General features: G+C 42.1%; 2 protein-coding genes across 15 annotated transcripts; one reads left to right on the top strand and one right to left on the bottom strand.

Moving 5' to 3' along the window:
* Nucleotides 1–56486: 56486 nt before the first annotated feature.
* BCAR3 (BCAR3 adaptor protein, NSP family member) lies at nt 56487–167839 on the top strand. Of its 12 annotated transcripts, XM_069480187.1 has the most exons (13): nt 58062–58084; nt 59428–59429; nt 63332–63659; nt 95393–95432; nt 140437–140565; nt 143343–143785; nt 146897–147000; nt 147988–148634; nt 154273–154388; nt 158030–158201; nt 160740–160851; nt 161124–161336; nt 167160–167839. In XM_069480187.1, exons 1-13 carry the CDS (start codon nt 58062–58064, stop codon nt 167336–167338), a joined length of 2508 nt encoding a protein of 835 aa, XP_069336288.1. In that variant the 3' UTR covers nt 167339–167839. The 12 variants fall into 12 exon arrangements, 10 of the variants coding, with proteins under 10 accessions (XP_069336285.1, XP_069336287.1, XP_069336286.1 ...); XM_069480184.1 differs by lacking the exons at nt 58062–58084; nt 59428–59429 and adding an exon at nt 56487–56765; XM_069480186.1 differs by lacking the exons at nt 58062–58084; nt 59428–59429 and adding an exon at nt 56914–57173.
* A 6286-nt stretch (nt 167840–174125) lies between these two features.
* Nucleotides 174126–276376, bottom strand: FNBP1L (formin binding protein 1 like). 3 transcript variants are annotated; one of them, XM_069478227.1, is made up of 17 exons: nt 276162–276376; nt 223608–223723; nt 206899–206952; nt 205505–205652; nt 204621–204683; nt 199560–199664; nt 198531–198659; nt 196266–196412; nt 194528–194731; nt 192932–193090; nt 188290–188304; nt 185622–185731; nt 182285–182417; nt 181813–181907; nt 179404–179552; nt 177687–177845; nt 174126–176402 (listed from the first exon to the last, which is right to left on the bottom strand). In XM_069478227.1, the coding sequence occupies exons 1-17, from the start codon at nt 276183–276185 to the stop codon at nt 176395–176397; spliced, it is 1818 nt and encodes a 605-aa protein (XP_069334328.1). In that variant the 5' UTR covers nt 276186–276376; the 3' UTR covers nt 174126–176394. The 3 variants fall into 3 exon arrangements, with proteins under 3 accessions (XP_069334328.1, XP_069334330.1, XP_069334329.1); XM_069478229.1 differs by lacking the exons at nt 188290–188304; nt 192932–193090; XM_069478228.1 differs by lacking the exons at nt 174126–176402; nt 188290–188304; nt 192932–193090 and having other exon boundaries at nt 177412–177845.
* Nucleotides 276377–288358: the final 11982 nt, after the last annotated feature.

The following is a 288358-nucleotide window of genomic DNA, read 5'->3' as shown; positions in this document are numbered from 1 at the left end:
ATTTTCTCCCATCCTTGAGTAGCGTTGTTTCCTGTCTCAAAGGCTGCTCTGTGGCTCTGAAATGCCTCCTCCTAACTGGAGCAGGGGTCACTTAAGGATGCATCAACTGTCTTGCACTTAACCATGTCACTTGTAGAGGACCATTTCCCAGGGGAAGGGAAATTCATCTCCCAGTTGTACAGCTAGAAACCCAGGGACCAGAATCTAGAAGATCACCACATCCTGCACAGAGGAAGAAAAACGTTAAATATTTGTCAGGCAAGTCAAGGCTGGAATTACAGGAGGTTAGAGGCAGTGCCAGGTCCAGACCCACCAGTTGCCTGGGTGGGGTCAGGGAAACATCGCCCCGCCCGCCCCCGGAAATTCAGGCAAATTTTCTACCCCCTGCTCCTCCCGTGGTTCCAGTTCTCTGGCTCTGGCTCCCAGGTTAACCTTTGTTGGCCTGAAGGGTCCTGACTAAGGTTGTCAGATTTAGCAAATAAAAATACAGGACACCCAGTTAAATTTGAATTTCAGATAAACAAGGAATGATGGCACCCGTAGTCCTGACCTTGGCACCCTTCACCCCACCCCACCTCGCCTGACCCAGGACTGGCTTCTCCACAGCCGGTGCTCCCAGACCAACGCCTTCCCCACCACATCTTCCAGCAGACTTTCCCAGACTTGGCTGCTGACCCGCCCTGCCCTGCCCAGCCGTCTGGTGAGGAACTTCACAGACGTGCTTTTGGAGAAGCTGTTAACCGCCGTGGAAGATGCCGGTGCCAGGCGGAGACTCATCTCTGACCTGCGGCCAGCTCTGCAGGGCCCCAGCGCATTCCTTCCCAGCTCAGCTCATCCTTGGCGCTGAGATCGCGGTGGGGGAGGCTGAGCCCAGGCTTAGCTACAACACGGGCCGCAGGGTGGGCTCGGGGTGGGTTGAGGTTGTGATTACGGCTTGGGATGCTTGTTAGACAGGTTCTTCTCTATTTAATTTCAGTTTTAATATCTCTTTTTGGAAATGAGCATGAAAAGTATTGAGTGTCAGAAATGTGCACATTTCTTTATGTTATGTCATTTAGTCCTCATAACAATACTAGAGGTAATATTGCCCCTGTTTTGCAGAAGGGAAAACTAAGGTGCCACTGTCTTACTATTGGTAGGTTTCAGAGCTAAAATTAAACTCTAGTCTTCTAAATCCAAGCCCATGTTATATGATTGCTCAAATTCATCACTGGTCACCTGAGCAGAAACTTTTGAATAATTTGCTCATGCTTCGCTCTCCAATCTAATCCCTAAGTCCTTATAATTTTGCCACTGAAACTTCTCTGTATAAGTTTCCTAGGGTTGTCATAACAAATTACCCAAACTGGGTGGCTTAAAACAACAGGAATTTGTTCTTATGGTTCAGGAGGCCAAAAGTCCAAAATCAAGATGTCAGCAGGGTTGGTTCCTTCTGGAGGCTCTAAGGGAAAAAGCGTGCCAATCCTCTCTCCCAGCTTCTGGTGGCTTCCTTGGCATCCCTTGGCTTGTAGCTGCATCACTCCAATCTCTGCCTCCATCATCACACGGCTTCTCCCCTGTGTCTCTGTACATCTGAATCTTTCTCTCCTACCTCTCACAGGACATCAGTTATTGGATTTAGGGCCCACCCCAATTCAGTATTTCCTCATCTTAACTAATTGCATCAGCAAAGACCCTATTTCCAAATAAGATCACATTCTGAGGGGCTGGGAGACATGAATTCTTGGGGGCACGCTGTTCAACACAATACAACTGCTGTTTTTCCAGGGCAGACTCTCAGCATCGCTGGATAGAACAGAAGGCACTTGATTGCTCTTAGCGTTGAGGCTTTCCCCTCTCCAGCTCATCCAATGCTCAAAAATTTGCCTTTTGAGCACAGTACTCCCCAACTAAAAAAATGGTCACATATTTATATGGCCTACAGAGATGGTTCTCAAACTTGAGTATGCAAAATGATCACCTGGAGAGCTTTTTAAAATTCAGGTAAAGGGCCCTGTCCCAGAGCTTCTGATTTAGCAGGTCTAAGGCAAAGCCTGAAATCTGCATTTTAATAAGCTTGAGGTGATTCTGATGCAAATGGGCCATACACCATACCTTGAAAAAGGTCTATAGGATAAAATTTTAAATTCCAACATGGCATTTAAGAATCTTCACAATCTTGTCCAATTTCTATTTTCAGTCTCATCATCCAATTCCAGCCAAGAGCTACCTGGACTCTTCCCTGTCCACCCTCCACCCCACCCCCGATCTGCCTGGGTCATGGTGAAGTAGTTAAGGATCTGGGCTCTGGATCCTGGCTGTGCAGTTACTTAACTTTCCAAGTTTCACGTTCCTCAGCTGTAAAGTAGAATAACATTCTTACATAAGACTGTCATGAGGAAATTACTAACTGAAGCGCTTGGAACAGAACCTGGCACATAGGAAGCACTCAATGAAAGATAACCGTCATTATTTTTTATTTTTATAACTTTACTCATTTTGCCTATTCTTCCTGGGATTTTTTTCCCTCTTTTATCATCTGGAAAAATTCCTTTCATCCTTCAAAATCCAGTGAAAAAGCCATCATCTCTGTAAAATCTTCCTGGACTCCCTCAGGTCCCGTATTAATGACTGTCTTTTTGTCCATTCCCCTGTAATTATTGCTTTGTGTTCTTCATTCCCATTGTCATATTGTGCAAGGTAATGACACATATTCTATCTACATACATGAGCTGCTTGAAGGCATCTACCTTTCTATAGGGCTTAGTAGAATGTCTGGCATATTTTGTAATTAAACTCCTGATCACTCTTCATTCCATACAATTGGATGTCCAATTTATTATTTTAATATTGAACTTTGCAAGTTTTTTCTCAATTTAATTCCATAATTTTACTATTAAATTAGCTCTTCTTTCTTCCCACCTCTTCCTACCACTCTCCCTGTTTTCTCTCTCCCAGAAGCTTCGAGTTTTGTCACTGTGGCCAGTGTGCAGTGACTGCCTGGCTGGATTGTTTTGCATTCCAAATGCCTTACTTAGGAACTAGGGCTCACCACCCACTCATAGACACACAGCTCTTAATTCTGGTGGCAGGAATGTTCTTCCTCTGTTCTGCCTACAGAATCCATAGGAAGGCTGCCAAATGCTGTGCTTTGAATAGTTGTGTCCAAGTCTCATAAGGAAATTTGGCTCCCACCAGCAGATGCTGGGAGCTTGTTTAGTGGTTCAAGCCGTGGAACCTAGCTAATCTGGCCCAAAGAATAACCTTCCTTCTCTAGGAACATTATCCCAGGTCCACTTCATCCAATAAATGGTCAAATGAGCTTTTCATGAGCCTATAAAAATTTCTGAGACTTGAAAAACTATATATATTTTTCAAAATAAGAAAAGGAAACTGCAAAATCAAAATTGATAAATTAACAGTCTGCAAAACATAATATGATTCTAGCTAGTCAAGTGCATCTGAATGTAACTCTTGCATGTGGATGAGAGAACTTATGTTAATTTTTTATGTGGGATGTGGTCTCCAAAAGCAAAAGTGTCTGATGCTTATGAAGGTCTCAGAATGGTCCCACATTGTCTGCCATGCTGAAGCTTTGAGTGGAGTATACAGGAGGAGTGGGAGAATAGGATCCTTACCTGGAAGTCATATCCGGAGAATTGCATGGGGTGATAGCAAAATTATCCTACGATGCAGACTTCTGGCATGAGGTCCAACACATGAAAGAGCATTTCTGTAGAGGATTGCTTCAGGCCAATTCTGACCAAGCCAGAGGCCCAGATCCACCAAACCCGAAGGGCCTAAAATTTACATTGTCTTCATTTCATCAAAAATATTTACGGAGCTCTATATGTGCCTACCACTGTGCTAGCGCTGGGGGACACGGCAGTGAACAAGACAGGCACTGCACTGTCCCTGTCCCCAGGGAGCTTAGAGTGCAGTTACGAAAACACACCTTGAGCAGCTAATCACCAGTGGAAGAGGGAGTGCAGGACGGTATGGGTGTTTGGCAAAGAGGTTAATCTAGTCTGGGTCAGGGAGGACTTTTCAGAGGGACTGACATTGAATATGGTAATGGAAGGGTGAGTGGAGTTAGCCACAGCAAGCCCCTGTGCTGCCTTAACTTGGCATCGGCTGCCAGGAATGACATCCCCTGTGTGCCCACTGTCCCTCCTGATTGGCCCAGTGATAACTCTGAGTCCTGCCTTGGTTTCCTGGCTTGCCCTGAGTTCTGCTGGGACTACAGCTAGCTTTGCCAACTCTGCGGGGGCCCCGCACTGGACGGCCTGCCCTGGAGGGCCGTGTGAAGCTATAATGCTGCCACCACCTGTTCATGAGCACCGCCACTGCCCCAGAACACTACACCCCCGTCCGCACCATCCTCAGAGTCAGCCTAGGGCAGATCACAGCCAGTGAGCTTGGGGACTGCAGGAGCCACCCTCATGCAGTCCTGTCATTTCCTTCTGCCTCATGCTTAAGGTTCCACCACACCATGTGGCAGACCCTACCAGAATGCCGGAGTCACACGGTAATGTCTCTCAACCTAGGAAAGACAACAAATCCTAAAAATATATCCGTGCACCTAAGTTTGAGAAACACTACCCTGAAAGATAAATGCAGTCACTTCTTTTTGACATTATAAACATGAAAACAAATGTGTGCTTTGAAACTTCATGTCAGTACTTAGTTGTAGGGTGGTCAGCCGCATGCTATAAAATGTTTATTCTTTTAGATCAACATCGAAATGGATAAAAATTAATCATTCTTTCAGAGAGTGCTCATGGTTACACTGGAATACTTTCTTGGACCTCTGAGGCGTGTGTGTGGATGCCACTTTAAATGTATAGCCTTTGAGTATAAAGATGACCTTTCTGAGCCTCAAGCTTTCCCATCTCAGAAATGGGTACACGTTGCCCACCTCTTCCATACTTGCCAAATGTGAATATCACTTAGGTGAGGTATGTAAAACACGGTGAACTTCACTTGAAGATGTCTCGTAATTACAGCAATGACAATTATTATTGTCATTTGTCTTCCTCTTGTCTGCCAGCTGAGAGAGAGAGACAGTCACCCCATTCACCTTAGCAGCCTGGAACTCTCTCCTCCAATAAAGACCAGTTCCAACTCTCCCTGTAGAAATGAGATCAGGCCAAATTTTCAGGAGAAGCGCCACTAGTTTCTACTCCTCTGAGACTGGATTTTGGTTTCAGGTTCTGCTTTTCAAATTAACTTGTCTACTATGCCTATGTGGCTTAATGCTTAAAAGAAAAAAGATGTTAGAATAATATTTAAATTATACCAGTACCCAACAGGCCAAGGGCTGCGAGCACATGAGAGGATCTGGAAAGGGGTAAATACACATGCACACAAACACACACGTGTATGCATGTGCACGTACATGTGTGTTCTAAGAGTGCACACAGGCACACATACATACACATGAGTACACCTATATGTGCACACATGTACACACACCACTCAGCTGTGCCGAAGTCTTTGGGTAGACAAAAGGGTCCTGGCCTGTGTTTACTACATGCCTTCATGTGGGGTGCAAGGCAAGAAGGCTTTGTTAATCCTCACCACCCCACTGTGAGGCTGCTGCCCGGTCAAGTCCTAGGGGAGGTCCCCATAGAGCCCTGTTTGTCTCCCTCTAAGCTCTGCTCTCCCCCAGATCAACCTCCTCCTGAACACTGACCTCCTGTTCCTGGGCGTTTTGTCCTTAACCCCCCTCCACTGTCTTGCCCACTGTCTGTGAGGTTGGGGGTGGACGAGCAAAAAACCCTTCAAACTCCAAAATGCTAAGTAGGCCAGGTGATATTTCCTGTACCTCTTCTGCTTTGGAGTCCTGTCTCTCTCCTGATTTGGTGTGTGGGCACTTCCAGGGTACTTGGTCTCAGGGCAGGGCCTGAGTAGGAGACAAACCTTCAAACCAGAGTTACAGCCTGGGGAAGGGCCACAGCTGCTGGGGGTGGGGAGGGGATAGAAAATGAATATTTGGAGTTTTCAGTGTGCTTACTCCTTGGGGACTTTTTAAAGGCAGCCTAGAACCAGAGTCCAGCCAGGATCCACAGTTCCAGATTCCTTTCAATAGAAGACCCTGGTGAAGTGTCTCAATTTTGTATTTTGTGTTGTTGCTTGGCAGGGGGCCTCGGATGCTAGCTCCATTAAAAGGGGGTTTTAGATGCATTGCAAACACTTCTCCCTCTGCAGTTATTCTTTGTATTTACCTAATATTTATCTAGAAATGACCATTGCTGTAGTGAGGGAGGGAGGGAAAGGGCACTACTTTGCAGGGCTTAGTCTGCATCTGGGTTTCTGAAGTTGCTGCCCCAAGAATTAAGAGAACGGGAGGAGAAGAGCTCTTTTTATTTTCCTGAGGCCATTTTCTGGAGTTCGGGTTTTAGAGCAGGTATCATGGCTGAAGGACAGTGGCAGCTCCCCCCGGGGACCCCACAGCAACTGCTGATGTAGTTTTTTAAAGCTCAGGCCTTTCAAATCGATTTTCTTTTTCAAACCTCTTTCATTTTCTGCCTCCTCCCACCTTCTAGTGCTGATTTTTCTGTCCCTGTGGCTTTGTTGGCCTTACGAAACATCCTCTGGCACTGAGTGCGTTGTCTAGGAACAGGTTTTGCCCCCAGGGCCCTGTCCTGTGCCTTCTTTCTCTTTTCTCTTTCTTACTTTCCCTCGAGAGGAGAGTCTCTCCTGGACCTGCTCACAGAGAAAGAAGTCAGCTACCCAGGAGGTTTGCTCTTTTTGGTCTTTGCCTGTCAGGTCACTTCTGAACCTCGCCCAGGGCCTCGCTAGGGGGTTGTGGCATCAGAGCCCTTGCAGCCTTCCTTCTCCTTTCCCAGAGGAGGTGGGTGAGGGTGAGGAGAAGGCCTCTGGAAGCCTCGGAGGACAGTCTCCTCACCCTCCTGCTCCTGTGGGGCCCGGGGCATTACATAGGACTGTTTGGAAGATGCCGGATGGCAATGCTGTACACACGGAACTCAGGCTGGGGAAGGTGTGGAGTGTGGGTTTTTGAACCTCCTTTTGGAATCTCTGTGTCAAGGGAGAAAAAGTTGCTTGGATTCAGGTGGCACCTGAAATTATTTTATTTTACATCTACTATTTATTTATATAAGACACAGGCTTCCCACTGATGTTTTCATCCCATTTAGAACATGTTTTTATAGCTGAGCCCCTGGCCTTACACCTTCTTCCTTTCCAACCTCTGAGATAAAATAGGTTGATCAGAGGGTGGAGCAGGCCCAGCGCCTTTCCCCCGGCATAGGATTGTTGTTGTGCTTCTCCCAGATTTTTAAAAATTAGACTAGCTTTAGATTATTGGAAAAGTCGCATGGATAGTACAGAATTCCCATACACTCATCACCGGCTTCCCTATTGTTAACATCTTATTCTTCCATGGAATGTTTATCACAAGTAAAAGACCAGCACTGGCTCATTACTGGTCACTGAACTCCACCCTGTGTTCAGATTCCACTAGTTTTTTCCCAGTGCCCTTTTCTATTCCAGGACCCCATCCAGGACGCCCCCTTGACTCGGTTGTTCTGAGACTCCTCTGGCCTGCTTCCGACACTTTCTGACTTTCCTTGTTCGGGTGACCTTGGCAGCTTTGAGGAGTACTGGTCAGGCATTTTGTAGGCTGTCCCTCAATTTGCATGTGCTGATGCTTCTCGCATGGTTAGACTAAGGTTATGCGTTTTGGGGAGGAAGCCCACAGAGGTGCAGTCCCATGCTCCTCACAGTATGCCAAGGGCACACGCTGTCAACGTGACTTGTCCCTGATGTTAATTCCCCTGGATTTCCTGGCCCAGGAGTGTTTGCGAGAGTTTTCCACCTTCAAGTCACCTCCCCCTTGCCATCCTGTACTCTTGGAAGCAAGCCACACCCAAGGGAGGCGGGGGAAGGAGTTACTCCTCCTGGAGGAGGGAGTATCTACATATGTTATTTGAAATCTTCCGAGGGGAGATCCCAGGCATGTTTTTAAAGTACTCAGAAATTCCCTTCAGCACTTACTAGAAGGTCAGTAGTGTTGGATGCATGGATTTTATGGGGCTGGTGCCACAGACCCCAAGTAGATCATCTCAGGGGACCATACCCTGGGTTTTTTCAGTTCCGTGGTATTAGGAGGAGCAGTTTGGACATGCAGAGTGCAGGACACATGTATATAAAAATGTAATCACTGTGTAAAATCATTGAGTCATTAAAAAATATTTAGCAAGTATCTGCAAATGCACAGTGCTTTGCTGGGTGCTGAAGGCCCAGAGTAGCAAATAACGTAGACCCCAGGCATGGCAGGGTGGGATTGCCTGTAATTCAACAAGTACTCAGCACACCCACTGGCAGCCCAGGGCTCGGAGCCAGCGAAGCAGCAGTTGCAAGTGTGGTGCGCAACCAGATGGAAAGTCCCAGGTGCTGTCGGGGGAGCGAGTTTAGGATGGGTCAGTGAAGGCCTGTCTGGATGTGAAGGATGAGCAGGAGCGAGCCAGCTGTCTGGCGGGCGGGGGTGGGGGTTCTAGGGAGAAAAGCTCACCAGACAGAGAGAACAAACAGCATGTGCAAAAACAAACTGGTGTCAAGAGGGACATGTAGAGGAACTGAGAGACATTTGTGTAGAAAGAAAACTATTTCCTGGAAAAAGCACATGATAATTTAGTCATATGGAATAGTTCTACTTTCTTAAAATAAGCTTGTTCTATATAATTTAATACATAAAACTCCATGTACTGGGCACAGTGCCTCATGCCTATAATCCTAGCACTTTGGGAGGATGAGGCAGGAGGATTGCTTGAGGCTAAGAGTTCAAGACCAGCCTGATCAAGAGCCAGATTCTGTCTCTTCAAAAAATAGAAAAATTGGCCAGGTATCATGGTGAGCACCTGTAGTCCCTCCTACTCGGGAGCCTGAGGCAGGAGGATTGCTTGAGCCCGGGAGTTTGAGGTTGCTGTGAGCTATGATGACACCACTGCACTCTAGCCCAGGCAACAGAGTGAGACCCAGTCTCAAAACAACAACAAAAAATTCCGTGATGTATTGACAATAGATTTATATCTTAAATATTATGCTAAATATTCTGCTAAATTTATGTATAAACATACGTAAAGTTCAAGTGTTTCAGGAATTAAGTGCTAAAATGGAATGTGTATGTTAGACAGAAGCGTAGAAATTACTGGAAGGGTGTCTCAGTGCTGCATCTCAGGACGGAGGCTCCCACTGCCCGGGTGCTGCAGTGCTGCCTGCTGAGAGCTCCAGCCAAATGTCCCCAGCCTTGCCCTCTTCTGAGGGGAGCTGCCCCACCCCAAGACACCCCTCCCAGTGACTCATTGATGCAGAGGTGCCCAGGCCTTGCCCCCTGGCCTCAGTTTCAGATGACTCTGAAGAGCCATGCCAGCTTCAGGGCTCACGGTAGGGTGGGCTGACACCTCTATTACACTAACCAAGTCTCAGTCCACTCGCCCCCTGCCCAGGACCACCTCCCCCACAGCCTTTCAGCACAGACACTCCCCGACTTACCATGGTTCAACTTACAATTTTTAGACTTCATGGTGTTGCAAAAGGGATCCACTTTCAGTAGAAACTGTACTTCGAGTACCTATACGACCATTCTGTTTTTCACTTTCAGTACTGTAATTAATAAATTACATGAGATAGTCAACACTTTATTATAAAATAGGCCCTGTGTTAGATGTTAGTTTTGTGTTCGTTTTGCCCAGCTGTAGGCTAATGGAAGTGTTCTGAGCACGTTTAAGGTAGGCTAGGCTAAGCTATGATATTTGGTAGGTTAGCTGTATTAAATATATTTTCCAGAAACTTACAATATGTTCAACTTACAATGGGTATATTGGGCCTTAACCATAACCCCATCACAAGTCAAAGAGCATTTGTATGGTTCCGGGAGCACTCCCTAATAAACCGCCTGCATGAGCATCTCGGAGTCTGTCTCCTGGGGAATTCGACCTACAGCAGGTATACACAGTGTTCGTTTCTAGGGCTGCTGTAACAGATTATCACAGACTGGGTGACTTAAACAATAGAAATATATTTGTTCCCAATTCTGGAGGCCAGAAGTCCCCAATCAAAGTGTCAGCAGGAACATGCTCCCTCTGAAGGCTCAAGGGGAGAATCCCTCCTTGCCTCTGCCAGCGTCTGGTGGCCGCAGCGTCCCTTAGTCTGTGGCAGCATCATTCCAACCTCTGCTTGGTCTTCACGTGGCTTTCTGCTCTGTGTCTGTCTGTTGCCTCTTCTCTTATGAGGACTTGTCATTGGATTTAGGGCCCACCTCAATCCAGGGTGGTCTCATCTTGAGATCTTTAACTTAATTACATCTGCAAAGACCCTTTTCCCAAATAAATTCATATTTAGAGGTTCCAGGTGCATATATCTTTTTGGGGGACCACTATTCAACCCACTACATACACCAAAATATTAAAGTAATTATATCCTGGGTGAGGATGGAATTTATAGATGATTTAAATTTTCTTCTTTGTACTTTTTTGTTTATTCTAAATTTTGTACAGAAAACGTACCACTTATGCAATAGTAATTTTTTTTAAGTTGGTGATTTGACCTAGAATGCAATCTGGAGTAAAATTCACCGTCCCTGTGAATAGAAGGCAAGAGGTGATGGCCACAGACATGCTGAAGGGCTCTATTTACAAAATCCCAGATTCTTGAATAAAATGCAATTTTTAATACATCACTGGGCTTACAAGATAGATGATGAATCTCTAAGTTCTCTGCAAGCCTTTTCTCCCCGAATCTGGGAGTTAGTTGAAACCAGAACTGAGTAAAGCAATAAATAACCGAGAGCAAAAGTTGACCTCAGAGTAAGTGCCAATACAGGAGCCCGTCTGGGAGAATCAGCTGTGGGCTAGTAGCAAAGTAAGGCCGCCCCATAAACCCAGGGGCTTCGTGAGGGTGCGTAAGTGGTCCCAGATGAATAGCACCATCCTGGATGTAGACAGAAGCAAATGAAAACTATCTCTGAAGGAAAACATCCCCACTTTGGGGTCATAGGATTCCCATAGATTAGTATCAAGCTAATATAAATGAGTTTACAACTAAAGATCTCCCAATGTGCAAGAAAACAAAGCCATCATGGACAAGAGTCAGTAGAAGGAACAAACAACAGATTTTAAATTATTAAAAAAAGGAGTGTTGAAAGTTTGCTGAATATAAAATCAATATACAAAAATGAATTGTATTTCTAGTGACCACCTATAGACAGAAATTTAGTAAAAAAAAAAAGATACGATTGCAAAGCAACAAAAGGAGTGTGTTTCACTGAATCTAGGACACCACTGATGGTAAGATGCACCATTACTTTATGCACCCTAAGAAAGAAAAGTGACTGCCAATTATCACTACAAGATGCCATCAGTCATAAGACATGATCCAGATGATGGGCAAAAGTAAGAGAACTATGTGGAGAAAAGTACAACTTTATTGAAAGGTACGAAAGAAGGCCTAAAAGTCAAGAGATAATCTGTGTTCATGGACAAGAAAACTCAATATAATAAAGATATCAATTCTCCCTAAACTGATTGATCAACACAATTAAGTCAATGCAATTCCCATCACAATCTCAACAGAATTTTTTAAGGTACTTCACAAGGTAATTATAAAATTTAGATGGAACACAAAATATTAAGAATAGCCAAAAAAAAAAAAAAAAAGAAACAAAGAAAGAAAAGAAAGAATAGCCAAGAGTACCTGAAGAAGAATAAAAAAAAGGAAATTTCTCCACCAGATATTATAAAATGATTATGAAATTATGATAAAAACAAGATGTATCTATGCTATGATGGAAAAATTGGTCAATGGAACAGAATAAAGAGCCCAGAAACAGTCCTGCCATTATATGGGATTTTGATATACGACAGAGGCAAAGTTGCAGATCTCTGGGAAAAGGAGGGGCTCATAAATGAGTGATGATAAGATAATTGGTGGTTAATAAGGAAAAAAATTGGATCCCTACTTACCCCATACCCAATATTAACTCTTAATGGATTCAAGACTTAAATATGAAAGGCAAAACTTTTAAACTTTTAGAAAAAATACTGAAGAATATCTTCAACGACTTTGGAATACAAAAGGATTCCTTAAATAAGACACAGCTCTAATCCTAAAAGATTATTAAACTATATTAAAATTATCACATCATAAAGGAAATTAAAAGACAAGCCCCAAACCCCAAACTGAGAGATACACATATAATCAATAAAGGGTTTGTTTACAGAATATATAAAGGGTTCCTACAAATCAAAAAGAAAAAGACAAACAACCCAAGAGAAAAAAACGAGCAAGAGGCATGTGACAAAAGACGTAACACAAATGTCCAATAAACATATGGAAAGACACTCAGCCTCATTAGCAAAGGAGGTACAAGGCAGGCTGGGCCAATTTAAGACCATCACAGGCCCCACTTAGGCTTGTTTCTGGAGGCCTAATCTTACAAGATTTCACATCCCACAGTGCATCCACATCCCACAGTGCATCCACATCCCACATTCAGTTCACTCATTCAATACATATTTTTGAGTGCCTGCTGGTGCCAGGACACGGTCTGTGTACGTGGGATGCATTGCTGAGCCAGAGACAAGGGTCCCTGCCCCTGCAGAGCTCCCGTTCAAGTGGGACACAGACAACGAACGTAGGAGGTGGACTACGCAGTGGTGTGAGGGAAGGCAGCGAGTGCCTGGGGATAAGAAAGAAAAAGCAGGGGAGGGCAAGGAGAAGGGAGTGGCAGGCTCTGACAGGTGGCATTTGAACAACTTTAGTCAGTTACTTCCTGGGATACCAGCTAATAACAGTTTGGAGGGCTAACTCCCCTCAGTGATCTTTGTGGGTGGGTGAATGTGGACAGAAGCCCTTGAGGACAGCCCTCGCAGCCCTGTCCTATTCAGGTACAGGTGACAGGTCAGAAGTAGGTGAGGACATTTCATCACCCTCCAGCCATCCTCTCCAGCACCTCCCATGCCAGAGAAGGCACCCACCTCTCCGACACCCACTAGAAAGGACCCTTCAGAAGCCGGGTGGCAGGAGGGGAGCTGGAGTTGCTCAGACTGGCTAACCGGGCGCCCTTGTAGACGCAGGCTCCCTGTGCTGGCAGGAGGCAGGCATTTTCTGAAATGTGATCCTTGTCATGCACCCCCTTGCACTAGAAAGAATTTAGGGCAGCTTTCTGAACTCTGCAGGCGCTGCTTACGTGTGCAAGTCGTGTGGGGTCTATCTCTTGGGAGTTATGAAACAATACAATGAACGAGGGCGCCAAGTGCAGATTGGCCCACAGATAGTGCTGTTCATGCAGGAGAAGGCCTGGGAGGCAGTGTAAGCCAGTGATGGATGCAGCCCTTCAGAATTCCACTTACAACAGGACTGATATGATGGTGGCCCTTTCTTTATAACTGTTCCCAGCCGCCAGCAACTGGCATCCTCACTCCAGGGACCTCTGCTCCCCTCTGTGGGCTTCCTCTGCTTTCACTTTACCTGAGCTGCCCAAGCGCCTGCTGGAGCCCAATGGGATTAGCTCCCAGCCCTTGTTAATCACTCTGTTGCCACACAGCCTGCTCATCCAGAGCTCCTTCTGTCCTGGACAGAGGGTCAGTCCATTTCTTCCAGGTCTGCAGGGACAAAGGCGCTATTGTGAAGTCCCCAGAGGGAGGCGGCCGAGTGGCTTCTCTTTCACAGTGGAATGTGACATCTCCTTGCAATTAGAGACCACCCAGGACAGGAAAATAAGATCAGGGCAGCCCTTCTAGCCTGGAAATCCTTCAGCCTTTACCAGGCAGGCTGGCTGCAGGGCCCTGCCTTGCAGTCCCACCTGCTTAAAACTCCTGGCGTCCTTCTGTGGTTATCACAGCCTCTTTATCCCTTATCTGCCTTCCAGATCAAACTCAAGGTCCTGTCTCTGAGACAAGATTCATGTCTCTGAGGACATCCAGTCTCCAAGAACAAACCTCCCAAGGCTTGTTGTTCTTGAGGCTTCTGCAGCAGAGAAAGACATTTTTTAAAAGTTTTTGAAGGGGGAAAGATAATCAAACAAACTAAAACCTAGCGGGAAGTTGGAACCCATCCTTGAAGATAGGCACTCTTCCCAGGAGACCCTCCCCAGAGAGCTTGTGGGAAGGACGGGCCTCAGGACCCTGGAGGGAGGGTAAACGAGGGCTGCTGAGGGCATGAAAGGCGCAGTCCTCTGCAGCAGTCAGCAGAGACAGCTGTCTGCGCTGCCGTGGGCAGGGGCGCAGTGGGGCCATTCTGGCACATGGCCCCCTAGAGTGCAGGGTGCCCACACCCAGACGGCCCTTCCCTAAAGGACTGCAGAAGGCCTGTCGCTGCCCAAGGTGTCTGTTTGCCTCCATGCCAACAGGGCAGCTTGCTCGGTGGCACTGGGATGTGTTTTTCTATTTCACATCTTCCTGCAAGGTCACGATCCTGGCTAAGATCTGTACTCCTGCTCGGAGCATCTTGTTTCCAGAAGAACCTTGTTCCCAGGGCCGAGTCAGTGTTTGGGGAGAAATTGTGTTTCTCCAGCCACACCTCTGGGGCTGCCCCTGGAGCTAGGGTCTATTGGTTCCTTTCTTTCTTGCAGGCGTTTTGAGGCCTTGCCTGGGAGCTTAGAGAGCTGCCCAGGCCTCTAATCCCGGTTGCTGCTTTGTTCTTCAGGCAGTGACCTTTACTGACATCAGCTCAACCGGCCATCTATTTGAATCTCCCATTCTTTTTGCCCCTTTCTGGGCTGGAGTGAAGGGTTTTACTCTCAGGGGCCTAATCCTGTCGCTCTTATGTGTGACTAATTCCCTCCCCTCCTCCTCAGCTCTGGCAAAGGGGAAGGGGGCTGTTTGCCCCGACTAGAGGGTCTGCGCCCCTTGTCGGCAATCAAAGCACAAACATATTCCTCGGAGTAATTTCCTGCCCTGCAAGTCCAGCCCTGGAACACAGCTTCCTCTGTTCCTTCACAGCCCACCAGTCCCTGGGACTGGGACAAGAGGATTTATGATATAGAAAGTAGTAAGTCACCCTTCCAACCCGGCAGCATCTGGTGTGAGAGCAAGTTGTATTGTTGTTCAGACAAAATGACTACCCGGAGAAGAAACAGTGTCCCTAAGAGCCCGATGGCTCTCCAGCGGCTGCCTGTGGCGAGGGGTGTGCGAAGGTGACACAGCGCGGACGGAGGCCTTATTATCCTCAAAACACCCTGCGGACCCCAGCGGGTCAGTTTCGGCTGCCTGATTTCTGAAGTTAAAAAGCACATAATTATGGTATTGTTTGACTGCCAAGAATTCTGGGTTAATCTCAGTTTTATTTTGACTGCTACCTAAAATAGCCTGTCCCTGAGGACAGCAGCAAAGGCCAGGAAGCCAAAAACAGAAAGGCAGCCCCGAGATCCAGGCGGGCTCGCACTTGGGAGTGTTGGAGACGCTTATGAGTGCCTGGGACCTGGCACTTGGAGCCAGGGCCACCCCACCCACTCCCTTTACGGGCCTTTCCTTAGCCACTGGCCCATGGCTGCCCCTCCCCTGTGGGACCTGGCCTGAGCCTGCAGGATGGCCAATGTCCCCACACCCATTGTCCCCAGATGCATTCAGGGTAGTCCCTGAGATCGTGTGAAGTTCTATTTCGGTGATTTGGGGAAGACGGGGCAAATAATAATAGTTGTCATTGCTGAGTTCCTTTTACATGCCAGGCCCTGATCTAAGTCTCTTGCATATGGTAACTCCTTTGGTCCTCACAGCAAGTCTTTCTGTGATCTGCCAACCTGCCCACAGCCACACGGCTAGTAGGTGGGGGAGACAGAATTCAAACCCAGGGAATCCTTGCTGCAGAGGCTGCCTCCTCCCCACTCTGCCATACGCCTCTCAGGAGGGGCGTGACAGCAGCACTCAAAGGCTTGGAAGGAACAGCTCCCGTTGGAACCCGTGAGCGATGCTGAGAGATGTGTTCGGTTCCTAAGTGGAGCCCACAAAGGGAACAGGCCTGGGGAGCGGTGTCCTTCTTGGAGCACAAAGAGAAGATGCCTCAAGCATTCTTCACCATCCTCAGATTAGCAAACGTTTACCACGGATCTCACTCTATTGCTGAGGTCTCTGGGCCACTGGGCCCTGGATTGCAAGAAAAGTTCCATGACATTAATTGAGGAGTAACAATCCAAGGCCATGTGTACTCTTAGAGAGGGGACATTCAAGTTAGACTTAAAGGATGCCAGGATTCTTCCAGGAGACAACGCGGAGATGGACTTCCTGGATGGAGGGAACAGCATGGGCAAAGCACTGCTGTATTCCCCCAGGCTCGAATGTTGCTCTGGAGGATTCTGCTCCCCGAGCCCTGGGCCCCAGCCTACAGGGCATGGCAGGAACTGAGTAACCATCCCTCCACCTCACTGCTGACCCCCACTTTGCTGACTTCAGAGGAACCTTCCCTACCCTTCCTTCCTGCCCCACCTAAATGCCAAAGAAGTTTTTCCAGCTTGAGGCATCCCTGAACTGCTGAGGTGCCCAGAGCTGCCAGGCCAGCCACGATCATAGCAGTGCTGCCAGGGGTCAGCCTCGCCTTGGCCAGCAGCACCCAGGAGCTGGTGCAGGCTCATTCCAGCCGCCCAGCACCCCGTCCAGCCACAGCCAGCAGGAGAATGGCAGGACAGGCGGGCACCGTGAGAACTAAGAGTTTCCAGTATACTTCGTCATTCTTTTCTTCTCCTCCTAAGCAAGAAAAAGATCAAAGGAAAGCTAAAGGGAGCCTGCTCCTAGAGCCAGTGTGTGTGATACCCAGCGGGGCTGTGCTCCTCCTGCTCCTCAGAATGTCCTCTTCTACCTTTTGTTTGTTGTTATTCATTTATTTTAACAGAAATGATTGTGAGTTCTTTTAATTGGAAAAAACAAACAAAGGCAGGTAGAAGTTTTACGGTCTTGGCCTATGCAGGTGGCAGGAGCAGCTCCCTCCGTGTCTGCCGGACTTTGGTTCTCCTTCCTGTGCTGTGGTCTAGGGAGGTGACGGCTGTGCGAGCCTGCTCCATGCAGGGAAGGCAGAGGCCGCCTCCGCTGAGTACCACTACGGGCTGCTGATCAACAGCCCTTTAAGAGGAGCACAAATCTTCTTGCACCGATGGAGACACACACTCCGAAGTTAGGACTTGTGCCCAAGGGCACACAGCTAGAGAAAGGTGACATTGGGCCTCCAAAGTCCAGAATCTTTCTACTGCATCTCATAAGTTCAACTCACCTTCATTACATCTGACATTTTTTCCCTAAAGTCTCTGAAAGAAGCCTTTATTCAGAGACATGATGTGGAAAAGAAGTTGCGCAGCCACCGAGCTGTGGTCCCAGGCGGCCCAGAGCATCCTAGAACCCTGTGAAGGGCCAGGTGGGAGGAGAGGCCTTCCTGAGGAATTGGGGCTTGGGCAGCTGTGCAGCCACCATCTCACTGGTTTGAGAGCTTCACAAATCACAGTCCCTTTCTTGACTGGGGATTTTTATAAGAAAGACCCAAGAGTTTACCCCACAACATAAAGAGTTCCCAGGAAAATTATATGAGCCCAGGAGTTTGAGGCTGTACTGTGCTGTGATCGCACCTGTGAAAAGTCACTGCACTCCAGCTTGGGCAACATAGCAAGACCCCATCTCAAAAAAAAAAAAAGAAAAATTAAAAAATTCAATTTTGAGCAAATCATCAGTGAACATTTCCAATCTTTGTGTCAAAGGACCCAATTCCTCCTCCCAGATGGATCAGAGCGTCTCTCTCCCTCAGCATTAGCCGTAACGTGCGCACCACGAGACACTTGCCGGCCGTCCGTGCAAAGGCCCAAAGGGCTTCCCCACTGCAATGCAGCGTCTGTCACCAGTGCTTAGCTCATTCAGCTAGTTCTACACCTGCGTTTCCAAACTGAAAGTTTAAATATAGATTGACTTATTTTTAATGTCTTTGGCAAAGCGAGAAGTGATGGGATGCAGGACCTTCAAACAACATGGAGCATCGGCCACTTGCTAATTCGGGGATCCCAGCTGGGCCTTGCAGAGTCGTAAGAATCCTGGGTACTGCAGGAACCTGGAGCTGAGGAGACTGGGGTTTATTTGGAGGCTTCCCTTTTTGCTCTTAAATGATTCTACAAGAAGAAAACAGAGAGAAAGAGCAACCAACAAACCCATAACTATTGGCATCTCTATGAATGTACTTCAGATCATTACCCAAATAAGAGGGCATTTTAATATAACAATCAGAAGTACCAACTTTTGAGCATTTACTTTATGGTCAAGCATAGGGACTTTACATACATCAGTTCACTTAATCTTCATGACAACCCTTTGATATAGCTCCCATCATCTCCATTTTATAGTTGAGGAAACTGAGGCTCAGAGTTGTAACTTGACTAAGGCCACAGCAAGGGGAGGGCCAGGACTCCAGCCTTAGCCCGGAGTCCGTGTCCTTTCTCCGGTGTACTGTGGTGGCCCCGCCCAGCATGGCCCTCACACCGTGGCTTCCCTCCACCCTGCGTGCCCGCCTCTCTCAGCATCGTGCATCTGCACATGCTCTACCCTCTTCTTTGGTACCTGGTGGCTTCAGTCTTTCTAGGCAGTGTCTGGTCATAGGTAACAAAGGCTAGAAGATTGTTTCTATTTTCCTCCCTGTTCTACCTACCCAAATCCAATTTATTTTACCAGACTCAGCAAATGACATGTCCTTTGACAGGAAACTTCTCATTATCCTCCAGTTGAAATTCAGCATCTGCTATGACTATATAGAAATACGTTTAAATTTATTATTTTGTTTTATTTTAAGAGCTGTGAAGGTGAGCAGTTTTCAGTTAAAGTCTTTAGATACTTGGAACTATTAAAGAAAATAAAGAAAGCAAGTTACCAATAAACAACAAGTAAGACCATGCACTAAAATACATGGGCTAAGCCAATATAGTTTTGGTTGGAGCTCCTTGTCCATCTTCCCCATACCTGCCCTAAAAGTTCTCCCAAATGGACCTCCCCTCCCACCACACCCTCAGCAGGTCTCTTCAAGAAATGAGAGAGGAGAAAGGCCCTTCTGCAAGGACTGTGGAAGTTCCACTGGTCCCTGGCATTCTACTGGGGCCTACATGTATTAAAGCTGGCATTTGGAAGACATTTCCCATTAAGAAAAAAAAGTTAGAGAGGGTAACAAGGTCTAAAGGATTTTATAACATTGTTTCCATTGGAAAATGCACTCAGATTTCCAAAAGTTAATTAGAACTTTTGGGGTGAGGCTCTTGGGATATGACCACATTTCTACCCAGGGTTTTGGCTTGAGGAGAGTGCATGCTCCTAAAAGTCTGAGTACAAATATTAACAAAACTCCTACAAGTGCAGGAGTCCCCCCTAATCTGCAGGAAATACATTTCAAGACCCCTAGTGGATGCCTGAAACCACAGATATACTGAACCCTATGTATACTATATTTTTTTCCTATGCATACATACCTATGATAAAGTTTAATTTATAAATTAGGCACAGTAAGAGATTAACAACAATAACTAATAATAAAAATAGGACAATTATAAAATATACTGTAATAAAGGTTATGTGAATGTTGTCTCTCTCTCTTTCTCTCAAAATACCATATTTTACTGTACTTCAGGTAACTGAAACCGAGGAAATTGTGGATAAGGGAGACTACTGTATGTGTTTCATATTCAAGGCAAACTAAGAAAGATGTTATTTAAAAAATAAGATGAAACATTATGAATTTTTGTTTTGGAAAGTAAGTAAATGAACCTAGCTAGGTATACATATAAGTCTGTACATAAACTTATTTTGAAATGTAAACTTATAACTTTTTTATAAGCCTAAATTTTATATAAAGGATTTCCTCAAAGCAAGGATACCCTCTTTTTAAATATACTTTTTTTTTTTTTTATTTTTGAGATAGGGTCTTGCTGTCACCCAGGCTTGAGTGCAGTGGCACAGTCATAGTTCACTTCAGCCTCAAATTCCTGGGCTCAAGTGATCCTCCTGCCTTTAGTCTCCCAAGTAGTTAGAACTACAAGTGTGGGACACCACACCCAGATAATTTTCTTTTTTTGGTAGAAATGGGGTCTCGCTATGTTGCTCAGGCTGGTCTCCAACTCCTGGCCTCAAGCAATCCTCCTGCCTTAACCTCCCAAAGTGCTGGGATTATAGTTGTGAGTGACCATGCCTAGCCACAGATACCCTTTATAATTTTGTGTCTGATGTGAGTTAAACTCTACAATATTAAACAAAACCAGATATCACCTCATACAGTAGAGTGACCAATCATACTTTGTTTGCCTGGGGTGGAGGGATTTTCTGAGACATGGAACTTCCAATGCCAAAACCACCCAAGTCCCCGGCAAACCAGGAAGAGATGGTCACGCTGCACTATCAAACATGTGTCTGATGTCTTTAAAAGTAATGCCATTCTGTCTGCTTCTGGTGGGATTCCTTGGGAAATGCTAGTGAAGGAACATGACAAGCAGAGCTGAGTGAGAAGCAAGTAAAGTGGACTTCAGGCTTCTCTGTCTTTTTTAAGTGACCTGCAAACAGACAAAAAGTTTAAGTCACTGCCACCATGAATAAAAGAGATTTGCAGAGTGCTTTGATTTTGTTTTTAATTTTAAGCTTGGACCCCTCCAAAGTCACTGGCCACGCTCTAAGTCTTACCTATCTTTTCCACAATGAGCAGTTCCTATAACAACACTGCAAAGGTAATCAGTCCATCACCCAAAGACAGGAAACTGGTTGTATATAGTTCTGTTTATTTCCATTTCTTACCCCCTGTAGCCTTTCCCTGTATGCTAAATCAATTAACTTTTGGGGCATAACAAATACCCCAAAAGTTAGAGGTTCAAGGCAACACGAATTTACTTATTTCATGACTACAAGCTCAGCAGTTTTGCCTGGGCTCTTCTGGGTCGTCCTTCTGGGCTGGGCTCACTCATGTGTCCGTGGTCAGCTGGCAGGTTGGCTAGCGGCTGGTTGACCTAGGGATGCTCAGCTGGGATGACCCATCTCTGCTCCATGGGGTCTCTCATCCTTCAGCAGCCCAGCCTGGGCTTATTCGCATGGTGGCAGCACAGTTCCAATAGTACAAGAGCAGATACTGTAAGGTTTCTTGAGTTCTAGCCAAGAACTTCTACAACTTGTGACTTCTACATTCCATTCATCAAAAGACCAGCCCAAATTCAAGGAGCAGAGAAATAGATTCCACCTCTTGACAGAAAAAGCATCCAAGTATTCTGGCTGTTTTCTGTGATCTACCCAGCTCATCCACAGCTTCCCAACTCAAGCACGGCATCTCCCTGCCTGAGTGCGACCTTTGCTCAGGAGAGCATGTCTAGTTTCTGCCCGAGGCAGACTAGAGGGGCAGAGGAGTTGATGCTCTCAGGTCAGCCCTCAACCAGTGAGGAGGGGAGCTGATAGACAAGCCCCCAGATGCCTTGCTTGTAGTCAGATAATTTCAAGTGTGTTCTACACAATCTCTCCGAGGGACTGTGGGAGGTTGAAGCCAAGTTTCCCGTGGTGGTCACCAGCTCATGTGGCACCCTTTCTTGGCATTCCTCTCCTCCGTCTCTCACATCCCCACTACCTTATGATGGAGATCACCTCCCTCAAGTGATCTTGCACTGCTTGCAACCAAATCCTTCTCTTAGGGTCTGTTTTTGGGGAAACCTATCCTAAGACAGGTAGGCAGGAGTTAGATCACCCCTGATCTCATAGAACAAGAAAATGAGTTTGAATTTATTTTTAGGTGATTCAGCTTTTGAGGATTTTAAGCAGGAGAAATTGGTGTTTTAGAAATAAAGTTAGCAGCAACGCAGAAATTAATACCCAGTTCCACTGACTTCAGGCCAGTGCTGTTACATTAACTCTATGCTACTCCAGGCTTTGGATGTGAGAATATGCAGCTCTTTTTTTAAAATACATTTATTTTTGAATAGATAACAAATACACATGGTGCAAAATTAGAAAAGCGCAAAAGGTTTATTTTTAGAATCATTTTTTTTGTCACCATGGAAGGAGCATTTATATAGCTGTTGTGTTTAGAATGCATTAAAACACAGGAGAGCTAGCTCTTGGCTCCCTGTGGGGCCGCTCCTGCTCTGCTTCTTGTCCCCTCACTCCTGCAAGCCTGTCCTGGGCCCTCCCAGCACCCCACAGCCTTTACGCCTCTCTGTTGGAGGGGCAGGAGAAAGACACTGACATTCTTGTCCAAAGGAAACTTGGTGGGTTTGCTGGATGCCATCCTTGATCCCTGCTACCACAAATAAATGCAAGTTGGCTGAGCATTACCCAAGTGCATTAAGGTTTGTGGCTTGCTCTGACAGAAATCTAAACAGTGCAAAGTCAAGGCCAAGCTTGCAGCTTTTATCTCGGCTAGCTGGGGAAAGGAAGAGATAATGATTCATAACACCCCAGGTCTTCACATTTCTCCTGAAGAGCCGCCATCTGTCCATGACAAGAGGAAAGAAGTGCTGTCAGGTTAATTGCCCTGGATCAGCCAAACCATCTGCATTTATTTAAATCAAATTAAGTCCATAAATAGTTTTGAGTGTCTGCTGTGGGCCAGCTCTGAGCTGAGCTCTCTGGGGTATTCGAATAAGCGGCTCTGGCATTCAAGGAGGCAGGCTGGTGAGGTGGCAGTTCTGGTGGCTTTAGAACCAGGCATGTCTAGGGAGAATCCTAGCCCCACCATGGACTGGCTGAGAGATCTTGGGCAATTTAGTTAATCTCTCCAGAACCTCTATGTCCTCACCTTTAACATGGTCCTGGCAATGTCAGTGAAAACCCCAGGGTTTCGCTTCCCTCATCTTTTCTAGGAACTTGCAACCTACCCAGGGAAGAAAGACACTTTTACTTTGTGAAAAGTAAACATCTCTAAGAGAAAATCAACAGTTCTAAACAAGAAAAGAAAGGAGGTAAACACAGGAGTGATGAACTGCCAAACATCAATGTTTGCTCTAGAAGTTGAGCCAGGGGAATAGCATGGAGGAAAGGAAAAAAGGAATTACTGGGCTGTGATTTTATTCAGTCTTAGCCCAGGACAAAATTGCTGTGCCTGCACATGGTAGGCATACAATAAATATTTGTTGAATAAATGTTTAAGTAAACTGATAAATGAATGAATATTCTGAACTGGTTTTGTCGCTGAACCTTATGAAAGACACCCAGAAAGGAGTATGTAGAGATGACAAACAGATGGAATGAGAAGGCTTTCATATTCAAGAAAGACTTTTCTCAAGAACACTCTGGTCTATAAAGCCATGAGTCAAAAATGGATGTGACAGAAGCTTATAAAACTGAAAGTCCTGGATAAGACTATTATAATTTTTTTTAGATTTTCAATTAATTTATAAGCCTTCATCAAGTATTATATTGTTATTATAGAAGTAGATAGAGGACAATGTTTGAACTTGAAGTTTTAGGACATCTGAAAGAAAAAGAAAGAAAGTCCCATTTGTGATTAGTACACATGGAGAATTTTTATCCCTTCAGATACTGGAGGCTGAAAATATAACTAAAACAGGGGAGGATTTGATGCATTCGTGAAGGCTAATCTCAGAGCAAGTTGCTTTAGATTCCTTATGGATTTTGAAGCTTATGTCCTGAAGGACTCCCATGTGTGAGACCAACTGCTGAGCTGTGGGGATCATGGGTCTAGCCTCCTATCAGTTTTGTGGTTCTGTGTTCCTTCACAGAATGTTTAATAAGCTCCCACTATGTGCCAGGCAGTGCTCTAGGGACCAAGAACACAGCAGTCACTAAGTGTCCTAGCCCCCAAGGATCCCCAATCTAGAGACAGAAGCAGATATGTGAAGAAATAAATTGCAGCTTATTGAGCTTAGTTCCATAATAAAAGTATTATTGAAGCGCTTTATGACCTCAAAGTTCTAGTGACAATAACTAAATGTCTGTGCATGAAAGACACTTGACAATATTTGATAAATAAATAAATGAATGAAAGATACCTTATAGCAGGTACTAAGAACAGGGGCTCAATGCTCTGTGTCCTTTCGGTTACCAGCATGAAACCGAAATTTTAAAAACTATTTGTTTTTAAAATTAAAAAGAAGTTGAATCTATAAAAACTGTCTTTCTATCTTTTCTAATTTTTTTATGCTCTCTTTTCCACCTGCATTTTAGCATTTCCTATGCACTCAGAAAATGTTTGTGGATGGATAAATGGATGGGTAGTTGGATAAATAAGTAAAAGAATGGATTTTTTGCTTCCAAAACTAGGCAGATTTTTCTGATAAAAATTTGTTAATATTTGAAAGCTCACTAGACTCTAATTCATCAAGTAACCATTTTGGAGATCGCTGTGTGAAAGTCCTGGAGGCTTTCTGGATTCAATAGCATAAAAGGGCATTTCAGTGTCTGGAACCATTGCTGAGAGCTTTATAATTTGCATTTCCAGAACACTTGAGTGGGAAGCTCTATAGAATTGCAAACTGCAGGCCAAAGTTTATATTGACTAACTGTTGATTTTAGCAGCACACGCTGAAGAAGAAAACCTTACTTCAGTGATTTCTCACTCTCACCCTACACTGAAATGAGCACATTTTAATTCACATGTTGCTTAGGATGGCTGTTTTTCTGAAGAGCCTCAATGTAACTCCTAGAGCCTGGCACTCTTGATGACCTCGCCAGGAACGTGGTGATTGGAAGCCAGAGATCAAGGAAAGAATCTGGGACCAGGAATCTGGACATCGTTAAATCATTTGTCCTTATGAGAAGCTTAGTCTTAGGTCAATAGTCATGAGCAGATAGTTCTGTGGCTTCCTCAAGTTGCCTCTGTCCCCATCTACCTTTCCCCACATTCATCCTTCCTCAATAACAAGCTACACTAAGATGAGACCTTAGAGTTGTGCTGTCCAATACAGTAGCAAATAGCCATGTCTTATTTAAATTTAAATTAATTAAAATTAAATAAAAATTTAAAAAGTAATTTCTCAGTCATACTAGCCACACATCAAATGCACAAATGCCACATGTATCTAGTGGCAACCACGGTAGACAGTGCAGAGAACATTTCCATCATTACAGAAAGTTCTGCTGAACTGCATCGGCCTGGTGAAAAAGGAAAATGAGAGTTGAGGAGGAAGGTGGTAATTTTGAAGAAAATGCCGACAACATCTAGACTAGCCATATATAGAGAAGGAACATTCTAACAGGAAGTTGCCACAGGATGCACAACTAAGCAACAAATGGTGGGGAGGGTGCAGGGGGAGGAGAGGGTACAGCTTTGGGACCAGAACCTGGGGTTAATCCTGGTTCTACCATCTACCATGTGCAGCCTTGAGCAGGTTATGTGAACTTTCTGAGCCTCAAACTTTTCACCAGGGAAATGGTGGCAATAATAGTTCCTATGCCACAGGCTTGATATAGGAATTAATAAGCCAATTAGCGTAAAGTGCTTAGCCACTGCCTGACATATGGGAGGTCAAAAATAGTAAGACGAGGAGGGGTACAAAAAAGGAAGGGAAAACCTAGAGAGAAGACAGCTGACATACAAAGAAGAAATGTTCAGAGGATTTAAAAATGGACCTGAGCAGTGAGCACTTTTATGATGGAAGACATAAAAGTGGAAGACCAAAGGTCAGGAGGAGCAACAGAGGCAGCTGGACCTGCAGAGACCTGAAGAGTACAAGGAGAAGCTCCTCTGGTCTCAGGATTAGGGAAGCTGCGCCAGGCGGGGCAAAAATCCCATGTGATCCACAGTGTTCCCGTTCATCTGTGGCAACAGGAATTACACCGCTAATGGGAGTTCAGCTGTACTCACGTTTATGGCAACGATTGCATTCAAGAGACCAAGGGATGTGTGGAACAGAGGTGGCTTACCTGGGACAGGCTGCATAAGCCAGGGCTGGTGCTAGAAGGGCCAAGTCAAGGTCCAGGTGACACAAGGCATTAGGGTAAAGGAAAGGGGATGACGTTTACTCAGTGCCTGCCACTGTATTTAGCACTTCACATATCTAATCGCACTTCAACCCTACTTATGAGTAGCCACCCTTAGTTTGTGGAACAAGAAACTGGGCTCAACAGGGTGAAGGAACTTGCTCAAGATCCCACAGCTGGTAAACGAGATTCAGGATCTAAGCCCTGGTCCACCGGATTGCAAAACCTATGCAAATTGGCTGTGGAAGGCTTTAAGCTTTGTGAAGGCATAGCAAAAGACATTTGCAAGAGGGCGTGAAAAGAGTCGGTGTTATATTTATTTATCACATAGTGGAGTCCTTTGCAATGTCCATGTTGTGGGGTCACAGACATGAATGGGAGCTTGCTTAGCAGGGAAGGAGACAAGCTAAGAACAAAATAAGAACTACTAAAGGTAAAATGTTCCAACTCATCCATGCAGTAAATGCTCTATTTATGGAGTCCCTAACATGTGTCAGGTTCTGTGCTAGGCTCTGGGGACACTATGGTGTGCTGTGTTTACAAAAATGGCTGCATTTCCCCCTTTCCTTATATCCACACGCCTTTGCAGTGCAACTTTCCTCCCATTACAAAGTTGAGTCTATTTCCCCGCCATTTGAATCTGGGCCAGCCTGTGACTTGTCTTGGCCAATAGAATGTGGCAGAAGTGACATTGTACCTCTTCCAAGAATTGGCCTCAAGGGGCCTCGTACTTTTCTATTCTCACTCTTGAAGCTCTCTAGCTGCCATGTGACCTCACCCAGGCTAGCTGGCTGGATGGTGAGAGACACATGGCTCTTTCCCTTTCATCATCCCAGCTGATGGCCAGCCACCTGCCAGACAGAGGAGTGAGGCCACTTGAGACCTGCCAGCCCCAGCTAACCCAATAGCTGATGCCCCATGCCTGAGTGAGCCCCGCCAAATCAGCGGAGCCTGGTCCAGGTCAGGAGAACTCCAGCTGACCCACAGATACATGAGAAATAACAAATGGATGCTTTCCTTTTCAGGAGTTTGCAGTTGGTTTGTTTCATAGCAAAAGCTAACTGATTCATGAGCCAAACAGACATCAGTTCTCAAGAATCTTACAGTCTAATGGAGGAGACAAATTTCAATCACAGAATCCCACTAATATATATTAAGGGAAAGGAAGTGATAATTAGACCACCCTCCACGATGGCCCTGTGACCTCTGTGGGGGGGGGGAGTCATCCCCCGCACACTGTTATTCACACTATGTGTCATCTCCTCCCACCCTGTACCAAGACAATAGTACAGGGCAGAAGGAATGATGTGTCGCTTCTGAGGTTAGTTTACGAAAGGCTACAGCTTCTGTTTGGGACTTCTTCTCCCTCTCTCTTTCTGACCATCCTTTCTGGGAGAAGGCAGCTTCCACATCCTGAGGACGCTCAGGCAGCCCACGGAGAAGCCACGTGGTGAGGAACCTAGGTCTCCACCAGCAGCGTGGAAGGGGACCCTGCAGCTCTGGAGAGACCCTGAACAAGAACCATCCGGCTAAGCTGCTCCCAGATTCCTGACACAAAGAAAACGTGCGATAACAAATTTTTGTTTTAAGCTGCTAAGTTTTAGGGTAATTTGTTACACAGGAGCAGATAATTAACAAAAGGAGTTAACTAGATAAAGTAGGGGTGGGGAGGGAGGAGGCAGAGTATTCCAGACTTCTAGAAGGAATGGCTTGATCAAAGGTCCCCAGGTAGGAGGAAACGCAGCACATTTGAGAAACTGAAAGAAGGCCGGTGCGGCAGGAGTTCAGAGTGCACACATGGGACCATCTAAGGCCAAAAGGTTGGCAGGCTCGAGGCGCATAAGGTGTGGCCTAAGAAGTTTGCCTTTAGGATCAATAGAAACCAGATTATTAAGGAACCAGTCATGGGCTCCAAGGAAGCCCAGATTCTTAGACTGATGAGAAGAGGGCAGCAACACAGTTCTGAGCCACACTATCCTTCTTGGCCTTGGTCATGAATTGTAACAGAGCTCAGGAAGACCCGATAGAAGCCAACTGGGCTGTTCTCACAGGGGCTGCCCCTCATCTCCCCGGGCCACCCACCCAAGTTCCCTGGGGGGCAGTGACGTGGTGGGAGTGATGGATGGGTGGCAGAAGAATGAGAGTAAAAAGCGTGTGGAGAAGAGAGAAAAGGGCTGAGGACAGGGCTGGGGCAGTGAGTGGCAGGAAGGAGAAGGGAAGCTGGCTGAGCAGTGTCAGGGGAGGTGAGGGAGAGACATAGATGGAGGAGGAAAGAGGCCGGATGCCACAGGGCAGCTAGGAAGACTGACACGGTCACGGGAAGAGAGTAAGGATGCTCTCGGAGACACAGTGTTCAGAAAGCCTGAGAAACTGAACCACGAAACAGCACGTGTTCAGAGTGAAAGGAATGGAACCATCACTTCGGTGGAAAATAGAAAGTTTGAGAGCAGAAGGGGAGAAGTGGGGTGAGGGGAGCAGCTAGCACAGAGCTGGAAAGCAGAAGGCAGTCATGGCCCACAGGGTCTGAACGGGCCTCACCGAGGGCTGTGCGTGGCTTGTGGAAGGGCTGACGAATTCTCAACTCTAACAGCCATCCCGAGGAAGAGTGGTGAGATTTGCAGTGTGAATGCTGGAGGTGTATTTGTCCTGTAGGCAGAGCTCAGCAGGCTCGCCAAGTTCTCAGATTAGCCCAGTAGGATAAAGTCTCTCCTTGCCAGTGCTCCAAATTAGTAACTTTGGGGTTTTCGTTCTCCCTGTTCAAAAATACCCTTTGAGGTCTCTAAGAGAAGAGACAAGAAGAGGTAACACCTAGCCTGGCAGGGGTAAAACTTCTCCAGCTCCTGCCGTGCCAGGCACAGTGCAGCGATGCTTGCCCTGCTTGCCAGGACTTGTCCCTCCAGCAGGTGTGAAGACAGAAACAAGGGGCACAGGTCCAGAGAAGGAGCCCACCTTGCGGTCAGCCTTTCTTGGTTCCCATCTTCCCACCTTCCCACCCACTAGCCCAGCAGGAATGGCTTTATACTGTTTTACAAATACTGGGACACTTGGACTCTTATTTCATTCCTTCGTGGATTTGGTCAAACCAGCCTAAAATTTTTCTCTAGTGGAAAATAATCTAAAAATAGGAATCTTCCCCAGAACAACTTTGTAGAAAAGCAAAGAAAACACAGCATTGAACAGGTCCATTCATTTTGTGAATTGATTATAGAAAGATAATTTATACTTTTTTCTTTTTTAAAAAAATATATTAGCCAGGCCTGGTGGCTCATGCCTGTAATCCTAGCAACTCAGGAGGTTGAGGCAGGAGGATCACCTGAGCCCAAGAATTCAGGGTTATAGTGAGCTATGATCATGCCACTGCACTCCAGCCTGGGAAATAGAGTGAGACCCTGTCTCTAAAAATAAAATTAAATTAAAAAAAAATAAAAATTTAAAAAATTTAAGTTACACATATGAAAGAATTACATGATGTTCCATTAAGAAAATAGATTCCACCATAATAATGTTAGAGGAACAAAGCCCCCATCCTAACATAAAGGTGTTGAATTGATCAGATAAGGAACTTTTTCCCCGGTCTACAATCCCATAAATTATAAGTAGAATTAAAAAAAAACACAATAGTTTTCCATTAAACAACTTTCCTTTTCCTCTTTCTGTCTCTAGTCCAGGAGACATTCCCCTCCTTCCTCACTGTTCCAAGGAAGAACTGAAGGAGGGCTGCCTGTTGAGCATTCGCCACTGTCAATCCTAATCTAATGCCAATAGTTCAAGACGTCCCCATGCAGGGTCACCCACGCTGAGAGAGAAGGCTCCATGTTCTGGGAGCCCCTGGCCAACACCTGTACACACCACAGTGCCGCTCCACTGAAGCACAAGAGACCAATTTGAAGACAAGAGTGTGTGTCATAACATCAGCGCTTGCTCAAAACCACTTCCCAGTTTGGCAGCTTCAATGGCCTCTCTTTCCTTTGAGTGTGCTTTGAACAGACCGCAGACGGAGGGCCGGAAAGACGGGACGGAAAAGAAATGCAGCTGTAAATCAGTGTCGCCTCTCCGACTCTTGGGGTCAGAGGAGGGAAACATGCTCGCCCCCAGGAAAGCTAGTGTTATCATCTGTGCCTGAGCAGTGGAGTGCTCTGCCCCCTCAGCCCATGGACTCCGCCTTGTTCCTTTCTTCTGTGGCATCGAAACAGATGCCCTTGGGAAGGAAGAAGCTCTGACTTCATCAGGGCTCCCAGGCCCTCCCTTCTCTAAACAGAACAAAGATGATTCAGGTTATTACAACACTTCTAGTGATTTTTTTTATTGCCTTCTTTAAATGTGCAATCAATTCTCCTGATACAAAATTTGTATCCCCTGTTTTTGCAAGCCTTAAACTTAGAAGCTGATCCCCACAGTATCAATAGAAATCATTTGGATGCTCTAATTACCGCCAGTACTTGCTGAAAAATAAAACAGCCTGCTAACCCCCTCCTGCTTGTGTCCTGGGCACAGTCCTGGTGGGGCAAAGGCAGTCCCAGGACCCCATTGTTCATTGGAAAGAAAGAAGCAATTCCAGCCAATCCAGGTGTTTGGGAAATTATTGAGATGGTCTTTTTCTTATAGATATCAATGCAGTTAGTAAATAGGGTAAAGTATATAGGGGACTTTATGATGCTGACATTTGAAAAGATTGAAGGGAGAACTGAAACCGGTTTCTGTCAGCCAAAAATTTAGCACAATTTCAGAATTTGCTACTAGTATTTTGATTTTCTTCCAAAGCTCTTCCTATCTTCTGAGGGTAATAAGATGCTGGGGCAAGAACTTACAAACTGAAAATAGGGAGATGAGAAAGATGATGTCAACTTACAAAGGATCCACTGTTGGTTGGATTAGGGGAAAGGAATATGTGAAATTATTAGTATTAAGGAGAGCAAAACAGGCAAAGCCAAGCAAGACACTTTGGAAGCAGAGTTAAAATGTTTTGGAGGTGCTTGGGGGTTGAATTGTTCTGTAAGGCCCAGGAGCAGGGTGAGAAGTGGGCTGGTGGCAGAGCAGAGCAGCAGTTGGCCCATTACTAAAGGTCATGGTGCAGGAGTAGTTCCTGACTTAGTCTTTTCTCCACTCAGTCTACACAAATGAGTAGTAAAAGGAGATGCCTATCTCCTTCCTTTATTGTAGCAGCCCCTGAAGTTCTATTTCCTTCTTGAAACCTCTGACTCAAGGGCTGGAGGAATGCTCCCGCACCCCACCCCATCCTGTCTATGCTCGCAGCTTTCGTGACTCCCACTTCACTCACCACCTTGCAAAACATGCCCAATCCATTCCTTTTACACACTGCTGTTTGCTGCTTTGTTTATTTTGCATATGTGGGTCATCTGTTGTTTAGGTAAGATTTCAATCTGGCTGTGTTGGTGCAGTTAGCTTTTGAGTATTCCCAGAAGGAAGATAATACAACATATCCATATAAGCATTTAATATTATGGGTTTTTTTTCCTTTTTAATGATACTGTTCAGCTTCAGCCTAGGAGGTACCCTGAATGAGTTAGCTTGGGGACTGTCGGGGCTATTATTATGTTAAAGCAAGATCATTTAATCTGGATTATGTACATCTACTATATTTGATCCCTTTCTGTATAATTCTGACTATTTTTTTTTTATTACTAAAGTAACATGCAGAATACAGAAATTTTGGAAAACAGAAAAACACCCTTTTGGTGTATATGTTTTTAGTATTTTTTTCAATGTACACAGATTTGTTTTATGTTTTCAATAATAATGGTATACTATAAAGTTTGTTTTAAAGTTTATTGTTTAGTAATAGATCATGAAGATATTCCCATGCTACTAAAGAAACTGTAATGACTGTGTAGTATTGCATTATATAGATTTTATATAGACAATTCCCCATTATTGGACATTTATTTATTAAACACTTACATAAGCACTTACTATGTGCCAGGCACAATTCTAAGCTCTGTATAGATATTAACTCATTTAACTCTCATAATAACCCTACAAGGCAAGTACTATTATTATCCCCATTTTGCAGATGAGGAAACTGAGTCACTGGAGGTTGAATAACTTGTCCCAGGTCAAACGACTTTGTAAGTGGTGAAGCTAGATTCAAAGTCAAATGCTCTGGCTCCAAAGTGTCTGCTCTAATCACAGTAACTTGCTTGCCTCCCTCCAACTCTAAAAGTAAAGACCTTCCTTTACCTGGGAGAATAGCTTAATCTCCATAAGACTTCCCTGGCACATAAGGGAACTGCTATCCTGCGAGTCACTGTTATTTAGAATTATAAGCTTGCTGAGATAACAGGCATCTGGGAGGGATGGGTGGTTGGCTCTGTAGTCCAGAGAAGGCAACTCCAGGAGAGGCCATAGACTTGGGTCCAACCAGCCTGCGGCCCCGGTTACTCACTCATGGGCAGAACCCAAGGGGCTATTGTAACGTCCTCACACCCGACTGAGAAGGCCTTTCCTTTGCATTCTGCCAGTAGGAGCTGCTGCAGCTGACCCAGCCTAGCCTCAAGGAGTGAGTAAGAGCCAAGGTATTCGGAAGTGGGCTGGCCTGAGCCTGCTCTGCCCCAGATGGAGCAGAAACTGCAGCCAGGGCTGTGGGGTGGTGGTGATCCCACCTGCAGAGGGACTTCTGGGCAGCGCCTGGAGCTCCTGAGAATCCTCTGACTAACATGCAGAGGCTCCAGGGTAATAGTTAACTGCATGACTCTAGGACCCTTATTCACTGTGGTCTTGAGACTGGGCTCTGGATCTGGCCACCTACTTTCCTATCCTCCTCCTTCCACTAAGATAATATGATACAGCTAACTCTGATAGCTGCGCTGGCTGACTTCTTTACTTCTAACTCATTTCATTCTCACAAGAGCTCTAGGAGGTAGAATAGATAGCCATAATTATCCTGAAGAAAGGCAGCCACAGGGAAGTTAAATAACCTGCCATAAAGGGGGAAGGGTGTCAAGTGCCTGGGACACCACAGAGTTATGACCTTGACTTGACCCTGTACCCCACACAGGCCATGCAGATGGTAGCTATGGCTGGAGGGGAAACAATATTTGAACCACCTTGTTCCCCTTCTCCCTATGGAACAGAGAAACAACAATTGGTATTTGATGGGAGAGAAGGCCAGTTAGGGCTGGAGGTGGTTAGAAGTTGTATTTGGTTTAAGCACTGTTGGCAGTTGTTTGCAGGGCTAGAAGTAGATTTATAGGCTCTCTCCCTGGGAGGTCCGTCAGTTTGCCTTCATTCCTTCTTCTTCAGGGGAACCTGAAACACACAGACCTCACATCCAAAGTCAATGTTACAGGGTAAATTGGCCCTGGGAGCCATGATTATCACTACAGTCCTGATATCTCCCCCTCTAAATGCTCAAGACTGAGATGCTTAAGTACTACACAGCCCACGGAGGTCTCTTCCACACAGAAGCCCCACACCATGGTTTCCCACCCGAGTTGAGACTCAACCCCTTTCTGCCAGATGTGGACACAACCCTGGGTGGAGATGAAACCAGCTGAAGTCAGACTTCCCATTTAGGAAGATCATTGGCTTAATTTGATAACAATTTAAAGAATATAGAAAAGATGCTTTAAATTGAACCAGATAAGACTTGGCAAAAAGTGGCTTTCCTACAACTAATTAAACAGTGGGTGCACTTGTTGAGTTTTGGAGCAACTAAGACTTAGGTATGTGCGTGTGTGTGTGTGTGTGTGTGTGTATATATTTAGAAAATAAAAGATACATTGTTTTATCTGCCATAGTCCTTGAAGATAAGTAAACCATGAAAAATAAAAGTGCAATGTCTGATAGGGCTTTAAAAAATAAAAACAAAGAATTGCTTCTATCCTCGTTGGAGCCATAGAAATGTTATTGCCTTGAATAATGAGGTAGTCCCTCAACTTAAACTTCTGCAGTCCATTCTCCCTACCATAAACAGGTGGATCACTTAAAAATGCAGTAGATCATGTCACTCTCCTGCCTAAAACCTTGCAAGGTGGCCGGGCAAGGTGGCTCACTCCTATAATCCTAGCACTCTGGGAGGCCAAGGTGGAAGGATGGCTTGAGATCAGGAGTTTGAGACCAGCCTGAGCAAGAGTGAGATGCCGTCTCTACTAAAAATAGAAAAATTAGCTTCTCATGGTGGTGTGCATCTGTAGTCCTAGCTACTCAAGAGGCTAAGGCAGGAGGATTATTTGAGGTTGGGAGTTTGAGGTTGCAGTGAGCCACGATGATGCCACTGCACTCTACCCAGGGCAACAGAGTGAGACTCTGTCTCAAACAAAAAAAAAAAGCTTGCAAGGACTCCCTATCACACCCAGATGGGGTATCCCCTCCTCACAGGGAGTTTGCAATGATGCAGCCCCTGACTCTTTGGAGACACAGTGCAACATAGCAATGAAGTGCTCCATGGCCACACCACCGGGCTGAAATCCTAGCTCTGTCCGCTCACTCGCTGTGTGAGTCTGGCTAAGTGTCTCTTCTTCTCTGTGTCTGTATTCTCATCTATAAAATGAGGATAATAGCACCTACCTCATAGATGCCTGGCACATAATGAGCACTCAACAGCCATCAGCTGTTTTTATTATTACTTTAGACCTGATCTCCTCTGCTCTCCCCACCCGCAGCTCCTTACTCTTCAGGCACACCAAGCTTCTTTCTGTTCCTCAAATTTGCTAAACTCATGTCTACATTTGGACTTTTGCCCCCAAGTGCCTGAAACTGTCTGCCCACACTCCCCACCCCCACCCAGGCCTGTGAGCTGTTGATTTCTTCTCATTTTCGGGTCTTCAGCTCAAGGCACCTCCACAGAGAGTTCCTCCCTGACCACCTGCTCTAAACTAGCCCCAAGCCTCTAGCCCTTTGCCGTCCTGTAGAAATTGCTGTGATGATGGAAATGTTCTATATACCACGAGCCACTAGCCACGTGCAGCCATTCAGCACTTGAAATGTGGCTAGTGTGAAGAACTGAAATGTTTAATTTCATTTCATTTTACTCAGTTTAGACTTAAATAACTATGTGTGACTACCATATTGGACAGTGCAGTTCTAGCCATTACCTGGCTTTACAGTCTTCATAGCACTTACCATTCCCGGCACTTGTCTTAGTGGTTCATTTGTCGTTTGTGGTCTGTGTCGCCCCACTAGGCGAGAGCTCAGTGGAAGGGGGGGTCTTGCCTGCCTTGCTCACAGCGTGTGCCCCATGCCTAGGAAATCGCCTGGGTCTTTGTAGGGGCTCATTAAGAATCGTTGGATATATAAGGAATGAGTGGGCATATAAAAGCACTTTGAAAACCAAAACATATAATACAAATGTAATATACATTATCATTATATGTATATATAATTTGAAAGCCTGCCAAGGTGTTTTGCTTTTTAAAAATCCCTGACACACACGCACACACACACACACCCCCCACACACAGGTTGTTAAAAGTCAATAATTTTTAAAGAGTTGTTTTTCTGTTTATGAATATATTTTTTATTTCTCCAAACGAGACCCCTCACCACACAGACTGTACATATAAGCTGCCTCCCCTCTGGAAAATTAAGGAGGGGTGGCCTGACCACAATTCCAGTTCCAAGTAACTTCCGAGCAGCCCATCTTCACGCTGAGTAAAGCAGGGCACACCTGAGAGCCCTGTGCCCAGTGCAGGCCATGACAGCCAGCCCTGGGCTGCAGGGAGCAGGCTCCCTTCAGGTCTGTCCATCTGTCACCCGGAGACCACCACCCCAGGCTCACCTGGGTTCAGGTCTGAAGCCTCTGAGGTGTAAGGGTAGCCGCCACTGTGTCATGAAAACGTGAGTATTCCCAAGGGGTCTGCAGTGTTCTGGAAATTAAAAACAAGGTGGGAGCAAGCTGTCTCCTTCCTGTGGGAGTAGCTGAAGCGGAGTTGTGCTGAAATACAATGCCTGGCGCTCCTGGGAGGGCTGAGATCTGGCCTGTTCCGTGCCACTGGGCAGTGTGCGCTTTCCAAAGACGGCTGGGGCTGTTATCTGACCTCCCGTCTTAATGAAGTGCTTTGGCTTCGTGTCTGCTTCCGAGAAAGCTCTGTGACTGGAGCAGCACAGTCAAATCAGGGCCAGGGGATGTCCCCACCATGCAGGATCTCAGGATCTGGGCCTGAGCCCAGGGACACCACAAGCACGGACTTACTGCCGCCTCCATTGCTCAAAGCCAGGTGCCAGGTCTGGGAACCAGGCTCAGCTTGCTGTGCCAAGCTGGCCATGGACCTCCCCTGACCTGGACCTCAGCTGATAAGTTGGGACAGACAGCTGGACTCAGGTATTTTTAAGGCTCTTTCATGGCCCGTGTGCTTGGATTTCTTGTAAACATTCTCCTTCCCCACATGCCTACCTTGCCCCACCTCCACCCAGACATGCATTTTCTCCCCATAACATCACACTGGATTCTCGGACTGTGTACAGGGTGCATTTGCAGGGGCCACGCATCAGGAAGGGGTCTGTTGCAGGGTGTGCATACGCCGGGGCGGGGCAGGAAGGGGACAGGGATAGGTGTGTTGGCCCTGAGACTTTCCACCCTGAGAATTTTGCTTTAGGAGAGCTGGGTTTCTTCTGAGCTAGAGCCCCAAGAGCAGGGTGTCCACTCCTGACACCGCCCCCAACTGCAGGTCTGTGCGTGGCCTGAGTCCTTCAGCAGCAGTCACCCAGCCCTTCTCTATAGCCCCGGCCCAGGTCCCGCCCTCCCCTGAGGGGGACTCTACCAGGTATGACTGGTGACCCAGGGACACAGGGAGTGACTCTGCTGCCTCAGGCACCCACTGCCTGACTAGTGAGTCACCAGGGGAATGTTGGGCCCGAGGACAGTCCTGCGGGTCCTGCAAGGCCCGTGGACAGGGAAAATGGAGACAAAATCATCTTCGGAAAGAGGCTCTGGGGGTGGGGCCAGAAAGAGGGCAGGGGTGGGGACCAAGAGGGCCACTTCGTGAAGCAGGCCTCATGGCCCTGTCCGCCCACTCCACCACATGCTGTTGAGTCTCTGCAGTGTCTTTTTTGTCCCAGTGGCTTTATATTTTCTCTGCTTTTTATAAATGCTTGCTAATTTGGCTCTATCTTTTTCTAGATAATAATAGGCCTTTGTGAAGAGATGTCCCGTGCGAGGAATCTCTGGGGCTTTTCTCATTGCCCAGCAGGCCGACGTGTGTGAGGGGACCGTCATGCTCGGGGCTGTCACCTGGCAGGGTGGGCCCCGACTTCTATTCCAATGGAGCGGAATGTGCCGTGGGGTGGCCAGTCACACAGGCACCACCACCCCAACTGCCTCTCCCGAAGGCACTTTGTGTTGGAGAAGGGCCTCAGGCCCCCTAAGGCTGCAGACCTCAATCCCCGGGCCTCAGCCTGGTACTGGTCTGTGGCCCGTTAGGGAACAGGCCACGAATCACCACTGGGGCTCCGCTCAAGGAAGGTGGAGGGTCTCACGGTGACCCTGCGTTTGTTCATGGCTATTCTGCACCTGCAGGTGCCAGGCCCTGCGCTCAGTGCTGCCTTGACATGGCTGTGTCTCATTCTCAAGGGCCTGTCCAAGACGTGAGCACTCTCGTCATCCTGTCTTACAGTGGGGAAACTGAGCAGCAGAGCTGGGTAAAGGGATTTGCCCAAGGTCGCACTGCCTCAAGCAGCAGAGCTCGTCCTCAAAGCCCAGGGTGGCCGACACCGAAGGCCGTGCTTTTGACCACCACACTGGCGGCCTCCCCCTCGACGAGGTCCACTGAGCGCGTCCACATCTTGGCCTGCGCCGGGTGCTGAGGGGCCCTGCAGACACCGCGGGCAGCCCCCGCCTCCCACCGTCTATAATCAGCAACCTGCTTCCCTCCCCAAGAGGCCTGAGACTCAAAATCCCCTCCACTGATGTCATGTTTCTTCCTGTGGAATTTTTCTGGAAGATGGCTCCCAACTGGGTCCATTTGTTCTCCACAGGAGAACCCTGCAGGGGAAAGATTATCAAAATATTTGCTGGCCTTGCAGGGAGGATTGAGTCGTTGCCGGAGCACTACTGGACGTGTGGGGCCGTTGTTCTCCCGGCTTCTGTTTGTGTCTGTGTGCCAAGGCGGGGAGAGGGGAAGGATGTCTGTCTGTTTGACCTAGAGCTAGAAGCTGCGTTTAGCCTCTGTGTGCCCGTTAGGCATGCTCGAGCACCGTGCAGGTGTCTGTCAGTGGCACGTCCAGATAAATATGCAGTAAAGGATGTTCTAGTCTGTAGTGTTAGGTGGGATCTAAACTCTGAGGTGAGTGAAGTGTAGTTAGCAAACTCTTGAGTCTTGGATGTGCTGAGCCCCCGGGGTGGAGGAAAGAGCCCCTGGTCCAGGTCAGAAGACCTGACACCTTGACTGGCCCTGCCCTTGACTACCTGGGCAGGTCCCTTGGCTCTCTGGGCTTGTTTCCTCATCTATAAAACAGGGTGGGGGACCTTTGAGAGGCAGTGTGGCATCTGGGAGCCAGGCTGTCCGAGTCCCCTCCATAAGGGCTGGGAGACTTTGGACAACCTTTCTGGGTCCCGGTGTTCTCATTTGTACTCTGTGTGTGTGTGTGTGTGGTGTGTGTGTGTGAGAGAGAGAGAGAGAGAGAGAGAGAAATGGGTCTATGTGTACTGTCTCTGGAACTGTGCCTGGCTGTTACATAATAAGCACTCTGGAAACATCAGCTATTATTACTATGGCCCCTCCCTTCTCCCACATTTTATGAACTAAACTGTGTGTCCTGTCAATCATTCTCTGAGGGATGATGCGTTGGTTGAGCCGTGGGTTGAGAAGTTGGCTGGAGGGAGAGAAGATCCTTCCTTGCTGGGGTTTAAAAACAAGACAGGGTGGTGGGGGGAGGGAGCGAGTCACTGAGGCTTATGTATAATCAGCTCGTGAGTTCTTCTGCCCACCCTCCTCCCCCTCACAAGGTGCAGCTTTAATGCAATGACCTCACCTGTATAAAAATCCTTGGGGATAGGGTGGGGGAGGCAAGGAGTGCCTGTTTCCCCAGAGCCTGGGCTCCCTGAGAGCGTCCTGGAAGTAGGAACAGGAAGGAGAAGATTGTAGCGAGATTGGCTTCAATTGCTAAAGCAGAACTGCTCAAGCTTTTTCTGTTCCTTTTTACTATTTTGAGTTTCTCCCCACGGGAAATACTTTTCAGGTGACAGTGTGGGTTGAAAAAAACCCCATGTGTCAGAGCCAGACAGATGGGGGATTTCAAATCAGATCCCTACGGCTTACTGGTTGGTCAGGGTCACTTTTTCCCTCTGTGGCTCAGTTTCCTCATCTGTAAAATGGAGATGGTACTTGTTTCACAGGGTTGTTGGGGAATTAAATATGATCACGTATGTATAGCAGAAAGCAGGGACTCAGAAAAGCTAGTCCTGCCCCTGCCGCCTTCCCCTGTCTGTGCCTAAGAGGGTCATCCACTTGCCTGTCACTTTCTGTTCCAAGCCACAAAGACAGGAGGCAAAATTCCCTTATGTTGTGTGCTGTTAGCTTTCAGAACAAGGCTATAATCTTCCTTGATGTTCCCAGGCAGGTTAGAACCTGTGGGCTGTCGTCAGTAGTGGATGCTGTTAAGGTGAAGCTATAAATAGGAATGAAACAAAAGGGGAAAACTCAGCCCCTTCTCTCTGGGCATTGGCCACAGGCTTAGCTCTGCAGCCGAAGTCTCGGCTGAATGCTGAGCACAGTGGTGGTCACAGGTCAGGCTGGGGATCTTCCTCTCTTTACCAGGTTCCTCCACCCCATTCAGCAATGGGTCAGTAGGGTGTAGGTGGCTGGGGCCACCGTCATGAGTATACTGCCTTCTTTCCTCTGGCCACGGAGAGGCCTCGTGGAGTGGGGTGGGGGCGAAGGGAGGAGTAGGGCACAATCATGGTCCTGGGCAGAATCCCAGTGGGCTGAAACCCTGACACACCCCATATAGGGTCCCTGGGGCTTCCAAAACTCTTGTCATCTTCTGCCAGATCCTGCGTTCCTCTTACATTCTCCTAAGCTTTCTCATTGCTGCTAGCTATGTTTTCTCCATCTAGGTCTGGACAATCCCAAGTGGTGCCTTTTTGCAGATGAGAAACAGGCACCCTCTTTTCCCAGCAGATGCAGTCCTGCAGCTGTGCATACAGCTTGCCATATGGGCGCAGGGGCTGAGTTCCAGCCCCTGGTTGCTCCCCAGCTGAGCAGCCTGTGCTGTGAACAGCCTGCACAACTGTATGGCAGCCCCGTTTTTCCATTCTCTGCATTAACGGTCTGGATTGGCCTTGGTGCTCCTGCCTCCACTGTAGCCCCTCCCATTGGCAGGCTACAAAAAATAGGCTTCTACTATCAGTTTTTCCAGCCCCCTCTTTGAAGGGGTTTGTGATTCCAAGGCTAGATCAGAGGACACTTGAACGGCTCCACAGAGTCCAATTCAACAGTATTCCCTCTGCCGTCATCTAGCACTCCACGCCCAGGTGAAGGTCGGCCTGTCTCCTATGGAGAGTGGGCCTTCCCTGCTGAGCCAGTGGCTGAGGGCAGCGTCCCCTCCACTGTCTTCAAGAGAGGGTGCCCCAGCGTCCTGGGCCCCCTGCCATGCTCAGTGTCAGCCTCCTCACCTTTCCTCCCAGAAGGGCTGGCAGGCTGGCATAATTGTGAACAGCCCGCCCGATGGCCTGCACTGAGATCTCAGGGTCCCTCAGGTGGGCAGGCAGGGGGGTTAGCGCCCTCCCTCCTGCTGGACAATTCCTTCACCAGTGACCTGGCCCTTAGAGTTCAGGGTGGTCTGAAAACATGGCATTTTATGAATTCATCTCTCCCTCTTCTAAACCTATGGTCCCTGCCAGAATATTTGGACCACCTGTTTAGACGTGAGTGGTTGGAAGCCAAGTTGCTGGTAGCTTTGCCAATAGCCAGGAGAGGCCACTCCCTTTCAGGAGCAGAGCTCGAGGTGGGCTGAACCCTGGGTGGTCCTGGAGCTCCACTGTGAGAGGCCGGGGGAGGGGAGGGCTGGCTTCACACACATTCATAGGTGCAAGGAGAAGCCACTCGCAGTGACTGTGGTCACAACCAGGGCTGGGGGAGGCTGTGACACTGGAAAACAATCCTTAGACTTTCCTTCCACAGTGAATAGCTGAATTTACCAGTGTGATCTGGTAAGCGGAGGGTGATATAGGAATGCTTTTGAGGAGCACTAACCCAGCTAGATAGAGCCAGGAAAGAAGTTGTGGGAGACATGACGCCTGGGCTGAGGGAGGAGACTGTGGGAGTGATGGCTCGCGGGCACGGAATCCAGGGCTGAGCCCAGGGGAGCCGTCCCAAGGCGCTTGGACTTTAACTGTGGGTGGCAAGAAGCCCTTGAAGGGCTTTATGTGGTGGAGAGATGGGACCAGGCTTGCATTTTAGAAACATCACTCGGGGGCCTGAGTGGAAGAAAGATTGGAGAACGGCATGGTGGGAGGGAGGGAGAGCAGCTGAGAGGCTGTGCAGAGCCCCGGCGAGAGGAGGAGGCCCTGGGCTGGGGTGGTAGTGGGGAGAAGGAGAAGAGGGCGTGCATTTGAGGACTACTCAGGGATAAGTCCCCAGGCCTTGGTGGAAGGTTGGCTGTGTGTATATTGGGGTGGGGGGAGTAGGGTGGAGATGGAAAGAGATTGGGACCAGGACGGCTCCCAGGATTCCAACTTGGGCAGCCAGCTGGATGGAGGTGCCATCCTGGTGCATGGGAATGCATGAGGAGGAGCTGGCTTGGGGTATATGAATTTTGAACTGTCTGTGCCATAATCAACATTTAGCAGACCATTTGGAACGAAAAGCTAAGGCTGGAGAAGCAGGTTGCATTAACACCATGGAAGTGTGTATGATGACCAGGGAGAGCAGGCCACGTTCAGGATCTGGATACACCCATTTTCAAGGTGGTCGGGGAAAGAGAACCCACAAGGAAGACCGACTAGAAACTGTCAGAGAAGAGGAGTCAGGAGAAAATGGTGCCTCAGAGATCACGAGAATAGAAAGAGTCACAAAGGAGGAAGCGGTCAACAGTGTAAATGCAGCAGAAGGGCCGAGTCACACAAGGTCTGATCCTGTCCGCAGGATCGTGCACTGTGCCAGCAGTCATTGTCAACCTCAGGTAGAGCAGTTTCACAGAAGGGGCTGAGGCAGAGGCGACTGCAGAGAATTACAGAGCCTTTGGTGAAAGGAAGACGAGAGATCGGATAAAGATGGTAGATGGGGGCACAAAATCAAGCAAGATGTTAAGGGTGACAGAAACTTAGGCAGCTTAATTGGCTGAGCTGGAAAGCCAGCTGAGAGGGAGAGGTTAGGGACACAGAAGACAAAGGGGATGGATAGAGTGGGTAGGAATGGGCGGACGGTACCATGAACATCCTGGATGGGTTCCTACTGAGCCGCAGGAGTGCCACCTGACCTCGGAGGTAGGGGGGCGGCAAAGAGGTTGACCATGATGTTGATGCTATTGTGGGGGAAAGAGGGTAGGAAGGTGAAATCTCATAGGCTCATGGCCTCCAATTCTAGATCAAGTAGGGCTCAGCCAAGGTTGCAGACCATGGACTTGTTGTGGGGTGAGCCTACAGGCTCATGGGGTTTCTCTGAAGATCCCAGATTTTAGCTCCTTAGGTGTAAGAAAGGACAAGATGGAAGGAATTAATCTAAGGTTTGCTGAGCAAGTACAGCAGTAGGATACGGTTCAGACTGGCAACAACCTAGTTCATGTGATCAACCAGGAGTTCCAAATGGGCAGGGAAGGAAGAAGGAAGCTCAGGAGGGGCCTAATAGACCAAGAAGATGTCCAGGTGTGAAAGGATTGTGCTCAGGGGCCAGGGGCCAGGGAGCAGGAGGATGGGAGGGTGAGGGGAATGCAGGCAAAAGAATGTGCCATGTCAGGGGAGGGCAGCTCCAGATGACAACAAGGCCTGGGTGGGCCAGGCAGTAGGCGGGTGAGTGGAGCACAGGTGCAGCTCACTGGAGTTGGGAGGGCAGTTTACTTTGAGGCCGGGGCATTGGAGGTATTGTCACAGGACAGGCATAGGTGGCTTTGAGCACTGTGGATGACAACAGGAGGGGTGCAGTCCAGGGTTTCTGAATGTGTTTGATCATAAGGACACCTGGGGTCTTGTGAAATGCAGGTCCCCAGGCCTCCACTTACATCTGTCCAATTCAGACCACTAGGACAGGAGCCTGGGAGTCTGCGTGTTCAAGTGCCCAGGTGACTCTTCTGATCAGGCAAGTTTGAGAAGATTGCTATGAGGAAGGTGTGGGCCTCCTGGCGTGGAGAGGGGAACTACAGAGAATGGATGGAGAGGTTTGGAAGAGAAGGGAGAAGGGAGAAGGGAGAGGAAGGGGTCAGAACCATGGCAGGGAGTGGAGGAGAGAATCCATGCCCGAGGGCTCACATGTTGGATGGTGAGCGAGGATGATGAGAAGCAAAGCACTCTGGGGTCCTGATTGGGCTCAGTCACGTAGCCTGGGCCCCATGGTGGCATCAGTCCCTGGAGAGTCCTCCTTTTGCCCCTTGGAGATTCACACAGGGCATCTCAGCATCCTGGAGCTGGCACCAGACTGACACGTACGTGGCACTGACAGCCACCAGTGTGATATGACTTGGCTGCAGCAGGGGCACTCGCTGCTCCTCTCTCTCTGTACATCCCTCACCTGAAATTCCTCTAGGAGCCAGGTGGGGTGGAAGCAACCAGGTGTGGAGGGGGAAGACACAGGCTTTAGAGTCCCTGTCAGATCTGCGTGCTAGTGCTCTGGTGCTTTCTGGACATGTGACTTTGGGCACTTTAGCCTCTCTGAGCCTCAGTTTCCTCACCTATAAAATAGGGATAATAATACCTACCTTGAAAAGAGCTGTTGTGAGGATTAAATGGGCAAAGCACATGGAGTCCAAGAGTCGGTGCTCAGGTGCTTGAGCAACAGGCAGAGCCGTGGTGGTCGCTGTCAGCTGCACTCAGCACCAGAGCCCCGAGCAAATGGGGGACGGAGGGGGGACAGGAGGGGAGAGGTGAGGGCCCCCGGGCTACTGTTGAGTTTCTGCTCCCTGATAGTTACCAGAATCACAGCAGTCCATGTTTATAGAGGCAGCTTACCTGTCCTCTATTTTAACTTTGTTAGCAAGGTGATAACAGTATAATATTTTTGTACAGAGTGTTTCAAGGGACAACCTGATCTGTTGTCCCCAGCACCTGGCACTTTGGGGGACACTTTTTAAGTGATAATTATCAGTATACTCTGAAATAAGAAACAGAAACCAGAAATTTAATCATCCAGACACAGTCCACAAGAAAGGCCAACATGACTCACTTCAGAATATGTGAAGATCATTCACTAATTTCCTCCCATGTGGCGCATTTGTCACTGGCTGGTCATGCTGTGAGGAAGAGCTGCTCTCACTCCCTCCGTGTTCATGAACCTGAGACAGACAAGGTCACATGGGGATCACACAAGGGGCTCACCCTTCCTGGAAATGCTGACATGCGAGGAGCCTGCCTCCCGCAGCCACACTGATGGGTTTTGCAAGGGGGAGGAGGTTGGGGCAGCTGGCGGTTTGAGCCCCCTAAGCGCCATCCCCCAAGCTGAGTGCAGGGAGAAGGAATTCCCCCTGTGCTGCCCAGGGGATGACGACTGCACAGTCCCTCACTGGAGGGTGCTGAGCCAGGGCAGCGCCTCCCGCACAAGTCACCTGGGAGGCTTGTTAAAATGTGGGTTCTGAGTCAGGCTCTGCTCTCGGGTGGGGCCGAGATTCGACAAGCCCTCAGGTTATGGCGAGGCAGCCGCTGCACAGCTTGAGGAGGGGGCTGGGATTTCGAGGCTAGGACCCGTGAACTATCTGTGTGGTTTCTTGCCTTGGGGAAATTCAAGTGTATGTGGAGGCTCGACTGTGGTTCCTGACCCACTAGAGACCCCTGCACACCTGCCCTGTGCCTGAAACTCTGTTCACGGTTCAGTTCACAAATATCACTGTGCTGAGGCTACCCAACCAGCCCAGTTTGCTGGCTTCCGCTGAGACTCACTTTTCCATTCCACACCATATTCAAGCAATTCACCCCAAACCCTCCTACTCCCTCTGAGGAACAAGGGCTCACACTGGGAGGTGACGTAGGCAGTGGAGTCAGGGAATCCAGTCTAGGGTCCTCACATCCCAGCTATATGATCTTGGTTGATAACTCTGCCTCTTTCTGCCTCTACTTTCTCATCTGTAAAATGGGTTTAATAACGTCCGCCTCTCTGGGTCATTGAAAAGAGTTGATGCATGTAAGGCTCTTAGCTCAGGGCTGATAAACATAGCTGTTATTATGTAATTTTAGGCTGTGTTTACTCTCTTAGAACATTCGGTGCTCTGCCCCTCACTGCAGACACCTAGACCACTTACAAGGATTTGACTCCTTGTGCTTGACTGTGTTACTATTTGGAAATTATTCTTACTACTTGCACATGTTGATACTGTCAACAGCGCCATTAAAAGCAGTGCAAATGGTCACTACCCAAAAGGAGTGCCCCACACCCCCTGTATGTGTGTGTTGGCAGGGGCGTGGGCAGGGGTTCCTGTGAGGAAGGAACCAGAGAGGAAGGGCACGCTGACAGCCTCACCAGCCCTCACACTTGCTGTGCCGGCTGCTCTCACACCGGGGCACTGAGGTGCGTGGCAAGCAGTTCATTACTAATAGTGCAGTGCCACAGATTGTAAATCGTTTACTTAAAAAATAAACTGGCAGACGCAAGATTGTCTCTATCATAACACCACTTTCACTCACTTGCATTTCAAAAGATTTTTTAAAAATTTATTTTAACTTTTTATGGTGGCATTTTTCAAGCATACCCCAAAGTAGATAGAATAGAGTAACAACCTCCAGCTTTAATAACTATCACATTTTAGCAATCAAAGGGTTTCCTGAGTGAAAGAGAATGGTGTGGGCTCACATACCTCTGGCACTCACCTGGGAGTGAGTTGTACAATATTCATGTCTTGGGAAAAAGACTGAGAACTCCGGATCTTTCCTATCCATTTCCAGCCGCCATTTCTTCTCCCTGGAGAATGGGGTACCGACCTCTCCCTCGCAGGGATTGACTGAGCCTGAAGAGTGGGCCGCTGGTCAGAGCCTCACAAACATTCCTTCCTTAGTTCCTGCCTGACCCCTGGACCAGGCACAGGCAGGAGGCTGTGTTGCCGGGGAGATACGACAGAGGCCCACTTTGTCCACTCCCCCCACCTGCCACCAGCCACCTGCCTGCCGAGGCCACCTGTCTCCCAGAGGGCGGATTGTGTCCTGTGTGTGGCATGATGACTGCTGTAAAAATAAGCTCCAAACACAGCCGAGAGAAAGGGACAGTAATCTGACCCCCGGCTGTGTGGACCTGACGGGGGAGGGGGGTGGCTGGGGTTTGTCATACTTGCCCGTGAGTCGGTTTAGCTACGAAGTGGGCGGGGAGGGCATTTTCCCCACTCAGCAACAGCAGCACGTGAAGTGATGGAATGCTCCCCCCAAGGGGACTATCACTACTATCATTTCTGTAATGCTGTTTCCTTCTGAGAAGCTGAAGTCACCACTTCACCACCATGATACCCCCACAAGGGCTCAGGCAGTGCGGGTTGAGGAAAGAGGCTGAGTTGTGGAACTAGAACATCTCAGTATCAGTTCTGGCTGTTATGGAATTGGCTTGGTGCCCTGGGCAATCCCTGAACCTCCAGATCCTCATTCTAAGAATGGGGATGATGACATTTTACCCCAGAATGATTTTAAAACTCATATAAATGTGATTAATTTTATTGGCTTAACTAGACTGTGTAAGAGGTGAAGTGTTAATCTAGCATTTCCCACTTTCTCAGTCAGATTCCCCCCTTTTCCCCAAGTTCCCCTTTTCCACTCAGCCTTGCAGCACCTGATGATGTCAGGCAGCCAGTCAAGAAGACAGCCCATAAAATTAATATACATTGAAGGGATGGTAACTTAATCTCAATAGAGGAAATAGTCTGTCTTTACCAAGTGCCCCCAAATGCCTAGCACTAAACGTATCTTGCGTAGTTCTCACAACAGTGTCATGAGGAATGTGACCATTATCCCCATTTAACAGATGGGGAAACTGACCTAGAAGTAAGATACTTGTGAAGAATCACACAGCTAATTAGCAAAAACGGATTCAAATGCAGATGTGTCTGATTCGAAAAGCAGTGCTATTTGTTTGTCTATTTAATCTTTTTGAGGCACTATAACCTAGTGATTAAGAGCACAAAGTCTAAGCCAGATGGCCTGGGTTCAAAGCTCAGCTCCTTTACATATTGCTGTGGTACCTGGGCAAGGACTGTGCCCTCATTTGTACAAGGGGATAAGATAGTGCCACCTCGTAGGATTACTGTCAGAATCAAATGAGCTGGCCAGGCGCGGTGGCTCACGCCTGTAATCCTAGCACTCTGGGAGGCCGAGGCGGGTGGATCGCTCGAGGTCAGGAGTTCGAGACCAGCTTGGGCAAGAGTGAGACCCCGTCTCTACTAAAAATAGAAAGAAATTATATGGACAACTAAAATATATATATATATATACAAAAAATTAGCCGGGCATGGTGGTGCATGCCTGTAGTCCCAGCTACTAGGGAGGCTGAGGCAGGAGGATCGCTTAAGTCCAGGAGTTTGAGGTTGCTGTGAGCTAGACTGACGCCACGGCACTCGCTCTAGCCCGGGCAACAAAGCAAGACTCTGTCTCAAAAAAAAAAAAAAAAAAAGAATCAAATGAGCTAATACACTTAAGGCCCTCAGAAGGGTACCTGGCACACAGTAAACACTATGCAAATTGTTATTCATTATAGAAGCAATTGTTATTCAAACAGTTTAGAATCACATGAAGGAAAAAGGAATGTCCTCTCTTACCTGTCAATTTCACTTCTCAGTTTGATGGGAAGAAATTCTCCCAGACGTTGTGTACATAATCTCACACAAGCACACAGAATTACAGAAGTTTGTGATTTTCACATCAAAAGGGCAACTTGTATTTTTCACTTACAATTTCACAGCCACATTTCTGTGTCAGTGCCTATGGAATTACCTCATTCTTACCAGCTGCATAGTGTGCCATGGTATAGATGTGCTATGATTTAATCATCCCTTTACAGATAAGCTGCAACCAATACTGCCATGAATGTCATGTACAAGTGAATGAGCACCTGGAAGGCCAACTTCGCTCTCAGAGGTTGAATTAGTACTTCCAAGCAAGTCAGGCTTTTCTGTCCATCTGGCTCCTTCACAGGGGAACTGGTGAAGCATTAATGCTTTATGTTTCCTACATTTCCCTCAAACATCCATGTTCCTCCTTCTGCACTGGAGCAAGGTAGCAAGGCTCACTGCCCCACCTCCTCCTCCGCCACAGCTGGAGCAGCCTGCAGCATCTACACTGAGCCCTTTCTGGTCATCACTCAAGATGGCAGCCAGGAGGCCATTGCCACTGGGTTTTACATACATTTGTTTCCTCTTTCTTCATTTCCATAGTAAAGCATTTTTTTTTAAAAACACCTCTCTCTCCTTTACTTTCATCAGCCTCACCGGCATCAGCTGGTGTCCCCCAGTACTTTCAGTCTCTCCCTTCTCTGAGAGCTCCCTCCCCACTGCACACCTCTGCTGAAGCTGGTCCTCTCACTCCCTGTCTGTGCCACGTTCCCCACCAGGAAGTGACGTCCTGGTATTGCGTTCACCTTTGTCTCTAGTGCTAGTGATGCTTTCCATACGGTAGATGCTCAAGGAATTTGGTGGGGTTTTTCGTTTATTTTTTATTTTGTGTTTTGTTTTGAATTTGTTTTCTAAGTAACATTCTAATAATGTTATTATAATTATAAATATATGTTTACTGCAAGAAAAAACTGAACAGGAAAGCTGTGTAAACGAGGAAATTAAATCATCTGGAATTCTTATCCGGAGACATTTTGGTGTATTTTCTTCCAATTGTTGAATACATTAAGAAGCTAATTAATAAAAATCTAGTAATTAAATTAGGGAAGTAAATGGGAAACAGGGTCCAAAGTTTGGAGATGAGAGCAAGTCCTGAAACAGGTGGTTTAGGTCTAGACAATCATGCCATCTCCAAGATGTACACACACACACACACACACACACACACACACAGAGTCAGGTGGAGGTGTACCTTGCCTAGAAAATGAGCCTGTGTTGTCAAGCTTTTCATGTCTTTTTCACTGCCTCACTATTCATTCAGTAAGTATCTATTGAGAGTCATTAAGCCACAGTCATCAGACAATGAATTCTCTGGCCAACATGACAGTGAGTGTGCAGCTCGTGCAGGCCTTTTGGAAGCTGGATTGACTTCCCTGCCTGGCAGACCGGGGTTCCCATGACTCCAAGTCCATGGCTTGCTCTTCATGGGGCAGGGAACCTAGAGAGAAAAGCTCTTGAAAATGATGCAAAATTTGCCTTTCTGGTCCATATCAGAGCTGCCCACTCTTTGCATCGGTTGTTTATTATATATTAACTTCGGGGAATTCTCAGTCTGTCTTTCTATAATTGCTCAAGTTCAGATTTTCTGTTTGGTCTTCATCAGTGATAGCTGAAACATTTGTTGTTCCTTTCCTTTTACTGTTAGGACTCAGCAAAGCCCTAACAGTGTATATTATTATAAATATAGTATAATAAAATTATATTATATTATAAATATAGTATAATAAATAGCATATTTATAATATAACATATTTTGCATATTTATAATATAGAAATAGAAATATTCTTATATTATATTAGCATATATGATATACTATATTATATTAGTATATATTATAATACCATATTATATTAGTATATAATATAATACTATATTATATTATATATTACATTTAGCCTATAGGGACCTTTGTGATGTAGTATAAAAATGAAAGGCCAAAGGGTTGAGAGGCCTGGAGTTCATTCATTCAGTAAATAAGTACTGAGTGCCGGGCCCCAAATTAAGAATAAAACAAAGGCAAGACCAGATATAGATCGTAGAGTCTATAGAGTGACAGGTATTAAACAGTAATAACAGAAATAAATGTGTAATTATTAACTGTGCCAAATTCCAGGAAGGAAAGGGTGCCATAAGTTGCATATAACCAGGAAAACTGACCTATAAGAGAAGGTTTTCTACAGAATAGGACATTTGAGCTGGGATTGGTTATTTAATTTATGGTACCTCGGTCTTCTCACCAGTAAAGAGAGAATGATACAACTCCTTTTGACCCAGAGACATTGTAGGAAGAGTGATCATGTATAAGAGCAACCTTAAAAAATGCTCAGTGTACCTAAAACTGAGCACATCACTCCAGCAAGAGGCAGCTGTCCTCTGCCTTCTGCATCTGTCACCAAGCCAGACAATTGCTCGGGCTTTCAGACCGAAAACCTCTGATCATTCTCCTTCACCCTGCAAGGCAGCTGGGGTCAGAAAGACCTGGAGTTAGCCTTGGTTCTGCCACCTACATCTTCTGTGAATTCAAGTAATCACGTAACTGGTAAACTCACCTTTCTTATTTGTGAAATGGGGCAATAATAGTACCAGCTCATGGCTTAAAGCTTGTAAAGCACTTAGCATAGTACTGGGCATGGAGTCACTCCTAAACCAAGTGCAGCAATCGTTACTATAATTGTTATTACTGCTAATTAATAACTCTTGCCAGTTATTTCTTGGTAATAACTTTGGTACTTACTTTTTATTTATTTTTTTAGAGACAGAGTCTCACTCTGTCACCCAGACTGGAGTGCAGTCTACAATCATAGCTTACTGTAACCTTGAATTCCTGGGCTCAAGTGATCCTCCTGCCTCAGACTCTAGAGTAGCAGGGACTACAGTCATGTGCCACCATGCCTGCCTGATCTTTCTTTATTATTTTTTTTGTAGAGACAGAGTCATGCTATGTTGCTCTGGTTGATCGCGAACTCCTGGCCTCAAACAATCCTCCCGCCTTGGCCTCCCTAAATGCTGGGATTACAGGTGTGAGCCACACACCTGGCCTCCATAGCCTTTTGATCAGTGTCTCTGCTTTGGCTCTCACTTCCATAATTCATTTTACTTGCTTCCAGAGTGAGCTTCCCAAAATAATAGTGCTTTGCATACATCACCTCTTTTCTTTAATATTATCACTAGAAAAACATTTGTAACTCATACCACAAAGAGCTAAACTTCTTAATATGGAAAGAAGCCCTAGAAAATTGATAAGAAAGAGACCTACAAGTGGATAGAAAAATGGACATATAAATACCAAAAAAGGAAAAACAAATGGCCACTAAATATGAAGAGATAAGCAGCCTCACTTATTATAAAAGAAATACAAATTCATATTATACTAAAATTCATATTTTACTTATCAAGTTGATAAAAATTGAAGGTGTTATTCATATTAATAACACCTTCTGGCCAGGCTGTGGGGAAATAGGCATTTTCTTACATTACTGGGGATTATAAATTGGTACAACCCTTATAGGAGGTAATTTGGTCCATCTCAGGAAAGAGGTGGAAAAAAAAGAAGAAGATAATTTGGCATTATTTATCAAAATTAGAAAAGCATATACCCTTTGACTCAGCAATTTTACCTTATATTTGCATATTTTATTAATTACATTATTGTTTGTAATAGGAAAGGATTGGAAACAAGCCAAATGTCCAGTAAATTATGGTACATCTCTTCCAAGAAATACCACGCAAAAGAAGAATGAAGAGGATCCCTGTGTACTAATATGGGAAAATATTCAAGATATATTGTTCAGTGATAAAAGAAAAAGCAAAGCGTAGAATATGGGTATAGTATGTTACTTTTTGAGTAGGGGTAGGGGTTGAGTAGACACACATACACAGAGAAACTCCTGAAGGCACATATGATATTAATAGTGCTCATCTGTAGTCGGGGCGGGGGGACTGGGCAGATGAGAGACAGAGGTGAGAGGGGAACTTTTCACTATATACCATTATATAGTTTTGTGTACCATGTGAATATTACCCAATAAAAATTATATTAAATTACTCTCATTACTCATCCATTAACATATTGAGCACCTACTATGTGCTAGGCTTGGGAGATACAAATGTGAATATGGTTGTGGTTTGATGGAAAGACCCACTGAACTTAGAAGTTAAAATACCTGCTTCAGTATTGGCACAGTGGCTCACGCCTGTAATACTAGCACTCTGGGAGGCTAAGGAGGTGGGAGGATCTCTTGAGGTCAGGAGTTTGAGACCAGCCTGAGCAAGAGCAAGACCCCATCCCTACCAAAAATAAAAAAAAAATTAGCCCTACCAAAAATAGCAAAAATTAGCCAGGTGTGGTGGCACACACCTGTAGTCCCAGTTACTTAAGAGACTGAGGCTTGAGCCCAGGAGTTTGAGGTTGCAGTGAGTGAGCTGTAATGTTGCTACTATACTCTACCCAAGGCAACAGAGTGAGACTCTGCCTCAAAATAAATAAATAAAATTCAAAAATAAAATAAAATACCTGATTCAAATTCTGCTTTTGCTGCTCACTAGCTATGCATCTTGGCACATGGTAGGCATGCAACAAGTATTTATGGAATGAATTTGTGGTTGAAGTTACTTAACCTTTTTGAGTCTGTTTCCTCTTATATAAAATGGGGATAGGGATGTTTCCTATCTCATAGGATGAAGACGAATGACAGATTGTCATCAATTCTAGTGATAGCTAATGAAACCTGCTATGTGCTAGGCACTTTCACTTCCGTTATTTCCTTGACTTCTCATAGGAGCCCTAGGAGGGAGGTATACATTCACTCGCTCACTCATGAGGAAATGGAGGGACTAAGAGGAAGAATGACTTGTCCAAGGTCACATTGGGTGTGAGTTGTCCTCTGGTCTTTCCTTATTGCTGTGTCCCCGTGCTGCTCTGCAGTAGAAACATGTGCTTAGGGAACTTTGAAAATCAAGAAAAACCAATGTAAATTTTGCCACAGTTTTCAGTGACACTTCAGAGCAGCAGAAAAATCAGTAAATGCATTTCTGAGACTTTGGTTTAGAAATATACCAGCTGTTCTGTTTGACATTCAGTGCACTAAACACTTTGGGAAACTTCAACAAAAAGCAAACATTTATGCTTCTAATAATGTAGAAAGCATAAAGGCAAACCCATAAAAACACTCATAAGGAAAATGTAGAAAGTCATTCTTAAGGGTGCTACCCTTAGGATCTTATAGATTTGCCAACAGTTCTTTCTTAGAGGGATGAAAATTATATACCCAATATGGCACAATCTAAAAAATATTTTTATTGGAGTAAAACGTACAAGCAGAGTCATGCACAAATCAATTAATTTTTATAAACTGAGGGACAGTTAACTTTTATTAAATGAGGCACACCCATGTAACCAGTACCTGGACTAAGAAATAAAATATTACCAGTGCCTTGAAGCCCCTTCCGGGTTCCCCTTCCATCACTGTCTACCCCTCAAGATAACCACCATCTTCACTTCTAACATCACAGATATGTTCTGACCATTTTTGAAGTTTGTGTAAATGGAATTATATAGTATGTATCCATTTGTGGATACATACTTCTTCTTTCACTCAATATCATTTGTGACATTCATTCTTCTTGAGTGTAGAAGTAGTTGATTCATTCTTATTATTGTGTAGTATTCCACACAGTTTATCTCTCTTCTGTTGATGACATTTGGGTTGTTGAACATCTTTTGGTGAATATGTGCATGTATCTCTTTTGGGCATATACCTATATATTAGGTCATTAAATAAGAAATGTCTGATTTTGAATCAAAAGTGTAGTTTATTATATCTCAAACAAGAAGCAGTAAAATTAATCAAAGTATGCACCAAAACTATTGACACCGTTTTGCCATCTTAATGGTAGCTTGTTTACGCCAGCAGTGAAGAAACCTGGAGAGTGAGTGGCAATGAAATTGAGAAAGGCGTTTTCCACAGCTTGTTGAGAATTGAATATTTTTCCTCGCAAGAAGTGGTCCAAAGCCTGGAAGAAGTGGTGCAAGGTCTGGTGAATACAGTGGATGACAGAGAGTTTCCAAGTCCAGGTGCTGTAGTTTGAGCAGCATTGTTTGCGTGACGTGTTTGAGCATTGTCTTGCAAGAGGATTGGCCTATCTCTGTTGATCAATCTCAGCTGCTAAATTGCAAGCATCCTCATTATTTCATCCAATTGGTTGCAGCAGACATCCTCTGTAATAGATTGGCCAGGTTTCATGAAGCTCTAGTGGATAATATCCGCGCTGGATCATCAAACAGACACCATTAGCTTCTTTTGATGAATATTCGGTTTTAGATGGTGTTTTGGCACTTCATCTTTATCCAACCATTGTGCTGAACACTTGTGATTGCCAAAAAGAATCCATCTTTCATCACACTTAACAATATGGCATAGAAATGGTTCACCTTTATGTCAGGACAGCAAAGAAAGGCAAGCTTCGATACAATTTCTCTTCTGACACTCCTTTAATTCATGCGGTACCCATCTGTCCAGCTTCTTTACCTTGCCCATTTGTTTCAAATGGTCGAATATTGCTGGAATAGTAACATCAAACCTTACTGCTAATTCATGCTTAGGTTGAGATGAATTCACTTCCACTACAGCTTTCAGCTTATCATTATCCACCTTGGTCTCAGGTCACCTATGTGGCTCATTTTTAAGATTAAAATCACCAGAATGGAACTTCTCAAACCACTGACGTACTGTGCGTTCATTAACCACATCCTTCCCAAACACCTCACTGATATTTCGAGCTGAGCTGCATTGGTTCCACAATGGAACTCATATTCAAAAATAACATGAATTTTTGACTTATCCATGGTTTCACAAAAATTGCTCTAAAAAAATTTGAAAGATAATCACGAGCCAAACCTTCACAAAAATAAAACAAGTGTCAAAGTGAAATGTCAGATATCAACTGTTAAACTTAGTACTTAAGGAAATTGGACATTTCATGCTTAATAACCTTAACTACCTGGGGGTAGAATTGCTGAGTCACAGGATACATGTTAATTTAGCTTTCATAGATAATGCCAAACAGATTTCTAAAGTGGTTATAAAAAGTTCTCTTTTTATTTATTTATTTTAATAAAGACAGGGTCTTGCTCTGTTGCCCAGGCTAGAGTGTCATGGCCTCAGCCCCTAGCTCACAGCAACCTCAAACTCCTGGGCCCAAGTGATCCTCCTGCCTCAGCCTCCCGTGTAGCTGGGACTATAGACACACACTACCATGCCCACCTAATTTTTAAATTTTTTGTAGAGACAGAGTCTCACTATGCTGCTCAGGCTGTTCTCAAACTCCTGGACTCAAGGGATCCTCCCGCCTTAGCCTCCCAAAGTACTGGGATTACAGGCATGAGCCACCATTGCAAACCTAAAAACTTCCCTTTCACCAGCAGTATTGTTGGACCCTTTAATTTTAGCCATTCTGATGGGTGTGAAGTGAGATCACGTTATAATTTCAAATTACATTTCTGGGATGATTAATAAATTGAGAACCTTTTTATATGTTCATTGGCTTTTTTGAGACATAGCTGTTTATCCTCTCTTGAGAAATGTCTGCTGAGATCTGCTGCCTATTTTTAATTGGATTTTCTGCCTTTTTCTTGCTGATCTGTCAGTGTTCTTTATACAGTCTGTATACAAGCCCTTTTTTGGATGTGTGTGTTGCAATTAATATATTTTCTTTTTTTAAAAAAAAAACAACTTATTTCTTGCTCAAGTGCAACTATATTTTCACACTCTGTGGTTTGCCTTTTCACTAATGGTGTCTTTTCACGAACAGAAGCATGTAACTTTAATGTTGTCCAGTGATCCGTTTTTTCCTTTAAAATTAGTACTATATGTGTTTAAGACATCTTTGTCTACCCAAAGGTCACGAAGATACTTTTGGATATTTTCTTTAGATGGTGTTATTGTTTTACCTTTAAAATCCACCCGGAATGGATTTTTCTTTTTCTTTTTGGTATGGTGTGAGGTAGGGGTCAAAAATATTCCCCCCCCCCCCCACCATGTGAATATTCAGTTGATCCAACATCATTTACTGGAAAGATAGTACCATTTGTCCCCAAATGCACCACAGTAGCACCTTTGACATAAGTCAAGTGACCATATATTGTAGATCTAGTTTTGGACTCACTATTCCATTGGTCAGTTTGTCTATCCCTGTACTATTTCTATGGTTTTATAATAGGTCGTATCTGGTAGTGTAAGTCCTCCAATGGGCTCCAATTTTTCACCCACCACAACATCTAGTCCGAAGGGCCACTTCCACCCCCCACTTTGCTTTCAGTATGTCCATGCAAGTGTGGTTGATTTGCCTGTCTCTGTGGCTTGTTCACTTGTGGCTACCTGGGTCTTTGTCCCATCAAAGCCCTTTAAACTGAAATCCAGCCAGGTGTCTGCAGTCGAGCAAAGCAGATCTGCTGGGTAATTAAATAACGCTGGGAAGGGGGAGGAGTGGATTAGGCGAGGTTGTCTCTCGAGAGGGGTTCAGAAAGGAAGTGCTCGATCTACACGTGAGGACTGGCTTCTTGAGGAGATAGGAGGAGAGCCAAACTCTAAAATCCGGGCAGAGGAGGGCCAGGCGAGGTCACCGAATGTAAATGTCTCGGGGTTCCGCAAGGCAGCGCGAATCGGCTCGCCGGGGTGGGGCCGCAAAGCCGCAAATCACCAGTTGAGGGCCGGAGTGCGCGCCGCCCGCTCAGAGCCGCGCCTGCTGCTGCCCGGGCGGGGGCCGGGGCCGGGGCCGGGGCCGGGGCCGGAGCCCGAGAGGGATTCGCGGGGCGCACTGGCGATCGGCGCGGACCATGAGCGGCCCCAGCTCCGGGAGCAGCCGCGGCGCGGGCGGTGCGAGGCCGGCGGCGCAGCGCCTCTGAGCCGCAGCGGGAGAGCCCGAGCGCGCCGGGAGGTGAGTCTCCGCCGTGCGCCCCGCGTCCGCGGGGGTGCCGTTCCTCCGGGGGCGCCTGGGCCTCCCCCGCCACAGCGAGGATGGGCTGGGAAGTTTGCTGGAGAAAGTTGGGCTCTGGGGAAAGTAGAGCCGGCGCATGTTGGTCTTTTCCCTCCCGGCAGATTTGGCGCTGGGGGCGGGAGCGGCTGAAGTGGGGACGGGGCTGGTGCTCCACCGCCCTCTGAACGCGCTGGGACTCCCGGGACGTGGCCCGCAGGGAGAGACGCTCAGCGATTTGCCGGGAGCATCTCTGCTCATTTGCTCTCGAGCGGTGTCTTCCCGGGCGCTGGCCTTGCTGGACCCCCTGCCCTGGACCCCCTGCCCGTCCAGGCTGCTCGGCGGGTCACAGCTCCCCTGTCCCGTCCCTCTCCGCTGAGGCTGGCCGGGGTGGGGGAGATGCGACGGCCCAGAGGGCTCTGCTGGAAGCCCTGGGCTCGGAGGAGGCGAGTTTCTCCACTAATCTCTTGGGAAGTTTGCAAAGAAAGCGAAGGAGCCTGCCCTGTAACTGTTGACAACATCTCCCTCCCTCTCTCCCTTTGTTGAGAAAGAATGAATAGTTGGTTGTGTCGGGGAGGGGAGAAGGGGGAGGGGAGGGGAAGGCAAAGGAAGGGAGGGACGGTGGGCGCGACGGGAAAGAGGTTCGGATCGCAGCCCATCTTTCCTTATCCACTTAAGCCGCTGAGGCTCCCACCGCTTTAAAACAGTTTGGTCAGGTGTAGACGCTCATCGGGGAGGAGGTCGAGCGGGCTCCGAAGCAGCTGGCAAGGTGGCGTGTTCTGTGGGGCGGTGGGTCGTGGAGGGGGTTTCGGGGGTGAGAACTCTGGTTTTGGTGTTAACGCGCTGGAAGCAAGGTGCAAAAGGGAAAAACCGTTTGCCTAATCTCGTGTCTGCATTCGCTTAAGGCCACTGGCTGAGATGGAAAGTAGAGCCGTGCAGAGATTCTTTTAAACCTTGACTCTTATCTCCCAAGGCTACACAGACCTCTCCACGGAAAGTACATGGGCGAGGGAAGGTCAGTTTGGGAGCCGCTGGCCCCCTTGGTATTTGTAGGGACCCAGGCCTCGACGCTGGGGGCGGGGCTCAGCAGGGCGCAGGACTGGGAAGGGGCTGCCCAGTGAGTAACGGGGAAGCCCACAGGCAAAATGCTTGTGCACGGGTGTGCCAGAGGACGTGTTGAGTGTGCTGTAAACACCTTAACATGCCAAGGGCTCCCTCACCACCGCCCCAATTCCAACTTTCTCCAAACTGCTGCTGAGAAGCCTGACATTTCCAGGATGACTAACCAAGATCTCAATCTCCTAGTCATGTAGAAAGAACTGTTTGTCAAATAGATGCTAATCTTAAGAACCTTATCGTTTAAAATCCTGTAGTGTTGTTGCACGAAATACAATCCATGGAAGAATTATTCATACTTTAATCATTTGGCTAGACTTCATAAGTTTACTTCAAAAATAATGAGATACCCTTAATTCCTAAACCCAAGCAAAACTTCATTTTAAGCGGATAAGTGATTGTTCCATCTCCTCTCCCTGTCTGATTCTCTAGAGAAGATACAAAACCAGAGATCCAAATTGTAAATTCTCAGTCATGGTCACAATGGGGCAGCTGAGGAGGTTACATTTCCAAAGTTTAAAATATGATAAAAAGTTCTTAAAGCCCACATCAGACAATCATATACAAATTTAACTTGAAAATATCCCATTTCGGAAATAAAAGAAAAATCCAAACAAGTGGACTGCTTATTTCTGCCTCAAGTTGCAAGATCATCAGTTTCTTTGAGACATCTTTGTAAAGGAAATGCGTTGGGCTGCTGTTCACAAGCATTTTACGGTGCAGCCACTGACTAGGGTCAGGGCTATGGTAGATTTTGTCCTCTTATCCCTTATGTTCATGTGGGTCTCATGTTTTCATATCAAGACGTAGAGTCTTTGACCTTTGTATGCATTTCAAGATGTGGCATTATGTCGGGTCAGGGCACTGTGTCTGTTTTCCTGCACCATAGAGAGAAGTGAAGTCAGATGGCCAAAGTCTCATCCGGGCTTTTCTTTAATGACTGCATATGGCTCATTTGGTGTGCCTGTGTACATGTCCATGTCCGTGTCCTACTTGGCTTGATGTGTTTACATCTATTGTTCTAGGTTTAAACATCTCCCTCCTCATCCTTCCAGCTGCAGTCTTCCCCAGGAGCAGTGACTTCATTTGTGAACTCTCGCCATAACAGAGATACAGTGACAAACAAGGCAATGTGGTCCCTGCCCTGCTTAGAGGAGATCTGCTATTTACTGAGTGCTTGCTGTATGTTAAGGGCTCTGTAGACATGATCACATTTGATTTTTTGCAACAATCCCATGAAATAGATATTGTTAATTCATTTTTACAAATGAGAAACTGTCAGGTTGAATAATTTGTCTCAGGCCATATAGCTAGTAAGTCAGAGGCAAAATAGAAATCTGAACTTGTAAATATCAGACTCCAAAGCCTAGGTTCGGAATCATGCCATTTTGATTTTTAAAAGTCATATAGTATATAAGAAGTATATAATGACCATGGAAATCAAGACAGAAACATTTACAAATGGAGAAAACATGGGAGCCAGAGCCTGGAGTTAGCTTTCACCTTGGTGCTGTTCCAACCACTTGTTCCTGCCTCAAGGCCTTTGCATCTGCCAGATCCCCTGGCTGGAAGTCTTTTCTTGAGTGGTTCTTTTTCTTTTATTCAGGTTTTGTGTCATTGTAACCTCTTCAGAGAGGCCTTCCCAGTCCACCCTAATGTAAAGTAGTCCCCCTACCCCTAACCAGTATCTTCTATCATTTCATCCTGTTTTGTATTCTTCAGAGTGCTTACAACTTGGACGTCACCTAGTTTATATTCTTTGTGTTTCTTTGTGTTAGTTGGACTCCCCATCACAAAGTAGGCTTCAAGGGAGCAGGACCTTGTCTAATTTATCATATCCTCAGCTCTCGTATACTGAAAGCCCTCAGAGGATGTATATTTAATGAAAGAATATCTATTTCCCTTATCTGGAAAAATGAACTAGGAACTACCAACATGTATGGTCATTACTTATTGTCTGCATCCTCATGAGAACAGGGACCACTTCTGTCTTGTCTGACACTGTCCCTAACACCTAGCACAGTGCCAGCCACATAGGAGGCCTTCCATAAATATGTGTGTTGAAGAAAGAGTGAATGCTTCTATGATTAAATGATACCTATTCATTGTCATTTAATTCTATTACCCAGGTAAACAATTCTGAGTATAAATTGCTCTGTTCCAAAGAGACCTGCTAATCTAGTGGTTCTCAGTCCTACCTCCGCATTGGAGCTCTACAGATGATGCCAGTGTTCTACACAGAGATACTCTGATTTCACTGCTCTGAGTTGAGGCTTGAGTGTCAGGATTTTAAAAGTTTCCCAGAGGATTCTTATGTGCAGCCAGGTTGAGAACCACCACTTTGTTTTTAGAACTCATTCCTGCTTTGGTCCTTGTAGGCTTGAAGCAGCCACAGTGAGAGAGAGCAGGGATATAATTCATGGATATTGTATGGTTCCTGACAGTTTAAGAGGTACTTTCGCATCTGTTATCACATCTGATAATAACAAGCTAAGGGATCTACTCTCTGGTTTAAATATTCTCTTTATGTTGATGACTCCTAAAAATCTGCCTTCACTCCTAACTGCATAGCAGTATCTAAGGTCCTTCTTGACTGAACTGTCCACTGGTTCCTCACATGCAGCAGCTCCAGTGGTGAGCTTGGGTCCTGCAGGGGTTCCCGGCTGAAACTACATGGCATGTTACAGCACTGTGCCATCCTCCCGTGGCTGTAGCCCCCTTCCTCCCAGCCAGAGGCCTCAAGCTCTGACGTCTCTTCACTCTGTCCCCTTCCCTCGGCCACTGCCCCAGGTCAGAGTTCCTTATTGTTCCTCCATAGGTTGTCCAGTGACCTCCCTGCCTACTCTTTCTATTCCTCCAGAATTACCGGTTACCTACCTAGGTACAGACTGGATTCTGTCTCTCCCTTGCAGATCTTCCCTAGCACTTAAAGTAGTCAAGTTCAGATACCTTGGTAGGGCCTTCAAGACTCCATGGTATGGTCCTAGCTATGCTTTTTTCAGGAAATGCTTCTTGACCTCTCCACTCAGCTACACCACACAACTTGCAGTGTCCTGAGCCTGTAGGGACAATTCCATGTCTTTATGCATCTGCCATTACAGGATCCTCTTGGAACACTTTTCCCTACGAATTTCAAGCTTTCAAAATGCTTTGTCTCCATTGTCACCCTCTCTGAGATCCTCCTGAAGTCCTTTCGTCAAAATAAATTGTTCCTTCCAGCATAAGGGTCTCTATTTAAGAATGATATTATTCTCTTAGAGTTCATAGGAATTGGGGCTTAGGCATCTTTGTTCCTCCGGGTGTCTTATATGAAGTAGGCACTTAAATGTTTGTTGAATTAAAGGTAGGAAGGGGAGGTGTAAACATCCCTTGTTATCAGAATAAATTGAGGTATGAGTAACTAGATGATGGGTACTTTAGAGCACTTTTAACTCGATCTTGAAATCTAGGTAGATCTTGGATAAGCAGAGAGGAAACAGGCTGCCAAAGACACCGGAACTAGGGTAACGTTTGCCCATCATACTGTCTTGGAAAGAGGCTTGATCAACAACATGGCCCTGTGCACATGAAGAGGTTCTGTAGGGTGCTACAGGCCTCCCCCAAGGGAGTTCTTTGAAATTATTCAGGCCTGTCTATGAAGAAGGAAGGTGCAGATAGTTTGAACCAGCAAGAGTTCATAGCATGGGGTGTGTGTGTGTGTGTGTGTGTGTGTGTATCTGTCTATGTAGGGTGGAGGAATCCTAGTCAGTTTACGTCACTGGTGGTCAGGCTGGAGTAGGGGGTTAGGGAGTTTTTTGTTTTTTAATAACAATGATTAAGATTGAGCAAGTGCTGACAGTGTGCCAGGTACTGGCCAGAACCAGGAGGGGCCTACACAGGACTCACAGTCCTATTGTTCTGTACCCGCTGTGAGCCAGACCTTCTGTGTGGTCCCAGTTAGATACGGAACAGACAAGCCCCAGGTTTGGCAAAGAACTGGGAACAGGGTTAGGATTATATGCTTTGAGTAAAGGGTCTCCTTCTACCCCACCCCCAGCACCTGTGTGCTTCTCTCTACTATAGGTGGAAGCAGTGGATCATGTGTGTTTTGTTGCACACTCAGTGTGTTTCCTTTGCACACTCTACTGTCTTTATCCCGATTCTATCTCCATCAGCTTATGGAGGGTTGCATCGTTTTTGGTTGTCTTCCAGCCACATCCTAAGTCCCCAGTTCCTTTATGGAACTGACTCTTGAGTAGTGCTATTAAGTGAAGATTTTCACTGAAAGCTCTTCCTGGACTGCAGTGGGAAGGATGGTCTGTGAGGAGTGGGGATGCAGGGCTCCAGAACCCGCTCCAGAGCAAACAGCTGCCCCCTCCCAGCCTTGGGAAGGGCAGTATATTAGGCTTAGCTGTCCTGCGGTGTTGTCCAGACCAGAGGCTGATGTCATTACTAGCGTAGGACAGATTCTGGAGCCTTCTGTCTCCAGGGCTTGGCCCTAATTCTTATTTGGGCTTTGGTTTCTTTTCCTCTGTAGGTTGGCCTTAAAAATGTGTTATATAATTTGGCTTAGGTCAAAGCCATAGCTTGCTTTTTTAGGGTTCGGAGCACTGATTCTGCTCAAGGTGAACACTTCTACTACTAGTCATAGCTGGGAGCAATTGTTGGGGCTACTTCTGCACACAACCTCACATACCATTTTCCTTTCTTTTTCCATGCTCCCTCGCTGCCTCCCCCCACTTTTTTCCTTCTTCTCCTTTCCTTTTTATTCCTACCTGACTGTATAGGTACCCATGAGCATTGCCTAACCCTGCTGGTGACAGGCAGGCTCCTGACCCCTCTGGGGAGAATGTCCATGGAGCCCCCGCCCCCAGTGGCTTTCCTCTGCAGCTGAGCCCACTGATGTATGGAAGAATGGCCCACCTCCTGACTCCCGACCCCGGCCTGTCTTTGTTAATTAGATTACATTGATTTATTTATAAGCACTGAGTCTTTGCCAGAAAAATCCTGTCCCATCGCTCTGGGTAGCACAACTGAGGGCTGGTCTGGCACTGAAGACAGTCTGGCAGCTGAAGAATTCCAATAATCTCCGCCTGTTCTTATCATTTACAGGATGGTAGAAATACGTGAGCTAATTATCCAACAATTTATAACATTTTGAGTCCTCCCTTAATAATCTTTTTTTTTATTAGTTGTGCGTTTCTGTCAGCCTCAGTCGTCTGAAATAATGAAATGTCATGTGTGCTTCTGACAACTCTGAGATGTGTTTGCCCTTTAGGTTTTGCTGCCAAGCCAGGAGAATCCCTCTGTGGGATCATAAAAGGAGGAAGAGGAGTAAACTTCCCATTCCTCTTAGACTCTACTAGTGATGCCATTAAATGTTGTCTTTCAACGCTCTGTAAATATTTTTGTTTGTTGTATGGCATATTTCCATTTCCTTTTGTAAGTAAGAGGTCAGTTCTTGTGATTACCTTAGATTTATACCTTCACTCTTTTCTCTCCCCCTTAGAGTTGAGAATCATGGCTGCGGGAAAATTTGCAAGCCTTCCGAGAAACATGCCTGTGAATCACCAGTTCCCCCTGGCCTCATCCATGGACCTTCTGAGCAGCAAGTCCCCTCTCGCTGAGCATCGCACAGATGCCTATCAGGATGTATCTATACACGGCACCCTTCCACGGAAGAAAAAAGGTCCTCCTCCCATAAGGTCCTCTGATAACTTCAGTCACGTGGGCACCCTCCCCCACTCCAAATCCCCACGACAGAACTCGCCCCTGACCCAGGACGTCATCCAAGAGAACCCACTGCAAGACTGGAAAGGGGAAACCTTCTCCTTCAGGTAACTTCTGTAATTTCACGGGTGAAAATGATTTGTCTTAGAGGGCGTTTTAAAAAGTCTCTTTATTAGGAAAAATGTCAAACATATACAAAGTCAAGCAAATGGTTTAATTAACTCCCATGGACGCATCACCCAGCATTAGCAGTTATCAACTCATGGCCAGTCCTGTTTTGTGTGTACTCACACCTGCTTCCTCTCCTTTGGTTATTTTGAAGCAAATCTCAGATCTCCTTTCACTTTATCTTTCACTTTAACACATATCAAAATATAAATATTTTGGTATGTGTCTCCCAAAGATAAGGACTCATTTTAAAATGTGTATATATATAACCAAAATATAAAAATTCATAACACCTAAAAAATTAACCGTTTCTTAATATCATCAGTATTTGAGGGTGCTTTAAAATCCATTTTCCTGTATCATTAAGTCACATAAAAGCAAGCCCAAGTTGTTGTGTTTTTTTTATCATAGCATCAGATTCTGAACTACATCTTTCCAATTCTATAGAGATGTTAGGATGTCTATAAATTAGGACCTGTATCTCCTTATATTTAGTTGTCAACATGCTGAAATAAAATTTTGTGTGGGTGTACCATCAGGTCAGCTTCAGAATACTTTTAACAAGAATTGATTTTTCCCTGTGTGTGCCAGGGATCTAGGCAAGTGAGCCTTAAGGTTGTAAATGCTTTTTCTCTGGGATTGTAAGGAGCCTGGCTATGATTGGTTTCTGCTTGTTAGAGCTAGTTTGGAAACTCTGCACTCCTTTTCCTGTTAGGGAAGATCAGCAACCTTTGATACTATCAGGTAAAGAATGGGGCAGTTTCTTCTGTTGCCTCTCTTTTTGTCCAACCTTGTAGCAAAGAAAGCCACTTTGATCCTAGGTCATTAGTTTGTTTAATATCTATATATTGAACACGTATGTTCATTAGAGTACATTGATTTTTATAACCCCCTGGGCTTCACCAGGAAAATTTTGGCCAGTCCTTCTAATTATCTTAACTGAAGGGCTGGTGCGGCACTAAAGACATTCTAGCAGCCAAATTATCGCAGTAACTTGCTGTTGCCCTTTTACAGAGTGTTGGAAATATGTGAACTAACAGGCTAGCAATGGAGCATCTGAAGCAATGTCTTCCCAGAGTTTATATTCTAGTGAGGGACATAGGTAATAAATACAAGTAAATAAGATAATTGCAGATTATAGTCAACACTACAGAGGAAATAGAACAATGTGCTGGAGATTTATTGGTGGTGAAATCTTTTTTGCCAGGGTAGACAGGCATCTGAGGTCTGAGGAGATATTTAAGCTAAGACTTGCATCATGGGAGAAGGCAGCCATGGGCCTTCCAGAGTATTCCAGGCATAGGGAAATTGAGTGCAAAAAACTGGAGTTGGGAACAAGTTTGGCATGTTTGAAAAACCCAACAGGAAGCTGTTATGGCCTGTGGCTGGAGTGTAGCAAATTGAGAGGAAAATAGTATAGATGTTGGTAGAGCGCTAGGCAAACAAGAGTTCAGAATGCTTTAGTTTCGTAATTGCAGTAGTACAAGAAGAAAATAAGTAGAGGCCCAGATATTCTCTTTAGGAGGCACTGGAGAGCCCTGAACTGTTTATGACACCAGATTAGAAGGTTCCCCAGGATATTTTGGAGTTTAGAAGGCCCCGGACCTGCTCTGCAGAATCCAGGTGGGTGACCTCCCAGCTCAGAGAGCTAGCAGGCAGCCTGCTAATGAGACAGGTAACTATGGAGGTGCATACCTGTGCACAGGATTGTTAATATCTCATCATTGGCACTTACTGGGCAAGGATGCAGAAGGTGACCAGCAAAGACATAACTTCTGGCCTGACAAAAATGAGCATAAATGCCAGGCTATACCATGTGATGTCAGAACCAACTGTCATCTGGCTTACTGTGGACCACTTTTTATGTATTAACTTAAATTCTGCATTGAGCTAGGTATCTGCCATATACCAGACACAGGCAATTCACAGACTCAGTCCTTGAAGTTCTGAGGCCCTGGCTGGGTACCAACTCTTGCAAGGGGAAACTCCGCAGAGAGGGGTGGGGAAGGTGGTGGTAATGGAGTCACCCTTCCTATCTTGAGGAAGTTCATGATAAACACCCAAGATCCAAGCTGTCAACCTGCCAGGAGTTCAAAGCTTTTTGATATGAAAACAGACTTGGACAGAGGTCAGATCTCTGTAAAAGATCTTATCCGAGGGTGGGCACAAGTCCTGAGTTTGAAGTCCAAGCTGTGGAAGACTTAACAAGCACTGCTGGCTTAGGGTTTGTTTATGATTCAGAGCTACATTAATCCAAATTCACATCTTTTCTTTTTAACTTAAAATATCCTATTGTTAAAGACGAATACAGGAAGTAACAAATGCATATTCTTCAAAAATTGTGCTGAGTGAGAAGGCACACAGTTTTGGGTGAAAGGGTCATAAAGCCCTCACATCCTACCCCCAGTATTATTAATATATTTATTTTCCTAACATATTTTTAAAAATCTCTTGAGGCGTTCCCAATTTTGAGGAGTTCAAAGTACCTTGTATTCTTTTTTTTTTTTTTTTTCTTTTAAGTGTTCCTAATAAGATTATGAGCTGCCTCAATTCTTTTATGGAACCAGCCGTGATATAAACAGAGTTTTTACAAGTGGAAAGCCAGGGACAAGTGGGTGAGGGAGAACCCAGGGCTCTAGAGAGGGAGGTTTTGCCCCACGTGCCACAACAGAAATACAGTGACAAAAATGGTAGGTGGTCTCCTCACTCGGCTCCTGCAGTTTAAAGGAGCTGTGCAACACCGACTGCCCCCTCCAGCTCACTCACCTCTTTTTTCTTTTCATAGTGAATTCAAAGGTTAATTTTGGTGAACGGTGATTTGCCCAGAAGTCAGGCCTGAAAACCTGGTGTCTCAACATGTTGGGTGTTGGCATCATGGTAGTGGTGCCGCCCTAGAGAGCCCAGAGCCCTCTCTTCATGGGTACCCGACCTACCTCGGAGAGAAGCCCTCCGGGCAAGCACTCCCTTGTCTTGTGAAGTACTCTGATTTGTTGCAAGTTTATGTTTAGCTTATTAATATTAAAAAGCTACTTTTTTTTTGGAGACAGAGTCTTGCTCTGTCACTCAGGCTAGAGTGCCGTGGTGTCAGCCTAGCTCACAGCAACCTCAAACTCCTGGGCTCTAGCTGGGACTACAGGTGCACACTACCATGCCAGGCTAATTTTTTCTATTTTTAGTAGAGATGGGGTCTCACTCTTACTCAGGCTGGTTTCAAACTCCTGACCTCAAGCAATCCTCCTGCCTCAGCCTCCCAGAGTGCTAGAATTACAGGCATGAACCACCGCGCCTGGCCAAAAAGTCACCTTTGTTAAATTGAATAGTACTTGAACATCTACCCTGTGGAATGCCCCAGGCAGCGGCGAGAGAGAAGGTCTTCTCTTTGACCTAAAAATTTGCACTATTAAGCTGACATATCCACATGTGTCATATCTTCCTCATTATTAATATCTCTTTTATAGTTTTAAAATATCTTAAAGGATATGTTTATAAATTATCCTGTCTGTGTATCGTAATCCTGTGTGACAGACTAGCAGATTTCATCATGACCAGCAGTATCATCATCTACAATTGAGAAAGTGGGATATTGAGGCACCTAAGATCATACCCTAGTAGCTGACTGAGCTAGGCTTAGAACCCAGAGGGTACTATAGGCCCTCCAGATTCTGTGCTCCACAGCCCCCCAAGAATGTTGGCACTAGCTGTGAGTGTCCTCTGATCTGTCTTCTTGCACGGGGGTCAGTCCCCTGTCTGAATCCAGTGCCTTGGACATCCTCCTTGGGGAGGATGGAGCCTTGGCTGCCAGGAGCCAGGAAGAAGGTAGGCCTGGAAGGAGGAGTTGGTCTTCTCCTTTGGAGACCGTATCTCTTGGCTTTGTTGTTGTCTTGGCTGCCCTTGGATGTACTTGTGGTTTTGAAATGTGGCCAGAGCCAGAAGCCAGGCAGTTCTTAAACCTGCTGCATGATGTCACAGAAGGAGCCTTTGTTCTGCAAGCAACCCCAGGCTTCTCTAAGAGGCCTGCAGACAGGATTTCCTTCTGACATTAGCATGCAGCTGATGTCCCTTTGATTCATTTATCTTCAAGGATGAGTTTGTATTTGAATCGGGGACCTTCCTTGGGCTGAGAGGGGACTGGTTCCTGTTGTTGTGATGTCTGTATTGCCACAATAGCTTCAGGATCAGCGTTTGGAGACCATTCAGGTCTTTCGCTTGCCTGTGGGTATGTGGAGGCAGGCATTCCCGGGAACAGCTGCAAGCGCCTAATTCCTTCTACCGCTTGTGCTGTGGGAGCATGTGGTGGGACAATGTGGTGTTTCATTAGTTTGCATGAGTGGAGCTGACTCGTCACAAGTGTTTTAACTGACAGTGGCCAGAAAGTCTGCAGAATTATCCCTAGTTAAAATCTGGTACACTTTCCCAGGCAGTAAGTAACCTACCATTTCACAGTGCCTGAGCTTCAAAGTTGAAGCAAAGGTGTAAGGCCCAGGATCTATGCAGACTTTTCTCTAAAACACTGACTTAAACTCTGGGCTGTGTCAATTCACTCATCTGAAAAATTGTGTCTGTTGTTCCTCTTCAGAACTGCCAAGTGCTAGAACTACTGCTTTCTCTTTAACAAAGCAAGATGTTCCCCCAGACATGCAGATAAACCAGCCCCGAGCTCAAAGTTAATCAGAGGGATCTACAATGTGAAGGTCCACACGTAAACATCTGCAGTTTATTTATATATGGGCATGTCTGCTGTCTACAAATTGGAAACGTTTCGTGCACAGAGGAATAATTGGATCTAGAGTTGAAAAAAATCTAATTAATAGGTTAATAGAGTCTATTTAATAAAAGATATATTGAGTTTAGCAGTGACAATGGCTTTTTAACAGCCCACGTTCAAGAATGTCTTTAGAAAGTAATGGTCCATGGGTTGAATTTTTTATTTTTAAAATTTAAAATTGAGTTTTGCTAACATTTTGAAATGCCCCTTGGTGTTTAAATGCAGCTGTTGTGGATGGGTTAGTGAATTCCAAGGCACGGTGCCTGCCGGGCCCAGTGGCCCCTGGTGTACTGAGGCCTGGAGCAGCTGGGTCAGAGGTGAGCTCAGCCTCTGCATCCCCTGCTGTTCCTGGGTCGAAGGAGCCCAGAGAATGGGAAGTGCCTGCAGGTCTACCAGCTGTCTGATGGTAGTCCGAAATCCTCCACTGACAAGGATGATTTGAAACTAACGGCTGGGATCTGTGCATTCTCAGCTGTTCTGGGGGAAATTTTTTTTTTTTTAACCAATTGCAAACTGCAACCAAGAGAATGATCAGAGGATTACACAATGCAATCCTTGTTGAGTGGAACTGCTCAATATCTCCTCTTGCCTCCTTCCCTCACCCTCCAAAACCCCAGGACAGACCTGCTTTAAATCATGTTTTTTCAGGCCTCCCACATGCTATTTGGGAAAGGTTGGTTTTTTAGTCTTCTGAGTTTTTCACGTCCCTCAATATATGTTAGAGTACATTGTAAACAGAAGGTACTATGCAGTTACAAATCACTACTCATGTTCTTATCACATGAGTGGATTTGGGAGCCATCCCAGCCTGGCCAGAATATGCAAGCTAGAGAAGTCTTTGTTGCAAGCAGAAGAAGTCATTGCTATTGTTGATTGGAAGGAGACAGTCTTCAGGGGGCCTGGACTGGGTGGCCAGACCAGCCTGAGGCTCAGGACACAGCCACCCTGCTGCTCACGGCTTTGTAATGGTATTGCTACCCAATCTGTCCTCAGGAGAGACTGGCTGCAGGAGTGGATGTGAATTTCAAGCTCTCTCTTCTTAGAGGCCCCAAAGACAAGCATACATGGTCTTGTTTGAAGGATTGTGCTGTTCTTTACAAGTTATGGAGGTCTGAGAAACTGTCCATATTTGCCCCAGCCTTTACACAGCCTGGACTGTCTGTAGTTCCAGATTAACCTGCAAATACGGTTACTAAAAGTAAAATTACTCCTGCTGTGAGGAAGAGAAGAGACATAAGCCAGGTAATCCGGAGGTCTCAGTTCAGATCCCTATTTTTGCCACTTACTGGGCGTGTGAACTAGAGCAAGTTCTAAACTATAAAATGGGGGATGAAAATAACCCTTCTGAGGAGTGCTGTGAAGGTTCACTGGTCTCTAAATGTGAAGGCTCCGCTGACTGGCAGCGCTCTGACTTTCACACTGGAGCCTGGTGCACCCTTCTGGGAGTCTGCATTGAGCAGCTCACGTGCCTGCTCTTAGCTCCCACCTGGTCACCAGCAGTTTTTTCTTTTCTTGCTCAACTCTGCTGGGACACCTGACACCAAAGGCCACTAAGGCCTTTGCTGGGATGTTGATGTGGCCTTGGCTATCAACGAAAGCTGCTAGTGACCGTGACATTGATTCCAGCAGCAACATCTGGTAGCTTTGTGACCTTGGATAAGTTATTTAACCTTTCTGAATCTCCAGGTCCTCCAGAGTGACTCTAAAGAGCGAATGCAATCACATGTGAGGGCACTTGGCACAGGAACTGGCATGGAGGAGGAGCTCAGACTGGTTTCCTTTCTTCCTTCTTTCCTTCCTCCTGGAAGGCTGGAGCTGGGAGGCTCCTAATCCTGTGTAACCGGAGATCACATTCAGTGCGTGCAGTGAGAATTTCCCACATGGTGAGGGAGTCTGGCTGGAGTCCCTCTCTCTGGGTCTGCCCTACAGCAGTGTGTCTTGGCCAGCACTCACAGTTTACAGGTATAATGGCCGCACAGTGCACTAAAATATCAGCACACTGTTGTACCAAAATACACAGAACAGAGCCTGTCTTCAGTGAAATGGCCCCGAGCCCTTGCTTGGTTATTCTTGTACTTAATGTCAGTGTCTTTGCTGTTTACTCTTCAATGCATATTTAGCAGCTTGTTTTATGCCAGGCATTGTGCTAGGTACCAGTGGACAATGAAGTAGATGTGAGCCCCCTATCCTTAGAGAGCTCCCAGTTTAGGGGGCATTCAGACAAATGCGTCAATCAGTACATAACTGCAAAGTGAGGAAGTTTGAGGAAGGTAACTTCAGAGGAGCCTGAGTTACTTAGATTGGTGGAGGGAAGACCTTTCTGGAGGAGGAAACATAAAAAGATTCTCCATGAAAAGAACATAAAATATTTCATTAATTTTATGTCATATGTTAAAATGATAATGTCTTTGAAACAGCTGCTTTAATAAAATATATTATTAAAATTAACTCCACCTGTTTTTTAATTGGCTACTAGAAAATTTAAAATCACCTACTCAGCTCACATTGTGTTTCTGTTGGACAGCATTGGTCTAGACCTTGGTAAGGAGTTTAGATTATTTCTGTAGGGCAAAGGGAAACCTTTAAAGTGTTTTAAGCAAGGGAATGGCATGGTCAGATTCAGTTTTAAGAAGGTGGCACCATCTCTCTGTGGAGGACTGATTGAAGGGGAGGAGGGTGGAGAGGGCGGGCAGGAGGTGGTTGCGTAAGCACACAGGGAGCTGCCCTAGGGTGGAGACAGATCTGTTAATTTACTGAGGGTTGGATATGTGGTGGGGTGAGGGAGAGGTCCCATCAAGCATGGCTCAGACAGCTGGATGTGTGGGGTAGGGCCATTTACTGAGATGGGGAAGCTTGAAAGGGGAGCAAGACTTCATTTGTTTGGTCACTTTTTCTTAGAGGGGTGGGGTGAAGGTTGACTGCCGAATCAAGACTTCTGTTTCGGGTTTGCTAACTGTGTGATGCATGCGTGTCTGAGTGGAGGTGTTAACCAGCCCGGCAGTGGGTATTATGAGCCTGGAGCTCTGGAGAGAGGTCTGGTCTAAAGGTATCAAGTTAGGAGTCTGCACAGAAATGAAATTAAAGCCATGGAAATGGATGCTGTCGCCAAGGGAGAGATCAAGAGATCTGTGTACAGAATAAAGGGAAGGGACCCTGAGACCCAGCCCTGAGGCATCCCAGCATAGTCCATTCCAGGGAGTCAGCTGAGGAGGCTGAGAGTTTGGCAGCAGAGAGGTGAGGTGGGGTCTGGATAGGGTTGGTGTTCAAACGTCCCAGACATTCCCTGATGACTCGGCAGACAGGGGCACATGGTCACTGCGGGCGGCAGTCAGGCCTTTGCCTGAAGGGTGATGGCTGCTTTTTCACGGTTTGGGTAGGCGGCCACCCTGAGCATGGGCACCTGCCCTGAAAGGCAGGTCAAGGGCGTATGTTCCTGTATCTGGTTGGCTGAAGCCCTTCCTCTTAGAGGCTTGAGGGCGTCACCTCAGAACCGTAGCATTTTTAGTCTGCCTTTGAATTAGTTGAGAAGAGACCTTTATAAACACACTCTTTTAGGAGGGGGCAGGGGATGGTTGGGGGCTGGTGGATGGGATTGGTGGGAGTAGAGGAAGGGAAGATAGATACCAGCCAAACAAAGCATCTGCTTTTATCAAAAGTGCTGTGTTTGGGCTTAGACAGCCTGAAGCCTGATGATTCACTGGTGCCAGACCCTCTGTGCCTGCCAAGAGACATACTGGCCTTGATACGGTTTTTCTTGTTCTTACTCTATTCAATTTGAGTGACTGCTGCCAAGTTAAGATTTCAACAGTGGCTTTTAGCTTCATGTTGTCACTAGAATTCTGCTGAGCACAAGTTAACCCGTGACTGGGTTGAGTTTTTATCAACGAGCACCACTTGTGTTAGTCTTGGATTCCTATATAGACTCGCCATAGTGTAATATGCAGGATATTTAAATGATGCCATTTTAACATGATCAGAGAAACTGCCTGAAAATGCAGTTTAATTATCATTCTTTTAATATAATTCACGAACACAGTAATCAGGCATTGCTGTATTTTCAGATGAGACAGACACTGACTCACAGAAGCAGGAATTGGCTGTTGAAGTGAAAGAAGCAGGCGTTTTAGAAGTAACCAGGCCTTAGAATCTGGGACAGCCAGAGAGGGAAGTGTGTTCCCATCTGCAGCCTACTTTGGACTGTAAGAAGAAAGATTCCCAGAGTTGAGGGCAATGATAAACATGATTCCGTGGCCTCGGGCTCCAAAAGAGAAACACAGTTCAGGACAATTAAAAACGACACTCTGAGCACAGTTCCAAAGGAGGACAGGGTATGTGACCATCCAGGTAGCTCTTCTGTTTAAGGAGAGGAGGCATATGACAGACAGCCTCCAGTCTGAGCCTACTCATTTAAAGGATTCCTCCAATGTGGTATGATGAGCCAGGGCCACTGTGACGTATAATTCACAAGTCTGTTGAACATCTACCATGTGCCAGGCTTTGTGCTAGGTGCTGGAGATTCAAAGACAGGCCAGAGTTCATAGCCATGGGAGAAAGGGATGCCCGTTTTGAACCACCTGACCTTACCAGCACCTGTTCTCTTGCCTTCTTTGCTACTGACCTAACTTCCCATCCACAGTATAGCCCTTTGTATCACTCCACTAGTTTGACAAGCAGTTCTGCTTTTCTTAATCTATGACCTTAACATCTTTCCAGGTATCACATTAGTTTTTCTCTTTGACTTGGTGATTGCAGATGGTACTTTCTAGATAACTCTTCCCTCATAGCCTGCCTCCTCTATGCTGTCCTGACCTTGGACCTAGACCCAAGAAAGGTTGGGTAATGCAACCAAAGAGGGTGACTCTGGGCTGTAAAAGAAAGAGTGCAGAGTGAGCGGAGGATTGTGAAAAATGCTCAGGGCAACAAAAAGGGCTTTCAGAAGTTATGTTTGGAACAATGAGACCAAAGAGGAGGGGATGTGAGAGAAACCAAACTGCTGAGCTTCTGTTCTCTGGCTGGAAAGGGTAGCACAAACGTGAAGGAAGAATTGCTGGCCCTGAGTGGATGAGGCCGTGACAAGAGGCTCTACTGTTGCTAAATATAGTGAAGCCTGAAAGTCCAAGAAGACTGAGGGAGTGTGAGAGGTCATCAAATCAGCACTGTGACACAGGAGGAATATTGGGATAACGGAGAGCTATACGAAAAATACAGGTAGATTAAATATTTTAATTTTTAAAAAAGATAGATAAAGTTATTCTACAAAATGATAAGTTTGACATTGACCTCAGGAAATATTCTAAAACAGATTATTAGGACAATGACTTTTGAACACTTGGTAAAGGAAGCAGTCACAATTAGAAGCTAGAAGGGCTTCACTAAAATCAAGTCATACCAGATTAACTTTCCGTCCCTGGGTTACTGGGTTGAAGCATAGAGGAATGTTGAGAAGGCATGTGTACAAATGTCAGTCATTGCCGCTATGCGCGGCTGAGAGAGACCCAGGCTAGATGAGGGTGTGGGAAACATGCTGGAGACTATGTCCTCAGTCCCATTTTGGTCAATTAAAAAAATTATTTAGACAATAATATTGGCATACAGATCACATATGTGGATTACATAAATCTTGGAGGAATAACTAACATGTCAGGGCCAGGCGCGGTGGCTCACGCCTGTAATCCTAGCACTCTGAGAGGCTGAGGTGGTTGGATAGTTTGAGCTCAGGAGTTCGAGAACAGCCGAGACCCCGTCTCTACTAAAAAATAGAAAGAAATTAACTGGACAACTAAAAATATATAGAAAAAATTAGCCGAGCATGGTGGTGCATGCATGTAGTCCCAGCTACTTGGGAGGCTGAGGCAGGAGGATTGCTTGAACCCAGGAGTTTGAGGTTGCTGTGAGCTAGGCTTACGCCACGGCACTGTAGCCTGGGCAACAGAGTGAGACTCTGTCTCAAAACAAAAACAAAATCAAACAAACAAAAAAACTAACATGTCAGAATGATAGAGATGAGATCCCAAAGAAGATTTTGATATTTTTGAAAAACAAACCAAGTCTAATTGGATAAAACTTTATAGGGAGAGACAAAGACTTGTACTACAGAGTCCAAAAACTTAAATTACAAAGTGAAAGGATAAGGTTTAGCTTAGCCACACATGAAAAATATTCCAGGATTTGGGTAACTACAACCTCAGAATAAGTCAGCACCATACTATGGCTGTCAAAGAAGCTAATGTGACTTTAAGAGCATTGATTGAAGTTTAATATTCAGACCAAGGGAGGTGGTCCCAACGTGGCTGCGCTGTTGTACCTGGTGGATTGTTTTTAGCTCTAGACGTCAGAAATGGAAGATGAATTCCTCCACTGCAGAGCAGTGAGCTGCTATTTAGACCTCTCCTGCTCTGAAGCAGATCTGTTAGTTTAATCATTAAGGAATTTCCCTAACGTTCTTCTGTATTAGTGAAAATAACACATGACTTCTCATGTCATGTGTTAACCCTGGGAGGAGAATATTCAATAAGCACTAGCTTTATCTGCCAGCTGCTAATGAAGTGTACTTTAACAACTAAGATCAATAAATATGCTCTGAGATGTGAAAGAGTGAATCTCTTCTCATTTATTTCGCAAAGTGATAAACCAGAAATTTCTTAAGTGTACATCTGGAAGTGCTATAGTTCTCTGTCTGAAGCACGTCTCTTTTTAAATCAGCAAAGACTATGCACACAATAGTCCCTTTTCTACAACAAGGAAATAATTCTTCATTGGGACCTTAATGTGATTCCCAGTATCAGTAAATAACCTGTTATTCTAAGCACACTCTAGCTGGTACTTTTCCAAAGATGTCATTTCTACAATCACCAGGCCAGGCCTGTGTGTTAAGCATCTATTTCTTCTCATTTTCCCAGTAAATAAATGGAAATGGCCCTGTGGTAAACTCACGCTGTCCTCTTGGTTATCTCCCTGATTAACTTTCTCCCTGGCATTTCAAACATGTCCAAAGAGATTCATTTTCAGCAGGAGCAGCCAGCTACTCAGTGTCACTTTGAAAACATCTGGTTTCAGTGAGGCTGGGGAGCCAGGCACTGGCCTGGCAGCAGTGACATGCCGTTGCTGAGGGAGTTCTGTCTGAGGCCATCACAGTTCAGTCGCAGGCCTGTGGCTAAATATCTTCTTGATGAGGAGGCCAGTCAGTCCAAGAACAACATTGCTCTCTTGTTCCCTCTCTCCTTCCAATGTTGTTCTTCCTTTGGGAACCCATGGAGTGTGGTGGGAAGGCGGGGTTGGGGTCTAGGTCTTCTGCACATTGGAGGACAGACAGACACACACACATTCATTCATTCTAACCAACATTTATTGAACAACTGTGTGTCCTGGAGATGGAAAGGCGAGTAAAACACGGTCCCTGTTCTCAGTGAGCTCGTAGTCCAATAAGGGACATAGAAAAGAACACACATAGTATTCAATTATTACTGTTATCACACACACAGTATTCAATTATTACTGTTATCATAAAGTTTTGTAATTCACAGGAAAGGAGTACTGAGGAGATGTTATTAATTTTGTGAGTTGTGGGGGTGATGGTGAGAAAGAGTGGTCAGAGAAGGTGGGAGTGAGTGGGAAGAGGGTGGGGACTCCAGGCCTGTTGATTCAGGGAATTCCAAATAGCTTGGATTTACTGAAGTGCAAGGTGAGGAGATGAAGCTGGTGAGTTGGGCAAGACCTTAGAAGCATGATTATCGTCTAATAAAATATAAAACGAAGGAGCTCCTATCCAAGGTTACTTGGGTCTGAGTCTTCTAGGCAGTAATTAAGAAAAAATGAGAATTCTAGACTGTCCCATGCATTAATCTTATCTAATAGAACATTATTATAACTATATATTCTAGATAATTATATAATATATATTTAATAATTCTATTATAGTAGAAGGAATATGTCCAGTAGATGCAAAATCTTAGTAGATTTATAGCCTGTTGCTATCTCTTCCTTTCTCCTATCCCTTCATTCCCACTTTTCCCCCAACTAAGATTTTGAGATGTTGGAGCTTCATGCTGGAGAACAAGAGGTGAAGCCACTAGATTCTGAGGCCATGTCCGTGTGCACATGGGCTGAAGGCACCAGGTTGCCTATGGAGGGCAGACTTTCTCCAGTTGGGTTCACCTTTCCTGATTGTGTGACATACCCCAATGCATGGGTTGGTTAAAAATGGTGGACGAATAGACCCCAAGGCTGGAGTGTTCCTGCTGGGCCCCACTACTTCAGGTAAACAGAGAGACTCAGCCTACTGGGCACCCTTGTCTTAAATCTTGTTGTATGACATTTCAGGTTAAGTGTTCTAGGAATAAGTTCATTTATGATGAATAAACACCCACAAAGCAAGAACTCCCTCTCAGATATAAGCCTTCTTTCTAGTCCCTGCCCTAAGTTTTAAATCTAAGATTTTTGTATAGTGCTTTCAGATCCAGGAACCTTGCTTCCTTATAAGCTCTATGCAGATGCTTTATGTGTTCTATGTAGATCATCATCATTTGTGAATCCTTACAGTTCTATTCTGCCTTTTCCAGTCCTTATACCTTTTGTTGCTTATTTAACCATATGGGCTAAGACTTCCAGGACAGTGGTGAACAGAAGCACTAACAGTGGGCAACCTGGTCTTTCTGATTGATTGATTGATTGTGGTGATGCTTCCAACATTTCACCATTAAAAATGATGTCTGCTCAGGTTTCTGATAGATACCCTTTGTCAGGTTGAGGAAGTTCTCTTCATGTCTAGTTTAAGCTTTTTACCCCAGAGATCATGAAAAAATGATTTTTTTCCCCAAATGTTTTTCATTAATTAGATGCCCAAAATTATTTTTCTCCTTTAATTTGTGAATGTGGTGAATTGTATTAATAGATTTTCTCATGTTAAACTGACTCTAAATTCCCAGAATAAACCTAATTTGATTATGATGTATTTTTTAATACATTCTTGATTTGGTTTGTCAGTATTTTGTTTAGGATTTCTTCATATCTATTGATGTGTGAGATTAGCCTATACTTTTCTTTTACTGACTTTGGGTTTGGTATCAAAATTATAATGTGTTATTTTTCAAGTCTCTGAAGGAGTTTATATAATTTTCAAGTAACAGTTCCAAAGTTTGGCAGAACTTGCTGAATAGTAAAACCATCTAGGCCTAATGTTTGCTTTGTGGGAAGATACTGAACTACTAACTCACAGTCTTTTAAGGGTTATAGGACTTTTTCAATTTTGTTTGAGTCTGTTTTGGAGTTATTTTTCTAGGAATTTGTTCATTTTTCATAAACTTGCAAATTTATTGACATAAAGATGTTTACAGTATTCTCTTATTATGCTCTCATATCTGTGATTATGCCCCCTCTTCATTTCTGTACTGTTTGAGCCTTTTCTCTCCCTGTCCCCCAACCCCCACCGGATTGTATCTGTCAGAGGTTTATTTTATTAGGCCTCCTATAGAACCAAGCTTTGTTTCTCCCCTGTTGTATTATTGTTTTTATTTAATTTCTACTCCATTGTTCTGTTTTTCTTCATTTGTTCTGTTTTAACTTAAACTGAACTCTTAATTTTCAGTCTTTTCTAAAAATAAGCATTTAAAGCTATATATTTCCTTTAAAATACCACTCTAACCGTATCCTATATTCTGAAAATCTGTCTTGTAATTACTATTTACAGTTGTATTTAGTGATATATTTGAGTTTATAGCTGCTGCTTCTGTAATTCTGTACATCATATTTTTTAAAAATTTATGCATTTTTGTTATCACTTTTTTTTTTTTTTTTTTTTTTTTTTTGAGACAGAGTCTCACTTTGTTGCCCAGGCTAGAGTGAGTGCCGTGGCGTCAGCCTAGCTCACAGCAACCTCAAACTCCTGGGCTCAAGCGATCCTCCTGCCTCAGCCTCCCGAGTAGCTGGGACTACAGGCATGCGCCACCATGCCCGGCTAATTTTTTGTATATATATTTTTAGTTGTCCATATAATTTCTTTCTGTTTTTAGTAGAGACGGGGCCTTGCTCTTGCTCAGGCTGGTCTCGAACTCCTGACCTTGAGCGATCCACCCGCCTCGGCCTCCCAGAGTGCTAGGATTACAGGCGTGAGCCACCGCGCCCGGCCACTTTATTTTGAATTGTCTTTTTAAAAATACTCTTATTCATTTAATGGTTACTTTTTTTTTCTTTTTTTGAAACAGAGTCTTTCTTGCTCTGTCTTCCAGACGGAGTGCAGTGGTGTGATCACAACTCACTGCAAGCCCCAACTCCCCGGCTCAACCAACCCTCCCGGCTCATCCTCCCAAGTATTCATAGTGAGGGCTATAGGCAGCTTGGTGGATACTTTTAAAATACCTTTGTATTACTTTATAAAACATAAAGTAAAACAATACCTTTATTTCTTTTTGAGCAATATAAGGACCTTAGAACACTAACTCTGGTCACCCTCCTCTTGGTTTTTATACCATTGTTGCCCTGTATTTTAGTTTGTCTTTATTTTTTTATTTTAAAATAATTTTTAATTGTGGTAAAATATACCTCACATCAAATTTATCATCTTAACCATTTTTAAGTATACAGTTCAGTAGTATTTATAACTATATTGACATTGTTATACAAACAATATCTAGAACTCTCTTCATCTTGCAAAACTGATCTCTGTGCCATTAAACAGCAGCTCCTCATCTCCCCTCCCCCTGGTCACAGGTAGCGCCAGTCTGCTTTCTGTCTCTGTGAATTTGACTCCTCTAGGTACCGCGTATAAGCGGAACCATATTCTATTTGTTCTTTTATGACTGGCTTATTTCACTTAGTGTAATGTCAAGGTTGATCCATATTGTAGCATGTGTCAGAATTTCCTTCCTTTCTAAGACTGAATAATATTCCATTGCATGTATGTATGTAACTCATTTTGCTGGTCCATTCATCCATCAGTGGATACTTGGGTTGTGTCCACCTTTTGGCTTTTGTGAATAATGCTGCTTTGAACATGAGTATAAAATATGTCTTTTAGACCCTACTTTCAGTTCTTTTGGGTATATACCCAGTAGTGGAATTGCTGGATCATATGGTAATTCTGTTTGCAATTTTTGGAGGAACCACCATACTGTTTTCTGCAGCAACTGTACCATTTTATGTTCCCACCAACAACACACAAGGATACTAATTTTTCTACATCTCCACCAGCGCTTGGTATTCTCTGTTTTTTGTTAGTAGCCATCCTAGTAAGGTGAGGTAGTAGTTTGTCTTATTCTAAACTCCACAAATTAGACATCCGTCTTGTTTTATACCATCAGTGCTGGTTTGGAGTTACCTGCACGTTTATCAGTTCCTTTGTCCATCATTCGTTCATAAGTCTTGGGCTTTCCTTCTGGCTTCCTTTTCCTTCTTCCTGAAGGGTATTCTCTGTTTTTGTCTGTCTAAAATTGTCTTTATTCACCGTCCTTCTTGATGGTTTTGCTGGGCACAAAATTTTGAGCGCCTCACTTTCCCTTTTGGCTGATAAAAATCTGTCAGTCTGATTGTCATGCTCTGGGGGCAGCCTTTCTTTGTTTTTTGCCTGCTTTTAGGACTTTATCTGTGACGGTCTGTAGTTTCATTACAATGTGTCCGGGTGAATTTGTTTTTGGTTTCTACTGCTTGAGATTCATTGGTGTGCCTGAGTGTGGGGACTGGTATCTTTCATTAATTTTCAAGATTTCCCATCCTTTTTTCTTTAACCACTGCTTTTCCTCTTTCTCTCAATTTTCTCCTTCTAGAGCTCTGGTTAAATGTATAATACTTAGGCCTTCTCATTCTACTTTCAGTGTCTTTGTCATATTTTCCATTGCCTTTTCTCTCCGTACTATGTTCTGTGTAATTTCCTTACATCTTTGTTTTAATTCATAAATATTTTCTTCAGTCATGTCTCATTTGTCATTTAACTTAGCCACTGAGTTTTATATTTTAATTGATTATATTAATAGTTTTTTATTTTGAGAAATTATAGTTATTTTTATATCTGCCTGTTTATTCTTAGATCACATTTGAGTTCATCTTTTTAAAAAAATGTACCATGCATCATTATTTTATAGCCTATATCTGATATTCTAATACCTGAAGTCCTTGGGTATTCAATCTGTTGTTATTTTTGCTGACTTTACTCATTATGGAGCTTGTTTCCCATTATATATTGTTATGTCTGAAAGGGAATTTATAATCAAATTTGTGGATATCCTGAACATCATTGTTTTGAGCAAATTTGCCTCCAAAAAAGATGTACATTCTTCTCTTGCTAGTGGGCGCCACCAACCCAGATACTTTAATTTCTCGGTTTTGGATTTCTCTATCGAAACAGGTCATATAAATTTGAATTCCCAACCAACATGAAGACCTATGGTTACAAATTCTTAGGGGAAACTTTATTAATGCCATTATTTTTCCCATCAGAATTTGTGGTGGAGACAATAGGTTTCCTTCTTGGTTCCCTTTGCTAGGGCTTGTTTTGTTTTGTTTTTAGCACATTCTTTCTTTTTTGGTTGCTTGATGGTTCAGGCCTTCTGCAGGCCTTCAGGGCAAGCTGCTCATTTTTATGGACCCAGAGCGTGTCTTCCCTGCTTTCTTTTGTTGTTGTTGTTTATGTTTTATACTCTTGATTTGTTCTCTATTTCTGTATCTGTTTTGTATATGTGTGTGCATTTCTTGAGAATTTAACTTTCTTGTGAATTCAACAATGTATTTGAAAATATATGTGTAATTTAATTGTCATTTAGTTTTCAGAATATCTGGTTTATCATATTGAGCAAATGAAAGTCCCATAGTAGAAATTTCTAATTTTCTGAGGTTGGTTATTTGTGGTGTGTATACATGTACCTTTTTGTCTTTAAATAGAGACAAGGTCTTGCTCTGTTTGCCAGACCAGAACTCCTGGGGCTCAAGTAGTCCTCCTGCCTCAGCTTCTCAGGCAGCTGGAATTACAGGCAGTAGCTGCTGTGCCCAGCTAATTTTTAAATTTTTTTGTAAAAAAATTGGGTCTTGCTATATTGTCCAGGCTGATCTCAAACTCCTGGGCTCAAGTGATACTTCTCCTTCAGCCTCCCAAAGGGCTGGGATTACAGGCATGAGCCACTGTGCCCAGTCTATGGTTTATATTTTTATTTGTCCATACTTGCCCTTGTTTATTAAATGGCTGCTATGTGACAAGTACTGTTCTAAGGGCTCAGTATACATAGTGAGCAAAATAGAAGTAGTCCCTGCCCTCCTGGAGCTTATGGTCCAGGGAAAAGACAAGTAAGCAGTGGCCACTCCCCAGGCAGGGGTGGTGGAGAAGAACAAAGGGTTCTGTAAAATCGGGCATTCTTAACTAGTTTCTGCATAGCTACTTCATTTTGTTGTTCTTTGCTTTTCCTTCATGAGTTAACTATTTTTGTTGGTGTGAAGGGATCCCTTAAATTTTTGTTATATTTCATTGTACTTTTGGGGAAAGATTTTTGTGTCCATGATTTGAGGGATGTGAAAGACCCTCCTGAGAGTAGCTTATTTCTTAGCTGAGAGGGAAGGAGACCTTATTGGAGACATTCAGTAGTTGAGTGACAGCAGATATCCGTACCGCTAACCATGGAAAATGGGTGATAATGAGAGGGAGTGTAATTAATTCAGATCCCAGTAATCTTAGAAGTTAGTCTAGTGTAGTGCTTAGGGGCAAAGGGGCTTGCTAATTCATTCTTGACAAATGTATCGAGTGCCTGCCATGTACCAGGCACCATCTTCTTAGTCCCCTTGGAAAGAATCCGGTGAGTGTCCTTCCCTCTTCCCTTTCACCCACCAAAGCCAGTCATTTACCAGTCCTGTTCTCCCTTGGGAGAATTTCTTAAGTCTGTACACTGTCCCCTCCACCTCCCACACTGCAGCCCAGGTCTCATCTCTCACCCAGATGACACCAACAACTCCTTTGGTCTTTCCAGCTCCATCTTGCCCCTCAACTAATCTTCTTTCCATGTTGCTGCAGGGGGACTTTTTAAAAAACACAAATCTCTGATTATTTTCCAGCTTAAGATCCTTCAACAAATCCCCTTGCTTTCATGATAACATGTATGTGTGTTCTTGTGGCTCACAAGCCATGTATGGTCTGGCTGGGCCTCCTCCCCATGTCCTGTCCCAGCCCCTCACTGTCCCAGGCCTCCCCTAACCCTGCGCTTCTGTTAGTCCTCTTCTTTGTTAATCCGGCAGATTGCCACTGGGCAGCTCGCCAGGAGCAGAGCACTGGGGACACCGAGGTGAATAAAGCAGGCAGAGCCCCACCCTTGGAGGATTGTATTCCAGGGGAAAGACAGACCTGAGCAAATAAACATCTGCTACGATATCAGAGACGACGGGAAAATATTAAGGCAGATAAGGGGACAGAGGGTGGTAGTGGTGCTAATTTAGAGGGAACGGTTAAGGAAGGTCTCTGAGGAGATGTTTGAGCAGAGACCTGAATGGTGTGAGGGGCTGAGCCCCTGGGTATCTGGGGGAAGAACAGTGCATGCCAAGGCACTGAGGCAGGGGCAGGCTTGGCACGTATGAGTGACAGAAGAAAAAGTCATTGTGACTGGGATGGAAGAGTGGAATAGACAGTGGGTGTATTAGTTTTCTATTGCTGTGTAACAAAACCTTGGCAACTTCACACCCATTCACCACCCCACAGTTTCGTAGGTCAGAAGTCTGGCAGAGCTCAGCTGAGTCTCAGTTCAGGGTGTCTCACACGCAAGATGTCAGCTCTGGGGAAGAATCTGCCTCCATGCTCATTCAGGTAATTGGCAGAATTTAGTTCCTTGTGGTTGTAGGACTGAGGTCTCCGTTTCCTGGCTATCAGTGAGGTCGGCTCCCATCTCCTGGAGACCATCTGCAGTTCTGTGCTGTGGGCCTTCTCATAGGCCCTCTTACAGCATCGCACCGGCCGCGGGATCCCTTGTGTCAGAAACCCCTCATGCTTCACCTCAGGCCCACCCGGATAACCACCGTCTTTTGAAGTCAACTGATTTAGGATCTTAATCCCATCTGCAAAATTCCTTCGCAGCAGGACTAATCTAAACACTAGATTAGTGTTTGATTGAATAGCTAGGGGACAGGAATCTTGGGGTGCTGTCTTTAGAATTCTGCCTACCACCATGAGGTTGGAGAGCTGGCTGGGGTCACGCCAACCAGGCTTGCAGGCCCTAGTGAGGACTTGAGGGTTTGGTTCCGATGAGGTGGGCACAGTCTGAGGAAGGATCACTCTGGCTGCTGGGGGGAGAACAGATTTTGGAGCTCGGATGAAGCAGGGTCCAGCGAGAGATGATGGTGGCCTGGACTGAGGTGGCATTGATTCCAGAACAGCTTGCAGTCCCCCCACATGTGCCATGTTGTCTTGTGCCCCTGTATCTTTGCACGTGCTTCTCCCACTGCCCGGGTGTTTCTCATCACCACCTACCCCGTGGCTTCTTCACCAAAACGGGTCCCCACTCTGCCCTCACAATTTAGCTCAGAAGTTGCCCGCAGGCCCCTCTGCAGTCTTTCCCACCTGCCGCCACCCTCTCCCCAGCCTGAACTGTGTTGGGTTTGTTGATCTGTCTTCCCCACTCGCCTACAACCTCTCTGGCAGCAGGGACTCTGTCTTTGGCTCCTGAGTTTCCATTGTCTAGGCTAGTATGTGGCATGTGTAGATGCTTGATGACATTTGTGGGATGGATACAGGAACCATGGGAGATGCTGGGTGTGAAGCAGACTGTCATTACTCTTGGAGAGTTCACCTTGTAAAGGGAGAGACCATGCACAGAGAAACACACAGTACAATGAGCTGAAATGAAGACACCGGGCCATGTGCACAGAGGAGGTGCCAATTCTGCAAGTGACCAGTGTGCAGGGAGTTTACGGGAAGCCTTCATCCAATTCAGTCTGTCACAGTTGCATCTAGTTTCTCGCATTCCTCCTCCGCATGAAATAATGATCTTATTACAAACCATTCCATTTTATGTTATATCTAAAAGGATATTTGTTTGACAACACTGTTAGCTGTTAATTCTATAATATTTAAAGAAATAAACATTCATTTAAAACATTCTATAATTTAAGACAGACATAGTGACCTTCCTTCCCCATCTGTATTCCAACTACTCAAAAAGGAAGGTCTGTATTAGTGAAATTTTGCTTTAAAGGAGAACCTCTTAACTCAAAATAGCAAACACTTACGGATCAAGTGTCTTGTTAAGAGGGAGGAAATTATCAATCTGGTTACTGATGAGAAACAAACTACAACAGTAAATATATTATTTCTGTGACTCAACGTTCCTAAAGTTTGAACTTTAAAAAGTGGGACACTGGAAAGAATGTTTTCGCCAGAACAGACACAGCGATGTTATTTAAACTTAATCAACTTAAAAGCAAAATAGCAAGAGTCCAGCTTCACCCTGCTGCCGTCTCTGTGGACGGTCCGCAGTGGGGCAGCGTGCCTGCCAGGCCCTCGCTGTAAGCAGAGATGCACACAGCATGGACTCACAAGGGTGAGGATTCATAATTGGCACAAGCCAAAAAAATTATTTTTTTAAAGAACCTTTTCATTTATATTGCCGAGTTCCTCTGTTTGTTTTCTGGTGATCTCTCTTGGAGAATATAAATCTGTGGTTCAAGGACTGTTTGCTGTATAAATAATTGGATATTCTATTTCAAACCAGAGGCTGGGGCCATAGGACCAACCGCTATGTTTTCTAGCTCACCAGGAAGGGAGTTCGTACGTGGAGAATGTCTTCTTTCTGGTTAGCTGGGCTGGGGTGGCTGGCTGAGAAAGGAGGTGACATGGCACTTCTGCATTTAAATAGAATTTTAATTTGGATCAAGGCATTGATTTTGAAAGCTTTTGGATTTGTAATACATTAACTTGGTTTTATGATACTGTTCTTCTGTTCCTTTCCTTGCCTCTCTAAAAAAGAAGAAGAGAAGAATACGATGATACACTAGGGACGCCTTGGAGCGCTGAAGCTAGAATCTGAAACGCTTGGATTCCCCTTTGCTCTCATGACAGAGTGAACAAGGCTCCCTCAGCAGGCCTTGCAGAGTTCATTTGGGGGCAGGGCCAGGAGGGGACTTCAGTTTTATTCTTTTCTTTGCTCTCGGGCCTTTTAGATGAAAAGCAGAATGAGTCTGTGGAAAGTACCAAATATCTCTGTAGGAAATTCTCCGAGTGGTTTGCCTGAATATTTTTTTTTAGTCTTACTTCCACAGAGTGCCTCTGGTTTGTCCCTGCCAACATGTTACCATGTTATCAGCACTGGGGACCCAGTGCTAATTTCTTCTGCAGGCCTAGTGACATCAGTGTTGACATGGGCTTGGGAGATTTACTCTGGCTTCTCTTGGTTTCACTTTTTATGAAAGGGGTGGGGAGGGGAGTGGGGTTAAGGCCAGAGTGGGAGGCTGTCACTTGGCAACTTATCTGTGCCTTTTCATAGCTCATTGTTGAATGAGCAACTGTACATCTGAGTCCATCAACCAATGTTCCTGAGAGCCTGACGAGTTGCTGTCACTGTGCTGGACATACGGAGTAATGCAGTTAGTCAGGGCCCCTGGCTAAAACCCCAGCTCCTCACCTTCTTAGCCGGGTGTCCTCTGCTTTGTCATCTGTGAATTGGGCATAGTCCCACCTCCTTCACAGTATCATGAGGATGAAATCTTCCAATTTAAGTCAATTGCTTTGGCACAAAGCAAGTGCTCGATAAATGTTTTGTTGTTGTTTTTAAAAGACAGATATAGTCTCTGCCCTCACACCCTAGCTTTTTACAGCAGCCTGGACAGAGGGCCATCCTGCTCTCCCATCAACAGATGACCATTGAGCTTCATGTGTGTCTTGCGAAGGCAGTTCATCCCTTTTAAGAGGAGTTAGTTGTTGGAAAGCACTTCCCTAAGGGGGGCTAAAATCTTCCTCTCTGTAGATCCCCTCCTGGCCCGCCTAAACAGAACATTTCCCCTTTCTTCCATGCAGAAACCCTAAGCTGATAGATGACCATCAGACGACAAGCCACTCTTCCCCAGGCTAAATGTTCCTTTTCCTTTCAGTTCTTCCCCATGTCATGTGGTTTCAATACCCTCTCTCTATACTGGTTGCTGGTTTTCTGGACCTGTCCTGGAGATCCAAAGTTTCAGAGTGTAAGTGAAGATTCCATATGTGCTCCGACAAATGGCTCCTACCTCCTTTCATTCTGGTGATTTTGTTTTTGTTTTTGTTTTTGTCTTGAGATAGGGTCTAGCTCTGTTGCCCAGGCTGGAGTGCAGTGGTATCACCATAGTTCACTGCAGCCTCAAACTCCTGGACTCAAGCAATCCTTCTGCCTCAGCCTCCCAAGTAGCTGGAACTACAGGCATGCACCACCACACCTGGCTAATTTTTCTATGTTTTGCAGAGATGGTGGGGGTCTCACTATGTTGTCCAGGTTGGTCTCAAACTCCTGGCCTCAAGTGATTTTTCTGCTTTGGCCTCGCAAAGTACTGGGATTACAGGTGTGAGCAGTCGGGCCCAGCCTCATTCTGGTTTTTAATCTTCTGTCAATGTAGCTTAGGGTTCCATTAGCATCTTTGATAACCATGCTACTTCACAATTAAACTTGGTCAACTAAATTTCACATCTTTCCCACCTTCTACTTGCAAAAATGGAATTTTTAAATTAGAAATTCAAAATTTATCCCTGTTCTATTTCATCTGGTTAGATTTTGCCCATTACCTAAATTATTTGGTGGGGGGGGGGCATTGGGGAGATCTCATTAATGTTATTTAATACACAGCTCACATTTAGAATACTTAATATATGTCCATATATTACTTACTATATGCCAGACGCTGTTTTAAATATTTTGGTAAGTTAATTTCACCTTCATTCTGTTTCTACAACCATCATATGATACAAATACTATTATTCCTATTATTATTCCCATTTTGCAGATGACAAAACTGAGCTGTAGAGAGGTTGTGTTCACATGGTGGACTATGTCCAGGTTCACACAGTAATAAATAGTAGAGGCAGTCAGTGTTTGAACCCCGGTTGTCTGGCCTCATAGCTTGTGCTCACAGTCCCTTGCTAGAGTGCATGTCACATGAATTTGATCACCATACATCAGAGTTCTCTTCTAAGGTATCATAATAGTCTGAACAGAATGGGAGCTTGGAGCACTTCTGGCTAATAAGGACCTTTCTAGGCAATGAGTGGTTTGTTTATTATTGTTGTTTATTTTTTGGTGGGGGTTTGGGAGGGATGTTGGTTGTTCAGTTTAAAACTAATCTACCTTATTGAATACTAAATAACTGGGGGTCCTGTAAGTTGTTCGGTCATAACAATGTCATGACTTTGCTGAAATCCAGATACAATTTAATTATAGCATTCCTTAGACCTACTAATCTATTCATCATATCACAAAAGGAAATATAGTCAGATTTGTGATTGTAACTCTTTTTTTTTTTTTTTTATGTGCTCAACATGTCATTCTGATGAAAATTTTGCCTAGGATCTGCTGTTTTCACCAGATTTACTTGTCAAATCCTTTCCCTTTCACCACTGTTTTTTTCAGTCACGTACTATTTATTTATTTCCTTTCACCTTTTGAAAGCTGGAACGTTCCCTCTCCCTTTCTCTGGAGATGCCCATGGAAACCCACTGCACTCCCCGAGCTGGTTCTCTCAGGCTAAACCTCCTGCTCTCTTGGGGAGCAGGTGGGATAACAGTGCTGGCCAGGCCGGGCGCTGTGCAGTTAGCAGTGTCCCCACGCAGCGATGGGGTCATCAAGGCAGGTGGCCTGTGCTCTCCCCACAACCCTGCTCCTCCACCCAGAGACGCGGGCACCCAGGATGTCCCCCGTGCACCCTGGGTGAACTCCTCTGTGCTCCTGTTTGACCCTCTACCATAACACACTTCTCTTGGCAGAAGAGAGGGAACCCAGGAGGTGCCGAGCAGTCCGTGTCCTCCCTTAGCCCAGGGCCCTGGGCCTCCAGCAGTTGGCTGTTCCTGTTCTCAGTTTTCTCACCCTAGTTATTATATTTTTCTCCTGCTCCTTAATTTTTTCTGCCTGGTTCGTTGGGGCCAGGGATGGTGTTCCTTGCCCTCTGAGGGTTCCTCAGGGAGGGCTTCCTGGAGGAGGTTGGACCTAAACCCCCTGCTGGGAGAGGCAGTCTTAGCTGGGCTGGGGCACCAGCTGACCTTCTCAGGGAGGAAAGGAAAACGAGACTTCTTGTGTAATTTGGGGTTTCCAAAGAGCTGGTCCTCAGCTCTGCTATCAGGACACTGGAAGTACTGTTATGAATTAGGAAGTCGTAATCACAAGTAGGACAGAAATCTAAGCAAGCACTCACTGATGGTTTATAGGAGAGATAGCTGGGAAAACCAACCCCAAACTCCTTTGGCCAATTAACAGAAAATTGTTTATTTTCTTCCTTCTTTTTCTGATGATATTCATCTCTTCCATTTAAGACCTTAGTTTTTAAGTCTCCTTTTGAGTTCTCTACTTCAGTCAAGCCTCATTAAAAAGACCATCCCTTTTCATTTTTTAATGTGCAACCTCCACTTACCAGGAGTAGCTTTTGGAGAGAGATCAAGTTCAAACCATTTAATTGTACACATAACACCTCTCTCCTTCATCCCACTATGCCTCCTACTAAAGCAAAACTACAACCCTGACCTCAGAAGCATTACTGTTATTGTAGACACTTCAAGGGAATGGCTTTGGGTGGATTTTTGTATGATTTTGCCGGATTTGAATCATTCATTGAATGCAGTGTTTGAATGACTCATGTTACTTTTCACATATAGAAATAGTCTACTGTGCCAGGCGCAGTGGCTCACACCTGTAATCCTAGCACTCTGGGAGGGCGAGGAGGCGGGAGGATCGCTTGAGGTCAGGAGTTCGAGACCAGCCTGAGCAAGAGCGAGACCCCGTCTCTACTGAAAAATAGATAGAAATTAACCGGACAACTAAAAATATATAGAAGAAATTAGCCAGTCATGGTGGCACATGCCTGTAGTCCCAGCTACTCGGGAGGCTGAGGCAGGAGGATCGCTTGAGCCCAGGAGTTTGAGGTTGCTGTGAGCTAGGCTGACGCCACGGCACTGTAGCCCAGGCAACAGAGTGAGACTCTGTCTTAAAACAAAAAAAAAAAAAAAAAAAAAAAAGAAAAGAAATAGTCCACGGGCATCAAAATATTTCAGAGTTTCAAGTGAAAAAGAAAAGATACATTTCAAGAAAATAATATATAGGAACTTTGTCATACTGCTGGCCTCTGATGCCATTGTTTAGGGCAACCCTGTATGTGAGAGCACCTCAAATCTCCTTTGGTACTTTGTTCACTAAGCATGACCAAGAGTAGCAAAGTGAGAGTCCTTGTGGAAGCAGAATGATCTTCTATTTAGAACAGTTTTCTCTAAACATCACTGTTCAATAGAACGTTTTGCAATGTTGGAAATGTTCTGTCATTGAATTGTACAATATGAAAGCTGCTAGCCACATGTGGCTATTGAACACTTGCAATGTGACTGGTGCAACTGAGGAACTGAATTTTTAATTTCATTTAGCTTTAATTTAAATAGTCACTGTGACTAATGATTATCATATTGGACAGTGCAACTTTAGAAAGAAGTAATTTATATTAAATAGATGAATTCTTGGCTTCTGGAAAACAAGCATTGTTCTGCCATGGTACTTGTAGATTATACTTTTAAGTCATTCATCTGGGGTTCTTTTCTGTGCTTAATTAAAATGCCAGTTCATTAAATTTAGAATGAGAAACATCAAAGCCCTTTCACTTAGGAAGTTTCAACTTAGAGATGTTGCAAGTTACCAGGACAAAGCTGTCCCTGGCTCCATCAGAGAGTTTGGTAATTGTTTTGGTCTCGGCCATTACCATGCTGCCTTCCATGGTAGTTGGCTGAATTTGTACTTGATTTTAAGAACTCCTAGGAACATTAACAGATGCCTTTGGGTGCAGAAGGTATTGTGTGATACATATCACAAGTGTTGAAAGTACTATTAAGATAAATGAAAGTAGTGGGAGAACAAGTTCAAGGTGGTAAGGAAATGATAAATGCTACAGATGTGTTGAATCAGGCAAGAATGGGGAAGATTTTGAAGGACAAAGAGCAAACGTGTGTGTCGATTACTGTACCCCTGTTGTCAGCAGACTAATAATCAGTGAGAGGCGAAGAAAAATGACAGACATTTTGAGAAAGGGGGTCTCCACAGTCTTGACTGCACCACAGTTCTGTATCCACTCGTGAGACTGCAGATACCTTTACGAGGTGATGATTTCATCTCCTTTGGGTCATAAGGTAGTTCCATTCATCTGGGGTCTTTAGAAACATCCTTGCTGTTTTCCCTAATGGCTGTACCAATCTACGTTCCCACTAACAGTGTCCAAGGGTTCCCTTTTCTCCATGCCCTCACAAACATTTATTGTCTTTTGATTTTTGATTATAGCCATCCTAACAGGTGTGAGTTAACATCTCATAGTGGTTTTCATTTGCATTTTTCTCATGATTAAGGATGTTGAGCTCCTTTTCACACACCTGTTGCCTATTTTTATGTCTTGTTTGAAGAAATGTCTGTTTGGATTTTTTGCCCATATTTAATTGGATTATTTGTTTTTCTGCTGTTAAGTTATATAAGTTCTTTATACATTTTAGATATTATAACCCCTTATATAATGTGGGGTCCGTAGGCTACCATTCCATTTTGTTGATTGCTTCTTTTGCTGTGCAGAAGCTTTTTAGGTTGATGTAGTCCCATTTATTTATTATAATATTTTTGCCTCTGTAGCCTGAGCTTTTGGTATGGCATCCATTGATTGTACGTGTTTTGGTAAAAATATTTGAGCCTACAGCTAACGTATGTATACTTATTTATTTAGAACAGTGGCTTTCAAAATACGATCTGTAGACCCTTAGGAGTCCCTGAGACCCTCTTAGGGGATTTGTAAGATCTAACTAAATTATTTTTATGATGACACTAAGATGTTATTTGCCTTTTTCACTGTGTCAACATTTGCACTGATGGTGCAAAAGCAATAGTGGATGAAATTGCTGTGCCTCGGTGCAAAGCAAAGCAGTGCCACCAAACTGTGCTACTAGTTATTGCATTTCCTCACCTCTGTGCTCTCACAGTTCTTTTAAAACAAATTAGTTTCTCTTAAGAATGTCTTTGATGAAAAGGTAAAAAAAAAAATTCATATTAAATCTCAACTCTTGAATATACATCTTTTTAATATTTTGTGTAACAAAATAGTAAGTAGATATCAAATACTTCTGCTGCATACCAAAGTAAGATGGTCACGTGGGAGGAAAAGCTCTTATTACATGCTTGGATTGTAACCTAAACTAGCCACTTTTTTCATGATATGTTATGTGCTTGAAAAGCATTCTTAAACACCTTGTCTTTCAAAGTTGTCTTCCCAACCCCCTAACGCAAAGAACCAGAAAGGAAAAATTAAAGAGTATAAGAAAAATACAATTAAGAGGTTGCTCTAAGTGAGACAGCAAAGCTGAGGGGAGAACACAGGCCACCTGCCTCAAGGTGACCCCATCTGTATGTGGGGACAGTGCCAACTGCAGCCAGTGCTGCCGCAGGATCAGCCAGGCGCAGCGCGATGTCATCCCACCTGCTCCCTGAGAGAGCTGGAGGTTTCTCCTGAGAGAACCAGCTCATGGACTGTGGCGCGTTTTCTTAGGCATTTCTAGAGAAAGGGAGAGAAGAAGGTTTCAACTTTCAAAAGGTAAAAGGAAAAGGATTTTACAACCAAATCTGGTGGTTAAGGCAAAAATTCCTAGGCACAGTTGTAAACAAAATTACTAAAATAATGACATGTGACATGCCTAAAAAAACAGAGTTAAAATCACAAATCATGACTGTATGGTATTGGTATTTGATATTTTCCCAAAAATGAATGAAATGAAGCTCTAGGAAAATAATTGACAGTGTTAATTGCCAGTGAAAAAAATCCAAGCTTCCAAGTGAAAATTAGAATTTTGAAAAACTTGTATTTTTCACCGTGAACTTGATAGTTCCTCATACAATCAGCCTTCTGTTACTGGGCTCCTCATTCGTGGATTCAACCAACTATAGATTGAAAATATCTAGGGGGAAAAAAAGGATGGTTTTGTCTGTACTAAACATGTACAGACTTTTTTCTTACATTATTTCCTAAACAATACAGCATAACAACTGTTTACATAGCATTTACATTGCATGAGGTATTATAAGTAATCTAAAGATGACTTAAAGTATAATATATGGGAGGATGTGGGCACATTATATGCAAATATGACACCATTTTATATAAGGGACTTGAGCATCCATGGATTTTTGCTATCCTTGGAGTGGGGGCAGAGGAGGGGGTCCTAGAACCAAGCCCACATGGATACTGAAGGACGCTGTACCTAATAACTGCTCTGATGAGATCAGTGGTGATATTAACATGTGAGGTTTTTTTAATATTATATTGAAATGGGTCAAAATTTGGAAGATCTGCATAAGTCAGTAAACCCGTATTTTCCAGAATATTGGTTACAGAATCAAACATGGATAAATGTTCATTCGAAGTGCAAGATATACACAAAAGAGTGAAAAATAAGTTTTAGATTCTATATTACAACTAACCTTTCAGAAACTATCACTTGTCGACTTTTGGTATGGCATCAAAGAAGAATATCAATAATTATCTGAAAGTCTATTCAAATACCCTTTTCTTTTCCAACTGCATATCTGTGTGAGGATGGATTTTTTCATTTATTTCAGCCAAGACATATCACACAACATCTTGAATGCAGAAGTAGATATGAAAATTCAGCGGTCTTCTTCTAAGATAGATAGTAAAAAGATTTTTAAAAATGTAAAACAACGTCACTCTTCTCACTAAATTTTTGTCATGAAAAACATCTATTTTTCATTTAGATGTTGTATAAACATGTAAATGGTTTTTTAAAATAGAATTAATATCTTAAAAATTTTCTCAGTTTTAATTTCTAAGGTCAATATTCAGTAGATATAACCCACATAAACAAAAGTTCTTTGGGGTCCTTAATGATTTAGAGTGTTAAAGGGATCCTAAGACCAAAAGGTTTGAGAACCTTCAATTTGGACATTATGTACCTATATATTTATCCATGTGTTAAGACATATGTATGCATATAAAGTACATTTTAAAACGTACATAAAAATAGAAACATGAAGATGAAAAACAGCATTTCAGTGGTTCTAACATTTTTCTGTACTCCCAGGGCCAGACCACTAGGCCAAACAATGTCTATAAGCCTAAAAGGTTAATTCAGTAGAAAACCAGGGATTTAGGAACTTAAAGGGGGAAGCACAGCCAAAATGCTGCTGACAGTTTTGAGTCACTAGGAGGGCGGTGCCATGGTCCCAAAGCCTGATGACAGGAGTGTATGCACACGAGGGAGTGAGCATGGCACTGATACTACAAAGGCCTGGAAAAGAGGGTGACCTGTTGCAGCAGACTCCTTTCTGCTTTGGGAAAAGATGCCTGATGAAACGAACACCAGCTTGAAGGCAAAAAGTAGGCCTGGTTTGAAGGCTTAGAAAGACTGATTTATAACCCTCTTTGATGGGAGTGCACTCAGGGACTGCAAGCTTAAGCTGTTCTCCAATCCTTTGGCTCTACAAAGGGATTCTTTTCACAACTGAATCCGTCTGCAGAGGAGAATCTTGGACGCCAGCCCGCCTCTGCGCATGCGTCCCGTGCCCAGGCCCGAATGGACCAACCAGTCCGAGGATGGCATGGGATTTGGATCCATTTCCATCATGAGATGGATTGTGTCCCTGACCTGTGGGGTCAGGACTGCTTGTGCCCTGAGCTGTGGCCTTCCTGTTCTTGTGCAAGAGTGCTGTAGTCTCCCATCTCTGGCAGCTGTCCCTAAAGCCAGAGAAGCAGTCCACGCCCTCCGCCCTCCGGAGGTGACTGCTCTGCAGCGGCGATCCCCTGCCTTCTGATGGGCGTGGTCTGTCCGTAGGTCTGCGAGGAACCCCCTTCAGAGGAGACACTAGCCTTGCTGTCTTCGGGGCCATTCTGTCCTTTTTAAATGATTGCATCTCTCTGTGGGAGTGTGTTGAGTTTTTGAAGTTTAAGTCTCTCAAGGAGCTGTCTTGTCACAGCCAGGGTGGGGGGTACCTCACTATAACCCTGCAAGCCTTGAAAACATTAGCTTTCCTGTCTCCCTTCTGCTCCTTTTGCCTCAGTCAGATCTTTTCCTTTCCTAATAAGTCGCCCTCCTCAGTGCCACTCGCCGGTGTTTACTTTTAATTGTCTAGTTAATCCCGATGCATTATTATGATAGACATAAGAGCAGCGGTTAGATGGTGGAATAAGGACACTGGGGGACAAATGAAATTAGGACGAATTGCTCGGGTTTACTCCAGGAGCAGCCGGGTGGGTGACAGAGCCAGCAGTGAGAAAGGCTCCACTCCCTCCATCACCCAGGCGCTGCTGCCAACCTTGGGCAGCCTCTGTTTTCTTCCTGTCAGGGTGGGCTGGACACCACCGCCTGGTGGGAACCTTTGGGAACGAACCTAGGCACCGTCAGTGTTTGAAAGTGCCACAGGTTCCCACATGCAGTCCTGCTTGCCTCCCACCTCTGCCCTCCAAGCTCTTTGCTTCAGACTTTCAGTTTTTATGCTCCAGTAAATCCAGAATTCCTACACATAAATAGTCTAACATTCTGGGGCCTGAATTTGACAGGGAAGCGTGTGGAGCTTCTAGATTGATATCACGGTGGTATCTCCCACCCGCCACCCACCATGAAACAAATCCATGTCTGCCTGGAGCCCAGCCTGGTAACTTAAATGAAATAATGTTGGTAAAGTAAAAATAACATTTTTCTTAATGTAAGAATGTGTTATTCCCAATTGTTCTCATATTTACATTTTCTCTTTTCAGGGATCCACATTCTATGGACCCAACTCTGGAATACGTGAAGGTAGGAAACCAGGATTTAACATGTAGTCCCGACCTAGTGTAACAGATTGCCCCTTTCTAATGCAGTGTTGCCAAAAAAGCTGTAGTTGGGTTTGTGTGGAAAGCTGGCTAGATTGCCTGAAACAACCAGTAGGAAATTTGACTCTCTTAAGCCACTGGTAAATTTGGTATGGGTCTCACGTCATCCTATTGCAGGACTACAGTCTTTTTCCCTTTGTCTGGCCCTTGGAGCCAGATGTGTTTTAAAATTCAGAGTCTTTTTTAAGAAAGACAATATGATGCATATATGTAATATCCTCAAAGAGGTCTAGGGTCAGCACCCCATAATCTAACATTATTTCCACAGTAACATGAATATTCACAGTAAGAGGGATAAATAGATGACAAATGATTTTCTGTAGTTCACGTTACATTTTGCCACCAAATGAGATTGGATTAGTTTTGCTGCCCAATGAGCTACTTTTTTAAATGTTAGTTTTCAGAGTTTTCTGGATTTTGGAACAGTAGATGAGGAATTACAGACCCATGTTTACCTTCGGTGGAGGACTGAAGGCCCCCTGAGATTTTATGAGCTGTCCTCTCCTTTCCAACAGCCACCCTCTTGCTTGGCGGCTAATCTGGGACCAAGTAGTAATATGTTACTTTCCAGAGGGGCTGGCAGTCAATGCTCTAAATATTCAATCCTTCTAAACTATATTTTCCTTCTGAGCCTAAAGAGAAGATATCTTTCACTTCTTCCCTCTTTCCCCCTGCCCTGCCTTCTATTTTTTTGGGTGTGTATATTTATTTTATTTTATTTTTGAGAAATGTAATTAAATCCTCCTACGGAAGAGAGAAGTCTGATTATCACACTTAGTTTCTTGGATTTATGATAACATATGTTGTTACCTTTCAGGAGGAGTTGTGGCATGCGTTAGGTTTTAAAGAGCTTGCCTCCTTGGGAGCCACATTCCATCTTCGCTATTACAAGAGCAGCACCCCAGTTTCAGAGTGTTTAGCCTGGGCACAGCTTTGTGTACCTGTACCTTCCCCCAGAGCTTTGGCCTTTCCTCTCTCTTTAGACCAGAGAGCATGGATGGGAGAGGGGAAAGCACTGTTGAACCAGTAGAGAAGAGTTCTAGATAAAATGGGGTGCAGTTTGGCCCCCTTGACTTTGAGATATTTCTTCCCTACAGTCCTCTGGTTCCCTTAATGCCTCTTGGCATGGGAAAAAGTAGAAATTTTATGCGAAGAATGTTGCATCATGAAGGGCCCTTCTGGCAGGGTCAGATTCGTTGGCCGAAAAAACGAGTCAAAATGTCAAATTTTTAGGGATTCATTGTGACCCCAGAATGGAGAGCGATCTGATCCCTGCCTGAGTCTCCTCGTCTGGGCAGTGGAAGCCCCCAGCTGTGGACACAGCTCCAGTCCAGGCCTCCCTCTGTGTCTTTAAGTACCGCTCTCCTGCCCCCTGGGAGACTTTCCAGCCATTCCACACACACCCCGTTTCCCTGCACCCAGATGGAAAAGTCAGGTCTGGGACTGCCTCCCGCATCCTGGGGTCAGGGGGAGTCAGGGTGCTGAGGCTGACCCACAAGGATGGGACTTCAGTGTCATAGCAGGAGAGAGCTAGGTGGAGAAAGACTCCAAAATAGCATTCTGCCCTGTTTGTATTCTGTGTCCTCCTAGCTCACCGTCCTGTACCATTTGTGCTGCAGCACATTAATACAGCCTGAAAGGGGACTGGTCTCTGGTTGCTTAGCTACGAGTAATTCTCTGGAGTGGGGAACGGAGGGAAATGTGCCTGGCTGGGAAGCCCCAGGGCTTCTGGCGGAGCTTCTACCTGGTCCAGCAGGCTGGCCTCCTGCTGGGCCCCACAACAGCACCAAGACCCTAAAGGCTCAGTTCAATGTTTGGATGTGATAGGAAAATAAATAGCAGTCCCAAAGTAGCCCAGGGATTTGGGGATCTCACTCCTCACTGTTCCTGTCTCTTTAATCGTGGCCCTTCGAAAGGAGAGGGTTTTTTTTTTTTTTTTTTTTTTTTTTCTCTACTGTTTATTTGTTTTCCTAGACCTCTCCTCTCCTCACAATTTTTTTTTTTTTTTTTTGTCCACAGTAGCTCAAAATGTGATCATCCTGAGGTTCTGTTTTTAACTCTTTTGTATGATCATAAGGTCCTTTCCTGTAATCAGATGTAATTGATTCTCTGTCACTGTATCTGAAGGACTATTTCTTCCAGATTGGGAAGCTGGAAACCTCCACCTTCTTCCTGCTGCTTACCACGGAGTTAGTGACTTTGGTTAGTGGTGTACAGCTTTGGAATTTTCCTCTGCGTACCTAGCATACCTTACCCTAGATAAAACCAACATTTTTTTTTAATAGGAGGAAATAGTTTTTAGAGCCAATAACCTTAGGCAAAATTGTGAAGTAGAGTTTTGTCTTCTCTACTGCTCTACCTACTCACTGCCCCTGTTGCATTTGGCCATATTTTTACCCCCATTAAAATGTATTTACTCTGTGTCCAGTTTCTTAGACCTGTATCAAGTAATTGCTCAGAAAATTTGCTAAAATAAGTTGTACTAAAATGTTAATAAATGGTAGTAGCTCCGCGTGTTACCCTTCCCAGATAGCATTCCAACAGACACTTCAAGTTACATACCCCTAGGAATCCCCCAGGGAGGGGAGCTGGGTCCACACGCTGGTTCTAATTAGCATTGTGACCTTGGACTTAACACCTCTCTGTAGGTTCCATCTTTCCCACAGCTAGAAAACCTTAGGGTAAACTAATGCTCCTTCTAGCTGAACGTTTTCAGGAGTTTCTATGCCCGTAGTAGGCTGGAGGGGAAGATTTTTTAGGAAGTAGTAAGGAGTTCTTAATTATACTATCACTTTTGATCATAAAATTGCCACAGTGATTGGAACAAGGGTAGCATTTCATGTTGCATCTCAGGCATCAAGGCCAAGGACATGACAGAAAATAATTTGCCACCCGTCATGTTACTTCATAAGATTGCAGATTTACCTCCAACAATCCTGCACTGCAGCTGCTTTGTGATCCATTATGTTTCACTTTTATAATCCCTTTTGAAACTATGAAATCTGCTTTTATTTTCACTCATTTATCATTCTTTTCATTTCCCCCCCCCCCCCCCCCCCCCCCGAGCTACTTCTGTAAGCTTCAGGAGTTGCCCCCAGCCATTGCACTAAATTTTATAAATTTATATTGTTGCCAGTCTCCTTCCCCTTTCTACCATCTTCCTTTTAGGCTGAAGACTAGTTACTTTAAGCCCTACAGTTATTTTAGTAAAGAGTCTCTTTTTGGAGGGTGGTTTAAAGTGTCTTTTTTTAGGGGAGGAAGTGATTGGCTGGGAAGAGCTGGGTGGTTTTCCTTTTAGAAGAAATGTTTATTATAGATTTTTAATTTTAAAATAAATTGTCCTTAAAGAAGATAAATTGGAAAATGTAGCAAAGTAGAAAAGAAAACTCAAGATGCCTGTTTTTTCAAATTGGTCGTGAGCAGGCAAGTGCTTTTTGTGGCGGGGCTGGCTGTAAGCAGCACGCTGCCGCTGCCGGCCTGTGGACAAAGGCTGCTCTCCAGGCGGCCGCAGTGAGGAAGTGTCAGGATGGAATGCAGCCTTTTGTTCCTGCCCAGGTTCCTAGTGAACAAATATCCTCTTGCTTTTGTAGTCAGCCTTGGTGGATTCTTGTTAGACCCACTGTGAGCTTTAATGAAATGACTTGCAGTCTCTGAGCTCGCTGTGCAGGTAGGAGCAGGAAAGGATGGGACTGGCACTGACACCCTGCACAGGGACCGCAGCCCTCCCGCTTCTCCCTTCTGAGAGACTTAGAGAGCAGTCCTCTGGGGGGTTAATGCTCCAAAAATGTCTTCTAATGCTCCACAGAGTCTTCTAGGTCTGCTGACTTTACAGACTGGGCAGCCTCTGGGGACTCATTAGGTCACGCAGCAGATTAAACGAGGAGGAATTATGTGAATTCCAGCACTAGAAAGTTCCCTGGCTGTTGAGACCGTGGTGGGAGAAGGGGCGGCATGGCTTCAGCTCCCCTTTGTGCTCAAGATGGCTGCAGCCATGGTCACGGTTAAATAGCTGTCTTTGGGGAAAGCCTTTTCTTCCAGCAGGAAAACAGGCCAGTCTGCACTGAATTAGCCAGCTCACAAAGTCATGAAAGGGACTTACAAAAACAATGGCACGCTGTACATTCCGTGAGATTTTAACAAGTTATATGAACCCAATAATGGGCCGATTGGCTGGCTCGGCAGGTTTTTGCCTGAGTGCGCACATCAGCAGAGCCAGCGCCGTCCCCTGTGGGACCAGAGATCAAACACAGGCAGCAATGAATGTGGAGATGTGGAGCAGCCCTGGCTCGCTCTGGGGGGCCCCCATACAGGGGAACGACAGGGAGCTCCCGTCCAACTTTTTCCTCTGTGCCCCAAAACACTCTCTGCAATATTCTTGGAAGGCTTAGTGTCACTGCGAATTTTAGAAAATGCTGAGGCAGGGTGGGGAGACAGAAGAATGGGGTGGAGGCCAGTTCCTCATTCAGTGGAATCTTATCCTTCAGGTCTATGAAAGTGTGGCCACTGCTATAAAATAAAATCTTATCATGAAACACATGCCCATATAAAAGTCTGTATGTACGTGTTCATAGTGACGTTATTCATAACTGAGAAAAACTGGAAACAACCCAAATGTCCTTCACCTGGTGAACAAACTGTAGTACACCCATACAATGGCATACCATTCAGCTGTAAAAAGGAATAGACTATCGATATTCACAAAACATGCATGAATCTCACTGAGTGAAAGTAGACAGTCTCAGCTGGGGACAGTGGCTCACGCCTGTAATCCTAGCACTCTGGGAGGCCGAGGCAGGATGATCACTTGAGGCCAGGAGTTTGAGACCAGCCTGAGCAAGAGGGATACTCCATCTCTACTAAAAACAGAAAAATTAGCCAGGCGTCATGGCACGCACTTGTAGTCCCAGCTACTCGGGAGGCTAGGGCAAGAGGACCACTGGAGCCCAGGAGTTTGAGGTTGCAGTGAGTTATGATGATGCCACTGCACTCTAGCCAGGGTGACAGAGCAAGACTCTGTCTCAACAACAACAACAAAAAACTTAGAAAATAGTCTCAAAAGGCTACATATACATACTCTATAATTACATTTGTATAACATTCTGGAAAACGCAAAACTTACAATGACAGAAAACAAATCAATGATTGAAAAAGGGTAGAGGGCAGAGGTCAGCTGCACAAAGAAACTTTTTGGGTGGAAATACTTTGATTGTGGTGGTCGTTACCTGACTGTGGACATTTGTCAAAGCTCATAAAATTGTACTAAAAATGTTGACTCTCAACTGAATGCAAATTATACTCAAAAGCTTGATTTTATTATAAAAAGCAAGCTAAAACCTTATATTTTAGCCCTTAAGTACTGTTCCCTAAGTAAGGGAAGTTTTCCATTTTGAGACAGCCAGATCCCTGATCAGATGGAGCAAGTGCTGAGCCTATAGATTTTTTACTACAGCGGCTCATTTAGCAGATATTTTTGAGCATATACCGTGTGTTCATAATTGTTTGGTAAAGTCAGACTAGGAAGACAGCATTATCGAGAGCCTAAGCTAAGATAGCGGCAGTGGGAATAGAAAGTCAGGCCAAGTGGTTGAGACCTTTTAGAGATAGAATTAGACCCATTTCATTGGGGAAGTGACAGATCCTGGTGAGACTTAAATGGTGCAGGTGAGGGAGAGGAAGCCAGGGGCAATTCCAGGGGCCACACTGGTGCCTGGCATCTTGCCAGAAGTCAGTAACTATTTTAGTAAAGGAGATTTCCATTTGGAAATCTTGCTACCACGATGACATTATATTGATTCATGAACATTTGAGGATATCTTTAGACCAGGGGGTCAGCAAACTGTAGATCAAGACCAAATCTGGCCCACTACCTGTTTTTATATGGCCACAAGCTAAAAATGGATTGTATACTTTAAAATGGTTTTTAAAAAGTTAAAAGAAGAGTGGCAAACTATATAAAATTCAGATTTCATTGTGCATCAAGTTTCATTGGAACACAGCCATGCCCATTTGTTTATGTATTGCCTATGGGTGTTTGCACACTAAATGATGGGGTTGAGTACAGATGCTCCTCCACTTACCATGGCATTACACCCGATAAACACATCGTAAGTTGAAAATATCTTAAGCTGAAAATGTATTTAATACATCTAACCTACTGACCTTCATAGCTTAGCCCAGCCCACCTTGTGACATCCTCGGAACAGTTCCATTAGCTGACAGGTGGCAGAATCATCTGCCCACACAGCACACTGTGAGGTACCGGTTGTTTACCTTTGTGATTGGGGGCTGACTGGGGGCTGTGGTTCAGGTTTTTCTGAGCAGAACAGTTGTATAGTTTGGAGTGGGTGCTGGGATGCTACTGCGGGTTGAATTGTGTTCCCCAAAGAGATATGCTGAAGTCCTAACCCCCACTAGCTGCCCAGTATCACAAGAGAGTATCATACCGCATATGGCTAGCCCAGGAAAAGATCAAAATTCAAAGTATGGTTTCTACTGAATGAGTATCATTTTTGCACCATCATAAAGTCAAAAAATCATAAATTGAACCACTGTTAAATTGGGACTGTCTGTAGTTGTGACAGTACAGCCCGCAAAGCCTAACAGAACACTTTACAGAAAAGATTTGCTGACCTCTGCTCTAGACTGTTTGCACCTACACTATTCCTGTTTTGCCTCCCCCAAAATATCACATATAGCAGGCTTTCAACAAAAAATTCTGTCTTTTCATGCTGACACTTCTATGATGCAACCTTGCATCTCTGACATCACTTTTATCTTGCCTAATGACAAAGCAGTGAGTCCTTGTACAAGTTTTGTGACCTGAGACAGAGACACTGCTGCTTCAACATTATACAGAATTTGAGTGTATCTTAGCATCTTCTGGGGGTGCTTTTAGGCCCTGAGCAGCATCTTTCTGCTGCCTAGTTCTGGCATCTTCCGCTCTGTTAGATGAACAGGTACGTGGGACAGAACCCCAGCTGCTCCTGCCTGGGACTTGTCTGGATGACTCCTCAGACCAGACATTGCCATGCCAGTGCAACTTGAAATGACTTTGTGTCTCAAGTCATAGAGAAGTGAATTCTCCCTGGGCCTTCTGAACTTGATGGTTTGAGACAAGGCCAAACAAACCCTGGAGCTGCCCTCTGGAAGTGCTTGAAGGCTCCTGGTCTGGCATGGTGAGTGGAAATAAGGCCAGATTCACATTCTGTGTGAATTGTATTCTGTGCTGCAGGCATTAGCCTTGAAGTTGAGGCACTATCCTTCCTGGCTCGAGGAAGAAGATTCTTCTGAGACCCCAAACTATTTAAGAGGTGGCAAAGAGAATGGAAGATTAATAGGCAAGCAAGAATTGACTGTAGGGTGCTAGGATGCTGTTGTGGAATTTTTGGAGAATTGTGTTCTCCAAAAAGATATGTTGAAGTCCTAACCCCTGGTACCTGTGAATGTAACCTTACTGGAAAGAGTCTTTGCAGATATAATCATACTAGGATGAGGTCATACTGGATTAGGATGGGCCCTAATCCAATGACTGGTGTCTTTAGAAGAAGAAGGGAATTTGGACACAGAGACACAGACACGCAGGAAGAACACCATGTGACAACAGAGGCAGAGATTAGAGGGATGAGTCTACAAGCCAGGGAATGCCAGGGAATGCCAGGGATTGCCAGGGAATGCCAGGGATTGCCAGCAGTCGCCAGAAGGAAGCGGCAAGGAAGGACCCTCCCCTGCAGCCTTCAGAGCTAGCACATCCCTGCTGATGGTCGGATTTCAACTTCTAACCTCCAGGACTGTGAGAGAATAAACTTCTGTTTTGAATCACCAAGTTTGTGGTGGTTGGTCACAGCAGTCCTAGGAAACTAACACAGATCCAAAGCCCTATCTTAGCCATTTCTTGGTTGTTTGACCTTTACAAGTTACTAAAATTCTTTGGAGTTCAATTTCCTTAAGAGTAAATGGGAGAATTTGGGAATTAAATGAGTTAGTGTATGTAAAGTTCTTAGCACGGCCCCTGGCATATAGTTAGCACTCTGTAAATACTAGTTTAATGACCATTACTCCAGCTGGCTGTTGGCTGGTTCATTGTGACTCAGATTTTACAGCCTCTGAGAGACCTTCCCTGGCTTCCCCCTGGAAGCAGCCCCCAGTCACTATCTCATTACTCTGCATGTTAGCTTCATAGCACTTGTCCCAAATTTTGTTTATTTAAAAAAAAAAAAAAAAAAAAAACAAACAACTTCTCACTAGAAAGTGAGTTCTGAGGACAAAGACCTTTTGTTTTCCTCTTAATAAATATTTAGCAACTGTCTGACCACATACAACCAGAAGCAAAGTACATTTAAATTGAGGGAAGGGGGAATGAGGTTGTTCCATCTCCCAAAGCAAGTAACACCGACATCTCTAAAAATTTTCCAGAAATTCTTCAGTGTTTTTATTTCAAGACAGCAAGGAGGTTCCCAAACCTAACCTCAGTCAACCTTCTCTTGCCAGCCTGGTACAGGATAAAAACTGGGATCACTGTTGTCACCTTACATACTCACATATCTGGGCAGAAATATACACAGCTTTTAAAAGTGTAGTTTTGGCAACCTCTATGGCTCAGACCGATCTACTCCTTAGGAGATCTTGTTACTCACTGTAGGGATCCAGTAACACCAAAAGGGGAGGCCGTGATTTTGAGCTTTGGAATCGTTTGCTGTTAAACTCTGTCCTCTAGTGGTAATCAGATGTCACAGCAGTGCAGCATTGGGTACAGTTCCATTTCTAAATACTCTGGGAGCTTTTAAATGTGATAGTGTGTCATGACATTATATCTCAACTTCAGAAAGAAGGGCTGTGTTTACAATACATAAATAGGCAGGGCTTTTTGATTGGCTTCATATAAGGCAGATTAAAATTGTCAAGGCATTTTACTATTAGAATTAATTGTCTAATGTTCTTAAACAAAGAACTAAAATGCTGTGATGCTGTATGTAGATTTTGAGGTACAGGCTTGGCATTTGGCTTGAAGATTTACCTGTGGCAACCAAGAAGTTTCCTTAGAAGAACTTATATTTGAGTTGTGATTTGATAACTGAAAAAACTGGCAGCTTGGCAGGAAGGAAGCTGGTGTTAGGTGAGGCAGAAGACAAATATCAACACGTTTGCGACGGATGGGGAAGACCCCACATCTGTGGGACAGTGGGTGCCAGGCAGACGCAGCAAGAAGGGCAGCAGGAAGAGCTGGGGAGAAGCAGTAGGGACTCCGTATTTCTCAAGTGGGAAAAGAGTGAGGAAGCTTCAGACGTTCTTGAGGGTGATCAAATTAAGAGAAGAATTTTATTTATTTATTGCCAAAATAGGATCTAACTATCTATTGCTTTGCAACTTGCTTTTTTCAGTGGACATCATTCGCTGTTAAATATACGGCTTCACCTCCTTCTTTTGAATGGCTGTCCAATATTCCATTGTACGAAATACAGTTCTATTTAACCATTTCTCTGCTGACATTTGGGTTTTTCTAATGTTCTGCTGTTAAAAATGATTTTGTAGTAAGTATGTAGTCATTTAACAAATATTTATTGAGTATCTACCACGTGCTAGTCATTGTTGTAGGGGCTGAGTATGCAGCAGTGAACAAAACAATGCCCCTGCCCCCGTGGAGCTTATATTGTGGGGGTGGAGGAGTGGGAAGACACTAAGAAAGACAGCCAAGTCAATCATGATAGCTAATGATGAGTGCCAAGCAGAGCTGATTCATCAAGGAAAAACACCATGAAATGTTGGGGTAAGGGGACATTAAATTTCAGACAGGGTGGCCAGGATAGGCCTCACCAAGAAGGTGACTTTTGAGTGGAAGAGCAAGTGAGCTGTGCTGTCTAAGGGGAAGAGCAAGTAGCAATGGCAAGGCTATGAAGCCAGAGCCCAACTCCAACTCTTCCACTGAGGAATGAGGAGGCCAGAGGACTGGAGGGAATGAATTTGAGCTGATGTTGGAATGGTAGGAGCTGTGTGAGGGTAACGGCGGCAGATAATGCAGATTGTATAGGGCCTGTATGTCAGGGTAAGGACTTTGCTTTTCATGGAGTGAGATGCGGAGCTGTCTCTGGTTCACTCTGGCTCCTGTGTTGCTATGAGACTGCAGGGGATGGGGATGGAAGCAGGGAGACCACGGGGAGGCCACTGCCATTGTCCAGGTGAGAGGTGTTGGTAGTTTGGACCTGTGCTAGCAGTGGGGGTGGTGAAGAAGGGGGATTCCAGGTGTGTGCTGCGCAGGTAGAGCTGTCAGGGTTTCCCAGTGGATTGGACGTGAGGGGGGAGAAAAGAGGAGTCCGGCGTGTACAGGAAGGGTGGTGTTGCCATCAGCTGAGAGGGCTCGGTGTGCATTTGTGCAAGAGGTTTCCTAAGATAAAAACCCAGGAGTGGAATGATTAAGAGTCACACACTAGGTCAAAATAAAACTTCCTGGCAACTAAGAGGGGATTTTTTTGTTCGTTGCTTTCTCTTAGTTTCCAAATTTTCTCTAACAGAATTTTTATGATTGCGTTACTTGCAAATGCTAACATTTCACTGTATAACAGCAAAACCCACATTCATTAATGTGCCCACTGATCTCATCAAAAAGTCATTAAAGTATTGGAAAGCTGTCAACACATGGTGGTAAACACGAGTTTTCCCAAATTCTAATTTTCACTTGAAAGGTTACATTTTGTCATTGGCAACAAATACTGTCAGTTGTTTTCCTTGAAGTAACAGGCTCACTTTGTTCATTTTTCAGAAAATGGCTGCCAAATAAATACCCGAGTCTGAATAACCGAGTTTGTCAGACACTCTTTGAAGTTAGAATGGTACTCCAGGAAAAAGCAGCTAGTTCAGCTCCCAAGTCAATCGCACAATTGCTTTTCCTTCAGACGGCCACAGTGCTTGGGTATGAGGCAGAAGGGCTTTCCCGGCGCATCACGCAGAATATTAAAGAGACGTGTACTCCCTGGCTGAGATTTAATAAAGTGAATAATTCTCACTGCTTCATTGAGGACTTCTAGGTGGAACTGGCTATTTTTTCTTACATACTGTGGGGGTCAAGAGTGCAGTGACCACTGGAATGGTTTGGTGGCTCTGTCTTGCTTTGTGCTAAGGCACCAGGAGTTAACCCATCATTGCTTTAGTGCCATCACTGTAAATGTCAACCCAGTGAAACAGGCAAAATAAATGCCTCCATATTGTGAAAATAGGTTTTGACCCTTGGACTCTTTGAAAGACTGCCGTGGGCCTGCAGAGGACCCTTCACGCCCCACCATACCAGAGGGTCCCCCGATACTTAAGAGCCTAAAAGCTGCAGAAACACCTAAGACACACACTGTCCTCTCCTGCTATCTAAATCCATTTTTTTTCCTTGACCTAGGTTTATTTTGAAATCCTGCTTGCCGAACAATTCCATTTACAGTTAAAGAGACTGATTATTCATATAGAAAAGACATTAAATTTTCATTTAAAAGTAAGAAAAAATTGAGAATCAATCCTAGAAGTAAGGGTTCTCAGTTGTGGGCCTGTTCCTTACAACTGAATGGAAGGCGGAACTCCAGGAACGACTAAGTCTGTCTGACATAACGGAGCCACTGCTCGCTGTGTGCTGCAGAGAGCCGGGTCGGAGGCAGTTGCTGATCTGCTCTAATTGCTTTATACTAAAACTGTGAAAACCCAAAGCTTGGTGAGGCCAAGTCCGGGTTTATGGCAAAGATGCTCTGCTTGGATGTGAAAGTGTAGTCAAGGGATAAATTTGTTTGAGGGATAAGTTTACTTGGTGCAGGCTGAAAACAGGCATTCTCTTGATCCTTAAGCTTTTATTAATTGCCACAGCATTTGCTCACTCTGTGCTCCCAGTGTGGATTAGCTGGCCGAACTCCATCCCGGCCTTTATGTGAATGAAGATAAGGATGTGTCAGACCCTGGGAATGAGAACATGCTGTTTGGCCCTTGGAGGCAATTTCCTTTGAGTCCCAGCTCTCTCCAGATGGCATCTAATTGTTTCTTGAATGACCTCAGTGTCCAGGCTGCAGGAACCTGGTCTGAGAGGCCATTTCACATATTTATTAGCCTGTGGATCAGAACTTACTATATAAAGCCCCCATTCACACTCTAAAAAGAGCTTTTTGTGCAGAAAAAATGATGAAGCTGATGAACTGTTTCCTGTGGCCACTAGTCTCCAGTTGGATTCTTATTTTTCCCAGGCCCAGGTGGGTATTTTTCGAAGGGATCTGTGTGGTCTAGCTGAGTCCATCCTGGCTCAGTCCCCTCCCCACTCCTCCTACTCCCGAATTCCCATGGTGCTTACCTGCAAGAGCCTGGGCAGAGCAGGGTCAAGTTCTCTGATCTCTTGGCTTTAGAATGACTTGAGCAGAGCACAGGTGGTATCAGTTGGGAATTAGTGCACTCTGGGAGCCCCTCGCAGTTTGGGATCCCAAGTAGTGCGCAGTTTGAGAGAGTCAGATAACTCTTAGGGCTCAGGTGGGAACCAGCCAGAGGAAGGCAAGGCTGGTCCCCCCAGCGAGGAGCACAGCCTCAGTGGGTCATGTTGTGCCTCATGTGTATGTGGTTCATTACTATTTTGGGGGGAAGAGGGTCCCTACCTTTTTGAAAATATGATGAATAAGAACCATGCATATACACTTACTGTGCATCTAAATTCCAAGGTGTTTGTGGACCCCGGGTTGAGAATCCCTGTGCTACGCCCAAATGTTCACTGGGCCCCTGCCATGCTTGGGCATTGTGCTGGGCATTGGGATGATGACGATGAATAAGACATGGGTCCTGAAGCTAGTAGACAAGGTCACTGGTCATTGTAATGAGCACTTCAGTAGCCGGACACCGGAGGACAGGGTTGCAGCCGGGGTTCCTTACTGGAGTAAATAGAGCAGTAGAAAGGGAGAAGGAAACCCCTGCGGGGCCACACAGACTGAGAACCAGGGCTCTGAAGTTTCCAGGCTGTGTCTACCTAAGGACTGTGTAAGGAGCAAATTTGCCAAGATTTGAATATAATTTGGGGATGATGTAAATTTCCTGTCCTTTGACCTAGAAAGAAGTCATGAGAGTTGCCCTTCCAAGTAATTGGACCTGGTAAAGTTCACCTGGCTTCCGTAAAGGAGTGTCTTGACCGGTACCTCTGAATCAGGTCCTGTGGCTTTGCACATAACAGGATGGTCTTTTGGAAACATCCTCCAGGAGCTTAAGGTGGTGCTATTGCCACATCAGCAAGGGCGAGTGTGCAGTTGTTAGTGGTTTCCCCTAGCCTAGGAGGGTGCTGGGTGTGGGAGCAGAACTCACACCTACACCAGTGCACAGGACATTCCAACTCCGTGAATCCCTCTCCCTTTTCCTAGAGGCAAATTCATGTCTTCTTTATCCTTGAAAACTCAAGACAACTCAGTTCTTTCATGGAAGTCCCTTGAGTAGGCTGCAGAACATCATTAATTTCCACCCATTGCTGACACATGAGTGTACAACCCTATTATTAATGGGTGTATTATATGCAAGTTTTCATGTAACATGTTTATGTTGGCTCCTTTTTAGCATTTCTCAGATATAGAGATCACATCTTATACATGTGATCTCTAGTAGAGTCCAGCACAGTCTGTTACATCTTGATCTCAAGTTTTAATTTCACACTGATAAGGTGAGCCTATAAACTCTAATGATGTGAGCTAAGAAATTTACCACTGGGAAGGGTAGGGGTGGAGTAGCCTGGGTTGATGACTCCTTCTGGGAAGGAAAACATCTTTAGGACTCTCAGTCTCTTGCATCTGCTTCTCTCAGCACATTGGCTATATTCTCTCCAATCAGCTTCTCCATACAGTGGGGGGCACATGGCTCTAGGCTGCTCTAGGCTTATAGTCTTTAAAGCGTATAGTCTAAGGGGAAAAGGGATCTCTCCTTCAGCTCTAGTTTGAAAAATCCCAGGGAAGAACTCTGATTGGTTTTATGTCCACTCCCGGCCCATTCAGTGTTCAGTATTCTGATTGGCTCACACGTCTATTTTAAGAATGAATACACATGCTTTCCAGTAAAGCATTTAAATAACCACCATCTGCTATTTATATCATTTCCCCCCTAGATTTTCAGGATTAGAAGTACATTAGGCTATATTTCTAATTACCTCTGCCTACTCAGGGTACTTATATAAGATGCTGGCACATGAATGCTAGGTTTTGCAAAATATATATATGTATTTTTTCTTAATCTTTTCAAGTCCTGTGCCTGTCTTTATCTAGCTGACCTCCCTCCTGGTTTACTTATGTGCTGGATGCCCATTGCCTCCCAGTTTAGTTGTTAGGGCTGTTACAGAGAAGTTATAGGTTGGGGGCAGAGGGTACAGGGGTGCAGGTCCCCCCATGATGTATAGTTTGGCCTTGGAAAGATTCCCACATGTTCCACGTGGTATCCTGGAGAATTATCCAGATGGGTTTTGCTGCTCTCTCCATTAACTCTCCCTTCCTCCACCCAGCCCGTCCACCCACTTGGGTACACACTGCAAGGCCAGGGATTGTATTGTCCTTGAGACACTGGCAAAGGAATCCATTGTCCCCATCTTGGGCACTGGGATGGGCAGACGTTGACCAACTGGATGTCACCTCTGCAGGCAACATTGTGCTTGGCAGCTGACCAGCTCAGGAAACGAAGAAACTGGCTGGTGATCAGTATGGTCCTTTCCATCAACAGAACCCCGAGTTGGCCTTTCCATGTAAAGGGGCACAGTTTATGTTTCCGTGGATGACAAAGGCAGTCCCTTAGCCTCCAGTCAACACCTTGTGTGATGGGGCTTTGTTGCCTCCTGGATCTTCTCAGATTCTGACCTCAGCATCCATGCGAACATGCCCTGCCCTTCCTGTCAGTTGTAAGTGGACTAGGATCTCTGACTGGGGATATTTCAGATAAGAGCTGCTGTCAGTGTTGCCAAGATATCTGTCCTTTGGTTGGAGGGAGAGCTGCCTTTTGGATTTGCACAAGATAAAGCACTCCTGGCAACCAGGTGTTAGCCATGCTTCCATTATCACATCAGATAGAGCCAGCCATTCTGCGTCATGTTGTTTTAATTATTAACTCTAAGAGCTGTTTGATCCCACATGTAAAAGAGAGATAGTAATACCCATCTCCTAGAGTGAGTATTCAGTGAGACGCCATGGTAAAAGTTCTCTTTAGAAAAGCTGGCTCCTGCAGACCTTGCACACAGGGCGAGTGATGTGCAAAGATGTCTGTGACTGCCACAGTCTTCCTGAATGCATCCCTGAAGTCTGTGGCAAGGAGGGTTGCTGACAATCAAACTTGTAGCTGTTCCACGTTTACTGTGCCAAGTATTATATGCAAACAAGGCCCTTACCAGCTGAGTGAGGGGTTTCCCTGCTTTCACAGACGGGTAAAGCTATGCCAACAGCTGTAAGGAACGGTGACACTGCTTGCCTCAAGGCTGTCTATACCCTCTGCTTTCCAACCACAGCCCTGCCAAGGCCGGACTGTGTCCAAGATACCCGGCCAGCCGGGCACTGTGTCTATCCTTTGCTCACGTCTGTGACCTTCAGGGTATTCTCACTTCCCTCCCTGCTAGCCTGAAAGTCTTTCTGGATCAGTAGGAATTTTTAGGTTACATAACTCTTTGAGAATTTGATAAAAGTAATGACCCCTGTCCTCAATGAACAGATACACAACAGTTCATGTGCAATTTCCAGCAGTTTGTGGAAGTCCCAGTCCACCCCCAGGGTAAGAGCTCCTAGGCTAGACTGACTCTCATAGCTACTTTGGCAGGATGCAGAATCATGCACAATGTCACTCAGGTGATAATGCCCAGGGTCAGCGTATGACCTTGGAAAAGGAATATTTTCCCAGTGAAATATTTAGCTCAGGTGGAATTTGCTTGACAACAGAGGAGAAAGGATTAATAAGCCCATTTTCTATCAAGGCTGGAATGGGTGGGGTTAGCCTGACTCCACCTCTCACTGTGCTGATGCCGCCCTCCACCCCAGCTTCCTGCCTGCCTTCCTGGGCCTGGTTCATCCGCTCAGCCATCCACTCAGCCTTTCTAGGTGGAGATGGTGGGGTGGCTTTGGAAGATTGCACTGTGACTTTGGCACATTCCTGCCATTAGGGGTTTGATAGGAGGCGGTCCAGGCAGAAGCAGTATCTGGTGGGGGGGGGGGGCGGGGGCACAGACAGAGAGTCTAGAGAGGGCAGCTGGGCAGAGGGGCACAGCACCCAAGGAGCCATACCAGGCATGGTTCTAGTTTTAGAAATGGTTGGTGGGCCGGGCGCGGTGGCTCACGCCTGTAATCCTAGCACTCTGGGAGGCCGAGGTGGGCGGATCGTTTAAGCTCAGGAGTTCGAGACCAGCCTGAGCAAGAGCGAGACCCCATTTCTACTAAAAAATAGAAAGAAATTATAAGGACAGCTAAAAATATATATAGACAAAATTAGCCGGGCATGGTGGTGCATGCCTGTAGTCCCAACTACTTGGGAGGCTGAGCAGGAGTTTGAGGTTGCTGTGAGCTGGGCTGACGCCACGGCACTCACTCTAGCCTGGGCAACAGAGTGAGACTCTGTCTCAAAAAAAAAAAAAAAAAAAGAAATGGTTGGTGTCAGATAACCTAGCAATGTGGGCCAGCAAAGTATGAGGGAGTCAGGCATTTGGCAGGCAGTTCTCTGGGTGCACTAAACACACAGTGGCAGATCTAGTCCCAGGGCTGGACTGGAGGAGGAGGCAGGCTGGGAGAGTGAGAATTCTGCAGGGCATCCAGGCAGGCCTCGGGCTGACTCCAGTTCTGCAGCCAGCTTGGTACCAAAGGAGGGGGTGCCACCCAGGCCCCATGGGGGAGGGGACAGCAGGATCCCCAGTCAGATTGGCTCTGATAGGGTCTTACTTACATCAAGGACTTGGTAGTCGTGGATAAACCCAGGAGTCCCCGAGGTGAGGGCCGAGTGAGCAGAAGCTGTGCATATACATGCTGCCTGTTAACTCCTGAAATGACAAAGACTCTGGAGTAGAAAATCATCTGAGACATCTGAGCAAGCGTGATTAAAATGATATGTGTAATTTCAATATGCAATTTTTAAATTTAAAGGCTAAAATATATTTTAAGGCTAAAAATCTCTAAAACATCTGCTTATAATTCCCTGGCTTTTCAGGTTCAAGAGTTTCCTAAGTATATGAGCTGGGATGTAGTCAGTGGTCAGTGGCCCAAGGCGTGGCTCCTGTAGCCCAGCCTCTGGGTGGTCGTGTGTGCTGCAGGAGCAGTAGGGGAAGCAGGGTGTGTGGTCCCTTCCTTCAAAGGGGGACGGAAGCTCGCATTTGCTGAGTGCCTACTATGCGTTGGGTGCCAGGTTCTTTGTGTGTCGTCTCACTTGATGCTCACAAAAACCTGGTAAGTTTAGGGAGGAAACTGAGACTCAGAGAAGTTGATTCCCCCAGGTCACCCAGCTAGCTAGTGGTCCAGCAAAGACTTGAACCCTCCCTGGCTCTCCCTCTACTGTCCTACCCCCAGAGTATGTTCCAGACCCATTTTGGAGACATGCAGATATCTGTCTCACAGCTCAGTTTTGGAAGATGCCAGTTTGTAGAGGTGCTTGTGAGACAGGAGAACGAGTGTCAGTGCAGACGGGAGAGGCAGCTGCTCCTGGCTGGTGCGGCTTCCTGAGGGCCTTGCAGATGCCCCTCGGCCCATTTCTGCAACGCTTTGTGTGGGAGGGGCTCCGCGGGGCTTTTGTGGATAGTGCCTATTAGTTACTTATATAGCTGAGGCTTCTCAAAAGTGGAAGGAAGAGGAAAGAGAGAAATGCATAGCAAAGAAAACCTAGGAACTGTGGTGATAGGAGAAATAAATGACTGCTCTGGGTGTGAAGCCTGCATAGTAGGTATAGCACAGGAAGCTTGGGAAGTAGGTGGCAACTCGTCTCAGATGGGTAAGACTCCAAGGGGTGTATGGATAGGCTTCAGGGAATATAAGAATACAAGTATTTGTTTGAAATTTTATGTAAAGCTTTCCAAGTGTGTGCTTTTTGCTCTAGAGGGAGGGCCATGACTTTCACAGAATCTCAAAGAAGGCCAAGACTGCCAGGCAGGCTGAGCCTACTGATTGAGAGGCTGGGATTATACCTTGTGCATGTTCTTTTAATTTTGCCTTAATGCCAAAAAACAGAAAATTGAGCTTGTGTAATACGGGATTTCTGGGGTGGTAACCAGCAAATAGGTGGTATCGGTGGGGGTGTAGGGAATGGACTTGCATGTGACAGTGTGAGAAAGCAAAACCAGGGCAGGCTGCCTAATTTTGCTTCACATTATTCAGTTCTGCAATTTTAATAGCTAGCTAGAGAAACAGAAATTTGTAAAGGGAGACATAAGGCCCAGGAGAGAGAAATCTGTTTGTGAAGACTGTACTTAGTCTCTTTGTTTGTGTTCTATGCAGATCAATACCGCTTCCGGACAGAGACCATTTAACAGCCATACTCTTTCATCCCCTTGAGGAATCTGGGAAACTGTCAGACTGAGTTGTCTATAGCAGATACTCCTAAATGCACCCTCTGTGTGCACCAGGGCAAGTGAACATCTTGACCACAGCAGTGCACAAAGGGGCCCAGAGAGCTCGGCCAGCATTGCCCGCCCTCCTCTCATCAAGTGCAGTTTGCATTCCCTTTGGAGCAAGAAATCAATTGGATTTGCATGTAGGGACATGTGTTGAACTGTCTTTGGCAGCTTCTGGAGCTGCTTAGCCTGGCCGGAAGAGGAGGTGACGTCTTGCCCAAAGCCCTCTCTCCTGCCCTCCCTGATCTCCCAGCTCTCCCCACTCAAGCCTTCTTGCTCTTTGTCTGAGGGTGTGTCTTGCAGATGCATGAGCTCCTGCCTTATTTTTCAGAATCAGAGACAGGGCAGGTGCCTGGAGAAGCCTTGGGAGTGGGGCTTCTGATAAAACTTGACAATTTTTCTGCCCAGGAGTTCCCAGGCACCTGCCACTCTGCTATCCGGGGAGCTGGGCCCTCGGAGGGCATCCTCGCTGTGATGTTAGGCTGGTGCCAGGCTGGGCAGGTCCAGGCTAATCTTTGCCCCCTTTCTAGGATGCCAGGAGAAATGGAGGTGGTTTTGTCAGCCTCACTCCCTAGCTCATTAAAGCTGTCTTTGTTTACTGAGAGCCAGGTCACTGGGGTTTAGTGGAAGCAAAAAGCACTGATCTTTGGAAGAGAGGGGGTGGGATGGAGAATCTCAGTAGCTGCCAGAAGAGGTTTTGAGCTGTTTTGATCAGGACGACTGGTGCCCCTCCCTGCAACTTGATGTTTCGGTCTGTTCACTGTGGGCCTTGCAGCCTCTGCCCCAGTGCCCTCTGGCCATGGGCAGAGTCACTGCCCACAAAGCTACTTGACAGTGACCCAGGGCACCTCAGTGTAAGGCTTGGTGCCCTGATTCTGGGGTGGCTTTGGGGAGGGTTTTGGGGCTACAGGCAGTATTGTTACCCAATTGCCCTGAAACAGTGAAAAGCAGACATGTGGTAGGCACATCTTTCTCCTGCCATCTGCCCCCTGCCCCTGTCCCATGCCCTGTCAGAGAGGGTCTACCTCACTGGAGGCCTGATCTTCTAGCGGGAACCACAGCACTTTGGGACAGGCACTCTGCACTCACTCTCTCTGACGAGAGAGAGTCAGCCCCAGTGAAGGGCTGCTGCCAACAGGAAGCCTGTGTCTGTTGAATATGGCTGGCAGGCAGCTCCTGTTTCCATGGTTACTAAGTAGGGCAGGTTAGTATTAGGGCTGCCCAAGGAAAAACTGGCATCGAGGGAAATGCTTGTGCTGGGGCCCTTCCCTGGCCTGCTTTAACCCCCTTCCCAGACTGGGGAGGCAACATTTTACCTGAGGTAATAGGAATTCGGGGTCCACCTGGCCGCCCAGCCCTGGCCTCCTTCACAGGTGTTTGCCTTGGTGCAGAGGAGCGAGCCTCCCAGATGGCCAGGGGGAGGAGCTGGAGAGCACTTTCCAGAGCCCTGTGCTGCCTTGCTGGGCCCCTCCTTCCCTTCCTCAGTCCCTGGGATTTCATTGGACATTCTCCCTTGTCCCCAGAAGGGCATGGTGTTTAGAGAACTCGGAATCCAAATTTGATTGGTCCTAAATCCCATGTACCAAATCATCAGAAAGTGACCCACTGCTCCAGGTCACAGCATTTTCATGGGGCTGCGTGAATAACAGGTTTAATTGCAAGACATTAAAAGAAACTCTCTTATTTGTTTTTCCATATGATCAGATACCAAGTTCTGCAGCCATAGGGTGGAGTTTCTGCTCCTTTGTTCTCTGCTGACTGACACACCATTCTGATCCTCTGTTTCTTTGTAACTAGAATAGAATAATCTTTGTGGGGAGAATGTGGGGGAATTGATCAGTGTGAGTAGGAGACATTTAAAAGCATAACAAGTCAGTGAAGGGCACTTTGCAAATTCATGCAATTATCATCTTTAGTTGCGAATAACATGTTATTTTTGTCTCTCTCCTTGCCCAATTTCAGAGAAAATTGATTAAAACCTTTGAGTGCTGCTTCAGACATTATTTTTGGTGTAGAACAAAAAAATAAAAGGTGCTTAGGAAATAGTTACCTAATAAGATTAGCCCATTCTTTAATCCTATTGGAACGAATTCTTTGGGCATTTTGGAGATATTTCTTAGAGCAAACAGGGAAAGCCTCAGGTGACAAGAGCTGTGATTCTACAGTGATCTGAATGTCTTTTGTTTTTACTCTGGCTCTGGATCACGTTACTACATAATTCTATGTAATTTACATGTCTAAGTTATTTGCATATTTACTTTTAAGAATGTGTTTTCATTCATGATTTCTGGGGAAAGGATATCCGGAATTCAGAGGCTCTGGACCGACTGATCTGACTGAATTTCTGGCAGGATTTAAGGAACTGCTCTCCTCCCTTTTCCAGGAGCTGGGATGGTGTTTTTCTAGCCTCTTGGGGGAGTTTTTTAGCCTGAAGGAGTGTTACTTTCTGCCAAAGGGCAATAGCAGGTGAAAACTGTGCCCTCTCCCTGGTGGCTAATGTCCTGATTGATGAGTCATCGCCACAGAACTGGGGGGATGGGCCCAGGCTGCTCACGTGGACTCACCCTTTGAACCCCATCTAATAGAAACACGGGTGAGCCAGGAAGTGCTCCCTCGGGGGCACAGTCCGTGGACCTTGGCGGACAGTACTGACCCACAGACTGGGTGATCTTCAAGGCTCTTCCAGCTCAACAGCCACTTTGAGTTCTAGCACCTTGGTGTGCTTGCTTCCAGGTGCCCAGGAGTGCCAGGACTGTAGACCTGACCTCCAGAGTCACGAGGAGGAGTAAGGGAGGACACCCATTGAAGGAGCGGAGAGGATGGCAGCTCCCCAGTTGTTTCTGTGGGGACAGAGCCTGAGTAGCTCCATCCCCACGTTTGGCATGTTCCTGAGGTTGAGCCTCTGCCCTCGGGTGGCATGAGATCTGTGGCGTCCGTACCTGCTCACTGCAAACAGTCCCCTGTTTTTACAGGCAGACTTGACCTAGTCCAAAGGCCGAGACCTCCTGAGGATTTGACGCTGATCCCATTGGATATTTCTCATACCTCCCGCATGCCTCATCTGGTGTTGTCCCTTTCTGGACTGAATAGGTTCTATTTCTTCCTCGTTACAAGTTTCTGCCTGTGTGAAGTTTTAGAAAGCTTCGGGACACATTCCATTTTTGAATGGCCGAAGCCACAAAAAGTTAATATTTGAAACTGTAGGAGAGGAAGAGCTACAGGCAGAAACCTGGATTTGATTTTAAAAAACAAACAGATAAAAAAAAAAAAAAAAAAGAATTGTTGAGCATCCACTATAACTTGAATGAAAGAAGAAAACCAATAACTTTCCCCTAAAGTTGTTTTGAGGCTCTTGTGGGGGGTAAACACCTCGCACTGAAGGCAATCTAGGAAGGCCTCACTTGGACACTTTGGATGCAAGGGTTGTGTGCGGGTCTAGGTTTGGCAAAGTGGGCAATTAAAGTGAAGCAGGGGCGTAGGACAAGCAGTTGCGTCAGAAGCGCACGCAGTCCCCATCCTCCCAATGGACTGCACAGTCAGGTGGGGAGGGCATAGGGCGCTCAGGGTGTTTGCTGACAGACTTGCTAATTAAACACCAAAAGGCAATATTGTGTTGCCAATAGTGATGGCTGTGCCAATGTTATCAGCTGCAAACTGGCTGCCAGGAGCATCCTAATTAAAAATAAACAGCTCTGGAAGTGGGTGTAGGAGAGTGAGGACAAGGATCCTGCCTGAGTTACTTAGGACATCTGGGATTGCTCCTAGGAAAGTCATGCCATGGTCACTTTTAAGCCACCTCCTTTTCTCAAAAGAGTCTCTGTCTCATAACAAGGTGGTGTGGTATGTACAACTTGCCCTGCTTCCTTAAACCCCAGGGTGCTGGGGTGACAAGCAAACAGACAAAGCCACTGGGAGCAGATTGCATGGTGCGGTTCAGCCCCAAGAAGGAAAGGTTGCCTGGGGGCTTAATGATTTCTGCCGGGTCTCTAAATCGAGGGGGACAGCTAAAGCCCAAGGCCTTTTCTAAGAGGGGTTAGAATTTCATCAGAAAGCAAGTCTGGTCACATGAGAATTTCTGGCACTGTGTGCATGGCAGGCTGGACACTAGCCTGCCAGGATTGAGTGAGTGGATCGTATTGGCTTCGGCAGAGGGGGAAAGTCCCAGACTGGCCTGGGAGAAGGAGCCGACTGACTGCCCCGCCACAGACTGCGAGCAGGAGCAGCACAGCTGCTGCGCGAGGCTGGGGCTCTAACGTCCCCGAAGCCTCTTTTCTTTTAACCCTAAGGAAAGTGTGTGGTCCCTGGGACTGAAGACCGAAAGATGCCTAAGGAATGCAATGCTTTCCACGCTGTCTCTGCAGCTCTGTGCTGCTTCTATCACCGCAAGTCTTTCATTGGAGTCAAGGTAGGTGTGGTTTGGAGATAAGGTACATCTTAAATCTTTTGGGGGTTCCTGAAAGCGTTAGTTTTCTAAAGCGCACTAGAAAAAGTTTGCAGCTTGCTGGATGTAAGGACAGAGGTGGCTGCTTTGACTGATGTGTGTCCATGAGCTCCTAGTGGTGTCCCTCCCCTGGGAGCAGAATCCAGCGGCACAGAACGGGGCTCCTTGTCTGTTTGAGACGAAGCTGTTTTTCAGGACACTTTCATTTTCCTTAGGCTGAAATTTTACACCAAAGTTGCTCAATAAGACAGAGCGATCTTTCTCTCTTTGTCTCTGTCTCTCTTCCCTCATTTGTAATGAAAGTGAGGCGGCCGAGCCCCTGTCTCTGCTTAACCTGCTGGTCCGTGATATGTCAGTAATGTACATCACATACAGAAACCACAAAACGTCTCTCAAATTGCAGCCAGCCTTCAAAATATTTCAGGGTTCAGAGCCATCTTTTTCACTGCTCACATTTTAACCTTGGTTATGAGATACCAATGCCAAAGGCTCTGTGTAATATGTCAATACACTATTTTGATGAAAATATCCGGAGAACCTCCTTTGACTAATTCAAGATGAGGGCTGTGTTCTATGTTGCCTGCCTGTGACGCACTAAGAATTAAAATTAATATAGGCTTTCATCGATCTTGGTGTTTGCCTGCCTCGGAAAAAGCGTGTTGCCCCAGCCTGACTGTGGACCTTGGTTATTCCTGGGAAACAGGAGTCTGAAAGCTCTCAAGGAATTCTTCCCACCCTGCAGCAGAGCTCCCTCTCCTGAGGGACTGGCTTATTCATTGCCTTTGAAAAGGCTGAACAGGCTTGTGATGTTGTGCTGCTTTCTTCTCAATGTGCTTTTTAAAAAAAAACCTAAACTTAGGAAAACTGCCTGTTCGTGGGAGAAAGACCCCTCTGCAGAAAAATAGACTCTGAATGAGAAGAGGGTGGGCTTCCTCTGGTTGGGGTGTTGAGACTAGCAAAGTTCAATCATCCAGCAAAGTTCATTATTGCCACTTTGTCAAGAAATTTGATGGAGGATGAGTAATCATGGGTTAAAAGTGTTCGCCTCCTGACTTAAGAGCCCCTTTCTGTCCTGGAGCCCAGAGGAGTGATGCGAGGACTGTGTGGTCGCTGGCCTAAATATGGATCATTCTAGCATGGGGCAGATGAAGTCATGCCATTAACAGTATTTTAAAGCTGTCAAAGATAGACCAGGAGGTCCCAAAGGGAATGGTGCACTTCAGGGATTGGCAGTAGGTTTTCACTCTAATAGAAGTCCTTCCATAAGCCAACTTCTGCTAATTCAGAAAAGTGCAGCTCAGCATTTGGTATGTGAGGAACCAGCCCATCAGTATCTGGGTCTGAGGGATGAGATTCTGTTTGGATAACCCTGTGTGTCGGCAGTTATGGCCCCAAGGCCTGCCTGGTATATAGTAAGGGCCACAGAATGTGCGCAGTTAGTCGAGCCACCATCACTGAGCTTATCCCTTCTCGACCTCTCTACCACGGCCAGTCTTGGAGGTTGACTGGTGGTGGAAGTGCCTTCCTTTCATCCCTACCCCAGTTTGTTGCAGTCTTCATGGCACAGAGAAAGGACCTGATCTGCTCACATACCAGAAACTGGAGCCTCAGTCCCAGTCTAGGGTTCCCCAACTGCACCCTCAGGATGAGTTTCCCTGTTCTGTTTTGCTTAGTCCGTTACTTGGGAAAGAAATCTGCTTGTACTTACTCCCTCATCCTGCCAATGTTGCCCCAATGATGATGCCGAATTGCTTTATTGACTCCCACTTTAATTAGGGGTTTCAGATCTTGCTGCTCATAATTAGTTTCCGTTGCAATTAGAGTTTCAAAATTAAATTGGGATTGATTGCCTGATAGCAAAGAGGAAATAAAGCTCTAGTTCTTGACCATGTATGCTGCTTCTCTTGGCACGAATTTCTCATACCAAAAATAACACTGTGGTAGCCATGGTAACTTCCTATTTGGTCTAATCCATATCATCTCTGGAGAAAGTAGGATGTTATTAATAGTGTTTGTTGTATGGGAAGAAAACTAAAAATATCAAAGCTCCTTCATTACATAGGAGACCAATTATACACTGGTGCTTGCAGGGAGTATGGTCTTATTTGCAGAGGTCTTACAGAATTTAGGATGTATTTAGGGGCCTTCTAGGGACTTATGCAAAGATCCTGGAAATGAATTAAATGGGAAGCCAAAAAATGGAGAGCAAGAATCAGGGATATGCATACACTGCTGGCCCTCACAGAGTTGAGGCCAAATATGAGATGTTCCAGCCACATTAAGGATCATGACTTTAACACCCCAAAGGGATTCACAGTGGAGAGTCATTTCATAAAAGACCACTGAGTCTTTTCTCTGGGGAAAAAAGGAAAGTATATTTTGCATAAGCCCAACGGGAAGAAGCTTGAAACAAAGATATTCCAGATCCATGACATTAACAGACACACTCAAGTGTGGAATCCTTGCATGTTGACTGTAGCCCCATCCGTGCATGAACACTGCGTTAGATGGGGTGGGATTGGGGTGGAGGTGGGTGATAAGTGACAATTGAGACATGGTTCCTGCCTTCAGAGAACTTACCACAGGAACACGAGGTCATGGTATCGTTTCATTACATTTGCAAAAGGCTTTCCAATCTCTGGTTTCTTTCACATATTGTCTCATTGGAGTCTTAAAACAAGCTCTATGAGTTGAGCAGCGCAATAGTTTACCTTTTAAAAAACAAAAATTCTCTTTTTAGAGATGGAGTCTCGCTATATTGCCCAGGCTGGACTTGAACTCAAGCAATTCTCCCACCTTAGCCTCCCAAGTAGCTGGGAATACAGGCGCGCACCCCTTGGCCCACAGTAGTTTATTCTTTCCACAGAGGATAACTGTGGCTCAGAGAAACAACCTGCCCAGAATCATTTTGTGGGGAACCAGGAATAGAAATCAGATTTTTCTGGGCTCAAGCCCAGTGTTCTTTCTGCTATACCATATTAAGACAATCGAAACCTGAAACAAGATGAAATTGTAAACCTTTATACTTTATTTTGCTGTTCTGTTGGAAGAGAACAGTGTGAGCCTCAGTTTTTAGGAGAGCTTCAGGGAGGGAGGATGTTGGACTGGTTTTTATAGAACCTTTTTAAATTTTTCTTGTTTTTTTAGTAACTCAGGGTTTGGGTAGACAAAGGAGAGGATGGTATGAGGAAGGCATTCCAGTCTAGGGGAGCAGCAGACCCAATAGCTGGAAGATAAAAAAGACACTGGCATTGGCAGAAGCGCCGAGAGCCAGGCCTGCTCAGAGCAGCAGGCTCACAGGAAGTGTAGTGGGTGCCACACTCAGGAAAGCAACAGAGGACTTTGGGGTCCAGGCTGAGGAGTTAGAAATAATCCCACCAGCCAGGCCTCCCTTACTAGGAGTTAACAAATGTTTGAGGCAGATTTCCACATGGACTTTCATCCTGGTCACATCCTCAGTTCAGCTTAGGCCCTGATTGTGGTGTCTCAGATATATCTGCCAGGTGCTGGGGACCCAATAGGTAAGACCCAGTCCCTGCACTGGAGGAGTTTGGTGTCCAACTCGGGAGATGTGCTGCAATTCCATGCCTGGTGGGCGTTCTACAGAGATTTATCAACGACTAAATGAAGCCATCCTGTGTTGATGATTTGGTGGTGCTCTCTCCAGAGGGTTCTATGGCTCCCCAGAGGCACTTGCCTGGCATAGCCTGGGCTGGAGCCAGGAGGATCAGGGAAGGCCTCCTGGGGGAGTCTGGAAGAATTAGTAGAAGTTGCCCATGGAGGGAGAGGAAACGGCATCCCAGGCAGTGGGCGGAGCAGGCACAAAAGCATAGAGCTGTGGGGCGGCCAGGTGTGGGCAGGGAAGCACCAGCCCAGAAGGAGAGAGTCAGCAGGGGCAGCCGGTGACAGGACCAGTGAACTACAGAGGGAATTTGATAGGAAGCACAATGGGTCACCTTTTGGGGCTGGCACCAGGGACAAACCTCCTGCTTCTGGCCCCTCGTGTCTCTGAAGAGCAGTGGATGTTAAGCTTGTGCTGCCAGGAAGTGCCATACAGTGGGAAGATCTTATATCATGTTGTTGCTGTTGTGGTTATGTTTTGTTTTGCTTTAAACCATTTCCCTTACCCTGAGAAAATATTCGGGGCCTCTCTGAATCCACATTGTAGCCCGAGGCGTCACATCTGCCCATCCTAGAGTGCGGCCCTTGGAGCTCGGTTTCCTGTGGAACGGTCTGTCTGTGCTGCGGAGCCTGTGGTGCAGCAGCGGTCTCGCTCATCTTCCCTGTGGCCAATCCTTTGGTCTGTCTGTTACTGTGACAGCTTGGGGACCAGTAACACATCCCGGCTTTGACAAAGGCCTGAGTCGCCTTTGCCAGGGGATAGATGTACCCTCAGCACGATCTGTGCAAGGTAGAAAAAGCCCCATGGAGAACGTCTTTCCAAGTGACTCAGCCCCTCCTCATGGCGGCTGCTGGTTGTTCATTTATGCCTCCAGTCCTCCAAAGAAGAAGTCCAGCGCAGCTCTTTTTGAGAGACTTAAATGCATTCCATTGGCATCTGGGAGCTGTAGGGATCTGGTTTCAGCATCAGGGGAAGGACGTGCTTGACAGAGGCTGTGTCCCAATGCCCCCTTCCCCAACAAACCCGGAGCTTAGATCCTGGCCGAGGACTTGTTTTTGTTGGAGAGACCTGAGCAGGAAGCAGAGACTGGACTGGGATCCTGGGAAAGTTCTGTTAGCCGACTCAGCACCTCTAGGACTGCAGAGATGGGCCGTGCTAAACACTAGGGAACAAGCTGGAGAGTCATCGTGCCCAGACCACAGAGGTCTCTCTGCACAGCCGATGTGAGAGGCCAGCAGTGCCCAGGGGAGCCAGGCCTGCTGTGGGTGGGAAGATGTTGTCAAGGATAGCTTTTAGCTGATGGGTATTTTGGGGGTCCCCAGAGACAGCAGAGGCGTCTCAGGCTGTCCTGGTTGGGAAGGAAAGGAGTGGCTCGTGAGGTTGGATACCACTGCGTCGTCACCTCTGTCCTCACCTAGATTTCCAGTGCATGTCCACAGCCCAGGAGCCCCCGTTGGAATCTGGCTCTGGCCATGAGAATGTTATGGCTTATAATTCTAGCTTATGAAGGAGCTATGACCAGTCTTTTAGTTTATATGGAGAACTCTTCTGCCCAATGTCTGCTCTAGGTACGTGGGTGCTTTTATAAAAATAGTTATGTAGAAGGCACTGACGACCTAGAATCTGGGTTCTCAGTAAGATGGGATTTGAGGAACCAAAACAACCTCCCACCTGGAAGTCATCTGTTCATCCCCCTTCCCCGCCTCACCCCCAGCACACGCACTGAGGGCATACAAGGAGCTGTGAAGACAGGTGACAGTTCCCACCCGGAGGAGCGCTTCTGTGTCTGGTGGCGGGTGTGGATCTACAAGCAGGTGCTGTGTGGTAGGTGCAAAGGCAGAAGGAAGCACAGCCAGCTGTGAGATGTATTTAACCGAGCCCCGGGTCAGGGACTTCCTGGAGGAGGTAGCACAGTAGGAGCTATAGGTAGAAAAGGCACGGGAGAGGGAACGAGCATTCGGGAACTTCAGGCTGAAGCTGAGGGGTGGAAGGAGATGAGCCTCGAGTGGTGGGTGGGGACCAGCATGCAGGGCCTGTGTCTAGGAAGAGGTCGGACTTTTTTCTAGGGGCAGTGGGAGCCAGTGAGCAGTTGAGACGGGGAGTGGGGTGAGGGGTCGGGGTTGGTCTCTATGCAGGATGAGTTTGAGGAACACTGACAGCATCTTTCCTAACTCATGTTGTGTCCTCGGCTGGGCCCTGGAAGCCTCCCAGCAGTTCTGCTTGTCCTTGTTCAGCTCACTCCCATTTCCCTTCCTCTACCTTCTCTTCAAGCCTTCGCCTTTTTAACACTCATAACAAGATCTTGTTTCTCACTTCACAGCAGCAGTTAAGGCCACCATCAATATGATCTTTCCCATCCCCACCACTGCCCCACGAGCTACAGCTTCAGCCACATCCATGTCCGTGTCCCTTGCTTCTTCCTCCAGCCTCCAAGGACAGAGCGTCCGTCTCCCCGACCAGGGCCAACCCTGCCACCTGGGCGGCCCATGACTGCCCCTCCTCAAGGACTCTCCGTGAGTCTCTCCTCTTCCCGGGGACCTTCAGTCTCTCTCTCTCCCACACTGTCCTCAGCTGATGAACGTGCTCTGGTCGTTCTATTCCTGAAAATCACCCTCGTTTCCATGTCTTCCTTCCTGGTCCCTGTGTGCCCCCACCCCCAGGCTGGTTAACACAGTCTTTCCTTCCTCACTGCCCTCTGGCTGCTCAGCCCCCTATACTCCGTCAGCCACCTGCACTTGGTTGACCATTCCTTTCTGAAACTCTGCTCCCTCCACCTCCAGGACCCGGCACTCTATTTGTTCTCTTGGGTCCTTCCTGGCAGTCCTCCTCTGTCTTCTTGGGTTTCTTTTTCTAGTCTGCCTCGTAAAAGCCAGTGTCCCCCAGCCCTCTTCTCATGCTATATCGCATCACTTAGCAGGAGTCGGGATAGGATGCCCCTCCATACTGAGGATTGCCACCCTGTGTCTCCAGTCAGCCTGTCCCCACAGCACCCGGCCCCACGGCCTAGTGGGCAGCTCCACGCAGATGGCCGACCAGTCCCAGCTCTTCATCTTCTTCCACAAACCTGCCCTCATGCTTCTGTATTGGTGTTGGTGGCTCAGCCATCTTTCTGGAACACCTGTGCCTCTTCCTCCTATTCATTTTCCACATGTAATCAAGTAGTAAGACTTCATGGTGCTATCTCATAATCGTCGCTCTCATCTGTGTCTTCTTTTCTGTCCCTACCAATATTATATTAATTCAGGCCTCATCGTCTCTTGCTTGGAATTCTACAGTAGCTTCCCTGCTAGCCATCCAGTCCCCTAAATCTTCATGGGAGTCATTACCCTTCTATTTGACATTTCTAGAGATGGAAGTGTACTGTGTCCTTAAGGCAATGCATTCCCATATTGGAACAAGTCTAACTGCTAGGAGGTCCCATCTCATTTGAGTTGAAATCTGTGCATCTGCAATGTCCACCTTGTTCTGCAGTTAAATGGGCATCATAGCTCTTCTAATGCACATTTTCCCCTCCGGACTGTGAGCATGTCTATTTTGAGTCTAAATCAGTTGGTATAAATGGGCACCTAGAAATAGGATAGGAAGGATTCTGGATTAGTTTCTCTAGGAAGTTGAACCAAGAATATTTGACCTGTCCTCTTGGAACAGTAACAGCCCAACCCTTCAGATACTTCAGCACAACCCTCATCTTCCCCTTAAGTCCCTTCTGTACAGGCCAAACATTTCCAGTTCTTTATATACTTTGAGAGAATTGGATTCTAGTTTTCAATCAAATCCTAACTCTAAGTCTGAGCAAGTCACGAAAACACAGGGCCTTGGTCATGTTTTCTCTTGTGTAAACATTCTTGTTAGCTGTTTGCTCCTAGGAACATTGCTTGGATTCAGGAGATCTGCTTTGTATTGTATTGAGTGTCATGTCCCTTTCCATGATGTCTAGCATGGTATTTGCATTTTCAAAACGTTTGTTAGGCCGGTTGCACTGGGTTACACCTGTAATCCTAGCACTTTGGGAGGCTGAGGTGGGAAGATTGAGGTGGGAGAATGGCTTGAGGTCAGGAGTTCAAGATCAGCTTGGGCAATAGCGAGATCCCATCTCTACGAAAAAAATTTTTTAATTTAACCGGGCATGGTAGCACATGCCTGTAGTCCCCACTGCTCACTGCTCAGGAGGCTGAGGCAGGAGGATCACTTGAGCCCAGGAATTTGAGGTTACAGTGAGCTATAGTGACGCCACTGCACTCCAGCCTGGGCAACAGAGAAAGACCCCGTCTCAACAAAAAGCAAAGCATGTTAAACAAGATACATGGGTGTCAAATGCTGTCAGCTCCTCTAGGAGAAATATACCTTTCAAGTGAACTGTGAGTTGTGTATTAAAAGTGGTGGAGTTGATATTTAGCCAGAACCCATCTTGTGATGAATCATTTAGTTTCACTGCAAGCCTACTATGTACTTAGCACTGACTCTTTGTCCAAGAGCAGAGTTCTAAGACAGTTGTTAGTCATGGTACTGTTTGCGAGAGAAGGAATTTGAAAGTTATTTATTCCATACCCCACGCTGGAAGACTACTTGAATCTTTGGCTTTTCCTCTATGTCTTTGATATATCTTGTTTTTCTTTCCAATTATATCTCCTAAAATCTTTCAACTACAGTGCATTTTGTTGGTTCAGTAGTATCTCATTCATTCAAAATGAATAAAGAAAAGGATAGTATTTGAATAAGCTGATTTTGATTTTCTGACATTCTTATTGAAGAGCAAATAGGACATCTATTTTGGTGAACAGCTATGTTCTAAATCACTCATAATTTGCATTAAGATGTTGAATTAACAAGGTTCAATTACCAGTGGTCAAGATTTCTGGCTTGGATCTCCTTGCATTCTGAACTCTGGTGAGCTGGTTTTCAAACCCTTTTATTAGGGTCTGCCTTAGCCAGGGCAATCTCTGTTTGTTTCATTCTCTGTAGATGCTAACAAAGCACTACTATTACTGCATGTAATCTTGCTGCCAGACTCAATGATTAATATTTCACTTGCATTGTTTCGTTTAACCCATGTGTCAACCCTGTGAGAGTGAGAGAAGTATTATTGGAAGTCACTTGAGGATGTGGTTAAAGGGACCAGAGTGGTTTAGAGGGGGTTTTTGTAGGTAGGATGAGTATTTAGCTTTTATTTGAAGCCCTTCATTTTGTCAGTCCAGTAAGTGATTAAGTGGGACCGGTGACCTTTGGCCTTCATCTTCAGTGTGGCACATCCAGTTTCTTGTTGAGAGGAATCAGAATGCAGGGCTGCCTCGTGGGGGTGATTTGGATGTGTGCTCCTCTGTGGGCCACGCCAGGAACTTAGGGCATTCAGCAGGGCAAGATGTTAATAAATGGCCTATTGGAAATCACATCATGTTTCAGTTTATCTATTAACAGGGGAAGGTGAGACACCCCCCACCCCACCCCTTGGAGCTGAGATTTGATGAGCCTGTAGGTAAATAATGCTTGGTCAGAGGGGTCAGAAACATGGTGGGCAAACTCACTGGGGTCAGGCAGGGGGGGAAGGAGATCTCATGGTGAAATGCATGCATTGAGCAGTTTCACCAGTGTGTGGGTAACCTTTGTGAAGAAAAGAAGCCACATTTGTTGGTGTTGAGTGTGCTGCATTCTGTCAAGCTTAGAACTCCTCCTGAAGTTTTCAGACCAAAATCAGTCATCTTCAGCGAGAAATAATTTTCAGTCCCTTGGTGTTCCATCAAAATAAAACTGAACTTCAAAAGCAATAGCTCCTTGATCCAGCAGGATGGGAATGTGTGAAAGAGACCTTGCCCAGAGAATGCCTGGGGATCAGAGGTAACAAGAGTTTAACATCAAAGGAGCCATGGGCACCAACTGCAATGATTCTAATGTAATTAGTTTGGCATGGAGGATTAGGTTACTGCTGCCTGCTTATAGGGCGTTTTGCTTTTAAGACTCCAATCTGCACAAATTAAAATTAAATTAGTCTTTTTAGTTTGCACACATGGATAGCAGAATTTTAATGGAAATTTCTTAGACCCTTGATAAGCAAGGAGTTCCACAGATACCCTCTTCATATTTCCTATTCATGGCTTCTGATCCTCTTTTGATAAGAGTTTGATAAGGTTTGATAATGAATAAAATGAAATCTCTTGGATTTAGGCTCTCTGGGGATTTTGACAGGTATTTTCCTGTCTGCACTAGAGTCTGATGGCCCTTGTATCATCATTCATCTGTGAAGAGGAAAATCACATACAGTAAGAAAATGAAGCATTTTAATTTAACAGCAAATTGCAAATCAGTTTTTAATGGCACTGGAGTGGGAATCTGGCCTATAGTGTGATAAATTACACAGGTATAATTATAAAATGGTAAAATGGCATCAAACGCATCTGCAGAATCTTTGCTAAATATGAGATGCTTTCTAGGATATGGAAAAGAGAAATTTATATCATCAAGGTACTTAAACATTAGCATCAAATTCATTGAAGTGTTTCAGAATGCTAAAACTTACTGAGATTTTTATGGAATCTCCTTATACTGATTCCTTTCCAAGAAGGAGCCAGACCCCTTGCTGACCCCAGATGAGATAGAGAACACTAAGAACGTCAGCAGTGACACCCATCGTTTATTGCTGTACGTTCTCCTCAAACGCCTTGTCTCCTCAAAAATGCCTGTGACTGCTTTCAGGACGTGGCGTCCGCCTTCCACTACATCTGCGTCTCCCTCCGCTCTAGCCGGGCGGCACAGCAGCGTACAGGAAGTCCTTGGGTGTAATCGAAGTCACAGTGTTGCAGTGACTGTCAAACTCTTGCTTTAAAATTGACCTCCTGACTTTCTGCAGAACTGTGACCACCAGGGTGAGGTATGTATGGGTTAGGCTACAAAGGCTCCTTTACGGTATTTGAAGGAGGCAGGGGGCTCAAGTGATGCCGGAGGCCCTCATCTGTCAAGAGCCCAACACCTAAATGGCAGAGAGGCCACAGAACACACCCAGGGCCTCTCTCTGCTGGCTCATAGAGTGCCTTTGTGTGCATTAGAACAAGGCATGCTTTCCTCAAGACACTTTGTTGCCTTCTGCCGGGCAACTGTTGTAATCACTCTGCGAATCTACAGTGGCTCTGTGTGCAGGCACGCCGGGATGCAGTGCCACTGTGCTGTGAGCGTCCTGCGTCCTGGACCACTGGCCAGGCCACTGTGTGGCCCCCGGGTAGGCTGGGCAGAAATGCCCAGTGCCTGTGCTCCCATTTGGTTTTGTTTATGAAATAGGGGTTATAAAATTTGAATTTGATTTTTCCCCCCTCTTTGGACTTTTATTTACAAAGTTAATTGTTTATTTAAGTGAAGGCTTTGGCTTTAATCACAGTGATTAGCATAAGAAACACTCCTAGCACCCCAGTTGGAAAAGTAGAATTGGTGGATTCAAACCTTTCTTCATTTATTTTGGGATTATAATAAAATATTTTTAGGTATGCCACAAAGCCAGCTAATGTCCATTAAAGGTGAAACAGAACCAATGTACTAATTGTTTCATCACAAAGCTTTAGAATTGCCACAAACGCCACCCCTGTTCCTTCTGTTCTACCTCAGATTAAAAACATCTGAGAGTTTATACTAAAAGTTACTGGGCTTCAAATTTGTGGGAAACTGAGTTTTTATTTTTTGGCTACAGGCAGGGTTTAGAGTGGTGGAAGTAATTGGGACTTTTTCATTTTGGGGGTTAATGATTAATTTATGCATGTTTTCAATTGTGAAAATACCAGTTGGGTCTTTAAAAGTCCTTTATATACTTTGGAATTCAGTTATAAACTTGGCCACTGCTTGAAATTTAACACAAGGCAGTGATTCAAAGGGGCTGAGTTTCTGAATTCTCCAAAGAACTTCATTTTTAGGTGGCAAGATGATGCCAAATGTTGCAACTTCCTTCAGAGTGAGGCTTCAGAGTGCTGTGTGTCATGTTTATCAAAAGTACACTTTTGGGGGGTTCAGTTTCTTTCTATGTTTACAACATTTGTTAGGGACAGTGGTGACCCAGGACTCACGTCCTCACAGGTCTTGCCGGCGTTCAGTGGATTTGAGATGAGCGTCTGTCTTTTTGGACCCTTGCATCGTCCCAGCGTGGGCCAGCGGATGCCTTCGCACCCTGAGTCATTGGAAGACGTGGGCTTCGCTTAGAAACTAGACCAATTTTACATTGTGATCCAGAACTCTGGTCAGACTTGTAATTTGTCTGTGATCATAGTTTCTGGGTAAGATTTCTGGAAAAACCTGACCGGTGGAGTTGTTTTATACAATTTGATAAGAGGCCTGGGCTGTTGTTGACTTCTCCCTCAATCTAATAAACTGTTCCAAGGCTGAAGAAAGGAAGCTTTTGTGTGAGAGCCCTGGTAGCATTCTGAGTCGTGGCCTGACACTCCTAACTAGAATGTAACAGCCCAGCAGCTCGCTAACTTCTCATTCTCCGTCTTCCCCTCCTCCTTCTTTCACGCAAATATTCCCTTCTTCATTTTCTTCATCCAAGCAAGTTAGTTTCCAGCCTTGATTTTAGAATAAGTAAATGACTAGAAAATCATCTCAATTTTTAAAATTCAGCAAAAAATTTACCAACAACTAAGTGTCTAAGGCCCTGAAGGAGACACAATGTATGTACAAGGACCTCTCAGCCTCTTGCAAACATAAAACTTTCTTGTACTCACATGCTGGGCTCTGTCACCTGTGGACTTGTGGCTATGTGAACCACCTAGAGCTAGCTGCATGGACTTGTTGATATTGAGATATACACATACAACGTGCTTGACACCAAGCGACAGCAGGTCAGCTTCGCTCTGCATCTATAGAACCATTTAGTGCTACTCAAAACCCCAGGAACTGTTGACTTTGAACTAAAATCAAGAGAATAAACACACCTGTGCCTAAGTAGACATTGACTGTTCTAACTTCTAGCTTATTTATTCCATTAGAACTAAAGTCTCAAAGGCCGGATAGCTCTAAAACTTTGATAGATTTTATAAACCTTTTAAAAAAATTCTGCAGTGAAGTAACTATCCATTTTTCTGCTAAAAACCATCTTTGAAAGAGGGTTCAAATTCCACACTGTTTCAAGCAAGTGTCCACTGTGTGCCAGGCAGGGGACCAGGTGTTTTATGTGCGTTGGTTCATGCAGTCCTGTGAGGTGGGAATTGTTACCCCTACCCCTGTGCATACAGAAACAAGCTCAGAGAGGTCTGGAAACATGCCCAAGCTCACTTGTCCCTGACCACCTTCCAAGCTCTCTCCTCTTCCCCATACCCAGTGACGAGGAAGCTGCTGGATGAAGGGCAAGTGAATAAATGTGGTTCCAGTCAGTAAGTAAGTTACTGGGCAGCTGCTGTGTGCCAGGCACTGGGCTAGGCTTTGGGAGCCAAAGGCAAATAAAGCACAGTTTCTGGTCGGCCTTCAAGGCCCCTGCCTGCCTTGTCTAACTGCCCCCCGGCTGCTCCCCAGTCCCCGGGCTGGACTCCAGCCAGGCTGCGCAGTCGGCATCTCTGCGGATGTGTCGCTGTCTGCCGGACCACACAACAGGAGATGGAGGAGAGACGAAAGGGATGGTGTGTTCTGGGAGCCGTGGGAGGTCCCTGTAACTGGGGCCCTGTGTCAGACACATTAGCAAGTTAGCTTGGGCCCAGGTGGAGAAGGGCATCACCTGTCTTACGAAGAAGGCTTTGGATTTGATCTGTAGGTAACTCTGCGCCCTTGGAAGCATAACCAGTATTTCTCTAGGTCTCAGGGCAGCCCAGAGACCCAAATAATGTCCTGAAAATTTTAATGCCTCAAATCTGCTGACTCGTGGACCCCACTTTGCCCATCTTTCCCACCAGTCATATTTCCGACAGTTATCTCTGGGGGCCCACAGGGCTGCCTCACGTTTGCACTCACAGCTCTCTTGTGAGCGGGGCCTCCTGGCAAGTTCAGAGCTGAATCGTGTGCATGCAGGCTCAGTGTGTGGCAGGGGCATGGGTCAGCTCTCTGGGGCTACAAAGCTCAGGGATCTGGGGGGACAGGGCAGGATGGGGGTCTGTGTCCCCTAGAGAATAGGCCTAAGCTCTGGCAAGAGTGAAAACTAGACATTAGAAGCCCAGTGATTTTTTTTTTTTTTTTTTTTTTTTTGGTGGGGAGGCTGAAAGAGACTCTGGATTTCATGTCAGCTTTAGCTAGGGCACCCCTGGAGTAAAATCTCAGAGCCTAGGGTAATATGCTAAGGCTGGTGACGTTGCAGGTGGCAGGTTGTAGGACCAGAGACAGGATGTAGGGAAATCATTAGGAGACTATTTTGGGAGTTCTAGGGGAACAGAACAGTAATCTGATTGTGGGGATAAGCATGGGGATTGGTAAGAGGTAGAATCAGGAATTTCTTGATGGGTGGAAGCCAATTCTGAGGGTTCTAGTTTGGGTAATGAGGGCAAAGGAGATGCCAGCACCTGGGAACAGGGGTGAAGAGCAGACATCACAGAGGGGGTGAGTTCAGTTTATCAGTATTGACATCTGAGCCCTGAAGTGGATTCTGGTAAATGTCCCTACCAGGCCCCAACCCTAAGGGCTGGGAATGGAAATTCCATCATCGTCAGCACATTTCAAAAGACTCCGAGGGCCTCGTGCCTCCAGGCCTGGCCCCAACCAGCCCATGCTGCTCACTGTGGCCAGATTGATCTCTCTAAAAGCATCTAAAATCTCTTCCTGGGCAGAGATTGTCAGTGACTCACTATCTGGAGTGTGACAGTCTAAACCCTCTGTCCCCGTTGTCGTCGTCAGGCTCCCCTGGGCTGATTCCTGCCTTCCTGGATCAGGACTGTGTTGGTCACAAGTGACAGGGATCCAGTTCATACTAGCTTAAGTCACAAGGGATGTGCATGCCAGGGGACACCTTCCATCTCTTGCTCCTCTTCTCTTTGGTTCTGATTTCATTCTCTCAGCCCACTTGATCCACCAGGCAGGAAAGAGGGGGCCGAAGCAACTTCCATATTTGAGTCTCACGATGTTTTCACCAGAATGGGACAGAGTGTTCTCTTTACTCAGCTCCACTTAGGAAAATCCCAGGAAGAACTCTGCCTGGGCCAGCTTGGGTCTGGGGCTCGTCCCTGGGCCACCCAGTGATGGTCAGGAAGGCGGGTCTGAACCACATGCTTGGAGTGAAGACGGGGCTCTCCTGGGAAGCAGAGGGGGTTCTGGATATACAGAGAACATATATATCGAACATACCCATTGCCGCGCCTTCACATGCTTCATGCCCTTCTCCCCAGGCAGAACCTCCATCCAACCAAGCCTAGCTCTTTTTGTCTCTCTTCATTCAAATACCCCAAATACCCCTCCTGACTCTCTCCTTAAGTTTCATCCTCAAGATCCAACCCTGATTCTACAGACCCTCCTTCCTCCTCCCCACCCTGTGAAGCTGTTCCCAGAACACACCTGGGGCCACATGACTGTGCTCACTTTGGCACAGGAGGAAAGCACAGGACAAGGAGGTTGAGGAACTTGCCCTGGCTGCAGAGCTGGGAGGGGCAGGGGTTCGCTGGGCAGGCATTCCGTCTCCAGAGCTCCGGTGTGTTAAACCGTGTCTTTGTGTGTGGTCTGCAAGGAGACTGTGCCCTCCTTGAGGGCAGGGACCAGGACTTCCTTCCCCTGCCGCAGCCCAGTGCTGGGCACACTGCTCAGTCGTAGTGATGGTCCCAGCCTGTGCAGTCTTCCCCTTTCCACCTCCGTTCCTGGGCCTGGGACTGGGTCTTTCCTGGTGATTTGCACAACTTATTTAATAACATCCTGTGAACTGGGAATCTTTTCTTGCAGGCAGGGATAGAGTAAAATAAACATTAATTATAATGTAGATGCCATCTTTTTCTAATTCTATGGTGTCCTGCATGCAAATGAGTGTCCCGCAGCTTCCTCTGGGGGTTTCTGACAGATGCACAAGTGCACCCCTCCCTGCTCCTGTCTTAGGAACTGGAATCTCCTGAGAGTCCTGGGCCCATTGTTGTGCTGATTTGAAATGCAGGCTCTGGTGCTCACACAGGAGACCCCAAGCTCCGGTCCTCCCAGGCCAGAACGGCTTTTTCTTCCTCAGAGAGCTGTTGAAATGTGGGTTTCCGTGTTAATCGAGGTTCCCAGCACGTCCGCGGAGCTGGCTCTGCGCCTCCAGAATGTGTTTTCCAATCATCTCCAGGGCTCTGGCTATTCCAGCCTGTCAAGACCGGACTTGCAGAGGCCCTGTGGGGCTGCAGAGATGTTCTTTCCAGATTCAGAGTGGTATGTGTGATTTTCGGAGCTGGCCCCAGCAAGCTAGGACCAGCCCCCTCTGCATGACCAGCCAGAGTGCTGGGGTGGCGGGCAGTGAGTGAGGACTGAAGAAATCTGTGGCAGGTGGCCTCAAGTGAGCACCAGCCTGCTTTCCTTAACTACTTCGCTCCCAAATACCAGCCTTCCTGCACCTCCTGCGTCAGACCTTGAACACGAAGTCTGCTTATGTTATAGAACCAGAGTAGTAGCATCCTGATATATGTCTATAACGACAGTTACAGTTAGTGCTATGTGCCAGGGTATGTTCTAAGTGATTTACAGATACCAACCCATTTAATCCTTATTAGCATCTCATGACATATTATACCCTTTTGCAGACTGGGAGCCTAAGGATCTACAGAGAGTCAATGTTACTTGCTCAAGGCCATTGATATAGGCCCGTAGATTGAGGTGGCTCTTAAACACTGCTTAACACCTGTTGATGATGGAGTTATTAAAATACTAGAGATAGGAAAGATGTAGCTAGACTCAGATTTCCACGAAAAGCATCAATTACAGTAACTTAGGAATTTTCTAGCTCCAGTGTGGTTGGACGAGTGTGAGCCTCATCCATCCCCTGCATTCGCCCGTGTTATCAGTTTGCCTACATCTCAGACCCCGGTGCTAATGACGGGGGCTCAGATGAAAGTTTAGAAGTGGAGCCTGTGAGTGGGTAACTGTGGTGCGGCAGTTACTCACCCTCCCCCGCTTCTTTTCTTTCTTGCCTGCTCAAGGGATGCTTTTTACTCACGAACATGGCACCTCTTCTGACCCCCCCCCCCAAGAAAGGACTACTCTGAGATCCCTGGTGGGTCACGTTCAGGCAAGCCTTGGGGTAGAAGATACGGGTTCTGCCTGCATCTTTGTCGCTTAGTGGCCGTGGGTGGATCTGGTCCCTGGAATGAAACTGGCAAGACCCGTGGGCAGAATGTTCTTGATCCAAAGCCGGGCAGCTTCCTTCCCTCCGGAGTTTGAGCCCACAGCTGCCATGTGGGGTGGTGCTCAGGATGGCGGGAGCCTGTGCCGAGGCAGCGAAAACCTGACCCTGTCTCTCCCGCTTCCCTGGACGTCACCTCCTTCCCCTCAAGACAAGAAGCTGGGGAAACAAGAAATTAGACATGCCTTCTAGGCATAATGAGGTTCAAATTCAGGGGCAAATAGTTAGAGAATTTGATCTGGGAGAAAAAGTTGTCCTGCCATATAATGTGATCATTCTTAATGTTCATAGTGTTTGTGTGAGAGCCTGATTACGCGTGAGTTTGCTTACTGTCTCCTTCTGCCTGGTAGTTGAGGAACACACAGTCCACAGGGCCACTTTCGGAGAGAGCACAGCTGTGGTACTTGCTCTGGGCATCCCAGCGCCTGCTGCCCATGCAGATGGAGGGATCGAGGGTGACTTGGGTCCAGTCTTTGAGGCACATTGAATTCAGAAGACGGCTACAGAAACAAATGTGAGGGAGCTCGAAAATAGAGCTAGGAGAAAAGGCCATTGGAGCAGGATGGATCTGAACAATGTGCTTGTTCTTCATTTTCCCAAGATTGGAAGCAGTTGGAACACCGGGGCCTGGCACCTTATTGTGTCTCTTCTCATGCACAATTCTGGGCTATGCAAATAACAACAGTGCACATGAATGTTACATGAGCGAATGCAGTGTGTATCTCTTCTACTCTTACCTCAGAAGTATAGCCTAAAGAAGGGCAGGAGGTTCTTAGGGCATTAGTAAAATCAATTCGAATTTAGGTCAATCGGCTGGGTGCAGTATCTCATACCTGTAGTCCTAGCACTCTGGGAGGCTGAGGCAGGAGGATCGCTTGAGCTCAGGAGTTCAGGACCAGCCTGAGCAAGAGTGAGACCACATCTCTACAAAAAAAAAAAAAAAAAAATAGAAAAATTAGCCAGGTATGGTGGCATGTGCCTGTAGTCCCAACTACTCAGGAGGCCGAGGCAGGAGGTTTGCTTGAGCCCAGGAGTTTGAGGTTGCTGCTGTGAGCTAGGCTGATACCACTGCACTCTACCCGGTATGAGAGAGTGAGACTCTGTCTCGAAAAACAAAAAAAGAATTTAGATCCATCACAGGACACTGATAGCTGCACAAATGGGATGAAATGTTTGCTGAGGGCAGAGGTACTATGTATTACCTTAAATTACTAGAATTTTCTTTGTAGCCAAGACCTAAAAACTAGCCTAGGCCATGACCAAGATGGTTGCATTTCAGGGGAAAATTGAAATTCCTAGCCAGGTGTGTTGGCTCTTGTCTCTATTCCCAGCAGTTTGGGAGACTGGGTGGGAGGATTGCTTGAGGCCAGGGGTTGGAGATCAGCCTGGGAAACATAGACCCCATCTTTACAAAAAATAAATCTGGGCATGGTGGCACATGCCTGTAGTCCCAGCTACTCAGGAGGCTGAGGTGGTAGTATCACCTGATCCCAGGAGTTCGAGGCTATAGTTAGCTACATTCATGCCACTACACTCCAGCCTGGGCAACAGAGTGAGACCCTGTCTCAAAAAAGAAACCAAATTCTTCTCATATGGCAGCAGAGAAGCAGAAGGGTACACTGTCACCAAGAATTCAGGCTGTCTGGGGAAAGCCAATAGAATTCTGCCAAATGGCATAGACATGTGTGGCCAGTTGGGTGAAGCAAGAATCTCATTTCTGGTCCTAAAGAAGCACAAATATCGGCCGGGCGCGGTGGCTCACGCCTGTAATCCTAGCACTCTGGGAGGCCGAGGTGGGTGGATCGCTCAAGGTCAGGAGTTCAAGACCAGCCTGAGCAAGAGCGAGACCCCGTCTCTACTAAAAATAGAAAGAAATTATATGGACAACTAAAAATATATATAGAAAAATTAGCCGGGCATGGTGGCGCATGCCTGTAGTCCCAGCTACTCGGGAGGCTGAGGCAGGATTGCTTGAGCCCAGGAGTTTGAGGTTGCTGTGAGCTAGGCTGACGCCACGGCACTCACTCTAGCCTGGGCAACAAAGTGAGACTCTGTCTCAAAAAAAAAAAAAAAAAAAAAAAAAAAAAAGCAGCAGCACAAATATCAATCACAGTGCTCTCAAAGATACAAATGGATACATTTTGTCACAGTTTCTTATTTGGTCACCTCTCACCAACCATGAGGTTTACAGCTCATCAAAATACTTATCTATAGAGGCAAAATGATAGTTTGTAAGGTCAAGGTCTCATAAAATACAGGCAGCTGGGAAAAATAGAACTTGTGTTAATATATGTGATTAAAACAGTATGCGAAAGTTCTAGGAGACACCCACACCCAAAATAACCACTATTGAATCATGAGGTGACCCTTTGTGACTCTTTTGAATTGCTGTCTTTATTGTTGGAAGATGTTGCCCATGTCACACGCCTCACTCCTTTCGCTGTGCCAAGACCAGCCCTCACTGGCTGGAAGTGGAGAGCCCTTGGCCATCACTTTTTCACCGGATCTTCTTCCCTCCCTTCCACTCTTCCCTCCCTCTATCTCTCCCTCCCTCTCTCTCTCCCTCCTTCCCTTTTAAAATACAAGTCTAGGCAGTTGTGTAACCTCCAGGCTCTTCACAAATTATGCAAGAGCTTAAGGGCATGTTCTCTGAAGTCTGGTCTTCCATCCCAGATTATCTGGAAGCCTCGCTAGCTCTTAATAATCTCCTTTCCTCCCCTCCCTGGGTGCCTCCCTACAGTTAGTACCCTGACTCCTCTAGCAGCCCCTCGCCAGGTCTGCAGGGTGAAAGAGCAACAATTCAGGATTTTCCTGTTTTATCTGAGGAGTTAGGACAGAAGTAACAAGAGAGCTGATTTTATATTTTCAGTAACGAGTATAAAACACTATTATCTCCAAACCTGAAATGAAAGATTCATGCATATAAAACGCTAAAAAAAAAAATAAATAATCCTTGCTGTCATGAGCCGTGCTGAGCAAGGGGTGGGGAAGGGGAAGGTGTGGTCTGGCATCGGGGCATCAGGAGGAAAGAAAACGTAAAGATAAATATGGAAATGGCTTCTTGGATAAGAGCAAATGCATTTTCAGTGAAGAATTACATAAGACCTGCTGCGTGTTTTAAGACCTCTACGTTTTCAAAGCTCAGACCAGGAAGTAGGCCCAGGGGGCAGCACGAGGGGTATAGGCAAGGCACACGGACCACCTGCCAGGGCAGCTACACAGGGGTTCTGGCCACGGTATCAGCTAAGATTAGCTCTGCCGCCCCTGGCAGGAACATCCCGAATCACAGCCTTCAGTGAGAAAGGAGATCACATAGAAGACCTGGAGGCCAGCGATCCAGGGCAGTGCTGGCCCCACAGTGCTCAGGGACCCAGCCTGGTTCCAGCCTCTCGCCCGCGGCTCCTCGGGTGTGGCTTCCTCCTCGAGGTCCGGGATGGTACCGAAGCTCCAGCCATCACATCTCCCCTCAGAAGTCTCACCGACACTGCAGTTTACCCTTCCTGGCCAGAATTTAGTCATGTGGCTACACTCCCCGCCAACGTAGGGTTTCAGATGATTTGATACAGAAGGGGAGAACCTCCACAGCTAAGGAAAGTCATCAACCTTCCGCATCCTGGGGTATTTGTTCACTTAGTAAATACGAAGCGCCTGATACTAATGTTTTCAGGCACTGATTGAGGGCAGTGGGGGAAAAGGTAGATGGATTTCTGTTCTCATGAAACTTAGAGTCTAGTGGGAGGCAAACGGACAAGACATGGACAATGAATGTGGCTGGGTTGACAGCCCACATTCAGGTGTGGCTGTACGTAAGTAATGGTGGGAGCAGGCGTGTCAGACATCCCCGTCTAAAGCCCCAGGATGTCATGACAGCCAGCACCAGTGTCTCTTTGATGCAAATTCCGTTCTTCGAGCACTCCTGAGCACCTGCCCAGCAAGGAGAGGGATGGGAAGAGGAGCGGGGACAAGCAAACAGTTAATAAGCTGGAGCCTCACCTAGAGATCGGCCCCAGAGTCATTCTTCAGCCAGGGCCCCCATGGGCCGATGTGTGCAGGGACACTAGAGGGTAAGAATCCCACCCTAAAATCCCAAGTCTGTTTTTGTTTTCTTTGGTGAAGGATTTGGGGCTTTTTCCTTGCTGAGGTGCAAAGCAGTCTGATAAGGAGTAATTTTGTGGCTCCTGTGGGCGTTTGGAGGGCAAGCTGGGGAACTTGGGAAAACCACAAGAACACAGCTTCCTCCTGCTCATGTGACCTGCAGTGAGCAGTCCCTGAGCCTGGCGTGTGCCGGGAACTGGGCTGGTGTCCAGGTTCAGTTCATGTGTCATAAGTGGGCCTGGGTTATGCCCACCCAGAATCCCCCGCCATGGCCACTGTGCAATGCTCTAGACCAGTGATTCTCAAACTGTCTCGGGAGAAGGACCAGTTGGTTTTTTTTGTTGTTGAGTTTCAATTTCCAATCTGTCATAAAAATGAAATATTAGAAAAATGAAATAAGGAAGACATGGAAAATGCAAACTCAGACTTACATTTTTAGATTCAAGAGACATAAAATTGCTCTAATTGCTCTAAAGCTTTCTACAGACTAACTCAATTCCTGAATTGGAGTTTGCTAGCAGCAAAGAATTCAGGGCCACCGCTACCAGCCCAAGGACTGTACCCTGGGCCTCTCTGCCCCAGAGGCCCAGGATCTAAGGCCGGGCGGGAACTCTGCCCTTCCCCGCTCTGTGCTGGGGCAGTTATGAAGCAGAATGGGGAAGCTCCCCACCCTCCCCTGGGAAGAGCAGCCTTCCCTACAGGTCTCACTGTCTTGCACATCTCTCCCCAGCCCCTCCTGCCCAGGTAACTGCTTCTTGAGTAGACTCTCCTATCGTGGTCCCCATGTGCAGGTGAAAATTGTATCATGTACTTGTAGCCAGAGAAATGAAAGGTCACAGCTAATTGTAATCATTATCCAGGCTCCCCTATCTGAGCGCAGCTTTTGGCGTACACTGGTTCGATTACAGCAAAGCGGCAAGGCGGGCGGTGTCTCCAGCTGGCATGGCCTGGCCGGGCCCCGCAGGGTGAGCTCACTGTCCACCCTGTGTTGCAGTTCTCCAAGGAGAGGCACGTCATGGACAGGACCCCTGAGAGGCTGAAGAAGGAGCTGGAGGAGGAGCTGCTGCTGAGCAGCGAGGACCTGCGCAGCCACGCCTGGTACCATGGCCGCATCCCCCGACAGGTACCGGGTCTCGTCCCCTGCAGCACACACCCGACTGCTCTCAGGCAGTGTCCAGACTGATGACCCCGCAGGGTCCCACTCCGAGCCCCTGTTTAGCCAAAAACAAATACTATAAAGTGACTTAACGTAGACCCGTCTCTAAGGAGACCTTTGGAAGAACTGAGGCCAGGAACTCAGAGAGTTGCTTCCGCGTGCCCCGTGGGTGGGCGGAGGGAAAGCCGGTGTCCCGCAGTCGGCAGGAGGCAGCAGTGACCTGAAGTGCGAGGTCGGGCTGTGGTTCAGGTAATTGAACTCTTGGCCAGCTGCCTGCAGCCTCATACCTTTGCAACTGGCGTCCCTTTTAAGGCAGTGGCTTAACTTCAGGAGAAGACGGTATCACAGGGGCAGGTGGCCCAGACCAACAGGGCTGCGTCTGCCCTCGCGGGGCCCACAGCTATTCACTCCATCCGTCCTATCCCCACTGGGGCCTGTGACCCAGAGACTCGTGGCCTGGCATATACTCCGTGTGATTGCCATTTGGGTGATTGCCAGGAATAATGTTTTTTTACTTAATACTATAAAAATTGAAAAATAGAATAAATCTACAGAATTGAGGTAAAGAATTTCCCTTTGGTTTTTATCCTAAACCTGATCTGGCCAATCATTAACCAAGGACAACATGACAGGAAGTGTGTGGGCAGGGGGTGAGGGGAAGGGCGTCATGTTGTGAATTATTATTTTTTTTTTTAGTGTAGCAGATTTCTCCATGTGTTCAAAGAAATAATTCTTATTCTGACTTTTTTTTTTAAGTTTAAAATTGATTGTAGAAAATATAGAGAACAAAAAGAAGAAAATTAAACTCTCATCCGTAATTCTGCCTCCCGGAGGTAACCACTGTGAGCATGTTAATATACGTGTTTCTTCCCAGACTTTTCTAAATCAAGTGTGGCCCATACTGCATGTACTTTTTCTGTAGCCTACTCTATTCATTTAAAATGTCCTGGGAGTTTTCACCTGCTATAAAGTATTCTTCTGTGCCAGCCTGCATTGTATGTATACCCATGGTATCCATGCACCACAATTTATTGGACATTTGGGTTGTTTTTAACACTCTGACCAGCATCTTTTAAGATAACTATTATGTTCATATCTATAATTATTTTCACAGGCTCAACTTCAAGAAATGAAATTTCTGTGTGAAAACATTTTTAAAGCAAAGATTTAATTTTAAAGTAACTATGATAGCCTTCTATTTTAAGCTAACAGAAGTATCCTATTGGTCAAATATTGGAAGGTCCCAGAAAAAATTGTAAGAGGTTATAAAACTGATGACTGTCACTACCATCCTTCTCCTTACTGTGATCATAAAATTTGTTTACCACGTGCCCTGAGTATAAATTTTCAGCAATAAATCACTCCAGACTGGATAACTGAACACTGTAACCATAATAATGATAGTTATAGCTCACATTTTACCCCCTTAAATCTTTATAGCCACTCTGTAGGTAATATTATCCCCGTTTTACAGATGATGTAACTGAGCTGCAAAGAGATTATGTAACTTGTGCTAAGTCAGACAGCTGAGCCAGGATGCAAACCCAGGCCGGCCGCAGGAACCACTAGGCTACACCGCAGTGTACATTCTCCTTTATTTTTCTTTTTCTTGGGGGGGAGTTTAGGGTTTTTATTTGTTTGTTTTTTGAGACAGAGTCTCACTCTGTTGCCTGAGCTAGAGTGCAGTGATGTCATCGTAGCTCACTGCAACCTCAAACTCCTGGGCTCAAGTGATCCTCCTGCCTCAGCCTCCCAACTAGCTGGGACTACAGGTGAGCACCACCACACCTGGCTAATTTTTCTATTTTTTGTAGAGACAGGATCTCACTCTTGCTCAGACTGGTCTTGAACTCCTGGTCTCAAGCAGTCCTCCTGCCTCGGCCTCCCAAAGTGCTAAGATTACAGGCGTGAGCCACCAAGCCTGGCCTGAATTCTTCTTTTACTATAAGCATCACCATCATCACAGTTAACTGTTTTTGAGCATCTACTGCATTCCAGGCACTGTACTAGTGCTTTGCAAATATAGTAACTGTGAGATGGGGGACTCCAGCCTGCCTTTGTTGTAGTCCTTCTATCCAGGAATTGGTGTGTCCAGAATCCACACACGTCTCTGGCTCCACAGTCCTGCATGGGGCTCCTCCTTCCCACGGGCTGGGCCTGGAGAGGGGCGTCTTGGGAGAGGGCTCCGCGGGTGACTTCTGGCATCCTACCAACAAACACCTTCCTTCTCACTCCACTTGTTGGGGAGGAAACTCAGACCCTCCAGGTACACATTTTCTCATCTCTTATTTTTTGTCATTTTACATCCTTCAAGTCTGTATAAACATCATCTTCTCTGGACACCTCCGTGACCATGCTATTTTAAAGGACAGCCCTCATCCTCTCCCGAACACGATCTCCCTTCCTGATTTAGTTTTTCCTTAACTTTACAATGTTGGACACACTATAGCTATTGTTTGTTTATCTTCACTAAAATAGAAGCTTTCCACTAAAAATGGGAGCTCCAAGAGGTCACTGTGGCCTGCAGGGCCTACAGTGCCTGCAGTGGCACCTGGCACGTCGTGGGGGGTCAGTGAGTAGTGCTTGAATGAACGATTGGATCTGCTACCAAGTTGACCTTTGAAAAACTAAAGAGCCTACTGAAGAAGAGCCATAACAGCATTGTCTTCTGTTGGCAGCAATAAGCCTTTGAAAGGAACGTGAGTTTTCGTTTCCTGCTCCTCACTCACCCTTTTGTCCCCAAGGTGTCCGAAAACCTCGTGCAGCGAGATGGCGACTTTCTGGTTCGAGACTCTCTGTCCAGCCCTGGGAACTTTGTCCTGACCTGTCAGTGGAAGAACCTCGCTCAGCACTTCAAGATCCACCGCACGGTTCTGCGGCTCAGCGAGGCCTACAGCCGCGTGCAGTACCAGTTCGAGACGGAGAGCTTCGACTCCATCCCCGGCCTGGTGCGCTGCTACGTGGGCAACCGCCGGCCCATCTCCCAGCAGAGCGGCGCCATCATCTTCCAGCCCATCAACAGGACAGTGCCCCTGCGGTGCCTGGAGGAGCGTTACGGCACCTCCCCGGGCCGGGCCCGGGAGGGCAGCCTCACCGAGGGAAGGCCAGATGTGACCAAGAGGCTGAGCTTCACCATGGGCAGTGCCCAGGCCCGAGAGCAGAACTTGCCCAGGGGAAACCTCCTCAGGTGGGTCGGGAGCTCCACAGGTGGTGTCAGGACCACGAGAGGTGCTTGGGGGTGCCCAAGCTTAGCTAGGCAGGTGAGGAGTTCACCCTGGAACAGAGAAATAAAAGATGTTTGTAGGGATGCCTACCGTTAGTGGAGTGGCTGTCACAGTTAGATTCCAACTGGGTTGTGCCAGGAACAAATGGTGCAGGAGCCAAGGGAGGGGTCAGGCCGGGCTGACGGAGAGGGCTACAGGGCTAGGATTCGGGGGGAAATTTGGGTCGATGATGCAAAGGGGAGGGTGTTGTAGGTGGGAGGCACAGTGTGGGCAGAAGCGTGGAGACAGAAAAGGGCAGAAGAGCTGGGAATGAGTAAGTTGGGCTGGAGCAGAGGTTGTGTGCAAGCAGCCGGCCGCGGAGGCTTCCAGAGTAGCCCTAGCCAGACCACAGGGCGGCCTTAATGCCAGGCTAAGGGCGTTGAGGGAGCTGCAGAGACTCGACGTGTAGTGAGCAGGGAACAGAACTGGACGGCGATGAGCACCGGGTGAGCAGGGAGGGAGAAGAGAGACCAGGAGGCAAGAGTGGGGCAGAGCCAGAGTCCAGAGATCAGGAAGCAGGGACTCCTCTGTGTGGGCGAGTCGGACACCACAGGAGTGACGAGAATGGGGGACTTTGGAGGAAAAACCAGTTGTTCCACCTGAGATGTGACTGAGGGCTTGCTGAGTGCCGGCATTCAGCAGCTGTTTGGGAGCCCAGGAGGGGCTTAGGGCTGTAAGTCTTAGATTAGGGTGTGGTCCACATGGAAAGAGTAGTTGACTCTGAGAACAAGTGAGTTTCTAGGATAGGAGACGCAGAGAGCGTGGCGGCTGTAGTCTGAACCTCAGGGAATGGGGGGAGAAGAACTCAGAGAACTAGATGGAAAATCAGGGGCTCAAAACATCATTGAGCCAAGGCGCCCTGCTGTCAGACGTCAGGGGTGGTGTCCTGTGTGTATAGGACCTCCTCTCGTGGAGCTCAGAGTCCGCGTGTGCGTATTACCTACTGTGCCGGGAAGGGACAGCAGGGAGGAGGCAGGCGTGGGGGGCATACACCAGCCCCAGCCCCTCGGCCACACAGCAGCCCCTCTCCAGCTCCCCAGCTTCTGGGCTTATATGCATAAACCAACGTGTTTTATACACTCATTGGTTTTCTTTCTGGACCACGAGGAAATGTCATAAACTGTAATTTCTATACTGCAAAAATTCAGAAGCGAAATGCAGGACTCTGTGAGTGACGCAGATGGCAGCTGTGTGGTACCTGGAGGCTGCAGCGCATGTCAGCATCTGGACCTGGCGGCCGGGGCAGCCAACTGTTTGACCACGAGCAAGCAATTTAACCTTTCCAGGCCTCAGTTTCTTCATCTGGAAGATGGGGCTTATGAGAGTTAAATGATTTAATATGTGCAAAGTGTTCAGGATGGTGCAAGCACCTAGTGGGTGCTAGGTAAGTGCTAAGAGTCACAGTTGGCATTGGAGGGGAGGAGAACGTGAGACTCAGGGCAGTCGGCAAGACCTGATATTTAGCAATCCTCATTTCCGTAGTAATAACATTGGACATAAGATCCCTTGAAACATCAGAGGGGCACCTTTCCTCTGTTTCCTTGGGGAGTGGGGTTGGCTCCTGAAGGCTCGAAGCAGGGAGTTGACGTCATGAACAGAGTGGGAGCGTGGCTGGCAGCCCTGCAGAGCCGCTGGGAGGAAGGGCTCCTAGTCTGCCCTCAGTGATCCAGGTTTAGAAACTAATTTTTTTTTTAAGATAAGAAATGAAAAAAGGACTAAGAAAGTCTCTAAGTCAACAAGACAGATGGAACAGAGCCACTTTTCGGTTTCCCCTTTGGAATGCAGAACCTCCTGAGTCTTGTCACTGCTTCGCACAGGCAGCAGGCCCAGAAATGTCTAAGTGGGGGGAGGGGACCAAACAGGAAAGGTGACCCCACGGCCCACCGCCCTGCCCCGCTGCCCTTCAGTGGCTCAGGGACGTCAGCCCCTGCCCGGCTCCACCCACGCTGACGTGGGGCCGGCTGGTTGGCGGGCTGGGCCGGCCCCGGGCAAAGGTGCTCCCAGCCAGGTGGCTCCAGGCCCTGCTGCCCTGGGCTCCTGGAGTCTGACCGATCAATTGCTGTGGTCACCGCGTAAATACCACTTCTTGGAAGCCATTTCCTTTTGGAATTTGCCCTCTGTCTTGCCTTATCTCTGAGAGGTTGCTGGAATTTCCCTGTTGCTGGGAGTTTGGTTTTTTTAATCTGTTTGTTCTTTGGTGCTTGCAAAGGTAGGAAAGAACTTCTAGATTCTGTAACGTAAGAATGTTTTATGCTCGTGGGAGGGCCATTAACGTTCATTACGGCTTGGCTGGCACAGCGCCTTCTCCCCTAGCACAAGTTTCTGCTGCTCAGTGCTGGCTAGAGACATTCTCAGTTTGAGCTGGAAAGCGACAGAAGGAGGAACGGCGAGCGTGTGACGGTTACCTTGTGCCTCTTCCCTGTGTGGCTCCCACTGGGCCTCCCAGTTGCCACTTGGTGACCGGCTGGTGCCTTTTGCAAGCTCAGCAGCAAGGGGCTGTCTGTGGGGACCCCCTGCGCTGCCAGGACGATGGGGATGGCAGCCTCCCCGGCTGTCCTGCTGATCATTTGGGAGATGCTGGGATTTGCACTGAAATAGAAGCTGCCCCACAGCTTCCTTCCTAACCGTGACACGGAAAAGCATGTGGAAAATGCATGTTAGCTAAACAAGTCATTCCCCTGGGTCTGTAAGTAAGTAATTTTAGGCTCTGGTAAAAGTACACATTCCAATTCCTCAGATTTTCCCAAGGGTACAGTAAAACTTTTACCCTGCTCTGTTAAACAGAATGGGAAGGCTCAGAGGAGGCATCCTAGGACCTGCTGCACTGGCATGGGCACGGGGCTGGCGCACACGGCCCGTCAGTAATGTCCTCCTCCAGCGGACATTCCGTTACTGTTAGGGTCTGCTGGAGCACTCTCATTCTGAGCACTTTTCTTCCTTTCTTTCTTTCTTTTTCTTTTTTTCTTCTTTCCATGATGTTACCTAAAGGTTTTATGATTTAATGACATTTCTGTCCCGTTTGTCTGTTGCTTCAGAAATAAAGAGAAGAGCGGGAGCCAGCCAGCCTGCCTGGATCACATGCAGGACCGACGAGCCCTATCCCTCAAAGCCCACCAGTCGGAAAGTTACCTGCCGATCGGTATGTCCCTGGGGACTTTCAGGGAGGAGGGTGGCTCATGATCCCGATTTCCTTCAGGGGGTTGCTCAGGCTAGTCATCTGTCTAACTTGAAGCTGACATGAGGCTCCGTGCCTGCAGCCTGGAGGGGAAGTGGTTTGCAGGACGAGAGCCAGTTGCAAAGCACTGAGCCAAACGCTTTATGGATGCTGGCTGTTACGCCTCATAGCAAGCTTTCAAGGTGGGCAGGATTATCCCCATTTTGCAGCTGAGGAAGCTGAGGCACAGAGAGGCTAAAGTCCGGTTACCTAGCATTTGAATCCAGGTTTTCTGATTTCAAGCCCATTCGATAACTGGAGCATTCATGACAAATGAGTCCACTCCCTTAGTCCCCTTCCTGGGCAGAGGCTGGCGGGCGTCACTCTGGGGCTTTTGGCAGATCTTCTCCATTCTCCTTTCGAGGCCAGAAGAGTGCCAAGGCCTGGGGTGTGGGGAAACCTAGCACGCACTTATATTAGTAGGACATGGAATTGTTTGTCATTATTTTCATAACCTTTCTTGGGACCACAAACTGATTTTCCTAATACCCCTTTGTAAACTGCTTCGATGTGGGTTATCGCAACGTCCTCTTGTCCCTTCCTGTGTCCCTGGCTCTTCCTTTAAAGCTGGCTGGGATCCACCCTGGCTTGAGAGTGACTCAGGGCCCTTTATGCTGTGTGGCTAATGACTTCTGTTTCTTAGGGCAAGATTACTTCACTCACTGCCCTCCGAGCTGTCGGCAATCCCTGATTGAGAATTGTCCCCAGAAGTGTGGGGTGGGCGGCCTTGCCCTCACAATGCTCTGGGCTACCCGAGATTGGGTGTGGGGCAGTCACACTGAGTTTTCTTTTGGGAATGAAAATTGAAACCCAAGGGCATGAATGGAGGGCTGGGAGCTGTCACTCTAGTTTTGTTTGTTTTGTGTTCTCCACACAGCTGTGCTTTCTCTGACCTTCTCTTATTCCCCACAGGCTGTAAGCTGCCCTCGCAGTCCCCGGGCGTGGACGCAAGCCCCTGCCCTAGCTCGCCCGTGTTCAGGACGGGCAGCGAGCCCACTCTAAGCCCGGCGGTGGTTCGGAGGGTCTCCTCGGATGCCAGGGCGGGGGAGGCACTGCGGGGATCGGACAGCCAGCTGTGCCCGAAGCCGCCCCCAAAGCCCTGCAAGGTGCCCTTCCTCAAAGCTCCCTCGTCTCCTCCCGCCTGGCTCAACTCGGAGGCCAACTACTGTGAACTGAACCCAGCCTTCGCCGCAGGCTGTGACCGGGGAGCAAGGCTGCCCTCGTGTGCCCAGGGCAGCCATCCCGAACTGCTGACGGCCAAGCAGAACGGGGCGCCGGGCCCCCGGAACTCTGGCATCAACTACTCGATCCTTGATGGCGATGACGGGGCGAGACCGTGGGAACCTCCGGCAGCACAGATGGACAAGGAGGACGAGGGCAAGTTCGTGAAGCCCGTCCTGGAGACTGTCTCCTCGTTCAGGCCCAACGACTTTGAGTCAAAGCTCCTTCCTGCTGAGAACAAGCCCCTGGAAACAGCAATGCTGAAACGTGCAAAAGAACTGTTCACCAACAGCGACCCCAGGGTCATTGCCCAGCACATGCTGAGCATGGACTGCAAGGTAAGAGCTCGGGAGGCAGGTTTTGTTCTGGCTTTTGAAGGTTTGGAAGGGGGGGTCCCGTCTGGCCTCACTCTGCCTCACCCTGTAAGTGCTTTGCTCATGGGAAAAGTCTGACGATAACACTGTGTGGGGATTTACTGAAGGGGTGGGAACCACAAGTCAGGGCAACCTTTGCCCAGGCAGGAAGCTCGTAAAACTCACCTTGGACAGAGGGTGGCAGCTGCTGCCGGGGCCACCCCACCCCCGCTGTGTCAGCAGCTGCTACAGAATCCTCCTCCTCCCCTGGCCTCGACTCCCTGAGAACTGGTAGCGCCAAAGCCACAGGAGAGGAGGGCATAGATGAAAATGTAGTTTCTAGAGCAGCAATATTTTTGAAATATTTTTTTGAAATATATTTTTGAAATATTTCTTGGTTATTTTTATTTCATTATGCCTTATACATCACACTTACATTCTTTTTTTTTTTTTTTTTTTTTTTGAGACAGAGTCTCACTTTGTTGCCCAGGCTAGAGTGAGTGCCGTGGCGTCAGCCTAGCTCATAGCAACCTCAAACTCCTGGGCTCAAGCGATCCTCCTGCCTCAGCCTCCCGAGTAGCTGGGACTACAGGCATGCGCCACTATGCCCGGCTAATTTTTCTATATATATATTTTTAGTTGTCCATATAATTTCTTTCTATTTTTAGTAGAGACGGGGTCTCGCTCTTGCTCAGGCTGGTCTCGAACTCCTGACCTTGAGCGATCCACCCGCCTCGGCCTCCCAGAGTGCTAGGATTACAGGCGTGAGCCAGCGCGCCCGGCCCATACTTACATTCTTTATATGTTTATTTTGTTACTAAAATGGTCTTTAGTACAAATAAACATTTTTTTAAGTTACCTTGATTTTGTTTATAATACTTGCTTAATTTAGAAAAAATATAAAATATAAATTAAAAGAAAAAGAATCACACAAAATCCAGTGTCCTGGTCATCACCATTGTCAACATTTGGTATATGCAAAAACATTACATTATCATTTGCTCTGCAAATAGATACATGTAAATAATTGCATGTATAATGTTTGTTTTACAGAAATGGCACTAGTCTATACAGACTATTCCAAACCTTGAATCTTTGATTGAACAACATTTCGTGACTGTTTTTTCATGTGACTAAATAAATATGTTTACATCATCATCATTTTTGATAGGAAGCATCTCTTTTAGATATAGGAGGCTTTTGTTCACAAGTGGTCCCCAAACCACCTCATCCTTCAGAGAGAAACACCGTCCCTCGGTATCCATGGGAGATTCGTGGTAGGACCTCCAGCAGATACCAACATCCACGATGCTCAAGTCTCTTAGATAAAATGGTGCAGTATTTGCATATAACCTATGCGTATCTTCTCATATACTTTAAATCATCTCTGGATTACCTATAATACCTGATACAGTGTAAGCGCTTTATAAATAGTCGTTATACCACATTGTTTAGGGAATAAGGAATGACAAGAAAAAAGTGTACATGTTCAGTACTGATGTAATTTTTTTGAAATATTTTCAAGCCAGGGTTGGTCGAACCCACAGTTTCTGAACCCACAGATAAGCAGGGTCAACTGCATTCTGGACAACAGGTGTCTCAGGCTGGGCTGCACTTAGCTGCCCTCCTCAGCAGAAGGAGGCTGGTACTTGGGCATTTGAATGACAGATTTGAAGCTCTTTTTCATTCATAGCTCAGTAAAGTCAGTTAACTTCAAAGGCTAGGGCTTACTTAGGAACTGGGTTTTCTTTCCTGAGTCATGAATTCGAGGCAAGAAACCTAGTCTCTGAGCACTCCAGGAGTGCGGAAGTTAATCAAAGTTTCCTCAAAACAGCCCTGAGGAACATAAGACAGTTGCTGGCCATCTTCGGGGTAAACAAGGCCCTTGCTGAAAACAGGGCTTGAGGGATGACTCAGTAGCTAAGTCCCTCACTGCTCAGGCCATCCACACCGCCACACCTCGGCTGGGCAGGCCCTGAGAAGAGAGCCAGGAAGCAGGTGCCCTGGGAGAAAAAGGGCGTGTTCACAATTTGGCTGGAGGTCCTTGGGCAGTGCTCGTAGGTGGCCAGATGATTTGCCCAGTTAAATCCTTAGCTCACTTTAAAGTGAGCTAAACCTGTTTGGGAGGTAAGAGGATTGAGGATTTCTGTCCTAGTAAGTCAGCCACACTGGGCGCTGGATGTGAGAGTGGAACCATGGCCAACAGGCCAGGAGTGGGCTTCTGGCCTGGCATGAACCTGCCTGGGTTCTCCATAGAGGAAGCGCCCAGGAAAAAGCGCCCAGGGGCCTGGGTTTACAGAACAGCCCAATTCCCAGGGGGAATGAATCCTTCTTCCTATGGCCTTGACCAATCGTCTAAGAGGAGGAGAGATGCCTGCCACTCTCTGCAGGAGGCCTAGAACCTTCCCACCACCTTTGGTAGCCATGAAACTAAAGCCCAAGTCTGTTCTCACATGAAGAATGTGCAGTCTGCCCTCCTGCTTGCTGTGGTGCGTGTCAACCTCCTGGGGGCGCCTCACTCCCACGTCTGCCTTCAGACACCCCTGGGCGAGGGCTGGATGGAGTCCCAGGCACCCAGGCAGAGCCGGAAGCAGGAGCCAGCCTGGACTCTGCCCACCCAGCCCCAGGGCAGGGCTGCGTTTAGTCTTCCCTCTTTCTTCCCTCCCAAGTCTACCACCATTTCCTTATTCTCCTCCTGGAACCACTGACTTCCAAGTAGGCACAGCCAGTGCCTCTAAGAGCAAAATAAGACAAGATCTGTTGTTTCCTGCCCCAAATGCAGGGGCAGCCCAGATGGGGCCACCCAGGAGCTGAGAGCAGGCGCTGGGTAGCATCTGGGCCCCACGTGCTGGTTCCCACCTGTGCGGGCAGGCACCCAGGAAGGCCATCGGACAGTGGGTGGTCCTGAGAGCCCTCCAGGCGGCCTGCCCGGCAGTGTCCAGCCCCCTCCCCCCAAAGCCCGGCTAGGAGCCACTGAGCCCCTCCCACCCTGCGAATGGGAGCTGCCCTGGCCTCACTTGCGGTGTCTGGAGTATGGCTGTCCTCCCACCAACTTGTCTTTGCCCATAGCTAGACGTGGGGCCCAGTAGTGAAGGCCTGGCCCTGCCACACGAGCTGCCTGGCCTCTCTCCCCCTACCCCCAGGTGGTCAATGAGGACTAAATGAGATAATATGTGAAAAGGCCTGGGCACCTTGCCTGGTCCAGAGTGAGCGCTGAGTGTTTACTAGCATTATGTATTTGGCCTTGATCGAGTGCCTACTGTGTGCCAGGCCAGCTCATGGTGTCTGCCCTGGAGGTGACTGTGTCTGGTGGGGGCAGGTGGGGAGGGACAATGACACTGGAACGGCTGGGACATGCTGTGCAGGGGAAGGCACAGGAGCTGGAGGGGAGGGTGGAGACAGGGTGGGGGCCCCTCAGATGAGTTTGGAGGCTGTTTGCCCAGATGAAGATGGCAGAAAGCACCTTGAAGGCAGCGCACAGGCACAGAGACTCGGATGTCAGAAGCCACAGGGAGTGGGTAGGTTTACAGAAGATTCAGACTGTGTGCGTGGAAGGTGGGGTCGGGGTGGGGTGTGGGAGGGCCTGGCGGGTCTTTCCTCTAGTGTTTGTTTAAGTCGCTGCTTCTAGGCAGGTTCCTGCCTCTGGAGCTCTTTATAGTCAAATGAGGTGCAGACCTGAGTCCTCTGTGCTAAGGGCAGCAGAACCAGCAAATGCAGCCGGGCATTCTCACTGCATTTTAGAAGGTCCCTTGGCAGCTGGGAGGAGGGCCGAGCCAGGCCCCCACCAGGGCTCCCATGGGTCAGCACAGCACCTTCTGAGGTGGTAGGATGAGGAGGGATGGGCGAGTCCGGAGATCCAGCAGAGCTGGGATAGCTAAGATGTGGACGGCAAAGGTGCTGGAACGCCTCATCGTGGGGCGCCTGTGCCCCCCTGCCCTGCTGGGTCCAGCCCATAGTAAATGCTCTGTAAGACTCATCCTTCCTCTGTGTCTGTGAGCTACGCAGCCATTTCCCAGGAGGCCTAATCCAGGCCTTGGAGTGTGAGCTCAGAAGCAAGCAGATGTGGCCCTAAGAAAGTGACCTAGGGATGGCATATTCATGCTGGAAAAAACCAGACTGGAGGCTTCTCAGAGCAGGGATCACCAAATGCCTGCCAGGTCTTCCAGAACAAAACTGAATCAACAACGAGCCTTTCAGTCTCCTTACCCAGAACATGCGTGGACTGGAGGACGCAGGGTTTGGAACCTCTGGCAGCGAGCAGCTTCCACACGAGTGAGGAAGCGTGCTGGCCGCTGGCCGCCGGCCGCTGGGGTGTGCACCTGGGCTGCCTTGCGTGGTCAAGGTGTAAATCTCTTTCCTGAGATCTGGCCAGAATTCTTCCCCTTCTCATAGGGCTGATGATTCACAACTTGTATTTTCAAATAGCTTTTGGGGAGTTTAAAGTCATTTGAATCCTTTGCGAAGTCCTTGAGAAATGTGAACTTAACAGTTGTGCTAGGAAGGGGACACTGAGGCCCAGAGAGTGTAAGTGTGAGCACGGTATGACCCCTGCGTCCTGTTCTGGCATCTGGCACTGGACAGCCGGTGTCACAGGCTCATCCTCTCAGGGTTGACAGTGGTTCCTTTGCTCACCACTGAAGTCAAGGGGTTAACAATATAGGCTAAACTTCCGGATGTTTCTCTTGGCCTATTATAAAGACATCTGCACAGCTCACATGCCTGGGATAATTGTGGTCGAGGACAAGTCCACCAGAGCAGGAACTGTCCCATGCCTGCCACGCGGTCAGGCTTGGCGGGACCCACCGTACCCGCTGGTTGCACTGTGGGTGCGTCATTGTGCTGTGGGCGTCGTCAGCCCCATTTTAGAGACACACTGACTCAGTTGTCACATTTCTACATAATAGGTAATAAGTAACTATAAATGGTCAACTAATCCCTGATTCCGAGAAACTGTGGCTATATACTAAAATTGAGATGGGCTGAGAGCTGGCCTGGGACAAAGAAAGATTTTCCTTAAGGCAAACCTCTCAGGAGGAGAAGTGGGTGTGTTTGAGACCTCAGGTTTCAAATCACTATGCACGTTTTTAATAGTTTCCAGACACACCGTGCGTTTACTGAGCCCTGGGGAGGCGTAATTAGGGGGACCAGCTGCCAGCTGGGGCTGTTAAGTGAGAACATGAATGGCAAAGCCCACAGCAGAGGGAGCTTGGACGAGACTCTGCTTCTCCGCTGTGGGGGATCGGTTGGCTCCGCACACACGCAGCCCTGCTGTTGGCAGCAAAATGTCACTGCAGGATCCCGCCGGTGTCAGGCAAAAGCTCAAAGGACTGAACTGTTCTCTGGCTGAGCAGAAACACTTAACAAATCTGCAGGTTCTGCAGACCAGTCTAGGTGTTCCCCCCAGTCCTCCTTTTACCCTAGGTTTTATATTCTAGTGTGTGTATTCACACGCCCTGGATAGCGCATAAGAACCATATTGTCGGCTGCTGCTGCTCCTGGGGAAACGCACAGCAGGTAAAGCACATCCAGGCTGCCGTGGCTGAGTGCATTTCCTTTCGCAGGCTGCCTTGGTTCAGGCAAGCCCACCTCCTCATCTGGTGTGTTTCGCCTTTGGTTCCGACAGGTTGCTAGGATACTTGAAGTCTCTGAGGAGATGAGGAGGAACATGGGCGTGAGCTCAGGCCTGGAGCTCATCACCTTGCCTCACGGACACCAGCTGCGTCTGGACATCATCGAAAGGTGAGCAGTGCCGTCCTCTGCATTTCTGACCCTTCCCACTCCTTGTGGGGTCAGAGCAGCCCCAACCCTGCCGAGAGCGGCATGGCCTCAGGGTGCGCGGCCCAGGCCACTCTGCCCAGAAGCCTGAGCCAGAGTGCCTGGAGCTGCACGCGGAACAGCGCAGTGCAAGTCAGGCACGAAGAACATGTTCCTGTCCCTGCGCCTGGAGGGGCGGATGGAGAGAGCAGACTTAACCTGAAGCCACTGGCGTGGTTGACCTGTTCGAGGAGAAGTCACAGGTCCTGCCAGCTTGGGGTGGAGCTGGGCGCTGCAGGCAGCCAGGGCACCTGGGATGTTCCCGGGTCTCCTACCCCTATAGCCCTGCCTCAGTGAGCCAGTCCTGTCCCCGGGTCTCCTACCCCTTATAGCCCTGCCTCAGTGAGCTGCTCATTTGTCTCTCTGGAGTTTACGATTGAGGAACTAAGTGGGAGTTTGTGGGAAAGAACAGAGTCTGAACAATGTTTTCTTTGAGGATGGACAAACGGGGAGGCAGAGGTCAGGGGATGACGGCACCCGGCCCGCTGCCCTCTTCTCATGGAAAGCCAGGGCCTGGGTGTCCACTGGAATGCACAGGAGTGAACGTGGGATGTTTAGAAATTAGAAACAAGAGTCAGGCATGTTTTTAAGAAAAGAAGTGCTAGACTAGATTCTCGTATCACCACAAAAACTAGCCTTGTTGATGCATAAAAAAGTTGATTGGGGCACAACTATCTTGTTATCTTAAATTTTCTATTTTTTCCAACTAATGTCCCGGTTGCCCTGACTGCCTGCATGTGGCTTTCCATAGTGTCCTAGGTCACTGTGCTTTCAGCACAACTTCCTGTGATGACAGAAATGTTCCTATCTGCACTGGCCATTGCAGTAGCCACCAGCCACCTGTGGCTCTTGGGCACCTGAAATGTGGCCAGTGTAATTGAGGGACGTTTTTTAGTTAGTATTTACTATTTTAAGTGTAAATAGCCACAGGTGGCGAGTGGACAGTGCAGTCCTAAAATGTCAGCCCTGGAAAGCGAGCACTGCATTTCAAATGATCTCGGAGGGATGGAGGCCGCGGCTTTCGAGGTTACTGGCCTCGAGCTGCATCCCATAGAGCACACCCAGGGTGCTGAGTTGAAGCGTGTGGGGCAGGAGGTGGAGAAGTGGCCTATGCTGGCTCTGTTCAGGCACAGCCATTGTTGGAGGCCTTTGGGAGATTATAGATCCCACTTCTGAATTTCCCTGCTTTTCCTGGAGAGACTTTTCTAGGTTCTAGCCTCGCTCTCTGGGTGTCCCCTTCTCTCCCAGGGCCTGGCCTTGCAGTTCCACTCGCTTCCCCTGCGCACAGAGGTGAGCTGTGCCGCACACTTCTGTTTCTCATGTGAGACATCTCAGCCTGAAAACTCCCCGGGTTCCAGGCCTAATGAATCTGAGCCTTATTTCGTGAGCATCACTAGGTGTGCTGGGATGTGTGTCCTGGGCCCCGGCGGGGCAGCAGGTTTGGGGCGTCTCTCTTGGCTATTTTCACTCCTGTCAACATCCCTTTCTTTCTTCTCTCAATTGCCACTTGGCTGGGATCTGGCTCCTTAGCTTGCGTCTTGTCCAAGGCTGCCCTGTGGGATCTGCCTACTAGAGCCTGGGGAGTGCTTTTATTAATTACGATGTATTTACTAAATAAAGGCCAAGGTTACAGGGGTCCTGAAGTGTCAAATGATATCACCTTTTTGCCTTTAGGAATCAAATACAAAATTACCCTTTATTTTTAATTTACCACTTCACCCATTCCAGGCCTACCAAGCTGGAAATGTCCTTCATGTAACATTTGAGCGTCTCTGGTTGCCAACCCCTGGAGCTCTTGCTACACACTTGCCATCCCGAGTTCTTCCCGCAGTGGTGTCCCCGGGAGGTTTCAGGCAAATGTTGGCTGCACGAGTGGATATAACCATTTAGCTAACCACTGATACAACACCAGGTCTTAACGGGGTAGAGAACCTGCCTTTTAAGGGCCAGTAAAACTAAAGCACAGGGGAAGAAAACACTGAATAAACAATTGATTGAATACAGCATGGGAAGTTAGTTTACTACTAGTTAAAAGAAACATCTAAAATGTTCTACTCAATGTTAACACTTTGCAGATGAATAACAAAACTCTTTAAAGATGCAAATAATAAGAATATACTTTAGGTCTATGTTTGGATACATTAATTGAGAAAGACAAGAAATCAGAGAAAGGAGATAAATGGAGAAATGGGAAATAGATATAAACAAATGCCTCAAATGGACCAAGGCACAGAGGGAGAGATGTACGCAGAGACGACTGTGGCAACAACTACTATTTAGTGGGTGCCTGCGTGTGCCAGGCACTTGAGTTATTTTTCCGCCCATACGCAGTCTATTTCTCACACTTGCTCTCCCTTTACAGATGAAGAAACTAAGGAGTGGAGCCGTAAGTAACACTGCAAGTGAACACCGTGCATACGTATATGTACAATCACACTCAGACGCAGAGCTCGTTACTTATTTAACAAACATTAGAGCAATGAGTCACGCTGGGCACTGGCTGAATCACTGCTGCCCTTTGCTCAAGGAGAGCAAGGGAAAGACCAACACACCTGGGCACAGGGAGAGCGCGGCCACGGAGTCGCATCCTGAGCTCTGAACGTCCAGGACAACGTGGCCCTGGACTTCCAGAGCTTGTTGTATTTTATCAACCGTAGCCATGAACTGGGGGCTTCACCTCCAGCACTTGTACCAGAGCTGGATGCGATGTAACGGAGGCAATTATGGTCCATTGCAGTCAACTCCTGGGCCCTGATTTACAGAGGGAAGGAAAGGAGGTCACAGTCTGTGCTTCCTCCCACAGTTGACCCCATTCATGTTAGTCCCATTGTCGTGGAGGGAAAAGATCACCCTGCTTCCTGTTCTGGGTCTGGGGTTGACCCATGTAGCTCAGGATGAGAAAAGGGACGATTGTTGGGGGCAATAAGATTTTATTAGGGTCTGACCTTTATGGGCTAATTCTTGCCCATTATTAGCTGTTCAGTCTTGTCCACATCTCTGTTCCTCCCTGGCCTCTTGACTGGGGCTGCAAAACACCATTCTTACTTAGCTCCTCTTTCCTTCCTTTGTTCTGATGCCTGTGTCGTCTTCTTGGATCAAACATATCCTCCCACTTTTCTGCCCCTTCCATTCCCAAGTCCAGGGTGCTCACTGGAGGTGGTCCCAGGCTTCCCTGAGGAAGGGATTCCCAGGGCGTGTGTTGGGGTCATCTGCTGTCTTCTTGGACCTCTCATGGTGGGGAGTACAAGGAGCTACATGAACCTCTGAGCATCTTAGCCCCAGGGCTCTCTTCATGCCTCTCTGCCCATGGTTGAACTTGGCCCTGTCCTGGGACATCTTGTTTTTTGACTGCATAGTGCACCCTCTGCAGCCTAGCCTGGCCCCTGCCGCAGTCAGCTGCTAGGGGTAGTCTCTCTGTTGAGATTGGCCATCCAAACTGTCTGCGGCCAGCACATTTCAGAGCAAGCAATAAATGGTGCAAAACCAGTCCTGTTCTGGCCAATTTGGTTTCATTTTCTTCTAGTCCCGTTGGCCCTGGGCCTGACCACTGATCTCCTCCCTCTCAGACACAACACAATGGCCATCGGCATTGCAGTGGACGTCCTGGGCTGCACAGGCACTTTGGAGGACCGAGCGGCCACCCTCAACAGGATCATCCAGGTGGCAGTGGAACTGAAAGATTCCATGGGGGACCTCTATTCTTTCTCAGCTGTCATGAAAGCCCTGGAGATGCCACAGGTAAATTTCCGCTTGCTTTGTACAGCCCTACAGACCCGCGTGTACTTGATGTTTGGCAAAGGGGTCCACATACCATGCTTAGCAAGTCACAGGCTATTTTAGTCAGTCTCGAAAGTAAACTGAATCTTAGTGAAAGCTGCTTCGATTGGGGGGCAACCAAGAGCAGGGTCCTAAGTATTTTGGCTCTGCTTTGAAAAAGGGTGGATAATTGCTGACAGTCCGTGTTTTCTCTTTGATGTATAATAACAAGTGTTGTCCCCACGAACAATCAGTGTTCCTGGAGAACCAATCAGGGTGAGACATCTGGCTAAAATGTGTGTATAGGAGACTGCTTCCATCTGGGTCACCAGGAATGTGGGCAGTTTGGGATAATGACTGGGAAAATGAGACATTTGGGGAGCTTATCTCAGATAATCCTTAGAGTAGTTTATCACAGGTATGGTCCTCAGGTCACCTAAAACAGACTCCTGTGAAATTCCTGGCCCACCTGCCATATAACCCCCTCATGAGAGTTTCTGAAATTGGGCATTTGAATTTATCTGCTTTGACAGGGGTTTTTCAGGGTGTCAAACCTGAAAACCTGTATTTTCAATCCAGCAGGCCTCACAGAGCAAAGCATCCTGCTATTTTTTCATTCAGGTGTTTTTAACTGCATCATGTTTACTTCCTCTCATCCAATACTGCCTAGAATTTGGACAGCTGAGCCAACAGGCCAGGCTGTGTGTAAAGCCCCCAGCCCAGAGCTCCCTCTGAGAATGATAAAGGGGATGTTCTGTGGGATCACGTGGTTGCTGTGACGTCAAACTCAGTGGTTAGGGACTTATCCCAAACCACCACCTCCACATGCCTTTGTGGGCAGCTCCCCGCTGTAGCAGGGCCAGACGGTTCCCTTCTGGAGTCTCAGCAGTGAGGTGACGCAGTCCTCCAGGGTATTCAGGACCTCGGGGTGAGCAGGGGGCGGGGAGTAGCACACCTGGGGAAAACCCCAGAGGACAGTCACGTCACTGTGTGGCCATCCAAACCTGCGCTGATCCCACAGCCACGTATGCCACCTGCTCTTCTCAGCTTCTAGTCTCGAGAGAGAAGCACCCAGGAGGTGAACCTAACCCAGACGCAGGGCTCCCTCCAGAAGGGTGGATGCTCCAGGGAGGGGGAGGGGAGAAGGGTTTTCCGAGAAGAGAGGGCAGCGTGTGGGTGGCCAGAGGACGACCAGCCACAGCCTTTTCTTCCCAGCAAACCAGCTGGTGCTGACCCTTCTTGCCTTCCTCTTGGAATCCATGGGGGCTCTTAGAGGCCAAGGAAATGAATCTCAGCTCTGTCACTTACCAGCTGGGATGGGAAACCTCAGGCAGGTTACATAATCTCTTCTGTTTTCTGATCTGTAAAATGAGGCCAAAATACCTGCTTTATGGGGCTTTGTGAAGATTAAATGAAATTCTTCAAATACTTGACACAAAGTTGGCTCTCATTCCCTAAATACTAGTGCACTTCCTTGTTTCATGTAGAAAACTTGACACGTGGGCTTGCTGGTGCTGTGGTGGGAGTGAGGGACCATTTATCTTAGGACAGTCAGTCAGCGGCATATGCTGGTGTTGACTAACTTATTCCAAAAGAAATGAATAGAAATGAGTAATGGTATCATATGGTCTGGGCAATCCTCTGTGTGTCTCAGGCATTTTGTACAAACAACATTAAAATGCTTTACGTCACATTCCTACATCCTTACGTTGGTGCCACCTCTGTGCTGCAGAGTTGCCAACACCTATCAAAATGAAAATATGTGTACTCTTTGGCCCAGAAGTTCAACTTCTGGAAATTTATCCTCCAGATATTTTCACACTTGTATACATTTATAAAATCCTTATGAGGTAATTTTGTAATAGCAAAATATATTTAAAACTCTTATTTATAGACCAGTTAAATTATAGTGTCTCTATATGGTAGAATATTATGCAGAGGTTTAACAAAATAAGGCTGTTCTATATGGAATGATTTCCAAGCAAGGAGCTGAAAAATATATGTTGTATATATGCATGTATTTATTTTTAAAAGGGATGTGTGTATACACACACACACACATACACACACACACAAAGGGTTGTCACTGGGAGGAGCCATGAGAGCGGTACAGAAAGGGGTACGCTGGGGGATTACCTTTTCTCAGTACTCTCTTTTGCCATGTGCATCTATTACCTGTTCCAAAATTTAAGCAAAATGGTAATTTTTTTTCTTTTTGGAGACTCTGGCTAGAGCACAGTGGTGTCATCATAGCTCACAGCAACCTCAAACTTCTGGGCTCAAGTAATTCTCCTGCCTCAGCCTCCCCAGTAGCTGGGACTATAGGTGCACACCACCACACCTGGGTGGTTTTCTAATTTTAGTGGAGATGGGGTCTCGCTCTTGCTCAGGCTGGTCTTGAACTCCTGGCCTCAAGCAATCCCAAAGTGCTAGGATTACAGGCATGAGCCACCGTGCCTGGCTGCAAAAATGTAATTTAAAAAGTCTTTTCCAAAATGATAATACTTTTCTTTCTTCCAGATCACAAGGTTAGAAAAAACGTGGACTGCCCTGCGGCACCAGTACACCCAGACTGCCATCCTCTACGAGAAACAGCTCAAGCCCTTCAGCAAACTCCTGCACGAAGGCAGAGGTAAGCACGGCAGGCGGGGCGAGCCCGGAGTGCCCGTGGGGGTGGTAAGTGACTAGGCCCTATCTGGCCTTTTTGTCAAGCATTTAACAGGGCAGATTATGAGGCCCTGAGTTATCTGCAGAAGTGCTGATGTTCTCAGGACTTTTATCAGATGACAGTATCGCTTGTAGAAGGTCTACAGTAGCTACAACAAGATGCAGGCTACGAGTCACCACCGTGTGCTTAACTTTGAAAAAAATAGGTTATGGAAAACTTTACTCCTTGTTCTTCAGAGTCCGCATGTGTTCCCCCAAGCAATGTTTCAGTCCCACTGCTGATGCCCCTCGTGACCTTAATGGAGCGCCAGGATGTCACTTTTGAAGGAACTGACATGTGGGAAAAAAATGATCAAAGCTGTGAAATCATGCTGAACCATCTGGCCACAGCCCGATTCATGGCGGAGGCTGCGGACAGCTACCGGGTGAATGCCGAGAGGATCCTGGCAGGTGAGGACTGGGTTTGGGAAGCTGTCTACTCTGTGTAGTCACTGAAATGAAGGCCTGAAAGAGCATGGATGTCCTTAATTTAAAAAAAGACCAAGGAGGAAAGAATAATGCATAGGAATTCCATTTTGTATGACTGATCCTTACTTCCTCTAAATGCAAAAATGACTCAAGTATCCTGTTTCTCCTTTCTTAAGTGCTCTGTTGTGTCAGTGGTATGGAATAAAATTAGTACCTCTAATTGGCAAGATTAGAAAAGGTGGTGGGCTGAGATGAGGAGGTGGAGTTTTATCTAGACTTCATTTACCTGCGGTCCCATTCCTTCCCAGTCACACTGGGAAGTGAGCGCCCTGCTCTTAGCCTCAGACACATTCTGCGAGTGTTGGGCACAGTGTTGCGTAAACTGACCTTTTGTGTCACTACTGTGGTAATAGAGAGCAGCTGCTTCAGTTAGTCTCACGAACATTTATCACAGACGTGGTGAGCACAGAACCGTGCTAACTGGATGTCCTCATGGTGCTTAGGGGCATGTAAACAGGTGTTTCAGCACACGGTGTTAGTGCAGCACGTACCATGGAAACACTTAAGGAACTGAATTGGTCAGAGATGCAGGGAAGGAGGAAGCTACAAGGGACAACTTCCCAGAAAACACCTCCACTGATTGTTAAGGAACAATAGTAGTAACCCCAAAAACAGAGACGGAAAGGGATGGAAATTCCACTCAGAAGGTACAACACAAGCAAAGCCACCGAGAGAGCTTAAGAAAAAGTGGGAACCACAAGGACTTGGGTTGGGATTAGTGTAAATTATGACCTAAGGAACGACCACCTAGGCTGCAGAGGGAAGTGGGCACAGCTGGGCAGGGCTCCCATGTCGGCCCGTGGCTGAGGAAGAGCCAGTGAAGAGTTTAACCATGGAAGGGCATCACAGGGTCAGATTTATGTTTTGAAGTAAACTACCTGGCGTCCGTGTGCTGGGAGGCTGGGAGGCTGGGAGGCTTGGGAGGCTGGGAGGCTTGGGAGGCTTGGGAGGCTTGGGAGGCTTGGGAGGCTGGGAGGCTTGCTGGCAGAAGGACCATTTAGGAAGCAAGTGCCAGACAGGGCTTTGCCAATGCAGTCATTAGGGATGATGGTTTTCTCTCACTCACTAGATAATTTAAAAAATTCTTCAAGGGCCCACAGTTTGATCCACAAGGTTAACAACTATGTGGGGTGGGAGAGGCCTATTCATTTCATTCTAGAAGAAAATTGCTGCTTCAGAACCAGACTGTGGGACCGAATGGTTGGCACTGTGTCTGCTATAGGTCTGTGTACCACATACCTGTTTCATTTTTCCCTCAAAAAAGGTCTCCAGCAATGGCAATGTGGAACGCAGTTCAACAGATATTAGAGTATGTACTTACGCAAAGCCAGTGACTATATTATGTTGGCTGTTGCATAAGCCGATATATCAGGATGGGTTTTGAGGAAAGTGTGCCTTAAGCTGTTCTACAGCAAATCACTTTAAAGGTAGCTGATGGAATTTTTCAGTTGATCCTGCCACAAGTTTACATAGCAAGTTCCCACTGCTGAAAGTGACAGTGACTACACCAGCATTTTCATCACCAGCATTTTCACCAGCGCCCAGCCCAGGGCACAGGCTCAAAGCAGGTTACCTGAGTGAATGGAAGTCATCAATTGGCCTTTGGTTTATCCGTCAAGGATATTCTGACATCATTAGGAAGAAAAGACTTCTATTGTCCTTTCCACCACCAGGATCCTGTGATCTAGATGGTAGGAATATATTTAATGACAAAGCCAACCACTCCAGCAATAATGAAGGATGAAAACCACATGACTCTCTGCCTACAGCAGCAGTGCCCACCTTTTTGGCACTAGGGACTGGTTTTATAGAAGGCACTTTTTCCACGGATGGGGGCTGGAGGTTTCAGGATGATTCAAGCGTATTACATTTATTGTGTACTTTATTTCTATTATTACATTATAATATATAATGTAATGCAGACTCAGTGGGAACCCTGAGGTTATTTTCCTGCAACTAGATGGTCCCATCTGGGGGTGATGGCAGTGTGTTGCTTATGTCCAGTCTGCTCCATAATATCGTTTTGGTTGCTGTCACTGGAGAAAACCCTGCTTCACAAAAATAGGATGTTGGAAATGGAAGCAGGCTTTTCAGTATCTTTGTGGCAATCTCACGATCTTCCACCTTGACTTTAATCCAGAACGTACAGAGATTTAAAATTGTCTTTTAAGGGCACCGTCATTTGCGATCTCAAGCAGTTGATCCTCTTCTAGCGCCAACAAAGTCGATTAATCTGGCTTATTCATAAATGGGTCACAGATCCCTGCATTCCCAGTTCGGGGGTCTTTAGTGGTTGGGCAGTAATGCTCCAACTCTTCTGAAAGCTGAGATAGGTGATTGTGCACCAGCTGGGAGAAAGAAGGCCCTGGCTCAGTCGCTTTCAAAATCTCTGCTAATGTTTGAAACATGTCAAAAATCCCAATGTTCACTCATCACCCCCATAATTCCAGCAGCCACTTTGCTGACAGGAACACAGTTGTTGTTCTCCCCTGAAGTGACAGATTGAGTTGGTTGAGCTGGTTGAATACATCACACAACTAAGCAAGTTTTGCAACCTATTCTGTGTCACTGAAATGTGCTGCCAGTGGTGACTGATTTTTCTAAAAGAAATCTCTGGAGTGGCTCTCAGAAATCAAAAACTAGTGATCTAGCTTTAGAAAGCATCTCACTTCTGTGTATAGAAGAAGACGTGTGTTCCATGTCCATCTCCTCCAGAGCTATGCAAACAGATGTGAGTTAACGGCATGTGTTTTAATGTGGTTGATAATTTTAGTCACATCCTGTAAAATGTTTAGTTCAGGTGACATTTTTTGGCTAGCCAGCATTTCTCTATGGATGTCACGGTGCGTAGACTCACATTCAGAATCGACCTCCTTGACCCAAGCAGTGAAACCAGAAAGCCGTCCAGTCATGGCAGCCACTCCATCCGTGCATATACTGATAGAAAATGACCAATTCAGTTTTCCTGATATGTAATCATTCAAGGACTTGAATAGTTCTGCAACCGTGGTGTCAGTTGGCAACAAAAGCGCACATCACATATCCTTGTGAAAAATATATCGCACAAAAACAAGCTCTGTTACCTTGTTGTCTCCTTTTGAACTGCAGCCTCTCCTAAAAGTGCACAGCAAATGTCCTTAGCAGCAGGCAGGATCAACTCTTCACCAACAGTAAAGGGCTTCTTAGCCTTGGCAATGCGGTGAGCCACTAAGTGATGCTCTCAGTGCAGACACATTTGATGAAGTGGTGGCCTTCCATAATTGCTTCTGTTCATGTTCATGTTTTTTTCTTTTGAAAAACTCCAAAGGCTTGTCTTTTAATGCAGGGTGCTTGGTCTCCATGTGGAGAGGCAGTTTTGAAGATTTCAGGGCTTTGTTGGATAGCTGGTTGCCACATATTATGCAAAGTGGGCTTGGAGAATGTGAATCACCTATTGCAGTGAACCTGTGATTTAAGTAGGACTGTTGGTATTTTCTTTTAAATGCAGCTTTAATTTTGTTGGCAGTCTTAGAGTCTTCTGCTGTCTCATCAGTGGGTTCTTCCCCCTTTTCAAAGAGGCTCTCCAGCAATGTTTGCTTTTTACTCATTTTTGCTAGGGTTAGCTTGTGGGCTTACTAAAACTGTGACTGTGACAAACTCGCGGTGTGGGAAAGAGTCATGGACGGAAGTGGTAAATAACAGGCGGGCCATATGCAGACTGAAATAAGTGTCAGATTCTGACTTGAAGCCTGCCACCAGATGCAGCTTAATTGTTACTTGCCATTCACGGATAGGGTGTTGATATGAGTCTGCAAGCAATTGATTTATGATGGTCGCTGTGCAGTCAAACCTCTCTAATGATAACCTGTATTTGCAGCCGGTCTTCAGCACTAACATCGCCGCCTCAGCTCCACCTCAGATCATCAGCATCGCCGCCTCAGCTCCACCTCAGATCATCAGGCATTAGATTCTCATAAGGAGCACACAACCTAGATCCCTCACATGTGCATTTTACAGTAGGGTTCACACTCCTATGAGACTCTAATGCTGCGGCTGTTCTGACAGTAGGCAGAGCTCAGGCGGTGATGCCAGTGATGGGGAGCGGCTGTAAATACAGATGAGGCTTCCCTCTCCTGCCACTCACCTCCTGCTGTGTGGCCCAGTTGGGGACTGCAGGCCTAGAGGCTTCCCCCTTCTCTGATAAGCATCTTTGGACTTAAGTAGACCAGATTAGAGTCAAGAAATAGGCTGTGACATATGGCTGGCAACTGATTTTTGAAAAAGGTGCCAAGGTAATTTACTGAAAAAAGTATAATCTTTCGACAAATAGTTCTGGAACTGTTGGATATCCTTATACAAAAAAAATGAATCTTGATCCTTCTCATACATACTACACACAATTAGTAATCCAAAAATGGATCACAGACCCAAAATGTTAAGAGCTAAAGTATGAAGCTCCTATAAGAAAATATAAGAAAACTTCTTTGTGCCCTTGAGTTAAGGAAAGATTAGGACACAAAAAGCATGAACCATAACAGAGAACACTGATAAAATTTTAAACTTTTGCTCTTCAAAAATACACCATTAAGACAGTGAAAAGGCAAGACAGAGTAGGAGAAAATATTTGCTAAACATATGTCTGATATAAGGACTTCTATCTAGAATATATAAGGAACTCTTACATCTCAAGAGACTAAATAGAGAAATTTGAATAGACACATCATAGAAGATATACAAATAACTACATGAAAAGATGTTCAAAACATCAATCATTAGGGAATTGTAAACTTAAACCACAATGAGATACCACCACATACTATCTAGAAATGGCTACATTTAACAAGAATGACAAAACTAAAGGTTGGCAGCACGTGGTGAAATTGGAATCTTTGTCTATTGCTGGTGTGAATATAAAATGATACAGCCATTTTGGAGTAGAGTTTGATGGTTTCTTTAAAAGCAAACATATACTTACCATATAATCCAATAGTTCTACTCCTAGAGAAATAAAAACATGTCCACATAAATGTTCACAACATTATTCATAGGAGCCAGAAACTGGAAACAATCCAAATGTCCATCAGTTGGTGAGTGGGTAAACAAAAGGTGGTATGTCCATTAACTGAATAATCAGCAATAAAAATGAATCACTGATAACATGCAATATACGGAACCATCTCAAAAATACGCTAAGTGAAAAGAAGTCAGACATTTAAAAGTCCATATTGGATGATTCTGTTTATGTCAGATTTCTAGAAAAGGCAAAATAGTAGCAACAGAAAGCAGATCAGTAGTTAGCTGGGGTCTGGGGTAGGAGCCAGGATTGACTGCAAAGAGGTACTAGGGTAATGGAAGTGTTCAAAAACTGGTTGTGCAACTGTACCAATTTACTATTATAAACTACACAGCTAAAGTAGGTGAAATCATATGGCATGTAAAGTTGTTAAAAACAAATGAAAAAAACAAGGTAACATGAACACTCTTTCCTTCCTGCAGCACTACCACCCAGAATGGCTTGTACACAGGAATTTCACTCTGTCGTGTTCTAGTGAGTGTACCTGTTCACTGAAGGTGCTCAGGTCCTTGAGGGTGGGGCTCTGCCCTCCCTTATATAGAGGAGATCCTGCATTTTTCTTTGGAGGGAGTTTTTAAAGTTCTGTGAGAAGATGAAGTTCATTTTTATCTTACTTTAAACAAGCACATTTTTAACACTATGTTTTTAGGCAGAACTGAAGTTAACATTTTCGGTGGTTTTCTTTTGATTAGGTTTTCAACCAGATGAAGAAATGAGTGAAATCTTCAAGACTGAATTTCAAATGCGATTGCTATGGGGCAGCAAAGGTGCACAAGTCAATCAGACAGAGAGATATGAGAAATTCAACCAGATTTTAACTGCACTCTCACGTAAACTGGAACCTCCTCCTGTAAAGCAGGCAGAGCTTTGATGATTCTCCAGAGAACCTTAGGATATTATTTCAAGCATCTCCAGTTTCTTCTCTGGGAAAGCTTATCATTTGATAAAGTAATAACGTGCAAATCTGACAATATACAAGCTTTTAGTATCCACAGGATATTAAACGTGTAAATTGCACAGAGCACATTTATTTATGGATTGTTTAAAATTACTACTGATTTTTAAATGAATGATAATTTATTATTAAGGTAACAGTTGCTAATGTTGATCAGCTAATTTAAGAGAAGACCTAGCTGTGTTGGCTGGTTGCTTTCTATTATGGCATTTGACCATTTTAGTTTTAATTCCATGTCAGATAAGTGTAAATAGAAGAGTTTAAAAGAAAAGCATGAAACATTTCAGAAGGTATCAGTTGTATGATATTCTTTAAATAAATATGAAAAATGTAAATAGTCATGAATGAAAATATATCTTTTTGTCAAACAGTTGTAGCCAGTCTCTTTAATATAAAACTCATTGAAAAGTACAATAATTCTACCTCCTAGCTTCCTAAGACAGGCACGCTCTTCCCTAGCCACTACTATATCCTGATAGTAAACCAAAACGAATGAAAGTGGTATGAAAAGGTTTCTAGTTTAGGAGACAGAATGGTGATCCAAGATCGTAATGGCTCCAGAGGACCTGGGATCCAACTCAAGCTATGGAGCCTGCCAGCAGCTGGGCTCTGGCCAAGTTCACCTCACTGAGTCCCATGTGCAGCACAGCACCTTGTACAAAACTGAGCACCCAGATGTTAGTCACTATTGTATTTCATGACATCGCTTCATGTATTTCAAATTAATCACCTGTCTTCTAGCTGATAAGTATAACAATGAGCTTTCTAGGTTTGTTTTCTAGGTTTCCGACTTTCCAAAGGGGATACTTCCAGTTTATCAATATCCTGCTCAATTTTTTCCTATTATAGAAAATGTGGAATACAAGACTTTAAAATACTCTATCACCCTGCCGCCAACTGTCAAACACTTAACAATTTGTTTATTCTTTTAAATATTAATATTGGGACCATGCCAAATTTTATATCCATCTTTTCTTTAACAGGCTGTAAAAATTTCTCCACAATGTTAAATAGCCTTTGAAAAAAATGCGACTTACTGGTTATAGAAGTCCCACTATACCCTAACCATCACCCTATTGTTGTCATCTTTAATATGCCTACTAGAGCTAAGTATGAGACTCTCACTGCAGTCTGTTTAATACAACGGAAATAATATTAGTTTCAAATTCGGGACTCTGTATTTCCATTAATGTGGCCTAGAATCATGAGGCCCCTTCCCAATTTTTAAAGGCACCATCACATTGTTATTTTTTATTTGTTGAGAAGAACCAAAGCACACTTCTACTTCTGGCAATACAGTGGTTCAGATCCTCTTAGAAAGCCCTCTCACTGTAACTAAATCCTGAATAAATTTTAATAAACATATCTTTTGATGCACAATCCTCCCCCCCACCAAAAGTGCAGCAAATTTAAATCAACTCTATGCAAGAATTTAGAAACCTGGGTAGACCTAGAGACAAATACTAATATCACCTCAGTGAATGAGAGACTCTGCTGTCTTGGGGGAGCTGAACATGAAATGCCTCTCTTAAGCAGGAACCCTTAAAGGGTCCCTGAGAATAGGCGGGAAAAAAATCTGTCTGCCAGCAAATGGAGGTTGCCAGGAAACATGCCTGTCTTCACATACAGCACCAGGAAGAAAATAAATGTAATGATGATAAGTCTTTGGTAAGGATCTGCAGTCACAAGCCTGTCCTCATATAGGTCTGGAGTAAAATTTATAAAACCCCAAACCAAGAAATTTACAGTGGTCCCAGGTTGGTGGTTCCTACCAGATATAAAAGCTCATTATTAAGCTACAGTAATTAAACTGTCAATAGAAACTTAATATATAACAGTGATACTGCTGATCATGGGAGAAAGGATGACTTTTTAAAATAATTCTTAAACATTTGGTTAAGCAAATGAAAGAGAAAAAAATGGTTCTTTGCCTCATATCATACACCAAAATAAAATCTAAATGAATTAAGAACCTATGTGTGAAAGGCAAAACTCTTAATACTTTTAGAAAAAAAACAGAATACCTTTTTTTCTTTGAATCAATTAAGAATTTCTTAGAAAAAGTATTAATTATGAAATGATTAATCTGCATTAAAATGAACAGCTTCTATTCATCAAAAAACAACAGAGAAACTGAAAAAACAGATATTAGCAACATGTAAAACTGTTGATAAAGGATTAGTATGGTAGGCAGCTTCCAAGACGGCCACCAACGTTCCCTGCCTCCTGCTGCTCACATTCATGTTGTCCCTTCCCACATTGTACCAGGGTTGGTCTGCAACCAAGAGCACAGGGCAGAAGTATTAGTATGTTACATATGTCATGTGTGAGACTAAGTTATAAAAGACTACAGCTTGCACCTTGGGGGAAGCAAGATGCCACCTTGTGAGCACCCTAATGGAGAGGTCCACATACCAAGGAACCGAAGCCTCTGGCCAACAGCCAGCAAGGAACTGGGGCTTCCCAACAACCACTTGAATGATCTTGGAAGTGGACTCTCCAGCCGCAGTCAGAGCCTTGAGATGAATGCAACCTCATGAGAAACTCTGAACCAGTATCAGCCTGCTCTATTACACAGTAAGAGATAACTAACACAATTAGCATCCCATTCACAAGAATTCCCATGAATTAAAATGGAAAGACAACTAACCAAAAAAGAAAATGGACAAAGACAAAAACAGGCTTTCCACAAGAAGGAAAAACATACCATAAACATGAAAAGAGGCTCAACATAATAATCAGGGCAACACAAATTAAGACTACAATGAAATGCTCTTTTATTATATATCCTTTGAACTGACAAAGATTGAAATCTGACTCCTAAGTGTCGGCTAGGATATGGAATATGAGTAACCATTATACAATGCTTGTAGGTGTGTAAAAATATTACAATAATTTTGGAAGGAAAATGTGGCATTATCTTTTAAAATTGAAAAGTAATATAACTCATAACCTACCAACTCCACTGCTGGGTATAGACTTTAGAGAAACACTCGTATCAGTAAACATGCACATGGATGTGCATAAGCAGCATTGTTTTTACCAGCAAAACTCAGGAAATAATCCATCAAGTGGATGGATACATTATATACTTAATGGACTATTAGATACAGTAAAATGAACTATGCATAGACATGGATAAAGCTTAGAAACAACGTTGAATGAAAAAGCAATCAAAACACAATGGAATATTCAAAATGTTTGATAAATGGGATGTTACTAAATATATAAATACATAAATATGTAAATCAATGTACAAATGAATGGGTAAAATTCCTTTTATTCTTTAAACTATGAGATAAAAACTTATCAAGTGATAAAAGCATAAATCATTCATCAATTACTAATAATTTTCAAATCATTTGTTTAAACAAATAGGTTGGCATAACTTTTGTTAGGTATGGCCTGTCACCAGGTAAATGACGCCCCTATATTCAACACAGGGAACTGCAAACTCTTCCAGTGACTTCCCCCTTTCAATACATAGTTATTAGCTTACTGATGTGCTGTCTGGCACCTGAAGAGAGTGGACATGCAGCTGATCCCATCTCACCTCTTAGCCTCATCAGACAACACTGCACCATCTGGGTGCTGGCTACATGCCAAGACCAGTGGCAGGTGCTCCCAGCCACAGAAAAGAGTGGAGAAAGGGAGAAAGAGGGAGTGAGATGGGTGAGGACTGCTGATCTTGGTTTGCCAGAACTGGGAGCGAGCTGATGGTTTTTGTCCGTCTCAGTCCACACCCACACTGTGTCCCCCACACTGGCCAATGAGGAAACCACCACTGACTGGGCTGGATGCCAGTTATGACGCAGGACAAGGCAAAAGGGGAAAGAAGAGAGAATAGAAACACTAGACAAGTCTGCCAGGGCTTCTGCTTGCCCTGAGTCAAAGTGGCTTGGTCTGCCCAGGTAAGTGAGGAGAAAGGTGAACTTGTGGAGGTGAAGAGGGCAGACTAATGTGATACTCCTGTCTGGAGACCACCCAAGGGAAGGGGGAGAACATAGCACGAGTTGTGCTATCACTTGCAGGAGAACATTCTCTTCTGGGTAAAGTCCCTTTCCTCACACCTCTTCAAATACACAAGGCAGACCACTCTACACCACAGAGTAAGTTATGCCGAAAAACCAAAACTTGGGGCCAGGTGCAGTGGCTCATACCTTTAATCCCTGCACCAAGGTGGGAGGATTGCTTGAGGCCAGGAGTTCAAGATCAGCCTGGGCAACATAGTGAGACCCTGTCTCTACAAAAACTAAAAATAACTTACCTGGGCATGGTGGCGCATGCCTGTACTTGCAGCTACTCAGGAGGCTGAGGCAAGAGGATCACTTGAGCCCAAGAATTTGAGGCTGCAGGGAGCTATGATCAAACCACTGCACTCCAGCGTGGGTGACAGAGCAAGACCCTGTCTCTTAAAAAAAAAAAAAAAAATTGAAAACCATTGAAAGGCCCACGGCCCATGCCCCCTTCCAGTCTCCCTAGCGGCTTCCAGAGCCCAGATCCAGCTTTGCCCCCGACCCTTGAGCAGGGTGAGGCATTTTTTGGGGGGAGACAGAGTATGTCTTCCTCAGCTTGATTGCCAGGGCCCTCTCCCACCAATTTATGAAACCAGAGGATTCACCAACACCTGAAATAATAGTAAATCTACAGTAAGCCTTTCTTTAAGCTTCGTCCCCAGACCTCACACCAGAAATGCATTGGTATCAGAGTGTCATGTGTGGTTTCTGAGAGAAACAACATGTACTGAAACTTGTATGATTAACTAGGGTTTTTTTTGTTTGTTTGTTTGTTTTAAAAAAAAAAAACTACTTTTCCTAGTTACTACTTACCAACCAGTATGGAAACATTTCAGTATTTAGCATTCACTACGGTTACACATCAGAATGCAACAGCTGAATATCAGCCCCACTCATACAAAGCATCTTTACAGACACCATCCTTACAGAGCTCAAAACCAAGGAAGGTAATCAGGTTTAGGGAAAAATACTCATGTGCTAAAACTATAAACAAAACCATAAACCCAAGATTCAACATAATAGTTACCTTTGGAGGAGGAGATGGTAATTTTCTATTTGTTTATTGGGTGATATGTTTATTTTATTATGGTTGATAACAAACATACACATATTCTCCACAAGACACTCTTCAGGGAGGAGATTCCAGGTTTACCAAATCAGCTTGTCACAAGCCCCTATTCTACAACAATGCTGTCACCATCTTACAAAAATGAGAAATCTTGTCAAACTGATATTGTGCAGAAAGTAAGACATTAATTATATCTTAGAATTCCCCATTTGTATCAAAGGAATGCAGCTATTTTGATATGACTTCTTCTTAGGAACCTAAGTGGTCCAGCTGCCCATCACATTGTCCCCCAAATGCTACCAACATCTAGTATTTTAAGGGCTACTGTCAAACATCCCAGAATTTACTCTTCAAAATTACAGTGTTTGCCCATTCCCCATTCTTTTGGCACCTCTTATATTTTCTATAGCTTCCCCAGTTATTGACAGTGGCTATGCTAAGGAATATATCTGATCATAGGTATACGAGTTCATTGAAATAGGTTCAGAGTTTCTGAAGCATTTTTTCACCTAAACAAATACAGGTTGAGCATCCGAAATCTGAAAATCTGAAACTTTTGAGCACCAACACAATGCTCAAAGGAAATGCTCACTGGAGCATTTCAGATATTGGACTTTCATATTAGGGACACCGAACTGGTAAGGACATAATGCAAATATTCCAAAATCCAAAAAAATCAGAAATCCCAAACACTTCTGTTCTCAAGCATTTCAGATAAGAAATACTCAACTTGTACCTTCTTCAAAAGAAAATGCTTTCCAATAAGCTTGGAGATCCTTTTCCTTTTGTTAATACTGTTATAAGGATGTTATCTTGCCCTAGCAAGTAGGATGTGGCTTCCCTGATTTTAGTTCAGATAGTAGCCCTTTCCATTGTTTTGAGCTTTATTTCCCCGCAAACCTCTGTTCATCTGAAGTTGTAACAGTTGACACTATTTTACTGCAATTTTCATTGTTTTGTACGTCCCCACTTCCAAGCTTAGCATTGATCTCTAAATTTTCATCTCAACAGTGTAAGAATAAGAGCATCTTATTTTTCAGCATCTACCCTGAGTTTTATTCCCTTTATGAATTTCTAAAAATTTGCATAGTTTCACATTTGCCTTTTTAAAAGGGTGAATCTTCTGAAATTAGATTTTCTAAAGTAGCAGAGAATGTGTCACTAAATATGGCAAATGTTCTCTTTCCATGTTTTGAAATGCCAGGAAGACGCGGATGCTCTAACCAATCAGGAATCAAACAGAAGCACAGGAAATGCCGGCCACAGTCTGGTGGCTAGATCAGGATGTGTGGTACAGGGACGGTTCTTACGGATGCAGAGAATAAGATGGTGTAAAAGGAAAGTCAATGAAACACAGCTACTGTAGACAAAGATAAATCCAAATTATTACATGCAATTTAAATTCACTCTAAAGAAATTGTTAACATTTTTTTCCTTTAGCAAAGCTTGAGAGAAACCAAACTAGAATAAAATTTCCAAAAGCTGCTTTGCAAAAAAGGTTACCTCATTTATGGAACTTGTCATCTACTTTGTATTATCTGAAATTTAGCACATTCAAGAAAAAAATCATTACATATCTTTGGGTCACATAGCAGTAAGAGATAACACACTATACACCTTAACTGGCCATGAAAAGATTGTTTTATTCCATGAAAATATTCTCAACAGAGAACACTATCTTAAACAAAGCATTTACCATTAGGAAATCAACATGTGCACAAAGAGTAAAAATTACTGAAAAATTAAACATTTCTTTTGGACAATTCACATGTTCAAAATTTAAGGATGATTTAAGAATGATTTAAACTGTGCAAGTACAAATGTCTTTCCTAGTTTAATAACCCATATACAGGTTGCACTATTCCACGTGAAGGAACTTGCCTCCTACGGAAGCAAATCCTGCTTTTAGAAAAACAAACAGTAGCTTGAAAAGAACAGTTAGTCCTTACAAGAAAGCCTTAAACTCTGCCCTCTGTGACTGTTAGCCAAAAAAACATAAGCACTTCAGGCTTTGTACAGAAGACAAACACAACCAGATCACATTTCCTCATTGCTAACCTTTAAAATAAAAATAGCACTAGAGTTTAAAACTACTTCATGTAGTCTGTCAGTACTGAATAATGTCACATTATATAAATAACCCTGTAATGAGATTCAATATCTAAACTTTATAGTTTACTAGCATCAAAGGTAATATGCTATATTTCAGCTGTGTAACAGTGGTGTACTTGATCTTATGAAGGCATTAACTTTTGCACAATTGTCATTCAGCTTTAGTATAACTGGTAGTATGATTCAAATAACACTGGGAAAAATTATTAAAGCAGTCACACAGCTTCTAAAATATTGCTTAAAATCCAATAGTACACAAACCATTTCACGTTCTCTTTCTCCCCTCAAAACAGTAAAGAACCAAATTAATGAAGCTTCGGTGGTACAAATAGCCCCCCACCCCCACCCATCTCCCTATTACAACATCACTAAGAAATTAGTTAAGATTACAAGTCATTAAACAGAATCACAAATGCGAAGCAGGACAACATGAGCAATGGGGCACTGACAACAATTATATTTACAAGTATAAACATACAGAAATTTCCATTTTACAAGTAAAAGTGCACATCGATCATTACAAAGTTACACTAAATTTTATCGGATTCAAACAAAAGCATCACTTGAAACAGACTATCATTGTAATAATCAAATGAGATCGTCATAACCCCAAATAAAAAGATAATGGGGAGAGGTCTACAAAACTTTTCATAAAAACACTGAGTAAAGTAAAATGGACTGGGACGTGTCTTCAGTTTGATGCATGAATTTGAAGATGCACCATCGTACATGGTGGAGCTCTAACAGCCACCTACCTACCGAGGCTACGTCGGCAGCTGCAGCAGTGCAGCAGAGTTAAAGGAGGTCGCACTGAGCTGACACATAAAGCCCTTTGTGGGATCCTGTAGTGGTAGTGTTGGCAATCAACAGATTTAGGCACTCTAGTTTAAGGCAGCATTTGAATGGAAGCAGCTGACTTTTGACAATAGTCCTTTGTCTTGAGGTGGTGAGTATCTTCTGTGTTTATTATGCCAAGATTTCAGTGCTGACTATAGATTCTTCCCAGACTGAGGTGCTGAAGATGTATCACATTTCAAAGAGTTCTTTCAATTGGGCTGTAGGCTAGAGCAGAGATGTTTTCTTTTTCTCATCATAAATACTTCAGGTTTACAGACTACTTCTTCATAATGCGAAAACTGGAATGTTTGCAGTGGGGAAGTTATAGCAGCATACACAAATACTAGGATGGCAACATTAGTGCTGGAGATGTTTGACGAAGAGATTTACACTACAAATGTAAAACACAACCAAGGCTTTGACAAGAACAAGGGATTATAAAGACATGCCTGAAAAATCTAGCCCGATCACTCTAGACATGCAACAGGATGTTAAGCAAGCACGGAGGTGGCACAGGCAGACATTGACAAATGGCAAGGAACTAACAGACAATGGGTCTAAAAAACAATTAAAATAGAGCTGGGATAGAGACAGTCCTATTGGGACAGTCAAATGTATGACAAATTTTATGATAGCTCTGCATTCTTTACTGATTGGACATCAGTAAAATAAATGGGAAAAAAGTCAGCCATTGTTGGCTGTTTTCTTGTGTGAATAATTGTGAACTAGGAATTTAAGAATTGGCATTACAATGATTTTTTTAAAACAATGTATGAAAATGCTAATGAAGTTAGTAAAAAATAATCATGTCTGCATGCATTCATGCAACTTGCTTTTCTCACTCTCTCTTTTGAGCCTGACAACTCTAATACCCTCCCCCCAAAAGCAGCTGCATGTAACCTCCTTCAACATCTTGCCCATTTCCTCAGAAACCCTCTTCAGGAACCTGCAGTCCAGGAGGAAAAAGAAAAGAACAATTACTGAAGACCTTTGGTAAGACCAAAAGGGGTGTTCAGTTTACAGTGTCTATCTAAAATGTCTCTAAAATCTTTTATAGTTACTGAAAACTCTAGAAAATTTTGAAATATGAGCAAAATTTTACTGCTTCCTCACTTTACTTCCCCACACAAGTAACTCAGGGTGTGATCACACAACGAGGACTGCACAATCCTTGATTGTACAGTGTGTCCAACAAATGCTTGTTGAAATTAACTGGAAAAAATGATCTATCCTAGTAACTGGTGATCCAACTAAAATAATGAAATGCTCTAAAATGGTGGTATAGATATCTTCCTCCAAGCTAGTCAAAAAAGTTGTTTCTCTTTTAAAAATGTAAAATTTCCCTTCCATTCAAGATTTCCTCTATCTTCAAATGTATATTTTCCCATATAATAACCAGTTATTTTCCTATGTATAACTGCTAAATGCTAAATAATCATTAAAGTGGTATTTCCCAAAAGACATTTTCAAGATGAAAAATACAAACATAAATTAATTTGGAAGGAAGCTTGTACATTATTGAAAATTACCAGTAAATCTCAAAATATTTCCACATCTCAAAAGAAAACTTTTATTCACCTAAAACCTAGACCAGGTGATTTATTTTGCTAATCTCTTGATTAGCCTACTACTTAAATAGATTATATGTTAGGTGCTTATTTTCTTCCTTTAGGAAATCAAAGTTAAAATAGGGAAGAAAATGAAAATGATATTATTATTTCACCCAATTATCCAACTATTACTTTCTTCCTAGAAACTGTAGCTATGAATTTAAATTCCTAGAACAAAGCACTCTTTGGGGAGTCAGCTTTCCACAGCATTCAGAGCAGTTTTACTTATTTGAATTCACTACAGTCACTGTTTTCTGAAGGAAAGGAGGCAAAGAAGCATACTATTTATGTATTCCTGCCCAAGAAATCAAATTATATTACTTGCAAGGCAGAAAAACACAAATCCTTCACAAGGACTTAAGCAGGACATAAAGCAAAAGGCATCAATTAAGCTTCACAACAACATTAAACAATAAAGTGCCACAAAAACAGTTCTTGTGGTAATAGTTACATCTCTTAGATTAAGCCTACACAGCTCACATAGTGAACAATAAATCTTAGATGCCCTTTAAGTTTTCTTATTTTTTCCAACCAGTTGAATGTGTTTTCATTTATGTTATCATTCCTGTGTCATACATGGCACAAAGCTGCCTGGTTAGTTTATATATAAGTTACTGCACCTTTACTGTTTTTCTCTAGAGTTACATCTATGTACGATGTGGGAACGTAGCCTTCTTCACCATTCTGTCTCCGAGCTCTTGTCCATCCATCACCTTTGTCCTCCTCAATAATGTATAGAACTTCACCTTCTTTCATTGCCAGAGTACCTTCATTATGTCCTAGGTAAGAGTTTTCATAGCACAAACATAAATTAAGCACAGCAATAATTTTTAATGAAATTTATAAATACAACACACAAAACAGTAATAGCATATAACCCTACTAGATTTCAGCATACCTGGAACCATGAACCCACTGACTCTCATTAGCAACAACATCTCTAGTATGCTTTGTAGTTTACCCAACACTTTCATATTCATCTCTCATTTGAGCTGCACAATAAGCATGTAAAACTGGATTAATATCATCCCCCAGATGAAGTAACTGAGCCACAGTGACATTCTGTGATTTTACAGTGTATTCTAACTCCATTTCACTATTCTAACTCCTTTCCCAAATTTGAGTAGTGTAGCTATCTAAAGATTTCATGAGGTATGGATCAGGAAAATAGTAAAAAGACAGTGAGAGGCTGGGAAGAAGGATGGAAAGAATACAGTTGAAGAGAGAGCAGAGAAAAATATAGGTTTGACTCTGGAGATGGTAGATGCATAATGGCTGCAAAACATAACCTTCCTTCAATCCCTCACCAGCCTCAGGACTCCCTTTCTCCCCATCCCCAAACCACACTCCCAACCTGCTTAGCAGTAACAATTTTCCCAATTCAGTTTCATTTAACATATGCTAAATTTCTTCCCTACTTTCTAGATTACATTACAGCAAGATCTCAATTTTTTACTTTTTTTTAGAGATAAGGTCTCACTATGTTCAGACTGGTCTAGAATCTGAGCTCAAGCAATCCTCCCACCTCAGTTTCCCGAATAGCTGAGTCTACAGGAGTGAACCACTGCACTCAGCTGCAAGATCTTAAATTTAATGTTTTCTCACAATGAGGATTAATTAGACTTTACTCAATTTTAAAACCAATACAAACGGGGGAGAAAGACCTTATATCATATACCATTTTACAATAATTTTTTACGAGCAGTTTACTCTGCTCTTCTTTAGCTGAGGAAAGAGATTGTTTAGAGTCCAAGAGAAGAAGGGTTTAACTAAAAATCTGCAGGAGAGGGCCTCAGTGCCATACTCCCCTCACAAAGTTTGTTCTCCAACTTTCATAGGGGAAAACCTGGCATAGTCAGAAGCTACCACATTCTCTCCCATTCTCATCTAAAAAGGTGGTCTACAGAATCAGGATATGATGATGGCATTCAGCTATGCCTTTTCCCTATCTCTCAATGTTAGTAAGCTGCAAGGAAGAACACAAAGTGACATCTACCAGCCATGCATTTCCTGGGTTGGGCTATATGCTCAAGCTGCTTCAACTTTGTTGAGTACATGTAAGCATTAGTAAGAACTCTGGGGGAAATTCTGTATTGACCAAAGTTGATAATTAAATAATAATCTGTATTAGGATGCCAATAACATGGGTAATTTTAATTTCACATATGGAAGAAAAATCTCTATATTTGTAAGTCAGTTAAAACAAAAGTATGCACGCTAATGTACTGTTATAATTTTCTAACAATGTATTATTAAGCTAAGAACACTAAAGTGAATGACAACGTGTTTAGACTTTAATGAACCAATTTTATCAAATACATATTAAGAAAATCATACCATCAAAAGGGTAGATGGCTTTGCAGTGTCCAATAGCAGGCAAGGGGTCATCATCCTCAAATTCATCATCAAACTCATTGTGGTGACCATGCTGTTGGGGTGGCCCACGGACTTCTTGGTTTGCATCATCAGTGTAACTTCCCTCAGGACTATAAAATATAAAATTATCTCTGATCAAGTATCATAAACATGAGAAATTTATATATTACCTATAGGGTTGATCTCTTCAGGATCAATTTGGAAAACTAAATATCAAAGACCTGGTTCCAAATTAAGCCCTATTTTCTTAAATGTTGAGTATACAAATTACTTCTAATATAAAATGCTTCTTTGCTGAATTTCCTGAAACAAAAAAATTAAAAAATTAAAAGATTACAATGTTCTATGCACATAGCAGTATTCAGTAAAGACATTTCCCTATCATTGGGTCTAGAGATAAAATGGAAAAATGTAGTAAACAATTGTCTTTCATCACCACATATTCATCACTCCCTGTTTTGTTAAGAGAACACTAAAATTCCTTAGGGGACCCACCCAGACCCATGTTCAGTTCACAGGCTTCAGGTAGAGTTGTTTCTATTCTGGATCTGGAGGGGCCATCAGAGCACAGCATTTGTATGGCTGGAGTGAATAGTTCACAAGTGGTCCTATAACCCAATCAGATATGAGAGATGCAAAGAGAATTTTGCTTGGGACTGTTGGAAGAGAAGCTCACTCCCCTTTCCACTGGACTTGAACCTGAAAGAATACTCGCCTAGAGCTTTGGAAGATCACCATATAGAGCCTTAAAATGAAGCCAACACAGTAGAAGGCAGAGCTGTGAGGTGGAAAGAAACTGAGTCCTGAGGATATCATCTGAGCTCCTAGATCAAGCTCTCACTAAAGTAAGCCAATGAAGTCCATTTTTAGTTTAAGCCAGTATGGGTAAAGTATTCATTCTGTCACTGAAAACCAAAAGACTCCTAACTAAAATAAGAAATAAAGTTAATTTTCAATTTAATCATGGTAACAAGAAAGTTAGTAACTTAGAAAATCAAAAAAAGGCATTTCATTTTTCTTAAAAATTTTTTAAATCAAAGAGAAAAAATGTTAATAATTTTGCTGAAGAATCAAATGACTACGATTTTAATAATGGAAAAATTTGTAAGATTAGATTTAATAGCACTTTCAGTAAGTCTGGAAGCCATGTTCTTAAATAACACATGCCAGAGAAATTAGATCCTTTTAATCTGGGTTTTACCTAATAACAAAAAACAGTTATTTGTGGATATCTCTTGATATATTGAAGATATGTACTCTTTCAAGAAGCAATAAGGGGCCGGGAATGGTGGCTCACGCCTGTAATCCTAACACTCTGGGAGGCCGAGGCGGGTGGATCATTTTTCAGGAGTTCAAGACCAGCCTGAGCAAGAGTGAGACCATGTCTCTACTAAAAATAGAAAGAAATTATATGGACAGCTAAAAATATATAGAGAGAAATTAGCCGGGCATGGTGGCACATGCCTGTAGTCCCAGCTACTTGGGAGGCTGAGGCAGGAAGATTGCTTGAGCCCAGGAGTTTGAAGTTGCTGTGAGCTAGGCTGACGCCACGGCATTCTAGCCTGGGCAACAGAGTGAGACTCTGTCTCAAAAAAAAAAAAGAAAAAAAAAAGTAATAAGGGAGACAAAGAGGAGAGAAGAGGGAGAAACTAACATTTGTGAAGCACACGTACTATTTACCAAATATTTTACTGCTTGGTGCTTTATGTGCATTATTTCCTTTTTTACTAACAGCCCCGAAGGACGGGTATTTTAACCTCCATTTTATATTTCAGCAAACTGAGACTCAGGGAACATTAAAATAGAACTTGCACAAACTTTTTACTTTGAGTAATATACTGTATTTAAGTAGAAAACCAAGATTTGATACTAGACCTCTCAAATTCTTCTCTAAGGTGAATCCTAATTTGTGGACTTTTATTATTGGGGCAAGGTGGGGGGAGATACATTACACCAAGGGAAAAATGTCACAAGTGGTATGGAAACTCAGCAAAATGCCTTTTGGAAGCTCTGGTCCAAACTAACCATCTTTTTTTCCTTCACAAAACTTTGAGCAATTTGACAACAAAATTTTTCTTAGGCATAAGCTACCCCAACTCCATCTAAACCCTAAAGGAACCTTCCCCAGACTGCAGCTCCAAGAATTTTCTATGTTCCTAGCTCTGTTTCTGGATGCACAACAAACTAGAATTGCATAGCAAAATGAAAATTCCTACTTCACCTGCAAACATTGCTAAAGGAACAGAGTTCAAAAGACTGAAGTTATTAAATTTGGGAGGAAAAAAAAGAATTGTATAAAGTTTAGGACAAAAGGGTGAGAAAAGTTTGAGGGAAAAGAAGGAATACAAAAAAAAAATGCAAAAAAATGACCTTTCTCGTCCCTGTGTTACAAGATGATTTATGTCACTGCTATGTCTTCTGTCTCCTCTCCCGCCTGTTTTGCCTTCAACTTCAGAGAGCCAAGCCTTAGGGAAAAAAATAAGCAAACAAGTGAGCTCAATAAATATGTTTAAAAGCTCATAAGATATTCTACATTTAAAATGTGCTTCGAGTTTTTATAATTATGTAATCCTTAGAGATGGGAAACTTTTATTCCAACTTGGTCAATGATCAACTTTACAGCTGACTTAAAAAACTTAAATGTTTAATTTTATATAAAGGTTTAAATAAAAAAACTTCAGTGAGGCATTAATTTAAAAATCATATACCAAATGATAGTTTACTTTTAGATCATAAACCCTAAAATATAGATATTTGAAGATAATTATAGTAAAAACCACTCTATCAATATGAAGTTTATAAAAATAATTTATCTCAGACAACTGCTGAATAACAAATCTACCTCATTCTTGTGGATTTCCATTCGTAGGCGGTCAATGTTATTCATGGTCTCTGCTAATTTAGGCTGCAAACTCCCTGGATCTCCCATTTGTGGATTTTTCTCATACACATCTTTCATTTTGTTGAGTGCATCTCTGAAAGAGAAGAAAACCACCGAATTAACTATTCACTTCATATGCTTCCAGATAAAAGAGTTTTGACTTTGGGGACTTGCTTAATCTTACACAGAGTCGTATCTCTTTAAATTTAGTCTAACATTAACCTGATTAAAGACAATTTGCATAAAGCTTATAACATGTACAGAGTTAGTAATTTATTGAGATAATCTTTGAAAACACTTAGAATACCAAAAAGTAACAGATTTCATTTCTTATTCCTTGCTTTCTAAACAAGGAGATTTATTTATATATATATATGTATGTTTAATCAAGGGCTGGAAGAATATTCCTCAATATTCTTAAACTTATCATTGTCCCAAATCGAACTCATTATATTCCCACCCAGCCACACTATTCCACCAGTGTTCCTTATCAAAGCTCACACAGCATCATCGTCCTCCCACTCATCTGTGCTAGAAATAGGAATGGCAGCTTTAACTTGCCCTTTTCCTCTAAATTCAGTCATTTGCCAATTTCTTTTAGTCTATCTCCTCTTCTCTAATCATATTACAGGTTTGCCTCAATCAGCTCCTCTTGACTCTAACATCTGACACTATTGACCAACACTCTTTAATACTCTTTTCCTTCTTGACCTCATGGAGATTACATTTTCTTTTTCCTCCTTACCTCTGCTTTCTCACAATCTCCCTCACTTGCTCCTTTCTCCTCCTTAGTTTAACCTTTACATGCATGTTACATAAAATGACAAGAAACGTTTCTTCTCATCTAATCCTACACTCCCCTTTTTGAGGATAATCTCCTCCTGTTTTACTAATAATATCACCTATCTTCAGATGATTCTCAAATGTGTATCTCTAGCCCTCTTTCTCTCCCAAGTTCTAGATTCATATTTCTAAACCCAACTGGATACTTCCAATATGAATTTTTCACATATTTCAAAAATCAACACAAACAAAACCATTACCTTTGCCCAAAATTTACTTTTTCTTACTGTTTCAATTAATTCAATAGCTACTCTCCTGAGCTACAAGTCTTTTTCTTTTAAACCTCCTTCATGTTTCTCTTCTCAGGCATCTAATCAGGTGAAAAGTCCAACCTACTCTGGCTTTGAAATGACTATTATCTATTCCTCCTTTCTAGTCTCATGGCTGTGCCTTTATTTAGGCCCTCAGCATCTCTCACCTAGATTGTTAAAAAGTCCCCTAACTAGTCTCCCTGCGTTCAATCTCCTTCCTATACCATCTAATCTTCATATAGCTTTCAATTACCTTTCTTAAGAATATAGAGTTGATAATGTCACCCCTTCTCTCTCAACAACTTTTGGCAATTCTAATATCTACAGAACTCCACAGAAAAGCATTTAATCAAGGACTGGAAAGCATTCAAGACTTTTCATAATTCTATACCTTTTCATCCTCAACTTTTGTTATACTCCACATAATTTTTAATCAAGTCTCCCTAGATTAGAGCTAACACCAGGCCATGGCAAGAACATGCACGTTTCTGTGCCTTTATTCTTGTTTTGGACAGGGACAGAGAAAAATTTGAGTCACCAGACACACATTCGAGTTCCCAGCTGAGGTCAAACAAGGTGATACCCTGGGCTTCATGTTTGTGCTCTCATATTCTGAACAATGTGTCCTTTTTGTAATCTATTTATTCAGTGCCATGTTTTTCGCATTTTTGTGCGTTTTGTTGATAATGTTGGTGCCCCTAAGCACAGTGCTGAAGTGCTTTCTAGTGTTCCTAAGCACAAGAAGGCTGTAATGTTACTTATGGAGAAAACATGTTTTAGATAAGCTTTGTTCAAACATGAGTTACAGTGCTGTTGGAAGAGTTCAAAGTTAACAAATCAGCAATATATATTAAATAAGGTGTATTTACACAAAAACATACATAAAACAAGATTATATATTAATCAGTTGATGAAAACATTGTGACCAGTAGCTACTTGGAGCCTAACTCTGTATTTCCCCTATGAGCTATGTTTCAACATTCAACAATTCAGTGTTCACAGTCAATTTACAGAACATAGCTACTGTTAGTAGTAAGAATCAACTGTGCTGCAATATTTCATTTATGATTAAACACCACATCGCACCTCATACACAATTCGTAACATCAAAACTCAATCTCACATGCTACAATTTTAAGCCCCAATTTTTATCTTCAGTATAAAGTCACCAATCCATTATAATAACTCTTTATTCATCATAAATAACTCTTCCGTGTCTATTTTATAAAAATTGATCTAAACGAAACTTCATAAAAATTAAAAAAAAAATTAAAGCTAAGCACAAACAAATATGAAGCTGTAAGTAATAAAGCATTTTTTGCCAACATGTTTTACTGCAAACAAAATAATTACAGCCTTAGGTTTCCATTGAACTCAATTTATATATAAATGCAAAATGAAAATGTGCCTGGAGGTGGTTAACGTCGGTGAAACTACTCTTTTTTTAATCTTAATTTTTAGTAGTCAGGGTCCCCCTGTGTTGCCCAGGCTGGTCTCAAACTCTTGGTCTCGAGCAATCCTCCCACCTCAGCCTCCCCAAATGCTAGGATTACAGGCATGAGCCACCACAACCAGTCAGAAACTACACTTGATAATGAATCATTGAGCAATTTTTTAAATTTATGGCAGGCATAAACATATTCTAAAAATCTATAGTCAACGAAATTCTAATATTTCGTTTTTATTTATGACATAGCAACCATAAAATTTTTCAGTTTAAGAGTGTATTTTTCTCTCAAAAGATATTTCAATTAGGATACATGATTTTTAAACTTTCTTTTTTTTTTTTTTTGAGACAGAGTCTCACTCTGTTGCCCAGGCTAGAGTGAGTGCCGTGGCGTCAGCCTAGCTCACAGCAACCTCAAACTCCTGAGCTCAAGCGATCCTCCTGTCTCAGCCTCCCGAGTAGCTGGGACTACAGGCATGCGCCACCATGCCCGGCTAATTTTTTCTATGTATATTTTTTTAGCTGTCCATATAATTTCTTTCTATTTTTAGTAGAGGTGGGGTCTCGCTCTTGCTCAGGCTGGTCTCGAACTCCTGAGCTCAAACGATCCGCCCACCTCGGCCTCCCAGAGTGCTAGGATTACAGGCGTGAGCCACCGCGCCCGGCCTAAACTTTCTATACATCACATTTAAATGTACCACACAAACTAAATGCTGAAAGAAGTAATAATGATACAGAAGACTTAAAAGAAAAATACTTTTGGTCTGATTCCTTTTGTAGTTCTCTGTTAAGTTCATCAATGCGCTGCTGTAGTTTTTTACGTCTCTGTTCTGGTGGCAGATGACTGAAATCTTCTAGTGCTGGGCCCTGAAAAGAGAATGTAAATCATTATAAAAGACCTTTCCAGGAAATTTTATTTTTAAAATGTACCTGCCATAAAATAAGAATATATATATACCAAAGTTTAATTTCAAATCTGCCTCAAGCAACTCCTTAAAAAAAAATCTATATAGATGTGTCTGTGTGTTTATGTGTATATATTAATCAAAACAACTGTTTTGAAAGAGCTCAAATTTCAGTCATTGTATAAAACCACGAAACAGAACAGGTAAAAATATCACCAGATATAGATAATTGGTAATGATCAGTACTACATTATTCTCAATTCTTGGCAGAGTAAAAATGAATACATATAAACCTTCTTACAGCAACAACAACAAAATGGAAACACATAACATTTCTTGTCTATACAGGTTATTATTTTATGTATAACATACTACCACATGCCCAAATCAAACCCATTGCCATGATATTCAGAATGTTACAAACGCTCAAACTAAAAATATGAACATAATTGAGTTAAATAGGCAACTTACCTTATATAATCTAATTAATGAAATACACTTTAAATGTGTTCTATATATATAGTCTTTGAATGATTACATTTATTAAACCATTCCTCAGAATCAAAACATACCTGATCATTAAAAAACAAAAGACAGAATATTCCAATAAGTATATTTTCAATTGAAATTTTACCTGTTTTGTAAATCACAAGTATAATTTCAATTTCTTTTGTAAAACCAAATAACATACCTCTGTTATTCCTGAAAGAAAGATGTAATCTTTCTTTAAAACAGATGCTTGATGTTTGAAAAATTTTTAATGCTTTGATAATCAAGAAACTATGTAATTTAAGAAAAAGTGCTAGTATTTAGATACAAATTTCTGATGGAAATGACATCTTTTTCCTCTTAAATGTCAACCACTGTTTCTTTATAGCCATGTTATTAGAGATTACAACAGAACCAATATTAGCAGCTATTGAATCCATTTAATATAAACCTACATTTACTTGTCTTTCTTTACTCCAAAAATTGAAGATGCCTATAATTATTCACTTTTCTTTTCAAACTGGTTATTTTAAGAACCTGAATACGACTCAATTTTTTAAAGTGATGCTAAAATGAGCACCCCAAACGAATGCATTTTTGCTCTTTAGGCCAGTTATGCCTATAACATATGCTAAATAGCTTTATTTCACTATCTATAAGAATGCTTCATTTACTTAAAAAATAGAAAACTCACTTTTAGGATGAGCCATGATCAAATGTAATATTTAATTAATAACAGAATGCCCAGAATCTTTCTCCAGTGGCCTACACATTATGGACATTCAACAAGCCTGCCTACAAAAGGTAGGGCATCCTAAGTGGCTTTTGTTTTTTCATCTACGAGTCACCAGAAATAAGAAGGCCAAGTGACCAACTCTGACCTAAATAAATCAATGGCAACATTTTCTATATGAAGTTCCTTTAATTTTACTGGTTAATTCTCAACATAAATTGTCAGATTTAATCTAATCTGGAGTACAGGTTTTGAAAACTATTATATATATGCCAAAGGTAAATTTTCTATTTATATTTTTTAAAATGTTTCTAAAAATCTTGAAAAATTACTTAATGAACTGAAGAAATACATTTCAATGTAGTATGGTTTTTTTGTCAAAATTATAACTCACAATTACCCAAAAGTGAATGTGCCAGAGTTCCACTTATTCCTGATCAAAACTTGTTCTCAAATTTATTAACAATAAACACCTAGGCACTTGCAATTCTAATACCCCATTTGACAGTAGAACCTATTCTTAGAATAAGAGAACTAAACTCACTCTATTTCCTACAGATTAAGAAGTCCTCTGAGGCATTTAACAACCTCTTTTACTGAGAAGGAATTTATAAAAGGCTGAGTGCAACAATCTAAAGAGGTGGTCTATTTTCCAAAAGCTATTTTGTATAGCTTCTTATATAATAATTTCTGCATATTTCTTCATAATGTAGCTCCATTAATTTGTTTCAAATAAATGAACAAAGGAACACCCCAAACACACACACACGCACACACACTATTTAGATCATTTGTGCTTCTATTCCCCTTGAATAGTACAGAAGAACAAAGCACTGATTCCATAATGATACTAACAGGAAATTTTTCTTTCTTTCTTCTTGGAAAAATTTAATGATTCTTGCGATAAACTACAAATCAAATTTACATAATCTTTTAAAGGGTGTTAAAAATAATTTTTGCTAAATTTTCTTCTGCATGAAACATGAACTTTTGCTGTACCATGTAACTTTAAAAATAATGTTTAACCATAATTTCATATTCCTCTATAACAGGACAAGGACTCCATCCAAGAACACTTAAGAACTTAATGGGTTGATGACAGTTAATCACATTACTTCTAATCTTATAACATAGAGAAGTACTAGTATATGCTGGACTATGTATTAAATTATAAAAGAAAAAACACACACAAGGTGAAAATGTGAGATGTACTTTACCACTTGTTTTGAATTAAACAAAACAATGTTTTGAAATTACTTAATGTTGGCACAGTATATAGATCAGCACATAAGGCTTACCATCTTCACCGACCACTGAATAGTTCAATGGAAAACAGAAAGAAATGGTAAATTATTCACATGAAACCATAATACAGAAGATGCAATAACCTATACGATTTTACAATATTAAAAGAAATCATGTACATTTCACAACCCAAACAATTATGCCAGAAAAGCAATTTTAAGCACATTTTAGGAAAGTAAACTACTTGCCAAAAAAGCATACACTGATGATAATGGGCAGATATTTTCCAAAATTAACTAAAGCTCAAAAGTAAATAGTAATCATTCTATCAGTAATCATGCATTTTCCTTTAAAGAGAATATTTACATAAGTGGATTTTACTTATATAGCTCTCCATTCTCAAATTACTAATATTTGAAAAGCTGAATACAGAAGATCTAATATTAGCCATTTAAAAAGAAATCTTACAAGAAATATCAAAAAATAGAATGCTCCTCCCAATGCATTAAAGAAAACACAATTATCTGGATTTTTATAGTTCAAAATACTGTTTTGAATTTAAATTCATCAAGTTAGGTGAGGGTAACATTTTTACTTTAGTTTTTTATTTACGTACAGATACATTAAAAACACATTATCAAAATAGTGAGTTACCCAGATTCAAGTGTCCCACACGTTATTTCCTACATAAATACCATATATACATGCATGCATACACACACACACACACACACACACACACACACAGAGCTATCCTACATTCTGTGGGTTCGTAGGATTCTGCAACTGGCATGGCATCCACCTAGCATCCCAACTAAACATACACACATGCATACACACACACACACACACACACACACACACACACACACGGACCCAGAATATGTAACAGAGCTTTACAAAATTAATCTTCACATTGATTCCAATTAGTTAGCTGCCTCTAAAATTTTTATTTTTCCCTGTTTTCTAAATCATGAGGTTTTGAGAAAAGGTGGTGGAGAGATAACAGGTAGAATTTCACATAAAAACATGAATAAATTTTAACAAATATCTGACAAAAATATCTACCCCTTATCTCTTTATGAGTTGGTCATATATATTAATGGTTATGACAAGAAAAGATGACATTTGCTATCCATTATCTTTCTAAATTAAGCTCAACATTCTTTAGACTATCAGTAGTTTCGAAAAACAAAAGCTGTAATTTATTCTCGGTGAGGAAATAACAAGGTTTAAATGAAAGAAAGATATTCCGGTCTTTTTTAAATGTTATTAAACAAAATTATATACAGGACAAGGAACAAAATATTTATTTAAAGTATTTGAATTTGACTTATCTTTTACAATAATTTTCACCAGCTAAATTTCTAAGTGATACAAATTATTTTCTAATTTCTATATTAGTATCTTTTAGAGAAAAAATTAAGCTAATTATAACTAAAATATCAAATGTTTCAGTTTTTAGTTAATCTAGTTTTACTAAATTATCAGTTAGAAAATAAATTTACAGTTCATTACCTTAGATTTCAGGATATATAAAACTTAAGTTCTTTGTAAAAATATTAGAAATATATTGTGTACTTTTGAAAGTATTACATATTCACAATAAAAATATCTTACTCTCACATAATTATCATATACCTATAAACTAGAAAATTTCACATACCCACTATACTTAATAAATATAAAAGAGAGCTAAAAAGAATATCAGTTAGGCAATTAAAATTACTAGGTGTATTTCATTTTAAGATAGGACAAAATCCTGTGAGAACTGTACTCTGGAGAGATGAAAGCTTAGAAGAATGACTCTGGAAGTCTATAAAGTCATGAATAATTTAGACAGAAAATACAGACTTAATGCTAGATAAATCTATTAGCTAAAAAAGGAATATCCAATAAAGCTCAAATGAAGTAGTTATAGAGTAAAAATTATTAGTTTGTATATTAAATAGTTTAGTTTGGTTGTATCCCCAATATCCATTAACAATTTGAACTTGATGCCACATAAGGAAATTATAGACCCTTGTCCCTCAGAAAAGGTCCACTGGTACCACTGTCAAACTCAAAAAACATTGGTCTAATACAACATTTCTCCTATCCTTACCAATACTGGGATCTGTATAAACCAGTTCTTATTTAAAAAAAAAAAAAAAAAAAAAAACGGTAATTTTTTAGAAAAGGTATTTAGGAAAAGCAACGTCCAACAAGTGTAGCTCAAAAGAAGAGTTTCTGAATTGAATGGTACTACTCATCAGGTTTATTTTGTAAGCTTAATGGACTGAAAAACCCATGTAAAAACATATAAACTGGTTTATTAAAGCTTACCTTCTTTTTGAATTTTTCTATATAGAAAAAATTCTTCAGTGAAAGGAAAACATCTAAGTAGGTTAATTTTGAAATATTATCTAGTAAACTATCAAATGCCAATCAAAACAGAAAGAAATTCCTCAACCCCAAGGTTGTAATACACTTTCCTCCTATTCCATCCTCCAAACCGTTGGTTTGTCTATCATATTTTCTATCTTGCACATTGCCTTATTCTTTGGAGTGGTAACTAATACTAAAACTGAGAGGGGATTTCTGCCTTCTAAAATTAGGCCCATGTAAAAATAACATATGAATATTTAAAATTAAACCAATTTGTGAAAAACAAATAATGGCCAAATAGTTTTAAGTTTTACAGTTGTAAAATTCTAACCATAAATGTATTTAATAGGAATGAAGATGTCAAATATTTTAAGCTTCTCTCTCTCCAGGGCTCACAGTTCTAACTACCTAAATTATTTTTATACTTTTTTCATATCTCTATGACTATACTGTGTAGAGTACCGGGCCTGGTAGACTCAGTATGTCGAATACACAAAAATTTCAAAAACATGGCTACTAACCAGTAATTTCTCATGACTTATAGGAAAAGATACTAATATTTAGGGCAATCTAAATCACCACAGGGAAGGAAATAATTCCACCCTCATAACTCAGGCAACAGAAATCCCAAATATGATTTCTTAAAGTCTTTCAAATAAGTGTTAAGAGCTTTAAAAAGTGATTATAGACATGCATGTAGGTATAATAGACTCATCCACAGGGACTTTTCAACATGTCACTAATTACCATATCATCTGCAAACAGAATTAGGTAAGATAGATGCAAAGTTCACATCATTGGAGAAAAAAAGACCAAAAAATGTCACAATACACTAGAATATTTCTGCTTAATTACTGACATCAATTAAGTTTGTCATATTATTTTAATACAAATGTAGATAATAATGTAATCTAGCCCTAAACTAATATCTCTTGTTCTACAGGAAGCCAAAATGAAATTTGAAGACAGAAAGGACTACAGAAAGAAAAACAGAGAGGGAAGGAAAAAGAAGAAAGAAATAAAAGAGAAGGAAAGAAAAGGAAAAGAGGAAAGGAAGGAACTTTAGCATTATTACTGTTAAACTTCTTAAGACACTGATAGACTGATTTCTCAACTATGAGTTAGCACAAATATATTTCTCAAATGTTCAAACAAATCTTATAAATGAATCTAATAGCCTATGAATATTAAAAGTACATCCTCCGCCAGCTGCAGTGGCTCACACCTATAATCTGAAAACTTTGTGAGGCTGAGGCAGGAGGATTAACTGAGGCCAGGAGTTCAAGACCAGCCTGAGCAACACAGCAAGACCCTGTCTCTAAAAAAAATTTTTTTTTTTTAAATTAGCCAGGCATGGTGGTGCACACCTTTAGTTCCAGCTACTTGGGAAGCTGAGGCAGGAGGATCACTTGAGCCCAGGAGTCCAAGGCTGCAGTGAACTATGATCCCATCACTGCACTACAGCCTGGGCAACAAAGCAAGACTCTGTTTCTTCTTTAAAAACAAAAAATCCTTAAAATCAAACATGGCCTTACATAATAGAATAACACAAATTTATTTATCAGTAATATAACAGTTGTTGCTAAGAAAGTTTAATATTTCCTTTTTATTATTCTATAAATTTTCATTTGCACAGTATTCTTAGGAATAAGTAAATGCCAAAGGCTAGCCAATTTAAAAAAAAAAAGAAATGGAAAATTCTGGTAAAATAAAACTTTTCTTTAGTTCAAGAAAACAAATTCCATGTAAATATTATTCAGTAATACCTAGTATTTTTATATGCTTTACAACTTACAAAATACCTTCTATTATCTTAATTTGATCTACAATCTTGATATTTAACATGACTGTCTTTAATTTTTTTAACTATTAGAAATTGCGCTTTACCCTTCTAAAAGTTAAATAGGGCAATTAAAATTGAGCTTGACATTTTATTGTCAATAAAATACTTTATAAACTTGGCAAGTGAAGTCAGCATTAGTGACAAATTATTACAAGAGTAACTCCAGTGACAAATTACTGAAAGTCTTAAAAATGTAAATACATTATACAAGACAATGGTGAACATATGGTTTCACATAAACAAAAAAATTGCTAAAATATGATCGTACCCAGCACCCTCTTTATAATACCATTCTTTTATGGTTGAGCATTTCAAATGTTATAAAGAGGAGTTGTTTTTAACTTGAGGGCAGCTATACTTAATTCTGTGATGTTTTTAAACTATGTATTTATAGGAGAGAGCCTTATAATGAGGGTGGAGAGTATTAAAAGCCACACTACACACACAATAGGCCATCATGCATTTTAACCCATTATTAAACTTACCCCTCTTTTGAGGCTTCTGAAAGAAGGAATTCTGGGCTTCCCTGTTTTTATTTCATTCATACAATAATGCACGGGCTCAATGGAGAATGTGAGAAACTGGGACCCATTAGGAGTACTGGATGTGAATAAACTAGTAGGGGTTAAGGGTGGGGACTGTGGCTAATATGGAAATAAAGAAAGGAATCAATAAGCCAAATGTGCATAGTCTTTTCCTAAATGAAAATTCTATTTTTGGCAACATACTTTTCACAAAATATATCTCAAATAAAGTTTTCTATAAAAATAAGAAATTAAACATAGTTTTGCCAAAAACTATCATTATTCAAATAAAATTTACTTTTTAAAATGTACCATTTCACTTGATCACTTTTTACAAGCTGACAGATTAAAAATATAGAGTACACAAATTATAGAGAAAGCAATATGATATAGATTTTAAAAATTCTCTTCTGATTTCTAGAATGTTAGCATCACCATGGATTCCTAGTTATACTTAACATGTACTCGTCAAGAGATAAAGGCAGCAGCTACAGCTGAAGTTATCTAAATAGGTAATGTCACATATAAAATATTAAAATTATAACTGATTATCAGAGATAAGCAAAAAATTTTCAGTACATTCATGGCTTTCCTCTCAGACTGTCTCTATTCCATCCTATTTCACCTCTTTTTTAAAAAATTTCAGTATTCCTTGTATTCCTAAGCTCCTCTAGCTACTCTGATATGACTAAAAAAGGTCTGACCTCTCAACTTCTTGACTGGACAATATTATTAAAAACATGAATAAAGTGTGAGTTAATTATAATTGTGCTTTTAAAGACACTTATAGGTAAACTATAATTTCTGTTGAATTTTAATTTTATCCACAGTCATATGCCAAGATCAAAAAAAAAAATCAAGTATACTTTAATAATATAGCACAGATTAAAAGTATCTATTTTCCTTACTGATATGACACTATTACAATCACTTAATTGATAAGAAAGACAAAGCACTCATCTATTCCATCTGCTCACCTGCTAAGCTAGATTTATCTATCTAAAATAAACAGCACATCAAAAGGTGAATTCTAACAAGAGTTGAGATTCTCTTAGCAAACTAGACATTTTTAAAATTTCAATTAACCAAAAACATTCAGCCATTCCCATTAAAAACTCATATGAATGATACAAATAATTTCAGTAGTATGATCTATAAGACCTAATTTGACATTTATTATTACTGTGTCAATCATTCATTCCAATTGACAATTGCAATTTTACTGGTCTTTTAGTTAGATCATGTCCCTTTAGAAATTCTGATGGAAACTATATACAAAATAGATTTTCAAAAGCAAATATTTAACTAGATAGTAACAACTGAGTTAATATTCTTAGTCATTATTAAACAGTGGTCAAATGTTAAATCCAGAAATAATTTTTACTATTAAAGTATAAAATTCTATGTTTCCTACTAAGTGAAAGGTTATTGGAATCATTAAAATTGAAAATATTTATCTTCCATTAATAGTAAATCATTATCCATTCAATACCTACATTGATTTAATTGACACACTAAAAAAAACTGATTAGCATACAGGAATTTTATGATTTTTACCTTTGGCTTCTTTCCAAAGAGCCACAATTTGCCCTTGGCCTTTCCTACTGTGGTTTTGGCATCCACTTTCCCACTCTCCTGTTTGGATGCACTGATAGTCCCATCAGAAATGGTTCTATATATGTGCTGACTATAATCTTCAAATGGAAAGTCTCCTGGAGGTTCAAAACCAGACTTGAAGGAGTCTACCACCATTTGAGAGTCCTATACACAAGAAACATTAAGTTTTTAAAACCATATCATTTGTTCATAATGCATTAGCTTTCAAAACCTTAATCAGTACAAGAAAACAACAAATAAAAGTTTAAAGAAATAATTCTACAGTAATCATTAAAGGTTTAAAATGAATAAGTTTCAAAGGTGAAAGGTTTTTTGCTTTAAGGGATGTCTACAAAGAAGTTGATCTGCAGACCGAGGAAAGAGCTTCTAAAATCATGAAAGAGAGTAAGAGATGGAATAGAAGGGCTTTCATTCGTCCAACAGGGGAAAATATAAAAAAATATATTGAATACATGCTATAGAATGTTAACAGAGCAACAGGGAAAGATCTCATAAACAGTACTAAACTTGCAAAAAGCAAGTTTAAAAATGTAAAGTTTAATATGATTTACCTATAACTAAAATAACTCACATAAATATTATACATTGCTTTTAGACATACATACCTCTATCTAAATGTTTTACTGATGTCTTAACCTCATCATTTTAAAACAGAATACTTTATTCCCACAAACTCTTCCCCACCCCTACCTACCTCTCCTCTTGTTCCCCATTTCTGTTAATAGTATATATTTTGCCCATCATTTAGTCAAAAGTCATCCTTAAGTCGTGCTTATTTTTATCACTAATGCTACCCTCAACAATCATTTGATAAAAGATAAGAAGAATAAGAAAAGAGGAGGAACCCAACTATATTGTATAAACTTGGATACAGCTATACTAAAATATTATATGCACTTTGGAAGTCCCAATTAAAGAAGCCAAAAATCCTCTTTTCTTTTCTAAATTTAAGTAAGGATTCTACTAGTTACTGGAAGGATCCTCACTAATATATCTATTTAATGGGCTTCCTGTGAAGACTAAAATATGTGGTACATATTTGACACTCCCCAAATGCCCTTTTTCTCTTGTTCTTCAATCGTATCCTCAGTTTCTGCCAAGCATACTTTTGATCACTCAATCAACATTTACTGAGAAATGACCAGATTAACATGACTCTGCTACATCTTAATCAAGGTACAATGTGATTAGATATATTAATATTTCCTCAAGGGCAGGAGGACTATGCTGTTTCCTCATAATGCCCTCCTTCTTCCTCATTATCATTCTATACAGTATTCATGTTTCTTGATCCAACTCAAGTGCCAACTCTTGTGTTAAAGGCAACTCTGACAATTCTAGATCTGTCTGTTCTTCTCTAACTTTCTAAGACTAATAGTATAACACAATTTGTAACATCTAATTCACAGGTTCTTTATACTCTTGGGTTGGAACTGAAAAATTAGTGGAAGAAAGAGAAAGTTAGAATTTTTTTTTTTTTTTAAAGAATCAGGATTTTAGCATTTAGAATGGTTGCTTAGATCCCAAAGGAGTCTAACTATATTGCAAAACTTTCTTCTACAGAATTTAGAACCAACTACACATCAGACTACTTTACCCCTTTCCAGCTCATTTCACTAACTTAAACTGCACAGCTAAACCACACAAACTTATTCAAAGATAATTATGTAGCACTTACTCGTCTTTCATCAACTGATTTTGCTGCAAGAATCATTCCTTCCAAACACTTTGAAATGATAGGAATAACTTTTCGTTCTGAGTCTGCAAAGCCTTTGTAACACTCACTGAGTTTAACAGTCCTTCGTTCATCCATTTCTTGCAGTTGCTAATAATCAGAAATTTAAAAAAAAAAAAAAGGAAAATTGAATTTTCCAATTATTTTAAAGGAATTAGTGATCCCCTAAAATTAAAGATTTCTACTCTAATAGTTACAGTGTTGTTAATTCCTTTTAACAAGTGTTATTGATTCACAATACTTAGAAACCGAGGCTTGCTAAACAGCAAAGGGGGGAAAAAAAAAAAATCAAGTCCTTTAGTACCATCCTAAAACCAGATGACACTGGTGTTCTGGCCTTCTAAAAGGACCCTTGGCCGGGAGCAATAGTTCACACCTGTAATCCCAACACTTTGGGAGGCCAAGGTGGGAGGACTGCTTGAGGCCAGGAGTTCAAGATCATCCTGGGCAACAATGTGAGACCCAACCCTCAACCCCACAACTCTACAAAAAGATAAAAAATGAGCCAGGCATGGTGGTGCATGCCTGTAGTCTCAGCAACTCAGGAGGCTGAAGCAAGCCCAGGAGTTCAAGGTTACAGTGAGCTATGATCATGCCAGTAAACTCCAACCTGAGTGACAGAGCATGACCCTGTCTCAAAAAATAAATAAATAAATAAATAAATAAAATGACCCCTTACTGGTTACCAGCTCCTTGTCCCATACTACCTTTTACTCTTCAACCTGAGTGGTTCTTGTTTATGTTTCCAGGAAAAGTTTCGTTTTTAAGACAAAATTCTGGCACTAATTTTTTTTAAGCAATTGGCCTCTAATGTATGCAAATCTGAGATTTCTAACCCCTTAAGTTAGTTGAAAATACTTTAGTAAGACCTGACTGAAGCAAGAGTCCACAGTTGATTGCATACCAAAAGGTATCTAGACCTACTAGTCTACAGCTGAGAGTTGGGGACACAAAAGGAAAAACAAGAAACCACAAGGTTAAACCAGCACATATATAGAATCTCCACAATTCAAAATTCACTGGCACACACCACCAGGAAATATGCTGGAACACATGAAGTCCAATAACTTAAAGGCATTTTTGACACTTCCTATTTGCCCACATTGACCTTTCTCTTTCCTAGGAAGCAGCCACACAGCTCAAGTCCCCAAATTCCCACAGCTTTATACCACTTTTCCTCTTTAATTACTTCCCAAAGCAGGGGAGTTTATTTTAAGACCTGAATTTTCACAGAAGAACTGCTCCCAGCATCACAAAATGGCAATACTCCTCCATAGAAAGGTCCAACCACAGGATCAGGCCCCAAAACACAAAAAGGTAGCTGATCTCCAAATTAAGGGCTCCCCAGAATATGAAGACTTAGCTAGTGAGCCTAGAAAAACACCACAGAATAAGGACTGGCAGGTTTGACTCTCTGGATTAAATGACCAGAATCTGATACCAACTCTAGTCTACCAGCTCTCAATACCATTCCTTTGTACCTCTAACTTGCCTTACGAAGAAAAAAAAAAAGTATACTTGAACTGACATTCTCTCCACATAAGCTCTGTTCTCTGACATACTATTTCATTCAACACTGTTTTACTAAATCCCTTTTCTCTAATTTCCCTTCCTTCTAAAAAAAGGCAGTAACATAATTTAATCCTCATGTAAATTCTGCGGTCTTTACCTGAGGCTGTTTGGCAACTGTTATCATCAAGTGATGATGGACAGGATTTATAAGCAAACTCGAAGCCTGAATTACACTTACGATCTAACAGAGTCAGCAAGATAAACAGACAAAAACCAGGCTAACAAACATTTTATAAGATTTATTTCTGCCACCTGGGCTAATGCCAAGGATTCTGGTTTGGTTTCAAAAAGCTACATCCCAATTCTAGGTGAGCAGATTACATTATACAATTTTAATGAATTCCCCTTATCATATCAAAATACTTAATGATACAGTACTTAAATTTATCTAAAAAATTTCATTGTGTTAGTGGACTGTTTATAACACTAATAATAAATGTGTAGGAAAACTTGTGATTTAAAAGTTAGGAAAAATATACTTTTCAAATCTACAATCAGAAAGAAATCTCTTATCACCAATCTTGATGACTAGAATCTAGAAAGATTCTGATGTCTAAGATTTAAGTTAAGTTCTACATTTAAGGACTAGCTCTTCCAATTCTAAAACTAGATTAACTTCATATATCTAAAGCTTACCTTGTAAATCTGAGGAATCACTACATAGAAATGTTTGTGTTGTTCTCCATTAAAGTTTTGTAATTGTGCAGCATATTCATTTTTATTCTCATCAGCCATATGTGTACGCAGATTCAACTGCTGTTTGGCCTACGGGCAAATTGGTCCAAATCATTACCAAGAACAATAACAAAATCATAGCAAATCACTGTTCTAAAAGTTATACTAAAGCTAGATCTTATCAATGGAGAAGTCAACACCTGACTTCAAGAGAATGATGAAGTGGTTTGCCTTTTCCAAACTTTTGATATCATTTAAAATTTAAGGAGACACTTGCAGACCTAATGGTCAGAGTGGTCTCCTTATTATAATATTCCCCTTCCCCCATTACCATAGTACTCCCCCATACAACTAATCTGTTCGAATAAATTATCTCCTTATCAAATCCAGGTTAAAAATAAATAAATGACAGCATTATAGCTTGAAACAGTGTGCTTTTAATTGAAAGAGAAAAACACATACATTCAGGTACGTTTCAGATTGTTAAAAAAGTAGTAAAACATTTATCCACTCATATCCAACTGAAACAAGAAACTAAAATCACAGTGAAACTAAATAATGATTAAAATGTGATTTTTGAATAATGTAATATTCAATAATTTTCCATCTCTTTATATAACCAAAAGTACTTTAAGGGAGACTTTAGGTAGAATATCATTCTCTTCCTCTTGATCTCTTTTAGAAAGTCAAATTAGTTATTATCTAACTAGTTATTACCCCATCAACATACATAGGACAGGAAATCAATCTCAATAGCAACTATGTCTTTACTCTTAATTTGAATGCAGCTAACATATTGTAATAAATGAACACATATTAATTACTTTCTTAGACCAGTATGTATAATTTAAAGTAGGCAAATATTTGTGTATTTTAGACTTCAAAATAATGTATCTCTTGAGGAAATTCTAATACTGATACAAATGTGACTCCTTTCCATATCTAAGTAATAATATTTTGTTATCAAAGTTGGTTTGGAGTATTTCTTACCTTTTCAACATCTGCCTTGGTTGCATTAGTATCGTTATCCAATCTTTCATAACTTTGTTGTGCCTTTTCTGCCTCTCTACATTCTCTTTCAAATTTCTTTTTACTCTGTTAAAAAAAATCAAAATACCACGCTGAGAAAATAAAATTAGGTTATCTAAGAAATAACTTTAAAATGTTGGCACTTTGTATTATGTAGAAATGAACTGCACATGAAAAGTAAAATTTATCCTTTCTAAATCAGAAAATAAATTTTACTATTATAATGAATCTATGTGCTTTATAAATATCAAGAATTAATTAGGGACTACGAAGAAAAACAACATAGATATGTCTGAGTTAATGTTTAATATTTACTATATATCTCATCTCTCAGTTAAAAACGTGTACTCTGTAATTTTTTATTATAAGTTCATCTTCAGCAGGACTTTTTTGGTTTGGGGTTTTTGTTTAATTTTTGGTGACTGTAATAGGTGTACATAGTTCCAGGGTACATATAATTTAACACATTCATATAATTTGTAAATGTCAAATTTTTTTGTATACTTGGGATATCCATCACCTTAAGTATTTATCTCTTCTTTAGGCTAGAAACATCTGAATTACTCCCTTCCAGGTATTTTGATATATACAATAGATTACCATAAACTATAGTCACCCTACTGATCTAACAAACACTAGGTCTTATTTCTTCTATGAAACCATATTATTTGTACACCCAGGATGATATATATTCATGTGGATCCACTGTTCTGGGCACCTGGTGGAAATCCTTTCCATCTGGAAACTCATGTATCTTGGTTCTGGGAAAATCTTCTTGACTTATTTTTGCCCATTTTCTGTGCTTTCTTTTTTCTAGGATAATTATTATTTTGAAAATGAACCTACTGCATGAGTCCCCTAATTTTCAATTTCTGTCATTTTGCTCTACTTTTTGAGAGATTTCTTCTACTTTATCTCTCATTCTTTCTAGTGCATTTTTCATTTCTGCTATCAAAAAGTTCTTTTTTGTTCTTTATATGTATCTTTTTAAATAGTAACTTAGTTCATGGACATATTTTCTCTATTCCCTTTGAGAATATTAATAACAGTTTTGAGTGTTTTGTTTTTGCTCTTTAATTCTCGTTTCCTTTCATAGTCACTGCTTCTTCTACATTGCTTTTTCTCTCACGTACTAGTTTTAATCTCTGATGTGCATATTAGATGTTTTCTTTAAATATCCAGGGATCCTTGGCTATCTGCTCTTATTTAAAAAGCCAATTGAAAGCTCCACAGGTGGTGTTTGTGTATTATGATATTTCCCTCTAGGGCCAGGTAGCTAGTTTCCTTGGAAAAACCTCAAGTTATCAGTAAGTTTTTTCTCTAACTGATTAGATTCCCCAGGGAAGCCTCTTACAATTTCTCACCTGGAAAATATATGCCTTGTGACCTGTATTTTGAGAATTGCTCACAAGAAGAAAAGCAAGGGAACTCAGCATTTCATATTTACCCAATCTCCTTTTTAGAACCAGTTATAATGTCAATTTCTTATCTTAGGGATTACCAAACCATAAAAATAGTGCAAATTTGGATCCCAAACCTTATGACTATAAGATCTAAAGGTTTCAATTTCTCCCTCTCCTCCTTTGACCTTCAGACAAAGTTTCTTTGATGCCTCTCTTGGCCAATAGGCAGAATTATTATAATCCACCTTTCCCTAAAGATTCATTCTTCTAGAGTTTCAAATTTTATACAAGGGTTGCAGTTCCAACTCCCCTAAAGCATACGGAGCTAAAACCTAACCTCTGTTCCTGTGTGAGTATTAAAACCCAAGCCCTTAGAGCAAGTACCAGGTCCAGTAAATCACCATACCCCGACACTCTTGCCCTCATTTTTCCAAATACCACTGTATCAGCTCATACACCTATTGCTCTGGCTTTATTTACCCTTACATTCCTAGCAGTTAGAGATTTCCCTTTCTTTCGGGTAACTAAGAGTTTAAAACATGATTTTAAAAAATGCAATAGCTATTATAGCTAAGGTATTTGTAACCAAAAGGTTTCTAAGTCAGTTCAGTTTGTCATACAGTTAGAACCAGATATACCTATAACTTACATGAAATAAATGTGCTCCAAAATTTTTTACAAATTTCTTTAAATGTAGGCCTTATACTTAGTATAGGTATTTCGATTAGTATGACACACCAAATGAGATACTAACAATTTATTCAAAGCACATAAAATATCTGATTACGTTCCTTGGGATCATATGTTAAAAAAAAAAACCTGAAGATACATATATATATAGAATGTCACTTTCCCGTGAAAATTAAGGTTAAATTTCCACATTTAATTCTCTAAAACTCAGCTCTGAGCTGAGTTTTCAAATTGAGTAGCTATAGGCTAATAATTTTGGTGCAAATGAGGCTGTTTATATACAAAAATATTTTTATATTAGGTGTCTTATTTATAGGAAAACACCTATAATAACTTCCTTGCAACAGTACCAGTACAATATTAAAAATACACATTCTCTGAATAATACATCATTATACAATATAGAAATATACCCAGAAAAGATTCTTTTCTTCTTCACCCTGTGTATGCCAGACTAATCACAGCCACTGCTACTCACCCACCCTTGCTAAGCAGAGGCTGCCTCCCAGTACGGAGGCTGAAAATAGCTGATACTTGCTTTCCCAGACTTCCCACAGCTGGGGCAAGTAATCTAATCCTGTCAAAGGCATCCTTAAGGAAGTCTGCTGGGGGTTTTCTGGGAAAGTTTTCTTTCCCTGATAAAAAGGGACAGTTAGAAGAGAAATGCCCCCTTTTTACTGCCTTTGGTGGCAGCTGAATGAGGATATGGTATTTGGCTGCTTAAGCCAACAATTGACCATAAGGAGACAAGGCTGACAAAAAAAGCCAACATGGTCAAATGGTAAAGTGGACAAATGGAAAGGAGATAGAGCCTTGGTGACATCACTGAGCTTCTGAACTGCTCCCATTTCTGAGCTCTGTTCTTACAAGCTTATATGCCCTGTTACTTGGAGCCTCCTAACTGATGGACCTGGCATCTTTGATGCTTCCATCTTCTACTCTCTGACCATTCCTTCAAGATCTCCTCTACAGGTTCTTCTGTCCTCATCCTAAATGCCAGTGCTGCCTATTTTATTTATCCTGGGGTTAAGAGGTGTCTTTTAATTTTTTTCTCAATTTTTAATACTCTGTCACTAATTCAACCTGACTCCACCAGTTCTTTATATCTCTTCTCAGTTATTTCAAACATGTTAGGAATTCTACAATTTCATTTTTTTGACTAAACAGGAAGACATGGAACTAGGAAATGGGATCCTACACTTGCTTCTACATATTAAATAGAAATTATATTTGTCAGTCTCCCCCACTGGACTGCAAGCTCTATAAAAACAAGAACCACGTCAATATTCATTTTTGTATTTCCAAGGTACAAAAGGATACTTTAGATAAACAGGAGTGGAACTCACCTTTTTCTCATAGTATTGTTAATGCCTAAAGGAAATCTCTCCTACATTTTTTATGCTTCTTATGACCTCTATAACTTTTGCTTAATAACTGTCAATTGTTCCAAAGACAATTCAGCACATATTAACAAGAATGATTTGTGCCAACACCAATTTTCAAAGGAACCAATAACTCATGAATGTAGGAGTCTGTTATTTTGTGCAAATGAAAACACACATATTGCACACATCATTAGGTGGCAGATACTAAAGATTCTTGTTAAGGCAATGTAAAATTTAACCAACATAAATACTCCCTAAAAATCTGGCTAAAACCAATTAGAAAGAAAATCAAAACAAAAATAAAAACAGACTACTAATATATCTAAGAATTCTCAATGGTGATTAGAAACTTACATCAATGACAGTTATACAGAACTTTAATGTAAGCTTTGAATATGTACTTTTAAAGGGGAAAGAAAGGCCGAAAATAGTGGGAGCATATGCATGATATTTTTTTTAATCTCAAAGTCCTTTTTCTAAGGACTAAATTGATTAATTTAACATGAAAAACTCCCTTCAGCATAATTTTCAAGGAATTCAGTGTCCACCAGAGAAATATACTGGTAAAGAACAAATTGTTTGATAACCTAAGGGTTCAAAAAGACTATCTTATACTACAGAAACATCATCTAATAGAACATTTTAAGTAAAGGCATACAATGTAGACATCTTATTTTTCAAATTACTATACACCAGAACATTTAAAAAAAAAAAAATTAGCAAGTTATCTTGGAAAATTTTTTAAATAAATAATTATTACATTTTTATAATTTTGCCCTATAAAGTATTTAATTTACTAAAATGGGATGGTCTTTGACTAGAAGGCCAATATTAGGAGCATTTACAGAATTACAGAATCCCAGCCTGATCAAGAGTGAGACCCCATCTTTACAAAATATAGAAAAATTAGCCAGGTGTGGTGGTGTGCGCCTGTAGTCCCAGCCACTCAGGAGGCTGAGGCAGGAGGATCCCTTGAGCCCAGGAATTTGAGGTTGCAGTGAGCTATGATGACACCATTGCACTCTAGCCCAGGCTACAGAGCAAGACCCTGTCTAAAAAACAAAAAAAAAAAAAAAAACAAAACTATAGAATCACTGAACTGGGTAAAACATTTCATATAATCTAGTAACTCTCTTCATTTTTCACATGCTAAAAATGAAGTCAAGAGAAATTAAGTGCTAAGGAAAAGGTAGAAGTAGAATCTTGGTTCTCTCAGTTTCAGTCAGGGGTCTTCTAAGATTTATCACTGTTGCCCTATTATTTCTCTTCTCTAACTTCCAAAAGTCAAAAAGAATCTCTCTAAGTGTTCACAATGATACAAAGATTACAGAATTCATTTAAGTACAGACTTATACAGAGAAAAATGACAAAATGGTCTCACATCCTCCATTTATACTTTATTGACTATTATGCAACAAAACCCATGTCAAATTATAAATAATACACCAAGAAACATTAAACTCAAACAGATGTGAAGCATAACAGAATTGTGGGGTAACCTAGTCAACAAAATTTATGTCAGCCATGAAAACATCATAACTCACATTATCCATCTGTTTCCAGCACATGTCAAGGTATTGTTGAGCTTTTCGTCCTTCTTGGAGATGCTAAAGATCATAATCACCAAAAAAAAAAAACAAAATGAGACAAAGCAAACAAAAATAACTACATTTAAATATGAAACAAAGGCTAAAGTCCCAAAAAGGCTATTTATTTTTTCAAGACACTAATTATGTAACTTTACCAAGACCTAACAAGAGCTGGCAAGAAAATGCAGAACTAGAACTCTCTAAAATGCATTTTATAGGATATTATTTTAAGTACAACCTTTAAAAATAGATACAATGTCTGGAAAAATTACTGTTTTCAACAGGGGTTATTTTCTATAAGAGGTCAGATAATAAATATTTTAGGTTTTGCAAGCCACACTGCCTCTGTCATAAACACTCAACTCTGCTGATATATATATTTTATATATATATATATATTTTATGTATATATATATAAATAATGCAAAAGCAGACACAGGCAATATGTAAGTCAGTGAATATGGGTCTGTTCCATTAAATTTTAATTAAGGGCACTGAAATTTAAATTTCACATAATTTTCACATGCCATGAAATGTTATTCTTTTGATTTTTTTTCAACCATCTAAAAACATAAAAGCCATTCGTAGCTTGTGGAAACTAGAAAACAAAAACAGGCAGTAGTCTGGATATGGCCCATGGGCTGTAGTTTGCCCAAACCCTGGTCTTAAATCCACAAGGATCACAGATTAGCAAGTGTATCTTGTGATAATTTTTAGCCAGAAGAAACTTAGTGAAATAGAAAACCAGTTTATGCTAAACACACTTTTTAAAAAAACAAATTATTTCTGTGAAAATATTTCATATACCACTGTAACTGGATAAAAATTATAAGAATTACCATTTTTCTTTCAGTTTTCAGATCATGAGCATATCTCATTAATTCACCATATACTCTGTGCGCCATTTCTTCTGCTACTACTTCTCGCTGTCCTGCATAGTCATTTAACTCATTAAGGATGTTAAAAAAGGCTATACACGAGGTAAACCTGGCAAAAACATATTTTAAAATAGTGAGATTTATTTTTATCTTCATTACAAATGTTTTTGGTAAGGTATGGATTGAGCCTAACACTTGATGAATTTTAACATACTCAACCTAAATCTTAGCTACTAATTCTATAACTTCATATGGAAAGAATCCTGCATTAAGTTCAAGCTGTACATGTTTGTATATCTTCAAGTAGTCTTTAATTTATTAGTAAAGGGATATTTGGGGTCAAAAAATAATAAGAATACTACCTGCAGGCTCTTTTGGCATACTGGAATCTCTTAAGTTGACAACTGACTGGCCTGAGCTTGGGAATGAACTTGGTTGCATTCCTAGGCTTGGCAGCTGAACCTGTTGCAGAGATGATGCGCTTGCTCTCGAGGACAGAACCTGCCAATCATACCACTCAAATGCATCTCGATGGCTGATCTATAGAACAACTTTGCTATCAGCTCAGGACACAGCTGCCTGTATGCCTGCCCACATCCTGAATGGAAGCGAGTGAAGTGCCATTATGGTTGGCACCAAAGGGGGAAAGAAGGGTCAAAAATAAGGGTAAAAATGTGTGTGGAGGGAAGGAAAGAAACAAAGAGAATCACTGTATTAAAATGTATATATCTACTTTGAACACACTGTGGAACACTCTCTTACAGCTAAAGACTGACAGCTCAGATAGGACTCCATTAACACTAACCCTAAGAATCCTAACAACTGACAATTATATGCAAAGCTGTTTGTTTGTTTAAGTCCAGTCTCTCTTTGTTTCTGCATTTTATAGTCATCCACATATTCCTGTTTAAGACTGCCAAAAAGTTCATAGGCAATTCCTAACCTTTTATTCAGGGTTCAAAATTGCCCTAAAAATCTCAGTCCTTTTCATTATCCCTTTAATCCAATCAGCCAAATTGTTTTACTGCCTATAAAAGTAAAAACAAGGCTCTAACAAGCTGACAACTACAAAATAAAGTATAAAAAAAAATACCCTTTTCTTCTGGAGACAAAGTGGAGTCCTAATCTACATTTTACTCAAAAATCCACACTCCACTATTCTAGAAAACTGTTGAGCAAGGCCACTAAAATATTTCTCCTCATAAAAGACAAACAGTAATTCGCACTTTCATAAACAGTAATTTTTTTAAATTAAAAATCTTAATAAAAAAGCTAACAGCATATTTTACTAAATAATAAAAATATAAGTATTTTAAATTATTTAATATGTAATAATAAACAGGCATATAATTTACCTTGGCTCTTCATCTTTGGATGAACGTTTGGGACAGTACTTCTTGACCAGATTTCTATAGGAAGAAGATTTTTAAAAATTTATAAAATTTTATTGTTGAAATTGAAATATTCTTATAGTTTCCAATTTCATTAAATGAAGAATTTCATGATAGAAAACAATTAAGACAGCAATATGATCATCTATTCTATTAACATTGTAATATGATCATTACTTACATTTTGTTCTTAAAATACTGATGCCTATAGAAAGAAAGGTCATTTCTGTATTTATATGAGAATAATCATAACAATTTAGTTGATTATACTTGATTATGCTATGAAATAAGAAAAGAGATAAGAGGAAGAATAGGAGAAACGAAGTACAGTTGGCCTTCCGTTATCCCAGAGTTCCACATCCGCAGATTCAACCAACCACAGGTCAAAAATTTTCAAATAAATAAATAAAAATACAACAACAAAAACAATACAAATTAAAAAATAGTATAGCAACTATTTATATAATTTACATTGCATTAGGTATTATAAGTAATCTAGAGATGATTTAAAGTATACAGGAGGATGTGTGTAAGTTATATGCAAATACTATGCCATTTTATATCAAGGACTTGAGCGGCCATGGATTTTGGTATCCACAGAGGTCCTGGAACCAATCTTCCTTGGATACAGAAGGATGAATGTGAAACTCAGCATGTGAAACTGAGTCATGGCAAAAAGAATATTTCAAAGAAATACCAAAACTCTTGTTTTTGCAAATCAGGGATTTTAATGCTAACTAAGGTAAAATGTAAGCAGATGCTGACTCACTAAGGAGATAAAAGAACATTTGGTCACCATCCTCTGTAACTCCACTTTTATATGGAAATCATTACATGGTCCCTTTATCTTCTCTTTTCTAGTCAAATGAATTACATTCTGACTTATATTAGTAACTGTCTTTGTCTACATCCCTAACATCTTAACATTCTCAAAATAGAATACTACCTTATTTCACCTTGGCAAAATCAAAAGTAGACTAGCACACGGACTTTGGACCCAGACTATCCTACCTGGGTTTGAATCCTGGCTGTTTTGTATAGTACCTATGTGACCTTGGACAATTTATTTCTCTGTGTCCCAGTTTCCTATAAATGGTGCCAGCAACACCTACCACATACAGTGCTTTACACCACGCTTCTCAAAGCACTGGCACATGGGCCAGCAAAGGTCCATAGACTCTTTGTTACAAATCCACAACAAGTTAAGTACAGAAATTGAGAGTAATTTTATGTTTGTTGAATCTAATAATAAAAAATTATGGCCTGTATTTCATATGTCTCTTTTTATGTCATTTGTCTAGTATTTAATTTTTATTGTATTTTTACAAAAGCATTAGTATACAATAGATTAGAAACTAAAAACAAACTAGTGCATCACAAGTAATTTGAGAGTACTGCTTGAAACTATAAACATTTTTAAAATAAATGGCCCTACTATGCTTTAAATAAATTCTATAAAAGAATGACTGTCTTAATTATTCTCAGACTAAGAATAATTCATGCCACTTAATTCACTTGATTCATTTTACAAACAATTGTCTTACTACATGCTAGGCACTACTAGGTGCTGTGCAAGCTACTGGGAGCATCAAAGAGTACCCATGCTCAAGAGACTCGCACTCTATTGAAAGGATACAAGTATATACCAATAATTACAACATATAGTATGGTAAGTGCTATGATAAAGATATACAAAGACAGCGAAGACCTAAGGCCCAATAAGCGGTGGATAAAGAACAGGCAAGACACTGAAAAAAGAGTTCAGATCAACATTGGTTGAGTTCCTGCCATCAAGAAACTCATAGTTTGCTGGGCAAGGTGGCTCAAGCTAGTGTAATCCTAGCACTCTGGGAGGCCAAGGCAGGAGGATTGCTTGAGGTCAGGAGTTCAAGACTAGCCTGAAGGAAGAACAAGACTCCCTTTCTACAAAAAATAGAAAAAATTAGCCAGGCATAGTGGCGCACAGTAGTCCCAGTTACTCAGGAGGCTGATGCAGGAGGATCGCTTCAGCCCAGGAGTTTGCAGCTACAGTGAGCTATAATGATGATGACGCCATTGCACTCTACCCATGGGGACAGAGTGAGACTCTGTCTCAGTTTAAAAAAAAAAAAAAAAGAAACTCATAGTTATCACTGGTTGTAAAATAAGGTGCAGGATGAAAGCATTATGCCTGACATTTATATATTTTTATCAAAAGCTTTATTAATATTTCATACACCTCTATACTATTACATGCACATAATTTATAAATAACTGGGCAGGTATATGTGAAAAAAATTTTTTTTTACAGATGATCAATAAAAAGTTCAAAGATCCCTGGACTAGAGAAATCAAATATATAGACACTTTTATGAAACATAACATGGTAAGAATAGGGGGCTCTGTAGAGGGGTTTCCCCAGGGCAAGTGGGTATGGTGACATTTCTGATTCCCTGACTGAGCCTAAAGAAGTAAACAAGAATTAAGCAACTGACCAGGTGCAGTGACTCACACCTGTAATCCTAGCACTCTGGGAGGCCAAGGAGGGAGGACTGCTTGAGCTCATAAGTTCCAGGACAGCCTGAGAAAAAGCAAGGCCCCATCTCTACTAAAAATAGAAAAATTAGACAGGCATGGTGGCAAGCACCTGCAGACCCAGTTACTCATGAGGCTGAGGCAAAAGTATCACTTAAGTCCAGGAGTTTGAGGTTGCAGTGAGCTATGAAGCCTCTGCACCCTACGCAGGGCGACAGAGTGAGACTCTGTCTCAAAAAAAACAAAAGAAAAGAAAAGAAAAGAATTAAGCAACTGAAAAACCCTGGGAGTGGGGTTCCAAATAGAGAAGATCTAATGAGCAAACGCAAAGAGGGGAAAAAAACAGCATTTATGAAGAACTAGGAATGGGTTCAATGTTGCTGGAACATCAAATGTGAGCCAGAGAAATCAGGTTAAGGAATTCTAAAATACTCTTAACCAGTGGTTCTTAATCATGGTTACCTGAAACACTACCCAAACTCAATGCGATGAACGAATTAATTTATTAATTCACCCAAATATCACAAAGCTACTATGGGCTACACATTAATTATTTCAGGTAGTAGACTGACAGAAAGAAAGGGATGAGTCATACCTAGCGAAGTAGTAATTGTGCATGACCTACAGTTCTTTCTAAAAGAGAACTCTAAAAGGAAGATGGGGAAAAGATGATGAATAGAAGAGTTAATTAGAATAGGCAAATTCACAGAGACAGAAGATAGATTAGTGGTTGCCAGTGCATGGGGAAGGAGGAAATGACTACGAATGGGTACAGGGTTTCTTTTGGGGCTGATGAAAATGTTCTAAAATTGATAGTGTAGATGGTTGTGCAAGTCTATAAATATACTAAAAATCACCGTTTTGTTTTTTTTTTTAATTTTAAAACATTAATTATACTTAGATTTTATTTTATTTATTTTATTTTTTTTTGAGACAGAGTCTCACTCTATTGCCCAGGCTAGAGTGAGTGCCGTGGCGTCAGCCTAGCTCACAGCAACCTCAAACTCCTGAGCTCAAGGGATCCTTCTGTCTCAGCCTCCCGAGTAGCTGGGACTACAGGCATGCGCCACCATGCCCGGCTAATTTTTTCTATATATATTTTTAGGTGTCCATATAATTTCTTTCTATTTTCAGTAGAGATGGGGTCTCGCTCTTGCTCAGGCTGGTCTCGAACTCCTGAGCTCAAAGGATCCGCCCACCTCAGCCTCCCAGAGTGCTAGGATTACAGGGGTGAGCCACCGTGCCTGGCCAAAATCACCGTTTTTAAAAAGAGAATTTTATGGTTTATGAATTATACCTTAATAAAGCTGCTATAGGAGAAGGAATGGCTTTTGGGTAGGCAGTCCATCTGTCAAAAGCACCTCAAATTCAACAAGTCCAAACTGGAATTTATCTTATACAAGCTTTACTTTTTTCTTCACATTAATGGTGCCACTATCCATTTAGAGTCTAGACACTTAAAGCAAAAATTTGCCAATCACCCTACACTTTTTCAAGTTTCTCCTACCTTAACATGTTCAAGTCCTATAAATTCTATTTCCTAATTAGCTTTTCATTAAATGAAAACTTCTATAGTAAAAAGGAAACATCACACAAACATAAAACCCTTTTTCTTCTCACTTTTTTATTGCTTTAGATACAGATCTGTGAGGTCAGGATGCCTGAAGCAACTGCAATATCTTGCGACCATGAGGGAGAAGACCAAGAGATTCATGAAAATACCACTAAACTCTAGAATTCCATGCTTCCAAACTTCTTGGTATGTAAGAAAACTGTTACTTGCAGCTGAATGCTTCATAACTGATACTAGAAAACAGCTAAATAAAAATGTCCAATAGAGACATGTGGTAAAAACTGGAACTCGAAAGAAACTTCTGGGATCAAGACACAGATGTGAGAGTCAACATGTGTGAAGATGATTAACAAAAACAGGAGCTACCATTTGTCAACCATATATTATTTGCCAATCTTTATGCTAGACTCTTTACATATAATCGTATGCTTACAATAATTGCAAGCAAGTCCTATTAGCCTTAATTTACAGAACTCGGAAATATTCATTAAGTAACTCGCCTATGGTCACAGAGCTAGCAACAGGCAAAGCCAAAACCTACTTCAAATCTGATTCCAACACTTCGGATAGTTAAAATAATGAATGTGAATGAGGCTACTCAAGAAATTTGAAATGAAAATGTGGCTAAAAATAATGTATGTATTGTCTATGGCTGCTTTTGCACTACGACAACAGAGTTGAAAGACAGCAGAGTTGAGAAATTGTGACATATGGTCCACAAAGCCTAAACTATTTATTATGTGGCACTTTATTTTAAAAAGTTTGCCAACCACTGATATAGATAACTCAGAAAACCCAAGAGTCTTTCACCCAAGAAATAATAAAACAGGTACTTAAAATATCTATGGAATTTAGCTATTAGCAGATAATTGATCAACTTAACAATGTGGTTATGGTAATCATAGTCTCCAACCTGTAAGTGGGTTATATTCTAGAAATTACTTTTAAAGTCAGTCGTTTTCCAACACAAACTCATGAATTACTTTAAACAAAAACAAGTCAAACTCAGGCAAAAAACATTTCAGGCAAAAAACTCTGGTTGCATTTTTGTATATTAACATTTTAAACATAGTTTAGAGTCACAGGATGTAGCAGACATTTGCTTTATCTACCTGCATCACTATTCTTCTTCTTTATAACAGTTTGTGGCAGACACATTTGTGCTCATTAAAAACCATGTTATTTCACACACTTCCCAAGCTCCTAGCAGTATGGCAAGACTATGTGGTCAATTCTATATAATGGGCTGTGAGTTCTGTGTGACTAGCAGGCTAAAGCATTTAGAGCCTGTGTTCAACCCTCTGCTGAAGCAACTGTGAAAGCATCTTGATGAGATGAAGATGGGAACAGAACAGATTGTTGAGTTACCACGTGGGCTGCCCTAGAGAGTCAGTCACCTGAGACTTTGCATTAGTGAGAAATAAACTTTTAGTCATATAAAGTTTATCTGGAATTTATTATTCTAGTATAGCCTAAAATACAGCTTCTCCATTGTCATGTCTATATACCTGTGGTGGGGCTGGCCACAAATTAAGGTCCAGGAGTATTTATTTGATCCAGGCCCATTTATCCAGGCCCATGAAAGTCGATCCTAAAATTTCTATTATAATTCTTGGGAAGATGTTCTCTTTCTGCTGAAGTTGTTAAATTGACAGGACATAATCCTAGAGCCATGGGGGAAGAGTCTATTTGGGAATTAAACCGACAAAGAGAAAAGCAAAACTAAGAGAACAAAGATCCTTAACACTTCTCTTGAATATGTGGGTCCCTGAACTTTTCAGTCATATAAGCCAATAAATTCCTTTCTTTGCTTAAATCAATCTGAGTTGAGATTCTGACACTTAAAAGAATTCTGGTTATTACAAAGGTTAACCACAAAAGTCATAACATATCTTAAACATAGCCTAACAACTAATTTGAACTGTAGCTTCTGAAAGGAAGAACACACATAAATACAAGAAGGAAGAAGAAGAGAAAAAAAGTAAACTTACCTTTACCTTTTTAAGCATGCAGGGTTAGTCATAAGCAATTTTTTAAATAAATCCCTCTTGCCTCCCTATATGTAAACTAACCCATCTATAGGTAACTCTTCCCAAACTCTAAATATCCAGAGCCCTCAGATACCACACACAAGTCACTAAAGACTCCATTCAAGTCAACCCTGCGACTTGAAAATCTGCAGCATGGTCTACAATTGTTCTAGATTTCCACCACATCAAAACTTCTATTCTAGGAAAATATATGTTCTGAAAGAAGACATTCCAAATTATATTAATAATAGTACTCACTTCTAGGCAAAGGAACTGGGAAGGGATTCAAATTAAATGTGCCACAATGATCATATACTGTTTTCATACGTTTTTAAAAAACTAATAAAAACACACAAGAAGAATTTATTCCCCCAAAACAGCTGACCTCAGTTGAGTCTTCTAAGAAAACAGTCTAAAGTCAGCAAAAAGTTATACCAAAGAGTGAATGGTTAACTAAGTCCCACAAATCCCTGTTTTACAGTTTTAACATAACATGTTTATTAGCTAAAATAACTCAAAGTAGTTTATCTTAAATATATATGTGTAGAGCATTCAGGTTGTTCCTAAACTAAAAATATTTTAGGCAATTCATGTCTTTCAGGACATTTGCCCTTAATGTCACTTCCCCTAGGCTATTATTTTTTCAAAATTTTCTCCTCTCTTCTAAATACACAGATTCTCTAAGTGACCAGTTATGATAGCAGTTTATATGTAAGACATGTTTTTAGTAGGGTATAAATCAGCAATTGAAACAAAGTTTTATATACACACAGTACCTATTACAGAAGTTATAATAGATTTCATAGATATGCTGCTACTTGGTGGGGGGAGGGGGCAGTGAAGGTTCGCCCATGTTTTGTAAGTACCCTGGGATCATGTACTCTAGATATAAGGAAATTAACATTGCTCCTTCAGTGGTCTGAGAAGGTTTTTAAATTTAATATGTATCTCCAAAGATTATATAATAGTAGTCTATACATTTTAATTATATATGTGATATTAAATATATCACCCTACTTTATATATTTAAATTATTGATTCTAATCTTTTTATCCATTCTAGTTGTATCATGTTTATATTCATTTTTGGGTTTTAGTGAAAATTAGAAAATATTCCAAATAATTTCTTAAAACTTTAATTCACTTTTACTAAAAATACATTTTGCAGTTAAATACTGGAACATAAAATATCTACAAGATCTTAAAAGCCTGAGAATCACCTCTACACATTTTCAACCTCTCAACATTTGAGAGGTTGAGTTCTAATTATTGTTTAACAGGTGATCAATATCCTATTTGTTTATAAAATGGGATACAAATCATACTGTTTCTTCTGGCAAAGGGTAATATTAGAGACCTGAGACTAACTGACTAGCATCCCTTATCTTAACCTATTTAAGAGCTGCCAGATTAACACAAATGGCCCTATTTGTGTGCTCAGTTAAGTGACCCAAAGGTAGAAAGCTAAATCTAGCTGGACCAATGAGTTCCCTTTCTGGAATTTTTACGACTTTGGAGCTGACAAAGCTTTGAGGCCAGCCTAGGAGCTGAATTTGAGACATAAAACTGGCATTATTAGTGTCTGTATTTCCTGTCATGTGGAAAGAGCCAGACTGCACCAAAACAATTAAAAAAAAAAAAAAAAAAAAAAAAGAGAGACAAAGAGCTCTGGCTGCATTTCAGATACTGTCTTTATTTTTTCTGTGACCTAAGCTGTATGCCAAGCCTTACTAGTAGCTTGACTATTCAACTTCTTCAATAAGAAATTAAAAGCAATAAAAAGCAATCAATAAATTTCCCATTATGCTTAAATTAGCACAAGCTGGAGTTTCCATCACTTACAAAATCTTCTCTCATACAGTGGAAAATGTTTTAACATAAAAGATATCCATATGCAAAAGAATAAAGGTGGACCCTTACCTTAAACCACATACCAAAATTACCTCAACATACATCGAAGATCTGAAACTATGATATTCTTAGAAGAACATGACAAAAGCTTCATGACATTGGATTTGTCAATGATTTCTTGGATATAACACCAAAACACAGGCAACAAAAATAAAAATAAATTAGACTACATCAAAATTTAAAACTTCAGTGCATCAAAGGACATAATCAACATGGTGAAAAGGCAAACTACAGAATGGGAGAAAGAATTTGCAAGTCATATATCTGACTAAGGGTTAATATCCAGAATATGTAAAGAACTTCTAAAAGTCAACAACCACCAAAAAAAACCAATTTAAAAATGAGTAAAGGACTTGAATAGACATTTCTCCAAAGATATACAAATGGCCAATAAATATATAGAATATGCTTAACATCGCTAGTCATTAGGGAAATGCAAATCAGAACCACAATGAAGTATCACCTCATACCCATTAGGATGGTTACTAGCAAAACAACCAAAAATAACAAGTATTGGCAAGGACATGGAGAAATTAGAATCTTCATGCATTGCTGGTGGAAATATAAAATCTTTCACCCACTGTCAAAAACAGTAAGGCACTTCCTTCAAAAAAGTCGAACATTGAATTACTGTATGATCCAGCAATACATACAATGGAATATCATTCAGCCTTAAAAAGGGAGTTCTGATACATACTACAACATGAATAAATCTTAAGGACATTATAAAATAAACTAGTCACAAAAATACTGTATGATTCCACTTACATGAGGTAGCTAAATGAATAAATTCTGGAGATTAGTTGCACAACAATGTGAAAATACTTAACACTACTGAACTATATACTTAAAAATGGTTAAGATGGTAAATTTTATGTTATGTGTATTTTACCACAATTTTTAAAACATTAAACTAAGTCATGACCCCATAAATTACTATATGACATTCGAACAAATTCTGAATATATTTGTTTTTTAAAAGGACATGCTTCATTCTCAATTTTTATACCTCTACCAGTGACAGATGCTGAATAGACAGATGACATGAAAAAATAAAAGGGCTTAAGTATGTATGCCTAAAAGACCTAAAGAAAGAAAACCAAACAAGCTTCTATCTTTATGAAAAAATATACAATTAGACCTAAATTTATGAGGTACATAATTTAATTCATATTTTATGTTTTAATCAAATTTCTGTAATTATTACATTAAAAACAGATGCGTTCACTGGAAACAATATATGTTATGCAGGTTTTAGATAATTTGTTTTTGTCTACAGTAAAATTCTTTACAGACCCAAAGATGTACTAGGTATTGGTGATAGAAAAAAATTCTCAATAAATTATTCATTTCTCCCCATGCTAAGAAGCAGTATAATGCAATAGCAGCATAATGCAAAACTCTGCAGCCAGATTTGAATCCAGCTACCTCTTTCTCAACCTCTCTGTACCTGTTTCCTAATCTGTGAAATAGTACTGATACCTCATGGGTTTTTAGGAAAATGAAATGTGTCGATATGTGTAAAGCACTCAGAATAGTGCTGATACATTAAGTGTTAAGTAAATACCAATAAAGTCCTTGCTTTGTGCCAGGCACTGTTGTAGGAACTAGGAATAAGCAGTGAATAGAATAAACAAAATTTCCCTCCCTTGGTGGTGTTTATATTTTTGTTTGTTTCAGAATATTACGGGGTACAAACGTTTTGGTTACATAAATTGCTTTTGTACCATTCAAGTCAAAGTTATGTGTGCCCATCCCCCAGATAGTGTGCACTGTACCCATTAGGTGTGAATTTACCCATCCCCTCCTCCCCCTCTCCCCTGCTTGATGTCTAATGAATGTTATTTCCATATGTGCACATAAGTGTTGATTGATAAGTACCACTTTAATGGTGAGTACATGTGGTGTTCGTTTTTCCATTCTTGTGATACTTCACTTAAAACCATGGTTTCCAGTTTTATCCAGGTTAATACATGAGGTATTGGTTCACCTCTTTTTTTCATGATTGAGTGGTACTTCATGGTATACATTTACCACATTTTATTAATCCACTCATGTATTGATGAGCACTTGGGTTGTTTCCACATCTTTGCAATTGTGAATTGTGCTGCTATAAACATTCAAGTGCAGGTGTCTTTTTTCCCTTTGGGTAAATACCCAGTAGTGAGATTGCTGGATGGATTAAATGGTAGTTCTACTTTTAGTTCTTTGAGGTATGTCCATACTACTTTCCATTGAGGTTGTACTATTAATAGTTTGCAGTCCCACCAGCAGTGTATGAGTGTTCCTATCGCTCCGCATCCACATCAGCATTTGTTATTTTGAGACTTTTTGATAAAAGCCATTCTCACTGGAGTTAAGTGACATCTCACTGTGGTTTTGATTTGCGTTTCCCTGATGATGGAGTTTACGTTTTAGTGATGAGATTATATTCTAAAATTAAGAGGCAAAAATTATTTAGGGAATAAATCATCTGATACAGGTACAGACATGTACTCAAGCAGACTAACTACTGGAAACTTACAAGAATAAAAGAGTTCCCACAGGTTCTAATTCTACAAAGAAAGGTAATCTAAACTTCAAAATATGAGGAAGAGTTCCTCCTGCTTGTATCATGGTGCCACTTTTAGGGTTTACTACAGTAAGCAAGCAGTTGATCAAAAACTCAGGGGAGGCCAAAGCAGTCAAGAGTTAAATAGCACACCAAAGAATGAAAGTAATCTCTATGTTCAGAAAGTCAGTACAAAGATGGCTCCCTGGGTTCTTTTGAGACTAAATAAAGTTATATAGAAAGCAAATTCTGATAAAGAGGCACAAGAAAGTAAAAAGTATGAATAAAATAGAGACCAGTTATATTTGGATTATTCTATATCTAAGCCTACCCTAAATATTTGGAACAGTTCTTGGTAGACTAACCACCTTATCACAAGGATGTTCCTGACACCAAACTCCAGTATTAATAGAATGCATGGTCAAAGTTTCAGCATATGGTCAGAGATCCTAATTTCTAAACTAAACCAAAATCCAGATCATTCAATCATTTATTCATTCAACTTATATTCATTCACTCAGCTCTAGACGTACCAGCTATGTTGTCAGGTTTGGCATGGGTACAGAAATACACATATATAGTCTATGATCAAAAGGAATTCAGAGAGATTTCTGTTCTGGCTGAGATAAGGTTTCCTGTCTTCCAGTCTATTTCTCTTTCACCATACCACACTGCCACATTTGAAAAAAAAAAATGTGTGCTCTGGAGTGGAGGTTTGGGAATATAATTTCACATAGCAATACCTCTGTGATAGAACTTGATAGTATAATTATTTTTACTAGAAAAAAACAAAATGATACATACCTATATAGGGCTTCTTTTTCTACTTAGAAATTATAGTTACTCTCTGCCATGCAACAGTATAAGTTTATCAAAAGAATGACTGATTTCAATTGTTTATACCTTTGCAACCAAAGGCATTCTACCAAGTGATCTGAAGTATTAGCAGGAATCAAAATGGACATGCTTCAATTATCTATGTATCTAAACATGATTAGATGCTTTACTTTCTATTTATTCCCATCCTCAAACCAATAACAAACATCAATCAAAACCAAAAACCAAAATAAAGGTAAGCCAAAGCCATCAAAACATAAGAACAGAAGAATAAAGGAAGAACAGAAGAAAACAATCTGAGGGTACCAAAGATTAATAGAAAAATTTCAATCTTATATTTAAAATGTAAATATCTAACATCCTTTTTTTTTTTTTTTTTTTTTTTGAGGCAGAGTCCCGCTCTGTCACCCTGGCTAGAGTGCCGTGGGGTCAGCCTAGCTCACAGCAACCTCAAACTCCTGGGCTCAAGCAATCCTTCTGCCTCAGCCTCCCAAGTAGCTGGGACTACAGGCAAGCACCACCATGCCCGGCTAATTTTTTCTATATACTTTTAGCTGTCCAGCTAATTTCTTTCTATTTTTAGTAGAGGTGGGGTCTCGCTCTTGCTCAGGCTGGTATCGAACTCCTGTGCTCAAACGATCCGCCCGCCCCGGCCTCCCAGAGTGCTAGGATTACAGGCGTGAGCCACCATGCCTGGCCTTAACATCCTGAATATAATTATTATTTGGGAGGAAAAAAGTGTTGCCTCACTATGAAAGAAATTATCTTCTGCAGTAGCAAAAATAGGGGGAGTGAACCAAAAGAATTTTTCCCATTAAAGAAGAGAAAATAAGGAAAACCTCTTCCCTTTGGACAAAACACATACTATAAACAGCAGCTGATCATTCATTCATTTACTAAGCATTTATCCAAAGCAGCAAATCTCAATGTAGGGGGGAGGGGAGGAGTAGATGGTTTCAAATTAAACATGCCTCCTCCCAACTCTTCCTTATTCCTCATACCTCTGTCCAATAATCCTGCCCTTGTTGAGAATCACTGCTGTTGAGAGCCATTGTAAGAATGGAAATGTGCCAAATTCCTTAAGCATGCTGCATTCCTTAAAAGATGCAAATCATTGATCTAGAGCATCTGTGCATAATAAAACCCACTTTCTCACTACAAAATTCTATTTTTCATATCATGTAATTGTGGGTTCTAGCCACCCTTGCTTCAATGAAATGGTATTCAAATTCCTGTTTTGCAAGTATGTGAAAATGGTATGATAAATGTCAATGATAATATCCAATGGTTATCATCAGTCTTGGAACAGACAGAAAGGCAAACAAGTCTGCCATTTGATTAGGTGAGTCTTGTTACTCTAGCAAAACATAAGCCATTCAGAAACCTTTGAAGTCTGAGTTATCCTGGATAGTTTAATATTCTAGATTGCTGAAGTTTTATCTTATAAATTGTTGATTTTATAATTTATGATAGGATTCTCTTTTGAAGTATACCATATTCACTTAAGAACAAATGTTTTAAGTTACAAAAGTAATACACAATCACTGAAAAGATACCAACAATTCAAAAGCATATGAAATAAAACATTCCTTCCTTTTCATCTTCCTACTCCCATTCCACAGGGGTAACCACGGTAAAACAATTTAGGATGTATCCTTCTAGACCAGTGGTCCCCAAACTTTTTGGCACCAGGGACCAATTTCATGAAAGATAATTTTTCCACAGACCAGTAGAGGATGGTTTCGGGATGATTCAAGTGCATTACATTTATTGTGTACTTTATTTCTATTATTATTACATTGTAATATATAATGAAATAACTATACTATTCACCATAATGCAAAATCAGTGGAGCCCTGAGCTTGTTTTCCTATAACTAGATGGTTCCATCCGGGGCTGATGGGAAACAGTGACTGTTTTGACAGGAGGCGGAGCTCAGGCAGTGATGCAAGTGGTGGGGAGCAGCTGTAAAGGCAGATGAAGCTTCACTTGCTCCCCCATTGCCCACCACTCACCGCACGCTAGTCCACAGGCCTGGCCCCAGGGGCTGGGGACCACAGTTCTAGACCTCTTCAGAATGCACACAAATTTTATACATAACTGTATACACAAACTCAAATAAGCAATAAGATTCTACTGTACATTCAAGTTCCGCAAATTGATTTTTATACTGAAGGACTGAATAGCCTTTTAAGTTTAAATATGCTGGTATTAATATATCTGATTTGTTTTTAAACTGCATATACCACAGTATTTTTTCATCGTTCTTTTACAGACAGGCACTTTTAGGCTGGAATCTTTTTTTCCTGCAATAAACAACTTTGTACATAGATCTTTTGCACACTTGTGTTTTTCTGTAGGAAAGTTTAGAAACAAAAATGTTGGATTAAAGGATGGGCACTTTTTTAATTTTGAGATATACTGTTAAATTCCCTGTCTTCTTTAAAATAATCTGATTAATTCTTTTATTGAGGACCAGGCTCATTCTTACCAACATTTATTTTGTTACTCTGCTATAATACAGTGAAACCCTTAGGGCTACAAAAGTAGATGGCTCTATTCACTCCTCGCTATGGTTCTCCACCAAAACTCAGGTTGAAATTTGATCCCTAAATGTGGTAATGTTGAGAGGTGGGACCTAATTAATGGGAGGTGTTCGGGTTATAAGGGCTCTGCCCCAGAGGGTGGTGGCTTCGTGCCCTTCTTATGGTAGTAAGTAAATTCTCACTCTGGTGAGACTGGATTAGTCTTCCAGGGAATGGATTAGTTTCCAAGAGAGTGGGTTGTTACAAAGCCAGGACACCCTCAGGTTTTCTCTCTTCACACGTGCCCACTTTCCCTTTGACCTTTTCCTCCATGTTATCACGTAGCATGAAAGTCCTCATCAAAAGCCAGGGCCATGCCCCTGAACTTCCCAGCCCGTAGAACCATGAGCTAAATAAAACTCTTTTCTTTATAAATTACCCAGTCTTGAGTATTCTATTACAGCAAAACAAAATGAAGACACATCTATATTAAATTTCATCTCTTCTTGTAACTTTTTAACCTTTTCCTTTATTGTTTGTCACATCACAATGCCATCACTATATTGCCTATTGCATTTCATCCTCACTTTTATTGGAAAACTTGGAAACTAGAGAACTTAACATGCTAAAACTGAGATCAAATTTTTTTTTAATATCTGAAAATGTTTGCAACCAGCACACACTTAATAATTTAATTGGAAGAAAACATAAGCTGGAAGAATCAATTGCTTCTAGAATCCTGTGGGTCTGGGTCCCAAGGCAAAGAGCTGGGCTCTGACACACACAATTTTCCTACTTGGTAATCACTGTAACGCATCTTATTTTCTTTCTATAAGTGATTTTAGAACAAAGACCTAGAACGCTCACCATCAGAACGAATCTGAGCAACAGCATTCTACTCTCTTGACAACTGCAATACACAACAAATACACATCGAGTGAGTGAGTGGTGGTGAAATCACTGCCAAAGCCAGAAATCTATAAAAGACCGCATGGGCCAAGATGCTGAAGGGCTGGGACTTGCACCACTGGTGGTGACCAGTGGCGAGAGACTAGAGGAGCACGCACCTTAGATGAAGGGTCTGGCAGGGCTAGACTGCGGCAGTGTGGATTCAGTCCAGATTCAGCTTCCAGAGAAGGGGGAACCTGACGCCCCAGGGCTAGCGCCTCAGGCCCACCTCAGCCCCTGCCCCTGGCAGCCCATCCCTAGCAAGGTTCGAGATCAAATTAAAAATGAAATTTTTAACTATCCACACATGAGTAGATATGGTAAATGCTATTTTAACCTCTCACAGGCCCTTTCATGCTTCCAGATTCTAGAGGAGTAAAGTTCCCAGATCGTAAGTTTTAGACAGGTGAAATGTCATTGCTGTTATTGTTAATATACTCATATTTTCATATGGAAAGTATCTAGTTTAAAAAAACAAAAGGCAAATGGATTAGAATAGCATGGATATCATTATAAAATTATATGTAATCTATTTGTTATACTGGTCTATTCCATCCCTACACACAGATAGTTGGTTCCATAGACTACTGCAGAGGACGTATGTGGCTTATCATTCAATATCTCCCCCTTCGTTCTGGAACCACTACCTTAAATTTATCTTGAGTAACCATCCTTTCCCCATCATTATCTATGAATCAATATTACCATCTCAGTAAATTGTTCAGGATAAGCATATAACCTAACTAGAGTCAGTACAACAAAAGGAGACCTTTGCGAGGATTTCTGAAGAAAATAATCCTGGTACAGGCTTGTATTCTCCCCCTTCCTTCCACCCTCCTTTCCCTTCTTCCACTTCCTTCTCTCTCCGTCTCTTCCTTTCTCCTTCCCCAAAGGTACAATAGAGAAGACCATCACTCTTCTCCAGGATGTTGGGGTATGATGATATAGAATCTAGAGCTAAGGGAGTAGAGATGATGTTATAGAATGAAACCTGAGAGTAAAGGCAAAAAGAGGCTGCAGAGCCAAAAGATGGGACCTGGAGATATTTGACCCCTGAATCAAAATACACCTGGACTTTTAAGTCATGTGTGCTTGTTTAAGCTGGATTTTTGTCACTTGCAATATAAAGAGTCCTAAGCCCTATAGCTAGAACCTTATACTGGTATCTAGTCTTCAGACTTCAAGCACCCTCTTTATTGAAAAAGTTCCCACAAAACTACTTGTCAAGTTTTGACTTAACAATAATGATTTTGCTGTTTGAGCAAAAATCTAACATTAATTCTATCAGTTTTAAGGCTAAAATTTTTCCTTTAAAACTTTTATCTTCTAACATATATTCTAAAATCACTTGCATCAGTAATATGTATCTGAATACTGACAGAAACTCAGCTCAGCACACAATTTCCAAGTCTTACAAACTCTGAAGAGAAATGCTGAAGAAAATGTTCAATAACTTTTTATTTTAAAAAGTTATAGAAGAATAAAAGAGTAAAACACAGAATAACACCTAGTTATTTCTTTTTCCTGTCATTTTGCTCCCTGACTTTAGGATTTCTTTCTGGAATGAAAGCTACTCAAGATCTAGTTAGCCAATATTCCTTGTGGTACTACATTTGGCAATGATTTAATTAAATCAATCATTAAAACAGACCAGTTACCTAATTCCATCTAATTCTGATGAACAACATACAATTTAACTTCTGGAATACCACATTTATCTAATATTCATTCAACTGTTTAAACATGTAATTTCATTTCTAAGAACTGAAAAAAAATTTAACTTACCTCAATTGTTTCGCATAATTCTGTTCGATTTCTATCCTCTCTTTAACAAATTTGGCATATCTTTCCAAGAAGTCAATTCCCCATTGTGTATGCTTGTCTAAGCTGTCGAACTGATCCTAGAAAAAGAAGATTAAAACATATTTTTAAAGCCTCAAATTTTATCCACACATATTTAATCAGCTTCTGATTTTTGTACAGAGAAGTAATGAGGTATAAAGAAAAAAAACCTAGGCTAATCTGCTGGTCCCCATTCACCTCACCCTTTAAGACCCAGAAACAGGCTTCTAAGCATAAATCATACTACTTTATGCCTAAATGCCTTTACCTCCATGGTTCCCCCTGGTTGCAACATCCTCCCTTGGTCACCTTTTTGCAATCAATTCTAATTCTCCCTTTGAGAGATCACCGATTCCTAGCCACTGGACCACCAGGGATCTTATTCCCCCTCTGAGATTCAGTTCAGGCATTATCTCTTCCAGAAAATGGTCCTAAACCCTCAGAGTAGGATAAATGGCCTTTCTCTAAGTCCCCAAGTTTCCCTAAAATTACAATCTTACTCACTTGCCATACTATACTGAGGGCAAAAATAATGTATTATTTATTCAACTCTGAAATGCCAAGGCCTAATAACAAAGCTTGGCACCACAGTGGGCACTGAATGAAGAACTATTTAGCTGAACAAAATTGAATATACCCGAGTTCAAATTCTGGGATCTGCCATTAACCGGATTGTCTGACCACTGAGCAAGTTATCAAGGCTCTTTGAACTTTTTTCCATCTTAAAATGGGAGCCCCATCACCCAACTCATAGGACTGTGGTGATGGTATTTAAAATGTTCTGTAATGCAGTAAACATGGCACTAACATATTATCGGTCTGCAAGGCTCTCTCAATCCTTAAAGATATTCCCTTCTACCTGCTGCTAGAGAAACGATTAATATCATTTCCCTTTAAGAATAATCTCCAAATAGACTAATAACTAATAACTGCTCTCTCCCTCTCACATATCAAAAGTCTACAGTACTAAAAAATATTGAAATATCATCCCTTTCTATACTTCCAGGTTTTTTTTAAATCACCCATGGTTAATCACATTTGTTATTTTCAAATGAAATCCCTCCCTTTACCTTTAATCTCTGTTCCACCTTGAAACATTTTATTATAAAATTCTATCCTGAAGGCAAATTCTCTCTAAACAACAGAGACAGAATTCATCAGGTCAGTTTGGTATTATTACTCTAATTCTATTCCTCTAAGCAACTTTCTGATTGTCATTTGAATGCAGCAAGAAAACGCACTGCTCAGTAAACTTAACCTGTGTAGTATGTCCTTTTACAAATTGAAATTCTCTTTCAAATTGAAAAACTCAACCAAAAACAATTCCAAAAAGGTCACTCTGAAGCTGAAACAATCTTCATTCATTTTCCCAAACTGCTTCAAAGGCTTGTCTTCCAACAAGAAGTCTTCTTCATCAAATAAATATTACACTTCTTTATCCTCTAGATGAAGTCTCCGAACTATTTTTTTTTTTTTTTTGGGCTGGCCTGAATTTTATCATCACAAACCCCATCGCTAAAAAATATGAACAAATACCTCTACTATAACTGTTACTTATTTATATATTAAATATATACTACTAAATTGTATAGTTATTAAATCCATAACAACAGAAACTTTAAAACTATAAAAATGAAATAAACTTCACTGAATTTTTTTTTTTTACTAATTTAACAAAAGCCTTTGGGCCATGACTTTTAAAATATTACCAATAATTTTAGTGAGAGCAATGAATCAAATATGCTTCATTATTTTTAAAATCCAGGTTTAACACTTAATGGGAAAATAATCTGAAGGTCTTGATTCTAAACTGCAGTATCTAGTTTTTAGTGGTTGTCATAGGTAGGAAAACAAAAGACACCTCATAAAGATACAAAGATCTCAATGAAAAAAAAAAATCACTGTTGACTATACTTTCTAATTCATTTTTCAACCCCATCCACCAATATGCGAAGGTTTATGTTAAAATTTTGCTAAATTTCCTTGATGTCAGTTTGTTATTTTTACAAACTGATCAGAAAATACTTCATCTTTATATGTTTTTAACAAATAGGTTCAAATCCCACTGAAACTGACTATGATGGTTAATTTTATGTGTCATCTTGACTGAGCTACAGTGCCAAATATTTACTTGACCAAACATTATTCTGGATTTTTTTCTGTAAAGGTATTTTTTTAGATGAAATTAACATTTAAATAGGGAAATTATGAGTGAAGCAGATTACCCTCCAAAATATGAGCAAGCGTCATCCAATCAGTTGAAGGCTTTTATAGAACAAACACTGATCTTCCCCCAGCATGAGGCATTCTGCCAGTAGATTGCTTTTGTTTTTGGTCCCTACAACTAACTGTTCCCTGGGCCTTAGCAGATTTTGGACTTTCAAGACTCCACAATCACATAAGACAATTCCTTATAAAAAAATGTCCCCATATATGCATATACATTCTATTGATAATCTTTCTCTGGAGAACCCTGACTGACACAATGACTTCAAAACAAGAAATTTCTGTTTCCAAGAGTTTTAAGTGTGCAGATATAATAATATTAGTAGATGACATAGATCATTTTCAGCTACAAAATTATATAATAGATACATTTCCAAACCTTCATCATCAAAATGCTTTCTCTATAGTTCAAATTCCTTCAGAAATTCACTCACCATTAAAACTTTCCTTTAATCTTAAAGGGAAAGAGTAAATTTTCTCAAAAATACCTAGTAGGTAAACACATTACTAACAGCCACTTATTAAAGAAAGGTCAACAAATTTCAGCCAGCCAGGAGATAAACAGCAAACTTATGTGAAACAAAGATTTTTTATTTTTTAATTTTTAATTATTATAGATGCATAATAATTGCAGGTCTTTATACGGTACATGTCATGTTTTGATACAGGCATACAATGTGAATTAATCAAAGCAGGACAATTGGGGTATCCATCAGGCATTTAACATTTGTGTTAGGAATATTCCAGTTCCACTCTTTTAGTTATTTTAAAGCATACCCTGACTTGTTGATTATACTCACTTTGTTGTTGTGCTATCAAATATTGTTCATTCTAACTAACTATATTTTTGCACCCACTTTATGCTCCCCTCCCTACTACCCCTTCCCAACCTCTGGTAACTGTCATTCTACTCTGTCTCCATGAAATTGTTTTTAATATTTGGCTCCCACATATGAGTAAGAACATGTGAGATTTGTCTATCTTTCTGTGCTTGGCTTATTTCACTTAACATAGGTTCTCCAGTTCCATCCATATTGTTTCAAAGGGCAGGATTTCATTCTTTTTGTGGCTATATAATATTCCATTGTGTAGATGTACCACAACTTCTTTATCCATTCATCCGCTGATGAACACTTGGGTTGATTCCACATCTTGGCTATTGTGAATAGTACTACAATAAACATGGGAATGCAGATATCTTTTTGATATACTGAATTCCCATCCTTTGGATATATACGCAGCAGTGGGATTGCTGGGTCACATGGTAGTTCTATTTTTAGTTTTTGAGGAACCTCCATACTATTCTCCATAGTGGTTGCACAAATTTACATTCCCACCAACAGTGTATGAGGGTTCCCCTTTCTTCACATACTCACCACCATTCCTTATTGCCTTTTTGATAAAAGCCATTTTAACTAGGGTGAGGTATCTCATTGTAGTTTTCACTTGCATTTCTCTGACGGCTAATGATGTTGACCATTTTTTCACATACCTGTTGGCCATTTGTATGTCTTCTTTTGAGAAATGTCTATTCCTTTGCCCATTTTTTAATTGGAATATATGGACTTTTTTCCTATCGAATTGTTGGGGCTTCTTATATATTCTAGACATTAATTCCTTGTCAGACAGGTAGTTTGCAAATATTTTCTCCCACTCTGTGGGTTGTCTCTTTACTTTGTTGTTTCCTTTGCTGTGCAGAAACTTTTTAGCTTGATGTGATCCCATTTGTCTAATTTTGCTTTGGTTGCCTGTGCTTTGCAGGTATTACTCAAGAAATCTTTGCCCAGCCCAATGTCCTGAAGCACTTCCCCAATGTTTTCTTTTAGTGTTTCATAGTTTCAGGTCTTAGATTTAAGTCTTTAATCTACTGTGACTGGATGTTTGTATATGGCAGGGTTTAGTTCCATTCTACTGCATATGGATATCCAGTTTTCACAGCACCATTTATTGAAGAGACTGTCCTTTCCCCACTGTATGTTCTTGGCATCTTTGTCAAAGGTAAGTTCACTATAGATGTATGGACTTATTTCCGGGTTCTCTATTCTGTTCCATTGGTCTATGTGTCTGTTTTTATGCCAGTGCCATGCTGTTTTGGTTACTACAGCTCTGTAGTATAATCTGAAGTCAGGTTATGTTATTCCTCCAGTTTTATTCCTTTTGCTCAGGATGGCTTTGGCTATTCCGGGTCTTTTGTGGTTCTGTATAAATTTTAGGATTATTTCTTCTATTTCTGTGAAGAGCATCATTGGTATTTTAACGAGCATTACATTCGATCTGTAGATTGCTTTGGGTGGTATAGACATTTTAACAATATTGATTCTTCCAATCCATGAGCATAGATTATCTTTCCATTTTTTTGTGTTTTCTTCAAATTCCTTCATAAAGTTTTATGGTTTTCATTATAGAGATTTTTCACTTCTTTGGTTAAGTTTATTCCTAGGTATTTTATTTTATTTGTAGCTATTGTGAATGGGATCACTTTCTTGGATTCTTTTTCAGATTGTTTACTGTTGGCATGTAGAAATGCTACTGATTTTTGTATGTTGATTTTGTATCCTGTAACTTTACTAAATTTGTTTATCAGTTCTAATAGATTTTGGATAGAGTCTTTATGTTTCTCTAGATACAATATTGTATAGTCTGCAAACAAGGCTAATTTGACTTCTTCCTTTCCAATTTGGATCCCCTTCATTTCTTTCCCTTGTCTGAGTGCTCTAGCTAGAACTTCCAGTACTATGTTGAATAACAGTGGTGAAATTGGGCATTCTTGTCTTGTTCCAGATGTTAGAGGAAAGGCTTTCAGTTCTTCCCCATTCAGCCTGATACTAGCTGTGGGTATGTTATATATGGCTTTTACCACGTTGAGGTAAGTTCCTTCTGTACCCAGTTTTTTGAGAGTTTTTATCATGAAGTCATGTGGAATTTTATCAAATGCTTTTTCAGCATCAGTTGAAATGATCATATGGTTTGTTTGTGGATCTATTAATGTGATGTATCATGTTTACTGATTTGCATACGTTGAACCATCATTGCATCCCTGGGATGAATCCCACTTGATCATGGTGAATTATCTTTTTAATGTGTTGAATTCAGTTTGCTAGTATTTTGTTGAAAATTTTTGACAGAGTCTCTCTCTTTTGCCTAGGCTAGAGCGCAGTGGCATCATCATAGCTCACCACAATCTTAAACCCCTGAGCTGACGCAATCCTCCTGCCTCAACCTCCCAAGTACCGGGGACTACAGGTGCACGCCACTACACCCAGATAATTTTTTTTATTTTTTTATAGAGATGAGATCTTGATACTGCCCACGCTGGTCTTCGAACTCCTGGCCTCAAGTGTTCCTCCTGCCTCAGCCTTCCGAAGTGCTAGGATTACAAGCATGAGCCACCACCCTCAGCCTGAAACAAGGATTTTCAATTGTCCTTCCCCATCCCATTCGGAAACACTGTAAATAGTCTATATCCTGTATTTTAAAAGTATTATTTTTATAAAATTAATCATAATAAAGTTATTCCTTAATACTGTGTACTTCCTGCTTTAATTTCCTTTGCTTACCTATAAATGATAAAGTGAATAAACTACAACCTTATTCCAATTTCCTTTTGAAAATTCCAGTCAATGCATTACTTTATGAGTGGTTACTATGTGTTTTTCTCATAAAACACTGTTTTTGCTAAGTCATTTTCTGTTGAAAATAAACCTTCAACCCATCTTCCCTTCAGTAGTTCACAACAAAGCAGTTCTACCTATACTTCATTACTGAAACAAAATCTAGCAAACATTACAAGCTGAGAAGTGTTAGAAACATCTGTACTTTAATCAAACTGTATGACAAACTTTCAGTGTTTAATTTTTCCTAAAACATATTTCTTTAGGCGTGTTTTCTATGTGCCTTATAACAGCATTTGCTGAAATAATTTAGTCTGTCACCATGGTGTTTTACACATACTGTATCACCATTTTTACCACAAAAAGAAGAGTAAATGTGGCATAAAAAGAAATACATATTTGAGGCTGGGCACAGTGGTTCACACTGCCTGGAGGCCAACACAGGAGGATCCCTTGAAGTCAGGAGTTTAAGACCAGCCTGAGCAACAGCAAGACCTCCATCTCTACTCAAAAGATAGAAGAGAATTAGCCAGGCATGGTAGCGAATGTCTGTAGTCCCAGCTACTCGAGAGACAGGCAGGAGGATCACTCTAGCCCAGGAGTTTGAGGCTGCAGTGAGTTATGCTGATGTCACTGCGCTCTAGCCAGGGCAACAGTAAGACTGTCTAAAAAAAATAATAATAACACACACACACACATTTGGTCTCTGCTCTTGGATCCTGGCATAGAGCTTCTAAAAAACTTGGAATTCCCTCAGTGATAGGGGTGAGAGAAGCATCTTTTGTTATTTATAATAAGACCCTTTTTCACATATATCTAAATTTATGCTAATGAGGCAACTTTGAAGGATATGGGTTGGCAGCCATGTGATTAGAGGTTTGGAACTTTCAGCCCCCACCTCCAACCTCCTGAGAGAGGAGAAGGGGTGGAGATGGAATTCAATCACCAATAACCAATGATTTAATGAATCATGCCAACCTGATGAAACCTCCACAAAAATCCTACACAAGTTCGGAGAGATTCCAAGTTGGTTAACATATCCACAGGCTGAAAGGGTGGGGTACCTCAACTCCACAGGGACAGAAGAGCCATTGCTCTAGACCTTTCTAAACCTTACCCTACCCACCTCTTCATCTGGTTGTTTATCTGTATCCTTTATAATATCCTGTATAATAAATTAGTAACAGTAAATAGTGTTCGCTGAGTTCTATGAGGCATTATGGAACCTGAGAAGGTAGTCTTATGAACTCTTGATTTGTAGCCAAGTCAGTCAGAAGTACCAGAGGCCCAGGACTTGCAATTGATACCTGAACTGGGAACAGCCTTGTGTGGTCTGCATGAACTCCAGGTAGATAGTGACAGAACTGAAATGAATTGTAAAACACCGAGTTGGTGTCCAGAGAGTTGGAGAATCAGCTGTTGTAGTGGAAAAGGCCCAACCCATTTGGTGTCAGAAGGAATAGTTTTCCCTCTGAGCTATCGTTCACCATTGCACATTAGTGTTTTCTTTCAGATTGAAGAATTTCCTTTAGCATTTCTTGTAAGACAGGGCTGGTGGTGATGAATTCTCTAACGTTTTGTTTGTCTGGGAAAGATTATATCACTCCTTAATATTTAATGGATAATTTTGCTGGATATAACAGTCTGCAATGGCAGATTTTTTTTCTTTGAGCACTTTGAAAATGTTATTCCACTCCCTCCTGGCCGGTATGGTTTTTTCCATTGAGAAGTCTGTTGCCAGACAAATTAGAACTCCTTTATATGTTATCTGCTTCATTTCTCCTGCTGCTTTTAGAATCCTCTCTTGCTCCTGACCTTTGAAAGTTTGATTAATAAATGCCTTGGGGTAGTCTTATTTGGCTTGAATCTATTTTTGGTGTTCTCAGACCTTCCTGTACTTGGATATTTATACGTTTCTCAAGTTTTGGAAAGCTTTCTATTACTATTTCTTTGAATAAGCTTTCTACTCCTTGCCCTTGTTCAGCTATCTCTTGAACACCAATAATTCTTAGATTTGATATTTTGAGGTAATTTTTTATATCTTGTAGGTGGCTTTTTGGCCTTTTCATTCTTTTCTTTTTTATCCTCTGACAGTGTATTTTCAAACAGTGTATTTTCAAATAGTTCGTCACTTCAGCAAATGTATTTCTCAGTTCCAAGATTTGTTTTTTTAATTATTTCAATTTCTTTGTTAAATTTTTCTGATAAATTTTTTAATTGCTTTTCTGTTATCTTAGAGATCACTAAATTTCCTTAAAATTGCTGTTTTGGTTTGTTTTTATTTTTTAGAGATGATGTCTTGCTCTATTGCCCAGGCTGGAATACAGTGACGTGATCACAGCTCATTGCAGCCTCCAACTCCTAGGCTCAAGTTATCCTCCTGCCTCAGCTTCCTGAGGAGCTATGATTACAGGCGTGCACCACCAATGTGGCTAATTTTTTTAAATTTTTGTAGAAACAGGGTCTCACTAGTTTGCCTAGGCTTGTCTCAAACTCCTTGCTTCAAGTGATCCTCCTGTCTTGGCCTCCCAAAGTGCTGGGATTACAGGCATTAGCCACCACGCCCTGCCAAAATTGCTATTTTGAATTCTTTGTCAGAAAGCTCACAAATTGCCATCTCATTAGGGTCAGTCACTAGATTCTTGCTTTGGCCTTTTGGGGAGGTCGTGGTTCCCTGTTTGCTCTTCTTTCTTGTGGGTATACATCTATGTCTTTGCACTGAAGGATGAGTTATTTATTCCAGTCTTCTCTGGCTTGTTTTGTTTTTTATTGGATATAATTGCTTAGCAAATCTTTACTGCTATGTCGCCACCTGCTTTTCAGCTCTAGGTGGTGTCTTAATCCCAGGTTCACCGCAGCTCTAGTAAATGATCAGAGCACTGCCTATCCCAAATGGGGGAGGTCCCAAAGGGATTATGCCAGCAGTGTAGCAAGGCTTGCTAGGGGTTTGTACCTCCTACAGTGTGGTGCTGCTGAACAGCACTCTGATTTGGCATCTCCTTTGATCAAGTTACAAAGCAGAGTTTCGAGGGCTAGAGATGTTAGTCCACCCTTCCCTCTTTGTCTCCGCTTGTCCTCAGTGGTATTTCTTCCTTCAGGCAGGTACGATGCTTCCTATGGGTTAAAGATAGGTCTCTTACCAGGGAACTCAAGATAGTGGGGAAGCTGGTTGAACACCTAAATGTCACTTTTTCCAGTGTAGAAAATGTGAGTTAGGGGAGATTTTCCAGATGCTTGGTGCCAAACAAAATGGGGGGAAGGGGCTTTGCAGATGTGGAAGTCCTATTTTCTTACCCTCTGCTCAGAGTTTTTTTTACTTACCTGTGGCCGCAGGAACTGTTTCATCCTTATATTTTGGTTCTGGGTGGTTGTTGGTGAAAATGTCAGCACAATATATTTGTTTTTGGCTTTCTGTAGGGGGCAGTGAGGCCAGCTTACTTCTACACCACCACTTTGGAAGTGGCAGTCTGTCTTTCATTATAAAGTTAGAAATTTCAAAAGAAACTTCCAATAACCCATGTTCATAGCATTATCCACAACAGTCGGAAGGTGGAAGTAACCCACTTATCCATCAACAGGTAAATGGAAAGACAAAATGTTATATGTACATACAATGATTATTCAGCCTTAAAAAGGAAATTCTGACAAATGCTGTAAAACATGGATGAACCTTAAGGACATTACACTAAGTGAAATAAGACAGTCACAAAAAGGACAGATACTTTATGATTCCACTTATATGAGATACCTGGAGTAGTCAAAATTAGAGAGAAGGAAGTACAATGGTGGTTGCCAAGGGCTGAGGGTAGGGAAGAATGGGGAGTTACAGTTTAATGGGTAGAGAGTTTCAGTTTTACAAGGAAAAGAGTTCTGGAGAAAGATGATGGTGATGGTTGTACAACAATATGAATGTACTTAATGCCAGAAAACTATAATTTAAATATGGTTAAGATGGTAAGTTTTACGTTATGTGTATTTTACCACAATAAAAAAACTACTCCCCTCCCCTAGAAAAATCCCTTGTGATTCACCTATTCATTGCCCTTCTCCTCGAAACAAACTGATCTTTTTACTGTGACTTTTCATCACCCCAGAAAAAATGCCAGTACCTATTAGAAGTGTCTCTACAGATTTAACTATTTTGGACATTTCATATAAATGGAATCTTATAATACGTGGTATTAGTGACTGGCATGTTTAAATTAGCATAATGAAAGTAGTAGAATGGTGGTTACCAGGAGTTGGAGGGAGGAGGGAATGAGGAATTATTGCTTAATGGGTAGAGTTTCCATTTGGGATCATGAAAAAGTTCTAGAGATGGATGGTAGTGATGGTTGCACAACCATGTGAATGTATTATATTTAATGCCAGTGAACTGAACACTTAAAATGGTTTAAACAGTAAATGTTATGTTATCTATATTTTAGCTTACCAAATTTTTTAAACAGAGGCTTCTAAATATTATCAATAAATTTAGTGAAATTTGGTATGGTCTTGACTGGTCACATGACTTTTAACACCACTAAAAAACTGCAAAGGTCATGGACTGGATTCTTATTTTTTTAATCTTTTGGTAATTATGATGGCCTCATATGATTATCTAAATAAAAAGGCACAAAATACACTCAGGGTAAGCTTCATTACTAACAGTAACAGATCAATGGTCATATTTCAAATAATCCTCAATAATTTCCTGGCAGGAGGGAGAAAAGAGGGCGAAGTGAGAGGCAATCTCTGATGCATACGATTACATAGCCATTGCATTTCTTTTTTGCTGTTGTTAATAAATATTGCTTCTGGTTTTTTTCTCAGATATTAATATATTAAGATGAGAAGCATCAGCCAGGCTATTTCTTATTCCTTTGCTCACATTAAAGTATTCTGTGTAATCCATGGTTTCTTTACAGGAAACTGCCTTTTTGGTTTTTTTGTTTGTTTGTTTTGTTTTTTTTTTAAGAGAGGGGGTTTCGCTTCTGTTGCCCAGGCTGGATGGAATACAATGGTATGAAAATAGCACATTGCAGCCTCAAACTCCTGGGCCCAAGCAATCCTCCCACCTAAGTAAGCATCCCAAGTAGCTGGGATTACAGATGCAAACCACCACATCCACTTTATAGGAATCTTTTTAAGTCCGAGAAAAGACACCAAGGTCAACTCATATTTTAAATACTGGTAAAGCATCGTATTTCTTATTGATTATATAACATATATAAATAGAAGTTCTAAGCCCTTTTCTATTTAGATCATCTTGTGTGCTCTTCTTTGATGACACATGCTTTAAACAATGCATTATCCTTGATCTGATCAATATCCAGTGATTTCTACCCTACTGATACAGTCTTATTGGGGTTTTTTTCCTTCTTGTTGTTATCTGTCCCAACTATGGCACCCATATAGAATTCCTGTTTTCCATTCTTATCACTTCCCAAATAAAATTAAGACCACATTGCTCCAAACTTACATATTCCCCTATGTCTATTTAAAGTTCTTTCAGGATTGCCAAAGAAAAGTTATAACATCTACAAGACCTGTGTAAGACTGTTTTAAAAAATTAAAATGTCGACCAGGCACAGTGGCTCATGCCTGCAATCCTAGCACTCTGGGAGGCCGAGGCGGGTGGATCGTTTGAGCTCAGGAGTTCGAGACCAGCCTGAGCAAAAGCGAGACCCCGACTCTACTAAAAAAAAATAGAAAGAAATTATATGGACAACTAAAAATACATATAAGAAAAAAATTAGCCGGGCATGGTGGCACATGCCTGTAGTCCCAGCTACTCAGAAGGCTGAGGCAGGAGGATTGCTTGAGCCCAGGACTTTGAAGTTGCTGTGAGCTAGGCTGACGCCACGACACTCTAGCCTGGGCAACAGAGTGAGACTCTGTCTCAAAAAAAAAAAAAAAAAATTAAAACATCATTTTTATTTTATCCAACGCTCAAAATCATTCATGCTATAATTTCACTAGATAGAACCTTGGAGTGTATCTATGTATTAGCTCTCTTCAAAAGTATTTTTAGAGTTGATCACCATAACAAATGTGTAAAAGCTCAACTAATCAGAATATTGAGAAACTATAATCAAATTTCATTTTTCATTTACTGAAGGTTAAGTTACAAATTATAAAAATCTCTTTGGACACAATTCTTTTTTAGGTTTTAAATTTATTTTTAATTGACAAAAACTGTATATATGGATATAATTCTTAACTGTTATTGTTGATTTAAAATATTCAGAAATAGCATCAAATAACTGTACAAGTACAAAACATAAGAGAAGTCCAATAAGTGGTTAACTATATTTAACTCAGGTTTTACTATACTTTTAAAATAAATAGGTCCCAAATAAAAGTCAATTTTAAAAAATAGCAATCAGCTTTAAAAGGCAGCATAAAGGTAAAATACAGGTTTGGCTACACATGAAACAAAGGCTCTTCTTTGTAACCACTGCGAGGGGGAAAAAAACCTGACTCGAAAAAAAACTACAGGAAGATATTGCTGGTTTTGTCCCAAACCACTGCAATACAGCGAATATCACTGTAAAGTGAGTATCACACAAATTCTTTGGTTTCCCAGTACATATAAAAGTTATGTTTACACTACAGAGTAGTCTATTAAGTGTACAACAGCATCATGTCTAGAAAAACAATGTACATACCTTACTTACAATAGTTTATTGCTAAAAAATACTAACGATCATTTGAGCCTTCAGCAAGTCATAATCCTCTTGCTGGTGGAAGGTCTTGTCTTGATGTTGATGGCTGCTGACTAATCAAGGTGGTAGTTGCTAAAGGTTGGTGTGGTTGGGGCAATTTCTTAAAATAAGACAATAATGAAGTCAGCCACATTGACTGACTCTTTTTCTTTCACAAAATATTTCTCTGTAACATGTGATGCTATTTGATAGCATTTTATCCACAGCACAATTTCTTTCAAAATTAGATTCAATATTCTCAAACTCTGGCAGTACTTTATCAACTAAATGGATGTAATCTAAATCCTTTGTTGTCATTTCACAACAATCTTTCACCAGGAATAGGTTCCATCTCAAGAAACCACTTTCTTTGTTCATGCATAAGAAGCAACTCCTTATCTGTTCAAGTTTTATCATGAGATTGCAGCAAATCAGTCACATCCTCATTCAGGCTCTTCTTCGAATTCTAGTTCTCTTGCTCTTTCCACCACATCTGCAGCAACTTCCTCCACTGAAGTCTTAAACCTCTCAAAGTCATTCATAAGGATTGAAATCAACTTCTCCCAAACCCCGCTTAATGTTGATAATTGGACTTCCTATCATAAATCATGAATGTTCTTAATAGTATCCAGAATGGTGAATCCTTTCCAGAAGGTTTTTAATTACTTTGCGTAGATCTATGGCTGCGATAGCCTTACGAAATGTATTTCTTAAATAACAAGACTTAAAGGTCAAAATTACTCGATTCATGGGCTGCAGAATGGATGTTGTGTTAGCAGGCATGAAAACATTAATCTTATATATCTCCCTCAGAGCTCTTGGGTGACCCGGTGCATTGTCAATTAGCAGTAATATTTTAAAAGAAACCTTTTCTTCTGAGCAGCAGGTCTCAATGGTGGGCTTAAAATTTTCAGTAAACCAGGCCGGGTGTGGTGGCTCACGCCTGTAATCCTAGCACTCTGGGAGGCCAAGGTAGGCGAATTGTTTGAGCTCAGGAGTTCGAGACCAGCCTAAGCAAGAGCGAGATCCCATCTCTACTAAAAATAGAAAGAAATGATTTGGACAGCTAAAAATATATATAGAAAAATTAGCCAGGCATGGTGGCGCATGCCTGTAGTCCCAGCTACTTGGGAGGTTGAGGCAGGAGGATTGCTTGAGCCCAGGAGTTTGAGGTTGCTGTGAGCTAGGCTGATTCACAGCACTCTAGCCCGAGCAACAGAGTGAGACTCTGTCTCAAAAAAAAAAAAAAAAAAAAAAAAAAAAATTTTTTTTTCTTATTTTTTTTTCCCCCAGTAAACCATACTGTAGTCATCCAGGCTTTTTTGCTTCATGTATAGAGCAAATGCAGAGTAGGTCTAGGATAATTCGTAAGGGCCATAGGGGCCATAGTGGCTCACAGCTGTAATCTCAGCACTTTGGGAGGCCAGGGTGGGAAGATCACTTAAGGCCAGGAATTCAAGACCAGTTGGGCAACACAGCAAGACTCTTGCCTCTACAAAAATTTTTTTAAATTAGCTGGGTATGGTGGCACACACCTGTAGTCCCAGCTACTCGGGAGGCTTAGGCAGGAGGATCTCCTGAGCCCAAGAGCTCAAGGCTGCAGTGAGCTATGATCACAGCACAACACTCCAGCCTGGGCAACAGAGTAAGATGCTGTCTCTAAAAACCAAAAAAAAAATAAAAATAAAAATAAAATAAAATAAATAAATTTTTTTAAAGGGAGGCCATAGGATCTTCAGAATGATAAATTAGCACTGGCTTCAACTTACAGTCACCTTCAGCATTAGCCCCTAATAAGAGAGTCAGCCTAGCCTTTGAAACTTTAAAGCCAGGCATTGACTTCTCCTAGATGACATCTTCTTCCAATAAAAGGCTATTTCACCTACATCGAAAATCTGTTGTTTAGAGTAGCCACCTTCATCAATTATCTTAGCTAGATCTTCTAGATAACTTGTTGCAGCTTCAACATCAGCACTGCTGCTTTACCTTGCATTTTTATGTTATAGAGATGAATTCTTTCCTTAAATGTCATGAACCAACCTCTGCTAGCTTTAATTTTTTTCTTCTGCAGCTTGCTCACCTCTCTCAGCCTTTATAGAATTAAAGAGTTATAGCCATGTTATGGATATGGACTAGGTTTTTTCACTTAAGGGAATGTTGTAGCTGGTTTGTTCTATCCAGACCACTCAAATTTTCTTCGTATGAGCAATAAGGCTGTTTTTGCTTTCTTATTTGTATGTTCACTGGAGTAGCACTTTTAATTTCCTTCAAGAACTATTCCTTTGCACTTACAATGTGGCTAACTGCTTGGGTACAAGAGGCCTAGCCTTTGGCTTATCTCAGCTTTTGGCATGACTTCCTCACTAAGCTAAATCATTTCAAGCTTTTTATTTAATATGTGAGACTTGTCAGTCTTCCTTTCACTTGAACACTTAGAGGCAACTGTAAGGTTTTGTGTTGTTGTTGTTGTTGTTGTTGTTGTTATTTTGTGAGACAGAGTCTTGCTCTGTCACCCAGGCTAGAGTGCAGTGGCATTATCATAGCTCACTGCAACATCAAATTCCTGGGCTCAGCCAGGCACAGTGGCTCACGCCTCTAACTCTAGCACTCTGGGAGGCCAAGGTGGGAGGATCACTCGAGGTCAGGAGTTCGAGATCAGCCTGACCAAGAGCAAGATCCCATCTCTACTAAAAATAGAAAGAAATGATCTGGACAGCTAAAAATACATAGAAAAAATTAGCCAGGCATGGTGGTGTGTGCCTGTAGTCCCAGCTACTCAGGAGGCTGAGGCAGAAGGATTGCTTAAGCCCAGGAGTTTGAGGTTGCTGTGAGCTAGGCTGACGCCATGGCACGATAGCTAGCCCAGGCAACAGAGCCAGACTCTGTCAAAAAAAAAAATAAATAAAATAAAAATAAAAATTCCTGGGCTCAAGTGATCCTCCTGCCTCAGCCTCCTGGGTACAGGCCCATGACACCACAACAGCTAATTTTTCTATTTTTTATAGAGACAAGGGTTTCACTCTTGCTCAGGATGATTGCAAACTCCTGGCTTCAAGCAGTCTTCCCACCTCAGCCCCGAAGTGCTAAGATTACAGACATGAGCCACCACACCAGCCTATTAAGATTATTAATTGGCCTAATTTCAATATTGTTGTGTCTAAGGGAATAAAGAGGCCCAAGGGAAGAGAGAGAGAAAGGAAGAGTAAAGAGCCAGTCAGTGGAGCAGTCAGAACATACACAACGTTTATTAAGTTCACCCTCTTATATGCATATAATTTGTGGGGCCCCAAAACAATTACAATAGTAACATCAAAGATCACTGATTACAGGTCACCATCCGTCTCTTTAAAAAATATACAGATAGCTAGATAGATGGATAGATTTAATGTTATGATATTTAAAATACAAAAGAAGCATTTTTAAAGTAAATGTTATTTATTCCATTAAATAATACAACTGGATTTTCAACTAGATATATTAACTTACTATAGTAAGAAACAGTATAAATATCACAAACATTAAAGGCTAAATGACTTAAATTTTGAAAGGAGGAGAGTAGAGAAAATAATTATCAACACTGATATAAATAAAAAAGGAAAGTAAATAGGAAGAGATCGAAACAAGATTCATGCTTACTTAAAACATTCAGTGAACAAATGTTTATTTTAAATTGTTATTTTACTACATATTTTACTTGAGTCAGCTGTAAGTAGAACTCAACATAAATGGATCAACCTGGAAGAGCAAAACACCACCAATTATAAAATTGGTCTCACTACTCTGGATCTGGAGACAACATTAGATCACAAAGCACAAGTTTACTGTTCATTGTTACATACCAGTTTCCAAATAACCAACAAAATAGCTTCATTTGTTCATGATGATTTAAGTACATTTATGGGATTTAAAGACAATAAATATTAAAACCAGAAAAGAGATAACGAAGTTTCATCTGACAGTCTAGCACACAAAAGGCACTTAATTACTGAACGCATAGTCATTCTATTTGTATAGTACTTTGGGACTAACAAAGTGTTTTCACATATATTAACCAGATATCACAAAACTTTATTGACAGAGAGGACATTTTACTAATGTAGAAACCAAGCTTCTGAAATTAAGAAATTCCCCCATTTTCACTCTAATTCTCATTTTCTTTCTACTACAACACACCATTATTTGGTAAATAAGTTTAGTAATCATGTTGCCCAGAATATTTAAGTGATTTGCCCATATCTGGCCAGTAACCAAACTGAGATGGGGCTAGATTACCTCTTTAAGTCATTGCCAGTTTTATACTCCAAGTATTCAAATGATTAACTGCTGTGAATAATTATTTAAAATGATGCACTTCTTTTATTAGGATGGAAATATAAGACAGAAAAAATCTGAGAGTCACCAGAGAGCTTTAATGAAAGGAAGAAATTAAAAATCTTGAAGTTAGAAATTGCCTAAATACATACTCAATGCTTAAACTCTGTTTACAACATTCCTGATAAGTCATTCAACTTTTCTTTAGTGGTCATACCATTAGTCATCGAAACAATTCCATAAGCATGACAGAAGGTGGCTGAAAAAAGAAGAATGATTTTAACCACCCCAATATAAAGTAAAAAGTTCTCAAACTTTAAGAATCAAAGGCACAAAGTCTTAGAATACCCTCCAGACTCTTTAGATTCAAAGCCTGAGATCATACCTCTTCCTACTCCTGCCAGCAAACACTTTGGGCTATGGAAAAGGTCAGGGAAAAGATCTAGACGAATAAAGAAAAGAAAATAAGCAATATTCTGAAACCACCTATGAATTAGAAATAAAGAATATTAAGTCACAAAACAGGCAACTTATCATCACTTCCCTATTCTACTTTTAGCACTGCTCTTATTCCTATGGATTTACTCCAGATTACTAGCTCAGTCCAACTTCATTTCCTTATCTTTATATTATGCTCTCATTTCCTTTTCTTACACATTCATTCTTACCACAGCTTCTGTGAAATGAATCTCTATATCAGCGGTGTGCCCTAAGCTTAAATCTTATCATCTTACATTTAAACTCAAGGAAGCTCTTATTTTCTGTTTCCTTCAGACATTCCTTTTTAACTTTGTAAAAGGTTTAAAGTTATTTTACCTTGTTTACAACAGAACATAACTTTAAATTAAAGCTGGCATTAGCACCTACAAAAATGTCCACACTAGAGTTATGTCCATACATAATTCAAATGAATTCTATGTTACTTGAAGGTTCTACTGTACAGTAATTTGTGGTAATAAATATTACATTTACTCAATCTTCTTACTTTTAAAAAACTATATCTTTACTGTAATTTAATTTAAAACAACTTATGTATCACAAAATGTTATAATTGTTTTAGAAGTCATTATTTAATATTCAATCCTTGTTTTTCTAATTACTTTGATACAGACTTGCATCCAAATGAAGTCCCAATAAAATACTTTTGGTAAAGCACCAAGGGTCGCTACTATTTAAAAAAGATTTTCTTGACTAAGCAGAATAATGCCTTTGCTGTCCTACTCTGGCCTTACTCTATGCCTCTGATTTTTCTGCCAAAGTTTCTTCAGCACTTCTGAATACCAAACTACTACCAGAAAACATTGTAAAAATCTAAACACAATTGACTTTTCTCCCTCTTTAACTCACATGAACCAAAAAAACTTTTTGTTTCTTTCTTAGCTTCTCTTGGAGCTAAGAAACCAACTTACAATTCAGGATCAACAATTTATCTCCAAAGTAAACGCAGAATACCGTAAAGTTTTTTTAAAAAGTTATTTTTATTTGTTTTCTCATGGTGTTGTTTTATTTGTTTTTTAAAAGACTGATGAAAACGTGTATCATTTAGGAAACTCTTTTAATTATCTTTTCATTTAAATTTTTAATGAAATTTTAAATTAAGCTCTTAGTGACTTCAAAATCTATCCCAATGATCCTACTGCAATTTTTTGACTTCTCTATGACTTTCATCTCCACTGTACCTCAGCAACTCACTCCCATGGTCATCTCCATTGTCATTAGCAAGAACTGCAGTATGTCTCTCCTACCCTAGTCCACTGCAATTAATTTCAAGAATCTCATTCCTTTTTTTTTTTTTTTTTTTTTTTGAGACAGAGTCTCTCTGTCACCCCAGGTAGACTACAGTAGTGTCATGATAGCTCACTTCAACCTCAAATTCCTCGGCTCAAGTGACCCTCTTGCCTCAGCCTCCCAAAGTAGCTGGGACTACAGGCTCGCAGACCACACCCAGCTAATTTTTCTATTTTCAGTAGAGACCGGGTCTCACTCTTGCTCAGGCTGGTCTCAAACTCCTGAGGTCAAGCAATCCTGCTGCCCTGGCCTCCCAGAGTGCTAGGATTACAGGCATGAGCCACCACACCAGCCAAGAATCTCATTCTCAAATGGCTAGCCCTGTCAACTCACTCCCTCCAATACCCCAAGTCCACTAATTTTTGGACCCCACACAGACTATAATCTACTTATCCTGACACATATTACCATCCCTCATCCCCTGCCTGTCTTCATTTCCATCTTTACACAGCCTGGATTCCATGAGCCATCATTATAATCACTCTTTGCAAATACACTCACTGTCCTTGCCCTCTCTTGTTTTGCCAAATTTCAACCCTGATTTTATATTCAATTTTTCACTAACCCTTCCTCCTCACACTGCTGAAGAAAGTTGGAAGAATAAAGAACCTTGCTGACTGGTCATACTTTGGAATTCACATCTATTAACCTAAAGAGACGTTAATGCTACTTAGCCCAAACCCATTCACTATCCCATTATCCTAGCTATCTCATATCTTCTTCTTTTCCTTTAAATTTATACCAGCTCCTATGCATCTCACTCTCAGCTAATAACCTTGCTTCCTAATTCACTAAAAGAGAAGCAATCAGAAGAAAATTCCTCATTCTCCAACTCTATTTTTACCTCAAACAACTACGAGCTTTTATTCAGCCTTCTTGCCTATTATTTGGATAAACTATCCACACTCCTAAACACTTTTACTTACCTTGAGAACTAGTACAGTTACAAGTTCAGTGGTTAAAACTTTAAAGACCCTGGGCCTGCATATGCTTGACATATTCCAGGAAGAGCAAGAAGCAGCTGAATAAGCAAGCTACAGCTGAATGAGGAGGGAAGAGCAGAAGTTGAAATGGAGGTATGTGGGGGCCAGAATGCCAATCATATATGCCTTATCTTCCACCAAAAGGACCTTGGCTTTAACACAGAGTGAGACGGAAATACATCAGAGGTTTTTAAGCATAAACCTTAGGTAACCTGACATAGCTTTTCAAATAAATCACTCTGGCTTCTATGTTGATAGAAAATTGACTTGGGGCAAGGAAGACCTTTTCGGGAGGCTACTGCAATACTCTAGACCAGAGATGAGTCTGGCTTGGTCCAGAGTAGAAGCAGCAAAATGGTAACAAGTGGTAAGATTTTGGATATATTCTGAAGGCAATGTCCACAAACTTGTCTGATGTTTTGAGCATGGATTGTGAAAGAAAGACATCAGTTTTGAACCCCATGAACTAGAAGGATGAAATTGCTTTTAACTAAAAAGGGGGCTCAAGTTTGGACAGGGGGAAGAAAAAATTTTGCTTGTAGACAGCTAAGTTTCAGATGTCCTTAAGACATCCAGGTGGATATGCTGAGTAGACAGCTAAATACATATGTCTGGAATTAACAGGAGTGGTCCTGCTGAAGACATATGGTATAGTTATGACCCTCGGCCAGGCGCAGTGGCTCATGCCTGTAATCATAGCACTCTGGGAGGCCAAGGAGGGAAGATTGCTCGAGCTTAGGAGTTCAAGAACAGCCTGAGCAAGAGCAAGACCCATCTCTACTCAAAATAGAAAAAATTAGCTGGGCATGGTGGTACATGCTTGTAGTCCCAGCTACTCGGGGGGGTCAGACAGGAGGATCACTTGAGCCCAGAGTTTTAGGCTACAGTGAGCTACAATGATACCACTGCACTCTAGCCAGAGTGACAGAGTGAAACTCTGTCTCAAAAAAAAAAAAAAAAAAAGATATAACCCTGAATGTGATCTCAATTAAGCCTTGTTGTACACCAATATTAAGAGGTCAAGGAATTGAGGCGGAACTAGCAAAGGACATTAAGCAGAAGTGACCAGTGAGGTACAAGTAAAACCAGGAAAGTGTGGTGTAATTTATAAGAAGCCAAATGAATAACGTATTATTTCAAAGAGGAGGAAATGATCTACTTTGTCAAGTGCTACTGAAAGTAATGTGAAGACTGAAAACTGACCACTGGATTTAGCAACATGCAAATCATTGACAGACTTAACAAGAGTAGTTTTGTTGAAATAAAGAGGGCAAAAGCCTGACTGAAGAGGGTTCAAAAAAGATTAGGAAGAGAGAAGTTGAAAACAGTATAGGCATCACTTTCAAGGAATCTTGCTTGAAAAGAGGTAAGAGACATAGATGATAGCTAACAAGAGTGGGGTCAAGTGAGGATGGTTTTTAAGATGGAAGAAATAATATGATTTCATGCTAATGGAAATGATCCAAAAGAAAGGGAAACACTGATAATGTAGAAAAAAGGGTAGAACTGCTAGAACAATGATCACTGAGCCTTTGCTAAGGCAAAATAATTGGGCACAGTTCTAGATAACTTGGTATGTGTGGTGGTGGGAGCATGTAGAAATTCTCTTGCGACTGCTTATTTTCAGTAAAATAGGAGGCAAGGTCTACAGTAGAGATTAAGTTAAGATTTACTTATTCAGAAAGTCTTTGAATTAAATTAAGAATTATTCTGCTACAGAGCTATACTTTACCAATTATTATCTTCTTTCTCTTGAAAATTATGGAATTTTGTAAGAGTGATCTTTCTATCTGAAATTATAATAACTAGCAGGGCACATCTCAAGATGCAAATGATCCACATCTTCTTAAATTCCAAAATAATTGTATTATATCAACAAAAATAGCAGTACATCAGTGCATTAAAATAGCACATGGTATATCAGACCAAACATAAATACTGTAATAAGCATATGTGAATATTAACATTTTCTATGTTTATTTGAAGTATATATTCAGCTTTTAGTATAAACTTATAAACTCTAAGTACAGAATCTATTTTTAATTCTTCTTTGTATTTCCCTCCTAACCTAGGGTCATTTACTATCTCTTGATCTCTGAGCCTCACATTCCACATCTATAAAGCTGGAGTAATTATACAACTCTAAACTGAGAAGATTAAATGAAATATAAATAAAGCACTCAACACAGTAGTTGGTAGTGGCAGCTATTATTATTCATTCATTTCATTCAACAAATGAATGAGTGCTAAGCTTGGCACTAGGGATGTGAGTAAAAATACACTTAGTGGGAAAAAGTTATTAATCAAATAATCACAACTTCTCTTTCATTTCATTGGCTAGTACCTCCAGAATAATGTTAGATATATTAGTAACAGTTAAGAATTTTTAGTGGTCAGATTTGTATATTTGAAGCTCATACAATACACAGGTTTTACGTCTTGTAGCAAACTCAATATGTAAATGTTGTATTTATAAAAAAATTAAATTACAGAATAATTGTTCTTTATAAGAGTCCTTTAAAATAGCATGTATTCTGAGCACAATTAAAATGATTTGATTAATTCAAAATAAATTTACAAACTATCAGAATACATCCGTGAAGTAAGGTCTATACCTGTGTATTATATAGTATCTTATTTAGTTCTATAATTTAAAAAAATTAGCCCACTGCCAGCAGAAAAGCATAATTCTATAACTTCTGACAATACCACAGCATCCACATAAATGGTCCATCTTCCCACCTGGTCCTCTCATTCCACAATTCTTTGTAATTTGGGGATCCTACCGCCTTTCGTTTCTGTTTCATATTAAACTCTCTATTGTTCAGCACTGCTCTACTTCTCAAGATCTCAAACTTTAGGGGAGGGTCATTCAATAGTTAGGGATAAAGTTGCCACTAGCGGTTAGGAGTAACTACTTTAAATCTATATTTCTTTATGTTATACTATACTCTTTAACCCTTCTCCTCAGATTCTCTGGTCATTTGCTTTCAATTGTTCTTATTACCTACCATCCTGGACCACTTCCTGCCACAAGTTTCCCTGCCCTCACACCAATTAGCAACATAGTATCATCCTCCTGTGCTGACACTTTATCCTGAAACCAGAGAACATACTTAGCAAAAAAAAAGGGAGTCAAGAGCAGAGCTAGTCTTTATGTATATGCATTCATATTTTTAACATGAAAAATCTCTAGAACAGTGGTAAGCATCCCTTTGCAGACCCTTGCTTTGGTTTCTTGGCTTGCTTCTCCACTGGGCTCATTTTTCTTTTTACTCTTGTTTGCCTTTCCCTTTCCCCTTTTTGAGACTCTTAGTCTATCTGATGAGTGTTGTAAGCATGAAATCTAATCATCAGCCTTTATGGCTAGAAGGTACTTCAAAAATCAGTTTCTCTATTTACAGATGAGGAAACTGAAGCCTGGCAGTTAAACTATTTGCCCAAGGTAACAGAGCTGAGTAACACAGCTGAATCAAGGATCCAGACAGACATCTTAATTAGTTTTTCCTGTTTTGCTACTTCAAATCAGTTCACTTAGTTAAGTAAATGCTCTTAGACTGTATTTATTATTTAGAAAGCAAACAGGCTTCCTGGTTCTAATCTAATCTAAAGGGATACTTAGGTGTTGGTATATTTGTGAGAATAACTCCAAGAAGTGATCTCATACTATTTTCTCAGCATATAATTATGGTTAAATGTTGGGATAATCTAGTTTTATCTGTCAATCTTATGTTTGTTTTGATAATTTTTCCTTAAAAACTAACTACATAAATTACTGCCTCCACTTACCATTATTTTATAAAAGGAATAATTAACACAAAGTACCCCCTCCCCATGGAAAAGGGAGCTTTAAAAATAATGAATCCTGTTACTCATCCCAGACCTACTGAATGAATCTCTGGAGTTAGGTGCCCAGGAATTTTTATATACTGTTGGGTTTAAGGACCTTGGTCCACAGCGTAACATCAGCTTAGGTAGTGATTTAAGCAGTTTTTGGTAACAGTAATGTCCAATCTGGTCCATCTGGCAACAAAAGTTCCAATTTAGAAGCCCTTTTGGGAATCAAGTGGAATAGTGCTTGAGATTCAGATATCTGCTTACCTGGCAAGGACTCCAACCAAAGGGTGAGGCTAAGAACAGTAGTATGCCAGAAGCTAGAAGGTTGGCAGGAATTAGGCAAGGGTACTAGGGCCACAGTTCTCCAGGGGGATTAAAATACTAGACACGAGCAAAATAATCAGGAAGAAACTAAGGCAACAACCTAGGTTTTTAACTGGGACCACCATGACATTCAGAAAATGTCATTAACTTAGGGTTACCAACTATCATAGCAAGTATGGAATAAAGTATATGATTTATTTTAAGCCCTAGGATTTTAAAGCTCTGTAAGGATTAGCTAAGAAAATGCCTTGCGCAGTATTGATGTATAATAAATATTCAATAAATATGTGTTGAATAAATAGTCTGTTTCTGCCTTAAAACATTTTTTAAAACTATTTTTTTCTTCCATGCTTGGATAAGGTTTTGGGATTCTGGGAAATATACATAATTAAAAATAGGATAGAGTAATAGGTTTAATGTATCACATACATGGTTTCAGCACAGGAACCTTTTCTTTGTTCAAGGAAACATTCAGAAGAAAACTAAATAATATGGCCAAGCATGGTGGCTCACATCTGTAATCCCAGCACTTTGGGAGGCTGAGGCGGGAGGATTGCTTGATGCCAGGAGTTTGAGACCAGCCTGAGTAAGAGTGAAACCCCATCTCTACAAAAAAATACAAAAATTAGCCAGGCATGGGGGCGTGTGCCTATAGTCCCACCTACTTGGGAGGCTGAGGCAGGAGGATATTTGAGCCCAGGAGTTTGAGGGTTTCAGTGAGCTATGATTATGCCACTGCACTCTAGCCCAGGCGACAAAGCAAGACTCTGTCTCAAAAAACAAAAAAAGTAAATAAACAGTCTTTCTCAATCATCAGGAGTTATAAAAGAGAAGAGTATTGTTTATGATTTTTTTTTTTTTGAGACAGAGTCTCACTCTGTTGCCCTGGCTAGAGTGCCGTGGCATCAGCCTAGCTCACAGCAACCTCAAATTCCTGGACTCAAGCAATCCTTCTGCCTCAGCCTCCCGAGTAGCTGGGACTACAGGCATGTGTCACCATGCCCGGCTAATTTTTTCTATATATTTTTGGTTGTCCAGATAATTTCTTTCTATTTTTTTAGTAGAGATGGGGTCGTGCTCTTGCTCAGGCTGGTCTTGAACTCCTGAGCTCAAACAATCCTCCCGCCTCAGCCTTCCAGAGTGCTGGGATTACAGGCGTGAGCCACGGCGCTCAGCCTGTTTATGATTTTTTTAAGTCTCTAATACTTGACTGTGGAACACAGTTAACATTAAGTTTTTGCAGCAGATTTATTTTCCAAATGTTTTCCTTCAGCTGGAATCTATATTAGTGGGCAGTTTTCCAGTTTACACTTGTTCATTTTGGGAGATCTGACTGGCATATGAAGGTTAGACCCTGATTGAAATTTGTAACCAACAATCTCCATAGTGCACAGCACAGCAGAGGAATAGAGTTCAGGCACTAGAGCCAGACTCTCTGGGTTTGAATCCTAACCACACCTCTTCCCAGCTCTTAGACCTTCCTCAAACTACTCAGTCTCTATGTCTCATTTTCTTCATCTGTAAAAAAGGGAATAATAATACCTACTTCATAAGGTTTCTATAAAAAGCAAATGAATGTGTGTAAAAGATATGTGATAAGTGTTCAATATGTTACTTTATGGAAGTATTGACAATAGTTCCACACAACCTTTTGGCTTTTTTTATTGAATATTTTCCAATTCCCATGAAGAGATCACATATATTAAGGTTAAAGTATGGAATGTCCAATCTCCTTAAGTACTAAGTTTGACAGTTGATATCTCTGACATTTCACTTTGACACTTTTGGTTTTTTGGGGTTTTTTTTTTTTATTGTGAAGGTACATCCTCATTCTTTCAAACACACGTTTTGGCTTGTGATTACCTTGCAAAAAAATTTTTTACAGTAATTTTTGTGAAACCATGGGTAAGTCAAAAATTCATGTTATTTTTGAATATGACTTCCGTTGTGGAGGCAACGCAGCACAGACAATGCGAAATATCAATGAAGTGTTTGGGAAGGATGTGGCTAATGAACACACAGTATGTTGATGGTTTGAGAAGTTCCATTCTGATGATTTTAATCTTGAAAATGAGCCATGTGGGTGACCTAAGACCAAGGTGGATAATGAGGAGCTGAAAGCTGTAGTGGAAGTGAATCCATCCAACCTACACGTGAATTAGCAGCAAGGTTTGACATTACTATTCCAACAATATTGGACCATTTGAAACAAATCGGCAAAGAAGCTGGACAGATGCATACCACATGAATTAAATGAGCGTCAGAAGAGAAATTGTCTGGAAGTTTGCCTTTCTTTGCTATTACAACATAAAGGTGAACCATTTCTACACCGTATTATTATGTGTGATGAAAAATGGATTCTTTCTGACAACACAAGCATTCAGCACAATGGCTGGATAAAGTGCTGAAACACAGTTCAAAACCAAATATTCACCCAAAAAAGCTAATGGTGTCTGGTGATCCAACACTGGTATTATTCACTATACCTTCATGAAACCTGGTCAATCCATGATAGAGGATGTCTACTACAACCACTTGGACGAAATGATGAGGATACTTGGAATTAAGCAGCCGAGATTGATCAACAGAGATGGGCCAATCATCTTGTAAGACCACATGTCCAAAAAAACAACGCTACTCAACCTACACAAAACAAGCTGGACTTGGAAACTCTGTCATCCACTGTATTCACCAGACCTTGCATCAACTGACTACCACTTCTTCCAGTCTTAGACCACGTCTTGCAAGGAAAAATATTCAATTCTCAACAAGCTGTGGAAAACGCCTTTCACAATTTCATCACCACTCGCTCTCCAAGTTTCTTTGCTGCTGGCATAAGCAAGCTAACATTAAGATGGCAAAACTGTGTCAATAGTTTTGGTACATACTTTGATTAATTGTACTGCTTCGTGTCTGAGATATAAACTAAACTTTTGATTCAAAGTCAGACATTTCATATTTAATGACCTAATGTGATGACATAACATGCAAGTTGCATCAAACACTCAATATATCAAAAACCTCCTGATTTTGTTTTAAACAAACCATTTTTTTTTTGTTTTTTTTGGATCTCACTCTGTTGCCCTGGACAGAGCGCGGTGGCATCAGCCTAGCTCACAGCAACCTCAAACTCCTGGGCTCATGCAATCCTCCCACCTCGGCCTCCCAAGTAGCTGGGACTACAGACGTTCACTACCATGCCCGGCTAATTCTCTTCTATCTTTTGGTAGAGATGGGGTTCTCACTCTTGCTCAGGCTGGTCTTAACTCCGGAGCTCAACCGATCCTCCCGCCTCAGCCTCCCAAGAGTGCTAGGATTACAGGAGTAAGCCACCGCCGCACTGGGACATTAAAAAAATTTAACATTTTTTTTAAAAGGCAACATGTGCCTCCATTCTTTTTGATGTTAATGTAAACAAGCTACCAGAAGAAATTAATAATGAGAAAAGTAAGTTGCCACAGTCCTGAGTATCTACATGTATTCTTCCTAGATATGACAAAAGCACAGGGCCCTGACTGCTCTTTACCAGAGAACCTAATGACTTTTAACTTTTTAAAAGGGATTTGTGTTGTCATCCATGATATAAATTTCTGAGGAGGAAAGACTGTCCTCTGATATTACAGATACACAAATTATAGATTAGACCACTTGGTGATTTTAAGTTTTTTGTGGCTACATAAATATCAGATATTTTAAAATAAATTTTAATGTATCTGTGAAAACAAAGTATTTTATACTCGTAGATTAGTACTTGAATTCACATAGTCAAATTTTTTAATTATGGAAAAATTGAGTTATAGTTTCCTACTCCTATTTTTGTTCTTGCTAATGTCAATGCACAGCAAAAAAAAAAACTTTATAAAAATTAAGTATAGACACAACAGAAAAACTTTACCTCCTAATAGTAGATATCAGTTAATATTGGATGTTCACCAATCTTGTGACTTCATACTGAACATATTAATAGAAAAGATGCATACATGGTAATTAACAGATTACTGCTTATTGACTGTATATGTGTGTGTGTGTATAAAAAACATGCATTTTCTTTGAAGAAACTTTAAAGAATTACAAAAACTAAATGGACAGGTTACCTGCTTTAAGGAGGAATGCACTAAGTAGAATAAACTGTCTTCATTTATTTCAACTCAGTATCAAGGGCCTGCTATCATGTTAGAGGCATATTAATCCAGCTCACTTAAAATCATTTATTAATAGAATTTGTAAATATTAAGTTTATATCCAACTGTTCATGAAGATTTAAAGAGAAAGCCTGTTTATATACAGGTAGATATATGCCGGACTTGGAGATAAAGACACAACTTTTTTTATCTTTTTCTTTTTTAAAAATTTTTTGTAGAGACAAGGTCTCATTATGTTGCCCAGGCTGGTCTTCAACTCCTGGCTTCCAGCTAGCCTCCCGCCTCAGCCTCCCAAAGTACTGGGATTACAAGTGTAAGCCAGTATGCCCAGCCTAATAATTTTGGGGGTTTTGTTTGTTTGTTTTGCTTTAGGGATGGGGTCTTGCTTTGTTACCCGGGCTGGAATGCAGTGGTGTGATCATAGCTCACTGCAGCTTCAAATTCCTGGGCTCAAGTGATCCTCCTACTTCAGCCTCTGGAGTAGCTAGGACTAAAGGCGTGCACCACCATGCCCAGCTACCAGCTATTTATTTTTTTAAGAGACAGGGTCTGGCCATGTTGTCCAGGCTGGTCTCTAACTCCTGGCCTCAAGCAATCCTCCCGCCTAAGGACTCCTAAAGTACCAGGATTACAGGCATGAGACACCATGCCTGGCCAATATGCAACCTTTACTAGTTAAAAAACAGTAAGTCTACAACAGTCAAGGACAACTCTGGCCCTTCTCCACCAAGAAACATTTGGCAATGTCTAGAGAGATTTTTGGGTGTCACTACAGTGGAGAAGAAGGGACTGCCATTGATTTATACTGAGTGGAGACTAGGGATGCTGCTACACATCTTACAATGCACAGGACATCTCTTCTCCTTCAGCAAAGTATTACCCAGCTCAAATTTAAACAGCTCCAAGGTTGAGAAACCCTGGTCTATACTTCTTCTGGAAGACACATAGGTAACTCCGGGACTGGACGCACAGAAACTATTTGAAAATTACCAAGAACAGAATGCTCTGAAGAACTGACACGACTGGGAAGAGATGGTGGGAAAAGCAGGGTGTCCCCTCTTTAAGGTGTGCCCTCACAGGTTTAAAGGACACATCAAGACAGGGCTAAGAGAGTTTTAAGTTAGATTTCAAAGGATGAAAAATAGGATAATGAGACTCTGGGTAAGATACTGAAGAGGAGATGACAGAAGCCAAAATTTAGAATTGGAAATGAGAACTAAACGTTGAGAACCACCGTGAGGCAGACACTTGACCTCCATCATGAACATTTTTGGTACGATGAATCTGTAAGAATTTAATATTTTCAAAATTGTAATATATCCAGAGATACTACTTAATGTTTCTGCCTCAGAATAAGGCTATGTGGGGAAAGAACTCCTTGGATTCCCATGCATTATTTAGTATATTGAATAAAAGTCATCTTAATACAGTTAGCACTTTGTGGGAAGTCTGAATAGTTGCTGCCGGGGAGAGTCAAACTAGTTACCCTCTTTTCTTGAGAGACTTAGAAGTAAACAAGACATTAAGAAGTGCCCATTTTTATACAACACCAAGGGACAGAGGGGAAGTGTGTAATCGCTCCCTTGCAAGCCATTCTCAACTCCCTTGCTGCACTTCTGACAAAATCTCAACCCTGGTTAAAACCAGCTGTCTACTTCCTCTGTGTCCACATCCAATCAGCTGGAGAAAAACACTCATCCATACAGGTATGTCTCACTTTTAAATTTTTTGACCACAAACCTCATGAGGGCCTTCAGGGTTGCCCTTAGATCCTCTTATGTTGTCCCAGTCTATTCATTCTCCTATGCTTCACAATGACTATTTGCCACTTCCTCTTTCTCATGAAACCCCCAGAACCATCTCTCATTTCCTCATTCTCCACTGGTAATTTAGATTCTATTTTCACTGGGAAAATTGAACCAATGTGTAGATAATTACCTCATCTTGACATCATTATACTATCAACCTATACTCTGCATTCTTTTTCAATGACATTGGTCCCTGCTCCTAAAATCAATCTCTTCATTTGTACACTGGATCTCATGCCCTTCTTTCTTACTCAAGCACAATGCTTCTGAAATTGTACCTTTTCCTGCATTATCATTTTCTCTTTCCTCTAGATCTTTCTCATTCATAAACACAGATCCTATAACATCTTTCATGTTTTTAAAAAAAGACAAAAATCAAGAAACTCCCTTACCCCATACCCCAATCTAGCCCCATTTCTCTGCTTCCTTTCTTAGCAAATTCCTCCATAGTAATGTTTCTGTACTTGCTGTTTCCATTTCTCACACCTAGCATTTCCTTTTGTTCTCAATCCCGAATGCTTTATTGTGTATTTTCTACAAACAAGAACATTCTCCTACATAACTTATAGTCACCAAATCAGAAAATTAACGTTGCCACAATACTATCATCTAATTCGTAGACCCAGTCAGGTTTTGTCAATTGGCCCAATGATGTCCTTAATAGCAAAAGGACCAGGTCTAGAATGACATTACGATTATTGCCATGTCTCTTTAGTCTCCTTCAATCTGAAACAGTTTCTCAGTCTCCTTGTCTTTCATGACCTTCACACTTTGGAAGGTCATAAGCCAGTTATTTTGCAGAATGACCATCAATTTGAGTTTGGTATTTCCATGTGATTCAGATTCTGCTTCTTGGGCAAGAAATGATGCAGTGTTCTTAGTGCATCCAATCATGTGGCATATGATTTCAATTTGTCCCATTATTGGTGATACTAATTGATCGCTTGATTGAGGTGATAACTGCCAGGACTCTCCAGTATAAACTTACTCTTTTTCCCTCTGTGATTAACTTTGACACTATGAAATGTCTTTCTCCTCATCAACCTATTAATTTATTTATGTATTTATATCCGTATATCAGAAGCCAAGATTTGGATGCTAGGAATGCTCATTGCTATTTGGGGTATCACTACTCCAAGGCCCTCTCAGATCTAGAGGACACACACATACACACACATATATACATTTACCTCTTTATTTCTATACCCATCTATGTATATTAAAACCAATATTGCCAATTCCAATCTAACACCAACACCCTTTTTTGTAATTCCTTTCTCCAACAGTGAAAAAAATCCTGGCTCCCTTTATCCTTAATATACTGACTCATTTGAACAATCCCCAGTAAGCAATCAGTCTCCCAATGCTGTTGCTATTACTCCCCACACAGGTACCCTCTTCACTGTACTCAGGCTTCCCACATTGTTAGACTGCCACTGCTGCCCCTAACTCTGACACTGTCCATCAGGCTGACACCACTGGACTCCCCATCCACATGGATTGCTCCCTCTCTCCACCAGGGCTCCACTACCTCAATGCTGGCTGCCCTTCTGCGCGGATGCCCTCACCATTCCATTTGGGCTCCAAGACACTGCAATGGTTTATAGCTGCCATTGTCCCCACTCCCTCACATGGTCACCCTCCTTATCCTATTCATGCTTTGAAACCCCACACCAAGCCTGCCTTCCTCTAATGTGGAGGCTTGTCCTCTCTCCACTTAGGCTCTGACTTAGCATTCCAGGCCACCCTCCTGTCCTCCTCAAAACTCAGGTTCTGATACCCTGCTCCAGACCACCACAACTTCCAGCCTTATAAGGACACAAACCTTGCTCAGCCTCACCTAAATTACTCAGAAGGTGAAAGAAAGAAGGAAAAGTTCCTGCCATTTACTTTAGATTCTGATTTATATTCCCCACTTATCACTAACTGGAAGGATTCTTAATTCACAGTTTGCTTATCCTAGAACCAAAGTGAATTTGTTTGTGTTCCAGACATTTTTAAAAAATAAAGTTTATTCCCAACAATTAAAGAATTGGGTGGTATGTGTCTATAAAGAGTACTCAGAATTACAGAAAATATTACCATTGAGTAAAGAAACAGAAAAGGTAGAATATTAAAAATAAGATTATTAATATCTTATTACATCTTTTAGCTTTCTGGAATAAAAATTTTTTAATCACATAATGCATTACTGCAGGATACAGTCATAGTAGGATGTCTGAAATAAAAATGTGGATTTTTCAAATTAGACCCAAGTATTTCCTCTCCACCATCTTTCCTTTATTGCTCAAGGCAGCAATATGATTCTCTATTTTAGAGTGAGTGGTCTCTTCATTTTAATTAACTTACTTACATTTACAGCATTCTACCTTTATTCTGTTCTCATGTCTGGGAAGCAGTAATAACTTTGTATTATAATTTGTTTTTGTATTAAAGAGTATTTAAAGGTCTAATGAGAATTAGAAGAGCTTTACAACAACTGCAACAAAAAGCTTGCCCAATGAATATATGCAAGCTATTATTTTATATTTTAACATCTTTGCACAGTAGCATGAAAGAAAAAAAAAACCACCTTTTTCTACTATGTATTTAAGATAAAAACCTTGGCTGGTAGGAACATAAATAAATCTAAATAGGTTTATATTTACCTCATGGCTTTTATTCCAACAGATAATTCAGTAGCTATTGCTTATAAATACCAGACATTAAGACAACACACTGTCATATTTATACATGTGTTTCAGACTCATTCATTCATTTATTTTGCATTTATTCACCCAGGATACACTCACCTTATATAATAATAAGCTATCTACTTCTCTGCATCTCTCCTGCTATAATTCTACTCCAAGCTACATACAATTACCTTTTCTGGCATACTGCAAGTAGCCTCTTAACGGATCTCTCAATGCCCTTTCTAGTTATTCTTTAATCCATTTTCCACACTGTAATTAGAGTGATCTTTTCAAAACGCAAAAGTGAACGTGTCAGGCAATACAGTACAATTAAGCGTACTCATTCTGTATCCAAGTTGCCTGGTTTCAAACATAGACTTTGTCATTTATTAGCTGTATCACCTTGGACAAGCCACTTAACTACTCCGCCTCAGTTTCCTCACCTGTAAAATGGAGATGTCAACATATGTATCTGAAATGGTTGTAAGGACTAAATGAATTAACATAGTGCTCTGTGAATGGTGGTCTACCTCATCACCCTCAATAACATTTTTATCTGTATTTATTTCACTCCAACTACCCTGATGGATTGTTTTGTTTCTTTCATTTGAGAAAGGGCTGCACATCCTACCATTTGAGAGTATTTGCACGTTATGTCCTCAATCTGAACTGCCCCTCTGCCCTGTCACAAACACCTATTACTGCCTAATCATTTCTCAGACCTCTGTTAACATCTTTTCCCACAAGGATACCCTCTCTGAACTTAGTGGTGGGTTAGGTTTTTACGTGGACATCATCTTAGAGAATTTTGTTCCCTTCCTTTGTAGTACTTATTCCTATGCATGATTATTTAATAACCCTCTTTCCACCATTTTTGGCTCACATAATGTCCTTAGTGCTTAGCTTAACACTTAATCATTTGTTGAATTAAATGAATGAATAATAACTGCCACCAGTGCCAGGCATTGTGTTGAGTGCTTTATGTAACATCTAATTTAGTATCTCCTTGAAGGTAGGTATACTTACTATTTTACAAATGTGAAAAGTAAGGCTCAGAGTCTATGAGCTAGTGAATGACACTGGGATAGGTGGAAGATACAAAGAAGAATTAAAAGTAGATCCTACAGTTACTTCAAGCTCATAGTCTACTAAGAGCTGAATAAATGCTTCAAGTGAACACAGAATCAGTTACATATTATTTATGCATTATTATTGCAATGTTGGTATTTAGTCCAAAATGTCACGTAATATTTTAATGCAATATACCAATAAAATTAAGAAAAAGAAATTGGAGATATAAACATTATAAAAGGAAGAGATAAGAAGAATATGACCTCCTGCTGATCTTATACCTGCAATACCTGGAAAACTCAAGAAAAATGAATGAGAAACTATTACAACAGAATTCAGCCAGGCACAGTAGGTAGCTCATGCCTGTAATCCCAGCACTTTGGGAGAGCTAAGCAAGATCACTTGAGGCCAGGAGTTCGAGACCAGCCTGGGCAACATAGGAAGGCCCCATCTCTACAAAAAAAAAATTTTTTAATTAGTTGGGCATGGTGGCACACACCTGTAGTCCTAGCTACTTGGGAGGCTGAGGTGGGAGGATTGTTTGAGCCCAGGAATTCAAGGTTACATGGAGCTATAATTGCACCACTGCACTTCTGCAAGACTGCCTCTAAAAACAAAAAATACCCAATTCAGTAGAGCAGTAAGACACAGAATATAAAGAAATCAATCATTTTCATATACCACCAGTAAGAATTTCCAATTTAGCAATTATATTTCGCAACTCTGTAAACTAAACTTAATAGCAGGCAACCTTACCTTATATTTCCTTTTAATAAACAGAATAACTCAGCCAGGCGTGGTGGCTCATGCCTATAATCCTAGCACTCTGGGAGGTCGAGGTGGGAGGATCGCTCGAGGTCAGGAGTTCGAGACCAGCCTGAGCAAGAGCGAGACCCCATCTCTACTAAAAACAGAAAGAAGTTAGCTAGACAGCTAAAAATATATATAGAAAAAAATTAGCCGGGCGTGGTGATGCATTCCTGTAGTCCCAACTACTCAAGAGGCTGAGGCAGAAGGATTGCTTAAGCCCAGGAGTTTGAGGTTGCTGTGAGCTAGGCTGATGCCACAGCACTCTAGCCCAGGCAACAGAGCGAGACTCTGCCTCAAAGAAAAAAAAAAAAAAAAAACAGAATAACTCAAATATTTAAAGCTGTTAATAATGCTTAGTTTACTATTTTACAAGTATTCGTATGCACATTTGTTATATATATAGGTTTTTCCTTTAAAAATGACACTGAATTGACTTTTATGCCTATTGCTCATTTATCTAACATTTGTACTTATGTAAAATATTTTGTCAAATGTGACAAATAGCTCCGAGTATCTCTATTACACGTATGTGATTTGTACTTGAGTGGTGAAGATAGGGTTATTATAAGTACCGTATTTTAAAGAATGAAATTTTTCGTTTTATTTTTTTCAGAATATGGAAACCTTGAATAAATTTAGGGTGTCTAGAAGTTATGAGTATGTTTTACTTCTTTCATTTCAAACTGTGGCTCCATATATTTTGTACATCTTATAGTTTTTGGTTTCATGTGTATCATAATTCTAGATACCAAGAAAAACTCAGAAGTCACTTCAGATTCTATCAGTTGAGAAAGTACAAAATGACCTTGGCTCTAGTCCTCTACTGGAAATTAGAGTACAGTAACTATCACACAGTGCTACTGTTATCTCTTCTTTCAAGTCTTATTTTTCCAGCCTCCTACTGAAGAATTGAAGGTTCAGAGCAAGATATCAAAGAAAAGAAGCTAGATGTGAGAATGGGAACTGCAGTGGAGAGAGGCAGAAGGTAGGATATAGTTATTTAGCAAGGTACCTTGAAAAAAAAAAATCCCCATTAACTACCTTATAAGGTCCAAAAATCTTTAAGAATGGCCTACAAGGTTCTGCCCATCATCCCTCTAGCCTCATCTCAAATCACTCTAAGCCCCAGGCATAATGGCCTCTCAGTAACTATAAAAAAAAAAAAGATTTACAGAATTGCCTGGGTAGGATTTTTAAAATATATATTCCCCAGACCTAGTAAATCACAATCTCTGGAGGAGGGGACCTAGAATCTGTTTTGTTGCCAAAGAACCAGGATATATGAAGAATGTTCTACAGAGAAGCCTTCCCTGACTCCTCAGACTAGATACATCTATTATAAGTCTCCATAGCACTCATCACACTTGTTATAATCTGATCACTACTTAACTTCCCTGCTGTATGGGAAATTCTTTCAGAGTAAGGACCACGTCTGTGCTCTTTACAGTTTCCCCCTCCAGAATCACTCTCTACCTTTCACCAAGGCCCCAGCAGACTGTATCAATGGATTCTCTTCTCTTCTCTTTTCCTTGGGTTCAGTCAATGGGAGGCACAAGGAGGATAAACCAAGGTTTTTATTCCTCTGGCTCTCAGACCACAAACTTCCTATGTTCCTCTTCTGAAGGCCACAGATCCTATCAGGCAGCCCACTCTTAAAGCTACTGTTTAGGGGCCTGATACCTATTTCCTCTTCTTGCCCTTCAGGCATAAGTATTATAATTAACAACTCCCAACTATTAGTAGACCCAGTAATACACCATCCACCACTGTTAGCTGCACTGACCTGGACCATATCTTTATAAAAAGTCTATTAAACTCTCCTCAATTAACTCTTGAGTGTGCTATTTCATACCAAGTTTATAACTAGTACAATGTCTGTTGAAATACAAGTCAACTCAAGACATCCTACATAGTATGGCAATTTCTACAAGGCAGTTAGGAGTGTATACCCAGTGCTAGGTACAGTGCTTCCTACAAAATAAATATCCTATTACACAAATGTTTGTTGAATATACAAATAACCCACAATGGAGGGTTAAGAAATCCCTGGGTAGGGCTGGGCATGGTGGCTCACACCCATAATCCCAGCACTTTGAGAGACCCAGGCAGTAGAATCACTTGAGGCCAGGAGTATGAGATCAGCCTGGGCAACATAGTGAAACCCCAGCTCTACAAAAAATTTTAAAAATTAGCCAGACGTGGTAGTACACACCTGTAGTCCCAACTCCTTAGGAGGCTGAGGCAGGAAGATCACCTGAGCCCAGGAGTTGGAGGCTGTGGCGATTGTGCCATGGCACTCCAGCCTGGGCAGCAGAGCGATACCCTTTCTCTTAAAAAAAAAAAAAAAAAAAAAATGAAGAAGAAAGAAAAGAGAGACAGAGAAAGAAAAGAAAGACAACAAAGAAAAGGAAAAGAAAGAGGAAGGTAGGAAGGGAGGGAGGGAGGGAGGGAAGGAAAGAAAAGGAGGAAGGAAGAAAAGGAAGGGAGGGAGGGATCACTGGGTAAATTAAATCCATTAGAGGCACTAAAAAGAAGTTTTAGAGTCATACAAATCCAGGTTTGAATTTAACTTTGCATACAAAAGTTAATCTTTCTTTCTTTTTTTTTTTTTTTGACACTCAAAAGTTAATCTTTCTTAGTTTCGTCTTTTATAAAATTGGAATACCACTACTACCTCACAGAATTGGCATGAAAGTAAAATACGAAAGAACGTCTTAGAAGAGTGTCTGGCACACAGATAATGTCCCAAAGTGTAAGCTCCTCTCTTGGCCAAATTCAACTCTTTCAAAAAGATTTCTGGCCAGAATTATATAAAATGGCTCAAAATCACTTGTTAATTACTTAACACTTCCCTTTAAAATGACATATAAAGATAACACAGTGACATAAAATAATTTTAAAAGAGATAAGAAAAATGAAAATTAAAGAAGATGCCAGGCATGGACGCTTATGCCTGTACTCCGGTACTTTGGGAGGCTGACACATGAGGACTGCTTGAGGCCAGGAATTCAAGACCAGCCTCGGCGACATAGTGAAACCCCGTCTCTACAACAAATAAAAAAACTAGCAGAGCATGGTGGCTCACTTGTAGTCCCAGCTACTTGGGAGGCTGAGGCAGGAGGATTAGTTGAGTGCAGGCATTCAAGGTTGCAGTGAACTGTGATCATGACACTGCACTACAGTCTCGGCAACAGAGCAAGACTTCACCTCTTAAAAAAAAAAAAAAGTTGACAAGCTCAGGGAGAAATATCAAATACAAATACATACAAATACATTATCTTCTTAACATCACAATTATATTTTTTCTTTTCTTAAACAGGACCACTACCATCAACATTAGCTTTTATTTACATTTTACTACTACATACTACCACAGGTATTTAATGTTAACATTCATATTTAAAAGTTAACTGAGGTAAATAGACATTTTTCCAAAAAGATACATAAAAAGACAATAAGCACACAAAAAGATGCTCAACATCATTTGTCATCAGGTAAATGCAAATCAAAACCACAATGAGATATCACTTTATATCAACTATGGATGGCTATAATCAAAAATTCAGATGATATCAAGTGTTGACAACAATACATAGAAATTAGGATCTTCATACATTGCTGATGAGAATATAATATGTAAAACAGTCTGAAAGTTCCTAAAACAGTTAAACAGTTTATGACTCAACAATTCTACTCTTAAGTATATACTCAAGAGAAATAAAAACATGTCCACACAAAAATTTGTCCATGAATGTTTATAGCAGCACTATTCATAACCAAAAATGTAAACAACCGAAATGTCCAACAACTGATGAATGGATTAATAAAATGTGGTATTTGCATAGAAGGGATTATTCAGCAATAAAAAAGAATGAAGTACTGATATATGTTACAACATAGAAAACCTTGAAAACATTATGCTAATTGAAACATGCCTGTTACTAATGACCACATACTGTATGATTTCATTCATATGAAATGTCTAAAATAGGTAAATCTATAGAGACAGGAAGATTATTAGTTTCCCAAGACTGGATTTGGGGGACAAGGGGAAATAGGGAGTGACTCCTAATGGGTGCTGGCTTTCTTTCTGAGGTTATAAAGTCACAGAAAAAAGATCAGTAGTTGAGGGAAATCGGTGGGGTGGGAGGTGGTTTATTGTGGTAAAATACACATAACATAAAATTTACCATCTTAACCTACTTTTTTTTTTTTTTTTTTTTTTTAGAGATGGGGTCTCGCTATGTTACCCAGGCTAAAGTGTAGTAGCTATTCACAGGCACAATTATTATGCACTACAACCTCAAACTCCTGGCCTCAAGTGATTCTCCTGCCTTAGCATCCCGAGAAGCTGGGACTACAGGCCTGCCACTGCACCCAGCTCTGCCATTTTTAAGTGTACAATTCCATGATATTAAGTATATTCACACTGTCATAAAACCATCACCACTATCCATCTCTAGAATTCTTTTCATTTTGCAAAACTGAAACTCTACAGCCACTAAATAATACTTCCCTATTCCTCCCTCCACCAGCCCCTGGCAACCACCATTCTACTTTCTTCTCTTTGATTTTGACTATTCAAAGTACCTCATGTAAATGGACTCACACAGTATTGTCTTTTTGTGGCTGGCTAATTTCACTTAGCATAATGTCCTCAAGGTTCATCTATGTTTTGCAGCTTAAGTCTGAATTTCTTTGCTTTTTAAGGCTGAATAATATTTTGTGTATGTATATGCCACATTTTGCTTATCCATTTATCTGTTGGTGGACATCTGGGTTGCTTCTACCTTCTGGCTATTGTAAATAATGCTACCATGAATGTGGGTATACAAATATCTCTTCAAGACCTTGCATTCAATTCTTTTGGGTCTATACTCAGAAGTGAAATTGTTAGATTATATGTTTAATTTTTTGAGGAACCACCATGTTTCCGTTTTGAGGAACCATAATGTTTTCCACAGCACAGGGGTTCCAATTTCTTCACATTCTCACCAACACTAGTTATTTTCTGTTGTTTTCATAGTAGCCATCCTACTGGGTATGAGGTGGGTCACAGAGGATTTTTAAAGTAGTGATACTATTCTATAAGATGTTACATGACATTATACATTTGTCAAAACCTACAGAACTTAATAGCACAAAGAATGAATCTTACTGTATGCAATTTTTTTTAAAAATCCTTAGGCGGTCAGAGGATCCCAGGAAAGACTGCAGACTGTGGTAAGAGAATCTGTTTTACAAAAGTATGAAACAAACTCACTGAAAGCAATGGGAGGAAAGGTAAGTTCCTAAGTAACTTTGTAAATGAGTTGGAACTGCACATAATCACTGTACTCTAGTTGATAAAGCTCTTTCCTACAGGAATATGAGTTAACAACTCTTATACTGCTATACATGTATACTGAAAATGAACAACTAAGCAAATGGATGGTGGCTAGAGAATATTGTTGGAGTAGGAATTTACAGATAAACAAGAAGGAAGGCTAGAAGGACATATGTGGTAATAGATTAGACATGGAGACATCAGTAAGAACTCAGGTTTAATTTAATATAGATATAGACGTTTACATATAGAAATATTTATAAATAGGTATACAGATGGTCCCCAGCTTACAATGGTTCGACTCACAATTTTTCAACTTAACTTCATAGTAAGTCAAGGTGCATCTTATAAACAGGTTAATATACAAACATACAGTTTTTTGTTAAGCTAAGAGGGCCTAAGAGAAATAACACTACAGTAGCAACAAGGACACCTAGCACTCAGATCTTGGTTTCCAATACCATTATCCGATAAAATAAACAAGGGCTCTTCAGAGAAATGGCTTACTCTAGGACTGGGGTAAGAAATACACAAGATGAGCCTGGAGCATCTCATAGTACCAGAAAGCAAAGAAATGCTTTAAAAAAAAAAAAAAAAAAAAACCTCATTGATGGCAGTGTGTTAAAAGTGCACAAGGGCCAACTGAAAGAGCTCAAATGGCCAAAGCTGAAACAATCTAAGCAATGAAACTAATGAAGCAGTATTGGATTATAACCCAAAGTACAAAATAAGTATCCATGAGTTCATACTGACATAAACAAATGACTGAATAAATCAATAAATGAGGGAGAAGAGACAAGTCTCCTGTGCAGAAGAATTCCAAATAAATTATGTGGATAACTCCATCTTAAAGGAGGGGAACACAACTACTCTCCTTCAGTGTGGGATGCACACAGTGACTTCCTTCCAAAGAGTACAGTATGGAAAGAGGAGGAATAAAGAATACAGCTGAAAAATCTGACAAACACTACTTTATATTGAGGCGACCAAGATCAATATCAATAGTGATAAATCCTGTTGATAATATATACCCTTGAAATGATGTGATGAAAATGCACATGGTCTTCCTCCCCGAAACCCATAACTCCAGTCTGATAAATGAGAAAAACATTGTACACATTCAAGAAGGAGCATCATACAATATACCTGACCAGTACTCCTCAAAATTCTCAAGGTCATCAAAAACAATGGAAGTTTGAGAAAATGTCACTGCCAAGAGCCTAAGGAGACACGACAACTAAATGTAATATGGAGGCCTGGCACAGTGGCTCACGCCTGTAATCCTAGCATTCTGGGAGGCCAAGGCAAGGGGATCGATCGCTTGAGCTCAGGAGTTCGAGACAAACCTGAGCAAGACTGAGACCTCATCTCTACCAAAAACAGAAAAAATTAACCAGGTGTGGTAGCACGCACCTGTAGTCCCGGCTACTCAGGAGGCTGAGGCAGGATCATTTGAGCCCCAGGAGTTTGAAGTTGCAGTGAGCTATGATGATGCGATGATGCCACTGTACTCTACCCAGGGCGACAGAGTGAGACTCTGTCTCAAAAAAAAAAAAAAGGTAATATGGAACAGAAAAGGGGCAAGGCCAGGCGCGGTGGCTCACGCCTGTAATCCTAGCACTCTGGGAGGCCGAGGTGGGCGGATCGTTTGAGCTCAGGAGTTCGAGACCAGCCTGAGCAAGAGCAAGACCCCATCTCTACTAAAAATAGAAAGAAATTATATGGACAGCTAAAAATATATATAGAAAAAATTAGCCGGGCATGGTGGCGCATGCCTGTAGTCCCAGCTACTCGGGAGGCTGAGACAGGAGGATCCCTTGAGCTCAGGAGTTTGAGGTTGCTGTGAGCTAGGCTGACGCCACGGCACTCACTCTAGCCTGGGCAACAGAGTGAGACTCTGTCTCAAAAAAAAAAAAAAAAAAAGAAAAGGGGCATTAGGTAATAACTAAGGAAACTTAAATAAACTTTGGCCTTCAGTTAATAATAATATATCAATATTGGGTCATTAATTACAACAAATGTACTATACTAATGTAAAATATTAATAATAGGAGAAAACCAGAGCAGGGGTAACATGGGAACTCTATTAGCTCTGTACTATCTGCTCAATTCCTATGTAAATCTAAAACTATCCTAAAAAATAAAGTGTATCAGTTTAAAAAAAAAAAAAGAAGCCAAGTACCAGTAACCCCAGGCTGATAAACAGCCTCTTACTCTCTGTAGACAAATTTATAGCTTGGTACTGTATCTAGGTGACTACGAGACCCAGGTTAAATACAGGAGATCTTTCTTATTTCCAACACCCAGGGAAACTTTCTATTCACAAAATAAACTTCTGGACTTTTGTTTCAGGATTCTTTCCTCAGTCCTTGAAGTGCCTTCTCATCTATCTCAGGTCAGGTCAAGTTCACCGTATGTTGCCCATCAATTCTTGATACAGGCTCAAAACACCCATTCGTTCTGGCAGGTGATGGCATAGTGTGGCAACCAAGAAGTGGCCCATAGATTCCAGCTAAGACATAAAAGCCCTTTACCAAAGGCCTCTTATAATGATGGTGGGCTATGTGAGGACCCTGAAGACCTCATCTCCTCTTAAAATGTCTGCTCTGTCATCTATATTAGTCTTTTCTTAACTCCCATATTATTATCCAACTATCCACATATATGTTTTCTCTCTACAAAGTCATCACTAACTCCTTGGAGACTGAGACCATATATTCTATGCTTTGGAGTACCCTATACATATTCCCCTTCTCTCTTTCTAATAGAAACCTAATTTTGTTTGGACAGCAGTGCACCTAGCTCTAGACAGTGAGACCGAAGAGGAATTTTGTTGTGGGGTTTCTAAGAAAGCTTTTACACTCCTCATAAAGAGGCAGGCGTAGCTGATATTGTTCTCCCTCCCCCTACCTTTTTTCCTCTTGTTTTACCTTAAATATGGACATGATGGTAAGAGCTGCAATCACCACCTTGTAAAACTGAGGGAAAGTCTGAAACAACTGCACAAATGCTGACTCTGACAGTGATGAGCTCATGAATCAATGCCAGTGATAGCCTATTTCCAAATTTCTTGTTAAATAAGACAAACTACCAATATTTGTATTAGCACGTATTACAAAAAAAAAGAAAGAAAGAAAGAAAGAAAGAAAGAGAGAGAAAAAGAAAAAGAAAGTTGTGGCTCCCAACCCCACAAAGAACAATGGTACATGTGACCTTGATATCTTAACTTGGTTTTTACTTCAGAAAGACTGTGCATAACTTCTGGGCTTTCACAATAGGATTGGAAAAAAAAAAGAAGAAGGGAATCTGAATACCCACAGGGTGAACTAACAAGCAAAATCCCTAAGAGTGATCAAAAATATCAAACAGCCCGAACTCTAAACATACTGGTATGGTATATCAGAGCTCAGTATGCCCTAATTTTGATAGACATCTTTTCAGGGTTCTGAGATCACAAAATATTTAAGGAAAGCCTCTAATATGAAAGATAGAAACCAAAACCAACAAACAAAAAAAGCAACTTGGAGGTTATAGATATTATCCAAGGGTAAAAAAACTTAAAACAAAAACTTTTTTTATCTATGACAAGTAAAAATTGTATATATTTATGTTGTACATCTACTCTTAGCAATTTTCAAACATACAATATATTAACTGTTATCCCCATAATGTATAACAGATCTTGAACTTATTCTTCCCACATAACTGAAATTTTGTGTCCTTTGACAAACATCTCCCCACTCCCTCCATGCCCTAGCCTCCGGGAACCACCATTTTACACTCTGTTCCTATAAATTCAACTTTTCTTCACTCTGTATTATATTATGTGAGATCATGTGATATTTGTCTTTCTGTGCCTGGCTAATTTCACTTAACATGGTGTCACAAAGACAGAATTTTTCTTTTTAAATGCTGAAAAATATTCTATTGTGTGTATATACCATATTTTACGTATTCGTCCATTGATGGACATTTGGCTTAATTCCTGTCTTAGTCCATTTGTGCTGCTGTAACAAAATACCTGAGACTGGGTAATTTGTAAATAACAGAAATTTATTTGCCTCAGTTATGGAGACTAGAAAGTCCAAAATCAAGTTGCCAGGAGAACTGATGTCTAGTGAGGGCTGCTCTCTGCTTCCAAGATGGTACCTTGTTGTTGTGTCCTCACATGGCAAAAGAGCAAAAAGGGACAGAAGGGGCAAACCCTCTTCCTCAAGCCCCTTTTATAAGGGCTCTAATCCCATCCATGAAGGCAGAGCCCTCATGGCCTAATTACCTCCTAAAGACCCCACCTCTTAATACAGATTGAGCATTCCAAATCTAAAAATCTGAAATGCTCCAAAATCCAAAAATTTTAGAGCATCAACATGATGCTCAAAGGAGGATTTCGGATTTCCAGATTTGGGATGCTCAACCCAAAAGTATAATGCAAATATTCCAAATCCAGAAAAATCTGAAATCTGAAACATTTCCAGTCCAAAACATTTCAGATAAGGGATACTCAACTTGTACTGTTATATTGGGGATTAAATTTCAACATGACTTTTGGAGGGAACACAAATATTCAAACAACAGCAGTTCCAAACCTTAGCTATTGGAAGTAATGTTGTAATGAAAGTGGGAGTGTAGTTATCTCTTGAATATAATGATTTAATATCCTTTGGATATATACTCAGTGAGAGTACTAAATCATATATGACAGTTCTATTTTTAATTTTTTGAGGAAACTCCATGATGTTTTCCATAATGGCTGTACTATGCTAATTTACATTCTCACCAACAGTGTACACGAGTTCCCTTTTCTTCACATTCTCACCAACATTTATCTTTCATCTTTTTTATAACAGCCATTCTAACAAGAAGTGACACATTATGGTTTTAATTTGCATTTCCCTAATGGTTAGTGATGTTGACCGTTTTTTCATATACTTGTTGGCTATTTGTTTTTTTTGTTTTGGGGTGTTTTTTTTTTTTTTTTTTTTTGAGACAGAGTCTCACTCTGTTGCCCAGGCTAGAGTGAGTGCCGTGGCGTTAGCCTAGCTCACAGCAACCTCAAACTCCTGAGCTCAAGCGATCCTCCTGTCTCAGCCTCCCGAGCAGCTGGGACTACAGGCATGTACCACCATGCCCGGCTAATTTTTTCTATATATATTTTTTTTAGCTGTCCATATAATTTCTTTCTATTTTTAGTAGAGATGGGGTCTCGCTCTTGCTCAGGCTGGTCTCGAACTCCTGAGCTCAAACGATCTGCCCACCTCGGCCTCCCAGAGTGCTAGGATTACAGGCGTGAGCCACCGTGCCCGGCCTGGGGGGGTTTTTTGAGACAGAGTCTCACTCTGTTGCCTGGGCTAGAGTGCTGTGGCATCAGCCTAGCTCACAGCAACCTCAAACTCCTGGGCTCAAGCAATCTTTCTGCCTCAGCCTCCCAAGTAGGTGGGACTATAGGCATGCGCCACCATGCGCAGCTAATTTTTTCTATATGTATTTTTAGTTGTCCAGATAATTTCTTTCTATTTTTAGTAGAGACAGAGTCTTGCTCTTGCTCAGGCTGGTCTCGAACTCCTGACCTCAAGCGATCCTCCCACCTTAGCCTCCCAGAGTGCTAGGATTACAGGCGTGAGCCACCACGCCCGGCCCTTGTTGGCTATTTGTATGTGTTGTTTTGAGAAATGTATAGTCAGATAGTCGGGTCCTTTGCCCATTTTCTAATTAGGTTGTTTTCTTCCTATTGAGTTGTATGAACTCTTTATATATTTCAGGTATTAACCCCTTATCAGATATATAGTTTGCAAATACAGTAGTCCCCCCTACTCTGTGGGGGTACATTCCAAGATCCCCAGTGCATACCTAAAACCTCGGATTGTACCAAACCCTATACAGGTATATACTATGTTTTTTCCTATACATTTTCGTACAAAGTTTAATTTCTAAATTAGGCACAGTAAGAGGTTAAAAATAATAATAAAATAGAATTATAACAATAATAAACAGTAATAAAAGTTATGTGAAGGTCTATTTCTGGAATTTTTCATTTAATATTTCTGGATTGTAGTTGACCACAGAAAGTAAAACCAAAAATAAGGGGGGACTACTTTATAGTCTCCCATTCCATAAGTTGTCTCTTCAGTCTTGTTGATTGTTTCCTTTGCTATACAAAAGCTTTTTCATTTGATATAATCCCATCTGTCTATTTTTGTTTTTGTTGCCTGTGCTTTGGCGGTCATATCTTTGCCCAGACCAAAGTCATGGAACTTTTCCCCTATGTTTGTAACATAGTTTGGATGTCTGCCCCCCCCCCCCCCCCCGGCCCAATCTCATGTAATACAGTTTAGATGTCTGTTCCCTCCAAATCTCATGTTGAAACTTGATCCCCAATGTTGGAGGTCAGAGGTGTTTGGGTCATGGGGGCAAATTCCTCATGAATAACTATTCTTGGTAGCCTCCCCCTTCCCCACCCCAAGTATGAGTGAGTTCTCACTCTACTAGTTCACATGAAAGCTAGTTGTTTAAGAGTCTGGCTCCTCTCCTCTCTCTTGCTCCTTCTCTTGCCATGTGACATACCTTCTTCCCTTTCACCTTCCACCTTGACTAGAAGCTCCTTAAAGCCCTCACAAGAAACAGATGCTGGCACCATGCTTCTTGTATAGCCTGCAGAACTGTGAGCCAAATAAACCTCTTTTCTTTATAAATTACCCAGCCTCAGGTATTCCTTTATAGCAACATAAAACAGACTAACACAGTTTTCTTCTAGTATTTTTACGGTTTCAGGTCTTATGTTTAAGTCTTTAATCCATTTTAAATTGATTTTTGTCTGTGGTGTGTTGTTTAATATTTTCAATCCATGGTTGGTTGAATCCATAGATGCTGAACTTGCCAATAGAGAGGGCCTATTATATTAAGTCACAGATGTGGGAGGAAAAGAACAGTGTAAGTGAATTGCAGTAATAATATATATTTAAAAACAGAACTGAATTTAGAATCAATAACATATCCTTTAAGGAACCAACATCCTTCAAATATTCTTGCAGGGGTGATAAAATTGATACAACTTTCATCTTTTAAAACCCAGAGGTATTCTTCTCCTGCCACCAAAGGATTCAGACACAAGAATCCTTCTACTAACACAAACTAAGATTTCCTTATGTGGATTTTTAAAATAGTCTCAAAACTGAGTTAACTATATACTAATGCATAACTACATACATACACACACCAGAATGAATCAAGAATTCAGCCAGACAAACCTCTTTGCCCGGTCCCAATCTACCCTTCCCTTGATCACTACTTTGAGGCATCCTACACTCAAATTCAAGTCAAACCTAACCACCATATCCATGTCAGTCTAGCAAACATTTATTAAAGACCCTACCAGTGTCAGAGTCTATGCCAAGCAGTGTGCTGATAACTCAGGATACAACAATGAATCAGACAATGAATAAGCAATGAGTAACACATGATCTCTGCCCTTTAGGTACTTCTCAGGAACCCCTACATGCATAACTCTTATTCCAAAACCTAGGTCAAATAACACAGCCTTCCTAAAGCTTTCCCTACAATGTCTAGAGTAAAACATAATCTTTCACAGCTCTGAAGTCCATGTATTACTTTCTACTTGTTTTAGGGTTACTTCTGAAGTATTATTTCCCTACATGAGTTACTTGAGGCTCATGCAGATATCTAATTGATTCTTTTGGTATGCCCCACAGTGCCTAGGCCGTAATAGGCATAAAATAAACATCTGTGGAACGAACAAGCATCAGTCTTTCTTTTTATAGCTTTTTGGTATATCAGATATATGTGGTCTGAACTGAAATACAGAACAGCTTTTTCGTTCTATAAAATAAAACCTTTATATAATCTTTTCTACCAGTTTTTAATATGCTGTATGATTATGTTCCCCCAAACAATTTTTTTTTTAGCTATTGAGCTGAAAATTTTAAAGATTGAAGATTATTAAATAACACTTGCTGATGTACACAGAAGGTACTCAGTAATTATAAACCATTACTCTTCTCTTGCCGTATTTTCTGTCTACAAATAGGGGCTGATAAATAGGAAAAATAGCGTAGTTTTTTTTTTTTTTTTAAGTTTCCAGCCAAACTCATATTTTATAGATTGGGAAAAGGAGAGAGAGTATTTTAAGAAAAAGGCAGGGGAGGGGGGTGGAAATGAATGGAGTAGGAGTAGCAATTCAAAGATCTTGACTAGAGGCAGATCTCCAGCCTCCACCTTATCAAGTCATATGGAATGGTGACATAAACAGGTGCCTTGATAACTCTCACCCTCCTTAACAATTAGCAATAACATCTGTAATACAATGTTGAACATGACAGTTTCTTCCAACAAAAGGGAATGTAAGATATAGTATTCATACCATGACAATCTTCCTAAGATTTGAATGTACAAGAAATAACTATAATATAAGGTGGTAGTCCCATAAGAAAGATAATAGCCAGAATGTGTAGTCTGGAGGGAAGAGGTTGACAGGAACTGGTCAACAAAGGGCATTCTGGACACTGGTAACAATGTAGGGAAGCATTTTGGAGCTGGAAAAGTATTATGACCTCAAAGTGATTCTGCATTTTGTCAGCACAGGGCCAATATTATCAACCTTCATAAATCTCACCAAATATAACACAGTGCTTCCTGTATAATAAACATGCCATAATTATTGTATTTTGTTAAACAAAACTGAATTCCTACAGCAGTTTTGTGGCCTTTGGAAAAGTAACATAGTTCACATTAAAGTTTTCTTTGTCAACCTCCTCTAAACAAGTATCCTCTAAAAAAATGTGAAGTAAAACCAAAGTCACTATCACAGATATGGTTAACCAGTAGACTACAATGAGACCCAATGCCTTTGTTCCAGATAAGTCTACTAATGTGGCCTAAGATTTCGCCAATTATTTTGGCAGTCACATCACCAGGCTAACAGTCAATTAAATTCACAAGAACTACCTTTAAAGTCATTTCTTCCTCAACCTGTAAAAATGTTTAAAACCCAAGTACTAAAATTTTTAACTTTATCATTTTGGTTTCACCTTGTTTAGACTTTCTTGAACTGTTATCTAGATTACCTAATCTGTCATCACCTACAAAGGCCTCCAGAAACCTGAAGACTTCCTCCAGGACACACATACTAAATCAGTAATCAATACTCTGGGTAATGCTATTAATTCAATTGGGCAAAACATGCATGATCACCTACAGGCATTGTTTTGGTTAGTGAAAACAAAACCAAGATTAATCTAGTCCCTACACTCAAGGATAGTCCAGTATATTTACAACGTAAGTGTAAGGGCTATAAAAAATGTTAAGAGAGTAAAGATAACAAAGCATTAAAGGGTTAACACTAAAGGTGTTGCAGAAAGAATCCACCTAATCTACCACTCAACTCACATTTTTCAATTTCTTCCAAAAAGATATCATAAGCTTTGTCAAATGTCTTTGCCTAATAATATGATGAAAATAACAAACAGCTTTTAAATTATCCACTCTAAAAACTAAGAGCCAAAGATTACACAGACCAGGAAACTAAGGCATAAAAAAAGGTTTATATGTCCCTATAAATTAAGTCAGATATTTAAATCCATCTTCTAACTCCCAGAATAGTGTCACATTTACCTTGGGTAGCAAATTTTTCAGTAAATCATACGTGATGTGCTCAGGTATAACTTTTTTTATATCTATACACATACAACCCATACACAGGTTTGTTTTTCCTGAACTGGGTCCCCAAAAAGCTAAAAAGCTATCTCTTAATAAGTAAAACTTACTGACTAATCACAGGATTTCTTCAATCTCTAATTTTCTTATTTGTAAAAAGAACTAATAATTACAAAATCTGTCCTTTCAGAAATCATTAATTCATATTTGGCTCTCTTTCTGATCCAACCGTCTTACTATGTAATAAAGAATATCCAGCCTGAGCACTAGGGAGACCCCGCCTCTACAAAAAAAATAGAAAAATTGTCAGGGCATGGTGACATGCACCTATAGTCCCAGCTATTTGGGAGGCTGAGGCAGGAGGATCGCTTGAGGCCATGAGTTTGAGGTTGCAGTGAGCTAGGATGATGCCAATGCATTCTAGTCCCAGCAATAGAGTGAGACCCTGTCTCAAAAAGAAAACAGAAAAGAAATCAATACAATAAGCAATGCCAAAGATCCTACCATAAAATTACCTTGCATCCCGAAGAAATGAAGACAATGTCATCTCTCTTTGGTATTTCCCAAAACACAGAATGCAGAACTGTGACTCTAGTATATATTCATCTTACTTAAATATTGGGAACAGTAGAAATCCCTTTAAGCACAGCTCAAATTCATTATCAATTGATTCATATCCCCTCACAACTGCACAACAAAAGTCTGACACAACCCACTTAGCCTACCACTATTAGTTCTGCCCCCCAATGTCATATTAGAGTAGTTCTACTGAATTTTTTTATTCTCAAATTTAAAATAAGACTTGAAAAGCATTAAAATAGCAACAAAAATGCCAACAGTTGTTACAAGAAACAGATATAAGTCTGAATGCTTAACTACATATCATTTTTTTGTAATAACATATTCTCAATAGTTACACCTTTGGGACAGTAATGTGATCCTAAACATGAAATATGAGAACTGATGTCTAAAATAAAAATTTCAACAGAATTTTCCCAGTCTCAAATCCCTCAATGGCAAGAGCACAGTATAGGTGTTGGTATTATATTACAATCCACTAGAAGTACAATATCCTTACTCAAAACTGAAAACAGTAAAAACAGGCAGTCTAATCAAATTTTTCCAAGGTTTCTTCCAGTCCCAACAATAGTCCTCTACACCAAATTCTACTTATCTAAGGTTTAGATATCAAGCTGTTATTAGTTGATTCTACATTATTTGGTTTGTAACAAATGGTTCCCTCAAATCCTCAAACCACTAACAATCTTAAAATATGGAGATATATCAAATGTTAAGAGAAAAATTAAAAATCTTTTTTCAGGTAAAACAATTTTTAATTAGAATAGAAATTCCCATCTCTTCTACTGTTTACCTTTTTAAATTGCTGAGAAACTATTTAAATGCTGAAAATGAATAACCAAATTACAAGAGACAGAGGAAGACTGGAATAGTTTCTGAATGTAATACTATATTCTTAAATTTTTTAAAAACAAACTTTAAAAATCACATTTTAATCATCACTAAAATATTTCATTTTAAAAATATTTTCTATAGTGATACAAAGTGAATTTTTTTAGATCTAAATTAAGAGTTAAATCTAAACAATATTCCTCCACTGTTTTCCTATGTATACTTTTTCAAAGTATTCTGCTTAGATTTTAGCTTCGTCCGAAACATGGGTCATTTAAGTAGGTAAAAAATATTCCGTAATTATAAAAATGGAAAATAAAACTACACCAATTTCCTTTCAGTGATAACACACTATAATCAATTATAGAGTGTACAAAGCCAATAATGCCTGAGAACCTAACCAATGTAAAAGGGTTAAATTTTACGTAATTCATTTCCCATATAATCCTCCTCAATACAAGAACAATTAATGCTATCTAAGAAACGGAATGGAGAGGCTCCTAAGGTATTTTCTCTTGGGTGGTGTGCTTACAGACGGGTAAGCACTTGTCCAGAATGTCGCAAGAGAGATTCCCGGGCTAGCTAAGAAGGTGTACCACTAGATGAACTCTGAAGTCTTTCGGTTCTAAGATTCCCAATCTGTGAGTAAGGTATGAAAAATAAGAACATTTTGCCCTTCAGTTAACCGATATGCTTTCACTCCCACTCAAATCATTCACATACATCCTCAAAAGTTATGTCTCCCTTTTCTCTGCAGTGATTTCACGAGATTCTCACAAACAAAAGGCACAGAAAATACGCACAGGTGGAATAAAAAGGGGAGTGGCTGAGGCCCGACTGCTCTCGGGACAGCGCCCCCACGCCCCCTGTTACCACCGCCGCACCTGAGAAATCACCGCCCTCCGCACCTCCACCCTTTCGTAGCGGCATCAGGAGCTAATTCTCCGACCTATTACACTCCACCTGCACCTTGGCCAGACACTGGGCATTGTCTGGAGCCTCCGGCGCCAAAGAAAGGCAAGGAGGCAAGAAAAGGAAAGAGAACGAGTGAGAATAAAGAACCGAAGAGGAAGTAAAGCAATCGGAAAATCGTACGCTCCTTTGGCAAAATTATAGCTTTCTCATCGATCACTCAATTTAATTCAGGTCCCAAAAGCCAACCCACCAGCCCAAAGGCTGCAGCTGGGGGGTGGCCAAGCCGGAGTCCTCCGAAGCTCTGCCCGTCCCAAGCACAGGCAGGGAGAGGGAAATGGGCGTGTGGGCTGGGCCTGGCTGGCCCGAGGCCGGGCTCCGAACAAAGCCGCCCGGCTCCCCCTACCTGGGGCTAAGGCGGCGGGTGGCGCCTCCCGGCTCCCAGCGCCGCCCCGGCCCGGCGACGCCCTAGCCCAACCGACCCTCGCCCGGACGCGGGGGGTCACAGCCGGCCCCTCCTAACCCGCAAACAGCGCCCCTTCGGGACAATGGGCCCCCTCCCCCGCCTCGGGGCGGGGAGATACAAAGGGAGAGAAGCGCGGCCCGGCGCGAAGCCAGGCGTCCGGAAAGTGAAGGCGGAGGAGGGAGAAGGAACGCGAAAGGATTGTGACGGACGCGGGCGCCTGCAGGTCGCTACCCGACCCCCACCGCGGCGACCGAGGCGGGAGCGGGGACAAGCGGCCCCCTCGCCGAGGAGGGAAGAGGTTCTCCACACAAAGAGGAGGGGACACCCACCCTCAGCCAGCGCTGGGGCGAGAACGGCCCAACGCGCTCTAGCCACCGATAGTCAGCTGCGCCCGCCCAGCCCGCGCCTCTCAGGGGCCGGGGTCCGCGCGGGGCGCCCCACTTACCCACAGCTCCGTGCCCCAGCTCATGGCGGAACTTGAGGCGACTCCGGCCGTCTGGCTGCCCTGCTGTCCGTCCGTCCGTCGGCACTGCCGTCAGTCTGTCCGACCTCGCACTGGCTGGCCGGCGGGCTCGCGGCTCTGCGACTCTGCCTCGAAAGGTGCCGCCACCACCAGGCTCCCCAGTGAGTGAGAAAGACGCGACTGAAGAAGGCGCCGCCGCGTCCCCGCCTCCCGGAGCCGGGAGGGAGGGGGCCGGGGCCGGGGCCGAGGGGAGGGGGCGGGCGCGGTGCACCCTGGGATCGGGGCGGACCCGCACTCGCCTGGCCGCGGCCGACAGGGTGCCCTAGCGAGTGGGTATCCCACACCCACTGGCCCCTTCTCGTGGGCCGGGTTTCCTCTCGTCTGTCCCTCTGGGCTTTGAAGGCCCCACTGCCGCCGCCACTCGGATCCCTATTTCCAAGAGACAGAAGACGCCCACTCCCCCTATTAATATATCTCACCCTTTCTCTGTCCCGAGCCCTCTTATATGAGGCAACTCTAGTTACCCGCCTTTTCTTCCTCCTTCCTCCTCCACTCGGGAGAAACTCTGACAAGGAAACCTCATCCAAATCCTTGGGTTTAAATTGAGGAGAGCTGTGTTTTATTTATTTTTAAAAATCTGGTTGCTTAAGATGAGCTCTCATTTCGAGCCTGACACTTCCACATTGCAATTCCTGGGAATCACTAAAATGTGTACAGGTTGAACGTCAAATGTGAACGCAACGTGCCCCCGATTCTGTAGGTTCTGTCAGGGAATCATAAAAAAAAAAAAAAAAAAAAAAAGGCAGATCTTCCAATAATCATTTGGGGATGTTGCCATGGTACGTGATGGAAGACGTGGACAAATGTGAGCTGTCACCTGCAGATGACAAGAACTAAGCTTGCCCCCTTTCTGGAATGGGTACCTCGTGTGGGTAGGAGTTGGTTGGGAGCCAGATCCCTCCCTGGTAGTGCAAACTTCCTATTCAGAACGTCAGATGTCTTTCACTTCAGAGTACCCTGGAGGCAGGTTCATCACTTCCTTTTTCCTCTGTGGAGTTACTTCCCGGCCTATCTCCACAGTTAGGCTGTCGGCAATTTTGGCTAATGTTACTAGGTATCAAGCATGCTTAGCACTCCCTAACATATGCTTTAGTATTAATTGCTTGTCTCCTAAAACACACACACATTTCAAGCCAGTCAACTAGTAGAGTGTTCCTCAGTGTGTCATGGATGCCTCAAGTTCTCCCAACAGGTTCTGTGTCAGCACTTGAAACTCCTCCCCCACACGGCCTGCACAGGTGTCCCAACTTCTTCCGCTTCAATCCTTGTCCTTGCCCAGCTGCGCTCTCTTTTGGGGTTGAGGCAAATAGCATGGGCTTTCCTGACAGTCCCGCCACCACTCTTGCTGCCCTTCTCTGCATCCAGTTTGAAATATAAATACCCTCTCCCAAGTGGAATATAGCCAATTTTTAAATGCTTACGTGTACCATGCAGTGAAAAGGCTATGAAGCATTGGCTGAACAACACTTTCTCTTTCTAGTATTTTTCAATACTGCCTCTATTTGAAATAGAATTCCTTTAAGGTTATTTATGTCAACTAACATTACTAACCACCTCTCCTCTCCGTATTACTCCCTGAATGTGAGAAATTTAGCAATTACAAGTAGCATTAATTAGTAATATTAATAGAAAATATATTTATTAAATAAATGTCTCATTATTTAGAACCATTCCAATACTAAGATTTATTGTATCTATGTATTATCATACAAATTAAGACCCATGGAGCATAATTTAAAACTAAATTACATACTTTCTCTTTTGAAAGTAAAATAATCTACTGTTCACATTAAAGATTATCCCCAACCATACTGTTTACATAATTCGCCAATAGAACATGAACTCTTATCTCCTAGATGAGCATTTTTCTTCTTCTCAGGTTTCTGAACAGAACTCCACATTTAAAACAATTCATTTCTCTTCAAAAAGCTAGATTTGGGGGCATCAAGTTTAATATTCAAATTTAGATAAATTATCCTCCATTACTATAAAATTTTAAATATAATTCATGTGACCAACTTAAATTGATAATCTCTTTTAAAGAATTATTTATAATTTATAAAATTCTTTCATGATGTTAAAATTCACTATGTACTTCAAAGTCTTTAAGCAAAAATGATTAAAAAGTGAAAACTATGATAAAGATAAATCAGATTTCAAAGTATCCCTTTTTATAACAAATCTTCTCTAAAATAGCATAGAGACATTTTAGCCAACAAATATCCAGAGATGTTTTACACACACATATATAGTCATATACACATATGACCATTATCATCATGGCAATTTATAAGGCTGTTTATGATTTTTCCCATAATCAGAATCATTTGGGTAGTAAATTATTTTTGTATATGATTTATTCTCTATGGACCCATGACAAGGCATTTTGTAAGCAATTCAAACACACCATTTTTATCTCTAAGAAAGATAACTTTCAGAATCTTGAAAGAAATATTTCTTTAGTTTAATAGGTATCTATTATTAATTTATTCCAAACACTACCCCCATCATAATTTGAATCATTAAATAATGATTCAATAATAAATCTGTCAAACCAATTGTCTTATACTTTTTTGGTACTTGATCTATTTTGGCAATCACTGTGTAGTTTCTATTTCATATTACATATTTTACAAGGTAATCAACAACAAGAAAGAATCAAAGACATAATATTATTTTACTTTCTCTACATACAATGGCACCTCCCTAGTGAGTAAACTTGAAAGGGCTTAAATTACACATAGGCTCTTTAGCAATTTAAACAATTATTATGCTGTATCTTTTTATTAATTATGGAAAATAACTCTTTTTGAATACATTTTCTCTTCGGGCATATGGTTAAACTCTAGTCTATGATAAGCCATTGAAGTGTTACATTTTTGTTTGTTTGAGACAAGGTCTCACTTTGTCACACAGGCTAGCATGCAATAGTGCCATCATAGCTCAGTGCAACCTTGAACTCCTGGGCTGAAGAGATCCTCCCACCTCAGCCTTCGGACTAGCTGGGACTACAGGGGCACACCACCACTCCCGGCTAATTTTTTAATTTTTTGTAAAGATGAGGTCTCCCTATGTTGACCAGCCTCAAGCAATCCTACTACCTTGTCCTTCCAAATGTCAGCATTTGGAAGGGGAATACAGGTGTGGGCCACTGCACCTGGCCAAAGTGTTATATTCTCTTTTGCGTTATTATTGAATTATTACTATTATCATGTAGTAATTCAAATGCAAATCCATTTTATAATTTAAGTTATAAACATTTAGCTAATGCCCTTTCCAGTTTCAAATTTTCCCTGCATGAATTCCTTTATTAATTTAGAATGTGAAACTCGGGGATATATAATAATTTACTAGTCCAGATATAACTTCCAACCATAAATCAATGCCTTGTCTTATAATTAAATTTTTGTAAACAAATTAAATTACTGCAAAAGTTTATTCCATATATAAAATTAGTAATGTCTTAAGCACTTTTTGGAAAGTTGTTCCAAGGAAAAAATAAAGCTTTAGATCAACTTAATATCTGGGATGTGGGAAGCTTTCCTTAGCAGGTATGTGTCAATGTCCTATCCCTCAATGTTTACCAATCATATAGAATTTTCACCACCAAAAGGAAACAGTCCCCAGCATAAACAATAGCAATTCCTTTCTTGTCATTTAAAAATCTTAAGACTATGTCTTAAAATTAAAACTTTACAGTGTCCAGGAAGAAAAATTATTATCTAACTTGGTAGGCCAGAACAATCAAGCTAAACCTACATTAGGAAGAATATCAAAGGCCATGTACTTGGCACCTTTATTTAATGCTTCAAATGAAGCACCACACCAGAAATGGGATCACACTAGCATGCTGATTCTATGCCAGCCAAATGAAGAATGGGACTGGCTAGTTAATAGTCATCACTACTTTCCATACTGCCAGTTTTCCTAACCAAGAATTGGAAGAAGTCCAAAACTTCAAGGGCATAGTTAAAGATGGCTCACTGAAGAAAAAGAGAGAAAGAGAAAGGAAGAAGAAAGGAGGAAGGAAGGAAAGACCACCTACTATTTTATGTCTTTTGGGATTCTACTCGCCATTGTTGAATCCAATTAAAGCATTTCATGTAATTGCTCTAATGAAATTTGCAAAAAAGAAAAAGAAAATTCTACATAAATCAAATGAAATAGATGTGTTTAAAGAGGTAACATTTGCACTTTTCTATGATGGTTGGTTCTTTCCCACTGTGTTATGATAGAACTGTGAAATTTTAAAAACATTTAAGTATTTATTTAGATTACATTCTCTTCAGAGCAGGAGACTTGGTAAGAAAAAAGTTAGAGATTTCTTCAAATGTTTATTGTACCTCCCCAAACCCATTCAAAATTGCACTAATTAAATTCTTAAAGTATTCCCATCTTTTTTTCTTGTTGGATTTTTGTTTATTTGTTTGTTTGGGAGTTTTGGCCTGGGTTGACAAATTTCAAGATATGAACATCAGTTAACAAAGAGAACACATAGTTCTTTATTTTCTTTTTATGAAATCCAGTCAGGTGCACCATGTAAACATAGAGAAATAAATCAGTTTGTACAGGTTCACAAGAGCCAATTGTGGCCAGGCTTGATGGCTCATGCCTATAATCCTAGCACTCTGGGAAGCCGAGGCAGGAGGATCGCTTGAGCCCAGGAGTTTGAGGTTGCTGTGAGCTAGGCTGATGCCAAAGCACACTAGCCCAGACAACAGAGAGAGAGAGAGAGAGAGAGAGAGAGAGAGAGAGAAAAGAGCCAATTAAATTTTCAGGATTTTGCAAACAGATTTTTAAAAATATTAGCTTGATATCAGTCATGGTGAGAATATTTACACCATAGAAACTGGCAAATGCTACAAATCACGGCTTTTTTCCTCTGGAGAGCTGATTATTAAACATCAGCATACCACTATATAATCCTATGAAGATCAAAAGTGAAGGAAATGAAAATGTACCTTCGCTATTAAGGGAGAAAAATTCCAAAATGGAATGAAAAACTTTAATTTTATTGAGTCCATTCTGATGTATCTGGGATACTCAGGGTCAAACAGGATTGTAACCTTTTTTCATCTCCTCTAACAGAATCATCCCTATTATGGTAATCCTTGCTTCCACTTTCTTCATATTAGAATTCTAACATTTATAACTCTGTCATTTGATATTTATTATAACATGTTATTGATTTACTTAAAATATCATAAATTATAATTTTACCTCTTCTGTGTCAGAATTTTATACCACTTAAGTAAATGCTTAATAAATTTTTTTTGATAAGATGATTTAAATAATCAATAATGAAAACTTACCTCTAAGGCTGGTTCTCTTTATCCTTGTCCAAATCCAGTTAGCTAAGGTTTTAGTGTTCTTTCTAAAGACCAAAATGGCTCAGACTTTAGCTATTTTAAGTTCTTTGAAAGTAAAATAATCTACTATGTGTACATTTAAAGTATTTTTTATTTCAGTGACCACTTCACCGTAACAATATAGCTATATCCCATGAGACAGAACATAGCAAGTTAAAGCCACTTTTTTTTTTTTTTTTTTTTTTTTTTCAGATGGAATCTTGCTCTGTCTCCCAGTCTGGAGTGCAGTGCCACAATCTCCTGGACTCAAGCAATCCTCCTGCCTCAGCCTCCAAGACTACAGGTGTGCGCCACCACGCCTGGCTAGTTTTTTTTTTCTTTTTTCTTTTAAAAGACAGGAGTCTCGTTATATTGCCCAGGCTGATCTCGAAATCCTGGCTTCAAGCAATCCAAGGTGCTAGGATTACAGGTGTGAGCTATTGCATCCAGCTCCAAAGCCACTTAATTTTGAAATAAGCCAACAGATATACAATTTCTGGCTAAACTCAGAGTATCTGTCTTTAACTTAAAGGGCCTGATCCTATAATTGTAACCTAGGTCATCTCTAATAGAGGGCATTCTACAGAGCATCAGGTGGATGGAATAACTTCCAAAGAGTCAAAATTTTCAGTAGGCTTGCCAGATTTAGCAAATAAAAATATAGGACTCCCAGTTAAGTCTGAATTCCAGATATTGCAAATACTGCATGGGATATATTTATACTAAAAAATTATTTATTGTCTATCTGCCATTCAAATTTAACTGGACATCCTGTATTTTATCTGGCAACACTAAATCTTCTTACATTAAACACTGTAGGTTAGAGAGTCTTAACCAGATAAATTAATATCATGGATTTGAGGGAGCTGCTGAATACATGAAATTAGATGTAAAAGATTTTTAATTGATGTGTCTGTAGCTTTTGGGGTGGGTGGGGTGTGGGCAGGGAACAGAGGCATAGCTTTTATCAGCGCCTCTTAAAAGCTTGTGTCAAAATCTCTTGGAGAGCTTTTAAAAAATTTGTGCCTGACAAGGTTCAGAACAGTGGTAAAGGATGCTATCACTTCTGTTTAAAAGAGGGGGAAACTTTTAACTATCTGTTTATATGCACAGAATACCTCTAGAATGACACACAATAATCTGGAGGTAGTAGTTACCTCTGGACAGGAAAACTAGGAGACTAGAGTGAGATAAAGCCCTACTTTTCACTACTTTTATTTTGTACCATTTGATTTTATTATAATATCCATATTTTATCTATTTAAAAAGAGTTTAAGATTATTTAAAAGAAAAAAAAACAAACAGTGCCCAGGCCTCACCTAGGCCTATTAATTTGAATTTCTAAATTTGCAGTGGTGGGACTATAATGTTTGTATTTTTTTTTTTTAACTCCACAGTGTATTTTGATTATACATCAAAATCATGCACATTGCTCTGTGGCATTTGTCAAAAAACAACAAACACAAATACATATATCCCACATTCCCCTATATCTCCCAGGAAAGACCCAGAAAAGGAATGACTCACTTCAAGCTAGGCTGGAGAGGTTCTGTTTAGAACTCGTGAGGTGTGAGTCAAACAACTCCCCACTCAGGGGGTGGTGAGACAAGAAACTGCTCAGTGTTTAAGTTGAAGGCTTAAGAAAGTGGACTCCTAATTGATGTTTTTGGCCACCAGATTACACCAAAGGGTAATTGAGCATTTGCTTATCCCATTAAGCAATCTGCCTTTTCTGCACTTCTAGTGGGTGGGCCCAGAAGTTACAGGAACTGCCACTCCCGAAACTCTTTCTAGTGTTCTGCGTCATAGGAATTTGCCCAGCCTGCTTCAAGGAGATACCTCACCTGTTCACAATTTACTTCATCTTAACTATTACTCAGCAAATGTCATTCCAGGTTCAAGGAGTGGCTACAATACTTCAGGATTAAATCTGCAAAGAGAAAACATGCCTCCAGCTGAGTATGCTGGAACCCTACCTAGAACATTCTCCTGGAGTCAACCTGAAACAGTAGTGGCTCTTCTTTACCCATACTTCTTTCCATTTCAGCAAAATTGGCAGGAAAGAATTTCTTCACAGGCAAACGTACAGCCTGAGGAAAAAATAAATTGTTATTACCTTTTCTTTCTGTTCTATTTCTGGTCCCTTGTGTCCAGATGAAAGGAATGCCCCAAATTACATGACTACACCACAATTTGTGCAGTACATTTGATTTCATTCACAAAACCAATCTTGGACACTGCTATGAATGTGTGTCCTAAAAAATAGTGTCTAGTGTTCTTCCATTGAAAGTAGTCCTGGGGATCCTTGGAGACCCTTCCTTAGCCTCCAAATTGGGTAATTTCTGAAGTCATTATAGGCATTTCACTTATTCTTTGTCATATGGTGGTCCAAAATCTCCCTGATAATCCTAAATCTTTTGTTAGTTAAAAGGATCCAGGGTGGTCACCGTAAAATCCTTAAGATGGCATTTTTTAATAAAAAGACACATTACAAAATTGTGACTTTTGTGTTTTCTCTAGCATGTCAACCTTCATGCTATGGCCTCTACCTACCTCTCTGCCTATTTCCTACTACTCCCTCCCATTGTTCCTAAACTGCAGACATACTCACTACACATAGTTTTGTGACTGCCTGGGTACTCTCTCACGCCGCTGTGCATGTGTTCCTCTCCATCTGTTTAACTCTTTTTTTGTTTTGTTTTGTTTTGAGACAGAGTGTCACTCTGTTCGCCGGGCTAGAGTGCCGTGGTATCAGCCTAGCTCACAGCAACCTCAAACTCCTGGGCTTAAGCGATCCTCCTGCCTCAGCCTCCTGAGTAGCTGGGACTACAGGCATGCGCCACCATGCCTGGCTAATTTTTCTATATATATTTTTAGCTGTCCATATAGTTTCTTTCTATTTTTAGTAGAGACGGTGTCTCGCTCTTGCTCAGGCTGGTCTAGAACTCCTGAGCTCAAACGATCTGCCTGCCTCGGCCTCCCAGAATGCTAGGATTACAGGCATGAGCCACCACGCCCGGCCACCATCTGTTTAACTCTTACAGTTCTCAAAGATTCATCCCACATATGATGGGACTCGAAGAAGTGTTCCATGATGCTAAAACTACAAATCTTATTTTTAAATATCTTGGAATAGGATTCATGGCTGGTTTATTCATCCTTTACCAAGCCCACTATGAAACACAGGAATGGAGACCAGGTACAGTGGCTCATGCCTCTAATCCAAGCACTTTGGAAGGCCAAGGCAGGAGAATCACTTGAGGCCAGGAGTGTAAGACCAGCCTGAGCAATAGCAAGACCCACCCACCCACCTACCCCCTACCTGCCCACCCCCCATTTTGATAAAACATTTAAAATTCCAGAAGGTTAATAATGTGTTGATGTTCCCCAGCTAGATCGTAATATCATCAAAGGTTTGGATCAGGTCAGTCACAAAGCAGATTAATACAATCTTTGAGGTTGATTAGTTGATTCTAAAGTGTCTGCAGCATCATTTCTAAGCCTATATAATCTACTTCACTTCAAGCAAATTGTTTATCTTTGATTTAAATTTCCCCAAGAAAGGACAGTTTTAATCTCCCCAGAAAATACAATACATTTTGGATAATGATGAAATGATACTCTATTCTAACCAAATGTGTTCAGGTTCTGTCAAAACCATGCAACTGTCTAAACATCAAAGGATCTTAATGGGGTTATTTGATGGCATTTTTTTTTTCAGAAAACCTCTACTAATAATGAACTTTTGCTAACCATGAAGATGCTCTGCTCTATGCAAAGTAGATACAGCTTTCAAAAATCTGAACATAAATACCCATTTTAGCACCGCAGAGTATGAAAGCTGTAGTCTCTAACAAATAGTGCTGGATTGGCTAGCTATCCTTATAGGAAAAAATGAATCATTACCCCTATTTCATATAATACACAGAATTAAATTCCAGGCAGATTTTAGATCAAACTATGAAAATACACAGTTTCACAGTTAGCACAGTGAAGCTTTTAGAACATACCAATACAAGAATATCTTCATGATTGGTGTAGGCAGAGAGTTTTTTAAAAAAGGTACAAAAACCATTAACTAACCATAAAGAATAAAATTGATAAAATAAATTAAAATTTGTCAAAAATTGCTTATAAGAGAATGAAAAGACAAGCTCAGAATGGGAGAATATATTAGCAATCTATATACCCAACAAAGGACTAATATCTAGACTATATTAAAAATCCTACAAAACAATAAGATAGACCACATGGTAGAAATTTGGCAAAATACATGAATCATCACTTACTTAAAAATATTCAAGTAATCAACAAATATATTAAAAAGTATTTAATCTTACTAGATATCAGAAAAATACACATTAAAACCCCACTGAAGTATTGCTACACGTCTATCAGAATGGGTAAAACTTAAAAGATTGACAATACCAAGTGTCAGTGAAGATGTGGAACAATGGAAATTCTTACACACTGCTGGTGGAAGTGTGCAATAATACAACTTTGAAGAACTATTTGGCAATATTAAATACTATATGACCCAAAAATTCTACTTCTAGGTTTATACTCAAAAGCAATATATTCTTACATGCACCAAAGGCACATAAAAGGATGTTCAGAGCAACAATTATTCATGATAGCTAAATTCTGAAAACAACCCAAATTTCCTTCAATAGTAGAATGGAAGCCTGGGCTTGGTGGCTCACGCCTGTAATCCTAGCACTCTGGAAGGCCAAGGCAGGAGAGTAGCTTGAGGCCAGGAGTTCAAGACCAGCCTAAATAAGAATGAGATTTCCCCTCCCCTTCTCTATAAAAAAATAGAAAAATTAGCTGGGCGTTTTTTACAGTCCCACCGACTTGGGAAGCTGAGGCAGGAGGATTATTTGAGCCCAGGAGTTTGAGGCTGTGGTTTGATGCCACTGCACTCTAGCCCGGGCAACAGAGTGACACTCTGTCTCAAATATATATAAAGAAAAAAAAAAAAGAAAAAGTAGAATGGATAAATAGTGATATATTCATAAAATATGTTAACTACAAAGAAAAAAGAATGAAATATAATTATAAGCAAAAAAAAAAAAAAAAACCAAAAATATTGACTAAAAGAAGCTGGACGTGGAGAATATGCAATACATAATTATATTTATAAAATTTTTCAAAACAGGAAAACCTAAATTATAACGTTAGAAGTCAGGATAACAGTTCTCTCAGGAGAAAAGGGAAAGGGTAATGATTAGGAGGGAGCACAAGGGGGGGGTCTTCTGAGATGCTAGTAGTACTACCTTTTATCTGAGTGACACTTATACAGGTGTTTTCATTTTGTGATGATACTTCAAACTGGTGGTGCCTTCTGCATTTCACTGCGTATATGTTATACTTGAATTTTTCAGAAAGTGTATATTTTTTTTAAAACCTGATCTCTTTGGGGTACTTCTTTACCTTTTAAAAATGACTCTAGTTTCCAAAAGGGATTTTAGATCACTTACAATGTCTTTAGATTTTCACAGAACTTTTTATAAATATGTCGCCGAATAACATATGTTACACCCTTGCAAATCTTTATTAAACGTGAAGTAGGGGAGTTTAAACCTTGGGTTAGTTTTGGCTGCCATCTAATGGCAAGAATGCTGTACTATACGGAAGTAAACAACCTGTCCCTGAAGCTAGCCAAAGGACATTGACTTTGCTGTAATTTACAGGACTGCTTTTCAGTAGAATTTATCATCTGCACACAGTTTAAATACTAGGACATGACATAAATATTATGATATTCAATTAGGATTGTTAAATCTTAAATAAAGCAGAATTTTTATTTCTTTGCGTAAAAAGTTCATGACCCTATTGTAATTTGTATTCTTTCTCTTGACCATACTTTATAGTCCTTTCAGATTACAGCCCACTTGTACAGCAAATATCAGGCAGCAGCACAATACATAGTTCTGTTACCATGAAAGTGCAAAAAGGAGTAATACTTAATAGGTGTAATTCAATTCCTTGAATATAAGCAATGCTCAGTCAAAGCACTGGATTAATGTGCTGCTTAAAGCATTTTACCTAGACCTTAGTTTTTCAGTGGGATTTTAAAAGCAGAGACCTGTGTGGCATGTTGCTAGTCTGACCTAGAAGTTACATGCATTGTGATAAAATCTACAACTAAAAAGGAACAGTGGAACATTCTTAGGTGAGAATAAGTACTTTTCAGCCTCAATCTTTAACTAGATATGTTTTAAAGTAAAGAGGAATTTTTCTAGGCAGAGCTCTCTAAAAACATATTTACGACAACTAGCAACTTTTTGGTATCTTTTAGCAACATCTATAGAAAACAGAAAAATGAAGAGAAAATAGGAAAAGAGGAAGCTTTGGGTGTATTTCTTTTAGCACCCTGCCCCCACCAAATCCAGTTTGCTTACCAAGTAGCCAAGATGAAATATAGTTTCATCCTCCAGCAAAATGCTCCAACCTCTTATATTTAATCCAAAGAGAACCAGTTAGTTGTTTTTCCTTTGTATTAACAGCTTTATTGAGGTATAATTAACATATAATAAACTGCACATATTAAAAGTATATACGTATATACTCATGAAACCATCACAAAAATAAAGATAATGAACATATCCATCACCCCCCAAAATGCCCTCATAACTCTTTGTAATCCAAACCTACCTCTCCCACCCCACTCTCCCACCCCACTCTCCCACCCCACTCTGTCCCCATGCAGCTGCTGATTTGCTTTTGATCTGTAGATAAGTTTGCCTCTTCTAGAATTTTTATATAAAT

Source organism: Eulemur rufifrons, chromosome 8, assembly GCF_041146395.1.
Source record: "Eulemur rufifrons isolate Redbay chromosome 8, OSU_ERuf_1, whole genome shotgun sequence".
Classification (NCBI taxonomy): domain Eukaryota; kingdom Metazoa; phylum Chordata; class Mammalia; order Primates; family Lemuridae; genus Eulemur; species Eulemur rufifrons.
Note: the sequence above shows the minus strand (reverse complement) of the source record. Positions and strands in the feature narration are given on the sequence as shown.

Excerpts from the sequence above, each read along its gene's own strand:
- BCAR3 (XM_069480187.1), top strand. The coding sequence starts at position 58,062 with ATGCTAATCTTAAGAACCTTATC. Across the intron at positions 63,660-95,392 it reads GGGGAAACCTTCTCCTTCAG|GGATCCACATTCTATGGACC; the intron begins GTAACTTCTGTA and ends TTCTCTTTTCAG. Across the intron at positions 148,635-154,272 it reads TGCTGAGCATGGACTGCAAG|GTTGCTAGGATACTTGAAGT; the intron begins GTAAGAGCTCGG and ends TGGTTCCGACAG.
- FNBP1L (XM_069478227.1), bottom strand. The coding sequence starts at position 276,185 with ATGAGCTGGGGCACGGAGCTGTGG. Across the intron at positions 223,724-276,161 it reads GCTGGGGCACGGAGCTGTGG|GATCAGTTCGACAGCTTAGA; the intron begins GTAAGTGGGGCG and ends TTCTTTTTCTAG. Across the intron at positions 204,684-205,504 it reads TGAAAACTGAAAGAAAAATG|CATCTCCAAGAAGGACGAAA; the intron begins GTAATTCTTATA and ends TATGATCTTTAG.